The 270624-nt window shown below is 43.6% G+C and overlaps 4 protein-coding genes across 10 annotated transcripts; 2 read left to right on the forward strand and 2 right to left on the reverse strand.

Annotated features, from left to right (window-relative positions):
- The first annotated feature begins 31552 nt into the window (after window positions 1–31552).
- INSR (insulin receptor) lies at window positions 31553–166869 on the forward strand. 4 transcript variants are annotated; one of them, XM_081233334.1, is made up of 22 exons: window positions 31553–32063; window positions 48486–49037; window positions 114066–114387; window positions 120695–120843; window positions 121481–121625; window positions 122836–123050; window positions 124012–124138; window positions 125289–125539; window positions 127545–127712; window positions 133253–133454; window positions 135405–135440; window positions 140561–140835; window positions 142449–142588; window positions 147514–147673; window positions 150326–150428; window positions 152063–152130; window positions 154697–154941; window positions 155971–156081; window positions 156170–156329; window positions 158633–158762; window positions 159089–159223; window positions 161837–166869. In XM_081233334.1, the coding sequence occupies exons 1-22, from the start codon at window positions 31964–31966 to the stop codon at window positions 162189–162191; spliced, it is 4149 nt and encodes a 1382-aa protein (XP_081089460.1). In that variant the 5' UTR covers window positions 31553–31963; the 3' UTR covers window positions 162192–166869. The 4 variants fall into 4 exon arrangements, with proteins under 4 accessions (XP_081089460.1, XP_081089461.1, XP_081089462.1 ...); XM_081233335.1 differs by having other exon boundaries at window positions 150329–150428; XM_081233337.1 differs by lacking the exon at window positions 31553–32063 and adding an exon at window positions 32182–32524.
- Window positions 166870–174567: 7698 nt separating this feature from the next.
- ZNF557 (zinc finger protein 557) lies at window positions 174568–190620 on the reverse strand. 3 transcript variants are annotated; one of them, XR_014015720.1, is made up of 6 exons: window positions 189417–189503; window positions 187149–187271; window positions 186544–186632; window positions 182027–182122; window positions 181596–181667; window positions 174568–174736 (listed from the first exon to the last, which is right to left on the reverse strand). XR_014015720.1 is itself a non-coding variant. In XM_081232707.1 (6 exons), the coding sequence occupies exons 3-6, from the start codon at window positions 187177–187179 to the stop codon at window positions 174702–174704; spliced, it is 234 nt and encodes a 77-aa protein (XP_081088833.1). In that variant the 5' UTR covers window positions 187180–187271; window positions 189417–189508; window positions 190409–190620; the 3' UTR covers window positions 174568–174701. The 3 variants fall into 3 exon arrangements, 1 of the variants encoding a protein (XP_081088833.1); XM_081232707.1 differs by lacking the exon at window positions 186544–186632 and adding an exon at window positions 190409–190620 and having other exon boundaries at window positions 189417–189508; XR_014015721.1 differs by lacking the exon at window positions 174568–174736 and having other exon boundaries at window positions 181502–181667.
- A 12169-nt stretch (window positions 190621–202789) lies between these two features.
- LOC308616415 (methyl-CpG-binding domain protein 3-like 2B) lies at window positions 202790–205877 on the forward strand (the record flags this gene model as incomplete). Its single annotated transcript, XM_081232658.1, has 2 exons — window positions 202790–202834; window positions 205299–205877. 2 exons carry the CDS (start codon window positions 202790–202792, stop codon window positions 205875–205877), a joined length of 624 nt encoding a protein of 207 aa, XP_081088784.1.
- A 4904-nt stretch (window positions 205878–210781) lies between these two features.
- Window positions 210782–259568, reverse strand: ADGRE1 (adhesion G protein-coupled receptor E1). Of its 2 annotated transcripts, XM_081234031.1 has the most exons (22): window positions 259517–259568; window positions 255887–255946; window positions 248159–248305; window positions 244715–244870; window positions 244473–244592; window positions 242655–242801; window positions 240396–240545; window positions 239359–239499; window positions 239127–239273; window positions 238330–238418; window positions 236975–237058; window positions 233756–233933; window positions 233003–233122; window positions 230841–231040; window positions 230210–230380; window positions 226713–226907; window positions 224742–224977; window positions 221140–221206; window positions 218555–218646; window positions 214317–214485; window positions 214099–214203; window positions 210782–211216 (listed from the first exon to the last, which is right to left on the reverse strand). In XM_081234031.1, the coding sequence occupies exons 1-22, from the start codon at window positions 259545–259547 to the stop codon at window positions 211211–211213; spliced, it is 2811 nt and encodes a 936-aa protein (XP_081090157.1). In that variant the 5' UTR covers window positions 259548–259568; the 3' UTR covers window positions 210782–211210. The 2 variants fall into 2 exon arrangements, with proteins under 2 accessions (XP_081090157.1, XP_081090156.1); XM_081234030.1 differs by lacking the exons at window positions 255887–255946; window positions 259517–259568 and having other exon boundaries at window positions 242655–242823; window positions 248159–248287.
- Window positions 259569–270624: the final 11056 nt, after the last annotated feature.

Raw genomic sequence — 270624 nt, forward strand, 5'->3', positions numbered from 1 at the left:
TTTTGCTTTTTAAACTAAGACAGGAAACTTGGAAGGCATAAATGAAAGAAATATATGATTATATATAAACCTACAAAATTTTAGGGAATTGATATTATAAACAAAACCAATAAGTAAAAATTAATTAGTCGTGTGAGAAGGGTTAGACTTTCATATATAAATATAAAGAGTTTCTACACATTGATAAGAAAAAGACAAAGAACATAAACAGAAAATTTAGAAAGGATGTGAACAGGTACTTCTCATACCCAAGAGCCAAAGTACATGAGAAAATATAATCCCTGGGAGCCCAGAGAGTGCAAATTTCAGTAACCATGAGCTATCACTCCACATCCAAGTGAGGGGCAAAAACAACAACCAAAAAGAGGGAAAAACATGTATTTAATTATCATCTTATTGTAGTTAAATTGTGGTGGAAATCAGAAAATTCGTGAAATCCTACAGGTTTAACTTGTCCATGATATGGAAAATCCGATATTTTCTAAAATTGAACAAAAAAATTTCAAGCAATTGTCCTAAAATATTTTAAAAGTGATAAAAAACATTAAAAAGTGATAACACCAACTGCTGACAGAGATGCAGAGAAAAGGGTACTGGCACATCTATCATATGTTTAGTTACTCTTCCTCTAACATGCATAGATCATAAACAATCACAGCTGAGGCTGCCCGTTTGAAATTAATAAACAGAAGTCTCATTAAAAATGGAGTCAGATAGAGAACAGATGTGTGGTTGCCAAGGGGGGTGGGTGTGGGAGAGGGATGGATTGGGAGCTTGGTAGGCATCCTCTTTCCCTAGCCCGGAAAATCACTGATTTCTTCTCTGTCCCTACAGTTTTGTCTTTTCCAGACTATTACATAAATGGAATCATTCAGTTTTTTAGCCTTGAGTCTGACCTTTTCCACTCATGCATTCAAGATTCATCCAGGTTGTTGTATCAGTGATTCCTTTCTGTTTCTGAGAAGTACTCCATTGTATGATATATACCACTGTTTGTTTACCCATTCACCCATTGAAGGTCATTTAAATTGTATCTAGTTGTTGGCAATTATGAATAATGCCACAACAAACATTTATGTCAAGTTTCTGTGTGAAGACAAGTTTTCATTTCTCTTGGGACAATATCTAGACATGGCATTGCTGGGAGTCATATGGTAAATGTGTATTTACCTCCATAAGAAAGATGTAAACTGTTTTACAAAATAGTGTTAATAATACACCATTTTGCATTCCCACCAGCAACATTTAGAGAGTTCTGGTTGCTCCAAGCCCTTGTCAACACTTAGTGCTGTCGTTTACTAATTTTAGCCATTCCAGTTGGTGTGTAGTGGTCTCTCATTGTGTTAGGGCCCCTTTATAACATTGAAAAAATTTTAATAGCTACACTGTTACCAATGTTGATTTCCTTCCTTTTTTTATTGAGGTATAGTTGACTTACAATATTATATTAGTTTTAGGTGTACAACATAGGGATTCAACATTTTTATAGATTATACTCCACTTAAAGTCATTATAAAATATTGGCTATATTCCCTGTGCTGTACAATGTATCCTTGTAGATTATTTTATTTATTTATTTTAAAAAATATTTATTTAGTTATTTATCTTTAGCTGCATTGGGTCTCAGTTGCTGCGCGAGGGCCCTCTCCAGCTGCGGCGAGCGGGCGCCACTCTTTGCTGTGGTGTGCAGGCCCCTCACTACGGTGGCCCCTCCCATTGCAGAGCATGGGCTCCAGGCTCACGGGCTTCAGTAGTTGTGGCACGTGGGCTCAGTAGCTGTGGCTTACAGGCTCTAGAGCACAGGCTCAGTAGATGTTGTGCATGGGCCTAGTTGCTCCGTGGCATGTGGGATCTTCCTGGACCAGGGCTCGAACCCATTTTCCCTGCATTGGCAGGTGGATTCTTAACCACTGAGCCACCAGGGAAGCCCCAGGTTATTTATTTTATACATAGTAGTTTGTACCTCTTAATCCCTTGCCACTATCTTGCCCCTCCCCCTTCCCTTCCCCAACTAGTAACCACTAGTTTGTTGTCTATATTTGTACCATCAGAAAATTTGGATGATTGCTCTTGGGGCTTTTACTATCCCTGGATGGAAAGTGGAGGTGATAGGGTCTGCAGGGGCTAAGAGTGAGGGGTCCGGGGCTTCCCTGGTGGCACAGTGGTTGAGAGTCTGCCTGCCGATGCAGGGGACACGGGTTCATGCCCTGGTCTGGGAGGATCCCACATGCCGCGAAGCCGCTGGGCCCGTGAGCCATGGCCGCTGAGCCTACGCGTCTGGAGCCTGTGCTCCGCAACGGGAGAGGCCACAGCGGTGAGAGGCCCACGTACCGCAAAAAAAAAAAAAAAGAATGAGGGGTCTGGATTCAATTCCTGATTCTGCCAGTGACTTGCTGTGTCAACAAGCACCTATATCTGTCTGTGCTGCAATCCCACCTCTGTAACAGAGGTTTAGATGAGGTGATGCAGGTAAAGGACTCAGAACAGGATATGGTACACTGTAGGCACCAGGTAGGTTTTCTCTCCATTTCTGCCAATAGCTTTCCAGCCTCAGGGCCTTTGCACCTGCAGATCCCTCTGTTGGAATAGTCCTCTTCTGGTGCCCTTTTAACTACATAACCCTGTGTGTGTGTTTGTGTGTGTGTGTGTGTTTAGCAAGAAGCTATGATTATTTCATTAATGCCTTTAATCCATTTGCATTTTTAAAGCAAAGCAGTACCTGCCCCCTTTACAAAAAGAGACTTACCTATATGAAGGGCACATAGTTTATTCAGGCAGGAGAGGCTCCCTAGCATACCTATATACTCAGGCTTGCCAAATAAAGTAGAGGCCACTGGACATTATATATATATATATATATATATATATATATATAAAATATTTATTTATTTTTGGCCACACAGTGTGGCATGTGGGATCTTATACAATAGCTCCCCCAGCAGGGATCGAACCCCTGACTCCTGCATTGGAAGCGTGGAGTCTTAACCACTGGACGGCCAGGGAAATCCCCGGACATCTTATATTTTTATTTGTGAATTGTGGCAACGCTACTCAGGGACCATTTGGGGTGACCCCCGTCCCCCTGGGGGCTGGATTCCGAGTTCAGACAGCAACACAAGTTAGGGGGAGTCTGGGCCCCTTCTCATGCCCACTCCTTACTGAGGACCTACCCCTTACCCTGCTGTTGATCCCCCGGAGAAACCACAGAGGACATGAGAGGCTCCAACAGGAAAACCACATCTTAATATAACCCAAGAACCCAACGTTCTCACAACGAGATGCCCAGAGAAACACAGCATCATTTCCTTACATACTTCCAATTGTAAGATGAGTCCTGAAATGGATAGCCCTGCCTGTCTCTGCTAGTTACCTGGACACATGAGTCCTGTGGCTTCTTCCAGCCCAAGCTCCCTCTTGAGGTGTGTCTATGGTGGGGCAGGGGTCATCCTCCACTGCATCCTCCACTGCTAGGTGGGGTGCACAGAGGCTCAGGAGAGATGGTGCCAAAACCTGCCTTCTCATGATTAGGGTCATCAATGGTGAGAGGTAGTGAGCACCCCAACACCAGGGTTAATCAAGCCCCCCTGCTAGGGAAAGTTAAGCTTTGAACTTTTAGATGCTGATTCTGCCCTGGGCACCACTGAGAAAGTTTCTTTTTTTGGCCCATGAAGCTCGTCTTGGCTAAGAGAGCAGAGAAAGTGATCACCTATGTCCACCCCCCGTGTGAACCATGAAGAATTACTAGTAAGTGCCTGATAACCACTCATCCCTCTCAACCATGGAACCAGTGGTTAGGACAGCAGCAGGCTGTCCCCTGCCTGGCCCAGTCTCCTGAAACCCACCTCCCTGTACAGGACATCTTGTGTTATCTGTTAGGCATCTATTTTGAACCAGACATCGTGCCAGGTGTGGGAGGCCCCTGCAGAGCTCAAGTCTGCTGGGGAGACAGAGATATAGGTAAGAACAAAGCAATATGGTTTTGGCAGGAACCCAGATGAACTTGGACTTGGGAGTCCAGGAAGCCATCCTCAGGAAGCGATGCTCAGCAGACCCTTGAGGGATGGGGGAGGCTGGGGGACCCTGTGACAAAGCTGCAGGGGAACCCAAAGTGATTTCACCTGTCTGCTGCAAGCAGAACCACAAAAGGGAGAGGCTATAACAAAGGATGCTAGAGACAGAGGCCATGGTGTGCTGGATTGGAGGTCATGGGTTTGGAAAGAGTTTAGACTTGGCTCCAAGGGCAATGGGGAGCCATGGGAGGATCTATGCTGGGGGCAGGTGGCAAGGTCTGGGTTTGTTTTAGAAAGAAATCCCTTTGGCTGGGGCTGGGTGGGGGCAGAATGGAGAGAGGGTGCAACCAGCAGGATGGAAAGCAGGTCGGCGGCGGGGTGGGGAGAGGGTGGTTGCTTGGCCAGGGCACAGGAGGGAGAGAAATGGGTGGCTTTGAGGGGGATTCAGGAGGCAGAATGAGCTGGATTGGATGTAGATATGGAGGGAGAGTATGGAGTGAGGATGCCTCCTGGATATCAGCCTGGTTCCCTAGCAGACAGGCCCTGGGAGAGGCTCTGGGGCTCCGCACTTGGGACGCATGGCTTCACTTCCCACCAGTCTATGGGTGTAACGTCCCTGCTTGCTTCCCGCCATTTGCCCGTTTTTATTTCCCATGCTTGGAATTTTCCAGCAACCCCTCTGGCCACCCTGGAAGGGAGAGTGTTGGGAAGAAGTTCCCCCACCCCAGTGGCTGGCCCACCCGACAAGGGAGAGGCTGCCCCGGGCTGACGCTCTTCCTTTTCCTTCCTGGGGAGCCCACGGCAGGGCGTCTTGGAACCTGGAGGAAGGGCGGGGCATGCCAGCCATGGGGACCTCTCTTCTCACGCCCTCAAGGACTTAGGGGTCAAAGAAGCCCAGGTCTGCGGTGAGGGGCCGGGGGGCTGGTTATCTGGACACGTGTGTGTGCGTGTTGCCCTGGGGGTGTGTCTGGCGTGCTGGAGCAGGTGTTTCTGTTGTGTGCATTCCTTCCTTCCTTCCTTCATTCGCCCATCACAGCTGGAATTGAAATGACAGCGCCAGCCTGACTTAAAGTGGTCGCCTCCCCATCTTTCAGCTACTCTGCCTCTCCCCCTCGCACTCTCCAGACTCCCTCCCTGTTTTGTTTACTCTATCGTCTGCATTTTCTTGCCACTTTCTGAAATCATATTTTTTGCACTTTTTAGATTGGACTTAATTTTTTTTAATTAAATTTTTTTTATTGGAATCTAGTTGATTTACAGTGTTGTGTTAGTTTCAGGTGTACAGCAAAGTGAATCAGGTTATCACAGCTCTAAGGCTTCTGTATCTTCGCTGGGTGCTTTATTACATTTTATTACGGCATGACTTAGCTCCTTCATCCAAAAAATAAATTGAAAACATTAACAAAACAAAACAAAAACAAAACAAACCAAAAACCCTAAAGTGAATCAGTTATACATATACATATATCCACTCTTTTTTTTTAGATTCTTTTCCCATTACAGATTATTGAGTAGAGTTCCCTGTGCTATACAGCAGGTTCTTATGAGTAATCTATTATACATATATATATATATATATATATATATATATATATATATATATATATATATATAATTAAAAAAATTTTTTTGGAGTATAGTTGCTTTACAATGTTGTGTTAGTTTCTGCTGTATCTGAAATCATTTCTTGCTCTGCACACATTGACCTGCCTTCTGCCTTCTTGAATGCAAGTTTTTTGGGAGCAGGGATTTTCGTCTATTTCCTTTGCCCACTAGGCACATAGTAGGTGCTCAATAAACATTTGTTAAAAGAAAGGAGGAGAAAGCCCTCATCCCCGGGGGAGTGAAAGACAGATAGTGGATAGGTTAATAACAGCAACAATGATGTCTAATGTTTACTCAGCTTTAAGGGATATTTATGGAATACCTACTGTGCACCCGCACCATTTGGAACGGAGACACCAGCAGAGCACGAAGCCCACAGACATCCTTGTCTGGAGTGACCTTTCAAGCGGCTGGGGACTGAAAATAGACATGAAGACCGAAGGAGGTTAAGGGAGTGAGCCTGAATATCAGGGAGAAGAGCTGTCTGGGCAGAGGGCACAGCCCGTGCAAAGGCCCTGGGGCAGTGCTGTGCCTGCCTTGTTGGATGAACAACAAGGAGGCCTGTGTGGCTGGAGCAGAGTGAGTGAGGCGGAGAGAGGAAGGAGGTGAGGTCAGGGAGGGGACAGGAGCAGGCCGTGCAGGGCCTTGTGGGCCACGGGGAGGACTTGGGCTTTTACCCCAGGGAGGTGGGAGCCCTGGTGGGCTGTAGGCAGAGGAGGGACTTGACCTGAGTCGGGGGCTCACAGGCGCCCTCTGGTGGCGGCTGCGGGGAGGACAGACTGTGAGGGCGAGAGTGGGAGCCGGGGTCGAGGGCTGAGGGGACTGCACGGGTCCAGGTGAGCGATGCTGGGGTCAGACCAGGTGAGGGAGCATGGGAAATGGAAGTGGTTGGATTCTGGGTATATTTTGAAGACTGAGCGGGTGGTAAGATTTGAGGTCGGCTACAGTTCAAGATGGAGGGCAGACAGTTGGGAGGCGAAAGAACGTTTGGTGGAGGCAAGGATGAACCTGAGAGTTTTGGCTGCGAGGAATGTCGGATCCTGAGTGTGAGCGTGTTGGGTGCCAGACACTCCCGAGACCCCGACTTGGGGGCGCCGGGGAGGCGGGAGATCCCTCGAGATGGAGGCTGGAGAGAGGTCTGGAGTTGCTTCTCTGTGAGTCGTCCCCCACCCCCATCCCCGCCCCACGTGAGTCCTCCGGGCTGCTTCTCTTTACTTTGGGGATAAATATCGTGCGGGGTGGGCGTGGGGGAATGCAGGGGCGCGACGGAGGTGGGGATGCAAGCTTCTGTGTGCCCTCCAGTGTAAGCACGTGTCCCCGGTGTGGCATGTGTGAGTGTGTCAGCGAAACACACCATCTGTCAAAGTCTCGCTCCCACATCACCTTTCCTGACTCCCAAATCGAGTTTGGGTCTCCTGCCGTGCCCCGACCCTGACACCTCTGTGGAACTCTGGGAACCCACGTGTCCCCCAGACTTTTCTCCCCTTTCAAGTCTATTTTGGCAGGTGGCTGGATTTGAGCTTTGGGATCACCTCTGGTCTCTCTACTCCTGCAGGGCAAGACCCGCTTGTTTTTTTGTTTGTTTGTTTTTCTTTCTTCTTTACTGACATGTAGTTGATTTACAATATTATGTTAGTTTCAGGTGTACAGCAAAGCGATTTATATATATATTCAGATATATATATATATATATATATATATATATATATATATTCTGATTCTTTTTCATTATGGGTTATTCCAAGATATTGAGTATAGTTCCCTGTGCTATCTAGTAAATCCTTGTTGCCTAATTATTTTATATATAGCAGTATGTATCTGTTAATCCCATACTCCTAATTTATCCTTTCCCCTTTTCCCCTTTGGTGACCATAAGTTTGTTTTCTACGTCTATGAGTCTGTTTCTGTTTTTTTTTTTACTTTAAATAAATTTACTTATTTTATTTATTTATTTTTGGCTGTACTGGGTCTCCGTTGCTGCGCGCAGGCTTTCTCTAGTTGCAGCGAGCGGGGGCTACTCTTCGTTGCGGTACGCGGGCTTTTCATTGTGGTGGCTTCTCTTGCTGTGGAGCACGGGCTCTAGGCACGTGGGCTTCAGTAGTTGTGGCTCGCGGGCTCTAGAGCACAGGCTCAGTAGTTGTGCATGGCCTTAGTTGCTCCATGGCATGTGGGATCTTCCCGGACCAGGGCTTGAACCCGTTTCCCCTGCATTGGCAGGCAGATTCTTAACCATTGCGCCACCAGGGGAGCCCTGTTTCTGTTTTGTATATAAGTTTATCTGTATTATTTTTTAGATTCCACATATAAGTGATATCATATGGTATTTGCCTTTCTCTTTCTGACTTACTTCACTTAGTATGATAATCTCTAGGTCCATCCATGTTGCTGCAAATGGCATTATTTCATTCTTTTTTATGGCTGAGTAGTATTCCATTGTATATATGTCCCACATCTTCTTTAGCTATTCATCTGTCGATGGACTTTTGGGTTGCTTCCATGTCTTGACTTTTGTAAATAGTTAAGACCAGCTTGATTTTTGTAAGTCCCCACTGGATCCCAAGAGCAGAGCACAGACCGCGCCCCCACCCCATACACAAGGTGCTCAGTAGACATTTGTTGATTGAATCTGACAAGTGTATATGCAGCTGGGCACTGGGGGTAGTGGCATGAGCAAACAGGATGTGGGTGACACTGTGTTGGTCTGTGCATGGGTCTGAACACATCTCTGCATGTGTCCTGCATGTATTTGCATGTGCCACATATGTACCTGCGTGTGCTGAGCACGTCTGTATGTGTGCCCGAGGCTGTCTAAGGTGCATGCCCACACGAGTCCCTGTATGCCATCCCACACGGGTGTACCTTGCACATAGGAATCTGTGCACATCTGCCCAACAGGTACATGCACATACCTGATCACACCTGTGTGTGCGCCCATGTTGGTGTGTTGGAGCATATCTGTAAGTGTGTGATTACACGGGTGTCCACATGCTCCTGAGCACGTCGGTGTGTGTGTTTGGATGGGTGTTTTGGCGCATATTCTTGCCTATGTGCTTACTAATGCACAGATGTATGCTTCAGCATGTCTGCGCATGTGCCCACATGAACACATGTGTGTCCCCAACATGCCTGCGGGTGTACCCAGGTCTGAGTGTGTCCATGTATGGTGCCCATGTGCCTTCAGAGCTAGCCTGTCCTGAGCTAAGGGATCTCCCGACCCCCTCAGATTAAGAGAAGAGCTTGACTGGCCATGACTTCCTCTGTCCCCCAGCCTTGACTCTGAACCCTCTGGCCACCCCCCAAGCCAAACTTGCCTTCAAAGAACCAGGATGCAGTGGAGGAAATTCCTCCCTGCAGCTTCCGGGCCTCCTTTTGGTTCCCATGGAGGGATCCAGAGCTGTCTGGAGTGGGAACAAACTTCTTGGACGGGGGCCCTGGCTCCCAGGGGGCAAGAGCTGGGACCACAAATTCTGGGATGTTCAGGGTCTGATTCTGCTGGCAGAATCCAGCTCCATGAATTCACTGCTGAGTTCACATGTGGAACTAGATGATACTTAACAAAACAGAGGTAATCTATGGGGCAGCCAGTGGGTACCTGGATGGTGCACCTGGGAGGCTATGGTGCCAAACCCTCAGCACAGCCTGAGGGGCATTGTCAGTAGTGTCCAAATTTCAGAGCTAGGGAGACCCAGAGGGATTTAATTCAAGCATGGGTCACTCTGAGCCAGTGATCCTTAACTGCAGAGTGACTTTGCCCCTAGGGGACATTGTTCAATATCTAGGGGTGTTTTTGATTGTTACTCCTGTGGAGTGGAGGCCAGAGATGCTGCTAAACATCCTACAAGGCACAAGACAGCACACTGCCCTCCCCATGGCAAAGAATGAGCCAGCCCCAAATATCAGTAGTGCTGAGGCTGAGAAACTCCCCTGTAAGTCTTTCTGGGGACAGACAGGATCCTGAAGCATGGGCTGAATTTAGAGACATCAAAAGTATCTCAGGTGAAAAAGACTTGACAGATGCTTCAGAGCAAAACAACAGATGAATAGCCAAGAGCCCACAAAAATATGCCCAGCATCCTCAGTGATCAGATGCTTAAGAACAAAAGAACAGATGAATAGCTGGTGAGCCCATGAAAAGATGCTCAGTGTCCTCAGCCATCACAAATTAGAACCACCATGAGGTACCACAACGCACCCACCAGAATGGCCAAAGTGGAAATTTCCGATGATATCAAATGTTGGCAAAGTCATGGAGCAACTGGAACTCTCCGTACTTTTGCTAGTGGAACATTAGATGGTACAACCACATTCTATTGGTCACACCAAGTCATAAAGTCACACAACCAGCCCAGATTCCAGGTCTGGAGAAGTGGATTCCACTTCCTAACAGACTTGCAAAGAATTACAGTCATGTTTTCTGATCAATCAGAGTAGCCCTGTGCAGCCTCAAGACCAAGGGCTTAGGGTTCATGATGCTTCCCCCTGGAAGGAGGAACCCAGCTCAAAGGCCATGATTCAAGATTTTAAGTCCCTGGTAGACACAAGCATCCATGAAAACCCTGCACTGATCATCAGTCATCGCAGTGTGCTTTAAATATAGATAATACCTACAAGTATTTTGAGTAAAGATGAATTTTGAACAAAGCTTCCTCCCTCCCTCCCTCCCTCCCTGCCTCCCTTCCTTCCTTCCTTTCTTCCTCCCTCCCTCCCTTCCTTCCTTCCTTCCTTCCTCTCTCTCTCTCTTTCTTTCTTTTTTTCATTTTTTAATATTTTGGTCACACCGCATAGCATGTGGGGTCTTAGCTGCCCGACCCCATTGAACCCATGCCTCCTGCATTGGGAGCGTGGAGCCTCAACCACTGGATAGCCAGGGAAGTCCCTCTTTCTTTCCTTCCTTCCTTCCTTTCTTTTTCTTTCTTTCTTTCTTTCTTTCTTTCTTTCTTTCTTTCTTTCTCTCTCTCTCTCTTTCTTTCTTTTTTTCTTCTTCCTCTTCTTCTTCTCCCATCCTCCTCCTCCCCCTCTTTATTCCCCCACCCTCTCCCCTTCCCCCTCCTCCTTCTCCGTCTTCTTCTTTTTGGCTGTTCCCTTCCTCAGTTTCACTATTGTGTGAAAAAGAGTCACTGACCTCTGACGGAGGCGTCTTGGGAGAGTGGGAAGGTGGTGCTGACTCTCCAGCCCTGTTCCTGGCAGGTGGGTGTGGGTGACCTCAGGGCAGTGTTTGAGGACTTGAGGAAGAGTGCTGCACCGACTGGTCAGGGCTTCCCAGGCAGGGTGTTCCTGAGCTGGGCCTTGGAGAGGTTCCCATGGCTGACACTTGTGCCTCAGCCACACCTAAAGGCCAGGGAACTTCCCAAAGTTCAGCTTCTGAGGCAACAAAGGCAGCTCCTACCTCTTTGAATGCAGTCAGAACAATCGTTACATTTATTGAGTGTGGGCTGTGTGTCAGGCCCAGGGCTGAGATGCTATAAATGCTGTTTTTTGTTTTCCTCCCAATAACTTGGACCCCTCTTCTCTTGCTCACAGCCCTCCAGACACACCAGCTACATTTTTGTCCTTTACACAGACCTTTCTCCAGCCTCAGGGCCTTTGCACTTGCTGTTTTTGCTCCCTGGTACTCTCTTCCATCCTAGATCTTCATGGCTGGTCCCTTCTCATTCTCTGTGTCTTAGGTCAAATGCTACCTCCCTTCCAAAGTGAATCCCCCACCACCGCTCCATCACTCACCATCACATCACTTGACTTTATTTTCTTTATTATGTTTATGACACTCTTTGTGTTTCTCTCTTGTTACTGGGCTTATTCTTTCTCTCTCTGCAATTAGAGAATGGAAACTTGTGTGGTCAGGGTCCTATCTGGTCTATTTCCAGCTGAATCTCATACTCCACTACTTACCATCCATGTGGGCAAGCACTTTAACATCTCTGTGCCTCCTTTTTCTGGTCTATAAAATGGGTATGATAATATTTCTTAATTCAGAGTAAAGCTATGGGAAGTGCTTAGAATATGGTGTCTGGCACATGTGGGCTCAAAAGTTATCCGTTATTATTATCAAGTGCTCAAAAAAATCTTACTAGAAGGAAGGAAGGAAGGAGGGAAGGAAGGAAGATTCCCTGGGCATACAGCTCCATTAATACAAAGATTCATTCATTCAACAAATGTTAGTTGAGAGCCTGCTATGTGTCAGCTATAAAAGAGAGGCACAGACCAGTAAGCTCACACCGTAGAGGCTGAAGTTAAAAAATAATAGTAATCATGATACCAGTGAATATTTGCTGAGCACATACTATATGCCTGTCTCATTGAACTTTCATTCCCTCTTTGGGAGGTATTTTCATTTTCCAGGTCAGGTTGCCGAAGCTCAGAGAGGGTAGGTATTTCCCCCTATCATACAGTCCGTAGCTGGCTCAGACCCTCTCTATTTAACTCCCTTTCAACGTGCTGTTTTCCCTTGTCAAAACTGAGTTGTGTAAAACAAAAACAAAAACAAAAACTGAATCAAAACAATATGACAATCTGATAAAAAAAAATGGGTAGAGGAACTAACTAGATAGTTTTCCAAAGAAAACATATAGATGGCCAGCAGGTACATGAAAAGGTGCTCAGCAGAGTTAATCATCAGGGAGATGCAAAACAAAACCACAGTGAGATCATCTCACACCTGTCAGAATGGCTGTTATCAAAAAGATAAGAGATAGCAAGTGTTTACCAGGATGTGGAGAAAAGGGAACCTTCCTGCACTGTTGGTGGGAAATTAAATTGATGCAGCCACTATGGAAAACTGTATGGAGATTCCTCAAAAAGTAAAAGTAGAACTACCATATTGCTGATCCAGCAATTCCACTCCTGGGTATATACCCAAAGGAAATGAAAACAAAATATAAAAGAGGTATCTGCACTCCCATGTTTATTGCAGCACTATTCACAATAGTCAAGATATGGAAAACCTAATTACCCATCAATGGATGAATGGATAAAAAAGATGTGGAATAAAAATACATTATTCATCCATGAGAAAGAAGGACATCTTCTCATGTACCGCGACATGCATGGACCTTGAACACATTATGCTAAGTGAGATAAATCAGAGAAAGGCAAGTACTATATGATATCACTTATATGTGGAATCTTAAAAAGCCAAACTGGAACTTCCCTGGTGGTCCAATGGTTAAGACTCCATGCTGCCACTGCAGGGGGCATGGGTTTGATCCCTGGTCAGGGAACTAAGATACCACATGACGTGCAGCGCAGCCAAAAAAAATTTAATAAAATAATAAAAAATAAAACATAAATAAAAAAGCCAAATTTTTAAAAACAGAGAGTAGAATGGTGCTTACCAGGGGATGGGGAGTGAGAGGATAGGACAGATGTTGTTAAAGGGTAAAAACTTGCAGCAAGTAGTAAGTAAAAGTCCTAGGACCCTAATGCATGGTATAGTGAATATAGACAACTATATTATATTATAATCATTAAAAATATGTAGATTTACATATTCACAATAGCCAAAAAGTGGAAGCAAATCAAATGGCCATTGATGGGTGAGTGGATAAACAAAATGTGATATACATACAATGGAATATTATTCCGTATTAAAAAGGAGGGAAATTCTGACACTTACTATAACATGGATGAATCCTGAAGACATCATGCTCAGTGAAATAAGCCAGACACAAAAAAGAAAAATACTGTGTGATTCCACTTATATGAGGTCCCGAGAAGAACCAAATTCATAGAGACAGAAGGTTTCATGGTGGGTACCATGGGCTGGGAAGGGGGTGTTAGTGTTTCATGGGGACAGAGTTTCAGTTTGGGGAGATGAGAAAGTTCTGGAGATGATGGTGGGGATGGTTACTCAACAATGTGAATGTAACTTAATGCCACTGAACTGTGCACTTAAAAATGGCTGTAATGGGGGCTTCCCTGGTGGCGCAGTGGTTGAGAGTCCGCCTGCGACACGGGTTCGTGCCCCGGTCCGGGAAGATCCCACATACCGCGGAGCGGCTGGGCCTGTGAGCCATGGCCGCTGAGCCTGCGCGTCCGGAGCCTGTGCTCCGCAACGGGAGAGGCCACAACAGTGAGAGGCCCGCGTACCGCAAAAAAAAAAAAAAAAAAAAAAAAAAAAGGCTGTAATGGTAAATTTCACGTTATGTGTATTTATTTTCCCAGAATTAAAAAACAGAGCAAATCAGAATGGGGAGGTATTCTGGCCCAGGCTTCTGGGTCTGCCCATTCAGGAAGCTTCTTTGATATCTCATTCTGGAACATCTTGAGTCTGGGGTGTGGTCCAGAGCTGTACACCCATGGCTTTGCTGATGTGTAAGGTTAGAGCTAATTTCATATTGACCCCCATCACTGTGAGGGTGAGTGAGTCAGCTGGGCCGGGGCTGGAGGCCAAATCAAAACTCCCAGGTCTGGGAGCTGGGGGTGAGCTTAGGAAGATGGTTCTGACGGAGGGTCCCAACAGGGTCATTGTGTGGACAGAGTAGGGGCAGGGCAAGTGCAGAGAGGAAAAGGCTTTTAGCCCCTCTGAGGAGCGTCTGAGACCAGCTCAGAAAATGCTAATTGACATTTCTTCCCACCACAGTTGGGAGGGGCATTGGACATCAGGGAAGTCTTCTTGGAGGAGGAAGCTACAACTGGACCAGCTTGGTGTAGCATATTGTGATATAATAAGAAATATATATTTGGGGGACTTCCCTGGCGGTCCAGTGGTTAGGACTCCACGCTCTCACTGCCGAGGGCCCGGGGGCTCAATCCCTGGTTGGGGAACTAAGATCCCGCAAGCCGAGTGGGGCAGCCAAAAGAAAAAAAAACAAGAAATATATATTTGGTCTTCATCCCTTGTTCTGGCACAGAGCTCCTAGAATGCCTGGAATTTCTCAAGTGCTGTGAGTGATAAAGGTGTCTTTTGTTATGTTAATGAAGTGCTTTTTGGAAAGCCTCCCAGGTTACCTAAGGATGGGGCTGAGCACGAGGGGAACCAATTCCGTGATGAGAAGTTTGGAACTTTCACCCCGTGACCTCTGGGGAGGAAAGACAGGCTGGAGGTTGAGTCAGTCACCAGTGGGCAATAATGTAATCAATCATGCCTATGTAATGACGCCTCCATAGACACCAAAAAGGATGGGGTTCAGAGAGCTTCCGAGTTGGTGAACACGTGGAGGTGCTGGGAGGGTGGTGCTCCTGGAATTTCCGCCCCCTCCCCCATGGCTTGCCCTGTGCATCTCATCCATCCGGCTGTTCCTAAGTTACTTCTTTTTTTTTCTGTATTCAGTAATAGATATATTAAAAACATTTTTCTCAGTGCACAGTTTCAAATCTTAAAAATAAAAAATAACTTTGGCCATATTCTGAGACATATTGTGAGTTGACATAAAACTTGCCTTTGTTATGAATGTTGGTAGGCTAAAGTTCAATGAAGAAAGTTTTAGAATGGTTAGGAGAGAATTATCTAGAATTCATTATCCTTTTTTTTCCCAAAGAAAGAAAACTAAAATGTATGCAGGTAATTATATAAATTTCACATTTTGACTGGGTAGGCAAGACACAAGAGGAAAACTTACACCCCTGTGTTAATCCTGTTCTAACTTTTCTTTTTTTTGCTGTTTCTTTTTTAAATTAATTTTTATCGGAGTATAGTTGTTTACAATGTTGTGTTAGTTTCTGCCGTACAGCAAAGTGAATCAGCTATACGTATACATAGATTCCCTCTTTTTTGGATTTCCTTCCCATTTAGATCACCACAGAGCATTAAGTAGAGTTCCCTGTGCTATACAGTAGGTTCTCACTAGTTACCTATTTTATATATAGTAGTGTGTATATGTCAGTCCCAATCTCCCAATTCATCACCTGCCCCCCCCCCAAGTTATCTCCTTTTATAATAAACTAGTAATCTAGTAAGTACACTGTTTCTCTGAATTCTGTGAGGGGCTCCAGCAAATTAATCGAACCTAAGGAGGGGGTCGTGGGAACCTCCTATTTATACACTGATGGGTCAGATGCACAAGTGACAGCCTGGACTTGCAATTGGCATCTGAAGTTGGGGGCAGGAGCAGTTTTATGGGACTGAGCCCTTAACCTATGGAATCTGACGCCATCTCCAGGTAGACAGAATTGAGCTGAATTTAGGACATCCAGCTGCTGTGTGAGAATTGCTCGCAGAAAAATCTTTGGGATAAGTGTCAGAATCATACATATGTATATATCAGCTTTGGCTATACTTGTGAGCTGTGTGCTCTCAGGCAGCTCATAATGTTCTGAAGTTCCCAGCCTTAATCCCTGATGGAATCTCTTGGCTGCTGTGTTTGAGATTCTTAGCTAAAATGGGATTGAAGCAGTGATCTGATTTATAGAGGCAAGCGGATTTTAGATTGCCACCCCTCCACCCCACCAAAGTGACTGTCTTCTGGCATTCGCATCTTTGTGTAAGCTTCTCCTCTGAGTGGGAGCTGGGTCTGTGACTTGCTTCTCACCAATAGAACAGTGCAAAAGTGACGGGATGCTTGTGATTATGTGCTCAGGATTATGTGATGTTAGGATGATATGATACTGTCTTCTGCTAGCAGTCTCTCTCTCTTTCTCTCTCTCTCTCTCTCTCTCTCTCTCTCTCTCTCTCTCTCTCTCTCTCTCGACCTTGATGGCTTTGAATTAGCAAGCTGCCAAGTTGTGAGCTGCCCTAGGACCATATGGCACGAAACTGAAAATGTCCCCTGTCCAACAGCCAGCAAGAAACTGAGTCAATTATTCCAACAATCTGAACAAATTTTAGGGGTTTGGAGGCTATTGTCCATGGAGATGGTGAGGGTGGGGGAGAAGGAAAACTATTGAAAACTTGTGCCCACTTGTTTTTTAAGGAAATTACTCTTTATTCACAGCTCATCAATGCAATTCTTAGAGCATGGGCTCAGATGGACTTGTCTCATGAAATTGATGACTTGGGGCAGAAAACATACCATCTATCACCTTGGAATTTTTGTGACGACAACATCTGTTCAAAGGTTGACTCTGTATCTGACACATAGTAGGTGATTTATGAATAAAAAATTCACAAGGTGAGCTTACGAGACGAAGCTTCATGGAAAGTCATACTGGCTTCTAGTTTTGTTTGTTTGTTTCAATCTATGGCGAACCACAGGCAAGTCCCTGGCTTCTTGTTTTTTATTGTAACACTGTAAAAAAAATTATACATGTATATTTATTGTGAAAAAATCCAAGTGCAGATAGAAGGAATAACATAAAAGCCAGTTGTGATTTTATGTTAACATTTTGGCATACATGTCCAGAGTTCTTATCTATGTCTGTGTAATGAATGTTTAAACAGTCTTAAAAAACTCATTTTTAAAATCATTTTGGATTTACAGAAAAATGGTAAAATCAGTACAGAGAGTTTCCATATACCCTGTACCCAGCTTCCCCAAGTCACCATCTTATACAGCTATGGTACTTCTATCAAAACCAAGAAATTGGCATTGGTACATTACTATTAACTAAACTACAAACATTATTTGGATTTCATCAGTTTTTCCACTAATGTCCCTTTTCTGTTCCAGGAATCAATCCAGGACCCCATATGGTTATTCCACGGTCTACTGTGTCAGTCCTCGGTTATTATACAGTTAGATTTTTCTAAATGATTCATTTTTATGTATTATGTATTATGCTATGACAACCATCCGTATATACAATTCTTTGCATATACTCTTCCTTAAGATAATTCTTTTAAAAATTTTAGGTTTATTGAGGTATTGTTTACATACAGTAAGATTCTCCCAGTTCAGTCTATAATTTTATAGGTTTTGACAAATACCTGCAGAATGTTCTGTCATCTGCCCAAATTCCTGCAGGTTCTTTTGTATTCAACTTCTTCCCTCCACCCATGTCCCTGGAAACCACTGCTCTGATGTCTGTTACTACAGTTGTGCTTTTTCCAGAATATTGTATAAATGGAGGTATGCAATATTTAGCTTTTGAGCCTGGAGTCTTTCACTCAGAAGAATGAATCTGAGATTCATTCCCATAGTTGCATGTGTTTGTCATTTGTTCCTTTTTGTTGTTGAGAAGTAGTGTAGTGTATGGATTATGCCACAGTTTGTTTATCCTGTGGGGGGACATTTGTGTTGTTTCCAGTTTCTGGCAACTATAAATAAAGCTACTCTAGTATACAGTGTATACTCTGTATATACATAAGGGTTTTTTTTTTTGTCTTGCCAAACTGGCAAATACCGCATCTCATTTTAATTTGTAAAATTTTGATACCTAACGAAGTTGAGCATTTTTTATGTGTCTCTTGGCCATGAGTCTTTCATCTTTTGCTTATTGATTTCTAAGATTTCTTACATATGAAATAATCCACTGGCAAATATGTTTCAAATAGCCTTTTCTAGTTTTTCCTTTCTTTTTTAACTTTTGAAAATGGTTTTGGCCCCCAGAATTAAAAAAATTTTATCTAGTCAAATTTCTCAGTCTTTCCCTTTATTCTTGATACCTTTGGTAAATATTCCATCTTGTATTTTCTTCTAGTGGTGTGTTACTGCAACTTTTTTTTTTTTTTTTTTTTTTTTTACATTTTACTTCTCTATCCATCTGGAATGTATTTGGTTGTGAGGGTTGAAATGAAGGTCAAATGTAACTTTTTTTCCAAAAGTTTAGTCAGTTGTCCCAGATCCATTTTATTGAATAAGTAGTTGTTTGCCTTCTGATTTGAAGTTCCTCATTTATAAATACGAAATAATTATCTATATTTGGGTCTGTTTAAGGATCTTCTGCTTTTTTCTGTAAATTTTTTGTTTTCTGTACCATAGTAGCTCTTCATAATATTCTTCCCATTCAGGAATATTTATTTGATTCATTTTTTATATTCCTTAAGATTTTAATGATTTCACTCACATTTATTCACATTAAATTTTTAATGATTTCATTCACATTTCATACATATATTGGGTTGCTATTATAAAATGAGTCATTTCCCCATTATATTATTTGATAATTGCTGGTCTATAGGAAAGTGATTAGTATTTGTGTATTTTTTTCTACCCTGTTGCCTTCCCGACTTCCTGTTAACTTGAATAGTTTTTCAGCTAGATTTTCTAGGGTGAATAAGGCTATTACTTGTAAATAAAGATGATTTGATCTCCTTTTCTCTTGATATTTATTTTTCTTGTTTTATTGTGATGGTTAGAACATCCAAATGTTAACTAATAATGGCAACATAGTCTTTCCTTAATTGTGACAAGAAAGCTTGTGTTTCTCTGTTAAACATAATAGACTGGTTGAGATAAAATAATTTTTTATTAGGAAAGTGTTATTTTTTTCATATATAACAATTAATAGCTTATGGTTACCAAAGGGGAAAGGTTGGGGGGGAGGATAAATTAGAAGATTGGGATTGACATATACACACTACTATATATAAAACAGATAATCAACAAGGACCTACTGTATAGCACAGGGAACTCTACTCAATATTCTGTAATAACCTAAACGGGAAAAGAATCTGAAAAAGAATATGTATATGTATAACTAATAGTATAACTGACTCACTTTGCTGTACCCTTGAAACTAACACAACATTGTAAATCAACTATACTCCAATGGGGGGAAAAAAACAACTTTCATACACAAAAACACAGTAGCAATAACTACCATTTACTTGGTTCTTACTATTTGCTTATCACTTTTCTACGTGTTTTATAGGATTGTTTCATTTAATTCTTTCAGTCCTCAGAGGCAGGTACTATTCTTATTCCCATTTTCACAGGAGGAAACTTAGGTTCAGAGAACCCGAGAAAAAACAGCCAATGGAAGAATCAAGGTTTAAAAACAGGGAATAGAACTTCTGAGCCCGTGTATTTCACTGTATGCTAAAATGCCTTCCTGGACAATAAAAATGTCCTTGCATTACTAAACTTTTATATGAGGAATGGATCAAGATTTTACCAAATAACTTTCTGACTTCTCTGGAAATGAATATCTAATATCGTTTCTTTCACTTACCGATAGTGAATTTTATTTAAAAGACTTTTCAACGTTCAGTAGAGTGCTGGTAAATGGGGGGAATATTTCAAAGCACTTGCCAATTTCTGTGGTGTAAAGACTCTTCCCACGGATGATTTCAAACTACCAACGTGATATCGCTGAATGAAGAGATGGAGAAATGCACCCTGATGCTTCCTGTGACCCAACTACCAACATAGATTCATCCTTGCATTCCTGGCATAAACCTCTAAGGTCACGGCAAATTACTGTTTTTACACACACACACACACATATGCAACAGAGTGCATATACTAAATTGTCACTTAACACCCCTAGTGGGTTGTAGGAGACCTTGTAATCAAGCACATTAATATTTCAGCAGCAAAGATGCATGAATATTCACATTCTGTGCCATAAATACTATAAAGAGGCTCACATCTCTTTGGGTCAAGTTGGCTATCAACTTAGTTTTGATGCCAAACTTACCAAAAAAAATGCACTTTGCAGAACTTTTTGGTTTTTCAGAATTATGGATAAGAGTCTGTGAACCTGGGTCGCATTTAGTACTTTTCCTCTTTATTTTTATTTTAATTTTTTGATGAGCTTAGTCTTTAAACATTTTTTCCTAGGTTGTCAGGTTTTGTATCAGGGTTGGGCTGTTTACAGAATGATTAGGAAATTTTCCATCTAGCTTAGAAATCTTTGCCTATTTCGTGACCTTTTGAAGGTTGAATGGTGAAAGCATTTGAGATTTGACCTTTTGGGGAGGGTTTATTTTTGATAATATCTTTAGGTTTTATTCCTATCATTTTTAATTTATTCATTCAGGTGTTTTACTCCTTCTTGAGTTAATGCTGGCAATGAATATATTTGTAGAAAGCTCAGTTTCACTGAGATCTTCAAATTTCTCAGCTTAGAGTTGTATGTCATATTCTTTTGCTAAAAAACCCCCTCTATATCTGGTTTTAGATAATTGTATTTGTTTTCTTTTTCTGTTTCTTGAATAAATGGGCTAGAGATACGGCCCTTCAGTTCCTGAATTCCTTTCTTTATTCTAGTGTTTTTATGTGTTCTCACTGATGAAGATCTACTCTGTCACTCATTACAAATTCCTTCCTCAGCTTGTTTTGTTTCTCTCTTTCTGACTTATTGAATTAAATGCTTCCGCAGTTCACTTATTTCTACAGTAGCACAGTGGAGGGAGGTATTCATCTCATGATGTGGAGGAGAGAGGAGAGTCAGGGAAAGTATACTTTAAGTTGGGCTTTGATGGATGAATAGGAGTTTTCTAGAAGGAGAAGAGGTTCTTTCCAGTTGAGACACCAGCCACAGAGGAATGAAAGACCAGTTGTGTTCTAGAATTGATCATGGGCAAGGTGCAGAATGGGGCATTTGCAATAATTTATTTGTTAAGTTTATCATATAACATAATAAATTAATATATTTATGAAGTACTATAATATATTAATATATTTATTCGTGTGATTATTTGATTCAACTGGAATCTCCACGAAGGCAGAGACCACTGTTTTCTAGTACCAACTTGAGGAACTGGTCCAACGTGGGCATCCACAAATATTTATGGAGGAAACAATTCCTAGGATGCCTGCTGTGTGCTAAACCTCGTTCCAAATGTGGGGGACACAGCAGTGAACACAGCCTATCTGTAGCTGATGGATGGTGCTGAAAAACCTCCGATGGCTGGAACATAGGGAGCCAGAGTGAGTGTGATGGGAGGTCAGCAGTGGGGCCCACGAGTGGCCTTGCCGGCCCTATGGAGCCCTGGGAGGGACACCACATAAAGAAAAGTCCCATGACTGCAGTGCTGAGAAAGGCCTCTAGGGGGCAGAAGTGGAAGCTCGGAGTTCAGGAAGGGAGCGCTTCATAGTACCGGAAGGAGATAAAGGATATGGAAAGTAGTGACCCTCTTTGCCAGCTGTGTGTGCAGGAGAACTACTTTGGACTAAATGCATCTCATTGTTTTTACCTTTAGTTGCTTTGTTGACGTATAACTGGCAAACAATAAACTGCACATATTTAAAGTAAAAAATTTGATGAGTTATGACATACAGCCATCATCATAATGAAGATAATGAGCATACAGACTCAAATGAATAAATAATACCCATACATTTTGCCAAAATGGAATTGTACGATGCATAATTTTTACAACTTAAAAAAAAACATAGTAATAGATAGCGTTCGTCTTTCCATGTCATTACCTGGAAAACAAGATTTATCGTGCTACTTTTATTATTTATTTATTTATTTAGGCTGCGCCAGGTCTTAGTTGCGGCATGCATGCGAGATCTATTTCCCTGACCAGGGATCGAACCCGGGCCCCCTGAGTCTTACCCACTGGACCACCAGGGAAGTCCCACTACTTTTTTTTTTTAACATCTTTATTGGAGTATAACTGCTTTACATTGTTGTGTTAGTTTCTGCTGTATAACAAAGTGAATCAGCTATACATATACTTATATCCCTATAACCCCTCCCTCTTGTGTCTCCCTCCCACCCGCCCTATCCCACCCCTCTAGGTGGTCACAAAGCACCGAGCTGATCTCCCTGAGCTGTGTGGCTGCTTCCCACTAGCTATCTATTTTACATTTAGCAATGTATACATGTCAATGCCACGCTCTCACTTCGTCCCAGATTCTACTACTTTTAAAGAGGGTATATTCCACAGCAGGACTTTGCAAATTTTTCTTTAAGGGAAGGAGAGTAAATATTAAGGCCTTATGGACCAAATGGTCTCTGTTGCAATTAAAACTCTTCTGCTTTAGCACAAAAACAGTCACAGACAGTATAAAAGATGAATGAGCGTGACTGTGTGCCCATAAAGCCTTGTACAAAACCCAACCCTTCTTCTATGACTTAAATCTTGTTTAGTGTTTATTTACCTAGTCCCCTGCTGATGGACAGCTGGGTTGTTCCTTCCCTCCCCCTGCCTTTCAAGGGATGCTACTGCAAACATGTGCAGAGATCCTAGGGATGGCACAAGATGGAAGGGGGTTACATCCCTGAATCATCATCCATCAACCCAGAGTACCCATTTTACAGATGTGGAAACTGAGGTCTAGAAATAAACAGTCACATACATGAGCAAGGAAGAACAAAAACATTGGGGTTTATTTGTTATAGCAGCTGGCACTATCCTAATACAGTGGTCATTTTGCCTCCCAGGGAACATTTGGCCATGTCTGGTGACATTGTTGACACCTGGAAAGGAGAGTGCTACTGACCTCTGGTGCGTGGAAGCCAGGGATGCTGCTAAACATCCTACAATGCACAGGACAGCCCCTATGCAAGGAATTATCCTGCCCAAAATGTCAACAGAAAACCTCTCCTAACTGAACGAACACCCCACTTGGAATCATTTTATTTCTTTTTTTTTTCCTGTGCCCTTGAATATAGTCACATTTCTCAGCCAAGGAGAGAGAAGTGTCTTTCCATTGAGGGCAGGGCAGTCTGGGTGTGTGGGAACTTACTCAGAATGGAGTTGGGTTTTCAGCCTCTGCTTGTTTGGGGCTTGCCTGATGGATAGAAGGAGGATGTGACTTCAAAACTGAACTTTGGGTTCTCCTGGGATGGGAACATGCCTTGAGGACTCAGATGGACCCACTCCTTGGACTCAGAGGTCGGGCCACTTGGAGAACAGCTGAGGCTGTGTTCTAGGAGTTTTCTTGGCTGTTGGTAATCTGATATGCGCTGGTGGGAGACGGTTATTTTATTACTGGGACCGTTTATGATGGTCCATTTTCCAATGCAATTTACAGAAAGCGCCATTTTGTTTTTTGCTGATGGTCTCGAGAAAGAATCCTTGGCTGGTGTTGGCTGAACATTTGCTATATGGCCGACTCTGTGTGAAGTGCATGGCCTGTACCAACTCATTTAATCCCCATGATGACATAGGAGTTGGATCTGAAATCCTCATGATGAGCTATGAGACTCTGGGGTATATGAGTATCACTCCTTACCTGTCTGATATCTCTGCTCACTTGCTCACTCAGCTTCAGCCCCACCAGCCCCCCTCTGTTCCTCCAACATGCCAGTCATCATCCTGCCTCAGGGCCATTACACAGGCTGTGCCCTCTTCCTCGTATGCCTTTCCTCCACATACCCACACGAGATCTGCCGCCACTCCCTTCTGATCTTTGCTCAAATGTTGTCATACCAGAGAAGGCCTCCTATTGAAAATTCCCCCTCTTTCTCACCCACTGGTAACTTCTATCCCATTTTCATTTTTCTCCACAGCATACATCCCAGTCTGACCGAGTCTGTATATGTCAGTCACATATTTTGCTTATTGTGTGTCTCCCTGCACTGCTGTATGAGAAAAAGGGCGTTTTAATGGCTCTAGTTTCACCTCTAGATCCCCAGTCTTGGCCCACGGTAGGAGCTCAATATTTGCAGAATGAAGGTACAAGGTAGGTGCCGTTTTAAAGATGAGGCTATTGCACAATTGAGGTCCAGAGACATGAAGGGACTTGTCCAAGATTGCACTCAAATAAGTGGCACAGTGGACTTGAACGGTGCCCTCAAAACATCCCTCCCCCATGCTTTCCATCTTATTTTATTTATTTTTAAAAATTTATTTTATTTAAGTATAGTTGATCTACAATGTTGTGTTAATTTCTGCTGTACAGCTAAGTGATTCAGTTATACATAAACATATATTCATTCTTTTTCAGATTCTTTTCCATTGTGGTTTATCACAGGATACTGAATACAGTTCCCTGTGCTATACAGTGGGACATTGCTGTTTATCCATCCTATATATAATACTTTACATTTGCTAATTTTAAATTCCCAGTCCATCCCTCCCCCACCCCCCTCCACCTTGGCAACCACAAGTCTGTTCTCTATGTCTGGGAGTCTGTTTCTGTCTTGTAGGTATGTTCATTTGTGTCATATTTTAGATTCCACATATAAGTGATATCATATGGTATTTGTCTTTCTCTTTCTGGCTTACTTCACTTAGTATAATAATCTCTAGGTCCATCCATGTGGCTGCAAATGGCATTATTTCATTTTTTAAAGTAAATTTATTTTATTTTATTTATTTTTGGCTGTGTTGTATCTTTGCTGCTGCCCACGGGCTTTCTCTAGTTGCAGCGAGCGGGGCTACTCTTTGTTGCCGTGCGGGGGCCTCTCATTGCGGTGGATTCTCTTGCGGAGCACCGACTTTAGGCGCGCAGCTTCAGTAGTTGTGGCTCGCGGGCTCTAGAGCGGAGGCTCAGTAGTTGTGGCGCATGTGCTTAGTTGCTCTGTAGCATGTGGGATCTTCCCAGACCAGGGCTCGAACCCATGTCCCCTGCATTGGCAGGCAGATTCTTAACCACTGTGCCACCAGGGAAGTCCATCCCCCTATATTCTTTTAGATACAGATTTTGATTTAAATTGGATCTGTAAATTATTTTCTTGGAGGGGGAGGGGTGGCCCTTAGACAACACTCCGTTTTCTTATCCAGAAATAAGGCATATTTATTTATTTATTCAAGTCTTATTTTATGACCCCTTAAAAAGTACTATAGTTTTTTTTTTTAAAATACGGGTCAGAGCTATTGCTGTTAAATTTTTTCCTCTGTATTTTATTTTATTTCTCTTCGTAGATATGATGATGCTATTCTGAAAAAAGTCTCTGTCTTATGCTGATTTTTGAAAAGGGAATGCACATACATGGTTAAAACAATCCAAACAGATAAAAAAGGATTACCAGCTCCTGTGCCTTCTTTGAGAGATATTTCCTGCGAAATCATTCACATCTGTGAATGTGTATATGCTAATTTGTGTGGCTGTAGTCAACTCCCCTTTTAAAATGCAAATGATAGCACTCCATTTACCCTATTCTTCACTTAATTCTTTTTGTGTAATACTATGCATCTTGGAGATTTTGTCATCTCTGTACCTGTGGATTTAACTCATTGTTTTCTAAAAAGGTCACAGAACCCCACAGAATATTTTTCCATTATTATATTTATGTTAGAAAACAGTTATTTTATTTTACTTTATTTTTAATCGAAGTATAGTTGATTTACAATGTTGTGTTCCTTTCTGCTGTACAGCAAAGTGATTCAGTTAAACATATATATACATTCTTTTACATATTCTTTTCCATTATGGTTTATCACAGGATATTGAATATTGTTCCTTGTGCTATACAGTAGGACCTTGTTGTTTACCCATTCTATATATAATAGCTTGCATCTCCTAATTCCAAACTCCCACTCTATCCCTCCCCCTTGGCAACCACATGTCTCTTCTCTATGTCTGTGAGTCTGGGAAACAGTTTTCTTTCGATTATAATTTTTATGTGTATATTTTTCCATCTAGATTTGGGTAACTGTCACTCTAAGCCAGTAGAGAAGAGTCCTGGACATTGCAACAATGAAAGGAAATGTTTCTGAGAAATAAAAATATTTTACTTGAGTTTCATCCCGTCTTTCATCTTTCTTGAAAACTACATTGGGAGGAGGCCAGGAGGCAGAAGGAGAGGCAAACACCACAGTGTTAATCCTTTTAGATTTAGTTAGCAGTACTTCCTTAATATTTTTGTCTTATTCAGGTAAAAATAGTACGTCTCAGAAGCTTATCCATCTCCTAAGCATTTTATTTGTCAGGTCCAGTCACAATCTAAATTCTCTGAAACTGGTTAAGATGAAGCCTCAGTTTGGACAATGGCCCCAATAGCATCAGAAACCAGGAGAAGCCCAACACTCAAAAATTCCCATGGGTTGCAACTCAGCCATGCTGTACATTTCAGAAAGTGTGGTTTCAAGTGTAGGTGCAAAATGGGATCATGGAATAGGTCTGAGGATTCAAAATCCATATCCACATCTATTGATAATGGAATGTCATTCAACTATAAAAAAAGAATGAAGCACTAATCCATGCTACAATATGGATGAACCTTGAAAACTATTATGCTAAGTAGTGAAAGTCACAAGGTCACATAATATATGATCCCTCTTATAGGAAATGTCCAGGATAGGCAAATCCGTATAGACAGAAAGTAGATTAGCAGTTGCCAGGGGTTGAGGGGAGGGAGAATGAAAAGTGATGGCTTAATGGGTATGGAGTTTCTGTTCGGGGTGAAGAAAAAAAAATTTGGAACAAGGTAGTGGTAAAAGTTGCACAACATTGTACTGAATGTAACTGAATTGTACACTTTAAGATGGTTTCAATGGTAAATTCTATGTTATGTGTATTTTACCACAATAAGAAAAAGCAAATGAAAACAATAGCCCAGTGTATTTGAATAAGGGTCAGAAATGAAGACTTTACGAATAACAGAGCTATGTGGAAGTGTTGAAATAAACCCCCATGAGACCAGGATGGGCAGACATCAAGCTGTGTAAGCACAGGATGTCTGTTGTCTTATACCAATTTCACACCCTGCCTTTATATCCTCAAAGTTCCCCCAAAGGAAAAATAAAACCCAGGAAAAAATATGAGAATATTACGAGTTACTACAACTTGTCAATGCAAATTATATGTGAGTGGTATCAGAGGAGAAAGAAAAGAGAGAGAAAGAACAAGGAAAAATTGAAATATTTGAATTAATGAGGCATTTTGAGGAGACCGTAGAGGTCTCCCTGTTTCTTGGGGGGAAAATTCATTTAGGGTGATTCCAGGTTGTGCTGCAATGATTGTCTTTGAGAATACTTCTTTTTACACCCATGGGAGGATATTTGTGCAGCATATAATTTCCTAGAAGTGAGGCCAGTGGGAGAAAGCATCAATGCAATTTACATGTTGAAAGTCTTTGCCAAATCTCCCTGCTGCCACACCCCTTAGTTGAACTCATTTATACCAGTGTTGATGAGAATGTATTCTCACAAATCTTCACGTTGTGTTGCCCGTTTTCCTGACGGTTGGCAAACTCAGTGAAAATGACATGGGCATATCTCTAACTATGAAGAAGGCTGAACATCCTTTTATATGTTTGAATACCTTTGGTATTCCTTCTTTTTTTCTTTTCAGTGGTCTGTTTCTGTGAGCTGCCTATTCATGTCCTTTTCCATTTTTATTTTGGCAAATAAGAGTTTGGGCTTTTTTTTCTCACTGAAAAAATTAGTATTATGTATTATATATTATGTAAGATCTTATAATGCATGCCCTTTATCTGTCACTTAAGTTGCATATATTTTTCTCACTTTTAAAAATCTGACATTCAACTTTATGCATGGATTTTTTTTTACTATTCATGTAACTTATTTTTTTCATAGCCAGATTTGTTGTGTTTAGATTTTATTTTATTTTATTTATTTAAATTTTATTTTTGGCTGCGTTGGGTCTTTGCTGCTGTGCGTGGGCTTTCTCTAGTTGCGGCGAGCGGGGGCTACTCTTCATTGCAGTGTGCGGGCTTCTCATTGCAGTGGCTTCTCTTATTGTGGAGCACGGGCTCTAAGTATGCGGGCTTCAGTTGTTGCAGCACTCGAGCTCAGTAGTTGCGGTGCACAGGCTTAGTTGCTCTGTGGCATGTGGGATCTTCCCGGACCAGGGCTCGAACCCGTGTCCCCTGCATTGGCAGGTGGATTTTTAACCACTGCGCCACCAGGGAAGTCCCTATTTTTAGATTTTAGATTTGGGATTTGTATCTTGCTTAAAGAGATTTTCCTTACTTTGCAATTATAAAACAAAATTTCCAAATTGCAGAGTCTTATGGTTTCATTTTTGAATGGCTATGGAATTCATCAAATACATTTTTAGTAGCATGGCGATGTTCTTGTACCTTCTCTCCTTGGACCTACGAATACTGTGATCTTGATGACAAGACTTCCTAGCATTGAACCATCTTTGCCCTCCTGGCCCAAGGTCCACTTAATCCTGGTATAGGTGTTGTGTTCTTTCAATCTTCTGCCTGATTCTGTTGGTAAATTCTCATTGCTGTGTTTTTGCACTGCTATTCACAAGTGAAATCAGTTTGCAGTTTCCCCCCCCCACTCCTAAATGTAATGTATTAAAGCAGGTTTCCATGACAACACAGGAGTCAGGATTTACATTTGGTTTCCTGCTTTAATGTAACAGAAAACTGCTAGATTGAGGGAGATTGTCCCAGAGGGACCCGCTAAAGGAAGACCCCAGCAGGGTGGTGGTGGGCCTCCCTTAGCCCTCCTTGATGGACAACAAAAGTAGAGTATTTGGTGTTTATATTCATGAAAGATGAAAAGATCTCTCTCATTACATCATGCCTTCAAAGTATGGTGTGCTTAAATATCAGACCAAAGCCAATCTAAGAAAAACAAAGCCAAACAAAAAGTCCCAAATGGTTTTTCAAAACTTTTAATTTTGACATGATGTCAGACTTCCAGAAAAGCTGCACGAATAGTACAATCAATCCTTATATGCACACTTTTAACCAGATTTACCAATTTTATCACACTTTCTATCATATCTGCTTTGTTCCGTCTCTGTCTCATTTTTGTTTTCTGAACCATTTGAGAGTAAGTTGCAGATATTATACTCCTTAACCCCTACATACTTCATTCAGTGTGTATTTCCTAAAGCCAGGGACATTCTGTTACATCACTTCAGTACAATGATCAAAATTAATATTGATACAATACCACTGTCAAATTGACACACCCTTTTCAGTCTTCCCCAACTGCTCCAGTAATATCTTTTATTACAGAAGAAAATCCAAGAGCAACTTCGATTATTTAGTTAAGCCAGCTTTCTCCTCCATGAAGCTACTATTTTTCCTTTCTTTTATTATTGACAAGCGTTCTGCAGAGAGATACTTGCAGACCGCGGGAAATACCCTGTTACTTTTCAGACTTCCAACCATCACTTAGCATTCGTGGATGGCTCTTGCCAGAACCAATTATTTTGGAGATTAGCAAATGGTGATTTTCTACTTCCATTCTATTGATTTTAATAAAAGGCAGAGGTTGACTTTCAACTTTTAGATGATTGTATTTTTTGGGGGGGCACAGTGGTTTACAAAAGAAACAATGAGTTTTTTTCAGGAAGTGTGTGTGTCTTCATTTCCATCCAGCAAGTCACAACTACAATGATTCTCTTGACTTTATACCCAACATGGAAGTCTTGCGTCCTGAAAGATTTCCAGAGAGCATCATGTCCCCTGGAATTTCAGCAAATGCCACTGGCCTGGAATTGTTGGTGGCTTTTGGGGGCCCCTGTGGATCAGAAGGAAGCCCCTCAAAGAAGGGGAACAACATTGATCAGACCCACAATTCTTGGTACTCTGGGACGGCAGTTGCCTCTTGTCTGTTCTCCGTGGGTCCGTTCTTGCCCCATTGTCCACAGTGAGATATTATTGGAAAGAAAATCTCATTGTGTTAACCTTTCGGTGTAAACCCTCTAATGCATCCCCGTTGCTTTCAGGATAAAGGTGGTGGTGGGGACAGCCCTTCACATGGCATATCAAGATTCTACCCTGTCTAGCTCAGCTTCCCCTCTTTTCTTTCTGTGCTCCAGCTACAATGCCTGGTTCAGTTGTGAGAACACCGGCCTGTCCTCCTCTGGGCCTTTGCACATGCTGTTCCCTCTACCTGGAACACTTCCCTGCTGTTTCCTTGGGCTGGTTCCTCCTCATCCTCAGATTTCAGTCCAAAAATCACTTCTTCGGAGGATCCTTCAGTGTCTCCCCACCGCACCTTATAACACAGCTTATGTATAATTAATGGCCTTCTCCCCCACTGGATTGTGAGGTCTACAAGGAAATGGATGGTGTTTATTTTGCTCCCTGCAAATCCGCATTACTTACTGCGTGTTGATTCTTCCATTCAACAAATATTTATTAAGCAATGGATATGTCAGGCACCGGGTATAAAACAGTGAACAAGACGGACAAGATTTCTGCCTTCCTGGGGAGGGGCAAAGACACACAAGAACTCAGAATTTCAGGTAGGGATACTGGCGTGCTGTCAAGAACAGGGAGGGGAACAAAGGGAGGAAGGGATGGGGAGCGTTTGCAAAGAGTGGTCAGGGAAGGCTCATTGGGGCAGAGAGGTGAAGCCAGACACTGGAGAGGCAGGAAAGCAGAAATAGGTTTGAATTAAAAGGACATTGGGCCCAGCTCCTGGCAAATTAATATTTGTTGAATAGAGAGAAAGAACAAATGCCCTCAGACAAGAGTTGTGCTGGGTGCTCTGTCATACTTTATTTCTCCTGCAACTCCCCAAATCTGACCTGCAGGTATTGTTTACATGCATCATACAGGTGAGGCTGATCCAGAGCGAGGACTCTGGGTCTACAGTATTGAACTGCGTGTGTCCACTTGTGTCATATCCAAGATCTCCACCGCCTGGTTTGCACTTTTGCGAGGTTCTGCACATTCTCCAAGGGGTCATTTCTCCAACTTGAACCACAGACCGCGCGGAGGGGCCCAGGCCACCAGTACATTGAACGCACGGGGCGCGCGTGCACGTGGCTGTCCCCAGGGGCCTGGCGCTGGGCGGGGGAGCACTCGGGGTAGGACAGGGCTCCCACGAGGACCAGACTCGCTGGCGGGACTGGGACGAGGGGGAGGCGAGCGCAACATTTAAGGGAGTAACAAAAAACCGAGTAACCTTGATAAACAATATTTTAATGCAATATTTTTAAAAAATCAAAATGAATTTTCCAAAGTCCCATGATGAACAAAATAGCAAAACGTTAAACACAGGATCCGTCTCGCTGGGTCGGGCATCTGGGGCGCCCCCAGACTCGGAGACGGCAGTCACGGGGCTGGAAGGGGCGCTCCGGCTGGGCAGGGATCTGTGGCCCCCCCTCGGCTAGGGCGCGCCGGGGGCCTCCAGCGCGGGGCCCAGGATAGGGACGCTGGCGGGTGGGGCGGGGCGGCGCCTCCCCCCCTGCCGGTCCTCCCTCTACCCCTCTCGGGCCTCTCCCGGGCGCCGAGTCCCTTCCGAATCCGGATCCGCGCCGCCTTTTCCCGCGGCCCGCACGGGGCCCAGCTGACGGGCCGCGTTGTTTACGGGCCGAGCAGCCCTCGCTCCCGCCGCCCGCTCGCCACCCGCCTGCCCAGGTGCCCGCCCGCCTGTCCGCGCGTCCGTTTGTCCGCGCGTCCGAAGATCTGAGCCCCCGAGCGCTCGGGGCCGAGAGCCGGGAGGCAGGGGCGCAGCGCCGGGCTCGGGGCCCTGAGATCGCGGGACGGGGCTCGGGCCGCGGTGGCCCGGAGTCGGGGCCGCCTCCACCGGGCCGCGCTGCCGGGTTTGCAGCGGCGGAGGCCGCGCACCCCTCCTGGGGCTGTTTCAAGGACCCTCCCGGGCGGAGGCTGCGGCCCCTGGGCCGCCCGCGTGGAAGAGAAGGACGCGCGGCCCCCAGCGCCTCTCGGGCGGCTGCTTTGGAGCATGCACCCCTCGGGCCGGCGCCGCGCGCTCTGATCCATCCGGACCCCGCGCTCCCGTAGCCATGGGCGCCGGGGGCGGGCGGGGGGCGGCGGCCGCGCCGCTGCTGGTGGCCGTTGCCGCGCTGCTGGTGGGCGCCGCGGGCCACCTGTACCCTGGAGAGGGTGAGTCTGGGGGTCCGGGAGTGGGCGGGGACCAGCGCGGTGGGGAGGGGACCCTTTGCCAAAATGGAACCCCTGCTGCGGACTGAGAGCCCTCCTCCGTGGGAGGGCGGGTGGCCGGGACGGTAGCTCCAGCCTCGCGGGGGGCGGGAAGCCGCTGACCTTGGCCTTTGCCCGCCTGGGCTCGCGGCTCCACGCTCCGCGTGCGGGCCCCGGGCTGGAGGAACCTTGCCCCAGTGCTCGCCCCTCCGCGGGCGCCTCCCACGAGCGCTCCTCGGACCTGTGCCGTGCCTGGACCTCCCCGAGCCCAACTGGCTCCGGAGGCGGGACACGCGTCCTGAGTCGCCTCCGAGAAGTGGGGTTATTGGACACTCTCGGACAGCCAAATTCCCGAGCTACAGACGGTTTGGAGCCAGAGTCGAGGGTGACGGACTGGGGAGGGCGTCCCGTTGGGGTCCCTGCTGGTAGGTGACGCTGCCCGGGGCGGGGAACTGTAGAATCCCACCCCCCCCACCCCTTCCTCGTATCTAGACCCATGGCTACCCCGACTTCAGGTCCATGTTTACACTCTTGGGTTCTGTTTCCAGATATCGGGCGGCAAACTCTACCTTGGCAACAGCGCAGTTGTAGTAGCAGAGGTAGTGTCGGCTTTAATGATTATTGTAGTTAGTGTCACCAAATGCCACGAGCTGGTCGGTCTTATCTCTCTGGACCTTTTTTTTTTTTTTGAGATTTTTTTGATGTGTACCATTTTGAAGTCTGTATTGAATTTGTTACAATGTTGCTTCTGTTTCACGTTTTGGTTTTTTGGCCGCTAGGCATATGGGATATTAGCTCCCCGACCAGGGATCGGACCCGCACCCCCTGCATTGGAAGGGGAAGTCTTAACCACTGGAGCGCCAGGGAAGTCCCTCTTTCTGGACCTTTGCGGCGGCCTCACGAGGCTGATACCGTTGTTGGTCCATTTTGTAGGGAGTAAACTGAGGCTCGGGAAGGACACATAGCTCACTTGCCCCAAAGTCAGTGCCAGAGGGGAAAAAACGAACCTCTCCAGTGGTGCCAGGGCCCAAGGCTCTGGACTGCTGCCCACGGCCCATGTCCCCCTAATAACCTCCCTCCTCTGCCGTTTTACCTGTCAGCTCCGGGAGGTCTCTAACCTGTGGTCATTCCAGACCCCAAAGCCTCCCTCCTGAGTGTCCCTGTGCTGGCAGCCACCAGAGGCAAATCCCAGCATCCTTCTTGGGCTTGACAGCAGGTCTTCCTGGCTGCAGGTCAAGGACGAAAGAATCGTTTAAGAGAATATAGCTGGGGTTTCCCACCATGGTGGCGGAGGCCCTGCCTTCAAAATATCTGTTGGGTTACTTCTTCAGATTTCGCCATAAAAGGAGATCAGTCATGATGAGAAAGGGGTCAAGGAGGGAAGAAACCGAAGCTCCTGAGTTCCCTGACGGTGAGCCAGGGGTGTGAGAAAGCACACGCAGGCTCTGGAGTTGACAAACCGGGTTTGCTGAGCACCTTTGCCAGTTAGGCACTGTCTCCAAGCTCCCTGGTATACAGTGGGTGCTCCATGAAGGAAGGGTGGCAGTTGGTTTAGAGTCTTGTTAAAAAAGTCCGAGACCAGTTGTTAGGCTTTGCGTATGTGTGTGCGTGCTCACCCCTGTGTGTTTCCTTGCTTCTCTGTTCCTGGTAGCTTTGGTAATTAATGGTGGATTTGTGCCTGGGCTTTCAGGGGTCCGTAGATGGATTTTCCGCTTCTTACTTGTTTACACTTTCCACAAGGGCAGAGGTTTATGTTTCTTTCGTTCACCGCTACATTTCCAGAGCCTAGAGCAGTCCCTGGCACCTAGTAGGTATTTGATAAATATTTGTTCTAGATTCAACTCCTATCCTTCCTGTCCTCCCCAGGAGTCCAAGTCACAGCTGCTTTATTCTCCAAATAACTCCTAAATTACGAGAATATAAGCAAACACTCAGCGGGTGCTGTTCTATACACTTTGCATAGGTAATCTCAGTTAATCCTACCACAGTGCTCGGAGGTAAGGTTTATTGTCCTTTTGGAAGGTGAGGAACTTTGACAGAGATGGCAGAGCTGAGATTAGAACCCCAGTCTGTTAATAAAAGGTTTCTTAATAAAAGGTTCTTCTTTGGAGTCTGAGCCTCCCCACCCCTGTGGTAAAGGTTAACAAAATACTACTGAATAGATGACATGTGATGCCCTTTGAAGGTTTGGGGAGGGGCGTGAAACTTTACAGACGGCTTATCTCCAGCAGCAACCAATATGGCATTTTGGCTGGGGTGAGGGTGGGGTAGAGGGAAATCCATGGGATTTTTAAGGACTGAGGACTCAGATGTCACATGGTATGTGCCATCCCACTTCGTCCCCCCATGGAGTCTCTGTGGCTTGGCTGAACTGGGCAATGGCTTTCCCCTCCATTTCTCCTCGGGTTGATCCCGCTCTGGCCCGAGATGACCCGGGGCATTGCAAAGTCAGAGAATGAAGGCGAAGTGGGATTAATTACAGTGAAAACCCACAGAGTTTCGGCGTGGGTGGAGGGGTGGGCAGTGAGTTGTTTAGTTGAGGTGTGAGATGTTGCTTTCATATCTCACTGCATGTTTCTCCTGTGTATTCTCTTGTGTGCTCCGGGACCCTTAGAGCAGAACTTCCGCTCGCATGGTCACCTCCCCGGGGTTCTTCCCAGTTTTTGCTTCCCTCCTGGTGACCCACCCCTCGCCCCTGCCCCACTTACTCATAGAGGTCATTGGGGTGAGCCCCCTGGGGTCCCCACCTCACTCCACTCCATCGTTGACTTTCTTTCTTTCTTTCTTTCTTTTTTTTTTTCTTTGTGGTATGTGGGCCTCTCACTGCTGTGGCCTCTCCTGTTGCGGAGCACAGGCTCCGGACGCGCAGGCTCAGCGGCCATGGCTCACGGGCCCAGCCTCTCCGCGGCATGTGGGATCTTCCCGGACCGGGGCACGAACCCGTGTCCCCTGCATCGGCAGGCGGACTCTCAACCACTGCGCCACCAGGGAAACCCGACTTCCTTTCTTTTTTGATTAGAGCAGAACCTCTCGACTTCTGTGCTCTCGACACATGGGGTTGGATAGTTCTTGGTTGCAGGGGGCTGTCCTGTGTATTTTAAGATGTTGAGCACCATTCCTCATCTCTAGACGCCAGTAGCAATTCCCCTGTCCAAGTCATGACCACCAGAAGTGTCTCCAGACATTACCAACTTTCCTGAGTTGAGAATCACTGCATTTGGGGAGATACCTTTTTCCTTCTCTAGGACACTTACCCACCTGGGTCCCCTGCTCTCTCCCTTCTGTTTGTTCAGGGATCTCCATCCACCCAGGAGCCTTTCTGTTTTCAGCCTATAAACACTCAATACTCCCCTGGGCCCCGTTACTCACCACTTACCTCTTGCCTTCCCCTGCCGAGCCTCCCCTCCAACGGGTCCCCGCCGCCCTTGCTCTCTCACCTTTCCCCCACTGCTCTGCCCACGGCATCTGGCTTGTGTCTCCATCGCTTTGCCCATGGCTCTAGAGAAGGTCATCCCTCACCTCCCAATTGTAGCCTCACCCCAGTTGACTTCTCTGGGTTTTGCCTCCCACTGGAAGGCACGGTCTCCTGGTGAGTTTTCACCTGTGTCTGACTTCTCCCATCCTCTTTCTTCCTTTCCTCTGCTCTTTTCCTGGACTAAGGTATTAGGCCCTTCTTCACAGAGGGCCATTCCCTACTCTTGACTCTCTCTGTCTCACTCAGTTTTTAATTTATATGTGGTCAAAGCCTTTATCTAGAACAGGGGCCAAATCCTGCCCACCCGCACCAGTTTTTTTTGTAAATAAAGTTTTACTGGCACGCAGCCATGTCCATTCATTCATGCATCATCTGTAGCTGCTTTTGTGCTCTAAAGGCAGAGTTGAATAGTTGTGATCGCGTGGCTCCCAACAATATTTACACTTGGGCCCTTTCCAGAGTTTGCCAACTCCTGATTTAGAACAAACTCCTTGAGGATCATGATGACATACCTCATAGCTTGTGTGGTCCCTGATACAACTTTGAATGAATTAAGTTAAATGAAACGCCCAGGGATGCTGTGTTTTCCCCTTTACAGAGCAAGCTGTATTAAAGAAATTTATACCTTTTGCTGTGCTGAGTGTATGGGTTCCGATGGTGAGAAAATAACAGTGATGTTCCCTCCTTGTGTGTGTGTTTGTGTGTGTGTGTGCGATCTTTGGCTTTATTTGTTTAAACAGTCTTCTTGGCATTGAATGAGGATTCCGTGCTCTTGGCCCTGTCTCTAGTACCAAAAGAAAGTGGTATCTGCTATGAGATGTTCTCTTGAGAACCCCCCTTATGTTAATTTCTATTAGGAACACATCCGGGTGGCTTGGGTTATGTTTTGCAAATTAAAAACCATATTTATGGGACTTCCCTGGTGGTCCAGTGGTTAAGACTTCCCCTTCCAATGCAGGGCATGCGGGTTCGATCCCTGGTAGGGGAGCTAAGGTCCCACATGCCTCCCGGCCAAAAAACCAAAACATAAAACAGAAGCAATATTGTAAAAAATCCAGTAAAGGCTTTAAAAATGGTCCATGTAAAAAAAAAATCTTAAAAAAGCCGTATTTATGATTTTCAAATTAAAATAATAACAGGTAGTGCATTCTCACTGCAAAAAAAATTATGAAAGTATTGAGAGGAAAAAACCAGTGTCCCCCTTTGTCCCTAAAACCATTGCATTTCTGTCTTGGGAAATGACTACGCTATCAGTTTGGTGTGTATCTTTATTTATTTATTAAAAAAATTTTTTTTAACATAAGTGTACTGGCCAATGAATTATTTTTCCTTTTTTTTAAAGTTTATTTTTTCTTGTGTGACTTAAAAAAATAAATTTGTTTATTTTTATTTTATTTATTTTTGGCTGTGTTGGGTCTTTGTTGCTGTGCACGGGCTTTCTCTAGTTGCAGACAGCGGGGGCTACTCTTTGTCGCAGTGCGCGGGCCTCTCATTGCGGTGGCTTCTTTTGTTGTGGAGCACGGGCTCCAGGCATGCGAGCTTCAGTAGTTGTGGCACGTGGACTCGGTAGTTGTGGCACGTGGGCTCGGTAGTTGTGGCTCTCAGGCTCTAGAGTGCAGGCTCAGTAGTTGTGGCGCATGGATTTAGTTGCTCCGCGGCATGTGGGATCTTCCCGGACCAGGGCTCGAACCCGTGTCCCCTGTATTGGCAGGCGGATTCTTAACCACTGTGCCAACCAGGGAAGCCTGGTGCGTATCTTTAAACATTTTTATTTTTAAAATGGTCATACATTAAAACTGACTTCTTTTTTTGGTGCACAGTTTTTGCATTTTAGCCCCCGCATAGAGTTGTGTGGCTGTCCCCACAGTCGGGATACAGAAGTGTCCCATCCATCACCACCCAGACTCCTTCCGGCCATCCCTTTATCGTTATGCCATCCCTACCTCAAACCCCTGGCAATACTGATCCTTCTCCATCCCTATGGTTTTCTCTAGACTTTAAAAAGTATCTTATGTTTGTCTTTCTCTTTCTGACTTACTTTACTAAGTATGACAATCTGTAGATCCATCCATGTCGCTGCAAATGGCATTATTTTGTTCTTTTTTATGGCTGAATAATATTCCATTGTATATATGTACAACATCTTTATTCGTTCCTCTGTCGATGGACATTTAGGTTGCTTCCATGTCCTGGCTATTGTAAATAGTGTTGCAGTGAACATTGGGGTACATGTATCTTTTCAAATTATGGTTTTCTCCGGATATGTGCCCAGGAGTGGGATTGCTGGATCATATGGTAGCTCTATTTTTAGTTTTCCAAGAAACGTCCATACTGTTCTCCATAGTGGCTGCACCAATTTACATTCCCACCAACAGTGTAGGAGGGTTCCTTTTTCTCCATACCCTCTCCGGCATTTATTGTTTGTATATTTTTTGATGATGACCATTTAAGTGGTGTGAGGTGATACCTCTAAAAAAAATGGTACAAATGAACCTATTTACAAAACAGAAATAGAGTCCCAGATGCAGAAAACAAACTTACGGTTACCAAGGCGGAAGGAGGGGAGGGATAAATTGGGATTGACATGTACACACTACTATATATAAAATAAATAGCTAAGAATAACTTCCTGTATAGCACAGGGAACTTTACTCAATACTCTGTAATGACCTGTATGGGAACAGAATCTAAAAAAGAGTGGATGTATGTATATGTATAACCAATTCATTTTGCTGTACGGCAGAAATTAACACAATACTGTAAATCAACTATACGCCAGTAAAAATTAACTTAAAATATTTTAAAAGTATCTTATAATTGGATCAATATTCTTAAAATTGAAAACCTAAGTACTCATAAGATTCTCATTATTCCTGGATTCCATATTTGTGAATTCCCCTATTCACTAAAATTTACTTGTAACTCCAAAATAAATAGCGCTTTAATGGTTATTCCTGGACATACACCAAGTGGCAAAAAATTGGAATCATCTGACATGCATGTTCCAGCTCAGATCAAACAAGGTGACATCTTGCCTTCCTGTTGCATCTCTCCTTTTGTGAATTCATAAATCCCCAAGGATTAAAACAAATGTCCTTTAAAAATTTTTTTAATTGAAGTATAGTTGGTTTACAATTTTGTGTTAGTTTTTGGTGTACAGCAAAGTAATTCAGTTATACATATGTGTATATATTCTTTTTCAGATTCTTTTCCATTATAGATTATTGCAAGGTATTGAATATAGTTCCCTGAGCTATACAGTAGGTCCCTGTTGTTTGTGTATTTTATATACAGTAGTGTGTGTATCTGTTAATCCCAAACTCTTAATTTATCCCACCCCCTTCCCTTTGGTAATCATAACTTTGTTTTTGATTTCTGTGAGTCTGTTTCTGTTTTGTATATAAGTTCATTTGTATCATTTTTAAAGATTCCACATATAAGTGATATCACATGATATTTGTCTTTGTCTGACTTACTTCACTTAGTATGATAATCTCTAGGTGCATCCATGTTTCTGCAAATGGCATTATTTCATTCTTTTTTTTTTATGGCTGAGTAATATATTCCATTGTGTATAAGCACCACATGTTCTTTATCCATTCATCTGTCGATGGACATTTAGGTTGTTTCCATGTCTTGGCTACTGTAAATAGTGCTGCAGTGAACATTGGGGTGCATTTATCTTTTTGAATTTGAGTTTTCTCCAGGTATATGCCCAGGAGTGGGATTGCTGGGTCATATGGTAACTCTATTTTTAGTTTTTTAAGGAACCTCTACACTGTTTTCCATAATGGCTGCACCAATTTACATTCCCACCAACAGTGTAGGAAGGTTCCCCCAAAATGTCCTTTTTTGTGATGTATTTAGTGCCATGTTTTTCACACTTTCTTGTGCTTTTTGTTGGTGATTTTGTTGTTTTACCGTGGTCCGCATGCATAGTTCTGAAGTGCTGTCTAGGGTTCTAAGCACTAGAAGCCTGTGATGTACCTTCCGGAGAAAATACATTTGCTGGATAAGCTTTGCTCAGGCGTGAACTATCTAGTGTTTAGTGAATCAACAATGTATATTAAATAAGGTGTTTTTAAACAGAAACACACATACAACAAGGTTATGGTATTGATGGATTTGCAAATTAGTGTTCTTGAGAACATTGTAGAAAATAGCTTCCATAAACAAAGAGAATCTGCTGTAGGTGGTTTCCTATCACTGGGGTTTAAAATTTGTGAAACTGGGTTTGTCAGCATCCGTGTAGAATCCTTTTTTTTTTGCAGTATGCGGGCCTCTCACTGTTGTGGCCTCCCCTGTTGCGGAGCACAGGCTCCGGACGCGCAGGCTCAGCGGCCATGGCTCACGGGCCCAGCCGCTCCGCGGCACGTGGGATCTTCCCGGACCGGGGCACGAACCTGTGTCCCCTGCATCGGCAGGCGGACCCTCAACCACTGCGCCACCAGGGAAGCCCTAGAATCCTTTTTGAATACATACGCCCTTTTTGTCGTATTTTCATCTGGGCACAATTCCTTGGTTCCCTCTCGGAAAGTTCATGAGATGGCACAAAACCCCTGGCCTGTGTCTTGAGGAGGGGTCTCCCGTGTTCTGCTGACCCTGGTGCCAGGGAGCGCCCCAGTGGCTTTCAGGGGTTTTAGAAACATATTTTGTTTCTGGCAGAGCGAGATGTGCTGTTCCGTGTTGCCCAGTGCAGACTGGATATGAGTTCCAGTTGGAGTTCACGGCAGACTGATGAGGATTAAAATTTGATGTCAAATCTGAGTTTTTCTTTCAGTTCCTTACGGGTGTGGTGTCCCATCAGGTTTATAGGTTAGCTTCTGTTTTGTGTTCAGGAAGCGCAGCCTGTTACCAGGAGGTTCTTGCTTCTCTCCTATGCCTTTGTGGTAATGCGGAAAACATAGGTACTTTCCAAAAACCGTGTTTGTTAACAGTGCGGAAAAAGGTAGTGGTTGGACACAAAGGGATAGAGGGCAGGGCTCCACCTGTTTTCTGATGGCCTTTCTTGATTTCTTGTTGCTAATCTGTTTTCAGAGATGTATCCTGTTTCCTTACAGATGATCAGAAAAGGGATGAATTCTCACTGAGGTGTTCCTTCCTAATTATATTCAATTACATTGTATCAAAGACATCTGCTACTTTTTTGTTCTTGTGAGACTTCTCTTGGTTTTCTTTCTGGTGTCTTCTGTGGGCACTATCCATCCTTATTTGTATACACGAGGAGGTAGGACTCCTGAAATGTCCTGGAAGCCCCTTATGATCTTGTGGTTTGATGTGTGAGGTCCCTCAGCCTCAGCTGTGTGGTGTGCAATCTCACTTCGCCAAGCTCATGACTGCAGTTCCTTGGGGTTCCCTCTTCTTCATGTGCTTGCATTTGCTTCCTGTGCCCCAAGCACTCTTCTTCCCCCTTTTCACCCATGGATGCCTGCTTCATCCTTATGGAACTGGGTCAGAGGCCTCCTTCCTCGCCTCTCTGGCTTCATCACCCACCCCATTCTCCTTCCCTTTCAGTACAGACTGGGTATATCTGTCTGGGTCCCCATAGACATTGGTCTGCACATTGGAGGTGCATTCTAGTGAAACACTGACTGCATGGGAAATGAAACCATACTCTAAGTATGGGTTGGAGAAAGAATTGATACATGTTTGTCCAAAGCAGGAAGCAAAGTCTAGCCGAGAGGAGGCAGGTCCTGGAGAGGATAGGATGGCTTGAAGTTAGGAGCAAAAGGTTTGGCTGAAAAAGGACTGCTATGGTCTGACTGGCCACCTCCCTCCTCCCCATTCATGGGTTGAAGCCTTAACCCCCAATGTGACTGTATTTGGAGAGAGAGCTTTTAGAAGGTAATTAAGGTTAAACGAGGTCATAAGAGGACGGCCCTAAACCGATAGACTGGTGACCTTAAAAGAAGAAGGAGACAGAGAAAGATCTCTCCCTTTCTGCACGCGTGCACCAAGGAAAGACCATGTGAGGACACAGTGAGAAGTTGGCCGTCTGCAAGCCAGGAAGAGAGCTCTCACCAGAAATTGACCATGCTAGCTGCCTTGATCTTGGACTTCCAGCCTCAGAGCTGTGAGAAATAAATGTCTGTTGTTTAACCCCACCAGTCTATGGCATCTGGTTATTGGAGCCCAAGCTGACCAAGACAAGAACTGAGGTCAGAAGTGGCTCTGAAACACAGCATCTAGGAACTCAGGTAGAATAAATGGGTGTGGGTCTAGCCGTGCTTATGCGGTTCCCTCTAGCAACAATCAACAGCCCCAAAGAAGGTATCTGATGGCATTGATCTTGGGGCAAAGTGCTCAGAGGAATGGGTGGTGCAGAAGAATGGGAGCTGGAAAGAGCCCCTGCCGGAGAGGTGGCCCAGGTTGGGTAGACGGTATGTCTGTCTTACTTGAGGCCCTACCATATCCTTGGGGACCTTGTTTAAAATGCAGATTCTTGGGCCTGGCTCCCTGAGATATTGATTCATTTGGTCTAGAGCTGGGCCTAGGGATCTGCATTTTAACATACACCTGCCCCCCCACCCCCCACCGCCCCAGGTGATTCTGATGCTGTTGGTCCACAGAGCACACTTTGAGGAACCCTGTGTGATGGCTAAGGGCACAGGTGCTGGTGCCCTGGGGACCTATGTGATAGACTGAATTGTGTCCCCCCCCGCCCCCCCCAGCCAAATTAACGTGTTGAAGTCCTAACCCTAACACCTCAGAATGTGACCGTCTTTGGAGATAGGGTCTTTAAAGAGGTAATCAAGGTAAAAATTAGATAATTAGGGTGGCCTTTAATAAGACTGATGTCCTTATAAGAGGAGATTAGGACACAGACACACACTGAGGGAAGATCAGGTGAGGACACAAGGAGAAGACGGCCATCTACAAGCCAGGGAGAGAGGCCTTAGAAGGAATCAATCCTGCTGACACCTTGTTCTTAGACTTCTAGCCTCCAGAATTGGGAGAAAATAAGTTTATCTTGTTTAAGCCACCTGTTCTGTGGTCCTTTGTTAGGGTGGCCCCAGTAGACTAATATACTGGGTTTAAATCTCAGGTCTGTCTCCTCCTTGCTTTGTGACCTTGAGGAGGACATGTTCTTCTCTGAGCCTCAATTTCTTTCCTCTTCTAGAAAGTCTATCTGGGCGACAGTTTGCCTGTTGCCTGCACCCTCGGGATATTTACTGCCCTTCCGTTTCCAGCAGTTTCCAGCAGAATCCATCTCACACACTCTGGCTGAAGTCAATTTTTATTTTTTATTTTTGGCTGTAACCCATGGCATGTGGGACCTTACTTCCCCGACCAAAGATCGAACCCTTGCCCCCTGCATTGGGAGCACAGAGTCTTAACCACTGAACCACCAGGGGATTTCTTGGCTGAAGTCAATTTTAAGAGCCAGTCTTGCAGGCAGGTGGAGAATCATAAGGGTATCTGGTACCTTGGTGTGCCCAAGTTCTAATTTATGAAGGGAATGATTGTGGGAATTGGTTCCATGTATCTTAGAGTGAAGAACTAATATATACATGTGGCCAGACCCCAGTTCTCATCTGTTCTTCATACCTTTCATCATGTGATCATCATCATTTACAGGTGAGGAAACCGAGGCACACAGAAATTGAGTTTATGGCTCAGGATTATACAGCTGGCAGGTGCCCATGCTGGAGTGGGAAGCCAGATCTGTTGGGTTTCTAGCATGCCCTGAAACTGGTGTGGGTGGTGGTGGCCTGACCCCTGAACCTAAGGCTTGTTGGCCAGGATGCCTGAATTTTGGAAGAAGCCCTGTTAAGACTGGAAGGAATGCGGGGAGGAACATGTGGCCCCAGGTAGGTCACTAGGGAGCGTTTGAAGAATGTCAAGACTAAGGAATGAGTACATTCAGGCTTGAAAGCAGAAAGTATAACTCTTAGCATTGTAAAGGAGTTTCAGAATCTTCTAGATACCTCTCTCCCAGATCCTTAGTACCTCTTTGCTCTTTTCATGATAGAGAGAAAACCAGGGGAGAGGGGACACTTTCCAAGATGGCTCTCATGTCAGTCTTCTCTCCTTCTGGGAAATTTTTAGATTCTTCTGGCCAAGGGGGAACTTCTAGACCAGCACTGTCCAACAGAACGGTCTGCTTTAATGGAAACGGTCTATAGCTGTGCCATCCAATATGGCGGCCACTATCCACATGGTGCTCTTGAAATTGTGGCCAGGGCAACTAAATTTTTACTTTTATTTAACTTTAATTCATTTAAATGTAAAAAATGTGAATGTAAAGCCTTATTTAACATTAGTTGATTGAAATGTCAAAAAAATCAATGCTTGATTCTGTTATTGAACAACTCTTGCTTGGAACAACTTGAGGATACAAAGAACCTACCTTTTCAGTGATTCATTTTGTGAAATCTGCATATACAGATTGAGTATTTCTGATAAAAATTTAGCATCTGAATTGAGACCTGGTGCAAGTGTATAAAACACGTGGCATTTGAGAAGCATAGTGTGAAAAAAATCCCATAGATTTTTTTTTTTTTTTGTATTGCTTACATGCTGAAGTGAAGTTTTGGGATACATTGGGTTAAATTAAGAATATTTAATTTCACTGTTTCTTTTTTACCTTTATAGAGGAAATTTAAAATTCTATGTGGCTCACATCATGTTTCTATTGGATAAGGCTGCTCTAGGCCCTACACACTCTTGTGACCTACAGCGACAAGCTACAGCTCTTGACCTTCCAATGAAGTAGGCAGAACTTATTGCACTGTTTGTGTAGGTTTTAGTTCTGGTGTTACCTCCTCCGGGAAGCCCTCCTTGATTGTCCTGGACTTAGTCAAATAGCTCATTTTTATTATCTCTTCTAGCCCCTGAAGCTGCCCTTGAATAACTGAGATATCCTCCTCAGTTATACTTTCAGTTGATTTGGATAGTTAATAGCAACTATTAGTCTGTGAGATCCAGGGCAGACTCTGTCTTATTCCTTTTTTTTTTTTTAACATCTTTATTGGAATATAATTGCTTTACAATGTTGTGTTAGTTTCTGCTGTATAACAAAGTGAATCAGCTATATGTATACATGTATCTCCCTATCCTATTGTCCTATCCCTCTTGTCCTATTCCTTGAAGCACTTCCAGTCCTTGGAACAGCAGAAACAGGTCCTCAGCAGATAGTTGCTGAAGGAGTGAACAAAGGAAACTGTAACAAGCTTCCTCCAGGTTGTCACTGCATGAACATTATTTCATTGTTTCCTTATTTAAGTCAGATTCACCTGCTTCTTAATTTGGTATGTTTTTAAAGAACAAAGACGGAGAAACTGTAACATAGTTCAAGCATAAACTTTGCATTTAATTGCTGGGTTGAAATCCTAGCATTACCCCTTAAAACTCAGCCTGTGTGAGTTTGATTTGCTCATCACAAAAATGGGCATGGACCACATTTCGTTTATCCACCTCCTCTGGGATTATTCTGAGAATTCATCAAGAGAATGTGTCTGCCAGAACATGGCCAAGTGCTTTACATGGTAATTGTTATTAGCTGTCACCAGGACCCCCCCTCCTCCCCCGGTCCTCATGGTCCTTCCCTTCCTGTGTGTAGAGTGGTGATTAACCAGGTGTCACTTACTGAGGACCTGAAGCATCTTTCAGTTCCCACCCAGAGGTATTAAAAGCCAGTACAAGGTCTGACATCTATTGCTGGCACCATCTCTAACATCCTCTGGGTATTTTCTGTTCACGCAGTAAATTGCTCTATTGTCTTAGACTAATAGGGACACATACAGCTTTAATGAGTTGAGTTAGAGTCATTGGAGATTAAAAAAAAAAAAAGCAGTTCTTTGTTGTTCACTACAGTTATAGTTGTTTAATTTTTTAATAACAACTTTATTGAGATCTAATTCAATACCATACAATTCACCCATTTAAAGTTTAAATTTAGTGATTCTTAGTACATTAGTACATTCACAGAGTTGGGCAACCATCACTACAATCAATTTTAGAACATTTTCATCACCCCCCAAAGAAATCCCATACTCTTTAGCTGTCACTCCTCATTTCCCCCTCTCCAAGCCCCTTGAAACCACTAATCTACTTTCTAGGGATTTGCCTATTCTGGACATTTCATGTAAATGGAATCATGCCACACGTGGTCTTTTGTGACTGGCTTCTTTCACTGAGCCTGATGTTTTCAAGGTTCATCCCTGTTGTAGCAGGTGTCAGTGCTTCTCTCCTGTTATTGCTGAATTATCTTCCTTTGTATGGACATGCCACATTTTGTTTATTCATTTATCAGTTCATGGACATTTGGCTTGTTTCCACTTTTTGGCTATCATGAATAATGATACTATGGGCATTTGTACACACATTTCTGTGTGGACCTATGTTTTCATTTCTCTTGGGTATCTACCTGGGAGTGAAGTTGCTGGGTTATATGGTAACTCTTTGTTTAACCTTTTGAGGGACTGCTAATCTATTTTCCACAACAGCAGCTGTACCATTTTCCATTCCCACCAGTAATGTAGGAGGGTTCTGATTTCTCCACATCCTCATCAACACTTGTTATTGTCTGTCTTTTTAATTTTAGCCATCCTGGTAGGAGTGAAGTGGTATCATTGTGGTTTGGATTTACATTTCCTGGATGTCCAACAGCTGGTTAATCTTTGAATGCATATTCATATCTGATTTTGGTTCTGACACAACTTGGGGAGGATGGTGGGCTGGTGTTCTTTGTACCTGTATCAATTTCACAATTTCGTGTGTGTGTGTGTGTGTGTGTGTGTGTGTAAAACATAGAGTGTGAGGCTCAGGCTTGAGAAGACCAGACCTGTGGCTGAGTCTAAGCTGTATACTGCCAGATATAATCCAGGACACCAAGTTAAATTTGAATTTAACATAAACGATGAGTAATTTTTAAGGATAAGTATGTCTCAAACATTGCATGGGATATACTTATCCTAAAATGTACTGCTGCTCATCTGAAATTCAAAGTTAACTGGGCATCCTGCATTTTTATTTGCTAAATCTGGCAACCCTGAATGTTACTGGTGGGTCGTATGTCCTTGGCTGATTGGCTTTGCCTCCTAGAGATCCAGTTTTCCCTTCTGTGGGGTGCGGATAAAGCTTGTTGGGAGGTGTCAGTGGCGTGGTACCTGTCCAGATCTCTGTATGTAGATGCTGTTGATGTGACTGAAGCTGGGAGCCTCAGCCTTGGGTGGCATGAGTGTGTGGGGCTGGAACTGCCGTCCTGGTCCCCTTGAAGCTGCCTCCCAATTTCTGAGTGAGTGAGTGTATGTGTGTGTGTTTGTGTTTTGGCAAGGAGAGGCTGTCTAAAGAATTCCGTTCTACTGAATGTTAACTCCAATATAAGGAACACAGGAGGAGGGAAAGATCCAAATAAGTATATGGAGGAAAGGAAATCAGAGAAGGTGTCCTGGAGGAGGTGGCATTTGAACTGGATCTTGAAGGATGATGAGCTGGCTTTCAAAATAGGGAGCTAAGGTATAAAGGACTTTGACAGTCAAAGGGGCTAGGGCTACCCTGTTTAGTCCAGTAGCCACTAGCTACATGTGTCTATTTCTGTTTACACTATCTAAAGTAAAATCAGATATTCAGTTCCTCAGTCTCATATCAGTCGCATTTCAAGTGCTAGACAGCCACAAATGGCTGGTGGCTTCCATAGTGGCCAGTGCGTGGACAGAACATCTCTATCATTGCAGAAGTTCTGTTGGACTTTGTTGGACTAAGGCAAGGGTCACCAAACTACCACCCCAGGGGGAAACACCAACCCACAGCCTGCTTTTATAATCAAGTTTTATTGGAACACAGCCATATCCACTCACTGTCTCTGGCTGCTTTTGAGCTATAATGGTGGAGTGGAGTAGTCTAAACAGAGACTGACTGCAAAGCGGAACATATTCACTATCTGAGCCCTTATAGAAAATATTTTTCCACCCTGGTCTAGGGGAATGAAGGCACAGAGCCTAGTGGTGACACCGTGATATGTTTGGGAGAAATATACAACAACAAAATAGCTGACATTAATTGAGCACTTACTGTGTGCCAGCCACTGCTTGGGTGCCTGCATTATTTCACTTATTCCTCTTCATAGATCATGTTATAGGGAAGGCTTGGAAGGCCCCCTTGGAATTGGAGAGTAGTGGGCAGGCCTGTATCACATGGTGCAGGGGATGGTGGGGCAGAACCTTGAGGGCCGCGAGAGGAAAGTGCAGGGTCATGGGGAGACATAGAGGGTGTCAGAGCAAGGGAGGGACCACCTGCAGGAGAATGGGAGTGCAGGGTGTTTGTGCAGGGGAGATCAGACTCTCAGGGACGCCCTTGCCACACCCAGGTAAAAGGTAATTAGACCTTGGCTGCCTGCCAGGAGGGTGGGTTGGGAAAGAGTGTTAGGAAAGTGGGAGAATTGGCAAAACGAAGTCAGCTCTCCTTGCCCCATTTCTGACGTGGGCACCTTTATCCCCATAAATCCATTTCCTGAAGATCTTCCACACCGACTCACTGGGGACGGCTCCCCTTTCCCCTTCCACACCTGCTGCATTACTCAATCCCCTGTAATCCCAATGTCTTCATTGCATCATATTTGATGCGATGCTTTTAAGGCTTCTATTGGGTACTGCCAAAGGAATTATTATTATGATGATTTGCCTTTCAGGAGTAATTACTTAGGCACAGACACCTTACAGAGAAAGCCACTGAACTGGGCTGGCTGTAGAACTTACAGGGTCCAGTTCAGAATGAAACCTTGGGACCCCTCCCTCAAAAATAATTCAGGATTTCAAGACGGAAGAGCATTAAGCCAAGGGCAGGGCCCTTCTGAGCGGGTGTGGGACCCAAGTCATATGCCCATGTGGCTGGCCCTGACACTAATTCTTATAAACCATCCGTGGGGTGTTTGTTCACCTGTCTTGCTCTCTGCTTGTTTGCCCTTCTAGTGTGCCCTGGCATGGATATCCGGAATAACCTCACCCGGCTGCACGAGCTGGCCAACTGCTCGGTCATCGAAGGACATTTGCAGATCCTATTGATGTTCAAAACGAGACCTGAGGACTTCCGAGACCTCAGTTTCCCCAAGCTCACCATGATCACTGATTACTTGCTGCTCTTCCGGGTCTACGGGCTGGAGAGCCTGAAGGACCTGTTCCCCAACCTCACGGTCATCCGGGGCTCCCGCCTCTTCTTTAACTACGCGCTGGTCATCTTCGAGATGGTTCACCTGAAGGAGCTTGGCCTCTACAACTTGATGAACATTACCCGGGGCTCCGTCCGCATCGAGAAGAACAATGAACTCTGCTACCTGGCCACTATCGACTGGTCTCGCATCCTGGATTCCGTGGAGGATAATTACATCGTGCTGAACAAAGACGACAATGAGGAGTGTGGGGACATTTGTCCAGGTGCCGCGAAGGGCAAGACCAACTGCCCTGCCACCGTCATCAACGGGCAATTTGTGGAGCGGTGTTGGACGCACAGCCACTGCCAGAAAGGTACGTTGAGGTTCTCGGCGGTTCTAAGCCATTTCTCGTGGCTTGTTCATTAGAAAGAAGCTGGAGACATTCACTAGCTCAGGTGGTGGCAAACCTTTTTTTGCAAAGACTCAGATGTTAAATACTTTAAACTTTGCAGTCTGTATGGTCTCTGTTGCAACTACTCAGCCCTGCCATTGGAGCGGGAAAGCAGCCGCCCTGCAAGGAGGCGCAATAAGCAAGTGGGCGTGGCTGTGTTTTAATAAAACTTTATTTACAAAACCAAGTGTTGGGCCAGATTTTGCCAACTCCTGAGCTAGATGGTTGAATGTTCCTCTTGCTTGAGAGACCAGATGAGAATGGGCTTTATTGTCAAAAACAAAACAAAACAAAAACAAATGTATTTCTTATCTGATTCTAGAAGTATGACTGCTTGTGGTAGACATTTGGAAAAAGAACTGTGTAAAGGATAAAAGCAAAACATCCTTGTTTCACAGTTATTGGGGGATACTTCCTGCTAGTGGCTCTGTTGTGTCTGAATTTAGTTAACTTTCTCTGTCGTTGGGCATTTAGATTATTTCCAGTTTCCACAAAGAGGGATGAACATTTTGGTGTCGAAGCTTTATCGAACATTTTTTTTTCCTTCGGGTTTTGCTCTTCCAGAAGTGAAATTTCTGGGTCAAAGTTTCTTGATAGCGATTGCCAAATGGCTTTCCGGAAACGTACCAACGGGCACTTCTCCTAGCATTGGCTGAGAGGGAACACCTTGGCTAGCTTTGAGTGTTGTTTGAAAAATCTTTCATAATTTACTGGAAGGAGGAGCTGGTGTGTTGTCATTGTTTCTATTTGCATTTCTTTGATTGCTATCAGGGTTGAACCTTTTAAAACATGTTTATTTATCATTTGGGTTTTCTCTTCCTGTTCATATCCTTTGTCCATTTATCTTTTAGTACCTTAGTGGTTTTTGAAGTATTAATCTGCATGTTGTTTTCATAGCGAAGACTGTTAACTCTTTGCCAGTTATGTTTTCAGGTGTTTTTGTTCAGGTGTTTTTGATGAATATACTCTGGCTGTCAGTTGCCAGAGAAGCTTAAAATGTTTATGGAGTTCAGAGCTGGGTTTTTGCGTGCCTCTCATTATTTTTTGCTTAGAAAGCCCCTTTCTATCCATAAAATGAACGTTTTTTTCCTCCAAATTTTCTATCTTAACTTTAACTATTATCATTAAAAAAACTTTTGTCCTGGGCATTTGGGACCTGTTTGTGTGCATGATTCAAAAGGGTATCCATTTCCCCCCAAATAACTAGTTGGGGTCTCAACCCCAGGTATTGCAGAAATTTACCTGTTCGTCATTGATTTGGGGTCTGTTTCTGGGTATCCATAAATATGTCTGCCTTTCCTTGCACCGGGGCTGTTACTTTTCTAATATGTATAGTTTTATAATGTTTTGATATCCAGGAAGTCTAGTTCCACACACACACTCGTTACTTGTTTATTGTTTTATTGACTCTTTTCACACGTTGTGAAATTCCCTGGGAAGACTTAGCAAATGTGAGATGGAGGCGGGAGAAGTGAGCAGGGGGCTTAAGGGTTGTATCACAAAAGATAAGGGAAGGGAGAAAGGAGGGTCTTCTCACCTGAGCCCAAAGCTATGGGGAAGCCACACAGGGTGAGTCCTGAGTAGAATCTATAGACTCAGCAGGGAGGACTCCTTCGAGCCCCAGGGAGTCCTTCCATTCTGTGAATGCTGGAAGGGAGGAAACAGGAGGTGAGAGAGTGGAGACCTCTCTTTTGAGAGGGCGGTTGGTGAAGGAAAAGAGAATCTAGTGGTTTATAGATATAGGAGGGAACGATGATTATTATATTGTGGAAAAATCTTGGGAACGTCGGTAGGTCAGGGACACAGAGAAGCCGAGCTATGACCAAGAAGAAGGATCAAAGCTGGGGCAGAGTCTTGGCTGAAGTAGAGGACCACCCGTGGGTTTGGAATTTTGTAGAACAGGGAGACTTCGAGGTGGAGGTGGGGGTCGGGGTGTGGGTGAGTAAGTTGGGTGGGAGAGACCATCCAGATGAATTTGGAGGTGAGGGGGTGATGTTCTCTGATGGTGAGGGGAGGAGAGGCTGTGTAGGACCTACCATGTTACGAGGACACACAGCTGCAAGGGGAGCTCCGTTATCTTTGTTTTAGAGACCAGAGAGGTTACTTAACTTGCCTGAGGCCACACAGCTAAGGAAAGATGGCTGGGGTTTGCACCGCATCTGAGACACAAAAATAGTGTGTGTGTGTGTGTGTTGTGTTGTGTGTGTGGGTGCCCCCCTCTGTTTAAAGACGGGTGAGCTACTTCTAGCTGGGGTACCAGGGAAAACAGTGAATAGTCTTTTATCTCAATGCTCCGTTTTCCAAATTCAGGTTCTTGTTTGAAATGCTCCAGGCTTACATATCTTGAGATATAATTTAAGACATTCCTCTGTGGATTTATTTCTGTTCTCATTTTAGTCAAAATATCCAGGATGGTATTATCTGCAAAAATGTCCCTGATGTTTTGAGCAGGTTTTTTTATTTTTTAAATTTTTTATCTTGTGCTTTTGAGAGCAGGGCTTGTTTTGCCAGCACTGGGGGTTTCATCACTGGAGAAGGTGTGGCTCTGCACGTACGGCTGTGGTGGAGACCTGCTGGATACCTGTTCCTGGCATCTGGCATTGATGTTTGCTCCTGGTTTGTAATCAGTGGTGGTGTCCCCTAGAGGAAGCGTTGTCCTGTCCTGGTCACAGATGTCAAGAAATGATTGTTTTTTGAAACTACACTCTTTTTTTTTTTTTTCTTTTTTTTTGCAGTACGCGGGCCTCTCACTGTTGTGGCCTCTCCCGTTGTGGAGCACAGGCTCCGGACGTGCAGGCTTAGCGGCCATGGCTCATGGGCCCAGCCGCTCTGTGGCACGTGGGATCTTCCCAGACTGGGGGCACGAACCCGTGTCCCCTGCATCGGCAGGTGGACTCTCAACCACTGCGCCACCAGGGAAGCCCTGAACCTGCATTCTTGTCTATCAAGTACAGCTCAGCTCAGGCTTTCTTCCCTTTCAATTTCTTTAATTGTGGTAAAATACACATAACATAAAGTTTACCATCTTAACCATTTGAAATACACAGCTCAGTGGTATTAAGTACATTCATACTGTCGTGCAACCATCCCCACCATCATCTCCAGAACTTTCTCATCTTCCCAAACTGAAACTGTCCCCATGAAACACTGACTCCCTATCTCCTCCCCCAGACCCTGGCCCCCACCATCCTACTTTCTGTCTCTATGGATTTGACTTCTCTAGGGACCTCGTATAAGTGGAATCATGTAGTATTTGTCCTTTTGTGTCTGGCTTATTTCACTGAACATAATGTCCTCTAGGTTCATCCATGATGTAGCATGTGTCAGAATCTCCTTCCTTTTTAGGGCTGAATAATATGCCATTGTATGGATGGACCACATTTTGTTTATCCGTTCTTCTATCGATGGACACTTGGGTTGTTTCCACCTTTTGGTTATTGTGAATAATGCTGCTATGAACCTGGGGGTACATTTCTGGTTTTTAAAATGCTTATGTTTCTTTGTTGCTGTGGCTTTGGAAGGCTTACACACCATTTCATGAGTTTTTTGAATGCTAAACGGACCGAAATGAGCCTTTAGAAGATACCTCCCTGTCTTAGGCAACAGACACAGACCTGTGAGAACTATCCGGCAAGTCCTCAATTCCCCTAGAATCCTCTCCAACACCTCTTTGAGCCATTTTCTTGCATGATTGCCAGGTTCTGGAAACATCTAAGGTCTGGTCAGCATTCGGGATGAAGGTGTTGGGTTGTCCTCTGAGCCCAGTTTAACCATCCTCTGAAATGTCCCTTTTTCCACCTGATCCCAAAACAATGCTGCTTTTGGCAGAGCGAGAAAAAGAAGGTTCTCAGTGGTTAAAGTATTTAAAAGGAAAGTCACTGTGGTGTGTGTCTTGAGATGCTTCTTCTCCATCACTCTGTCTACATATTTGGAGTGGAGATGCCAACGGAGGCCAAAGGCAAGGAACCTTGGATGGGCAGAGTGGAGATGGAGTCTTTCTGAGCTGGGTCACAAAATGTGTTTATTATGAACCTACTATGTGCCAGGTATTGGGGTCCTCAGGACCACAGTAGGGACAAGCCCCTGCCTCCTTGGAGAGGACCTTCTGATGGCAAATATAGACATTGAATATGTGACTGAATGCACTTGTAGGAAGAGTTACAAGAGGGGGATCTGTGGGTGAAAGCATGGGATGGAGCCCTAAACTAGTCTTCAGAAAATATCTCCCCTCCTCCCACATAGGTGTGTCATAAAGACCTGAAGGTCAGCCTCACTGGACCCGTTTCCAAGTGGTTCCGAGAATTGTTCAGAGTCCTGTTTTGCCGGTCGTGGCTCATGAGCTGGACCAAACCAGTGTTTCCCCATCTGAAGAGTGAGGATAATTATGGCACCTGCTTGCCAGGGTTGCAGTTTTGGGGGCTAAATGAAATGATGCACGGGGTACACTTATCCCAGCCCCTGACACTTTCTGAATTTTCTGGAAGCTTCTCCTAGATGCCGTGAGTCCACCACCCTTTCTGGGCAGACCAGCCACTGGGTAAGTGTCTGCCAAAGCTTGGCTCCATTTCTGACTTTGGTCTTGGGGCAGGCAGAGGAAAGCCCACCATGTGACTTGCTGATGAGAGCTGGGTGCTTGGACCTATGGCCCCAGAGGGAAGGTCACTCTGCTTACTGGTGCCTCAGCTTCCGAGGCTCTGGGGACCCCAAGCTCTGGGCTTTTGGTGGGGGGCCGGGGACCAGAAACCACAGGGCTTGCTTGACCAGCTGCCCCAGGCAAACCCACTGGCATTTTTTTTTTTCCTGGGAGGCCACCCCAGCTGCTCGCTGCCAGTCAGAGGGGTTGGTGAGTCTGGGGCATGATGGGTGCCAGGAAACTGGTCGTTGATGCCACATACGGCAGGAGCAGGAGGTAAAGGGAGGCGAGTCTCTCCTTCCTGAGTTTGAGTTTCCATCCACGTTTCAGAGTCTCTGAAAGCTGAGGTGCTCTATTTATATTAAACACTACCTATTTAAGTGCACATACATTCTCTCTTGAAGAGTTTGCTTTTAGACAGAGGTTTGAGCTTCAGATTGCAACTGTTTTCCCCTTCTTCCAATTTTTTTTTTAAGTTTGCCTTTGGTACTGTAATAATCAGAATCTTCTCGACAGTGAATGCTTGTTTTGTGCCAGACACTGTTCTAAGTGCTTTGTTTACCATACTGCAGCAAGTTCTGCCAGCAATTCCTCCTTACAGATGAGGTCCTGGAGGCCCCAGAAGGTTAAGCCACTTGCCCAGGGTCACATCGCTAGTAAGTAGTAGAGCTGGGATTTGAACCCAAAACCCAGGTATTCTGCCTCAGAATCTGAGCTCTTAACCGTTGTGCTTTCCTGGCTCATTGTGTGAAGTTGGGGAACTGCAGAGAACAAAGAAAGCTGGGGTGGGGAGATGCCCTAGAATTTGCCCCTGCCAACATTCTGGCTGCTTTTTCCTATAGCCCTTCTCATCCCCTCTTTTTCTTTTTCTTTTTAATTAATTTTTATTGGAGTCTAGTACGATACGATATCCACGTATATCCACTCTTTTCTAGATTCTATTCCCATAGAGGCCATTACAGAGTACTGAGTGGAGTTCCCTGGGCTATACAGTAGTTCTTATTAGTTATCTATCTTATATATAGTAGTGTGTATATGTCAATCCTAATCTCCCAATTTATCCCTCCCACCCTTACCCCTTGGTAAACATAAGTTTTCTACATTTGTGACTCTATTTCTGCTTTGTAAATAGGTTCATTTGTAGCATTTTTTTTAGATTCCACATATAAGCAATATCATATAATATATATTTTTAAATTTTATTTATTTATTTTTGGCTGCATTGGGTCTTCGTTGCTGCGCATGGGCTTTCTCTAGTTGCGGTGAGCGGGGGCTACTCTTCATTGCGGTGCACGGGCTTCTTATCGTGGTGGCTTCTCTTGTTGCGGAGCACAGGCTCTAGGCACGCGGGCTTCAGTAGTTGCGGCATGTGGGCTCAGTAGTTGTGGCTCGCAAACTTAATTGCTCCGTGGCATGCTTGAACCCATGTCCCCTGCATTGGCAGGTGGATTCTTATCCACTGCACCACCAGGGAAGCCCAATATCGTATAATATTTGTTCTTCTCTGTCTGACTGCCTTCACTCAGTATGACGATCTCTAGGTCCATCCATGCCACTGCAAATGGCATTATTTCATTCTTTTTCATGGCTGAGTAATATTCATTGTATATATGTACCACATCTTCTTTATCCATTCATCTGTCAATGGACATTTAGGTTGCTTCCATGTCCTGGCTATTGTAAATAGTGCTGCAATGAACATTGGGGTACCTGTATCTTTTCTAATTATGTTTTTCTCCAGGTATAGGCCCAAGAGTGGGATTGCTGGATCATATGGTAGTTCAATTTTTAGTTTTTTTAAGGAACCGCCATACGGTTCTCCATTCCCACCCACAGTGTAGGAGGGTTCCCTTTTCTCCGCACCCTCTCCAGCATTTATTGTTTGTAGACTTTTTGATGATGGCCATTCTGATGGGTGTGAGGTGGTACCTCACTGTAGTTTTGATTTGCATTTCTCTAATGAATTGTGATGTTGAGCATCCTTTCCTGGGCCTCATGGCCATCTGGGTGTCTTCTTTCATCCTGGCTTAAGTTAGCTGCCTCCTCCATCAGACTAAGTTCTCTTGAACACAGGGAGCATGGTATTGATTGTTGTGTCCCCAGGACCTGTCATATAGATGAATAATGACATCTTTGACCACTTATTACTAGCTGATGCTTATTGAGCACTTACTATGTGCTAAGCCCTGTGCTAAGAATTTGACAAGCTCTGCCTCATAGAATCCTCACCATAGCCTATGAGAAGATGTTATTCCCATTTTGCAGAGGGGACACTCAGGCTTGGATAGTAATTAAGAAACTTACTCTAGGAGACCTTGCTGGGAAATGGCTTGATCTTAGGCTTGTCAGGTCTAAAGCCCTTGACCAGTCAGCAAACTATGACCCACGGGCCAAATTCAGCCCTTCAGCATTTTCGTATGGCCCATGAGCTAAGAATGTTTTTTATACTTTAAAAAGGTTGAGGGGACAGACATAGAAAACAGACTTGTGGTTGCCAAGGGGGAGGGGAGGGGAGGGGAGGGGAGGGAGGGAGGGATTGGGAGTTTGGGATTAGCATATGAAAACTATTATATATAGAACGGATAAACAGCAAGGTCCTACTGTATAGCACAGGTAACTATATTCAATATCCCGTAACAAACCATAATGGAAAAGGATATGAACAAGAATGTATATGTATAACTGAATCACTTGGCTGTATACCAGAAACTAATACAACATTGTAAATCAACTATACTTCAATAAAATCAATTTTAAAAAATAAAAAGGTTGGGGCTTCCTTGGTGGCGCAGTGGTTGGGAATCTACCTGCCAATGTAGGGGACACAGGTTCGAGCCCCGGTCTGGGAGGATCCCACATGCGGCGGAGCAACTGGGCCCGTGAGCTACAACTACTGAGCCTGCGTATCTGGAGCCCGTGCTCTGCAACAAGAGAGGCCACGATAGTGAGAGGCCCGCGCACCGCGTTGAAGCGTGGCCCCCGCTCACCACAACTAGAGAAAGCCCTCGTGCAGAAACGAAGACCCAACACAGCATAAATAAATTAATAAAACTCCTATCCCAACATCTTCTAAAAAAAAGAAAAAACGTTTAAAAAAAAATGTTGAAGGGAAAATCTAAAGAATAATATTTTGTGAGAGGTGAAAATTATATGCAATTAGCATATAAATCACATTTCGTTGGAATACAGTCATGCTTTATTCATTTACATCTTGCCCGTGGCTGCTGTAGGAACAAAGGTTGTATGGCTCTTTAAAGAAAAAAAATGTGCCAGCATCTGTTCTTGAATGTGCACCTTGTAAAGATGAGGGGGACTTTTGGGGGTAGAGACTGTTTTCAGTGGAAGTTGGAAATATCCCAGCATCAGGCCAACACAGTCCTCTGCTACTTGCTGACACTGAGTGGAGGGGACTGCAAAGAATGAGGTGTCATTCTTGCCCCCCAGGACCTCTCAGTGTGTCTGGGGAGATAAAAGGCAGGAATGAATTAACCATCTGAGTGAGCCCAGCGAGCAGGAGATGTCAAGGCAAGATAGACACACCCCCGCCCGCCCCCCCCCCCCCCCCCCCGCCGTTGGGGACTTCCCTGGTGGCGCAGTGGTTAAGAATCCGCCTGACAATGCAGGGGACACGGGTTTGAGTCCTGGTCCGGGAAGACCCCACATGCTGCGGAGCAACTAAGCCCGTGCGCCTAGAGCCCATGCTCCGCAACAAGAGAAGCCCCCCGCTCGCCGCAACTAGAGAAAGCCCACGGGAAGCAACGAAGACCCAACACAGCCAAAACTAAACTTAAAATAATAATAATAATAAATAAATAAAATTTAAAAAAAGAAGATAGACCCCCCCCCTCTTTCCACTGAGTCATCAGACTGGTGGTTCTAGACATATTTGGTGCCAGGGCACCTGGAAATCATCATGTTCTCTAGATAACACAGCAGACTATTGATAAATTAAATTCCTTTGTGGCTATGCCATTGTAGTCCATGCAGAAAACAGAAAAGTCCAACATGTGCTTGGGATCTTGAATAATAACAACAATTAGAGAAAAAGAGGGTAGATCATGTAGTACAGTGGGCTGTTTGAGTCTTTCATTCATATTTATTCCTTTTTGTTTTGTCAAAGATCTCTTTAAAAGTCTAGGAGAGAATTAAAAGAACTATCCTGAAAAAATTCTGTGGTCTTCGTAACTTCTTTATCACTGAGATGATTGGTATTTTAAATTTATTTTTAATTTCTATTGTTTAATTTCAATTTTTAATTTTTGGCCACACCACGCGGCCTGTGGGATCTTAGTTCCCCGACTGGAGATCGAACCCGTGCCCTGCAGGGGAAGTGTGGAGTCCTAATCACTAGACCGCCAGGGAGTTCCCTGGAATTTTAAATTTTTATTTATTTAATTTATTTATTTTTGGCTGCTTTGGGTCTTCGTTGCTGTGCGCAGGCTTTCTCTAGTTGAGGCGAGCGGGGGCTACTCTTCGTTGTGGTGAGTGGGCTTCTCACTTCAGTGGCTTCTCTTGTTGCGGAGCACGGGCTCTAGGCACGTGGGCTCAGTAGTTGTGGCTCACGGGCTCTAGAGTGCAGGCTCAGTAGTTGTGGCACACGGGCTTAGTTGCTCCGCGGCATGTGAGATCTTCCCAGACCAGGGCTCGAACCCGTGTCCCCTGAATTGGCAGCCAGATTCTTAACCACTGCACCACCGGGGAAGTCCCTGGAATTTTTTAAATGAACTTTATTTTTGGAGATGATTAGATTTTGTATAGCAGGAAAGAACAAGAGCTCTAGAGACTATGTTTCTGAGCCTCCCCTACCATCCCCAAGATTGATGATAAGTTGTCATGGGCATCTGTAGAAGGAGAGAGATTGTCTCAGATTGGAGTGGTTGAAGAGATGTGGTTTGGTTTGGGTGGCAAATGATGCTTAGAAAGAGGGTAAGGGGGAAGGGTGTTCCAGATGGGTGGAAAGGCAGTGACAAAAGCACAGAGGTCTTGTGGGCAAGAGTAAGGAGGTTGCCTCATGCTGTGAAGAGAGGCTTGTGCCATCGTGTGCTCTGAGTGCCAGAAGTTTACCTGCAGGTGTGATGGAGTGATCACAGAGGTTACATTTGGGGCTATATTCAGGATGCATTGTTTCCACTGATATTGAGTGAACAGTTGTGCTGAGCCAGGTATGTTACTGGGACCCCAAAGTCCTTGCTGAGTCTGGGACAAAGTCAAAGAAATAACTATAAGGAAATAAGCTAGGTAGGCAGAAAGTGTTTCAGTAGGCTCATGAATGCACTGAAGAATGGTAGACCAGTTAGCCTCATAGTCACCTGGCATCTTGGGGACAGTACTATCCAAAAATTTATTAGTGAAGATACAGACTTACAATTCTAACAAGGGCTTGGCTTCCTGGAGGAGACATAGCGATACCCATTGAGCTACCTTTTCACTTAGAGAAATAAATCGACCCAATCCTTTGGAAGAAGGTAGGGTGGGGTTAAATAATTATGGAAATGTGGCTGTCGGGTAACTTGGTAACTGGTCTGACGAGTTTTTCTGTTTCTCCCTCCTACTTGATGAAATTCATTGACCAGTTATTTCCCACTGTGACACCAGACTCTTTGTCAGAATTAAAATCTGTTCTTTGTGGCTGAACACCTGAAATGCCCTAGGGAGGTCCTGTGGACCTCAGCTCCTGTCAGGCTGGGAGCCTAGGTGCTTTTTGTGGTCAATACTTCTCTCTCCACACACCTGTGCCTGATAGAACATTCCCTTTCCCAGTAAAAGAGAACGGACGTGGGTGGTGGGGTTTGAAAATTGTATCCTTTATCTCCTCTCCCCTCTCTCCATCTCCCCTCTCCACTCAATCTCCCCACCTCCCCTTCTCCCTCTCCCCTCTCTTTGTCTTAGACTTAGAGTCTTTGCTAGCTCAGGCTAAATGTCTGCTTACACTTAGAGATAAATAATGTCAAGAGTGGGAAACAAACAGACAAAAATAATTGCTTTCCTCTGGGACCCTGTTGTCTGTCATGGGTGGGGCCATGTGAGTAGCAGTAGATTGGGCCACTTCCTCCAATTCCAGGTTTAGGAAGTGGACTGACATCTCCCAACCCAGACTCAAGTCACAGGACACAGAGGCACAGGATGAAGTATGGTCATCAAATTGGCTCTGGAGGGGCAACTGGTGTCCACAGCTGTCAAATGCCTGGAGGGTTTTGGGTAAAGGATCATTTAACCTTTTTATTATACAAGTTTTTTTGCTTCTTTTTTGTCCCATCAAGGAGGATCTTGGGTCTTGAATGATGGCTGCAGTCTAGGAAGGGAGTTTGATAGACAGGCTATACCTATGGAGTGTTTCCAAGTGCTCACCTATGGAAGAAACTGTTTTCTTTGGAAGATCTTATAAGGACAGGGTTTCAAGCCCTGGCATCTAGTCACATTGGCACCCAGTGTGTGCAGCACCAGCATTGTTTATCGACTACTTGCAATGCTTGTCCGCAAGCAAACAGGACTCTTGACACAGGTATCTCATTAGCAGTGACAAGGTTAAGGTTTTCACGTATGCAGAGAAATCGGATATCATAGCAGGAGATATGCAAAGCAGGCTTGACCTGAAGCATTCAAGATTTATTTTCTTTAAAAAACAATCTTTTTCACTGTAGTAAAATACACATAAGATTTACTATTAGTGACATTTAGCACATAAGCCGTGCTGTGCAATCATCACCACTATCTAGTTCCAGAACTTTCCATCACCCCCACAAAGAAACTCTGTGCTTTTAGCAGTCACCCCCATTCCCCCTTCCACTAGCCCCTGCCAACCGTTAATCTACTTTCTGTCTCTGTGGATTTACCTGTTCTGCATGTTTCATATAAATGGAACCATACAACATGTGGCCTTTTACATCTTGCGTCTTTCACTACCTGTGGTTTGGAGCTTTAGCCACATTGTAGCATATACCAGGACTTTATGCCTTTTTCTTGCTGAGTAATACTCTATTGTATGGATATACCATGTCTTGTTTATCCATTTACCGACTGACAGACATTTGAGTTATTTCCACCTTTTGGCTATTGTGAATAGGGCTGCTACGAACATTTGTGTACAAGCTTTTGTTTGAATACTTCTTTTAAATTCTCTTGGGGGGATATATCTAGGAGCAGAATTGCTGGGTCATTTGGTAGTACTATGTTTAAGTATGTTCTATGTTCTTATAGAGAGTCAAGGTTTCTTTCTTTTCCTTTCTGCCTTTTTTTTTTGCTTTTGGTTTTATTTTTTTAAAAAAACATTTTAGGGACTTCCCTGGTGGTCCAGTGGCTAAGACTCCATGCTCCCAATGCAGGGGGCCCAGGTTCAATCCCTGGTCAGGGAACTAGATTCTGCATGCCACAACTAAGAGTTTGCATGCTGCAACTAAAGATCCTGCACTCGGCAACCAAGATCCCACGTGCTGCAACTAAGATCCGGTGCAACCAACCAACCAACCAACCAACCAAATAAATAAATAAATAAATAAATAAACATTTTATTATCAAAGAACACACAGATTCAGAAAACCACACAAACCAAATGTACAGCCTAATGAATTTCTTTAAAGCAAGCAACCTTATAGCTCACCTCCCCCAGTTGAGCAATAGTACTTTGCCAGCAATCCTGTCTCCAGAAGCCCTACCATGGTTCCCATCCCAGACACAACCCCCTCTCTCTCCCTAAAATGGTCACTGTCCTGTCTTTTCTACTGATCATTTCTTTCTTTCTGTATAGTTTTATCACTTGAATGTGACTCTCTAGACAATATAGTTTAGTCTTGACCATTAAAAAAAAACGGATATATCTCTTTGGGCCTACAGCAGTGATTCTCTTGGTGATTTTGCCCCCCCACCCCCACCCCAGGGGACATTTGCAATGTCTAGAGATATTTTTGGATGTTGCAAGTTTTGGGGGGTGGGTACTACTGGCATCGAGTGGGTGGAGGCCAGGTATGCCACTCAAACCCTACAATGCAGAGAAAGCCCTAACCACCTAGAATGATCCAGGGCCAAATGTCTTAGTGCTGAGGATGAAAACCCTTGTCTACAGGTTCCCCCTCCATCCCTGCTTTTTTTTTTTTTTTGTGGTACGCGGGCCTCTCACTGTTGTGGCCTCTCCCCTCGCGGAGCACAGGCTCTGGATGCACAGGCTCAGCGGCCATGGCTCACGGGCCCAACCGCTCCGTGGCATGTGGGATCTTCCCGGACCAGGGCACGAACCCGTGTCCCCTGCATCGGCAGGCGGACTCTCAACCACTGCGCCACCAGGGAAGCCCCATCCCTTCTTTTCTTTCCCTTCTTGCTGTTGGAGAACTGGGCATTCCATCTGGGGCATGTCCCACAGTGTGAATGTTGCTGACTGCTCTCTCATGGCACAGTTTGGCATGGTCCTCTGTCCTCTGGACCCAGAACCAGGGTCAGACTCAGGTTCTGTTCCTTCAGTGGACTTTATTTAACATCTGCCCCACCCCCACCCCAGCACTATTTGCAACAGACCATTTTGAGAGGTGATCATTTTGGCCACTTCTTCTCTGGAGCATGGCTATGGGTGGTGGTGTGCTCTTCAATCATTATTTTTTTCTTTTTCAAAAATCTGAAAATCTTGTTATGCAGTCGAAGAGTACTCACTGGCCTCCCTTTTTCAGTTTGTGATAAACAAGGCACAGACTGAACTTTGTAACAAAACTCTGTGTTCTTTACCAAGGCAAGTTTTGCTAAGAAAATTATTTTTATAAGCGAGGAAGGTATGAAGGTTATTTGCAGAGGAATTTTACAAGGGCGAGAAAAAAAAAAAAACAAACCAAGAAGTTGACCTCAGGATTCATGGTTGTACAGAAGACAGCATAGTCAGAAGACCTTGAGAGACATGTCAGAAGTAAAACAGTAGGTGAATCTGAGAAAGGAAAGATGTCCCATGTAGGGATGAGTTTGATGGAGAAAAAGTGGAGAATTATCTTAAAGAGGCCCATGTGGTTCAGATGAGGGCATAATTCTTCACGGATTTTCACAGTTTTGAAAGGATGTCTTTGTGACCCACAAGCCTGGTGCACTGCCTGACTTGATTTGAGGACTCCTGGCCATTGGGAGGGTTATATTTATGCTATGGTGTCTCCTATTGGGGAATGCAAATAACAGCAGTGGGCATTTGGTAGAATGAAAAATAGGAGATGCGGGACCTAAAGTGAAGGATATGTTGGCATGTTGGCCCCAAGGTCTTGGAAGGAAGGATGAAGGAAGCTAACATAGACCCAGTTCATGAGTTACAAATTCAGAATCAAAGAAGTCAGAAAATGACATCAATTCTTTCCCCCTTGATGAAAAGTGCAAATGTTGCCTATACAGAGGTAAACAAATGTCTAAGTTTTTCCTGACTCCATGAAGTAGCTCTAGAAAGGGGTCTAGCCAGATGGGAGTGGACAATGGCAATCAGTTCTTCAGAACCTCTTCTTGCTAGCTGAATAAGTGTAGCATGGCATTGTTTTGTAAGCAGATTGGGTAGGGGGTCCCTGGACAGAGAGAACCAGGGATGGCTTTTTTGACATAAGAGAACCCATTTTGGCCTAAGCCCTTTTGTGATTTAAGCCCAGCTGTAATGCTTGCCTTGAATAGGTCTCAGTAATTAATAATTTTTTTTTTTGACCACGCAGCTTGTGGTATCTCAGTTCCCCCAACCAGGGATTGAACCTGGGCCACAGCAGTGAAAGCCTGGAATCCTAGTCACTAGACCACAAGGGAACGCCCAGTAATTAATGATCTTAAAGGAGGGAATGCAGAAACAAGGGAGGAGCAGTCAAGAAACAATAGTGCAGCCTTAGGGTAGGGTCCTGGTTCCTCATAGGATACAGACATATTATGTATATGTGTTATATACATAATAATATACCTTTGAGTTCTGCAGGAACTAAAGCCCCCACCCAGGTGGAGGATGGAAAGATGATGTCCTGACTTCAGTCAACTAAAGCTTGGACTTTGTCAACCTTTGGCCCAATTCTATCCTGAATTCTCCTCTGCTCAAGTCCTCTCATAAATATGCATGTACCCTTAGCTTAAAACTTCCCCAGTTTTGCTGTTTGGGGAGACATTGCTTTGGGAAAGATCCACGGTGTTCTCCTTACTTGGAGCAAGTAATAATAAATCCTTCCTTCTCCCGATCGTTGGCTTGGTTGTGTCCATTGGTTCAACACCTACCCAGAGGGCAACCCAGTTTTCGGGTAACAAATTGTCTATTTGTTTTATTTTAGAGGATGTTAGAGTATTTATAGAGGGCTTTGCTAGGCTTGGTCATAACGCTCATGCTCTTTTCCCCTTAAGGTCTTATCATCTTTCAGTTGCCACTTCTCCTGGGTGGGTGAATGGGATTTAGGGAGGGTAAGGATGTTTGATGGAGGTGTGGAACCAACTTGGTGGCATTCTAGAGCTGTGCTGTCCAATAAAGTAGCCCCAGTAGCCACACGTGGCTAAGTTAAAATGAATTGAAATGAAATAAAAATGAAGCATTTCTCCCTTGGTCATACTCACCACCTTTGGACAACACAGACGTAGGACATTTCCATCACCACAGAGAGTTCTATTGGGTAGCACTGCTCTGAAGCATTTCATTTCATGGTTAAAGATAGCTCTAGAGTCGGACAAACCTGGTTTTGAATCTTGAGTCTATTGTGTGACCTTGGACTTGCTCTTCTCAGCCTCTGTTTCCTCATCTGTAATGAGGAAATGGTAAGGGAACCAGCCTCAAAGTTTTTTCCTTACTTTTAACTGATACCTCTTCTTTTGATAAAAATTTAAAAATCCCATTCCTCTTCTCTACTTTGAGTTTGATTTTTTTCCCCCTTGAAGATAAAGTATAACAATGATTTTTTTTTCAACCTTTGTAAGCCCTTGAGAGTCTCTGGAATAGAGGAAGGAGTGTCTTCGGAAAGTTGAACGTAACAAAGAGGCCATTATGGGGAATCTGAGCAAGAAGAGGAACAAGGAAGGGGTAGGTGTGTTGACTGGGGGTGAGAGTGTCATCATGTCTATGGGTGACCAAGAGTGAGGAATGTGTCAGCTCCTTCTCAGCTTCTCCTCTTTCTCTGGGGAAGAGGGAACAGAGTGCTTTCAGTGTAAGCAGAATAGAATGGGTGTGGGTAGAGAGGAAGTAGACTCAGGATGGGTAAGGGAATGAGGGAGGGAACCTCAGCCTGAGTTTGTCTTCCTGGCTCAGCACTGAGCACCAAATTCAGTGCTGGCTGTCAGCTGGGATGCTTTGTTTTTTCTCCCTGCAGAAAAGACATCAATTTTTTCTCCCTCCCTAGCTTGGGTTTGGATCCTATGATGGTCTCCAGCTTCCAAGAGCAGCAAGAGCTCAATTTCCAGCACTCAAGTGCTTTTCAAATCTCTTTTTGCATCACGTATGCTAATGTTCCGTTGGTCAAAGCAAGGAACATGGCTAAGACCAGCTTGAAGGAAGAGGGTGGATATAGATGCCACCTGTGGATTGGAGGGGAAGCATTTGTGGCCTTTTTTTTTTTTTTTGCCATCTACCACAAAATCCCAGGGTGGGAAACAACAATGGGACTCATGAAACATTTTAGCCAGGACTTAGGGCTTGATCAAACACCCAGGACTGTGTATGGCATAACTGAGAATCTAAAATGATTTTCCCGAGTAGTTATTTAATTTCCTGGATTCCAGTTGTTGAATAATCAATTCCTTTCCTAAAGACTTTTGATGTTTTCTTTATCTTTTATTAAATGCAATAAAAAACCAGGATCTGCTTCAGAGATATCAATTCTATTTCATGCATCTGTGTCTCTTCAGTACCATGCTGGTTTTATTACTATAGATTTAGAACATGTTTTATTGATGGTAGATTCAGGTTTTTTTCCTATTACACTTTTTCAAAGTGTTTATTCTTCTTGTTGAATTTAAGAATCTCCAAATCTACCTCCTCCAGTATACATGAAATCCACTGAAATTTTCATTAAAAAATTGCATTAATCTGTAAATCTATAAATTAACTTGAGAAATTGATACCTTGATATTTTTCCTTTCCATGAAGGTACGTGATCAGTGTCTCTGTTTTTTCAGATCTTTTCATATTGTACTTTTAAAAATATTTATCCCATATATTTATTGCTGTGATGATTTCTGATTCCTGTAACACAGAGTTTTGGTTGTTAGTTGTTGCTACTGTGAATAAGCATATTTATCCTGAATACAGATCCTTTAGTGAAATTGATTCGTAGGTTTTAAATATTTTTATTCATTGTGTGCAATTTTATTCTCTACAGTTAAAAAAAAATCTCATCTAAATGTTGTACCTCTCATTTCATTTTAAATCTTATTCTACTGACCAGGGCTTCAAGACTAATATTAAATATTTAACAATGGTATTATCTGACAATTGTGTTTAATAGATTTCCTAGTATAAAATAACCCCTGCTTTCCTGTGTGGTAAACCCTACTTGGTTGTGATGAATTATGCTTTTAATATAATGTTGAATTTAATTTGCTAGGTTTGCTTTGTTTTGTTTTTATGGATCTTTGCCGCCTGTGATCACGAGAGAAACTGTGTTATGTTTTTGGTCTGTTTTATTTTGCAATCTCTTCATCAGGTTTTGTTATCTGATATCCTAGCCACATAAAATGAATGAGACAAGTTTCCATTTTAAATGTTTTAGAATTATGGCACCAGAACTAACAGAAAAACCGATTATTTGTTAGAGAAATCACATGGTGCAATAAACTTTTGAGGAAGCAATTCTTTAGTAACTTAAAAAATTTGTATACCTGCTTGTTATAGAATTCAGCCTAAAATTTTTTTTAACCTCTGGTGAGACCTTTTTGAGTCAACTTTTGTGATTTGTATTTTATTAGGGATCATTTCATTGAAATGTTCAGATTTAATAGCATGTTATTAAATATCTTGTTGGCATATTCTCCTTTACATCTATTTAGATTTGCCAGTTTTGCTCTTTTTTTTTTCTTCAGCAAAGCAGATCTTGGATTTATTTATCAATTCTCTTTTCTCACATTCATTAGTTACTGTTATAATCTGAATTCTTTTCATTTTTAGATTATTCTGAGTCATGATTTTGCTTCTTATTTCCCCTCTGGTGTGAAATGTTTAGATGACTCAGCAGGCACCTAAATCCTTTTTGGAATAAATTGGGGAATAAATGAGTGAAGAATTTAATACCATACTTTTTTTTAATTTAAATAAGGAGAATTCTTTCGTAGGGAAACAGCTAGTACTTTTTTTTTTTTTTTTTTTTTTTTTTTGCGGTACACAGGCCTCTCAGTGCTGTGGCCTCTCCCATTGCGGAGCACAGGCACCAGACGCGCAGGCTCAGCGGCCATGGCTCACGGGCCCAGCCGCTCCATGGCATGTGGGATCTTTCCGGACCGGGGCACGAACCCGTGTCCCCTGCATCGGCAGGCGGACTCTCAACCACTGCACCACCAAGGGAGCTTTAATACAATTAAAGCTTTTAAGGCCATGAATTCACCCCTGAACATGGCTTTGGCTGCCTTCACAGATTTTGGCTATATAACATTTTGGTTTTCTAAAGAGTTTGTGAAGTTAATTTTGATTTGTTATTTTTGATAATCATTATCATGAAAGCTGCTTACTATCTTTTAATCACTTTATATAAATTATCTCATTCTGTCTTCATAGGCACCCTAAGAATAGTCCTTGTTTTACAGCCTGGCTTAGCTCCAGAAGTGATAAAGTGACTTGCCCAGGGTCGTACAGATAATGGGATGGGGGCATGGTAGGACTGGAATCTAGTTCATGGTCTTATTTCTAAACCACGGGCCTTTTTGACTATGCTACACTGCCTCTCCAGTTGAGTGAGTTAGGGTTTTAAAAACAATTAACTGTTCATTTTAATGGGTTGTCTCAATTTCCAGTTGATAGGGTTTAAAAAAAAATTTAACTTGTTGTGACCTGTAGAGTTTCTGCATTTTATAATTGCTTGTGGCTTCTTGGTAGCTGAGTGTCTGTTTACTCTGGCTTCTGTAATTGTTGTACAGAAGCTGGAAGAGTCAGTGAACTTAGAATCAAAGCTCAGAATCTACAATGCCACAAGGAAACATTCCCCTGGGACCCACATGCATGTGGAGTGTGAAAATAAAGGCTTAACTTCACTGGCAAAATGTCTCTGCCCTATGAGAGTTAGGAATTGTTTCTGCAGAGTTCTTATTCCATGCTCCCTCTGTTGTCCCAGCTGCCTTGCCTCTCAAGACATCTGGAACTAGTTTTTCCAAACACACTTTCTCTCTCCTTGCCTCATCATGTGCTTATGGTTTTGTGATGCTGGCTTAAAAGAGTGAGGGCTGGGCCAGGGCTGAACCTGACCTGTGGGCTGACCTGCCGTTTGGCCCTCATTTCTATTTCTGGGTCTTGCTCTCAGCGTGAGGATGCTGAGAGTCAGTGTGACTTGCTGTGACGTAATGCAGTCAAACCTTTCCTTTAAAATGACTTGTGATTCATCTTTATTTTTATGGGACTGTGTGTCACGTTCGAAATATTGCAGTAGGAGTTTTCATTTGAAATCTAATAGAGGTTTTAATCTGCCATCTGGAATCTGTGTTTCTTACACGTTTTTATTGTTCATGACTAAGAGTGGTGTTGGGGAGGGTGGGTTTGGCCATAGACTTAACATCCACCCAGAGGATTAGGTCTGTTATCCAAAACCTCATTTTCTCTGTCTTGGCTGCAGCCAGAGACTGAGGGTGGGTTGCTGATCCTAAAGGAGTCCTCCCTTGTATTTCTTTTCTTTTTTTTTTTAAACCAAAACCTTTTATTTTTAATTATTATTTTTTAATTTTATTGAAGTTTAGTTGATTTACAATGTTGTGTTAATTTCTGCTGTATAGCAAAGTGATTCAGTTATATATACACACACACACACACACACACACATATATATATACACACACACATTCTTTTTCATCTTTTCTGTTATGGTTTATCATGGTATATTGAATATAGTTCCCCGTGCTATACAGTAGGACCTTGTTGTTTATCCATTCTATATATAATAGTTTGTATCTGCTAATCCCAAACTCCCCATCCATCCCTTCTCCACCCCACTCCCCCTTGGGAACCACAAGTCTGTTCTCTATGTCTGTGAGTCTGTGAGTGCAAAACCTTTATTATTAATAGCTCCTAAGATATACAACATGCAACGTATTCAGTGTCGATTTTACATCATAAATTTTGTATTACTTAACATAGAATTATAGACAGGTTTAAAACTTAAAAACTATTAAATATTAAACACAGATGTAGTGAATAAAAGTCACCATTTCCCCCCCACATCTTTCCCCCAAATTAACAAGGTCGGACTTTTAAGTTTGGGTCACAGTGGAGGGTGTGGGAAGGGTATATCATGGCTTTAACATGCATTTTCTTGATCACTAGCAAATTTGGCCCTCTCTTTTTTTTTTTTTTTTTGTGTGTGTGGTACGCGGGCCTCTCACTGTTGTGGCCTCTCCCGTTGCGGAGCACAGGCTCCGGACGCGCAGGCTCAGCAGCCGTGGCTCATGGGCCCAGCCGCTCTGTGGCATGTGGGATCTTCCCGGACCGGGGCTCAAACCTGTGTCCCCTGCATTGGCAGGCGGGTTCTTAACCACAGCGCCACCAGGGAAGTCCCTATGTCACACTTTTAATTCCTGCATTGGTGGACATTTTGAGGTTGTTTACAGTTTATCATTGGCATGGGAGAATGCTGTGGCAAAAATTTGCGTACTTATTTTCGTTTACTTTTCTGAAAGTTTTCAACTTCTGTTTTTCCGCAGCTTGATTGAGACGTAATTTACAATAGGATGCACACATTTGAAGAGTATTGTTCAAAGAGTTTTGACAAAATTATATAACCGTGTAACTACCACCCTGTTCAAGAGAGATTCTCCCCATCACCCCTGGAAGTTCTCTTGTGCTCCCACCCTGGCAATTCCTCACTTCAGACAAACTTGGCTTGTCCTCAGCCATACCCCTTGTCTGCAGTCTTGCTGTGCACAGACACCCCTCATCACTCACGTGGGCCCCCACTCTCCCTCTGACGCATCACCTACATTTCCAAACTCTCTTCCTCAATGTACGACACATCATGTTGGGCCCTCCACACAGGTCTTCAGAGGCTTTCATTTTCTTCCGGTTGGAATCAGATCTGGATACAAAAGCTGCCTCATTCTGCAGCCCACATTTCCTGGGGGCTTACTCTGTGCCTGACGCTATTCTTAGAGCATTACAGGCAAACCTCGGAGATGCTGTTGGTCGAGTTCCAGGCCCTTGCAATAAAGTGAATATCCCAATAAAGCCAGTCACATGGATTTTTTGGTTTCCCAGTGCATACAAAAGTTATGTTTGCTCTATACTGTAGTCTCTTAAGCGTGCAATAGCATTATGTCTAAAAAAAAAGAAATGCACATAACTTTTTTTTTTTGGCTGTTCCCCTCGGCTTGCGGGATTTTAGTTCCCCGATCGAGGATTGAACCCGGGCTACTGCAGTGAAAGTGCCAAGTCCTAACCACTGGAACGCCAGGGAATTTCCACAACATACATAACTTAATTAAAGAATCCTTTATTGCTACAAAATGCTAGCCATCATCTGAGCCTTCAGTGAGTCATAATCTTTTTGCAATAGCAACATCAAAGGTCACTGATCACAGGTCATCCTAATAAATATAATGAAAATGACAAAGTTTGAAATATTGCAGGCATTACCAGAATGTGACACAGAGACACGAAGTGAGCCAATGCTGTTGGAAAAATGGCACCAATAGACTTGCTTGAGGCAGGGTTGCCACAAACCTTCGATTCGTAAAAAACGCAATAAAGCAAAGTGGAAGAAAGCAAGAGCAATAAGACAAGGTATGCCTGTATACATATTGATACATTTCACCTTCTCAATGACCCCAAATCGATGCTGCTCTTATCCACATTCTACAGGTGGGAAAACCATGCACAGAGAGATTAAGTAGCTTGCTCAGCATCACACAGCCAGTACCTGGAGTCTTCCTTCCTACCTTTATGCTCTCCTGGTTCTAACACTTCTGTAAAATGGGATAGTGATACCTCCATAAACCTGTTGTTAAGGTTCTCTGTCCACACATGGCCTCTCCTCAGGTGCACGTTCCTGGAGATAGGTATCTCTTCTTCTTCTTCTCCCTCTCCTCCCCTCATCCTTCTTCTTTCTTCTTCTTCTTCCACTAATCCTATCATGAGCCCCCCACCCTCATGGCCTCATCTAACCCTTATTACTTTCTAAAGGCCCCATCTCCAAATACCATCACGTTGCGGGGTATGGCTTCCACGTGTGAATTTGGGGGGCACACAAGCATTCAGCTCATAACATTGCAGGTGACAGTCTCATATGCCAAGGTATCAGGATGAACAATTGAGAGACACGTCTTTATTCCAGCCCTGCCCTGTGTCCAGTCTAAGGCTGAGAGGTAGGGGATACACACGTGGAAGGTGGGTTGACTTTGTCCTCTGGGACCTGTGATTTTGGGGTGCAGATAAAGCTCACTTTTATTTAGATCTTGGTTTTAAAATTTTTGGATATTTGTTTTTTAAAGTTAATTTGGAAAAATATTACACATATTTTATGTTTATGGGATGAATTGTGTCCTCCCAGAATTCATATGTTGAAGTCCCAAGCCCCACCCAGTATCTCAAAATATGACCATATTTGGAGATGGGACCTTTGAAGAAGTAATTAAGTTAAAATGAGGTCATTTGGATTCCAGTATGACTGGTGTCCTTCTAAGAAAAGGAAAGTTGGGGCTTCCTTGGTGGCGCAGTGGTTGAGAGTCCGCCTGCCGATGCAGGGCACACGGGTTCGTGCCCCGGTCTGGGAAGATCCCACATGCTGCGGAGCAGCTGGGCCCGTGAGCCATGGCCGCTGAGCCTGCGCGTCCAGAGCCTGTGCTCCGCAACGGGAGAGGCCACAACAGTGAGAGGCCCACGTACCGAAAAAAAAGAAAAGGAAGTTTGGACACAGACCTGCGTGTGCACAGAGAGATAGCCATGTGAAGACAGAGGGAGAGGACGGCCATCTGTAAGCCATGCAAAGAGGCTAACCCTGCCAACACCTTGATCTTGGACTTCTAGGCTCCAGAATCATAAGAAAACACATTTCTGTTTTTCAAGCCACCCAATCTGTGGTAGTTTGTTATGGCAGCCCTAGCTAACTAATGCACGCACACATGCACACACACACGCACACACACACGCACACACACACACACTAGTCGGTTTTCATGGATGAGTTTTGACAAAAGTGCACACCATGTAACCACCACCACAATCAAGATACAGAATGTTTCCATCACCCTCAAAAGTTCCCTCATGCTCTTAACAAATTTTTTTTTTATTGAAGTATAGTTCATTTACAATATTGTGTTAGTTTCAGGTGTACAGTAAAGAGATTCAGTTATACATATACATATATTCATTCTTTTTCAGATTCTTTTCCACTAGAGGTTATTACAAGATATTGAGTATAGTTCCCTGTGCTATATAGCAGGTCCTTGTTGTTTATCTATTTTATATATAGTAGTGTGTATCTGTTCATCTCAAACTCCTAATTTATCCCTCCCTTTCCCCTTTGGTAACCATAAGTTCATTTTCTATGTCTGTGAGTCTGTTTCTGTTTTGTAAATAAGTTCATTTGTATAATTTTTTTTAGATTCCACAAATAAGTGATATTATATGGTATTTGTCTTTCTCTGTCTGACTTACTTCACTTAGTATGATAAGCTCTACACCCATCCATGTTTCTGCAAATGGCATTATTTCATTGGTAGTATTCCATTGTGTATATACACCACATCTTCTTTATCCATTCATCTGTCAATGGACAGTTAGGTTGCTTCCATGTCTTGGCTATTGTAAATAATACTGCTATGAACATTGGGGTGCATGGATCTTTTTGACTTAGTGTTTTCATTTTCTTTGGATAAATGCCCAGGAGTGGAACTGCTGGATCATATTGTAACTCTATTTTTAATTTTTAGAGAAACCTCCATACTGTTTTCCATAGTGGCTGCATCAATTGACATTCCTGCCAACAGTTCATGAAGGTTCCCTTGTCTTCACATCCTTGCCAGCATTTGTTATTTGTGCTCTTTTTTTTCATATGTTTAATGATGCATGATTTTTTAATATCTCATTCAAAATCCGAATTTTTTTAAGAAGCTGGCATTTTGTTTTTTCCTGTTTATTATTATTATTATTTTTTAACATCTTTATTAGAGTATAATTGCTTTACCATGGTGTGTTAGTTTCTGCTTTATAACAAAGTGAATCAGCTATACATATACATATATCACCATATCTCTTCCCTCTTGCATCTCCCTCCCTCCCAGCCTCCCTATCCCGCCCCTCTAGGTGGTCACAAAGCACCGAGCTGATCTCCCTGTGCTATGCTTGATAATAGCCATTCTGACAGGTGTGAGGTGATATCCGATTGTGGTTTTAACTTACATTTATCTGATGATTAGTGATATTGGGCATCTTTTCATGTATCCAAGGCTGCATTTTTTTTAAATTAATTTTTATTGGAGTATAGTTGATTTACAGTGTTGTGTTAGTTTCAGGTGTACAGCAAAGTGATTCAATTATACATATACATATATCCACTTTTTTTTAGATTCTTTTCCCATATAGGTCATTACAGAGTATTGAGTAGAGTTACGTGTGCTATACAGTAGGTTCTTATTAGTTATCTATTTTATATCATAGTATATTATAGTTATCTATTTATATTATAGCAGTATGTATATGTCAATCCCAATCTCCCAGCTTACCTCCCACCCCAGGCTGTATTTTTAAATCTGTTCAGAAGTTTCCATCAACAGGGTTGTGTCCACAAACATCAAATTGTCAAATTTAATTTGTTTTAGATAAAACAACTCAGAAGTCAAGTTCAAGGAAACACTTTGTCGTTGTGATGAAGGGCTCAGATTAGTTTAAATCTCAGCCCATTGTTAACTGACAACAGCTCTGTTTATCCTTTTGGGGCCTTTGCTTTCCCACCTGTAAAAGATAAAACTCCTCATGGAGTTGCATGGTAACACACATAAAATATTTAGCACATAGTAAGCAGTCAGTTATGATACCACAGTTCAGATTAAGGCGTGTGAAGGAGAAAGCAGTCGTATATCAACCATGCTTTAAAAAATAGTTGTCTAATTTGTTTTGTTAAAAACAAAACGCCACATACACACATACAGAAATGTATACTCTGTATCCATTCAACTGTCAATGAACATTTAGGTTGCTTCCATGTCTTGGCTATTGTAAATAGTGCTGCTGTGAACATTGGGGTGCATGTATCTTTTTTTTTTTTCATGTATCTTTTTGAATTAGAGTTTTGTCTGGATATATGCCCAGGAGTAGGATAGCTGGATCATATGGTAACTCTACTTTGAGTTTTTTGAGGAACCTCCGTACTGTTCTCCATAGTGGCTGCATCAATTTACATTCCTTCCAACAGTGTACTTTGCTAAGAGTCAGAGTAAATAGATCTTTTAATAGTTGGGAGAAAATAAATAAAAGATAGCTTTCCTGGGCTGCTCAAATTTGCAGGGACTGGACATCCTTGGTATGAAGGTATTGAATGTCAAGGATGATAGGGAAGTTCAGTGGGCTGTGTGTGTGTGTGTGTGTGTGTGTGTGAGAGATGGAGTTTCTATCTTTGTTGGTGATGTTCTGTCATTGGCAGTGGCCCAGAGCACTTGGCTTCAGGGCTTTAGTGGGGACATTTCTTGAAACCTGTAGTCATGTTTTATTTTTTTAATACCCCTACCTAGCACACGCCAGGGCACACAGGGAGCTACTATGATTTGTAACCTGGGACTGCCACTTACTAGCTGTGGGATCCCAGGCAAGTTACTGGAATTCTCTGGGGGTCCTCAGTTTTCTCATCTGTAGAATGGGAATACACTAGTCCCCCCACCCAACCCCAATCCGTGGTTTCACAGTCCATGGTTTTGGTTATCTGTGGTCAACTGAGGTCTGAAAATAGTAAATGGAAAATTCCAGAAATAAACAATTCATAAGTTCTATTTATTTATTTATTTTAAAACATCTTTATTGGAGTATAATTGCTTTACAATGGTGTGTTAGTTTCTGCTTTATAACAGAGTGAATCAGTTATACATATACATATATCCCCATATCTCTTCCCTCTTGCGTCTTCCTCCCTCCCACTCTCTCTATCCTACCCCTCTCGGTGGTCACAAAGCACTGAGCTGATCTCCCTGTGCTTTGCAGCTGCTTCCCACTAGCTATCTATTTTACATTTCGTAGTGTATATGTGTCCATGCCACTCTCTCACTTTGTCACAGCTTACCCTTCCACCTCCCCGTGTCCTCAAGTCCATTCTCTAGTAAGTCCGAGTCTTTATTCCCATCCTGCCCCTAGGTTCTTCATGACCTTTTTTTTTTTTTTTTTAGATTCCATATATATGTGTTAGCATACGGTATTTTTTTCCTCTTTTTGACTTACTTCACTCTGTATGACAGACTCTAGGTCCATCCATCTCACTACAAATAACTCAATTTCATTTCTTTTTATGGCTGAGTAATATTCCACTGTATAGATGTGCCACATCTTCTTTATCCATTCATCTGTCGATGGACACTTAGGTTGCTTCCATGTCCTGGCTATTGTAAATAGAGCTGCAATGAACATTGTGGTACATGACTCTTTTTGAATTATGGTTTTCTCAGGGTATATGCCCAGTAGTGGGATTGCTGGGTCGTATGGTAGTTCTATTTTTAGCTTTTTCAGGAACCTCCATACTGTTCTCCATAGTGGCTATATCAATTTACATTCCCACCAACAGTGCAGGAGGGTTCCCTTTTCTCCACACCCTCTCCAGCGTTTATTGTTTGTAGAGTTTTTGATGATGGCCATTCTGACCAGTGTGAGACGATATCTCATTGTAGTTTTGATTTGCATTTCTCTAGTGATTAATGATGTTGAGCATTCTTTCATGTGTTTGCTCGCAATCTGTATATCTTCTTTGGAGAAATGTCTATTGAAGTCTTCTGCCCGTTTTTGGATTGCGTTGTTTGTTTTTTTGATATTGAGCTGCATGAGCTCCTTGTGAATTTTGGAGATTAATTCTTCGTCAGTTGCTTCATTTGCAAATATTTTCTCCCATTCTGAGGGTTGTCTTTTCGTCTTGTTTATGGTTTCCTTTGCTGTGCAAAAGCTTTTAAGTTTCATTAGGTCCCATTTGTTTATTTTTGTTTTTATTTCCATTTCTCTAGGAGTTGGGTCAAAAAGGATCTTGCTGTGACATCCTTTTTTTTTTTTTTTTTTTCCGTACGCGGACCTCTCACTGTTGTGGCCTCTCCCGTTGCGGAGCACAGGCTCCGGACGCGCAGACTCAGCGGCCATGGCTCACGGGCCCAGACGCTCCGCGGCATGTGGAATCTTCCCGGACCGGGGCACGAACCCGTGCCCCCTGCATCGGCAGACGGACTCTCAACCACTGCGCCCCCAGGGAAGCCCTGACATAAGTTTTAAAGTGCATGCAGTTCTGAGTTGGCGTGATGAAATCTTGCCACTCTGTCCCACCCAGAACAGAAATCATCCCTTTGTCCAGCATATCCACATATACTACCTGCCCATGAGTCACCTAGTAGCCATCTCAGTTATCAGATTGACTGTCATGGTATCCTAGTGCTTGTGTCAGGTTACTCTTATTTTACTTAATAATGGGTCCAAAGCACAGGAGTAGTGATGCTGGCCATTGGGATATTCTCTTCTGTGCCTAATCAATAAGTTGAACATTGGGCTTCCCTGGTGGCGCAGTGGTTGAGAGTCCGCCTGCCGATGCAGGGGACACGGGTTCGTGCCCCAGTCCGGGAAGATCCCACATGCCGCAGAGCGGCTGGGCCCGTGAGCCATGGCCGCTGAGCCTGCGCGTCCGGAGCCTGTGCTCTGCAACGGGAGAGGCCACAACAGTGAGAGGCCCACGTACCGCAAAAAAAAAAAAAAAAAAGTTGAACATTATCGTAGGTATGTATGTGTAGGAAAAATATAGTATGTATAGGGTTTGGAACTCTCCTTGGTTTCAGGCATCCATTGGGGGTCTTGGAAGGTGTCCCCCATGGGGAAGGGGGGGACTGTTGCAGAAATATATCATGTGGTTGTAAGGACCAAATGAGATAATGCAGGAATGATAGACAGTATAGTTACATTGTTATTATTGTAATGTGTTGTAATTATAAATTGCAGTTACCTTGTTCCTATCATTTTACTTATATTGTGCTCATAAAGTGTAGTCATATTGCTGCTGTGTTGTAATTCTTTTTAGTTAATTTTAACAACCGAGACATGTAACATATAATAAAATGCACAGATCTTAAGCGCTCAGTGAATTGTTATTAACAAGTGTAACCACCACCATAAACAAGATGACATCACCCCAGGAGTTCACTCACACTCTTTCCAGTTAATTCCTTGTTATTCAGACTTCTCATACCTTTCATGCAAGAAGTGCATGGCCAAGCCTGAGACACAGCCTAAGAAAAGTTTTATTGGAAAAGTTTGAGAGATGTTGGCAGGTCGTGGTCAATGAGATTCACTGCCATGAGCCACTAGGATTCGAAGACCAAGAATTTGGTGGCAGGGGGAAGGACAGGTGGCAGGTTGCTGGGTGGTAGATATACACCCAGACTTTGAACTTTATCAGGACAATGGGAAGAGTTTGAACCAGAACAGTGCTGGCAGAAGCAATTTCAGGATCAGGAACTTTTTCCCCTCTTTGCTGAACAGCCAGAATGTTCCACGGAGATTCTTCAGTTTCCTCGGACGCAGGCTGTGCAGATTAAGTGGGCAATTCTGAGTTTCTGCAATTCAGCAGGCTGGTGCGCCTCGCGGCTCCTGGCTCTTGTTCCGGAGGCCGCCCAAGGTCTTGGACCAGCCAAGGGAGTGAGTGCCCCTTGCCAGGCAGGGAAGCTGGAGGCTTTTAAAGGCCATAGCTCCGGCTATAGACACGTGTTCCTTTGGCGTTCACTTTGTTGAAAACACATTCCCTAGATAGTTTCTCTTCTGCACAGACCTCTGGGGTTCTTGGGCGTGCTGGAGAGGCTCGCTGTGTGAGGAAGGGCCTAATTTAATCTCTCCTAGGGGAGGCCATGAGCTAACGTGGATGGAAGGCAGTGTGCTGTGCTGTAAGCCGAACCCTTTGCGTGAATTATCTCACCAACTCTTTGGTGAGGCAGTGAGGTGGATACCATCATCATTCCCCTTTTATAGAGGAAGAAATTGAGGCTCAGAGAAAAATCAGGACCATGCTTAAGGAGACCCAGCTGCTACCAAGATGGGTAGCTCCGCCCCCAAGATACAGCTCCACCCCAGTCCCCCCGCCCCTCCCCTTCACAGCCCGACCTGGGCCTGGAGCTGGAAACCCTTCTCTCCTCATCCTTTTACCTGATCAGTCAGGGAAGCCTGTCTCTTTAACTCCTTAAATATCCTTCAAATCCGTCTTCCCTGTCCAAGCTGCTCTTTAGTTGACTTTTGCTTTCAATCTACCTACTAAGTGCCAGTTACTGTTTTAGGCCCTGAGGGTGTAGCTGGAGACAGTAGAGATCAGAGTTCCTGCCCTCACGAGGCTGACATTCCCTTGGGGAAGCGATAGATGCCCTTGATTAGCTGCAGGCCAATGAGCTATCACTTCACAGCCACTAGGATGGCTGCTATCAAAAACACAGAACATAACAAGTGTTGGTGAGGATGTGGAGAAACTGGAACCCTTGCGCACTGCTGGCGTGAACGTAAAACAGTGCAGCCTCAGTGGAAAACAATATGGTGGTCCCTCAAAAAATTAAGCATAGGTTTACCATCTGATCCAGCAACTTCACTTCTGAGGATATACCCCAAATCTTTGAAACCTGAGACTTGGAGAGACATTTGTACACTCATGTTCATAGCAGCATTATTCGCAATTGCTGCGCTACCAGGAAAGCCCTCAACCCAAATGTCTATCGTTGGATGAATGGATAAGGAAAATGTGGTATAGCCTTACAATAGCATATGATCTAGCCTTGAAAAGTAAGGAAATTGTGACATATGCTACAAATGAGGACTTCATGCTAGTAAGCCCGTCACAAAAAAGACACAAATACTGTATGATTCCATTCATAAGAGGTTCCTTGAGTAGTCACATTGATAAAGACAGAAAGTAGGATGGTGGGTTCCAAGGGTTTGGGGAGGGGATGGGGAGTGAGTGTTTAATGGGGACAGCGTTTCAGTTTGGGAAGATGAAAAAACTCTGGAAATGGATGTGGTGATGGTTGTACAACCTCATAAATGGACTTAATGCTACGGAACTCTACACTTAAAAATGGTTGAGGGCTTCCCTGGTGGCGCAGTGGTTGAGAGTCTGCCTGCCGATGCAGGGGACACGGGTTCGTGCCCCGGTCCGGGAGGATCCCACGTGCCGCGGAGCGGCTGGGCGCGTGAGCCATGCCCGCTGAGCCTGCGCGTCCGGAGCCTGTGCTCCGCAACGGGAGAGGCCACAACAGTGAGAGGCCCGCGTACTGCAAAAAAAACACAAAAAAACAAAAAAGGTGGAAATGGTCAGTGTTACGTTCTGTATATTTCATCACAGTTTAAAAAATAAATTAGAAAGAGAGGAAGGAAGGAAGGAAGAAAAGAAAGAGAAAGAAAGAAAGGAAAGAAAGAAAAGAAAAGAAAAGAAAGAAAAACACCATAGGCCTCAGGGAAAAGCTGGGATTTCATTCCAGTGGGTCATGAAGCCCAGGAAGCCTGTGGCAGGCTTGCAAGTATCTTGTCTCACTTGGAGAGCTCTGTGCCCTTTTCGTCTTCTGCGTCTCCAGCATTTCCTTGGTGGCTGCAACATGGCAATCAGCAGTGACACTCAGTGGATGAAGGAATGAGGAATTTGGGTCTGTTTGGGGAAAGAAGTAGGCACTGTTAAGTGTGTTCAGGGCAAAGGGGGACTGGAAAGTGGAGGAAAGAGAGGTGGGTTCTGTGTTCCATCCCTGGTGGGCTTGCTGTGGTCTGGAGGGGGCGTGCACCACATCCTGGGATCCCACCCACCACTGTGGCCCAGAAGGGCTCTGTTCTGGGTTGGATTGTGTGCCCCCCAAAAAGATATGTTGGATTCCTAACTCCCAGGAGCTCAAAATGTGACCTTATTTGGAAATAGATTCTTTAGAGAGGTAACCAAGTCAAAATGCGGTCATTAGGGTGGGCCCCAATCCAATACGACTGGTGTCCTTATAAGAAAAGAAAATTTGGACACAGAGACAAATGCGTACAGGAAGATGATGTGACAAGGGATAGAGGGACGACAGTCATCTCTAAGTGAAGGACAGAGGCTTAGAACAGATCCTTTCCTCAGTCTCACAATAGAAACTAACTCTGCTGACACCTTGACTTCGGACTTCTGGTCTCCAGAGCTATGAGATGGTAAATTTATGATGTTTGACCCACCTCATCTGTGGTACTTTGTTACAGTAGCCTTAGCAAATGGATACAGGCTCTATCTCTGAAAAGCAGTGGGTTGGAAACCTTAATAGAGTTCACGCGATCAGGGTCTGGGGTTTACACTCCTGTCTCTTTTGTGTGTGTGTTTAATTTTTTTTTTTTTGCGGTACGCGGTCCTCTCACTGTTGTGGCCTCTCCCGTTATGGAGCACAGGCTCCGGACGCGCAGGCTCAGCGGCCATGGCTCACGGGCCCAGCCGCTCCACGGCATGTGGGATCCTCCCGGACCGGGGCACGAACCCGTGTCCCCTGCATCGGCAGGCAGACCCTCAACCACTGCGCCACTAGGGAAGCCCTGTGTTTTTAATTTTTATTGGCATATAGTTGGTTTACAATGTTGTATTAGTTTCTGCTGTACAGCAAAGTGAATCAGTTGTACATATATCCACTCTTTTATTTTTTTAATTTTTATTTATTTATTTTTGATGTGGACCATTTGTAAAGTCTTTATTGAATTTGTTACAATACTGCTTCTGTTTTATGTTTCGGTTTTTTGGCCGCGAGGCATGTGGGATCTTAGCTCCCCGACCAGGGATCAAACCTGCACCCTCTGCATTGGAAGGTGAAGTCCCTCTTTTTTTACTTTTTATTATTATTATTTTTTTGGCCATGCCACATGGCATGCAGGATCTTCGTTCCCTGACCAGGGATCGAACCTGTGCCCCTGCATTGGGAGGGCAGAGTCTTTACTGCTGGACCACCAGGGAAGTCCCCAGTTATCTATTTTATATATAGCAGTGTGTATATGTCAATCCCAGTCTCCCAATTTATCCCTCCCCCCTCCAACCCATAAGTTTCTTTTCTACATCTGTGACTCTATTTCTGTTTTGTAACTAAGTTCATTTGTACCATTTTAAAAAAATTCCACATATAAGCAATATATTTGTCTTTCTCTGTCTGACTTACTTCACTCAGCCTGATAATCTCTAGGTACATCCATGTTGCTGCAAATGGCATTATTTTTTCTTTTTATGGCCAAGTAATATTCCACTACACTCCTATCTCTTAAGTCTCCTAAATTTGGACTTGGGCTCCTGTCAACCCCCCAATCTGTGATGCCACCATTGCTTCTATTCTGAAAAGTTTTTCTTGCACCGTGTATATGAAACATCTGGGGTCTATTACACCTTTGCTCAGAGGTGAGAATGTGACATAAATTTGTACAGCTATGGTCCACCTCATGGGCAGGTGACTCACATTTCCTTTATTTATTTATCTTGGGGGTGGGTGGCGTATGTACATAGCAGAAATCTGTTTTTAGAGCCATGTGTGCTAAACCATCCATCTTCGCATTCCTTTTGGCCTTCATGTCCTAATGAAAATGATTGTAAAATGATCCTAAAAGGATCTTCCAGGTAATTCTTCCTTCCCATTTTTGGAAAGCACCCTAGCTTTGTTTATTCTTCTTAAAATGTAAAAAAAATGTAACCAAGAGTTAAGAAAGAAAAAGGAGAGAAAGTAAAAGAAAAAAAGAAAACCTAGAGGCTCTTGGAGAGTTTTCTTCTGGGATGTTAAACCTATAAATTGATTTGGAGGGAAGTGACATCTTGATAATATTTTCTTGTATCTCTGTTTCCCAAGGGTTCTTTTGGTGGATGAGTAGGTGGGTCGATGGACAGATGGATGGATAGGTAGAAAGCCAGCCAACCTACAAATGACGCACATAAGAATTAGATTGTCTGAAGACAAATCATAAAATAATTCTATTCTTAGAATAGAATAGAATTGTAGGTTGGCTGGCTTTCTGCCTACCCATCCATCTGTCTATCGACCCACCTACTCATCCAGCCGTTACCCACCCATTCTTTCATCTAGACATCCATCTACCTACTTTATCTATTATCTATCTATCTATCTATCTATCTATCATCTATTTATCTAACTATCCATCTATTATCTCTCTCTATCTATCTATCTAATGTGACAGAGATTTTTTAAAAAGCACTCAATGAAATAATGCCATTTGCAGCAACATGGATGGACCTAGAAATTAGCATACTAAATGAAGTCAGACAGAGAAAGACAAATATCATATATCACTAATATGTGGAATCTAAAAAAAAGTGATACAAAAGAACTTATTTACAAAACAGACTCACAGACATAGATAATGAATTTGTGGTTACAAAAGGGGATGGGGAGGCGGAGGGATAAATTAGGAGCTTGGGATTAACAGGTACACACTACTCTATATAAAGTAGATAAACAACAAGGACCTACTGTATAGCACAGGGAACTCTACTCAATATCTTGGAATAGCCTATAATGGAAAAGAATCTGAAAAAGAATATATATAACTGATTCACTTTGCTGTGCACTGAAACTAACACAGCAGTGTAAATCAACTGTACTTAAAAAAATCAGTTTTCATCCCCCTATCCCCCCCAAGAAGCATTGAAAGTGGTAATTTTTCAGAATATGGGACAGGGATTGTGTTTTCTCATTGCACTGCTACTTTATTAAGTGCTTACTAATTCTAAAAGCCGTGCAGTCGGTTCCCTTCAATTTTCCAACGCTATAATCATAGCACCTGCAGATAGCGATGATTTGCTGCCCTTTACCAATAATTATGTCGGCTATGGATTAACCTCATTAGGGCAGGAACTTTCAGAACAGTGTTAAATGACATTTGAATGTGGTTAGCCCCGCTCGCTTCTAATTGGAGTGGAATGCTTCAGTTGTTTTACTGCAGAGGATAATTATATAATGGTTAAGACTCTTGACCTTCCTGTTTTGAGCCTCGCTTAGTAAATGGGTTGCAATCAGGAACTCTTGACTGTCTCATATATCCGAGAGATACAGATGGCATTTGTCCGTTTGTGAGGACAGCAGATTCAATTTGTTAAGCTGTTAAAATAGCCTTTAAGACCCAACCCCGGTTTTCAAGCAGAGTCCAAATGGCCAAATCATTTCTGGGGCAGCTTTCCATGGAGTGGGGGGTCCTGGTGGGCTCCAGACCTGGGAACTCTTGAGACCCTATGGGTAAGTTTCTGAGCTGCCCTACACAGTGGTGGCCAGAGAAAAACTGCCTTTGTGAGCAGGACTTATTGGGTCCTTTTGTAGCTGTTTCTTATGCCCTGAGAGAGGCCCCAGCTTTGGGACAGTCTGGTCCAGGTTTGCCAGTGGTTTTTCTAGGTGATGCCACCCTAATTCCTGTGTTGAAATAGGATCTTCGTGTGAAGGTACAGGTGTCAGACTACCTTGTTCCAGGTATATTAAGAAACAGAAAAACACCTTTCAGGATGTTATGTTAATAGTTGGCCATAGATGATGGTTTTTAGGAAAAAAAAAAAACCCAACAAAACCGAAACGATCATGCTGCTGGCATGGTTATCACGGAGGTGGACTGCTTTTCTAATCCATAATCCTGTGTGGCTCAGTGGAGAAACTGTTGTGTAACTTGCAAGAGAACGTGTAAGAACAGCAGTCCTCTTGGTGAAAGGGGAGACTGATGTCAGGAATCGTTCTGAGCCAGCTAGAATCGATAGTAAACTCGAAGTGCTTTGGAAAACACAAGCGATTCTTAGGCAGGAATGCAAGTTTTCCCTCGATTTTGAAGTGGTTATTTAACACGCAGCTCACTTTGTCCCAGAGGGGCTCTCCAGCAGCCAACAGTGAATGTATTAGTTTTCTAATCTTCTCCGTCACTTATTTCCTGGTCGTCTAATCTTTCACACCAAAGCCTCTTGAAAATAAATGAAAAAAAAAATACATATGCTGGGAAACTCATGCCATTCTTGAAACATCCATATTTACCACCTCAAGAGCAAAAGTCACAGAAAGTCTGATGCTTAGCGTTGAGAGGAGAGGATTCTGCATGGCCCTGGGGCTGGCTTTCCTTGTTTCATGGGTTTCCAAGGTAAGATTTGAACTGTTTGCTAAAGGAAATTAGCGTAATAAGTCTCCTCTGGCATATATTTCCAGTGTCCTAGTGGAATTGCTGAGATGTTGCTTCAGAGTAGCAGAAGGCGGGGTGGGGGGGGGCATCCTGTCAGCTTAAGGGATTTTTTTTTTTTTATCAGTGTTTTTGCAATTTGGAAACCTGTTAGGAGCAGGGGTAAAATTGGGCTGATTTCTGGGATTTACCTCCGCTTTCGGGCATTTTTTAAAAAAGTGTTGCAGCCAGCCATTTGAAAGACATGCTTTTCCCCTTAGCTTGTTTCAGAATTGGAAACATCGAGATCTTGGCTTTGATGCCATTGAGAGGGCATCTTCTCACTCTGGGACAGAATTTCTTTGCCTTGGCACTTAACGACATTCAAGGGGGGATAATTCTCCATGTTGGAGACTGTCCTGTGCCCTGCGTGCAGGGTGTTTCCACCCTCTCGATGCCAGAAGCACCCATCGCCCCAGTTGTGAAAACCACAAACGTCTCCAGACATCACCAATGTCCCTTGGGGTTGGGGGCAGACTCGCCCCCGTTTGAGGACCACTGAATGAGGATGATGGAATGTGGAGGAGGGAGGGCACTCTGCAGTTGTTTTCTATTCCTTTTCACGGCAAAATGGAAACCAGGGCCCAGTTGTCAGCCACGTGTGTGTAGAATCAGTGGTTTGGCATCACAGTGCTGCCTGCTGACAAAAACCACATCTCCACCCTTGGGGGACCAAGGAATCTGAGGAAATGTGATTACAATCCAGTGCGGGTGGGTTTATGGATTTCCCAGGTGCTGTACGAGGAGATAAGGAGGACACCGAAGCGGGGAGCAAACAGGCAGATGCCACCCTCCCCCCCCCCCGCCCCGCCTTGGAAGCCATCTGTTAAAACACCTGATCAGTGACATCGGAGACTAGAAAAGTCCAGGATGCCAGTCAAGTTTATTTGGTTCAGGGCGGGTGCTGGGAACTTGAGCACCCCTAAACTGATCTGGAGGAAGAGTCAGGGAAGGGGATTTTCAGCATTTTCCCCTGAGTACATCACACACAGTAGGGCGGAATAAAAAAAGAATCATCTCATACCCACGATGGCAACTGGCTCATGGCAACGCTGGATTGTCCGGCTGAGGCCCGGCCACTCACTAGCTTTGTGACCGTGGGCAGTGACTTAACCTCTCTGTGCCTCCCTTCTCATCTGTTAGATGGAGATAGAGGAATAAATGGTTAGCCATCAGAACAGTGCTTGGCATGTAGGAAGCTCTCTCTGAGCGTTAGCGCATGGGGACAGACTCTCCTTTCTCATGCTGCCCTGATGGGACAGTCACCTGTCTCTCCATGGTCTTCTTTTCTCTCCTCGGTCAGCTGTGACCTCCCCACCACCCCCCTTTGCCCCTTAACCTTGCTGTTTCTCCTTCTCTCCCCACTCCTCTGGTGCAGTTTGGCCAAAGACCTTTTTCAGCCAAGCCAACTTAGAGATAAGTGTAACCTGGATATTTCATGGCGTTTAGAATCTTCTGCACAGTCCCCAGGCCCCTGTGTAAAAGGCCCTGGTTTATTTGTGCAAAAGCCCACCGGTGATTGGTTAGCCCGGACCATCTCCACTTTCGTACATGAGCTTCATCAAAACACTCCCCGCTATGTTGAACCACAGTGCGTTTCCTCGGGACTGCATGTCTTTCTGCTTTCTTTGCCCCTCCCTGGGTACGCCTAAGACCTGTATCCTCTGGCCGCGACAGTGTCTTTCTTTGTGCATTCTTGTTCCTCTGGTGCAGATGTGGCTTGGTTGCCCGGAGTGGGACCGTTGGCAAGTCTCCTCAGCTTCATGGAGCCTCTTTGTCCCCACAGCTGAAGACTCGGCGGCGGCGGCACTGTTGGGCTGCCCGACACCTTTGAGCTGCCCATGAATGGGTTTTCAGAGCTTCTCTTGTTTACTTCACTGCACGCCTCTCTGTGGGCTCTTGTGAAATCACTGGGAGAGGAAAAACCAAGTGAAAAACAGCCCTGCTTGGTGTCAGGGCTTGAGGGTGAGGGGGAAAGACTGCAGTGGAGATTTGCATTAACTGGTTTGCACGTTACAAGATTTTATCTTGTGTGTGTGTTTGTGTGTGTGTGTGTGTGTGTGTGTGTGTGTGTGTCTGTGCTAGTTTGTTCCGGTGGTTCAGGGAAGGGCAGATGGGGAACTCTGGGTCTAATGGAGGACAAGGACAGGTAACAGATACAGCAGATTAAGGGCTCTGAAGCACCTGGGAACATCCACAAGCCAGTATTTATTAAGCACCACCTACCAGGTACATGGACCTCATAACGATCTTTTCACGGACCTAGGATTTGGACCTAGGGTCTGGCTTCAGAACCTCAGCTTTTCCTGCTATACTCTGCCTTATAGAGGAAGGGTCCTTCTGCACTGGGTTTTGAAGGGTGAATAGGAGTTTGATGAAGAAGAAGCACATCCTGTACTGACTTCAGCCTCCTGTTCCTCTTAAAGCTGGCCAGAGGCCAATACCTAGAAGCCAGAATTAGGTCACTAGAGTGACCAACTTGTCCTGGTTTGCCTAGGACTTTCTTAGTTTTAGTACTAAGAGCCCTGCTTCTTGGGAAACCCATCAATCCCAGGCAAACCGGAATAGGTGGTCACCCTAGGTTTCACCCAGCAGCAGACTCTTACACCAGAGCCCGGAGACCTGTCGAATTCTCTTTGACTCATCCCCAACGATGGTCATCACCCCAAAGGCCCTCTCGTATCTTCATGCTGGGTTTCTTTCTCTAGACGGTTCCATTTCTTGGTTTGGGTGAGAATTAAATGAGGTATTAATGCTTATGATGACCTAAGCAAAGCATCTGGCACACAGTAACCCCTGGGGTTTTCGTCAGTGTTGTACATTGACCTTCCTCTTTGCCCTGTGTGGGAGCTGGCACCACGTCCCTGGCGTGGTCAGGTTTCCTTGTAGCACAATTCCTCCAGCCTGGCTCTCCCCAAGGATGGAGATGCCTCCCTGCAAGAGCGAGGGGAGGGCATAATCATCATCCACTAGCGAAGTTGCCTGTGTCAAGTGTCAGGACTTAGCAGAGTAAATAGGAAACAGGTTCAGGGCTATGATTCAGGGCCAAGACCGCTCAAGGTCATCGGAGGCCAGGGATCTCCGTGGAGGCTGCAGCCCAAAGGGTCAAGCTGGGTCAGATGTTGGTTAAGAGTCCCTTCTCCTTCCTAGCTCCTCTGCCATCTTTCCTTTCCCAGTGCTGTTCAGTAGACCACCGGGCACCCTGCTGGCTTATTGAGGACGTGGTCTCTGTGTGTCCTCCCTCCTTCAACCGACCCAGACTCCGATGCAGCCTCTCGAAAATGGTGTCATGCAGAAGATCCATGACTCTTTCTTGGGTGTTTACCATGTGCCGGCACAGGGCTACGTTTTCTTCTTCACCACCTTCTCCTAAAATGAGGCTCAAAAACCTCTTTCAGTTTTCATCCTGATTCCCAACGGAGCTGTGTCTCATGGTGTGAACATGGCATTGGAGGAAGAGGGGGGAAGCAGAAAGGGGAAATGTCCTCAGCAAAGGAGGCTCAGTATTTTCTGGCTTGCTGACCATTTGTGTGAAGTGTCGCACTTTGAATCTTTCTCTGTCTTTGGAGGCGTGATGACGTGGAGCGGGTTCCTTTGCATCCTGGTTAGAAGCTTTCGACACTCTGGAAGAGAGGGTGCCCGAGCTGACTGGTGATGACATTGACATACGTGGACAGGAGCCCTAGTCCTGGGTTCAAATCCAGGTTTGACCACTTCTTTGCTGTGTGACCTTGGGACTTACTTAACACCTCTGTTCCCGCATCTATAAAATTGGGATAGGGCTTCCCTGGTGGCGCAGTGGTTGAGAGTCCGCCTGCCGATGCAGGGGACACGGGTTCGTGCCCCGGTCCGGGAAGATCCCACATGCCGCGGAGCGGCTGGGCCTGTGAGCCATGGCCGCTGAGCCTGCGCGTCCGGAGCCTGTGCTCTGCAACGGGAGAGGCCACAACAGTGAGAGGCCCGTGTACTGAAAAAAAAAAAAAAAAAAAAAATTGGGATAAATAATATCATCTGATGTGTATGGTTGTTGGGTGGATTTCATGAGACAGTGTTTGAAAATTCCCTAACAAGTGCCGGGCATGAAGCTGGCCTCTCTGTTCTGTCTCCCTGGGCTTTAGCTTTGGTAGGTTTAAAACCTCCAAACGTTTGCCCACCTGCAAAGAAAGTCATGGTCTAACCTGGGTAAGCCCAGCAGAGAGGAACAAAGACCTCAGGCCAGGTTAGAGTCCCAGCTCCGTGACCTTGGGGAGTCTTTTAACTTTTCACTTGAGTGCATACAACTGGTTCCCTCCAGTCAGGCAGCTGATGACCGACCCATCGTCTTGAGGTTTCTGTCACCTCCAACCCATTTGTTTATTTGTTCAGTAAACGTGTATGGAAGGCGGGCACAGGGGGAAATTTGACCCAGGCCTTGCTTTCTCAGGCGCTGCGGTGGACGTAAATGACAAGGCCTTGGAAGGAATGAGTTTAGGGGCTGTGGTAGGAAAGGAGGTCACCTCCTCCCTTCAGGGAAAATGTTTCCTCTCCTACCTGGTTTGCTTCTTAGACTGAATTTCCCCCTTCGGATGAGCACGTAGTTTAATTACAGTGAGAAAACCCTTTCACCAAGTTGCCATCCTTAAAAGGAGCTGATTCACAGAATGTTTGGCGAGGATGTTAATAGCCGACTGGCCTGGGTCTTAGGAAGTGCAAGTGCCTCTGTCCTATGTATTAGCCACTGTTTCCTTAAAAAACCCGTATTCCCATGTATCTCCTCCAGGACGCCTTCTCAGACATAGAGAATTCCGTCTCTTTACTCTGGGTCCTGTTTGAGCTTGTAGGTTTCTTCTGTTGACCATAACTAGGATTGTTAGAGATTTTAAATTTTGTAATATGATATACAACAGTAGCATCTTCTGTTGATCAAGGGTTTCTGGTTTTTCTAGGACCTGGACTAGTTGCTTTCCATGGTTACATGTGTTTAATTTTCTAATCAGTTGCTATGGAGGGAGGGTTATTCATTACCTCTGTTTTACAGATGGGGAAACTGAGGCCCAAGAATTTGCAGGACCTCACATATGGGCAGGTAGAGTCGGTTATTGAACACGTATCTGCCTGACCTCAGAGTCTGAGCTCTACTTGGTATCAGTTCTGTCCTGCTCCCCACTGGACTGGGAGCCCTTTGTCCCCCTGTGTGTCACCAGGGCCCAGCTCAAGGCCAGTCAAACTAGAGAAAGAGCAAATGTGGTCAGGCTGGGGGGTTCTGTGATCATCACAATTCTCACGTGTTGTTGAGATGGTCATGGGCAAAAAGGCAGCTATTGGAGATTCATGCGAGGAAGTGCAAGGAATTTACTGGAAGGCAGGGGGTATTGGTGGATGTGAAGAGTCAGGAAGCCTGAGTTTGAAGACTGTACAATGTGGACATTAAAAAGTTACAGCTCTGGGGCTTCCCTGGTGGTGCAGTGGTTGAGAGTCCGCCTGCCGATGCAGGGGACACGGGTTTGTGCCCCGGTCCGGGAGGATCCCACATGCCGTGGAGTGGCTGGGCCCGTGAGCCATGGCCGCTGAGCCCGCGTGTCTGGAGCCTGTGCTCCGCAATGGGAGAGGCCACAGCAGTGAGACGCCCGCGTACCACAAAAAAAAAAAAAAAAAAAAAAAAAAATGTTACAGCTCTGGAGCTAGACTGCCTGGGTTCAAATCCTGGCTCCATCCACCACGACCTTGATATGTGACCTTGAGCAAATGACTGAACCTTCTGTTCCCTCATTTACAAAATGAGGATAATTTTGGACCTGATGTGGTGAATGGGAGAATGCAGAGTCCCCTACTACGATGCCTGGCATAAGGCTGGCTACCATTATTGCTCCTTGAGTTGGTTTTTTTTTTTTCCGCTTTTTCGTGGTAATATATACATAATGTGAAATTTATCATTTTAACCATTTTTAAGTGTACAGTTCGCTGTCACTAAGTCCATTTACACAGTTTTGCAAACATCCCCACCATCCATCTCCAGAACTTTCTCATCTCCCCAAAATGAAACTCTGTCCCCGTGAAACACTGACTCCCCAGCCCCTCCCCCAGTCCCTGGCGCCCGCCATCTTACCTTATGTCTTTATGGATCTGACTCCTCTAGGGACCTTGTATAAGTAGAATCAGACAGTACTTGTCCTTTTGTGATTGGCTTCTTTCACTGAGTTTCATGTCCTCAAGGTTCATCCATGTTGGAGCAGGTGTCAGAATCTCCTTCCTTTTTAAGGCTGAATAATAATCCATGGCATGGATGGACCACACTGGGCTTATCCAGTCATGTGTCAGTGGTGCTCCTTGGGTTTTAAAACCCAACTCTGCACTGACATCTCGCACATGTGTGCCCAGGCTGTGGGCAGCTAGTGGATTTTCCACCACATGCAAGTAAGTACAGGATAAAGCCCTGCTTTTCCACCCCCTGGCTGTGTGTGCCCTCAGTCAGGTCTCTAGGAGAAATGAGAAAACCCAACCCATTTTACAAGATGACCTTGGGGAATGGAATGAAACAAGACACTTGAAATTGCTCGGAAATGTCCAAAAACGCGGACCCCAAAGTGTCTACTTCCTTCTTCTCACATCGAGCAGTTCTATTTAACTTTATCTGTTAGAAGCCTTTCCCCGCTGGAGTTGGGTTGCTGATGGTGTCCTTTTCTTAGTGAGTTCTTTTAGCAGCCCGTGCACCAGGCTAAAGATCATCTGACTCTAAAGGTGGGCAAATGATTTGCAACCTTTGCTTCTGAAATCATCCTGAGACACTCTTTGTCTCCATGTATTAAAAACCCAGAAAGTGGGCTTCCCTGGTGGCGCAGTGGTTGAGAGTCTGCCTGCCGATGCAGGGGACACGGGTTCGTGCCCCGGTCCGGGAAGATCCCACATGCCGCGGAGCGGCTAGGCCTGTGAGCTGTGGCCACTGAGCCTGCGTGTCCAGAGCCTGTGCTCCGCAACGGGAGAGGCCACAACAGTGAGAGGCCCGCGTACTGCAAAAAAACCCCCAAAGAAACCCCAGAAAGGAGAATTTATCCTGAGTATTCCCCGGTGAGAGAAACAAAAGGAAAATGGATCTTTAATAATAATTCTTTGCATACTTCATCGAGGGTGGGTTCTTGCAGTGCCCTATAGTGGTTTGAGGAATCCTCAGCATTAGTTCCAAGGCTCATATTTTAAATGGAGCTGAGAAAGGACCCTCACTGCTGGCCTGGGGTCCCCCTCTGCTGCAGGAAATCACTGAGGGACTGGGGCTGCTGGAGGCTGGCAGGGGGTGGAACTTCTCTCTAACTCTGCCTGGCTGCCTGCTAGGCTGGAAACATCACGAGGGCCGTGGCCACAGGACACCCATGGCCTGGCGCGTGGTGGCTCTCAGCAAAATTCCAACAGGTGGATGGTGCTTCCACGCATGTGTGCAAGTTGGGAGCTGAGCTGGAGTTGCAAGAAGTGGAGTGTGGGGATGACCAGAAACTGGGGTGTGACCTGCAGGGAGGCCTGGGGGAGGGGCGCTGGAGCCTCTGAAGCTGTAAGTCAGGGCGAGATGGACATTTCAGCCCCATCTGCTTTTATGATTTCCCTCTGTCTTTGCCATGGGTGATGCTCTAAGGCAGTGGTTCTCACCCGAGGGTGATTCTGGCGATGTCTGGGGACATCTGTGGTTGTGACAACTGGGGGCGACGGGGGGTTTCCTGGCATCTAGTGGGTGGGGACCGGGGATGCTGCTCCACACCCTGTAGTGCCCAGGACAGTCTCCCATCACAGAGAATGATCTGGCCCCAGCTGTCAACAGTTGAGAAACCATACTCTAAGACCACAGAGATGGCATTCTCAGTCTGAGATCTTTCTTGGTCCAAGTTGGTGACTTGCGAAAGTACCCCGGAGTTACCAGATGTGAAACTGGCAAGGATAAAGGAAGGGGTGGTAGTGGCGTCCTGCCCTGTCTCCATTACCCAAATTCCTGTTGGGCAGAAGGTGTGTTTGCTGCCTCTTGCCCAGGCCACCTCCCTCAGTAAGCTCTGTGGATTGGTCCAGTTTGTGTCTATGGGGACAGCGTCCTACCCCATGACTGCCCACCCCATAGCTCTCCATCCGTGGGAGAGGACACAGCTGCTCCGCTCATAACTCTGGCCCCTGTGTAAATGTGCTTGTGCATGTTTTGGTTCAGAGGGTCACTGGGTTGTGTGCTTTGCTTTTGTCGTTAGTTAATTTAATTTGTTGCTAATAATAAAACCCGGAACTTACCTGGCCCTGATGCCCCAGGTCACTCATTGAGGAAGCTTGGCATGCATATCCTTCTCAAAGGCTGGCTTTGGAAAAATCAGAGGGTGGAATAAAATCCTTCCCTGGAATGGAAGGGCTGGCAGCATCAGCTCCTGAAAATGGAATTTAGCTTATTGCTAAATAAAGCAACAACTTGACCCCAAAGGGGTCAGTTTTTCTAGAGTTACCTGGTTGTTTCAAGGGCAGTTTGACTGAAGTCTCTGGATGGGGACCATGGAGCACAAAACATAAAGCAGCACCAAAACAAACAAACAAAAACACCAAACCCCTCAGTATTTTTTTTTTAATTAAAAATTATTTTTTATTTTTGGCTGCGTTGGGTCTCCATTGCTGTGTGAGGGCTTTCCCTAGTTGCGGCGAGCAGGGGCTACTCTTTGTTGTGGTGTACAGGCTTCTCATGGTGGTGGCTTCTCTTGTTGCAGAGCACGGGCTGTAGGCGCGTGGGGTCAGTAGTTGTGGCTCGTGGGCTCTAGAGCGCAGGCTCAGTAGTTGTGATGCACGGGCTTAGTTGCTCCGCAGCATGTGGGATCTTCCCAAACCAGGGCTCGAACATGTGTCCCCTGCATTGGCAGGTGGATTCTTAACCACTGCGCCACCAGGGAAACTCCCCCCTCAGTATATTAATGCACTATTTTTTTTCTTTTTTAAAATTTTATTGAAGTATAGTTGATGTACAATATTCCATAAGTCACTGGTGTATAATATAGTGATTCACAATTTTTAAAGGTCATACTCCATTTATAGTTATTATAAAATATTGGCTATATTTCCTGTGTGGTACAATATATCCTTGTAGCTTATTTTATACACAGTACTTTGTACCTCTTAATCCCCTACCCCTATATTGCCCCTTCCCTTCCCTCCATTCAACCTATTTTTAAAAATGCAATGGTCAAACCCATTTTAAAGAGATTTACAAGAAAAAGTAAGTAAGGCCTTTCCTCGTCCACTCTCTCCCCAGACACAACCATCACTCTGAGTTTCTTCTTCACCCCATGGAATTTTATGTGTACACATGTGTGGCTGTCACACACATCTGCCTGCCCCCCTTTTACACAAATACTCTTTTTTCCCTGTTGCTCTGTGGCTCGGCTTTCACCATTAACAGCAGTTCCTGGAAAGTTGTCAGAATCTTTTTCTTCTGTGGCCACGGTCATTAGTGATGTATTTATCCAACCCACAATCCATGGACATTTCCAGCCCTTTGTTATTATCAATGGTGAAGCTGCTGAGTGTCCTCCTCCTTGAAAGGTACAGCAATTTTTGTTTGGGGGATGCTGACGGCATCCCAGACCTTGCTCTGGCACTGGAAGGTGCAGGTGAATTCGTATTCAAAGATGGGGGGTGATGCAGAACATTCTGGATTTTAACCTGCGAGTTATTCACTTGTGCTTTTTATCCTCAAACCCACACGGCTCTTTTATGGAGTCAAATAGATGACTTCTGCAGGGTCGATCTCAACGTGTGCACACATTTAAGAGTGTAAGCTGGAGATTCCAAATAAATGTCTAGCCTCTGCAGGCTGCCCAGGGGAGGGAGGTGTGTTGTACATTCACTGCTCTCTGCAAGGCGTGCTTGGAGGAATTAAGCCTTAATTATGATGGTGATGCCAGGCTTGTGCTGAGACCCACACTGGCCTCAGGTGGGTCATGCATCCAGGCTCCAGTGGGGGTGACATTACACTGGACGCTCCCACCTGGTCTGTGTTGTTTCCAAGGTTGTACGGTCAGCCCTGCTCTAAGGCTCGATTTGAAGACTTGAATTTATTCCAACACTATACAGGACCAATTTGAGCATGATGCAAATTTTGAGTTTGCCATCATTAATCATTAGAGAAATGCAAAGCAAAACTACAATGAGATATCATCTCACACTGGTCAGAATGGCCATCATCAAAAAATCTACAAACAATAAATGCTGGAGAGGGTGTGGAGAAAAGGAAACCCTCCTGCACTGTTGGTGGGAATGTAAATTGATATAGCCACTATGGAGAACAGTATGGAGGTTCCTGAAAAAACTAAAAATAGAACTACCATACGACCCAGCAATCCCACTACTGGGCATATACCCTGAGAAAACCATAATTCAAAAAGAGTCATGTACCACAATGTTCATTGCAGCTCTATTTACAATAGCCAGGACATGGAAGCAACCTAAGTGTCCATCGACAGATGAATGGATAAAGAAGATGTGGCACATATATACAATGGAATATTACTCAGCCATAAAAAGAAACAAAATTGAGTTATTTGTAGTGAGGTGGATGGACCTAGGGTCTGTCATACAGAGTGAAGTAAGTCAGAAAGAGAAAAACAAATACCGTATGCTAACACATATATACGTAACCTTAAAAAAAAAAATAAAGGTCATGAAGAACCTAGGGGCAAGACAGGAATAAAGACTCAGACCTACTTCAGAATGGACCTGAGGATACGGGGAGGGGGAAGGATAAGAAAAAAAATTTTTTTTTGAGTTTGCTTCTGTGCGATCTCATCTCCGAGAAACACCAGGGGAGCTGAACTCTGAAAACTGCACCCAGGTGACACAAAACGCGGGCATGCACCTCAAACACCCACCAGCCCCCTCAGCGCCCCTCATGGGTTACGAGCCGCCACCATCTGCATCTGAGGTTCTGACTTTGCATCTGATTTCAGACAACCCTCCCTCTCCATCTTTTCACCATCACTCACAGGCTACAGCCTTCCGACACCCACTTCCGTACAAGCAAACTTCAGGCCCTTTCAAGATCAAGTGTCTTATATATTGCCATGATTGTGTATTTCTTAACCATTTAACATGTGTAAAACTGTTACTCTTTTTTTAAAATTAGATTCTTGTTTTATTATGTGCCACTGATGATGTGCTTGACTGCCGTGGACCTAACCCCATTTTCCCTATAAATACGGTGAGCAGAAAAGGCTGTAATTCACTTCTCAGATAGAAACAGGGGGCTGAGATGTGGCATTGCCCTGTGGCCCAACCCACTGCTAGGGAGGCCTCAGTTTTGTCACCCTTCAGGTCTGTGACTGGCCCCCATGTTTACTGTGGGCTGGCAGAATTCTTAGCCCACATGAGGACATTATTAAAAGCAGCAGCTACTGTTTGTGTGGCTCTCCATCTGTGATGGGCTCTGGGGTCTGGCAGTGAATTAAAAAATGCAAGGGGCCTGCTCTCCTGTAGCCCATGTTCCAGTGGGCCAGGCAGCAGTAAACATGTCCACAGAGAGATGGACAAGGTAATTTCAGGTGGCAATAAATCCTGGAAGCAATTACGTCAGGGTGACAAGATGGGGTGAGGTGAGAGGGGTCTCCTTTAGATAAAGAGGTTGAGGGAGCCCCTCTGAGGCTAAGGTTTGAGCTTAGACCAGAAGGATGAAGGGGAAGTTGCCATGGGCAGCACAGGGTGGGGTGGGGGGCAGAGTGAATTCTAGGTGGTCAGAACAGCATGTGCAAAGGCCCTGAGGTTGCCTGGGGATTTTGAAGGAATAGGTTTTCTTCCTTCCTTCCTTCCTTCCTTCCTTCCTTCCTTCCTTCCTTCCTTCCTTCCTTCCTTCCTTCCTTCCTTCCTTTCTCCATGCTGCATGGCTTGTGAGATCTTAGTTCCCTGACCAGGACTGAACCTGGGCCTTCGGCAGTGAGAGCTCAGAGTCCTAACCACTGGACTGCCAGGGAATTCCCTGGAACACATCTTTATTTCTGTGCCACAGCCGAGGCACAGAGTGGACCTCATAGCAGCTCTACAAAGTGGGTGGCCTAATGATCTTCCATTTTACAAAAGGGGAAAACAAGGTTTGGAGAAGCTAAGACACTTACCCAAGAGCCCAGAATCAGGGAATGGCAGAGCCCACCTTGGATCTTATTCTCTGGCCTTAGTTTCTAACCACTGGCACACCCTACCCTAAATAAAATACCAAGTGGGGTGTAAGGACCACCTGTCTCACATCCTTCCATTAGACCACCCTCCCTCAGCTTAGCATCTGCCTCCTGGCTTTCTCTTGGAGGGGTAGCTGACTCCGGCACCAATGGGCCAGTCCTTATCTTGGCCATCCCCCACCCCGGACCCATATTTTAGCTGACTGTAGCTTTGTTTCTCTGCATGAGAATTTCTTTCCAATCTCTTTGTGCCCCATCCAGCTCTCTTTCAGTGTCTGTGTGTGTGCATGAAGGGACTTAGCTACACCTCTTGCTTTGGGTCAGACTCATTTTAGTCTGAGCCCAAAGTTGCTCACGGTCCAAATTCCCAACCTTTCCTGGCGTTCCATAATCACAGGCCTCGGGGAGGAATGCACCCCATAGCCCTCCAATTATGGTTTCCTTAGGAGGCTATTAAATCTTGATTTCTGAGAGGAAAATTGGGCATCTTGTGTTCTCCCTTTCAGTCCCAGTGTTCTGCTACTGTGGGAGAGCCCTTCTAGAAACTTCCAAGTGGTTTCAGAGGCCATTGAAATATCACTGGGAAGCGCAGTTGTTTTATGACATAGCTGGGCTTTAGAAAGAGCATGCAGTGTGTTTTATTTAGAGCCCTGGGCACTTCTTTTTTTAAAATATTTATTTATTTATTTATTTATGGCTGTGTTGGGTCTTCGCGGGCTTCTTCTAGTTGTGGTGGGTGGGGGCTGCTCTTCGTTGAGGCGCGCGGGCTTCTCATTGCGGTGGCTTCTCGTGTTGCCGAGCACAGGCTCTAGGCGCGAGGGCCTCAATAGTTGTGGCACGCGGGCTTCAGTAGTTGTGGCTCGCTAGGTCTAGAGTGCAGGCTCAGTATTTGTGGCGCACGGGCTTAGTTGCTGTGGGGCATGTGGGATCTTCCCGGACCAGGGCTTGAACCCCTGTCCCCTGCACTGGCAGGTGGATTCTCAACCACTGCACCACCAGAGAAGTCCCCCTGGGCACTTCTTTTAGGCTATTTCCTTTTTTTTTTAAATTTTTTAAATTTTTATTTATTTATTTTTATTTTTTTATTTTTTATTAGTTTCTGCTTTATAACAAAGTGAATCAGTCATACATATACATCTGTTCCCACATCCCTTCCCTCATGCATCTCCCTCCCTCCCACCCTCCCCATCCCACCCCTCCAGGCGGTCACAAAGCACCGAGCTGACCTCCCTGTGCTATCCGGCTGCTTCCCACTATCTATCTACCTTACGTTTGGTAGTGTATATATGTCCATGCCTCTCTTTCGCTTTGTCACATAGGCTATTTCCTTTTGAGGAAGAGGGCAGTGTGGGGTTGATGGGAATGTGCAGAGACTGTGGGTTCAGATCCCGAGGGACATACAGAAGTGTCCAGCTGGGACCTTTCTGTGCTCACTTGTGGGAGTCCTGGAGGGCAGGGACAGCCCATTCGTTGCTGCCTCCCATGCCTGGCCTGCGGCTGCCTGGCACAGAACAGGTATGTATTTGCATTTGTTGAATTGGATGGAGCACAGCAACGAGCTGGATTTGCAGGATCAGCCGTTAGTCCAGGGTCACCAACGAAACCATGTCTCAGTCTGTCCCTCCTCCCATACCTGGCAGATTTGTGGAGCAACATGCAAAAGTGAGGATGAACACAGTTTCCCCAAGAACGCTTCAAGGGGAAGGAAACAAATATTTCTGGGGGCACGCTTTAAATTTGGTCATTTAGGGCTTCCCTGGTGGCGCAGTGGTTGAGAGTCCGCCTGCCGATGCAGGGGACACGGGTTTGTGCCCCGGTCCGGGAAGATCCCACGTGCCGTGGAGCGGCTGGGCCCGTGAGCCATGGCCGCTGAGCCTGCGCGTCCAGAGCCTGTGCTCTGCAACGGGAGAGGCCACAACAGTGAGAGGCCCGCGTACCGCAAAAAAAAAAAAAAAATTGGTCATTTAATCCATCCAATGCCCACCCCCCTTCCCCACAGGATACTGGACACTGTTATAGCTATTTTATGGAGGTGACTGAGAGAGGAGATGTCTGAAATTGTTGCTGGTGCTGATGACACCTTTGCAAACCCTGCAAGGGGCCAGATGGTGTGCCAGGCACATTTCAGGCATTATCCCATCTGATGCTCAGGACAGCCCAAGGTACTATTACTGTCCCCGTGTACACATAGGGAAACCAAAGCACAAAAAGTGGAATCATGTGATGAGGAAATGGCTGCATCCACTCCAAACCCAGGTCTGCCTGGCTTCATAATTCTTTGTGCTCCACACATGAGTGATCTGAAGCTGTGGATCCCAGGTGTGACGGGTGAGCCTTGAGAGAACACATTTGGACAATCTGAGCCCATCACACCTTCCCCATCCCAGGCCTGGAAGCCGAGGGACTAGGGAGCATGGTTGACTGTCCGTCTGTCCATCAACTTGATCACATGGCAAAGATGGAGGGGGAAACTGGAGTGACTAAGGTAAGGCAGAGGGTTCAGCCAGAAAATGGCATTTGGCTCTCTGGCTGTTCAAGGCAAGAAAGAAACTCTTTAGCTTTAACAGAAAAACCATCTGAGGAAATTAACAGGTTAGGCCTGTTACAGCCCCACTGTGAACTTGCTTGGAGTATCAGCATGATTTGTAACAAAATGTTCTTGATTTGTAACTAAATGTTCTTGTGCTGGTGCACTGATTTCTGTCTCCCCAGGAGGCGGGTCGAACTGTGTCTGTTCTATTCACCAGCTTGTGTTCAGCGCCCAGGATGGTGCCTGCCACTCAGTAGGAGCTCAGAGCTGTTGATTGAGGGACCTAGAAGGAAGATGGTGATGGGATTGGCAACAGGGTGTGTTTTGCTGCCTAGTCAACGTTTTAATTAAGAAACTAAAAGTTAGTAGTCAGAGAACCTGTCTGTAGGGGTCAAAAGGGTTTCTAGGGCATCTCCATGGTGCAGAAAACAATCCACCTGTGAATAAATACTGGCTGGAGAGTGAGGGTGTGGATATTGTTGATCCTGGTGGGGAAAGAAAATTCCTCCAGGGTCGTAGTATGCATGTAAAAGAGGCTTTTTTTTTTTTTTTTTTTTACCAGTAAGCTTTCTCCCCATCAGGTGACTTAGTTTGGGAGTTGAAATGCTATCCATCTTTCTTAGAACTTTCTTAGATGATACCTTGCATTCAGTCGGATGGGAAAGCATTTGCACAGCTTTAATTTCCTTCATGCATTTCTCCCAAGTGTGTGCTGGCGCTTGGCATCGTAAATAGAAGCAGAGCCAGGAAGTTCCAGGTGTTCGGGGTGTTTGCTCAGGTAGATAGAGGGCTGCAAAGTGGATCCAAAGACCCAGTAAAAGTCTGAGGATCCAGTGGCAAAGGGACAAACACATTCTTTTCTTAAGTCGAAATAAACATGGGCAGCAAATGGGTACCCCCACCCTCATCAGAGAACTCCATCTTCTTCTAGTAGAATAGCAGTGTCTGAAGTGTACACACTGGAGTGTCCCAAGAACAGCCACGGGGCTCCTGGAATGGACACGCCACACCAAGCTTCTCATTTCTTCTAGATGGAAAAATAAAGCAGCCAGACTGGCTTTAGGAACCAACTCAATAAGGAAATAAGCCGAACGTTGTCTCTTTTTGGTCATGATGGAATTTAAAATAGGTGTTTTTTTCATTCTGATGATTCCGTTTCATGGTGTCTCCACAGAGAGGCAGTACATTCTACTGTTTATTTTTGTCCTTTAGGAGTTGAGGAAATTTTCTCCATTCCCTGTCATTGTCCCCAAACTCTGCCAGCCCGTGGGTGTAGCAGCTCCAGGAAACTGGCTTCTGTCGACCTGTACACTATTCAAGACCACCGTGTACTTGTTACTGAGAAGCCATCAGTCATGTGAGTGGACCCTTTTATGGTGGAGATTGTCCCCAGGGAAACCCTTCTTGCAATTCAGACCTTCCACAGAGACAGATTTCAGACTCTGACATTTCCCATTCCCACTTCCTTGTTCCCGTGGAGGCTGTGGTTCTTTCTCTCTCTCTCTCAACTCTCCCCACTAGAATATGGTTATACCTATTAACACAACATTGTAAATCAACTATACTTCAATTAAAAAAAAAAGAAAATGGTTATACCTAATTCCAAAAATGACAGAGAAAACTTAAACCTGTGGGCAAATATGAATGAGAAAAATATGCAGAGAATTCAAGGCAGCAGGCATTATCAGGGAGGAAAGGGGAGAAAGGTTTTGCACTGGTGAAGGGACAGTCTTTAATGAGGGTAGAGTATTCATAGAACCAACTTTAGAGAACAAATTGTAGAAACTACAAGGAGAATTAAGAAAACTCAAGGGAGGGGCTTCCCTGGTGGTGCAGTGGTTAAGAATCCGCCTGCCAATGCAGGGGACACAGGTTTGAGCCCTGGTCTGGGAAGATCCCACATGCAGCGGAGCAACTAAGCCCGTGCGCCACAACTACTGAGCCCACGTGCCACAACTACTGACCCCGTGTGCCTAGAGCCTGTGCTCCGCAACAGAGAAGCCACCACAATGAGAAGCCCACGCACTGCAATGAAGAGAAGCCACCACAATGAGAAGCCCACGCACCGCAATGAAGAGAAGCCACCACAATGAGAAGCCCACGCACCGCAATGAAGAGTAGCCCTTGCCCGCCACGACTAGAGAAAGCCCACACGCAGCAACGAAGACCCACCACAACAAAAAATAAATTTAAAAAAAAGAAAAGAAAAAAGAAACCTCAGGGGAGTCACAAACATAGCCTTGATCATGTAGATAAACCTCAATTAGGCAACAAGGAGTTTGAATAATACAGTTAATAAGATCGTGGTAAAAGATATGGGCTGAACTCTGTATTCTGCAAACAATACACATTTTAAAGTGCTCTTGGAATATTTAGAAAAACTAATCATCTGTTAAATCTCAAATAAAAACAAAAACAAAAAAAAGAAACCCAACGCATTCCAAAAAGCAGACGTTGAACTGCCTAATCTCTGGCTGCAAGTACACGTAACTGGAAATTAATTTTTAAAAGCTTAACCAAACAAGCATGCAAGACAAACTCCCGCCATGTGATAATTAAAAACAAAACACAACTCTTAACTTTGGTCAAAGGTGGATCTCAGCACTGCAAGGATAGATGCTTTAGAAGACTGGGGAGGTGTGAATGCAGACTTAAATAATTATATAGAGAAATCACAGAAATGAGACAACGAATAATGAAACAAATCTACACAGGAAGAAGGAAATAATAAATTAGCAGGGACTAACTGATTAGAAAAAACAGAACTGACAAGTTCAAGAGCTGGATCTTTTAGAGCTGCAGTGCGCAATAGGGCAGCCATTAGCCACAGGAAAATTAATTCAGTTTCTCAGTCACACTAGCCAATTTCCAACACCCAGTGTCTACATGTGGCTAGTGACTACCAAATTGCACAGCACAGATACAGAACTTTTCTGTCAATGCAGACTGTTTATTGGACAGTGCTGTTTTAGCAGGAAGACTCTATATAGAGAGAGTTACACTATATATATAGTGTAACTAAGAAAAAAAAAAGGATGTGGGAAGAACAAGTACATAAAATAAAGAAGGAAAATGGAAATGTAACTTAAAATCCATGAAAAAATTATAAAGCCAGCTCTGGTAATAAATAATTGGGGGAATATTATTAAAATAACTTCATTTACTGGTTTAAGTGCTTATTTTATTTAGGTTAATCATTTCCTTTTGCAAGAAATTAAGGCTCTGAATTTGCCCCTGAGAACAGCTATGCCCACATCTCATAAGTTGTGCTCTCTTGCCATTAATTTCTAAATCCTGTAAAAGTTACATTGGCTCAAGAAGTAGAAAACACAAGTAGGCTAAAACTCAACAACTTTTTTTTTTTTAATATTAGCAATTTAAAAAATAATTAATTAATTTTTGGCTGCATTGGGTCTTCGTTGCTGCACGTGGGCTTTCTCTAGTTGCGGTGAGCGGGGGCTACTCTTTGTTGCGGTGTGCAGGCTTCTCATTGTGGTGGCTTCTCTTTGTTGCAGAGCATGGGCTCTAGGCACGTGGGTTTCAGTAGCTGTGGCATGTGGGCTCAGTAGTTGTGGCGCACGGGCATTGTTGCTCCATGGCATGTGGGATCTTCCCGGACCAGGGCTCGAACCCGTGTCCCCTGTATTGGCAGGCAGATTCCCAACCACTGTGCCACCAGGGAAGCCCTTAAAACTCAACAACTTTTAAAAAGTCATTGTTACAGTTAATTGCCTAAAATGTGTACGTATTACATACATAAACGAGGGGAAAGTTCTAAAATGTCCACGACAAACAAGGGCCCAGGCACTTTAGCAAGAGTGGTTTTCAGGAGCAGGCTGGGGTTGTTTGAGGTGTGACTTAGCAACTGCAAGCAGTCAGTCATGTGCAGAAGCCCTGACATCCTGGACTCCACACCTCAAACCAGATGGTCCAAGTTTGAGCACCTAGTTTTTCTTCTCAGTTCATCTTTTGAGTCTTCTGCACCTGCCCAAGGTGGAAACTTGGGAGTCATCCATGTGATAAGTCCTGATGACTCCACCTCCCTGATGGCTTCAGAAGCCAGCCTATTCCTCCCTGTTCCCTCTTGCCTTCTTCAGCCACCCACCAGAGAGCCAGAAAATTGGCCCCAAATGTGGATCTGGTGGTGTCTTTTCTGGTTGAAGCCCTCTTCAGCTCCTCCTGTGTTGCAAAGTCCAAGCCCCTCGGCTCCCTAACCGTCCTGCCTCCCTGATGTCCCATACCTTTTCCTCTGTACTTTGCCCTTCATCAACTCTGAACTGTTTATAGTTAAAGGCAGCCCTGATGATTCACACATTTGCATGTACTGTCCCTCTCCTGCTGGGAGCTTCTCCTCTATGAGCTTCACTGTGCTCCTGCTGTGTGTGCCTGGCACTGGGATGCAATAAGAAGGCAGATGCAGTAATAAGCCTCCCCTTCATGGGCCTTACCTGTGTGTCTCTTTTGTGCATCCTGGGAGAGTAGAGACAAGGTCACCATCCCTTTCTGCATCCCAATGCCAGGAAGGTGCCAAATCCAGGTGGGTCAAAGTGGGAAACACTGTGAATTAATTAAACCCACAGTGTAAGTCCCTGATGCCACACGCTGTCCCAGTCTCCCTGGGAGAGCTGGGTTCCAGTTTGGCCCTGCTGCTTGCTGGCTGAGCTGGCATTAGCAAAACAGCCTTCTGTGCTTAAGTTTCTCCATCTGTAATGGAGATGGTTGTTTGAATAATAGGGTTAATAAGAGCTTATTAACCGATATGGGTTGAATGTTGTATTCTGCAAACGGAATATACATTTTAAAGTGTATTCACGTGGAGTGGGCGGGGTGCGTTAGTGAATGCCCATTTGCTGCTTCGGTCTACTGGAATTGCAAGTATAGGTGGACATCTTCAAATGCTAGGGGAACAGTGGCCGGAGGGCACCCCGAAAAGAAACGTTGTAAGTTTTATTAAGAATGTAATTTATGAGTATGGTCCTTGGTATTCTGGGCGAGTGAGGGGTCTAAACCTTGTGGGTAGGGTCCGACAGAGTGGGACTCTCCCCTTGCCACGCCCCCCTCACCCCCAATTTGGGAGACTGTGCTGTGCGACCCTTGGCGAGCCGCTGCCCCTCTCTGAGCCCCTCTCGAGTGAGGCCTGGGGCCAGGGCCCCCCTCGGCCATCCCAGGCGCTGCCTGCCACGCGGTGACCCGATCTTCTCCCGGGCAGGAGCCCAGATCCGCGCGCGGACCAAGCCACCCGGTGGCTGCTTGAGGCGGCCCGCACACTCGGTTTCTCCTTTTCTTTAACTTTTTCCAAAGTTCCATCCTCTGCAGACCCGCCCTTCAAGGTCTGCACCCTCGAGAAGCCCTCCCGGAGCCCCCAGCGCGGACCGCCCAGCGGCGGTCACTGCCGGAGCGCCAGTCGGACGAGCGGAGCCCCGAGCGCCCGGGGGCGGGGCCAGCGCCCCGGCAGCACGTCCGCCCATTGGTTGAGCGCGAGGGCGGTGCTGCGGCCGCCGTCACTGCCTGGCCTGGATTCCACGGAGCGGAGTGCGCCTCGGGCTTTGTGCTTCGCGGTCGCCACTAGCTCGCGGGGGCGGGGCTTCTCCTGCCCAGCGTCCGCCCCGCCTGAACACACACATAGATGCCTGGAACCAACCAATCCTGAGGCTGCCTTAGCGGGGAGGCTCCCCCTCCCTTCGGGGCTCCGCCTCCTTTCTGTCTTGCATGCGCCGTATTTCTCCGAAGAGCTCCGCCACTCGATTCCAAACCCATCTGGGAAGCGAATCTACTCGCGCCGGCGGGGGTGGCATTGTCAGGGGAGGAAAGGGGGAGCTTCCTAGCTTCAAGGACGCGACCTCCTGCGGTCGCCGCTCCTCAGGGAGCGCATACCCGAAAGGGCGTTTGTTGACCACCCAGCCGTCAAAAGTTCACCTAGCGCTCCCCCACCCCCAGTCCCACCATTAAATCAACTAGATTGCAAGGGGAGGAATTTCCCGACTAAGTGCTGCCCGCGCCCCGGGGCTCCGGGGATTCGAACCTCGTCTGCCAGGGTCTGGGGCGGGCGCGGGAGAGAAAGGCTTAGGATGGAAACAAAGTAAATTACTTTATGGAGTTTATAATATTCACACTTTCAGGGAGAGCCACGAGGCCCTGTGGTTAATGTGTCTGCAGGCCCATGACTCAACTGTTCCGTTTGGAAATTTCTGGAAAGCAGTAATTTTTGGAATAATAAATCTTTTTTTTTTTTTTTTAACCACGGGCTTTGGAAAGGAATGTAGCAAGATGTTATTAACATATGTCGTGCTATGGAAACATTTAATAGGGGTTTTTTTAAAAAAAGTTTTTGTTTTGTTTTTACCATATATCTACTTAACTGAGAAAAACCAAATTGATTTGAACTTAAAAAGGCAAAGAAACCAAGAGTGGCTGTATTTTTATAAGCATGTTATTTACCGCAGGGCCTTTGTTTTCTCCCAGTATTGCAGCTTTTAACCTTGCTTGGTTATAAATTGGTAACGTTTAATTTTGATGTAGTTTGCAAGTTGACAGAAAACTTGCAAGAATTGTATCTAAATTCACTAGTTTTACCCCAGTTGTTTTATTATCTCTCTGTTATACTTATGTACACATTATATGCATATTAATTTTTTCCCCCCTGAATCATCGGAGAGTCAGATGCACGCATATTGTTCCTTTGCCTTTAATTCTTCGGGGGTATTTTCTAAGAACAAGAAAATGCTCTTACACGGTGTTTAGTTGCTTTGACTGTTGATTTTGTACTAAGGCAAAAAAAGATCTTAAGAGAAACTTTGTAAAGCTCTCGTTGATGCCTGTCGGCTATTCTGACACAGTCACTTCAGGAATATTTGGGGGGTAGAATGGTATAATGGATCAAAAACATTTCTTAATCATCTAGCAGAGTTTCTAAAAATGTATTTTTATTTTTCAAATTTTTATTGAAGTATAGTTATTTACAGTGTTGTGTTAGTTTCAAGTGTACAGCAGAGTGATTCAGTTATATTAAAAATGTATTTTTAAATAGAGTTCAGTTTTAGAAGGGCGTACACATACATAGGAAAAAATAAAAATCAACTTGTGCTGATATGCAAGGATGTTGCTACCCACCCTCCACTTCATCCACATTCCCCTCCCCACAGGCAGTCACGGGGCACATTTCTTGTGGCCCTTCCAGACGGACGTATGTCCTATTTGTCCTTTTCTTTCCCCCTCATTTTAAGATGTAATTTCCGTACAGCAGAGTTCACCCGTTTTGGTGTAATGTTCTGTGAGTTTTGACTGATTCTATAGTCATGTAACCACTTCCACAGTCAAGATATGGAATGGTTCCATCATCTTCCAAATTTCTGTGTGTCATTTGCAGTTCCAGCCCCTGGTTACCACTAATGTGTTCAGTGTCTCTATAGTTTTGCTTTTCCCAGGATGTCATATAAAATGGGATCCTAGAATGTGTAGCTTTGGAGACCCGCTTCTTACACTCAATACCATGCACTTGAAATTCATCCCTGTGTTGTGGAAATCGGCACTTCATTCTGTTTTGACGGCTCCCTAGAGTTCGTTGCATGGAGATACAATGTTTATCCATTCCCCAGTTGAGGGATATTTAGTTTGTTTCCAGTTTGGGGTGATTACAAATGTAGCCACTATAAACATTCAAATACAGGTCTTTGTGTGTACATAAGTATTTTGTTTTGTTCTTCACTTCACCTGGGTAAACCCCTAGGTTCTGTGGTAAGGATCAGAAGTATATGTTTAACGTTATAAGAAACGACCAAACTGTCTCCCACTCTAGCTGTCCATTTTGTATTCCCACAATGTACATCTCTTTCCTTTTTCCATGAACAAGCTATGTTCTTTAGATACTTTTTTCCCCTTAATGCTATCTTGGAGGTGACTCCAACGTCAAAATACATAGAGCCACTTCCATTTTCACAGCTGCGTACTATTCTACTTCCTTGATCCACATTAATTTATTTACACAGTCTCCTGCTTTGGACTTTTATGTTGTTTACAGGCTTTTGCAGTTAAAAACCCCAATGGTTAATGTCCTGTAGGGTAAAGAATATCCTTGTCTAGGTGTCTAAGTGCACATATGGTCCCTTGTCTGCAGGATAATTCCTAGCAGTAGAAATACTGAGGTCAAATGGCACCTGTCTCCTTGGCTTTATACCGCATCTCTTAAACCAGTTGGCATTTCTGTAGATCTCTCTCTGGGGAGAGCATCGTTTGGTGAGGAGTCTTCCACTTACTTCAGAGGGTCCACCCGGAGGATGCTGACTCTGCCCCCTCCTTCCCGCTCTGCCGGTTTACTTAGAGTTCAGTTTTCAATCTTCTCAGCGGGGTGTAGTGAAAAAGCCACTTGAGGTGAGAGTTTCAGGAGGGTAGTGGCTGCTTCTGCTAGTGGAACTGGAGACCAGGGGCTTTTGGAAACTTTAGGGGAGAATTGGGAGGAAATTGAGGCCAGCAGCCCAAGGCAGCTTGGGTGGGGGGGGTGGGGGATGGGAGATGGATGAACAAGGAACTTGTGTGTTTGGAGGAGGGAGGTCTGGGCGTGTGCATGTTGCATACACACACATCATGTACCTGTCCTGGGAAGGTCCATAGCTCCCGGACTGCTGGGCATTTTCTTGAGAAGGCTGCCATCCTCTCTGGCAGAAACAGCCTGGGTGTGGTGGCCCTCTGAGCCAGGGCTGCTGGGACTGTGGCAGTGGCTCATTTGGTGTCTATAAAAGGGCAGGGCAAGGTGCACAGGGAGAGGAGAGTCAGACCCCTCCTCCATTTTCATCTTGCCAGATGTGTGGTTTTCATAATTCAACCTGGGTGGGGGACACCCGCAGTGGCACTTCTATTAAATAAGATAAAGTACTTGGAAACGGAATGGGAGACACCCAGAGCAGACATATCATTATCAAAGTATAGTCTTCAAAAGTTAAAATACACAACTCTTATGCAAAGAAAAAAAAAAAAAGCACAAAAAAAGCACCTGTCAACACTTTTAACCCTTTAGTGAGGGCACCGGCTGGATGGTAAAGCCAAAGCATGTATAATCACTGAACTAGGATTGCAAAGTTAGATATGGGGACACTTCATGTCCCAGGGGCAATAAACCTGTCATTTTTGGAGGTTATTTCTTCTATGGGATAAAAAATGATTTACAACGTATCCATCTATAAGTTGACATCTGGCTTCCTGGAGTTGAGGCGCTAATAGAAATAGTGAATCAGGGACTTCCCTGGTAGCACAGTGGTTAAGACTCCGTGCTCCCAAGGCAGGGAACCCAGGTTCAATCCCTGGTCAGGGAACTAGATCCCACATGCATGCCGCAACAAGAGTTTGCATGTTGCAACTAAGGAGCCCTGGAGCTTCAACTAAGGAGCCTGCCTGCTGCAACTAAGACCCAGCACAACCAAATAAATAAATAAATATTTTAAAAAATAAGTAAATCAATCACAGATAAGTTTCACTGTATTGAAACTTACCTCTGATCATTTGCCTGGGTTGGCAAATGATCCAGCCCATTGCTTGCTTTTGTATAAATATAAAGTTTTATTGGACACAATGAGTTTGTCCCCATAAGCCTTCTCTGGGCTGTTTTCACGCCACAGCGACAGAGTGGACTAGTTGTGACACCGAACATAAGCCCCGAACATATGCTTTGTGACCCTCTATGGGAAAATGTTGCCAGCTCCTTTGCTGGAGAATGAAGTTGTTCTCAAGTGGGCCTCTTAGGCAGGGCTCCAGAGGAAGATTGAATAGCCCTGTGGCTAACCTCTGGCCTTATTTGTGAGTGTTGGATCGTTTTTCTTAGCATTGTCTAGGCCGGAAAGCTTATGTGTTTGGGAAGTTTTTGTGAGGTCTTTGCTGACACCTCTTTTGAACTTAAGGGCTGACCCTCAGATGCAGCCCCAGCCCAGGAAACAGGCCCCTTCCTGCTCGCACATGTGCTTTCCCAGGGGGTGGAGTCTTTGTGGGTCCTAAATAATTGTCTGCTTTCTGTATTGCTTCCTGCCATGGAGTTCCTTGGGTCCTCTAGACAGATTATTAATGACAATGGAAATAATAATAATGCCCAGAGTAGCTAACTGATATCCAACCTACACTTTGTCTATCAAAGAATCCAGTTCCTTACCCGCATCCCCTCTTTTTTTTTTTTTTTTGCGGTGCGCCGGCCTCTCACTGTTGTGGCCTCTCCCGCTGCGGAGCACGGGCTCCGGACGCGCGGGCCCAGCTGCTCCGCGGCATGTGGGATCTTCCCGGACTGGGGCACGAACCCGTGTCCCCTGCATCGGCAGGCGGACTCTCAACCACTGCACCACTAGGGAAGCCCCCCCTCTTTTAAGTGTGAGGAGGAGTTAAGGGCTTATCATCCCCATTTGACAGACAAGAAAACTGAGGCTGTCGTGGATTCTTTAGAGAAAGCTTTGTGGCATGCCTGTGGGTGGAGAGCTGTCTGCATGTCACTCCTCCCCCTGACTGGGTGGACGCTGTGGATGGCCGTGTACTTCTTGAGACCCAGGAATGTCGAATTCAGAGCCAAAAGATCGAAGTTCGGGTTTTGGCCCTGCTGCATCTCAGCTGAGCAAGTCTTCTCTCCTCTGTGAGATGGAGACAATATTACTTACCCCGCTCCCTCCCCGGGTCTTTGTTAGAACTAAGTAAGAATCCAATGGGGGGCGGGTATGTAAACGCTGAAAATCCTACACAGACATTGGTGGGGTTAACTCCACCCTGCTCCTATTACAGCTTCTTAATTCTTTCTTGATCTATGTAGAAAATCAGACTAGGCACCTAGGCATGGATGCTCCAAATTTTCCATGTAATTTTTCATGGTGTTTGGGAAGTTCCTACAACTCAGAGTTCTTGGATGAATTCCTGAGCCACTGGCTAAAAACTGGGGGCTTAGAACTGCTTCAAAGGCCTTTCTTTTGCCTCCTTTCTGTCTTTTCAGACATGGGTCTACTGAGCTCCTGTTGGGTGCAAGGCCCTGTCCTAGGAGTAGGTGTCATGGGATCCAGTGCAGTGAATGGAGCAGGAGTGGCCCTGCCCCCTAAGCTCCCCTCCAGAGAGACAGTCAACAAGCACCCAAGATAATTTTCGAGAGTGATAAGTGCTGTAAGAAAAATGTCATAGGATCATGTGTTAGAACGTGGTTCAGGAAGGAGAAAGTGACTTCCAGAGGGGAGGTCAGGGAAGGTCTTTCTAAGGGGTTGAGACCTGAAGGTTGAGAAGGAGCTAGTTATGGGAGGATAAGGGGAGGATGCTGCAGCCAGAGCAGCAGATGCAAAGGTCCTGTGGTAGGGCTGAGCCTGGGTGTGAGGGGCAGGAAGGATGCTGGAGTGGTGACTGCCTGGGTTTGGGAGAAGGACTCAGAGAGACTGCAGGCACTAGACCACATGAGACCCGTAGGCTTTGGCAAGGAGTTTCTTTCGCTAAGCCTCTGCTGTCCAATACAAGAGCCAGTAGACCCCCCCAATTTTAAAATTAAAATTGAAATGCAATGAAAAGTTTGGTTCCTCAGTAGAAGCTGGAACCTTCTACTGTGTACTCTTGGTGGGAATGTAAAATGGTGCAGCCACTGTGCAAAGTAGTATGGTGGTTCCTCAAAAAATTAAAAGTATTTTGGAAATTAATCCCTTGTCAGTCACATTGTTTGCAAATATTTTCTCCCATTCTGTAGGTTGTGTGTTCATTTTGTTTATGGTTTCCTTTGCTGTGCAAAAGCTTTTAAGTGTAATTAGGTCCCATTTGTTTATTTTTGTTTCATTACTCCAGGAGATGGATCCAAAAAGATATTGCTGTGGTTTACGTCAATATTTTGTAATAACCTAAAAGGAAAAGTATCTGAAAAAGAATAGAAGTATATATATATATAAAAAACTGAATCACTGTGCTGTACACCTGGAACTAACACAACATTCTAAATCAACGATACTTCAATAAAAACATTAAAAATAGAAGTACCGTATGATTCAATAGTTCACTTCGGGGTATATACATAAAAGAACTGAAAGTAGAGTCTTTTTTTTTTTTTTTTTCCTGCGGTACGTGGGCCTCTCACTGTTGCGGCCTCTCCCGTTGCGGAGCACAGGCTCCGGACGCGCAGGCTCAGCGGCCACGGCTCACGGGCCCAGCCGCTCCGCGGCATGTGGGATCTTCCCGGACCAGGGCACGAACCCACGTCCCCTGCATCGGCAGGCGGAGTCTCAACCACTGCGCCACCAGGGAAGCCTGAAAGTAGAGTCTTGAAGAGATATTTGTACACCCGTTATCACAGCAGCATGATTCACAGTGAGCAAAAGGTCGAAGTAACCCTAGAGTCAATTGACAGATGAATGGATAAACAAAATGTGGTATATACACACAATGAAATAGTATTACCCTTAAAAAGGAAGGAACCTTTTATTTTTTTTATAGCAAAACCAGCTCTATTTATTCATCATGATTTGCACATTCCACATCTCTTATTCAATGACTATTTTTTCCCTGGCACCTTTGGATCATGACAAGCTTGGAGAGAATTAAAATTCCAGAAAATTTTGCTGAAGAACCTATACAAAGCTTGGATTCTCCCCTTTTTGACATATATGATTGATTTTCATTGTATAAATGTAAGCAGCTACAGTTATTCAAGCTAGCTCATCTTACTGTGTATAGACGTTTTCCTCCTTATCAAGATATAGTCAAGCACCCACTGGTGATATCGTCAACTAGAATTCTGCCTTTGTTAAAAAGGAAGGAGGTTCTGACACCTGCTACAACATGGATGAAGCTTGAGGACATGATGCTCAGTGAAATAAGCCAGACACAAGAGGACAAACACGATCTGATTCCACTCACGTGAGGTCCCTAGAAGAGTCAAATCCATAGAGACAGGAAGTAGATGGTGGGGGCCAGGGGCTGGGGGAGGGGCTGGGGAGTCAGTGTTTCATGGGGACAGAGTTTCAGTTTGGGAAGATGAGAAAGTTCTGGAGATGATGGTGGGGATGGTTGCCCGACAATGGGAATGTAACTTAATGCCACTGAGCTGTGCACTTAAAAATGGTTAAGATGGGGCTTCCCTGGTGGCGCAGTGGTTGAGAGTCTGTCTGCCGATGCAGGGGATGCAGGTTCGTGCCCCGGTCCGGGAAGATCCCACGTGCCGCAGAGCGGCTGGGCCCGTGAGCCATGGCCGCTGAGCCTGCACGTCCGGAGCCTGTGCTCCACAACGGGAGAGGCCACAACAGTGAGAGGCCCGCGAAAAATGGTTAAGATGGTCAGTTTTACACATATTTTGCTGCAATTTAAAAAAAATTGGTTCCTTGTTGCACTAACCACACTCCACAGCCACGGGGAAGTGGCTACCGTGTTGGACAGTGCCGATGGAGACCATTTCCATCATCACAGAAAGTTCCATCCAACAGCGATGCTCATGTGGGAGTGTGGCTTCAGAAGCCTCTTCAGTTCCCTGGGTCTGGTGGGTGGGGTCCACGTGGGCCGGAATGTTCATTGCAGCAATCAAAGGGCCTGAGGATTTGGAGTGAAGAACACTCCCCAGCTTCCAAACCACGTTCCAAGGTGTGCACGGAGTGAGCAAAGAAGGCACCCAGGGAACAGGCTCTGCTGTGGCCGAGGTCTTTCCAGCCTCAGGGAAGCCATCGGTCCAGGGACAAATTTGCTGGCAGCCTGCAAAGAGAGGGCTGGTCATGGAAGCCCAGGTCAGATGCTGAGGGACCAAAATTAAGGGGAATCAGGAAGTCATGAGTCGTGAGACATCGGGAGAAAGAGGATGTGTTCCAAGCTGCTGCAGGAAGCCAGGGCAGAGTCCAGCCTTCAGTGGACAAGTCTGGTTGCATCAAATAAGAAACTCCAGCCACAAAATCCATGCACAGCCTCTGCCCACCATCCGCAGAGCCCTCTCCTTTCCCATTCATAATCTCCTGCAGGTCACAGCAGAAATGCCACCTCCCCTTACTTCCAGCACGGTGCTTGCTGTGTATGCAGTTAGACTTTTAAATAATGAATATGTCTCCTCCATTGGACCATGTGGTCCCAAAGGCAGGGTCTGTGGCCACCATGTTCCTGCAGCAGCTGTAATATCTAGATCAGTGCAAGCAAGTGTGTGTTGAAGCAATGAATGACCTTTGGGCAATTTGCTTAACTGCCTTGCACCTCAGTTTCCCCATTTGTAAAATGGAGATCATTATCTATCTATTTATTTATTTATTTTAAAGAGTTCTTATCTTAAAAAATTTTTTTAAATTAATTTATTTATTTTTGGCTGCATTGGGTCTTCGTTGCTGTGTGTGGGCTTTCTCTAGTTGCAGCAAGCTGGGGCTACTCTTCATTGCGGTGCGCAGTCTTCTCATTGTCACAGCTTCTCTTATTGTGGAGCACGGGCTCTAGGCACGTGGGCTCAGTAGTTGTGGCTCACGGGCTCTAGAGCGCAGGCTCAGTAGTTGTGGCGCGCGGGTTTAGTTGCTCCGCGGCATGTGGGATCTTCCCGGACCAGGGCTCAAACCCATGTCCCCTGCATTGGCAGGAGGATTCTTAACCACTGCACCACCAGGGAGGTCCCAGATATATCTGTTTACACCAGTACTGCAGCTGCGTGCTGGAGCTGGCTTGATAAAGCCAGTTGGGTAATTTTCAGGAAATTTGGTTCTTAAACAAGCTGTTGTTAAAATTTAAATGACATCAATTTACAATTAAACAAATTATGTTTAAAACAAAGGTAATAAATACTCCAAACTCACCACTTCCTAATCATCTCACTACATTTTTCTATGATTTATGCTTTTGAGGTTATTTGCTACTATTGTATCTATGCAATGGATGTACTATTTAATGCTGTGATACTATGTATCTCTTACTGGCTCCACATTCGGTAACTATAGGTGGGGCAGCTTGAAAGGAACCGTGGTGGGAGTATTTACGCCATGGAAATTGGCAAATGCTATAACGCAGAGCATCTCTGCCCTGCTCCCCGAAGAAGCTGTTAAACATCTACAATCACATCACTGGCTTGGGGCTGAAATGAGTTAACAGTTGTGCCTGGCACGTAGCAAGTGCCGTAGAAGTGAGCTGTTACTGTTATTATTTTGTTTGTCTTGCACTTCCTCATCCAAATTTGCTGTTGTGCAGACAGGAATTGGGCAAAGCCACTGACCAGCTGTTTTCTTCCTCTCTCCAGTGTGTCCGACCATCTGTAAGTCTCACGGCTGCACCGCTGAGGGTCTCTGTTGCCACAGTGAGTGCTTGGGCAACTGCTCTGAGCCTGACGACCCCACCAAGTGTGTGGCCTGTCGCAACTTCTACCTGGATGGCAGGTGCGTGGAGACCTGCCCGCCCCCCTACTACCACTTCCAAGACTGGCGCTGTGTGAACTTCAGCTTCTGCCAGGACCTGCACAACAAATGCAAGAACTCTCGGAGGCAGGGCTGCCACCAGTATGTCATTCACAATAACAAGTGCATCCCTGAGTGCCCCTCCGGGTACACGATGAATTCCAGCAAGTGAGTCCTGGGTATGGGTTCCGGGGTTGGGGGCAGGTGGTAAAGAGAGGAAGGGGCATGGGGTTGGTGTTGGTGATGCTGCCTATTAAAACTGTGTGGAAAACTAGAGTTAATTGACTGTGAGTGAGGAAGGTGCTGGTGATTAGTGACATGCCTGGGTCTCTCGGATGCCATCCCTGCTTCCTGGTTTTGGTGCTGGCCTTTGGAGCAGGAGTCAACAAACTTTCTCTTGCAAAGGGCCAGAGGGTAAATATTTTCTGCATCTTGCATACCCAAAATTTAAAGCTTTCTATGCTTAGCATTGGAAATAGAAGTCTTGGGCTTCCCTGGTGGCACAGTGGTTGAGAATCCACCTGCCAGTGCAGGGGACACGGGTTCAAGCCCTGGTCCGGGAAGATCCCACATGCTGCGGAGCAGCTAAGCCCGCGAGCCACAACTACTGAAGCCCGCGTGCCACGGTTACTGAAGCCCGTGTGCCTAGAGCCTGTGCTCCGCAGCAAGAGAAGCCACCGCAATGAGAAGCCCGTGCACCACAACGAAGAGTAGCCCCCGCTCACCGCAACCAGAGAAAAGCCCATGTGCAGCAACAAAGACCCAACGCAGCCAGAAACAACAAATAAATACAATAAAAAAAAAGAAAATAGAAGTCTTTGGTTTTGTATATAGCCCTTTAGATGGTCCGATTGTTCCCATGATGTAGCTGCCTGACTCTCACAACCAAGATCAGAACTCAGATGCTTTAAATGTTTTCTCCAAGCTGGATCTGGATGGTGTCCTGAGATTAACCTGGAGTGCCAGGAAGAAGGACTCAATTCTAGCTTGTTCTCAAGGCTTTGTTGTCTTTTGAAGGACAATGCCATCAGACCATTTCCTGCTATTTAGGTGAGAAAAAGCAAGGTTTTCTCTCCCCGACGGTGAGTCAGACTTCCTACCCACATCTCAGACTTTTTGTTCATGCTGTTAGCTTCTCAGATGAGCTATTTTGGTGTCTCAGGGCTGTAACTGAGTTTAAAAAATCTGTTTCCTGATTTTTATGTTGAGGGTCTGAAAAAAACACACCAACCCACAAAACAACACAAAAACAAATCAGAAACAGACGTACGTCTAGGGGCCTTGAGCTGACCTGCATACGTAAAAAATCTTCCCCTTCAGATCTGAAAATTAGCCAAGTGAGCGGGTTCTGGTGGGAAATTTTATTTCCCTGAGTGGGGAGGGTGGGAAGGAAAACAATCTTTATTCCGGTTCCTAGGAGCCTCTCTTTGAGTGTTTGTGAAACCTGCAAGTACAGTATGTTTTGTTTTACTCATTTCTGATACAACCTATCAGGTGGCTTTGTTGACCAAAAATAGGCTTCTATAAATCACCTTTGCATGCCAGACAGAGCTATTTTTTCTTCTTTGGGGCCAGTTTATCAGTAAGATTGGGAAAATTATCATATTCTTCTTGATTTATTTGTTTTTTTTTCCACATTTGAGATAAAGCATGGATATTAACATCTTCCACTAAAAGACGTTGGCCTTAAAGTTTTTTTTTTTGATCATAACAAAGATCTGAAAAATAGAACAACTTCCTTTGATGTTTTGCTGATGCCAGTGACCCCAGGATTGAAGCCCCAGGAACTTGACAGCTTGTCCTGTGATGCTTGGGACGTTTACTGAGTGAAAGAGGGGAAAGTGAGGGATGTTAATTATGACCCATCATGGCAGTATTTTACTTTGTAGGTTAAAAAAAAATTTGTTTTCCTTCTGAAGCTTTTATTTTATTTTGTGAAGGACTTCAGTGCTGTCGTGTTTTCTAACGTGGTTCGCTCTTAAAAAGGGCCAGATATGTTTTCTTCCATTCTTTTGGCTTATCTGGGAACTAGTTCTTTTTTTTTTTTCTTTTAATAGGTATTTATTTATTTACTTATTTGGCTGCACTGGGTCTTAGTTGTGGCATGCGGGATCCTTCAGTTGCGGCACACGGGATCTTCGCTGTGACGTGCGGCTCTTTTAGTTGCATCATGCGGGATCTAGTTCCTTGACCAGGGATCAAACCCAGATCCCCTGCACTGGGAGCGTGGAGTCCCAACCACTGGACCGCCAGGGAAGTCCCTGGGAAGTAGTTCTTGATGTTATTAGAGCAGAGGTCTGGGAACCCATGTGGGTTCATTAAGAGGCCTCGCCATCTATGGTCATTCCCAGATACCTGGTGGGGTGCTCTTTAGTGAGATGAGGAGGATCAGATATTTGGGGTGCATGTTAAGGGTGTGGAGAATCCTCTGCCTCTTGATCTTCGCATGGCTGGTTTCTCCTTGTCATCCAGGTCACAGGCTTAAAAGTCACTTCTTTTGAGACTCCTTCCCTGTATGACCATTCTTTCTGAATTAGCCATCTGGTTACTCTTGGGCACAACACTCCATTTTAACTCTTTTCATGCTATTTACCACTAGCTGATATTTTAATTGTCAATTTATTAATTTTCCCCAACGAGACCATACGCTTCACAAGTGTATCAGCTAGCTTGTGCTGTGTAACAAAGCACCCCAGCACTTAGTGACTTAAAACAACACTCATTTATGATTTCTAATGAGTCTGTGCATTGACTGGAGGTTTGTCTGGCTTGGGCTGGGTCAGCTCTGATGAGACGGTACAAGCTAACCTCTCATATCCTGCATGGGCAGCTGGGACCTCTCTCCATGTGTAGCCAGGAAGGGCATGCTTTACTGGGTAAGTACTTCTTAAGCCACTGCTGTATCACATTTGCTAACGTCCCGTTGGCCAAAGCAATTCATATGGCCAAGCCCAGATTCCATGGATGAGAAGGCAGACTCCACTTCTTGGTGGGAAGGGCTGGAAAGAACGTGTGGATTTCCCACAGGGAAAGTAGGTTGTTTGTTCACTCATGTGTGCCTGTGGTTTATAACTGCCATTGGCAAAGGGCCAGATAGTAAATAGTTTCAGCTCTGAGGTCTGTATGGTTGCAGCTACTCTACTCTGGCCTTATAGAGTGACAGCAGCCATTGATGATACTCAAACCAGTGGTTGTGGGTGTGTTCCAATGTAGCTCTGTTTACAACAACCAGTGGCCAGCTGGAGTTGGCCTGTGGGCTGTAGTTTGCTTACCTTTGGCTTAGAGCATCATCTATCGCATGATAAATGCTCAGTGAATATTTGTAGAACCAACAAAAGAACCCAAACATTTGGTCATTATTCTGTTTCGACCCCAGCTGCTCTGACACCAACTGGGTGTACTGCAATAGAGCTCAACCTCAACCACCTGGCTTAGCATCAGACCCACAGGTTAAAGCCTTGGTTCTCCATCAGACCAACTTTACTTCACATGCCAGCCACAATTTGGGGGTCCCCAGGTCACCCACACTTCTGATTGGCTGGCTATAAATTTTGAGGCTCCCACAAACCCCCTGGGTTCAATAATTTGCTAGGACAACTCACAGAGCTGAAAAAAAAAAAGTCTATACTATTCTGTTGGTCCAAGCCTATTGATGGTAGCACCTTGGGTTAGGGATGCTTGCAGTGCTTACCTGGGCATGCGTCACTCATAGCGAGCTCTACAGACACTCTCCCATGGGGGCCCCTATTTATGGCTGGGCCAGCTCTGTGGTTCCTATTATGATCCCAGGATGCACTTCAGTGAGAAACCATCAGGGAACCTCGAAGAACAAGGTTTGTTACAGGTCCTAGAGGGCCACACAGTGAAGTCGTGGGGAGCAGGGGTGGGGAGAGGGAGAGAGGGGAGGAAAAGAGTGGGAGGAGGGAAGGGAGAAAGAGAGAGGAATATTTGGGGGGGTCTGCTTTTATTAGGGTATGAGGGTGGGGTGTCTAGGGTTTTATGGATTCACTCTATGGTGAATTTAAAGCTTAAGAGCAGGAATTAGGGCACAGGAAGGGGGAGGCAGGGTCAGTCAAGTGGTCAGTTATCTAGGTTCCCCAGGGCTTTCTGAAAGAGCCCCCTTCATGGATGGGGGCAGCCTAATTCCTTATCTGGTTGTTTTGCTAGTGGCTGGGTCATAGACCTGGTGTTACATTTACTCAAGACAGATGTTTTTTGAAATAGATGCCTCAGCAGTCAGAAAGCTTCATGTCAGGCTTACAATTACAACTACAATTACTTACAATTACAGCTTGATTATTATGGATGCACAGAGGCTGGGAGAGTTCCAGACGCAGGGCTCCTATCCCCTCATGGAATCAGAGATATCACCCTTCCAGAATAGCTGTGTGTTCACCAGCCAGAGAAATGGACTGAGTTGGTGTCCAGAGTTTTCCTTTGGGTTTTACTACATAGGTGTGATTGGTTGAATCAATGGCCATGGGTTTGAACTCCATCTCCAGCCCCCCTTTCTCTCTCTGGAGGTCAAGTGGTTGATGCAACCCTTTAAATCACATATTTGGTCTTTCTGGTGACCAGCCCCTACAAGTCACCTCATTAGCATAACAAAGATGCTCCTATAACTCAGGAAATTCCAAGGGCTTTTGAAGCTCTGCGCCAGGACCTGGGACAAAGACCAGATGTGTTCTTTTTTTTTTTTTTTCTGTTCTTTCAATTTTCTTTTTTTTTTTTTTAACATCTTTATTGGAGTATAATTGCTTTACAATGGTGAGTTAGCTTCTGCTGTATAACAAAGTGAATCAGCTATACATATACATATATCCCCATATCTCCTCCCTCTTGCATCTCCCTCCCACCCTCCCTATCCCACCCCTCTAGGTGGTCACCCGTGACCAAGATCTTTCTGAAGAATTGAATATGCAGGGGTGTGGTGACAACAATTACTGTTGTTATTTACAACAGTAGCAACAATGATACCACTAATAGAAAGTGATCATCATAGCAATGGGCCAACGATTTTTATTTTCTGTGCACCGAGTGCTGTAGGTGGTATATATCATTCACCTCATCACTACCTGCCCCGTGAAGACTGCCTCCGTTTCACAGATGAGGACACAGACCTTGAGAACGTAACAGTTGGGAATCTTGAGGTTTCATACGACAGAACCCCAGTTCAAACTGGCTCAAGCAAGATTAAAGGAGTTTACTGATGACTGTAACCAAAAAGTTCAGGGAATCGCTTTAGGTACAGCTGCATCCAGGAGCTCAAGGGATGTATATGATCAGTTTCTTTCCATCCTCGGCTTTATTTCTGTCTCTGTTAGTTTTGGTCTCAGGCAGCCTCTCCCTTGCCCCTTGCTCCATGCTAGCAATATAGCCATACCCTCTCAGATACTGCAGAAGGAAGACAATTTTTCCTTCCAGGAAGTTCTAGCAAAACCCTCACTGGGTTGGCTTGGGGGTGTGCCCACCTCTGAATTCCCAGTGGGATGAAAGATTGTGCTCAGCCTGCCCTGGATCCTGTGTCCTGCTTGGACCTAGGAGGGCTGTGCCAGCCAAGAACTGACCTCAGAGACACTGTGTAGGGGAGGGCTGATTCCCAAAGGACTCCTGGGGGGCTATAAATTTGAGGACATCAGGCTGCAGGAAGGCAAAGCCAAAGTCTGGTACCAGTTACCCACTATCAAATGTGAGGTTGTGTTGTAGCTCATAGGTTGTGTAGTCACGTCCTATATAGTTGTTTGGTCACGTCAGACCCCACACAGAAGAGCAATCATCCCATCACCTTGCAGTAGCAGCCTAAGTTCCACCAATTGGGGTAGCAGTATCAGCTCAGCCACTTTCGAATAGCGGCAAAATGAGTCCTACGTAAGGCCCATCAGCTCTGCATCATTCCCATCACCAGGGCAATGCCAGGAGTCCCATCAGTTCTGTGTAATGGCATGAGTCCTGTCTCCACAGGGTAGAAGGTGATTCTCCATGGGGTACAGTGTGAATCCTCTCGCTTTGGGGTAAGGCAGGAGCCCCATCATTTTGGAGTAAAAGCATGAGTCTCCTGACCTCGGGGTAATGCTGTAGGACCTGCCACCCTGGAGAAACACCCTAAGTCTATCACTTTAGGCAGTTGTTCTTACCTGGGGGTGATTTGCCCTTCCATCCCCCAGGGGACAATATTTAGAGATATTTTTGGCTGTCATGTCTTGGGTGGAGGGGTGCTGTGCTGGTGTGGAACAGGTGGAGCCCAGGCATGCTGCTTGACACCCTTAATACACAGGACAGCCTCCCACAACAGAGAATTCTTCGGTCCCAAATGTCACCAGTTCTGTGGATAAAGCATCCTGCCTTATGGTCACTTGGGACCCTGTGCAGCACACTGCCTGCTCTGTGTCTGTGTATGTGTGTGTGTGTGTGTGTGTGTGTGTGTGTGTGTGTGGTCCTGTGTGCCCTGACCTCTCTCTCTCCACTCTTTCTGCAGCTTGATGTGCACTCCATGCCTGGGCCCCTGTCCCAAGGTGTGCCACCTCCTGGAAGGCGAGAAGACCATTGACTCAGTGACATCTGCCCAGGAGCTCCGAGGCTGCACCATCATCAACGGAAGCTTAATCATCAACATTCGAGGGGGCAGTGAGTGCTCTGGGGGGAGGGGTTGCTGTCTGCTGGGATCCACTCTCCCTGTGAGCACAGAAGGAAAACAGTCCAGAGACTCATGCAAGGAATCTGTTTCCAAGCCTGGAGTTCACAGCTCAGTCCTGGCCTCACTCCCCCCGAGATTCTGATTTTCGAAGCTGGGAGTTGGGACATCAGGAATTTGCATTTTTAACAAGCAGGCAACATGCCCTCTTTTGCAGGTCTGGGGACCATGTTTCCAGAAATTCTGTCACAGGCAAAAAGGCATTTCTCTATTTATTCAGCAAACATTTATTGAATACTCACAGTGAACAAGGCAAAGTCCGTGCATGGTGGATATTGCAAATAAACAAATTAACGTATAATGTAAACCCAGGCAGTGTTGCATGCTATGAAGGCAAGCAAAGCAGGGTGATGGAGGGAGCAAGGGTTGGCATCTTAATATAATAAATATATTCAGCTTTGCAGGCAGGACAATCTCTGTCATAACTACTCTGCCTTGTAGATGTATTTTGAGTAGGGCTTGTGAAAATCACTTTCAGCCTGTAGGTTAACTCTTCACCATGGGGAATTCTGGAAAGGTTAAAATATTTTGGTAGAAACCCACTGGATATTCATTCTCTCCTTTCCTTAGACAACCTGGCAGCTGAGCTAGAGGCCAACCTTGGACTCATTGAAGAAATTTCAGGGTATCTGAAAATCCGCCGATCATATGCCCTCGTGTCACTTTCCTTCTTCCGGAAGTTACGTCTGATTCGAGGGGAGACCTTGGAAATCGGGTATGTGGGCCTGCTGCTCTATCTGTGGCCGCATTAGGAAGTTTGTGAGTTATTGTAGAGAAACTTAGGGTTTTTTGACAAGACATGGAAACAACCTATGTGTCCACTGATGGATGCATGGAGAAAGAAAATGTGGTGTATATGTGTGTGTGTGTGTGTGTGTGTGTGTATGTATATATATATATATACACATGCATATATATATATATATATATATATATATATATATATATATATATATATATATATATACAGTGGAATATTATTTCACCATAAAACTATCTTTTTGCTGAAGCTCACACCCTTCATTTGGATTGTTCCAATGACTTTCTTGCTGGTTCTAGAACTACCAGGGCCATCCAACAGAAATATAATACAGGTCACATATGAGACTTTAAGTGTTCTAGTAGCCACATTTAAAACACTTTAAAAGACATAGGTGAAATGAATTTTAATAATGTATTTTATTGAACCCATTACGTTGAAGCTGTTATTTTGACATGGACTCAATACAAAAATTATAAAGAAGATCTTTTACATCCTTTTTTTAATGCAAAGTCATTGAAATCTGCGTTTTTTTACTTCTGGTACGGTTCAGAATGGCCAAATTTCAGGTGCTCAATAGCCAGATGTGGCTGGTGGTTTCAGTGCTGGATAACACAGATCTAGATGCCGCCCTTTTCCCATTCATCATGTACTGGTGGCCCACTCATAGTTCTAAGGCACAGGTCTAATTGAGTTACTGAGTTGTTATAAAACCTTCAGTGGTCCCCCTCTGCCTACCAAGGAAGGTCACATGTTGTTGGTCTTGGTCTGGCATGCAGTATACTAGAGGGTTTGGCCCATGGCATCTCTTTGGTCTTGCCTGTCACCTGTTGGCCAGAACAGGCTACTTTGCTCTTCCCTGGGCCCAGTTCACGTGCCTCTGTGTCTTCAGTCTTTCCCCTTTTCAAAACCCATATCCTAATCCATCACTGTCTTACCTTCCTCCCCCACAAGACTGATCTCACGTACCTTTCTGGCCCTGAAGACTTCCTCAACTTCCCCTGTCCCTCTGACCCTCCTTTCAACATGTAATGAGTATGTGTCAAGCAGGTGGTTAGGACTGGGGATGGAGCACTGAACAAGATCAACTCCAGCCATGGCCCCGCCATCTTGGAGTCAGAGAGGACAAGCTGATGAATGATTAGGCACGTGTTTTTTTCCATAGGAACTACTCTTTCTATGCCTTGGACAACCAGAACCTAAGGCAGCTGTGGGACTGGAGCAAACACAACCTCACCATCACTCAGGGGAAACTCTTCTTCCACTATAATCCCAAACTCTGCTTGTCAGAAATTCACAAGATGGAGGAAGTTTCAGGAACCAAGGGGCGCCAGGAGAGAAACGACATTGCCCTGAAGACCAATGGGGACCAGGCGTCCTGTAAGTGGTGATGCCCTTGTCCTTCCACGGACCAGATAACGTGGCTGCCCTCCCCCTCCCCCACCACACTGGCCCCCGGGGGAGTGTCACTTCCCCCCAATGAGCTAAAACAACTATGTGTGTGATAGGCTCTCTGAAATACTGAGGAAAAATGTTGTACATGTTATCTCTTTGCCAAATATTAAACACAGTGCCTGATACTGGAAGATGCCACATAAACATTGAATGAATAAATGAACGTCACTCTCTTACATATAGCATTGGCTCAAATGCTACAGCAGGGTCTACAGTTGCTACAGCTGGAGACTGCCAGCTGACTGCCCTCCTCTGACAGGTTTTCTCTTGAAACATTGAGGTGCCAAGGCTTCCATAATGCCCTCATGCGAAGTTGGTTCCTTATGGCAGAAGCTGTGAGAATTCAGGGGAGGGAGAGAGCAAGGTTGGAACTTAAGGGGTGGAGCTTAAGGGAGGGCTTGCAATCTAGGCAGAGGGAATTACTCTCTCCAAGGCATTGTCCTTCCAAGGAATTGTCACTCCAAGGTATAATGATCTGCACGCTCCCTAAACCCACTTGGCATGTGTCCATTTGCACTGGAGTTATGTGTTCTGACATGTCGGGCATGAAAATCCACATGCAAGATGGAATTGTGTCAGGATAAATGCTATCCTTGAAAGTCCCTTTTTCCAGTAGCGATTAGCCACTTGTCCTTCTGTTGGTGCTGACCGTCGTTCTCTGGTTGAGCACATCTGGCCAAATAACTGACTTGCGGTCAGGGCCAACTTGCATGACCTGTTCTTGACTCTGAACACAGGAGAGGCATGTGGAAATAAGACCTCTCAGAGGAACAGCAGGTTGCCATCTTCCTTCTCATGGATACTCTTGGAAATATGGGATCATCTGCTTTGGGTTGAAATAAATTACTTAATTCTGATACTGGTGGGTTTTTTTTAACCTTTCTAGGTGAAAATGAATTACTTAAATTTTCTTACATTCGGACATCTTATGACAAGATCTTGCTGAAATGGGAGCCGTATTGGCCCCCTGACTTCCGAGACCTCTTGGGATTCATGCTCTTCTACAAAGAGGCGTAAGTAGAAGGATAAAGAGGTGTGTTTGTTGCATATGTCCTCAGAGGCTCCCCTCTGAGGTTCCTTTCTATCTCCTTACTTGTGGAATAAATATCATAGGTTCCTTGGTCAGATCTCACCAGTTGATGGTGTATGACGTCAATAACATTCCCTATTGTCAAAAGCCAGAAACTGAAGCAGGCAGGTTTCTTTTGGAGGTCCAGATTGGGCAATATTCCATTTTGCTTCTTATATGTACATCTCACCAGACATCCTCAACAAAAAGTCACTTAGTCTACTTAGTAGGTGTCTTAAAGTTTATTTTTTATCTATTTTGTATTTTTCCAACATTTGAAGAATTGTGGTAAAACGTACATGAAATTGACCATCTTAATGACGTTTAAGTGTACAGCTCAGTGGCATTAAGTACATTCATGACATTGTGTGACCATCATCACCATCCCTCTCCACAGTTTATTCATCATCTCACACTGAAACTCTGTCGCCTTTCAATAACACCTAGTCGTTTTGAGTATATGACTGTGCTGAAATTTTAAAGGAAGACAATGGAAGTGGTGATTGTGTTAATAGGAATAATTGTTCCATCCCTCAAGATTTTAAAGAATATTTATTTACTTATTTATTTATTTGGCTGCATAGGGTCTTAGTTGTGGCACATGGGATTCTCTCTAGTTGCAGTGCCCAGGCTCCCTAGTTGTGGCCCACAGGCTCTAGAGTACGTGGGCTTAGTTGCCCCGCGGCATGTGGGATCTTAGTTCCCCAACCAGGGATCGAACCCGTGTCCCCTGCATTGGAAGGCGGATTCTTAACCACTGGACCACCAGGGAAGTCCCCATCCCTCAAAATTTACTATGTGTCAGGCTGTGTGTGGAGAAGTCAACACACATCCTCTTGTGTAATCTTATCAATAACTCTGGTAGTTAGTATCATCATCCTGATCACTGTTATTATTATTGTTGGGAAATTGAGGCATAAGGGAAGCAGTCCCTTTCTCTTTGGCTCTTCCTGTGTCTTCCTTCCTTGTGGTAGAAGATTGTTGGTGAACAGGGTGCAAGCCTATAGGAGGTAACTTCACCCGGCTACATCTCTTTGGTCTTTAGAGCTATAGTTGAGAAATGGTAACCAACTTTTCCTATTTCGTCTTGAAAGCCCTTATCAGAACGTGACGGAATTTGATGGGCAGGATGCATGTGGCTCCAACAGCTGGACCGTGGTGGATATTGACCCGCCTATGAGGTCCAACGACCCCAAGTCACAGAACCACCCCGGGTGGCTAATGCGTGGTCTCAAGCCCTGGACCCAGTACGCCATCTTTGTCAAGACCTTGGTCACCTTTTCTGATGAACGCCGCACATACGGGGCCAAGAGCGACATCATCTATGTCCAGACAGATGCCACTAGTAAGCATTTCTTGTGGATATGAATTTGTGCGTGAATCAGACGTCTTGCATTTAACAGGCTGACCTGGTGATGTCATATGAAATGGATTTTTTTTTTTTTTTTTGCATGGTTATTGGCTTCTAACAGAGCCGGGCACTGAGGTTTATAATTTCAGAAGATGAGGCAGTAGAAACAAGACATCAGAGGAAAATACATTTCTTCTTCCCATTATGGAAATTTTTCAAATATTTACAAAAGTAGGGAAAAAAAAAAAAAGATTCCCCCCACCTCCACCTTGTAACCATCTCTCAGCTTCAACAATGATCAATATTTTGCCATTTTTGTTTCATCACTATGCCTTTTCCCCCATCTCCATTTTTTGAGGAGTGTTTCAGAGCAATTTAGTTATATTTTCATAAAGCATAAGCCCTATCCAACCACTGGGATAGGAGACATTTGGTGCTACCTGGAGATATTTTTGGTTGGCATGACTGGGGAGGTGGGGTTGGGGACCAGGGATGCTGCTCAACATATCACAATGCACAGGACAGCCCCCCCACCCAGCAAAGAATTATCTAGCCCCCGCAAGTCAGTAGTTGAGAAATCCTGTCCCGTAGGATCGAGTCCAAACTTTATGAACCAGCCCCAGCTTTATTGACTACTGCCCTCTCATCCTGTATCCTCCAGCAATACCTCCAGCAGGACTTATAGTTTCTAGAAACTTCCAGCTTCCAGGCTTTTGTACACACTGTGTCCTCTGCCTTGAGACCCCCACTCCCACCCCTCACCGACTCCCTCAGCCACCTCTGTTCTCGAGGGGAAGCTTTTGTGGACCCCAAAGGTGGTGCCTTTGGGGGGAATGTTAGATGGGCTGCCAGCTCAGTGATAAGATTGAATGGCATCCCACTGCCAAAATTTGCCCCAGGACTGGGTTCAGTTGGGGCTAATGTTAACCAGAAGATGTGGCTTTGTCTATTCCCACGATCCTCCTTTTCCCCAGCGCCTTTTCAGTGCCCAGAACAGAGAAAGCTTGGCACGTCGTTGGAGCTCTGTAAATCAGGGGTCCCCGACTTCTGGGCCACAGACTGGTACCAGTCTGCCGTCTGTTAGGAACCAGGCCGCACAGCAGGAGGTGAGTGGCGAACGAGCAAAGCTTCATCTGTATTTACAGCCGCTCCCCATCCCTCGCATTACTGCCTGAGCTCCGCCTGTCAGATCAGCAGTGGCATTAGATTCTCATAGGAGCATGAACCCTACTGTGAACTGTACATGTGAGGGATCCAGCTTGCATGCTCCTTATGAGAATCTAATGCCTCATGATCTGAGGTGGAGTTGAGGCGGTGATGCTAGAGCTGGGGAGCGGCTGCAAATACAGATTATCATTAGCAGAGAGGTCTGACTACACAGAGACCATAATAAAAACTGCTTGCAGACTCCTATCAAAATCCTATCAGTGAGTGGCAAGTGACACTTAAGCTGCATTTTACAGAGTAGACTGGACACAAGCAACACACTTCGGGTGTCACTGTCTCCCATCACCCCCAGATGGGACCATCTAGTTGCAGGAAAACAAGCTCAGGGCTCCCACTGATTCTACATTCTGGTGAGTTGTATAATTATTTCATTATATATTACAATGTAATGATAATAGAAATAAAGTGTGCAATAAATGTAATGTGCTTGAATCATCCTGAAACCATCCCCGCCTCCAGTCCGTGGAAAAATTGTCTCCAACGAAACTGATCCCTGGTGCCAAAAAGGTTGGGGGCTGCTGCCGTAAATGTTTGTTGCAAAAATGGTGGAACATGAAATCTACATAGTCTGTGGTACCCATGGATTGTAAGTTTGTAACCCATGCTTTCACTGGGCAAGCATTCCACGTGTTACCACTTTTCTCTGATGTTAAATAACACTGCAGAGAACATCCTCGTGATTCCTCAAACTTGGGTTTTCCCCCTCATGCCCACCCGATGGCTTGCACCCTCCTCCTCCTCACAGTGGACCTGTCTCCTTTCTCCTTGGCAGATCCTTCTGTCCCCTTGGATCCCATCTCTGTGTCTAATTCTTCGTCCCAGATTATTCTGAAGTGGAAGCCTCCCTCTGACCCCAACGGCAACATCACACACTACTTGGTATTCTGGGAGAGACAGGAGGAAGACGGTGAACTGTATGAATTAGATTATTGCCTCAAAGGTGAGTGCAGACAGAGGCGGGGGAGGGGCCGTTTTCTTTCAAGTTTTTTTTTACATTTTTTTAAATTGAAGTATAGTTGATTTAACCTGTTGTGTTAGTTTCAGGTGTATAACACAGTGATTCCGTTATACATATATATTCTTTTTCAGATTCTTTTCCCTTATAGGTTATTACAAAATGTTGAGTAGAGTTCCCTGTGCTATACAGTAGGTTCTTGTTATCTATTTTATACGTAGTAGTGTGTATAACATCTGATCCACTTTGTTCTTCTTTTGGGGAAGCATCTCTCCCCTTCCACTTCCCAGCATGTGCATATGGGTACACACACTCCATTTTATCTCTGACGAAAAGACACATACAGGCAAACCTCAGAGATACTGCGGGTTTGGTTCCAGACTCCCGCAAGGAGGCGAATATTGCAATAAATTGAGTCACGTGAATTTTTTGGTTTCCAGTGCCTATAAAAGTTATGTCCACACTATACTATAAGTGTGCGATAGTATTATGTTTAAGAAAAAATATACTTAAAATATACATATTACTGTGTTTCTCTTTCTGGCCTATATGTGGAATCTAGAAAAATGGTACAGATGAACCTATTTGCAGGGCCGGAATAGAGATGTGGACGTAGAGAACAGACATGTGGACACAGAGGGGAAGCGGAGGGTGGGACGAATTGGGAGATTAAGATTGACATATATACACTACCATGTGTAAAATAGATAGCTAGCGGGAACATGCTGTGAAGCATAGGAAGCTCAGCTCCATGCTCTGTGATGACCTAGGTGGGTGGGATGGCGGGGAGGGTGGGAGGGAGGTCCAAGAGGGAGGGGATATAGATATACATATAGCTGATTCACTTCATTGTACAGCAGAAGCTAACACAACATTGTAAAGCAATTATACACCAATTAAAAAATGATTAAAAATATACATACTACTGTATATAAAATAGGTAATGTAACCAACAAGGATCTAGTGTATAGCACAGGGAACTATACTCAGTATCTTGTAATAACCTATAATGGAAAAGAATCTGAAAAGAAAATACTGAATCAGTTTGCTATACACCTGAAACTAACACAACATTGTAAATCAGCTCTATTTCAATAAAAATTTAACAAAGAAGAAATCTAGACTAAAAAAAAGAAAACCCAAACAATGCACATACCTTAATTAAAGAATACTTTATTGCTAAAAAAAATGCCCAATTATAGTAGTAACATCCAAGATCACTGATCACAGATCACCATAAAAAATATAATAAAAACAAAGAAATTTGAAATATTGTGAGAATTACCAAAGCGTGACACAGACATACGACGTGAGCAAACGCTGTTGGGAAAATGGCACTAATAGACTTGTTCAACGCAGGGTTGCCACAAACTTCGATTTGTAAGAAAAACACAATAAGAGGAGGAGGTCTGCCTGCCTGTTCGCATTTCTAAACATCACAGCGTGAGGACACGCTCTGAAGACTCCTGTCAAAAACAGACACTCCCCATGTCTTGGCATCATTTCCCTCTGGAATTTTCTCCTCCTCCCCTTCCTCATCCACCTCCCCTGGTAGGGGTGTAGCTGTGTTAACCCACGCAACACTTCCCTCCGAAGCTAGAAACACAGCCGATGTGTGGAGTGGTGATTGGCAAAGTCAGGGAAGAATTTTCGCCCCTAATTTTAGACCCTTAAGTTGTAAGGACCAGAGAAAGCAAAGAGTGATCATCTCTTCCCTCCTGGGCTTTCCATTCAAAATTTATACTAATGACACATTTTTTTCCAGTCTTTAATCTCATTTACTTAATGGGCTTCCATCCATCTACAGGAAAAAGGAAAAATATTTGAAGCCTCAAACTAGTGTGTATAAATTAGTTTAAGATTATTTTAAAGGTGGGTTTTAAAAAAGCCCATCAAACTGGAGAAACAGAAGTCTTTTTTTTTCTTTAGTTGTTTTGTTTTGTTTGAGTCTATATAAAGTATTTTCCCCCCAATCCCTAGACTCTTTTGTATTTTTTTTTAAATTTTATTATAGTTGATTTACAATGTTGTATTAGTTTCAGGTGTACAGCAAAGGGATTAAGTTATACATATACCTAGATTCATTCTTTTTCAGATTTTTTTCTCATCTAGGTTATCACAGGATACTGAGTACAGTTCCCTGTGCTATACAGTAGATCCTTGTTGGTTATCTATCTTATATACAATAGCGTGTGTATGTTCATCCCAAGCTCCTGATTTATCCCTTAGTTGTCTTGTTGTTGTTGATTGGTTGGTCTGTATTTATTTTTCTTTAGATGTTTTGAGTTACTGGTATCCTCAGACCTTGGGGCCGCTGATGAGATGTGGCTGAGGTCGGGAGCCTGAGGTCTTCTCTGACCTGCTGTAGGGCTTTGGGCAAGTCACTGAGCTTGTCACTGGCTGCTTCCTTTTGGGGAGAAGGGGCGGGAGGCCAGATAATCTCTGGGAGCTGTCCCAGCTCTAAGATCATGTGCTATATGTATGCCTGTGACCTCATCCCCCGCCTGAGCAGAGGGTTGCAAACGTGATTTATCTCCTTGCATGCTTTATATAACTTGAGAGCCAGCGAAGTCATTGGCTCAGCTGTCAGCTGTTGGCCCTGCATTTGAGTAACCGAAACTGCCAGCTAGAACTGCCAGCAGCATCAGGATAGGCAATGTTTTCTTTTTCTCTTTCTTTCTTTCTTTCTTTTTTAGAGCAACAACTTTTATTCTGGAAATCTGAATCTATCATTACAATATGACAATTTGACATGATTTTATTTGTAATGATGCCAAAGTTTATGTAATTAAAAAATAAACTTACTAAGGATGGATATCGTATGATTCAACTCTTAGGAGGTCCTTAGAGGAGTCAAATCCACAGAGACAGGAAGCCGGATGGTGAGTGCCAGGGGCTGGGGGAGGGGATGGGGAGTGAGTATTTAATGGGGACAGAGTTTCAGTTTGGGAAGATGAGAAAGTTCTGGAAATGGATAGTGGGGATGGTTGCACAATAATGTGAATGTACTTAATGCCACTGAGCTGTGCACTTAAAAATGATTAGGATGGTAATTTTTTTGTCATGTATATTTTGCCACAATTAAAAAACCCTAATACACACACAAATTAATAAGCTTTCTAACACACACAAGATCAATAATTTACTAACCGTGCCCAGTAGTAGCTTCCTTTAGTATCACAAGTATTTTTTTTCCAGCTTTATTGAGGTGTACTTGATAAGTAAATGGTAAGATATTTAAAGTGTAAATTGTGATGATTTTATATACATACACATTTTGAAAGGATTCTTCCCATCTAGTTAATTAATACATCTATCACCTGACATATTTATCTCTTTTTTTGGTGAGAACTTTTAGCTTCTCCTCTGATATCGAATTGTTTATTTCATTTATACAGTACAGTCTTATCAACTATATGGCTTTTTTTTTTTTTTTTTTTTTTTTTGCGGTACGCGGGCCTCTCACTGTTGTGGCCTCTCCCGTTGCAGAGCACAGGCTCCGGACGCGCAGGCTCAGTGGCCATGGCTCACGGGCCCAGCTGCTCCGCGGCATGTGGGATCTTCCCGGACCGGGGCATGAACCCGTGTCCCCTGCATCAGCAGGCGGACTCTCAACCACTGCGCCACCAGGGAAGCCCTATATGGCTTTTTATTGTGGAATATATATAACATAAAATTTACCATTTGAACTACTTTTAAGTATACATTTCAGCGGCATTATACATTCACACTGTTGTGCAACCATCCCCAGCATCCATCTCCAGAACTTTCTCATTTTCCCAAACTGCAAACTTTGTCCCCATTAAACACTGACTCCCCACCCCCTCCCCCATCCCCTGGTGCCTGCCTTTCTACTTTGTCTCTATGCATTTGACTGTCCTAGATACCTCACTATACTTTATAGTCACAGAAAATCCATGGGGCACCAAGTGTCATGCAGAAGGGGTGACAGGTGTCAGGAACTATGTCCATGCCTGATCAAAAGTCCCTTCCTCCCCAGAAAAAAATCAGGATCCCCCCCCCCAACCTTTTACTAAGGAAATCTGAATTTTTTTTTTTTTTAATCCATAATGCCATCAATAGCCTCTCTAACAGCTAACCCACACAGGTTATCCCATGTCTATTAATAAACATTAAGAAGAAGTATTTTTTAAGGATTTTGCAAAGCTTCCGAGTGGGTACTCACCATTCACAGGAAGATACTTTGAACTCATTGTCTAGCAGAGCCATTGAAAGGGAGAGGAAGAGATGGAATTTCCCTTGCTCAATAGACACGAGTAGGCACCCAGCATCAGGGGCATGCTTTTTGCCCTTAAGGAGTAGCCTGCATCCTCCAGGTTGTACCAGAAGTGACAGGCAGCAGGCATCCCCAGGACTGGACCTCAGGGGTCAAGACACACCAGCTGTGGTACTTAAAAAAACAGTGTGGTATTTTTAAGAGCATGACCTTGAGAAGTTGTTCTTTTTTTCCTTTTTAAAAAATTCTCTTTTCTGTGCTTCTTGGAAAAAGTTCTTCCCCCAATTTCCTTTCATGTCTTTCATCCATCACTGTTGACATTTGGGGCCAGATAATTCTTTGAGGTGGGGGCTGTCTTGTGTCAGGTAAGATGTTGAGCGGCATCCCTGGTGAACACCAAAATGTCACCAGACCATGCCCGTTGTCCTGCAGAGGGGGGTGGGGGGCAGTGCTCAATCACCCCTGCCCCGGTGAGAACCACTGCTCTGCTCTGACTTCCGTTTTCCTGAATGAATTGTAGATTCTTTCATTTGTGCTGCAAAGTTTGGTTGCTCAGTATAAACACTGGGTCTATAAGTCTGACCCCTTAGAATTCCATTGGAATTCTGCTCTGCCCTCTTATCCCTTTATAGTTACCTGGTTGATTGATGATTCATTCATTCAACTGTGACTTGGTCCCCAATCCTTTTCTAATGCCACCTCCCATCATTCTCTCCCTTATCCCCTTCCAGCTACACTGGGTCCTTGGCTGTCTTCTGACATGCCGAGGAAATTCCTACCTCAGGGCCTTTGCACTCGTTCTTTGCTGTCTGAATTGCTTTACACCAAGATATGTGCATGGCTCATTCTTTTACTTCCTTGGGGACTGCTTAGTGGTCACTTTCTCTGAGACATTCCCCCCCCCCGACACCCTCTGTCCTTTCACCCCACCATCGGACCCATGGCATATGTATTTATTAGTTTATTGTGTATTCCTCCCACCCCCACGTACCTCGTCCACTGGAATGTAGGTTCTGTGAGGGCAGGGACATGCCTGGTCACCTTCAGCATCCAGCCCTATGGGGTCGTGGTGTCTGACATTTTCATGCTGCACATCCACAGGCGCCTTCTCAGTTGTCAGGAGGACCCTCCAGTGAGAGATCTTATTTCTCCCAGTAGAACTTGAACCAAGACCCTGGCCCCGAGCTCTGTCCCCTGTGCCCAGCTGCTCTGAGAAGGCCCCCTTTGCTCTGCATGTATGTATGTGTGTAGGGGGCTGGAACTTGAGCCCTGCTCTGGCTTTCTCCAGGGTTGAAGCTGCCCTCCCGGACCTGGTCTCCACCGTTCGAGTCTGAGGGGTCCCAGAAGCACAATCAGAGTGAGTACGAAGAGTCTGCTGGTGAATGCTGTTCCTGCCCGAAGACCGACTCTCAGATCCTCAAGGAGCTGGAGGAGTCCTCATTCAGGAAAACATTCGAAGATTACCTACACAATGTCGTTTTCATCCCCAGGTCAGCATTTGCCATTGGCTTGGGGTCTGGGGTCCTTATTTAGGGAACAAGATGAAGTGCAGATGCAGAGGGTGGGCAGAGTCCACGCTGAGCCACTTCCCTGGAGGGAGGGAGAGATCTTGCGATTTCAACAACTACCGTACCTGGAAGAGTGAATAATCGCCAAAAAAGGCGGAGGGCGGGGGTGTTTTAAAAAACTCAACCTTTGCTTTTCTTTCTTTCATTTATTTTTGGCCACGTTGGGTCTTAGTTGCGGCACATGGGATCTTTGTTGAGGCATGCGGGCTTCTCTGTAGTTGTAGCCTTCAGGCTCCAGGGTGTGTGGGCTCTGCAGTTATGGTGCACGGGTTCCAGAGCACGTGGGCTCTCTAGTTTGTGGCAAGCGGGCTCTCTAGTTGAGGCGCGTGAGCTCAGTAGTTGTGGTGCACGGGCTTAGTTGCGCCACGGCATGTGGGATCTTAGTTCCCTGACTAGGGATCAAACCCGTGTCCCCTGCATTGTAAAGCAGGTTCTTTACCACTGGACCACCAGGGAAGTCCCTGAAGACATTGCTTTCTGATGTCTCATGAACTCTTTACCCCAGCCTCTGGCCTCATTCTGAGTTCTGAAACGATCTCCATTAGATTACCAACAATTGATTATTATCTGATAGATGATTATAGATAATAATGAATAATCGATAGATTCAATTATTAGATTAGATGACCGAGAAGTGCCTGCCTGGCCCCATGCTTGATTTGTGGCTGAGTCTCAAGTTCAGTGCATTCTCTTTTTAAAATCTGTGTAACCTTCTTACCCTTCCAGAACTTTCCATGACCTCTTAAAAACTCCGGAGCTTCTTCTATTTAAATATTTTTCCTTTAGTGAGTGAAGGGGCTTGCTTGCTGATGTACATCTGATCTACAGAGAGGGCTTGCCTTAAAAATGATTCTGTTTTTTCATACTTCTTTACCTTTCCTGCAAGCAGAGACACTTAGGTAGAATGCCAATTTCTGCGGGTCACGGGTTATTTTACCTCTCTCGGTTCCTCAGTTTATTCATCTGAAGAGTGGAGAGAAAAGTAGTTCCTGTTTTTTAGGATTGTGAGATTATACGAGTTATATGGGGATTCTCAACCTTGGCGCTATTGACATTTGGAGCCAGATCATTCTCTGGGGTGGGACCATCCTGTGCGTTGTAGGATGTTGAGCAGCATCCCTGGCCTCCACCCACTAGATGGCAGTAGCACTGCATCTTATGAGTTCATGAATTTTTACGGTAACCCACTGAAGCACTTGCCATCTCCTTTTTAGGTGTCCAAAGCCTGTGGTTTTGCTTGTTTGTTTGTTTTTTGCTTATGAATGACTCTGCCCAGGTTTTTAATCAAATGTGTGCTGCGGGCTTTCAGCTGCCCCTTCCTCTCCACTCTTGACCTCCCCCTCCCGCCACGGACTTCACCAGAAGGCTACTCAGAAATGTCCAATACAATTGGCCATTTCCAAAGTATATCGACACCCCCCCACCCCAAATTTACATCAGAATAAAACAAGATTCTAAAATGCGTCTCTTCAAAGGCCCAGCAATGCTCCTGGTAGAGGTTTCCCCAGAATCATCAATATATAACGTTTCTTCTTTTCTCTTTCTTGCATTCTTGTCTGACCCTGAGTCCAAAAGAGCACTAAATGGCACAGCCCAGGCCTGGAGGCAGTTACTGTTTTACCTGTTAAAACGCTACCAGACTTTAGGATAATGGCTGAGTCAGTTGTGAGGTTTAAAAGTGGTGTTATGTTTGACATCCCATGGGATCCCCAGATGACCGGGTCTCTGGGGGGTGTTTTCTCTGCTTCCCCCCTGCCCCCCAGCCCCTGGCTGTGTTCTCCGCATCTGCTGGGGAAGGTGTGGTTCAAGTGATGGGAACAAGTGGTCCATGGTCCAGGACTGTCCTCAAAGCGGCTGGTTTTGTTTTCACAGAAAATCCTCTTCAGGCCCTGTTGCCGAGGACACTAGGTACGACTCACCTGTGGGACGTAGGCGTGGCCCGTGGTGGCTGCACAGCGCGGGGCCAATGGGCCAACGGGTCAGGAAGCATGTTGTGCCCCTTTGAGACCCCAGGGGGCTTCTGTGGTTTGATGCATGCATCGCGCTGCTCTGCCGCGACCAGGCACTTCACAAATTCACACGTTAAGTGCCTTCACCCTGAAATGGGATCTGGGTGTGAATGTGGTGGGGGGAAATCCTAACTAACACACTCGTACTAAAACATAGAATCAAGGGTGTACTTTCTGGGCACCTCCTAGGTGCCGCCCATTTTTTCCTCCATGCATTTATTAACTACACATTTCTTTATCTAGCCTACCGCGTGTGCAGATCTGTGCCCGGCACCCAGAGTCAAAACCACTTAGGGAAGGCTGATCTGGGAGCGGAACATTTTTATTGGGGGTGACAAGTGCGGGATGACAGGTGTGAGTGAGCACAGGTGTGCTGAGTCCCTCAGTTCCACTGAGGATAGTCAAGGATGCTTGCCTTTGACATGTGTCTTAAAGAATCAACTATGCTTCAATGTTAAAAAAAAAAAAAAAAGAAAAGAAAGAAAAGAAAAGAAAAAAAGAATTAAGCGGGGGGCGTGTCCTGGAGGAGAGTACAGGCAGAGAGAACTTGGGGAAAGGCAAGTCGGTGGAAAGAATCCTGGACTCTTGGGAAGAACAGGAGAGACTGGAAAGGCAGGGTAGGGGCCATGCAGAGGGACTTTATTCTTCCAGCAGAGGGTTTATTTATTTATTTTTAGGCCGTGTGCGGCCCCGATCTGCCCTCTAGTGGTCATTAGGAATATAATCTGTAGTAAAGAAAGGTCTAGAAATTTGAGGCCTTGATCTAGACGAGAGTTTATCAGTGTCAGACCTTTTGACATTTGGGGCCAAATCATTCTCAGTTGTGAGGACTGCCCTGTGTATTGTAGAATCATGAGCAGTATCCTTGGTCTCTACTGCTTTGAAGCCAGTGTCACACCGTACCCCAAATAGTGACAACCAAAACTGTCTCCAGACAGGCCAAATGTCCCCTTGGTGGTAGGACCATGAGCAGAGTCACTCCTGGTTGAGAACCACTGGTCTAATGTGAGATTGTGGGATAATAAAGTGCTGTGTATGTAGGGAGAGAGAGAAGTCAGTTGATGCTTTGTCATGGGGGTGTCTTTCATGACCACGTGGTGTTTTTGGGTATAATCCTTCTGGTGTATGCATATTTAGCCTGTTTGAGACCATTTATGTTTCCCTTTGTTCAGATATCAACTTCTCAGTGGTTATTCACGAGGCCCCAGTGTCTCTGTCATATTTGGAAGGCCCATCTGTGCTTGTATAGAAATGTTCTGAACCTTGCTAATATGCGTGCATCTTTGGTTTAATAGCTTTGGTTTCCATTCAAGAATGTCATTGGTGTTTTCACACAAAAAGACCACAAAGAAAATCTTAGTGAGTACTCCCGAAGTAGGGTTTGATTTCTGACTACAGCACGATAAAAACTAAAGGTAAACTTCAAAAGATTGAACAGAAAACTCTACTTCCTGGTGATTAAAAGTGGATCACTTAGACTTCTGTTGGGTGAAAGTCGAAATGGAAACTTTCATTAAAAACCATTTGGAAAATAACGGAGACGTGAACATCACATACCTTCACTTGTAGAGTATTGCCAAAGCTGGACTTTGTTGCAAATTAGTAGACTTAAATGGTAAATTAAGAAAAAGCTTTAAAATGTAAGATATAATGTATTAGGAAGGGAGGGGAAAATCAACATAGCTTAACTTGTGGTAAATGTAATCAAAGGGAGATACCCACAAATAACTAGAAGAAGGTGATGTAAAACTGAAGTCTGACAAAGATTTTACTATGTTGAAGTCTATGGATAATCATGAGCTATTAGATTTGAAACTTTCAGAGAGTTGAGAAATTTTGACTTGTCCAAGCTAATTCAAGAAGCAGCAGAAAGATATCCTAATAACCTTGGGAAAAGACTAAAAAAAAAAAAGTGTCAATTAATTTCTTCAAAAAAAAAAAAAAACAAGGCCCCAGGCTTGGAGAGTTTTATAGTTGAGTTCTTTCACACTCGCAAAGAGCAACTATTTTCTGTAATACAGAAACTTTTCCAGAGCATAGAAATCTATGGAAAATCTTCCCAGTTCATTTGATAAAACTAACATAGAACCCCTTAGCAGAACCTGACAAAGATGCTATGTTGAAAGAAAACCCAGAACCAGCTAATATGGGATTTTTAGATCCACATGTCCTAAATAAAACACTGTGCTGGCAATATCATTTATCTCACAATGCAAGGATGGTTCAAGATTAGGCATTCTGGGCCTCCCTGGTGGCGCAGTGGTTGGGAGTCCGCCTGCCGATTCAGGGGACATGGGTTCGTGCCCTGGTCCGGGAAGATCCCACATGCTGCGGAGCGGCTGGGCCCGTGAGCCATGGCCGCTGAGCCTGCGCATCCGGAGCCTGTGCTCCACAGCGGGAGAGGCCACAACAGTGAGAGGCCCGCGTAACGCAAAAAAAAAAAAAAAAAAAAAAAAAAAGATTAGGCATTCTGCTAATAGAATCTAATTCATTAAGAGGTACAGTGAGGAAAATCACAATAATCTCATTCAGTAACATTTATTTAAAATTATTTATTTAGAGAAAGGGAGGGGGAGAGGCCTTTTATAAAACTAGGAATAAAAAAACAAAACTAGGAATAGAAAACTTCTGCAACAATATAAATATCACCTAGATGAAACCAAGAGCCGAGCTAACATCTTTCTTAAAACTATTCCTGTTAGCTTTGGAAGAAGCCAATCTCTTCATTACTAAGGGACATTTCTCTGGGTATCTAGCCAATGCAGTAATACAGAAATTAGAATTGTAAGGAATGGATTGTGGGAAATAAAATCATTGATATTTTCAGGTATTCTAGTGCAAGGGTAGGCAGACTACCTGTTTTTGTCAATGAGTTTTATCGGAATGTAGCCACGCCCATTTGTCTACATTGTGTCAATGGCTGTTTTCAAGCTGCCATGGCTTGAAAGCCATTGGAAGTTGAATAGTTGTGACAAAAATCACATGTCCCGCAAAACCCTAAATATTTACTATCTAGCATGTATGGGAGAAGTTTGCTGACCCTTTTTCAAGTATGTTCCTTGAAAACCTAAGAAAATCAACCCTGAAACTCTTAGGATGAGAGTTTGGGAAAGTAGGTACAATAGAAAGAAACAAAAATGCAGTAGATATACTAGCAACAATTAAAACATAAATCAGGGGAAAGGTCCCTTTCATGATTGCGCTAAAACCTTAGTAATCCCATCTAAAATTACCTGTAAAGGAAAAAAATTATTTAAATTGCTGAGATATAAACTTACATAGATCAATGTGAAAGATTCTTTCAAATCATTTCAAGAAAACTCACTGGCACACAGCAAACCAGGGTGAATCGATAAAGGATTAATGTCCTTTGTGAATGAACAGCTCAGGAATAGGAATGAGGAAGGCCCTAGAACTTCATAGAAAGGATGGGCAAAGGGTAGACAAATCCTTAGTGAAACACAAAAGAATCAATGAAGGACAGAAGACTTTACACTCAGCAGTACACAGAGGTGCAAATAAAGCAGTAGAGTAATGCTTAAAAAATTTCTTTCCTCAGGTTGAATATCTGAAAAAGAAAAATCAAAACAAAACAAAAACTCCTTTTAACGCTCAGCATTGCTGAGATTATCCCGATGTGTAGTTTCATGCATTACTGGTGAGACCACAGTCAATACAAAGGGTCTGGAGGATAGAAGTTTAGCCATACGTGTAAAGAGGCATAACCTAGTGATTGCTCTTCTCAGAATCTACTTCTAGGAACTAATAAGACAACCAGATGATGATCAAATTAATATTTATAATAACAAAAAGTTAAGAATATGCTTACATTAAAAAATAAGAGGATGACTAAGTAAATTATGGCTCACGTATTAAATGGAATATTCTACAGTTTTCCAAGTTTTCTGCAATGAGCACGTGGTACTTTCATAACAAGGAGGGAAAACCTTTACATTGAAAAAGAAAAAATGTAAATTCTGTCCTACTTCAAACATTAGGTTTTCAGGAAAATATTTGAGAATGCTTCTAATACAAGTGAGCAAAGTGGATTATAAAACTAGCTTGATCCCCATCATACCCATACATAATAAAAATAATTGCCCAAAGGATACAGTGGCCAGCAGAATAATGAGTAAATTCAAACTTTCTTTATACCTTTTTTTTTGGATTTATATATATATATATATATATATATATATATATATATATAATTTTTTTTTTTGCGGTACGCGGGCCTCTCACTGTTGTGGCCTCTCCCGTTGCAGAGCACAGGCTCCGGACGCGCAGGCTCAGCGGCCATGGCTCACGGGCCCAGCCTCTCTGCGGCATGCAGGATCCTCCTGGACCGGGGCACGAACCCGCGTCCCCTGCATCGGCAGGCAGACTCCCAACCACTGTGCCACCAGGGAAGCCCCTGGATTTATATATTTTTTAGGCTATTAACATTTTTCTTCATATATCTTTTTAAGGGGGAAAATGTGCCAATTGCATAGACATTTTTTGAGTTACCGTTAGCAACCCGAGTGATAAGATTCTTTTACCAAGAACTGAAGTATAATCACTTAGATTATGCAGGTGTCCTAAAGGGTCCTAGGCTCAGAAGAAGCATTTCTCCTGATTAAGCTGGTGATGTTGTCAAGTAGCTTGGACCATTTGGCAGGGCTTCCTGAAAAGCTAGACTCTTACACGCTTTTGGCATCTTATTTTTAACACTGACCCTGGCTGGGCTATTAACCTGCAAAATGATAATCTGAAATCAAGCATGTTGACGGGAATATTGGTGTGTCTCCTGTGGATGGTCCTGGAGCCCCCCCCCCACTCCCCTCTTGGGGTGCACCTGCCTATGAGGGCATCTTGAAAACTGCTCTGGGTTGTAATTCCTGGAAATTAACATTGTAATCCACACTCCCCCTGGAATCTCACTGCACCGCAGTCTTTGGTTTTAAGCCTTTTATTCTCTGGCAGCGTTTTTTAAAAGATGGTGATTGCCTGACCGGGTGTGTCCTACTGTCGTGACAGGCCGTCGAGGAAACGCAGGGCCCTTGGTGATGTGGGGAATGTGACAGCGGCCGTGCCCACCATTCCGGGATTCCCCAATACGTCCTCAACCAGCCCACCTACGAGCTCAGAGGAGCACAGACCATTCGAGAAAGTGGTGAACAAGGAGTCCCTGGTCATCTCTGGCCTGCGTCACTTTACTGGCTATCGCATTGAGCTGCAGGCTTGCAACCAAGATTCCCCCGAGGAGAGGTGCAGTGTGGCTGCATATGTCAGTGCCAGGACCATGCCCGAAGGTGGGTCAGCTCACATCATGGGGCCAAGAGACCCAGGCTGACCAAGGAAAAGCCTTCCACCCTCTTGGCAGCATATATGTGACTTTAACTTATTTGCATTAGTCATTTTTCATTTTCCCCCCATTTTTCATTTTTCATTTATTGAGATGTAATTGATGTATAACATTGTGTAAATTTAAGGTGTACAATGTGTCAGTTTGCTACACTTACGTATTGCAAAAGCATTACCGCAGTAGCGTTAGCTAACATCTCCATCAGGGCACATAATTACCATTTCTTTTTTGTGGTGAGCACATTTAAGATCTACTCTCTTAGCAGCTTTCAAGTATACAACAGAATATTGTTAACTATAACCACCATGCTGTACATTAGATCCTCAGAACTTATTCAGCTTATCACTGGAAGTTTGTACCCTTTGACCAACATCCCCCCATTTCCCTCACCCCCCGCCCCTGGGAACCACCATTCTACTCTCTGTTTCTATGAGTTCAGCTTTTTTTATCATCCACATATAAGTTAGATCATACACTATGAGTCTTTCTCTGTCTGGCTTTTTTCACTTAACATAATGCCCTCAAGCTCCATCCGTGTTAACCTATATTATTTTGTAATTATATGAGTCATCATAGCCATTATATAAACTTTAGAAAGTACACACGAGGCAGAAGAAAAATTAAGTAAAATGAAGGAATACATATATAGTGTATTAGGGTTCTCCAGAGAATCAGAACCAACAGTGTAACTGAAAGTGTGGTCCCGGCTGCTTGCTGCTCAAAAGCCAATAAAGAGGCAAAGTTGGTGGAAAGGAAAATTTGCTTTATTTTGGATGCTGGCAACTGGGGGGTGAGGGGAGGGAGGACACTTGTCCAAAGGCCAACTCCCTCCCAAAGACAGTCAGGGGGCAAGAGCTTTTATAGATGGAGGGAGGGGGCTACATGCAGAAACAGCACAGTCAGTTCTGACAGTCATCTTGAAATTGGTCATCAGTGGTCTGACCAGCGTCATCTTGATTGTTTTAAGTATGGTTAGTCTTTAGTTCCAGGGTTGGTTTGTTTCCATTACTTTGAGGCCAATTCTTGGAATCGTGGCAGCTTATGTCATGGGTACAGTCTGGTCATCATGTAGTTAACGTCTCCACCTGGCGAGGGTTTCAGTATCTATAAGACAGCTCACAGGATAGGGCTCAGAATATTATCTATAGCCCCTGAGAAGGAACTCAAGGTCCTTGACTTTGCTTAATGACTAAATTATTATTATTTGGTCTCCTTTGACTGTTTTCCTTTGTTTCTGCATTTTCTCCCTTCTCTGATTCAACTTATTCTTTGGCTAAAGTTTTTCCACAGACAAAAGGCAGGCGGAGGACATGGGGGATACAGACCATAGGGCCCTGCTCCATTTCAACAGGATGTGACATAGAGCAATCGACTGATAGACAGACAGACATGAATATGTAGAGAATCCCATGAGATGAGCTTTATATGTCCATTCTCCAATAAGGGAAATGGAACACAAGAAAGTTACGTACCCAGTTTAAGGTCACTCAGCCGCTAAGTGGTGGAGGTGGGATTTGATCCGGGGATCGGGTCCCTGCCTCTAACCACTGCCCCTTACAGCCAAGGCAGATGATATTGTTGGCCCCGTGACCCACGAAATCTTTGAGAACAACATCGTTCACTTGATGTGGCAGGAGCCCAAGGAACCCAACGGTCTGATCGTGCTGTACGAAGTGAGTTATCGACGATACGGCGAAGAGGTAAGATCCTTGACGCCTGGGGAATGTGCCTTCAAGGCTGTCATTGGTACCTCCTTCTTCTTCTTAAATTCTGGCTCCTGTGCTTCTCATTAGGTGCTTTGTCATGAGGACTCAAAGCCTTGATATATGACTTTCCAGGGAGAGGGGTCAGAAATGCCAGCTTACAAATTTTATTGTAGCTAAACTATCCCCAGGACTTACCATGTGCCCTATGCATGCTAAATGCTTAACACATGGTATCTCATTTATCCTATTTTACCATATCTAAGATGTGATAAGAGGCCCTGTTATTCTTATAGACTGCTAAGATGTGATAAGAGGCCCTGTTATTCTTATAGACCACTAAGATGTGATAAGAGGCCCTGTTATTCTTATAGACCGCTAACAGCTTATAAAAGCTGTTGCCACTTCTAATTGTAAGATGCGTTCCAATTTCAGAAATGTCAAAATGTGAAAATAATATGTCTCTCGGGACCAATGAAGTGCAACAAATCCTCAGAATAACCCAAATGAGCTTGGTACTGACTGAAGCATCCAGAATTGAAACATGAGGCATCCAAGGTTTATAAGAATAGAGTCAGGATTCAAACCCAAGACTATCTGATGTTCTAATCCAGGGGTTGGCAATTTTTTTCTGTAAAGGACCAGATAGGAAACATGTTTGGCTTTGTGGTGAGATGGTGTCTGATGCAAATACTCAACTCTGCCTTTGAATTGTGTAAGCTGCCGTGTAGACAATACATAAATGAAGGGGTATGGTTGTGTGCCAATAAAACTTTATTTGCAAAAACAGGCAGCAAGCAGGCTGGGATTTGCTGGTCCCAACGCTAAGCCTGTAACCACTGTGGGGCAGGTCTCTATCCCCAGAAAGGGCTTGGGGTCTACACCTGTCAAGAGAGGCACTGCTGGGGCTTGGACCTGATTAAGGATATTTCTCCCCTTTACTGGGTGACTTGAGGCAGATGTCAAGTTACCTTCCTGAGTTTGACCCAGAGGGTGTACCCTGCCATCACTTGAGCCCTTTGCAATGATACATTTATACCTCACAATGACCCTCTAAGGGAAAATCTGTTAGTGTCTCCATTTATGGCTGAGAGAATGGAAATTTGGGGAGCTGAATAGACTTTCTCAAGGTCATACATCCAACACTCAAACCCAGATCCTTGGGCTCTGGTGCCTGACATCGGCAATTAAGGGTGATTACATGGATCAGAGGTCATTTTCTATAAGGGGCCAGGGAGTTAATATTTTCAGCTTTGGGAACCACACAGTCTTGGATCAACTGCTCAACTCTGCTGTTATAGCTCCAAAGCAGACACAGACAATACGACAATGAATGGGAGTAGTTGTGTGCTAATAAAACTTTATTTACAAAATCAAGCAGTGGACTGGATTCAGCCTGCGGGCCCTAGTTTGCCAACCCCTAACAGAAGTTGTAGCAAAACTGTCTGACTTCTTGGAACTTTGAGGGAGAGTCATCCTGTAACCAGGTGGGCAGAGCTTGGCTTCCCCAAGCCAGAGAGGACAGATGGACCTCTGTCTGTTGATCCTTCCTGGGACCACATCTCTTGATGTCCAAATATTCAACTTTGATGATGATTTAGAACTGAAATCTGCAAACTATCATCTGTGGGCCAAATCTGACCCTCGGCCTGTTTTTATATGTCCTGCAGAGTGTTGTCAAAAGAAACAAGGAAAAATGTGCACCAGTGTCAGTCCAGTGGCCAAGCCCAGCATCAGTATAGGAGGGGAGCCCTCAGGGGTGTATAAAGAGAGGCATGATTCATAGGGTGCTGTTATTGCAGAGTTTATTTAATATCTTATCCCTTATATATCAATCCCATATGTTCTAAGGAAATAATTCAAATTTGGGGTGGTGGTAAAGCTTTATGCATAAGATTTTCACCACTAGCAAAAAGTACGAGCCACTAGATGTCTGTCCATTGGAGAATGGATACATAGAGGATGATATATCCATAAAACTCGTGGATGTACAGCCCTTTAGAATGATGTTGGGGGTGACCATTGTCCAGTATAATGTAGGGGTTGAGATTACAGGCTCTGGATTTTAGATCTTCCAAGCTGTTATTCTTCATCTTCCACCAGCAGCCAAGAAACACCCCCCCCACCCCATCCAAAGTAGCTTATGACAAAAGGGAAGTTTATTAGCTCCCATAACTGAACAGTCGAAGGAGATCAGGCACAGCTGGATCCAGAATTCCTTTGGATCTGTTGCATCTCAAGGGGTCCTTGCAGTGATCCCAGCAGCTCCTGATTGTCCTGTGATTTTAGTGGTTCCAATCTCCATATCCTCTCAGGGCCAAGCCTAGAGGAAGAGAGAGTCTGTGTCCCCGCATTTCCAGCCATGCTGAGGTCACGTGACACCCAATCATAAGACCATGACAGTGCTGTGTGCTGATTGGCTCAGGCATGAGGGTTTTAAAATAACAGCTTAATTGAGGTACATTCACATGCCATAAAATATAACCATTTAACACATACAATTCAATGATTTTTAATATAGTCACAGTTGTTGCAACCATCACCACAATTTCAGAATATTTTCGTCACCCAGCAAAGAAAGCCCACCTCCTTAGCCATCAACCCCCAGTCTTCCCTGCTTCCTCCTCCTCCAGCCCCTGGCAATCACTAATCTGCTTTCTGTCTCCATGGAGACAGGTCTCTGCTACTGAGGCCAACTCCTCCCCATTTGCCTGGAATTTCCCAGGTTCGAGCATTGAAGTCCTGCATCCCAAGATAATCTGGGTAAACTGGGACAGTTGTTACCCTACTGGCATTGGACCCAACCCTAACTTCTTGCAGCCGCCTTCACTGGCCTGCCTCTCTCGTTCCTGGAGCCCAGGTGTTGCCAGCAGGAATCCTCACCACCAATCTCCACCATAACCTCTGCCCTGCATAGCCCTGGGACCTGCATGGACCCTGATCCTAGACAGACGAGCCCTATTTGCTCTTTAGGGGAACAGAGGGATAGAGGGAAAATTAGGAGTGAGAGGTTATAATATGTTAAAAGAAAAAAAAACTTATAAGCAAAACTGGGCGATTATCTCCATTTTCCATAATTGTCTAGCATCGCTTTGATAAAGTAAAAGGTAATATAAAAAAACTACTTTTATACCGTTTGTGCTGTTGGGATATGATTTTGCTAGTTTTACAAAATTCTCCAGCATTTGGTGGGAGGTCATTTTTCCCCCTTATTGGCTAGTTTAACAGCCAAAATCACCTCTAGCTGCATTGTTTTTGATTCTGCCTCTCCTTGAACCTTGCATTAGAGTCATTTTTCCCCTCACCACTTCCCTTCCCACCTTGGGGGACACTGGTACCAGGGACCACCCCCATCCTGGAAAGAGCATCGATTTTCAGTTTTTGTGCACTTAAATCCTTTGCTTCAATACGTTTTTGCAGTTTTGAGCTGTTTTTTTTTTCTCTTGTTTGCACAAACTTCTATAATTGGCTTCGTCACTCTTCATCAGATTTGCTTCTAGTTTTGCTTTTTGTTTTGCTTTTTTGGTGTCTATGGAGAGAGCTGCCTTTAGTTTCTTCCATCATGCTCCCTTCTCCGTCCCCACCCTTCGAGGTACATGACCAGCACTGTAGGATGTATTTCCCCTTTATCCCGGATAGCAGCTACCTTTGGTTTCTATATTTGCTTATTTGTCCCTTTCCATTTGGTGACTCATTCTACTTGGAAGAACCTTTGGACTAGACTTCCCCACCCCTGCCGTCAGCCCGATCTGTTTTCTTGCTGTTACTGTCACATGATAAGCATGGGAGTTTTTATGTTTCTCTCTCTCTCCACTCCTTCCTGAAATTTTCCAGTCCAGTTCTCTGCATGCACTATTAGCCTGGAGCTGTTTTGGAAAGTTTTCAAAATTTGGCCGATGTTTGCAGGTTTCGTGGTCATATTTCCCAGTGAGCCTCATGCCTTTCCTAATAAGCTCTGGGTTTCTTTCTTTTTACATGTTTATTGCGGGGACGTGTATACTTTACTTATCTCCTCTCTTCTTGCCAGACATTTAAGTAGATCCCAACTCTTTTAATGATGGTAAAATAAATCAAAAGGCAAGGAAGGTGTTTTAAAATTTGTCCTTAAGATGTTAAGCCCATGTAACCGGTTGGTTCTTAGGTGATTTAGGTGATCAGGGTCCCTTTTTTCCTGACCTTCTGGAGTCCTGGTGAAAATACCCCATGGTGGTTTCAAGGAGAGGTTTGGAGCCAGACAGTTCTGGGTTCAAGGGCTTCCCTGCCACTTACCAGCTATGAGATCTGGGACAAATCATTTCAACTCCCCAATCAGGGGAGGGCAAACTATTTATGTAAAACCTGTTTTTGTGCAGCTCGTGAGCTAAGAATCACTTCCACATCTTCAAATGGTTGAAAAGAATCCAAAGAAGATACCATCTCTTGACATGTGTAAATTTCTATGACGTTCAGCTTTCAGCATCCACCGTGTTTTGTGGGCACACAGCCACGTTCATTTGTTTACGGATGTGATAAATTCAGGATTCAGGATCCATCTCTGGCTGCTTTTGAGCTATGATGGCTGGGTTGAGTTGGTGACAGTGACCGTCTGGCCCCCCTGAAGCCAAAAATATTTACCCTCTGGCCCTTTACAGCAAACGTTTGCCAGACCTCCACCCGAAGCCTCAGTTTTCTTGTTTCTAACATGAGGCTAAGCATGAGGTGGTTATAAGAATTAAATGACATGATCTGAGCCACATGCTTGGCTGTGGTTTAGGAAGATTGGCTGTTATCATGTATCATGTATCAATGATAACCTCTCTGTCTGTGCCTTATCCACAGAGCTCAGGTTCTGTAATTCCTTGAGTCTCAAAGTCGCCTGCCTGTTGCCGTGTTTGTACCTAACTCCATCCGTGTCATTTCTGAGTGGGATCCTTGTCTTCTAGGAGCTGCACCTCTGTGTCTCCCGCAGGCATTTTGCTCTGGAGCGGGGCTGCAGGCTGCGTAGTCTGCCACCCGGGAATTACAGTGTGCGAGTTCGGGCCACCTCCCTGGCGGGCAATGGTTCCTGGACGGAAGCCACCTATTTCTACGTCACAGACTATTGTAAGTCTGCATGGCCCCTTCGACTGGTAGGGTCTGTGCTTGGTGCTAAGCACAGCAGAACATTTCAAAGGATGGCTGGGGAAGCATGGAGGCTGTGGGTATTGGCTCTGTCTTGACTCCTGGGTCCAACGGCTGCTGCTGTGTGACCAGGGCAAGAGGCGTGCCCTCTCTGAGCCTGCACTTCCTCATCTGATCATGGATATAATACTAGGACCACCCCTGGAGGTGAAGGGACGTTTCAATGACATCATCAATGTCAAGTGGCTGGCACAGGGCATATCTGATAAACACATTAGCTCCTGTTACTGGTGTCTTCATCTTTGTTTTTAGATAGGCCATGCCCTCCAAGGGAGGATGTGGGCGCTTATCTGCTCGGCCTTGGGTGTGCTCTTGGCTTGCAGGCAGGAACTGCTGCCATTGGGCGAGCTGAATACACTGTGGACAGTAGGGTGAGGAGAGGTGGGGAGAGCTGAGCTGGTTAGGGAGTGCTTCATGGAAGCGGTGATATCTTGGCGGAAACTGGAAGAATGTATGAGTTGGGGCGGAAGATGTTCAGCCCGACATGTGGTAGAAACCCAGACACTTGGAAGGAAGGGAGATTCTAGACCAGGAGGAGTGGGAACTTGGGTGGTGTACATGTTCTGACACCAACCAGACACATAGCGCTACAACTCTGACGCTTTCCACTGGAGTTAGCACAGACTCTACAAATTAAAAAGAGCATAGTTCCCACCAAGACTGCCCTCACCTCAAATGCCAGATGCAAGTTTTGGGGGTTCTCCAGGCCATCTGCACTTCTGACTTGACTGGCTAAAAATTTGGGTGTTATCACAGCCCCATCAGATTTGATCGTTTGCTAGAATGGCTCACAGAACTCAGGAAAATGCTGTATGACAAGGACAGTTTTATTACAAAGGTTGTAAGTCAGGACCACCCAAATGAAGAGCCACGTAGGGTGGAGGCTAGGAGGGTCCTGGACACGGCTCCTGTGTCTTCTCCCCATGGAATCAGGACACATCACATCACCTCCTGGTATTCTGATGTGTTCACCAGCCAGGAAGCTCCTCTGAGCTTTGGTGAACTGAGTTTTTATTGGGGTTTCACTACACAGATGTGATTGGTTGAAGCACTGACCACATGATTGAACTCCACCTCCAGCCCCTCCCCCTGTCTGGAGGCCACCCCACCCGTCTAATCACACACTTGGTTTTCTGGTGACCAGCCCCCATCCCGAACCATCTCATGTCTTAGCATAAACTCAGGTATGTTCCAAGGGGATCATCAATAACAAAGACACTTCTAAGACTCAGGGTTTTTCAAGGATTTGGAGGGACACCGTGAACAAAATTCAAAGGAAAATATCAAAGTGGGAAAAACACGTGTAACATCATTGACAAAGAGTTAATATCTTTCATACAAAATGAGTATGTATGTATGTCTCCTATGAGTTAAAGATATATGTCCTCACACAAAATAAGCAAAAGATATAAATAACCTATTTAAAAAGAAATAGAAAAAATAGAAAATGTAAGGATAAAAAGGTCCAGCCTCACTCAAAACCACACCAAAAGGAAAAAAAGCAAATCAAAATGAGATAGAATTTTTAACTTATCAAATTGGCAAGGTTTTTGTTTGTTTCTGTTTTTTAATTATGTACTTAGTGTTGTCCAGGAGTGCAGACACATGGACATTCTGTTTCATGGTAGACGAGTCCTAAAATGTAGTCCTTTAATAGTATGTATCAAAAAAGCTTACCAAGGCTTTTACTATTTCAGCCAGCAGTGCTGACCCTAGACATTCATCCTAAGGAAATGACCAGAGCTGTCCAAAAAAGATAAATGTTCAAGGACATCCAGCACTGCTTACTAACAATAGCAAAAAATCTGGAGAATTAAATGTTTGACACATTAGATTACTTAAAAAAATTCTTTCTTAAATAACAAGGAGGCAAGCAAGACACCTAGGGTGCAAAATTTAAAGAGGGACTCACCCTCAGGGGCTGACTCTGCCCTGGCATGGCCAAGCGCAAGAGTTCCTCTCCAATATTGCACTCTGGGTGCTTTCCTTCCCACACCCTAGTTCTTGTGGCCACTGGAATCTAAGGACTGTGGGATCTGGGACACAGAGACGGGGTGGGGCAGGCAGCATGGATCTCAGATTCTACCCTGAGATGTGTTGGGTTCTGAGCAATCAGTAGCCTCCAGCTTCCCCTGCCAAAGGATGGGGAGGAGGGAAATTGCCGACCACAGCGCTTCTGGTGAATTTTTCATCTGCCAGAGGTGCTGTTGGGATTAAAATAAGCTATTTAATTTGCAGGGTCCAGTGCAGAGTGAAAATGCAGGGCTCCTTCTTTAAAAATTATTAAGACTTTCCAGACAGGGACAATAGAGCATTAAACAGAGAGCAGAACCTTCTGAGTGTGCGGACCTGCCTGATGGCTTGGGTTGTGTGCCTGTGAAGATGGCCTTCAATGGTGAAGGGAGAAAAGCTGGTGATGGGCAGTGGTCTGGGGTCACTGCAGGAGAGGTTCGGGGACTAGAGAAGGGGGACAAGTGTGTGTGGCCCATTGGACATGTAGATGTGTTTTCCGGTGTGACCTTTTGATGTGAACACATTTTGATGTGAGACCTATATTTTCTTGTTCTATTTCAGTAGACGTGCCATCAAATATTGCAAAAATTATCATCGGCCCCCTCATCTTTGTCTTTCTCTTCAGTGTTGTGATCGGAAGTATTTATCTATTCCTGAGAAAGAGGTGAGCACGGAGGTGTTCTGGTAAATGGTTAACAACCAGCTCTCTCGGGGAAAAGTATGCCTACATATAGATAGAGTTATATCTAAATTTCCTGTAGGGACTTCCCTGGTGGCACAGTGGATAAGACTCCACGCTCCCAATGCACGGGGCCCCGGTTCGATCCCTGGTCAGGAAACTAGATCCCACATGCCTGCTGCAACTAAGAGTTCACATGCCACAACTAAGGAGGCTGCCTGCCTCAACTAAGACCCGGCACAACGAAATAAATAAATAAATACATATTTTAAAAATAAATTTACTGTAAATCTTACTGATCTAAAGGATGCATAGCATGCAATTTACAGATAATTATCATAATACAATATACAATACTCACTATCATAAATTCCCTACAGCCAGTTGATCCTCACCAAATGTTTTTGTCAATTTTTTCTCCCCTGAACCTTTGTATCTATAACCAACCTATGAGTGCAACTGATGAATGGCTGTAGTTCCAAGATGAATGTTGATTGATATTTTGTTTACATTAAAGAACAAGATAAAAATGAAATAAGGCATATATGTTCATCGACAATAGGAATGACTTTTGCAGAATCAGATAATAATTTTTAAATACTGAAAGCATATTTTCTCAATTTTTGCGCCATTGGCAATGTCATGGCTACAGAGATGACACACATTTAAGCTTAATCTGCATTACTGACATTTTTGCCATCACTTTCTCAAGCCTGGATGTACAACAGAACATAAATCGGTCTTGGTATGTAGCACTTGTCTGTTTACACCAGCTGTGAATATTCCCACCGTGGCCAATTTCAAGCTACAGACATGATATCACTGAACACAGAGTTGGGAAGAGATATGCAGTCAATCACAGATATGTAGTATTTCTGCCATATGGATGCAATCATATTAATAAATAAGGTAATACAGAAGGGCTGAAGAGTGTCCAGTCCTTCAAAGTAAGAGGTAGTATGATAATTGGTTTTGAATATTCGTTACCTTTGCTTTGAATATAATGTATTTAACTGTAAGCCTGTGTAATTTAATTTTAAATGGTGGTTGTATTTAACAACTGGCTTGCAAATTTCCTGAAAATTCAACAGTTGTTTCTTATAAGCTGGAATGAGATGGTTCCAGAACAGCAGTGGATGAGCAGTTTTTAGACGTTATATTGACAACCATAAATTGTAGTTTAAGAGTGAGCAGTTCCATGGTGATGCACTTAAGTAGCCATCTGATGGGCTTCTGCTAAAAAAATAAGGTCCCGGGGCTTCCCTGGTGGCACAGTGGTTGAGAGTCCGCCTGCTGATGCAGGGGGCACGGGTTCATGCCCCAGTCCAGGAAGATCCCACATGCCACGGAGCGGCTGGGCCCGTGAGCCATGGCTGCTGAGCCTGCACGTCCGGAGCCTGTGCTCCGCAACGGGAGAGGCCACAACAGTGAGAGGCCCGTGTACCGCAAAAAAAAAAAAAAAAAAGGGTCCCCCATCCTCACCCCAAACTGTATCCAGGATTACGTGCATGCTGCTAATAGGGTGGCTGTTTGCACTGGGGAGGCTGTAACCTCCCGCTAATGACCCACAGAGTTCTGTGAGCATATCAAGATGGAATGTCTCCATTTTTCTCATCCAGGCAGCCGGATGGGCCACTGGGACCACTGTATGCTTCTTCAAACCCCGAGTACCTCAGTGCCAGTGATGGTGAGTATGATCCCCTCCCTTGTGGGTGACCAGAATCCAGCTGTTCAGTTTCCTTTGCCATCACTGTCAAGTGACAGTCAAGGGTTGATACCCTGGGGGGCTGAGAAGAGTCCTTTTGTTCAGTTGAGTCTGCAGACCTGCCCCTTGCTGCAGAAACCCTGTTACCAGGAGCAGTCAGACCCCTGCTGTCTGGCAGTTGTTTGAATGGGCTGATCTAGCTGTTCTGGGACCCATGCGTGGCTTGGCTGAGAGGCCATGAGCTTGGTGCCCCAGCTGTGGGGGTATAAGAGCTTGGATCCTGTGCCAAAGAGAGTGCCGAGGGTCAGAGCCAGAAAGTGATGACCAAACTGGCCATCCAGGCTCAGAGGTGGGAATCAGAAGCCAAGGTGAGAGACTGGGGATCAGGGATGGGGCAGACAAGAAGCAGGGACAAGATGGGGAAGGTGGGAGGCTGGGTGTGTACCAGGGGCACATCTGCTATTGCTGTCAGCTGACCATGGGTGTGATGCTGATGCTGATATGGCAGGATCAATGGCCATATTCCCCTGGATTGTACCAAAAGGCAGTGAGTGACCCCTGAAGAAAAGGCTTGGCTGTTTCTTCAGATGTGAAGGCAGCTGTTGCACTACAAGTTTCTAAAATGCTTCATGCGGCAAATTCAAAAAGCGACTTTCAAGGCATGAACACCATTGCCTGGCAGGATGCTGCCTTGGGGTACAGGGATGGTGTTTTTAAGGGTACCTGGGATTTGTTTTAAATAAGTCTGGTAAGACATGCAGACCTGCAAGTGACTATCATGAGGAAGAAGTTTAGACTCACAGAGTCCGGAGAAACAGGAGGCAGGGCCACATGGGGAAGCACCAGGGTCGGCCAGGAGGCAGAGGGAGTGAGGGAAAAACGTGGGCAAGAGGCTTTATTGTCTTTTCCACGAGAAAGGAGAGGTCAGGCAGGGTAGGACATAGGATGAGCTAGTTTGAACTGTTTCAGCAGGGTCTGGGGCATAGGGGCTGTCCTTGGTTGTCTGCAAACTGGCCCTGGGGTGATCAGGGCAGGGGGATAGTGGCCCAGAGTGTGAGAGCCTGATCACCGATGGGGTTGGGGTGTGGGCTGTGGATTGGTTGGCTTGCATATGAAAAGTGGACTTACAGGCACGTCATTTACTGTCTGTAGGAATTGGCCACCCCTGGGATGGGCAGTCCTGGCAGGCTCAGCAAGACCTCAAAGCATCAGAATAGAGAAGCTAGACAAGGAGTTTATTCCAAGTGGGAATATACACAGAGCCAGGAGCAGGAGTGGATGAATGTTAATCCAGAACCTCCTCTGCCTGTTTGAGAATGGCATTGTTAATCATATCAGAGATGGGGAAGCTGAACCTCAGGACCACTTCTCCACCCTACTGTCCTGCTTCCTTCCGGGGATGCAGCAATGGCTGAGAGCACAGGGGTACTAAGTGAAAGCTAGAAATTGGGGCTCATGGGTCTTTAAGGCCAGGAAGTTCTGGGCCAAGGGATACACACAGGGAAAGGTCCAAGCTCAGAACCCTGAGGGGCCCCCCAGTGAGCATCTGTGAGTTCGTCTGGGTGCAGAACGCTTGTCTGATCCAATGTCCTTGAAAGAGCCATTGGTGACCATATCGTGTTGCTCAGACTGCTGTGATCAGACTGGGTGGCTTAGTAAACAATTTGATTTCTTCACAGTCCTGGAGGCTGGAAGTCTGAGATCAAGGGGTCAGCAGGGTTGGTTTCTCCTGAGGCCTCTCTCCTTGACTTGTAGACGGCCATCTTCTCCCTGTGTCCTCACATGGTCTTCCCTCTGTGTGTGTCTGTGTCCTGATCTCCTCTTCAAGGACACCAGTCAGACTGGATTAGGGCCACCCTAATGACTTCATTTTACCTTGATCACCTCTGTAAAGACTCCATCTCCAAATACAGTCACATTCTGAGATACCAGGGTTAGGACGTCAACATATAAATTTGCTAAGGACACAATTCAGCCCATAACAGGTGCAGAGGAGGGCAGAAAACCTCTTGGCTTTTCTTATGAGGACTTTGTGTATTTGTCTGCAGATTATTTGCTGTGTAACAAACCCCCCCAAACTTAGTGGCTTAAAACAAATCACCATTTGGTGGGTTCGCCACCTGGGCAGTGCTTGGCTGGGCGGTGCTTCTGTTCTTACTTATGTGGCTGCATCCCATCTGCAGATCCACTGGCACTGGGTGGTCTTGGGTGAGCTCACTCACCTGTCAGATAGGGTCATCCCCTATCCCCTTGGTACTTTGCAGAAATAACAGGCTCAGATGGGAATTAGCATCCTTTGGTAACAGGGCTCTGAAATCAGACAGAAAGGATGGGGATGCAGGCTCAGCTCAGCATTTACTGGCCAGAACCCTGGACTCCTTCCCCAGTCTCTGCCTGTCCTGTTCCTGGCTCTGTGCCCACTGCCCGGCACAGGGTCTGGATCATAGGAGTGACTTAGTGAACGTTTGGGAGGGGGAGCTCAGGTGGGAGATGGCCAGGGACCCCTGAGGGATCCTCCAAGCGTGCTGTGTAGATAAGTGAGGTGTAGTGTTTCCCTGCTCTGTGTACGTGCCGGATGAGTGGGAGGTGCCTCGAGAGAAGATCACGCTCCTGCGAGAACTGGGGCAGGGCTCCTTCGGCATGGTGTACGAGGGCAACGCCAGGGACATTGTCAAGGGCGAGGCGGAGACCCGAGTGGCGGTGAAGACGGTCAACGAGTCTGCCAGCCTGCGAGAGCGGATCGAATTTCTCAACGAGGCCTCGGTCATGAAGGGCTTCACCTGCCACCACGTGGTGAGTCCCGAGTTGGCTCCAGGAGCAGAAAAAGTCTTCCTGTAATACCTATCCTTCCTCCTGTTGCATAGAGCGGTGAGGATGCTGGGTGTGGACCTCCTGCCCAGCCCCGACTCTGCTGAATATCCAAAATAAAGCTGACCCTTCCCTTCTCATTTCTCAAATCCCATCCTCTCCCACCTCACTCAGAGCAATACCCTTTTCACTGTACCATTGCTTTTCAGAATCTTCTATCTCTTCCCTCTTCCTGGCTCCTTTGTAACCTTTAAACACAGTGGTCCACCCCTTCCCTGCTCCCGCAAGTCAGCACAGGCTCTCCCTGCCTTTCTGCTCCCACCATGGTCCCTTAATTTCTCCTTGAGCCTGTGTCCTTTCATCCTTGCCCCACGCATATTCAAGGAGCACCTGCTCTGTACTGAGCTCCATTCTCCTCTCTGGGATGCAGCAGATGTCTGCCCTCCTGGAACTCTCAATCCCAAGGGTGGAGACAGAATCTAAACCCAGTAGATTAATAATGTTGTCCACAAGGAGATGATGCTATGGCAACAGGGGAGAGGAAGGCAGAGTTGGGGAACTGGGAATGCAGCAGTGGCGAAGGTATATTTGAGCAAAGACTTCAGAGTGTAGGGACTGAGCCGTGTGGACAGCTCAGCTGAGGGGACAGTCAGCTCAGGTGAGGGAACAGAGGGTCAGGCAGTGGGAACAGCTATGCAAAGGCCTGGAAGTGGGCCTTTGTGTTCAGAGATATGAGGGTTTGCCTTGACATTTGCCTTGCTGTGTGGGGGCAGGTCTATCTGCTTCCCCCCTCCCACCAGACTGTGAGTTCTGAATTCTCCCACTCCCCAAACCAACAAGACATTGACCTTGGTGTTTCAGCCAGGCAGACCAGGGCTTTCCACAGTCCACTCAGGAGCAGGGTGCTGTGTGTGATGTAGGTACCAGACAGGGAGACCCGGGTGAGTGGACATCTTCCCACAGACACTCATCCAAGAACTGCCCCCCCCACCCCCTCCCATGCTTTTTCCACAGGTGCGCCTCCTGGGGGTGGTATCCAAAGGCCAGCCGACGCTGGTGGTGATGGAGTTGATGGCTCATGGGGACTTGAAGAGCTACCTCCGTTCCCTGCGGCCTGAGGCCGAGGTGAGCTGCCTCCAGGTACCCAGTGGGGTGCCCACTCCCGGCCTCAGGCACTTGTGTCGCTGAACACGACCCCATGTTTCGACTTTAGAATAACCCCGGCCGCCCTCCCCCTACCCTGCAAGAGATGATTCAGATGGCTGCAGAGATCGCCGACGGGATGGCATACCTGAACGCCAAGAAGTTTGTACACCGGGACCTCGCAGCTCGAAACTGCATGGTCGCCCACGATTTTACCGTCAAAATTGGAGGTGCGTCTGGCTTTCTGCTTTGAAATGTATGGGCCAGGCCTTCTGATTTCAGGAGGAGTTGTCTGATAGCAAGTGCTTCAGTCTTTTCTAATATTGGAAAGGGGCAGGGTTTGGACGGGGACCTAGTCCTCATGCTGTAATTTAATTGCATTTGTTCATTAATTCACTCATTCACTTCTTTAAGCAGTGTTTGTGCCAGCCGCTGCAGGAGGTGTTACAGGGGCAAGGTTGAAGGAGTCGCCGTGATTTTTCTGCTCTTGTGCAGCTTGCAGTTATTATTTGCAGCTTGCAATTTTTATCTGCACCATCCAGCACAGCAGCCATGACCACTGTGTTTAATGTAAATTCAGTAAAATAAAATAAAATTTAGTAAAATAAAATAAAATAAATTAAATTCAGTAAACTGATTTAAACTAATTTAAATTCAGTAAAATAAAATATATTCAGTAAAATTAAATAAATTCAGTAAAATAAAATAATTAAAATGTAGTAAACTAATTTAAATTAGTTTAAATTCAGTAAAATAAAATGAAATTAATTCAGTAAACTAAAATGAAATTAAGTAAAAATAAATAAAATAATTTAAATTCAGTAAACTAATTTAGATTAATTTAAATTCAGTAAAATAATTTAAATTAATTTTTTACACATCTTTATTGGAGCGTAATTGCTTTATAATGGTGTGTTAGTTTCTACTGTATAACAATGTGAATCAGCTATACGTATACATATATCCCCATATCTCCTCCCTCTTGCGTCTGCCTCCCACCCTCCCTATCCCACCCCTCCAGGCGGTCACAAAGCACCGAGCTGATCTCCCTGTGCTATGCAGCTGCTTCTCACTAGCTATCTATTTTACATTTGGTAGTGTATATATGTCCATGCCATTCTCTCACTTTGTCCCAGCTTACCCTTCCCCCGCTCCCCCCCCCCACCGTGTCCTCAAGTCCATTCTTTACGTCTGCATCTTTATTCCTTTCCTGCCCCTAGGTTCTGCAGAGCAATTTTTTTTTTAGATTGCATACATAGTAAAATAAAATGAAATTAATTAAGTAAAATAAATAAATAACTAAATAAATTCAGTAAAGTAAAATAAAATAACTAAAATTCAGTGAACTAATTTACATTAATTTAAATTCAGTAAAATAAAATAAAATAAATTCAGTAAAATAAAATCAAATATTAAGTCCATCAGTCGAACTGGGAACCTTGAACAATATTGGACAGTGTGGTATAGACCACGTTCATCATCACAGAAAGTTCTACTGGGCAGAGCTGTTCTAGATGAATAGTAAAATAGTTGACATGTAAATAAGATGATGGAGACTGGGAAGAGAGCGCTGAAGGAAGTAAAGAGTTCAGTTCCATGATGGAGAAGAAAGGCCTCTCTCTCCATAAGGAGGCGACATTTTAACCAAGACTTGCAGGGTTAGAAGTTGACCTGAGAGATGGCGTCTCAGGGGGAGCTACAGCACGTGCAGAGGCTGTGAGGTTGGAAGGATGGCTGATGTGGTGTGAATAAGGTGAACGGAGAGGGGAGCAGGGCAATGTGAGATGTGAGGTTGAGGAGAGAAGCCGGAGCCAGGCTGGGAAGGTCCTTGTCGGTCATGGTGAGTCATCTCGATGTTATCCTACGTAGCCAGTGTGAAGCAGGAAGTGACATGATCCTATTTATGTAGCTTCTCTTGGGCAGTGGGCTGTCAGGGTCAGGATGGAGGGAGGGTCCTGCAGGTGAGAGATGGTGGCGGGCCTGGGGGCGTCCAGGGCTGTGGAGAGGAACAGACTAGAGAGGGATGTGGAGGTCGAGGGGGCAGGACTCACCACTGTCTTTTCTGTGGGGTGTGAGGAAAGGGGGTGGCTAAGGGAAGACCCAGCACCAGGTTTCTGGCTGGGCAGCTGGGTGGGTGGTGGGACCAGATCCAGTGGCGAACAGTAGGTTTGTTGCAGAGCATGAAAAGTTCAGTTTGGGATGCCTGTGAGGTATGGGTTGGAAGGAAGCATTGCTGAGGGTGAGATTCCCAAGCTCCAGGTCAGAACATCACTTCTTTGCTACTTGGTGGTTCTTTTTCTTTCCCTTTAAATGGTGGCCCATCCTCTCCCTCCACATCCCCATGAGTACCCTCAGAATCCATTCTCACTGGATTTGGCTGTGACCCAGGTGAGCACACACCTGAGGCAGGTGAGCTCACACCTGGGGCAGGTGCCTTCATCTGAGGGCTCTACCAGGGGTGGGACAGAGAAGATGGCAGACAGCTGGCCACAGGCTGAAGGCTAAGAGCATGTGAACTACTGTTTGTTGTCAGACTTTGGAATGACCAGAGACATCTACGAAACGGATTACTACCGGAAAGGGGGAAAGGGTCTGCTCCCCGTGCGGTGGATGGCACCCGAATCGCTGAAGGACGGGGTCTTTACCACTTCTTCGGACATGTGGTGAGTCATGTGTGGGTTGGTGGACAGAACACTGCACTTGGATTCCAGGTTGCTCTGCTACTATGACCAGTGTGAGAGGGTTCACTTGAAAACTGCCTTCCTCAGGGCTTCTCCATCTAGCAAAAGAAGGGGTGGCATGTCTGGGGACCCTTGCACAGCTACTGTGACATTCGAATGGACACTAATTTTATAGGCATTTCTGAGCTGCAGCATGAATTGTTTAGTGAACTGGCCAACCAGGTTCTAGTAAACCAAGAAGGGGTGTGTGTGTGTGTTGTGTGTATTTTAACGGCTTCTTTGTTACTATTCCCGACTGTCATTGGCAGGTCCTTTGGTGTGGTCCTTTGGGAAATTACCAGCTTGGCAGAACAGCCTTACCAAGGCCTATCAAACGAGCAGGTGTTAAAATTTGTCATGGATGGAGGGTATCTGGATCAACCCGACAATTGTCCAGAGAGAGTGTAAGTGTAGAAATGGGGTACAGTGTGTGAGGTGCTCATTCAAAAGTCTTTGCCCTTTTGCCTGGATACTCATGTTTGGGTATCGTATGTCTACATGTCTTTGTGTTTGCAGATTTTTTCTTTGCATGCACATTTGTGTTTGTATTCCATTTATGATGTCTCTATGTGTGCTTGTGCTTGCCTGCTGCATCTTTGCGTGCACATTCGTGTTTGCATATTGTGTCTACATACATGCTTATGTTTGTGTATTATATCTTTAGATGTATGCTCTATTGCATTTCATATTTTTGGAAGGTTGTATAGGAAATTGCACAGCAGTAACTTTGGGAAGGAAACTGGGGAGCTGGAGTGGAGGCTTAGGTTTAACTATCTATTCTTTTTACACTTAACATTTTTGTCAGGAAAATAATACAATGGTATATGTCAATTATATCTCATTAAAAGTGGAAAAAAGAAATCACTGAGCATAAACACTAAAAAAAAAATTGTCAGGGGTATGTATGACATATTCCCCTCCCAATATTTGTCTTAAATTTTTGTTGTAGGAACAACTGTACAACACAAACACCAAATGCACATCATTAAACACTTACCAAATTATCCAGTGTCATAATAGTCCAATAAATGTAAAGTAAAATAAAGAAAGTACTATATTCCTAAACTAGCAATAGAAGGAAGGAAGAAAGGAAGGAACGGAAGGAGGGAGGGAGGGAGGGAGGAAAGAAGGGAGAGTTTTAATATTCAATTCTATCAATGGTATGGTTAGATAATCTTTCTTATCACCCTGTTGTCATAGCTACTTACAGCAATGTTATTTAAATCTCAAAAAAAATGATCAAAACATCCAACAATATGAGAATTGCCAAGTAAATTGATAAAATAATATGAAACAGAAATTGACATTTCAGATGATACTTATATTTTATAACTCAGTGGATTAGCTTATGTTAAAATAAGTGTAATAAATGTGTGTAAATTACATTTCCAAATGTATCCAGATAGAAAAGACAAGAGGTTATATCTGAAGGAGAGTTGTGTGCAAGCTGTATTTTCTCCATATTTTGGGGTGTTTTCTAACTTTCTACAATAGGCATTTACTACATATAAATTCCCTTATCAGTGTTTCTTAAGAAAAAACTTTGCCCTCCTGAAAAAAAATCCATGGAGGGAGGCCATTTTGATGCTTCATCCTCAAAAGAATAAGATAGCTGTTTAGAAAACGTAGTTTGAAGAAACCTCATATGCAAAATATATATATATATATATATATATATATATATATATATATATATATATATATGAAGCAGAGTTACTTAGAAACTCCGAGTAAAATATTTTTAAACATCTCCTCATGAAGGGCCTTTCCTTGCCAAGCCAATTAGCAGCTAGGTGTAGTTCCAGGACCAGGGAAATTACATGGAGACCCTAGAGTGGGGACCTGCAAACTTTTTCTCTAAAGGGCCATAGTGTAAATATTTTCAGCTTTGTGGGCTGGGTGGCTCTCTGCCTTGTAGCTGGAAGCAGCTGTGGATGATGCATAATTGGATGGGTGTGGCTGCGTACCAATAAAACTTTATTTACAAAAACACTCAGGGGGCCATATTTGGTCCAGGGCTGAAGTTTGCCAACCCCTGCCCTAGAAGAAGTTACAGTGGGGAGAGGAGGAGGTAAAAGGGAAATCCCAAGCCCTCGGGGCCTGTCCTAGGTAAAGTCATAGTCTCCACCCGCCCACCCCACCCCCACCCTCCAGAGAGCGGGGGCTGGGCCTGCAGGACAGCCACTCAGAACTAGCCCTCTAGGGTCAGTCCACCCAGCTGCCCTCATCAGGTGCAGAGATGTACATATAGAGTGAGGAACCGACAGAAAATAGACCCACAGACATAGAAAACAAACTTACAGTTACCAAAGGGGAAAGGGGGAGGAGGGATAAATTAGGAGGTTGGGATTAACACACATACACTACCATATATAAAATAGATAAACAACAAGGACCTACTGTATAGCACAGGGAACTATACTCAATATTTTGTAATAATCTATAAGGGAAAATAATCTTGAATATATATATTCTTTTATATATAAAAGAATATATATCTATGTGTGTATATATATATATAACTGAATCACTTTGCTGTACACCTGAAACTAACACATCATTGTAAATCAACCATACTTCAATATTTTAAAAAATGATGGGGACTTCCCTGGCGGTCCAGTGGTTAGGACTCCACGCTTCCCCTGCAGGGGGCACGGGTTTGATTCCTGGTCGGGGAACAAAGATCCCGCAAGCTGGGTGGCGCAGCCAAAAACATAAAAATAAATACATAACACAAATTAAAAACTTACAAGAAAAAAAACGATGAACCATGGTCTTCAGCATGTAGCAACGTCAGGAGAGGCCCTTCTGGATCTGGTTTGCGGAGGAGACAGCCCCCTTGACTCTCTTTATAAAACCATCTTTCAGCGCCCCTAGAATCGCTGTTTCTGCTTGACTGTCGCCTTTCTGGTGTCGGCCCTTGTCCCCGTGGGTGTGGGCCACAGGCGAGGGGTGGGGAGGGGGCCAGCTGGCGGGGGGCCCCGCGCCTCACCCCCCATGTGCCCTCTGTCCTGCAGCACCGACCTGATGCGCATGTGCTGGCAGTTCAACCCCAAGATGCGGCCGACCTTCCTGGAAATTGTCGACCTGCTCAAGGACGAGCTGCACCCCAGTTTTCCCGAAGTTTCCTTCTTCCACAGCGAGGAGAACAAGGTGCCCGAAAGCGAGGAGCTGGAGATGGAATTTGAGGACATGGAGAGTGTCCCCCTGGACCGGTCCTCACACGCGCAGAGGGAGGAGGCCGGCGGCCGGGATGGAGGGTCCGCACTGGGGCTAAAGAGAAACTATCAGGAACACATCCCCTACACCCACATGAACGGGGGCAAGAAAAATGGACGCATTCTGACTCTGCCCCGGTCTAATCCTTCCTAATGGCCCCTGCTCGGGGGAATGGTTCCTGTCTTCACTTTCCTCTGGTTTGAAGGCCTTCAGAAAACTCAGGATTTTCACACGACTCAGCCACAGTGTCAAATGGAGCTCAGAGATCATGACTATCCATTTCTGTTCCTCTTCTGACTTAAAACACATTGGTTTGATTGCCAATTTGACTAGTCATCTGAGAACTTAACTGTGAACCTAGATGGGAAAGGGGTTTCCACGGCTGCTGTCCTTTTGGACCACCGAGGTTTCAAGCCTGGATGTTACTTTTTTTTTTTTTTTCCTAGCAGATTGAAAGAAAGCACCTGTTTTTACAAAGTGGTTTTTTTTGTTGTTTTTTTGTGTTTTTTTGTGTTTTTTTTTGCTGGTGTCTGAGCTACAGTGTAAAACATAAATCTTGTTTGTGGAACAAAAGTTAGAAAGAAAGAAAAAAAAAAAAAAAAAAACCCTGTCCTAGTAGAATTCCAAACTTTGCAGAGTGGGCTTCAGGAAAGTTTTTTTCATCCAGAAGGATTTTTTTTTTTCTTCACAAAATCAGTTCCTCAAATTGACCAATAGCTGCTGCTTTTGTACTTTGGATATAGTTTTGCAGTCCTGGGGTGTGGCTCACGTGTGTACTCGTGTGTGCGCACGTGTGTGTGTGTGTGCAAATCATGCGTGCTGAGTGGCTGCTTTGGGGATCAGCCCATGAAGGTTCTGCTCTTCTGGAGTGTGTGAGCCCCTGATCTGCTCCCTCACTCCCTTCCTTCTTATCTATCGGGACACTGCGCCCTCAAGATTCTCCTTCAGTCCCAAGTTTAGCCTCAGGAGTCTTCTGTCCCTTAACTTTGGTGAAAAATATTTTCCAGGAGCCATGGGAGTCGTTTGGAGTGATAATGGATCTTTTCAAGACCAAACAAAAGCCAGGACATAAAAAAAAAAGAAAAAAAAAAAGAAAAAAAAAAGAACTGAGATGATGAAGAGTTTTGAGAATATATTTGTAACATATTTAATTTAAAAAAAAAATCTCCAGCATCAGCCTCATAAGTTATTGACCATTTCCGGGGGGGCGGGTAGGGCATGGGGGTTTGTCTGCCTGTGTGGGGAGGGGGACCCAGGCACCAATGGCCTCTTTCCTTGGTCTTCAAGGCATCCATTTTTCTGGGACTAAAGCCACGTTAGCTGCTAACCCTTCTGGACGTCGTGATCAGGCCACGCTGAGCATGTGGGTGATGGTGTTTGATGGATAGTTTGGTTTCTGGTAAGCTGAGCCCTGCCTTCGAACACACTTGTGGCCCTTGGATCTTCTGGTTCCCTGTATGTACCTCTCGAGCTTCCTCAGCTGTGTGTGCACGTCCTACAGGGATTGTGCAAACACAGTACAATCAGATTCCAAAGTGGGACAGCACAGGTGGACTTTGAGAACACTAGCCATATGAAGACGTGCCTGTTGGTCCCCTCCGCCCTCAGGGCATCCGTCTGTCCTCAGAGCTGACTTCCCAGAAGCTGCTTTGTGCCCAGTGACCTCAACTGGGCCAGGTGTGGGGCCTGAGCTGAATTCTCAGGTACTTAACGATCTTGCAGTCCCTAAGAGAGTACAGTCTGGAGGAGAAACCGCTAAGGACCTTCACACTACCAAGAACTTGCGAAGGAGCGTGATGCCACAGTTGCTTCCCTTTGGGGAAAGAACTACAGCTGCTCAAATAAAGAACACGGTGAACTCATCACTTCGGTTCATCCAAATCATCACCCGTGGGTTATCCCTTGAGTGCATTTTCTCACAAGTTTTTGATTGCTTCCTTCTTCTCTTCTTCTCTTAAGAGTTGTGGGCTTAAGAACAGGATAGAGGTGCCATGGTGACCTCCGAACCTTCTCAATTCTTGATGAAGAACACAGGTAGACACACATCCTAGTTGTCTCTGGCTATCTTATTTATATGATTTGAGAAATGACAGCATGTCAAAATATTTCTGGGGAGCCTCAGCGATTGGATACAAGGAGCACAGAAATTATTTTCGCCAAATTTATTTTGTACATAAAAGAGGGTCTGTACGTAAATTAAAGAGACAAAACACATAGATCTAGGTATTTTGTTCTTTTCGTAGTAAATTTGTAGTGGCCGTATACTACACTAGCAGCAATTTTCACATTTTTCTAATTCAGAAAGGTTTTCTTATATTAGGGGAAAATTATTTATTTTAATATATAAAAATCACTGTAAAAAATCACTTTCATAAGAAATGGAGTGCATGTAAATTTTTTTTCAAAGAAAAATAAACAGGTGAATGTGGGGTAATGATTTTTTTTTTTTTCCCAGCACAATCTACCTCAGTGTATTGTTAGGATGTGATTCAATAATGGACATCTTTGAGACTTCAGAATTCTTCCTGGATCCGATCTGAATCAGGGAAAATTTGTATCAGCTGATTCTGAATGCCAGGGACCAGTAAGAATTTTGAGGGAGGGAGCTGGGCTGAAGTATGGCTTTCATGTGAGCATAGATCCTTTTTCTGGCTGATAATATTCTCCTCTGAATTTAATCTTCCTTTTCTTTTTTTTTTTTTTTTTTTGATCCTCCATCCATTGATACCGTGGCCCTTGAAATGAACCAAGTTTCAGGCCATCACGATGTATCTGATGTATGGGGGGCATCCAGTCCGGAGTTACCCTTCTTTGGTGAGGGAAGTTCCCCTGTTGGAGCAAAGACAGGCTTTGGTACAGAGCCAGCATCCCCATTGTCCCATGGCATCCCCCTGGTATGAGCACCTAGGTGCCCTGGGCGCTCCATGGTTTATTTCCACTCCTTTCAGATTGAGATGCTTTTTTGGGGGGGCGGGGGTGGAAAAAATCACTGTCATGGGCACCTCACACACAAACACCCAATGCAGAGTCTCTCTTTATTCTCTGAGTGGGAAGGGAGCATGTTGAGAAATCTCAACCCCAAACCCACCAAGATGCTGAACACCATCTTTTAGCAACAAAACCTTGGACCCCCTGTATTTTGGTTCGGTTGACCTCAAGCTGATACTGTTTGACCTTGGGGCACTTTGATAACCCGTGTGTAAGTCTGGGCAGGGCCAGCAGGAGTGGTGTCATACTCACCAAACCTCGATGCCCTTCCCATACCTACAGGCACCACCCCTGCAGAGTCTCCTTTCTTCCACTTGCCCTGGAGAGGTACTGTAGAGTGCTGGGCCCACCCTTTGTAAACTGGAGTTCCCTAACTTCATGTAGCTGTCTCTGTTGCTGCAGTGAAAGAGGAAGCAGGCTTGGGTCACAGCCTCATTTTGCATCAGATAATGTTGACTCTGTCACAACAGAACTTTAGTCCTAGAAATGGACGTCCTGGAGGACATCCTGTAGTGATGGGTTACAAAAAAAGCAACAAAGCCAGCTTTGGATGACACTTTTTGTTGTTTGTTTTGAAAGGTGTCTCAGTATTTTAAAACCCCTTTTTATTTATGTGGTAAAATCCACATAGTTGTTTCTCTCTGGACCAGTGATGTCAAACACACGTCTGGAAATGTTTGTATTCTGGGAGCTCTTCTGGGTGATTTTCTGTCCTTTTAAGCTAGTAAGAAGCAAGAAATGCTGCTGGTTCTCTGGATAGACATTGAGCACAACTGAAAGAAAATGTGGGAATTGGTGCAAAGATCTGCACCAACAACGCCGAGACCACTGGAGACTGCCTCTAACTGATGGACAGATCTTCCACTCTCTCCAACCAGAGTGGATGGTCTGCCATGAAATGTGCTTGTTGGGTTGGGAGGTGTTTATTTGTAGCCGTCATTGGTCAGTGGGCAGGAACACCATCAGGGCTTGGCCCATGCTTGCCATCTGGGATGTGCTGTAGTCCCCCAAACAACAATCTTTTTCTACTTTATGGTGGGTGGAAGTTTGGGGTTCGGATGCCACTTGGCACCATAGGCAATTCAGAAATGATGGTTTTGTTCGGAGCGGGGAACATGGACATGCTGATTGTATATAAATGATACCTGTAGAATGGTGTCCCTTCAGAAAATCTTCTGGAATGTTCTTCAGAATATTGATTTATACCAGAGTTGAGGTTGGATAGAAAGAACAGATGGGCATTTGTTCTTTCAAAGACATGAGAGAATGCAATGGACATTCAGAGGCTGTGCCTGAAAGTGAATGTTTCTTTAGGGGTCTCCCAGAAACAGAGGGAAACAATGACTTTTTGAGCTCACTCTCATCTTCTCATACCAGTCAAGGTCCAGAACCAGCCTCCAGCCACGTTTTAATCTGGGTGTGGGCCCTAAAAATCCTTGTTCAAACTCAGACCAGGGATCTGGGGCTCTTGGTCCCATTTGAGAAGAAAGAAACAGCCTCCCCCAACCCAAAGCGTGTGTCCACACACACATTCAGGAATGGCTTATTTACTCTCTACCTTGTGGGCCTGGGGATCCCAGGCCCTGCGTGTGAGCGGCAGACACCTCCCATCCAACGTCAGCCACGCAGGATCAAATGTGCCTCGGCTTATGCAGAAATCAACTCGGAGACACAAAACCCACCAAGAGATCAATTCTTATTTTTTCAATGTTTTCCTACAAGAGCCAAGTAGCACCATGTACAGAATTTGCCTTTTTTTTTTTTTTTGGAATATCAAAATTGCTCTGCATGTAAAATATGGGATAATTACCTGTTTATATGAAAATTCAGAATAAATTATCTGAGAATACTCTTTGTTTCTGTGTGGTGTCCAAGTGAGGACCTATGAACTGGGTGGGGTTGTGACTATGGGGTGGGTGAATGGAAATCTCCCGGGATGTTGTGAGTATCTGTTTTGAGAGGGAACAAACCTCCAGGTTCTTCATAATAGTGAAGCAGGAGGTTAAATATTGTTAGCAGCAGGGCTGATGATCCACTGACAGATACCTGTAGAGCTGAACCAATGCTTTAAATATTGAACTATTTCTATACTATTTGGTAAGTTACTGCTACTTCAAGGACCCCAGACCTCCCCAGGATCCAAATACTAAGCAGTTCACTACAAGAATACAAGGGGACCCCCAAGACCTTGCTCCATTGCACCATGCTGGAGACTTAGATGCTAAGGTATTGTAAATGTCATCCTGGGAACATGGACCTGCTCCCAGGGTGAGTGGTCAGTGCAGTGTTTGCTACTGTCCCGTTGCCCAAAGGAAGTCACGTAGATGACCCCAGAGTCAGCATGGGGGGAGGGGCGGACTGCCCGAGAGTTTACATTCGGGGAGGTGGGGGAAGCGTGAATGAACTGAGTCAATCCTGCAACAATTGCTCACGTCTCACTTTACCCTTCTATGATTGAGGATGAGAGACCTTCCGTCATATGACCATAGTGAGGATCAAATGAGGTAACGTTTATCCTCCATGCTCCCTCCAGGGTGTCCTTCCCACACCCCCATATCCCTCCAGGTTCCCCGTCCTCCAAAAAATTGATGCCACTGCTAGGTGGTAGCCTGAATTGTGCCTCCCTGGGCTTGTGAAGTTCAGTAGAAGCCTTGTGGAAAAGGGAAAATGCTTTCCTCCTCAGGAAAGAATCTCAAGGATGCTTCAGCCTCAGGTACGCAGGTGGGTGGGTGGTCTCTTTGCCCAGGTGGGCCATGCAGACTCCTCAAACTTGTGGCCAAGTGATGACAATGCAGCTTAGGGTCCCTGGGGCCCTGGCCCTGGCTCCGACTCAAGTCTGAGCAGCATGACAGATGAGACAGCTGTCACCATCTTAGTATACAAGCAAAAGGAAGCACATGGAAGCTTTGGTATCTCTGAAGTACTCAACAGGAGAGGGAAGTGATACTCGTATCAGGGGTAACAGGGTTGGCGGGTGGTCTAGACTCTGAGATGTGATGAGATCCAAGTTTTCTAGCTGTTGATCTCTAACCTCCTTGACTGCTGGTGACCCAAACCCCTGGGGCATGGTTTCACCCCTCCCCCCGCCCCATGAAGCTGACTGTTCTGCCTGGGATTGGGTCTGCAAGGTGACTCACCCAGAATCTTCCACCCCAGGCACCTCTAGAAGTCCTCGTTATAATCAGAGACTCACAGGAGTTGATGCCATGCTGTACCACCCATGCCATCTCTTTGGAGCCCAGGGGCTCACTCTTCCAGCTACGAGGGAGGTTGTCTGCTGGGGGCTCACAACTGAGTCCTTTTTGCCAGAACTTTCCTCAGCTTAAGGGAGCTGCTTGGTCCAAGGTTATGTCCCCTCCCTAGGGGCAGCCACACCTGACAACGGGCCAGGGGTACAAATGCCTGACCCCTGTGCCTAAATGCATGTTATGGGTTCAATTGCTCCCCCCTCCCCACAAAAAGATACGTTTAAGTCCTAATCTCCAGTACCTCAGAATGATGATCTTATCTGCAAAGCAGAAATAGAGACACAGACGTAGAGAACAAATGTATGGATACGAACGGGGAAAGAGGTGGGAGGAACTGGGAGATTGGGATTGACACATATACACTACTGATACTATGTATAAAATAGGCAACTGATGGGAACCTACTGTATAGCACAGGGAACTCTACTTAATGTACTGTGTGACCTAAATGGGAAGGAAATCTAAAGAAGAGGGGATATATGTATATGTATAGCTGATTCACTTTGCTGTACAGTAGAAACTAACACAACATTGTAAAGCAACTATACTCCAATAAAAATTAATTTAAAAAAAGAATGTGACCTTATTGGGAATTTACATTGCAGATGTAATTAATTTGGTTAAGGTGAGGTGGACCTGGAGTGGGCTGGGCCCCTAATCTGATATGACTGGGGTCCTTACGAAAGGGGGAAATTTGGACACAGACATGCACACGGGGAGAACACCATGTGACGATGAAGGCAGAGATTGGGGTAATGGGTCTGCAAGCCAAGGAATGCTAAAGATTGCCAGCAAAAAGTCACAAGCTAGGAGAGAAGCAAGGAACAGATTCCCTCTCACAGCCCTCAGAAGGGACCAACCCTGCAGACACCTTGATCTCGGACTTCCAGCCTCCAGAACTGTGAGAGAATAAATGTCTGTTAAGTCCCCCGGTCTGTGGAGTTTTGTTACAGCAGCTCTGGTAAACTAGTACAATGTGGGGCGACTCTGATGAATCACCACCATTTTAATGCTCCGCAGGGGATCAGGTAAGGTGCTGGTTGCAGCTGCTTTGAAGTTTAATCTTTCCCTTGTTCAGACTTACTTCTCTTACTTATGTTGATCCCAAGTTATCCCAGAGAAACCTCCTCCATGTAAACCTCCATCTCTGTTTATTGCTGTGTAACAAACACTCCAATACTTAGTGACTTAAAACAAGCAACAGTGATTATTTCTCACTACTCCATGAGCCAGCCAAGCAGTTCTTTTAGTCCAGGCTGCTGTGTGTGATCTCTTGGGTCAGCTGATGGCTTGGCTGGATGAATGATTTGAGATGGTTCACCCATCTGTCAGATGATGGCAGGCTAAAAGATCTCAGAGTCTTTTTCTCAGAGAACCCAGTCTACCACAACCAGAGATGTTGGGACCTCAAGGAGCTTCTCATTGGCAGATTCAGAAATTGAAACAGAGAGGGACAGTGAACTCCCAAAGGTCACACAGCAAGTTACTCTGTCTCACACTAGGCTGTTTGATACAGCTATGGGTAAACGTGGCATTCCAGCATTGGAAGAGACAAAGAGATACCCTTGTGAGATTTCTGAGCATAGCCCCTCCATGGAGGTCCTGGAAAATACAGAATGCTGAACAGTAACCCATAGAGGAAGGGAAAGGAAGGGTTCCCATGGTTAAGGGTATCACAGAGGTATGAACTGCTTCACCACAAGTCTTTAAACTCAGAGATCTGTGAATTGACTGTTTTTTTTCACCAGGTGATCTTAGACAACTCATTATACCTCTCTAAGCCCCAGTTTCCTCATGTTTTAAAAGGAGGTCACCATAGAACCTCCACTGTAGGGTTGTTGTGAGATTAAATTGGTTAAGACTGAAAAGGCATGAAGAACATTTTTATCATTGATAAACACACACTTTCAAGCCTCAGGGAACGAGTACCATGGTGTGTGGGGTCATTGCATGAACCGCCCATGGTGGAATGCTCAGGACAACCCTGTGTTCCACAGATGGGGGACCCCAGCCTCAGAGAGTTGAAGGAGCATCACCAGGACACCCCTTTTCTGTGTCCTGTCACGTTGGGGATTATAGCTGTGATGGACACACTTTAAGGTGACCTCTGATCAATAATTCCCACTTTCTGGTATCCGCAGTTTGTATAATCTCCTCCCACTGAGGATGGGCAGGATATATGACTAATTAACTGTGGGAAAAATGATGAGATGTCTCTCTCATGTTTATGGAACATTGTATGAGTCCAATCTTAGCAAGTTGGAGAGAGAGATTTTACTGGTGGCCTTGAAAAGGCTATGAAAAGGGCTACTTGTAAGGAACTCTGTCAGCCCCAGGACCTTAGAGTGGCCTCCAAAGAATAGCTGGTACAAAGCTGGTGTCATCTGTCCCCAAACCAGGAGGTAATGAACTCTACCAACAGCCTGAATGCACTTGGGAGCCTATTCTTCCCCAGTCGAGCCTCCGTATGAGGATGCAGCCTGGTCAACACCTTGATTGCAGTTTTGAGAGACAATGAGACCTAGTGAAGGGGTGCCCAGACTCCTGCCTGGTCCACAGAAATTGTGTAAAAATAAATGTGTGTGTTGTTTCAAGTTGTTAAATTTGTTACACAGCAATAGAAAACTAATACAAATTAGGAGTTTGGGATTAACTCCTAGTGTGTATACATAGATACACACTACTATGTATAAAATAGATTAACCAACAAGGACGTACTGTATAGCACAGGGAAATATACTCAATATCTTCTAATAACATTTAATGAAAGAGAGTCTAAAAAGAATCTATCTATTATCTATCTATCTATTATCTATCTATCTGAATTACTTTGCTGTACACCTGAAACTGACACAACATTGTAAATCAACTCTATTTCAATAAAAATTTTTAAAAATTTTCATGAGGAAAAAAGTAGAAAACTAATACAATAGCAGAGTTACCCGATTCGAGGTATTGTGTAGATTAAGAGTTATTTTGTGTATGGGGCATAGAGGGTCCTTGCTAAGTGTTAGCTAATATTCATCACCAGCATTGATATTGTCAAGATGCTCCTGGCAGAAGGCATCCTCATGTGCCAGTCTTTTTTTTTTTAAATGTGAATCCTCGTTTTCTTTTAAATTGATGTATAACTGACATACAACATTATGTTAGTTTCAGATGCACAACATAATGGTTCAATATTTATATATACTATGAAATTATCACCACAATAAATTTAGTTAACATCTGTCACCATACATATTTTTTTTCTTGTGATGAGGACTTTTAAGATCTCCTGTCTTAGCAACGTTCAAATATACAAGAGTATCATTAACCGTATCACCATGCTGTACATTATATCCCCAGGAATTATTTTATAGCTATACGTCTGTACCTTTTGACCCCCTTCACTCATTTCAACCACCCCCACCGCTTTATAGGTTATTTTAAAATATTGAATATAGTTCACTGTGCTATACAGTAGGTCCTTGTTGTCTACCTATTTTATATGTAGTGGTGTGTATATGTTAATCCCAAACTCCTAATTTATCCCTCCCTGTATCTTTGTTTTAAATGTTTTGCTTTGTCGTCTTTATTATTGCCCTCATTCTACTTGTTTATTGTGTTGTTCCGTTTATAATTTCTTAAGCTGGATATTGGTCTCACTTGTTTTCAGCTTTTTTTTTCCTTTTCAGTTGTAGGCATCTCAGGTTATACATTTCTGACTATGAAAACAGAAATAAGAAAGTTATATACAGTATGTTAGAAGTGATCTGTTCTAGGAGAAAAATACAGGGAAAGTGGGTATGGAGTGTATTAGTTTGCTAGGGCTGCCATAACAAAATACCACAGACTGGGTGGTTTAAACCACAGAAATCTTTTTTCTCACAGTGTTGGAGGCTGAAGGTCCCAGATCCAGATGCTGGCTGATTCAGATCCTGGGGAGAGCTCTCTTTCTGGCTTGCAGACGGCTGCTTTCTTGTTGCATCCTCACATGGCCTTTCAGTGGCAAAGAGAGTGAGCTATCTGGTGTCTCCTCTTATAAGGAAACAAATCCTACTGGATTTGGCCCCTACTGACTTCATTTAACTTTAATTACTTCCTTAGAAGCACCATCTCCAAATACAGCCACACTGGGGGTTAGGGCTTCAACATATGAATTCTGGGGGGACACAGACATTCAGTCCATTACAGGGGGGTTGAGGGGTTGCCGTTTTAAATAAGATGACCACAGAAACAGTGACTGTTGGGCAAGTGATCATGATTTTCACAAATGTCATGGCTATCATGTTTGTGATGTTTAAGAAATTTCCCTTGTTCTGAGTGAATCATTTTGTAGTTGGATTCTAGAAGATCGATTTATGGTTCTTAATGGGAGGATGAAAGAAATCAAGCACTAATTGACTTAAATGTCTAATTCGTGATGGTGGGTTTCAGAGGATGGACATATGTTCGTCATCAGGGGAGGCATTTTAACAAGAGCTTGAAGCCACAAAGAGATGAAAAGATGATTCTGCTGGCCAGCGCCAACAGACAGTTCACTGCAATCATTAACTGTTTTTGCTCTGTTATCTGGGTTGTGAACAAAGAAATGAGCCTGAAATGTAGATGCTTCTCATACATTGTTACCAGGCTGTTTGACACCATACTAGGATCCCAGTTTCTTTTTAGCCACCCCATGTCCATGGGGACCACCTGTTACCAAAAGAAATGTGAATTAACGTCTCTCATACTGATGGCTATAGAGAGAATTCCCATTTCTTGCTTTTACTTTGTTGCTATTTTGTAAAAGTCACAACCAGTATTCTGGTGCACAGAGAGATGAGGGGGATGGATATTTCATTTGGCATTTTGTAGCTCTGGGTTTGGGTCCTCTGGTTAGTTGATACATATGCTGAAAGAGAAAGAAACTCCTCCTGGGTTAGTTAACCAACGTGTACTCTACAATCAGTATCTGCAGGTTACAAAACAAAGTACTGCCTCACTGGTTACTACCCTTGGTTCTAGAAACATTTTGGTTTGTGGGTTTAGAGTGGTGAAACACTGCCATCTTCAGGACGTATTTTGGAATTAAAAAGAAGGATGTTCTACAGGTGTTTTTGTTTTTAGCCTTTGGAAAAATGGATCAAAGTAGCAGAAAATCCTAATTCAAATGGGCTAGGGAGATTACAAAATCATGATGATAAGGATCCTTTCAGATGTTTTGCTTCTCTTCTGTTTCTCTCTTTCTCTTTCTCTGTCTCTCTGTGTCTGTCTCTCTCTCTCGTAGCAGAATGCTTAAGAGTACTGATTCTGGAGTGAGATTGTCAGATTTTTAATCTCTTAGGAGCTGCGTGACCTTGGGCAAGTCACTTAATCCCTCTGTGCCTCCCTGTCTCGGTTTCCTCATCTGAAAAATCGCATCATAACTCAGGTTCTCTGAAAAGCGGACACCAAAACAGACTCAGCTGTGTGGATAAATGGGAAAAGGAGCTCTCAGCGCAGTGCTGAGAAAGTCTCTGTAAGGTCAATGGGGTGCCCCAGGGCAAAGAGTGCCTGTCAGAGGGGTCCTGCATTGGGCAGAAATGACCTGGCTCTGGTCCTCCCATCCATCAGGCAGGGACAACGTGGCTTTGGTGTGAACCCTGAAGCAGGTCTGAAATGCAGCAGCTGGAGGTGGTCAATTTATTGTATCCCCATGACAGGTTCTCAGAAAGGGAGATCTGAGCAGCGCATGACGGCTGAAAACAGGGATAATGATATCTCCCTTATAGGGACGCTGAGAGGGTTAAATGAATTAATACCTGAAAGCCCTTAGCACAATGCCTGGTGATTGAAGTGTGAATTTATATGCTTTTCTATCGCATTGGGGAAGGAGTGCAAATTCCTATTTTATTCACTGTTTGTTTATCAGAAAGGGAGTTTGGATTTGGATCAAATGATAAGCTGATGGCTTCTGTTTGTCCCTCCCCAGGACCACTCTCCATGCTATTTCACCATGTTCTCTGCCCAAAATGCCGACCTATGTGGACTGCAACAGGCACCCTTGCCCTCTGGCTTCAGTGGGTTCTGACAGTAACATTGCTCTTCATTGTCAAGGTGGAGACCTGGAAGGGTGGAGAGTGGGGAGAGGGCGGGCGAGGTACTTATTCCCCTGGCTCATTTCTTGTGTTACCGAGTCCAAGCTCGTACTGCTCGCTGCACGGCAGGCCAAAATATCGAGAGATGAGTTGTTGGATCAAGGAAGAGCGACTTTATTCAGAAAGCCAGCAGACCGAGAAGGTGGTGGACTAGGTCCCAAAGAACCATCTTGCCCAGGTTTGGATGCTAGTTTGTTTTATAGAACAAAGAGTGGGAGGTGAGGAGGTAAAGTGAAAAAGGCAGTAAGTTGTTGCAAATATCAATATTTCCTGGTTCTGGCCAGATTCTTGAGGGGATGTGTTAATTTCTTCCTTCCTGCAGCCATTCACAGGTGGGACTGGTCAGGAGGTTTCCTGTGAGCTAAAAAAAGGTATAATATTTTATCTTAGTGCTCTTCACCTGGGAAGCAGGGTTCCCAGAGATGGGCCATTATGTATAATGTAAGCTTATAGGCAACATCCTAATAGAATACAAAGGTTCTTCCCTATCACAACACTGAAGCTAACTCTTTGGTCTCTTAAGTTGCTGCCTTTCTAGAAGCCATCCACTATGCCATGAAGATACTCAAGCAGGCCCAGGGAAAGGTCCATGTGGAGGGGAACTGGATTAATTCACTTCCCCCTTATTATGGTATGTGTGTCATTTTCCCCACATCTTGGCCATTACATGATCTTATTAAACTTAAAAAAAATTCTCATTGATAAATGATGAAAGGAATTTTGGTGTTTCACTTTATGTTTTTCTTTTTACGAGAGCCATTTGAATTTTTTGGTGAACTGTGTGTTCTTAAAATTTGCCCTTTTCTCTTATGGATTCTTGGTCTTTTTCTTATTGCTTCGTAGGAGTTCTTTTTTTTTTTTTTAATAGTGTTTATTTTTACTTGTTGACAGTTCGCTTTATTTATTTATTTATTTATTTTTGGCTGTGTTGGGTCTTCGTTTCTGTGCGAGGGCTTTCTCTAGTTGTGGCGAGCGGGGGCCACTCTTCATCACAGTGCGCGGGCCTCTCACTATCGCGGCCTCTTTTGTTGCGGAGCACAGGCTCCAGACGTGCAGGCTCAGTAATTTTGGCTCACGGGCCCAGTTGCTCCGCGGCATGTGGGATCTTCTCAGACCGGGGCACGAACCCGTGTCCCCTGCATCGGCAGGCAGACTCTCAACCACTGCGCCACCAGGGAAGCCCCAGGAGTTCTTTAATATTAATAAATTGGCCTTTGTGATGAGTTGCATTTCCCTCTGTCTTTTGTCTTTGCCATGTGGGGTTTTTTTGGCTTGTTTGTTTTAATGAACACAAATTTATTACTTTTTAACTTGTGTCTTCTTGTTTGGTTGAGGGTGTTGGTTGCTGATGCTTCTGCCAATTCTTATTTTGGGACAAAGACAGGAAGTATTCTGGGACTCTGTCACTTAGGTTGGAGAACGTGGTGGGTTGCCTCTTGAGCACTTGTTGAGATTCTGGTCATTGCTGGGGATACTCACATCTTGTCTTGGGAAGACAAGGGAAGCAGGCTGGGGTGTGAGTTGGGTGAGGATGGTGTGGTGTTTTCTGGGTGTCCTTTCTTCTTTGGTGTGTAGGGGATTGGTTGTTCCTTTTGGGGGTTTCCATCATCATTTACGTTGGATGGATATGGATCATTTGATGAAGTTCTTCTGTCTCTAATGTTGGGGTCAGTGGGGGTGGGGTGTCACAGGCTGAGACTCCTGCCGTTTCTGGTCTGGAGATCTGGTGGGGGGAGTTATTGCTTGGTGCTCTTTTCTAGTGTTGGGTGGACTTGACACAGTTACTGGCTGGAGATTCTCTTGTCTCTACTTTGGGGACAGGTTTGGGGGCATTAGATGGGGCTCCACTTATCTCTGGTTGGGGGGCTGAGTCACTCTCTGGGACTCCCCTTGTCTGTATTGTTGGTATAGGTTGGGTGGGTCACTGGAGTGAGTTCCCCATTCTCCAGTGATGCAGGGAAGCTGAAGAAGCCCTTTCTGGGGCTGCTGTCATTTCTAGAATTTGAAGTGACTAGGGGGTACTTGTTGGAATTCCCAACATCTCTCATTTTGAAGGAATAGAGGTGTTGCTTGTTAGGACCCCGTCTTTTGAGCTTGGGGTGACTGGGGGATTGCTACCTGAGATCCTGTTGCCTCTAGTGTTGGGAGGGGACGGGTGGTCACTTCATAAGGCTTCTGTCAGCTCCAGAGTTGGATGCAGACTTTGAGCATCACCTTGTGGGCTTCCTATAAGCTCTAGTCTTAGAGGGTGAGCTGGGGGGTCACTTGCTGTGTCTCCTCCAACACCCCTAGTTTTGGGGGGTCGGTACAATGAGTTTTTAGAACATTCTTTAAAAAATTTTTAGATTTCCAAAGAAGTTATAAAACCACACAGGGTTGTTTTATATGGTCAATATTTATTTATATTTACTCATGTTTTATGTTTCCTGCTGACCTCCATGCAGTCCTGGAGTTATGTGTCTCCACATGGAATCATTTTCCTTCAACCTGAGGAACTCTTTTTAGTGTGTCTTGAAGTGCAGTTCTGCTGGTGATTTGTTTTTTCAGCTCTCTCTCTCTCTTTTAAACACCACTTTGGAAAACATATTTATTTCGTCTTCACTTTTGAAGAATACTATGTCAGATTATATGATTTTAGATTGACAGATTTTTTTCCATTCAACACTTTTGATGTCATTCATTGTCTTTTTGCTTCTTTAGTTTCTTCTAAAAAATGTCATAATTACTCATATTGTTGCTCCTTTGAAAGAAAGTAATGTGTCTCTTTTCCTTGGTTGCTTAGAAGTTTGCAGTTTGTTTTTAATTTTCCACAATTTGTCCATGTTCCCTCCATTTGAAAAATATGTATTTCATAGTTATTTTGAAATCCTTGTCTGCTAACTCCAATATCTGGATTGTTTCTGGGTCAGCTCCTGTTGATTCATATACTCATAATTGGTAACAGTTCCATCAATCGTAAATTCCCTTTGTAATTATCCCCTCTCTCATCTCTAACTCCTGGCAACCACTGATTTGTTGTCCTTCCCTATAGTTTTGTCTTTTCCAGAATATCATACAGTATATGGCTTTTTGTTTTTTCATTTAGCAAAATGAGTTTGCTTCAAATTGAGATGTAATTTACATGCAGAGCAATGTATGGATGTTAAGTGTACAGTTCAATGAATTTTGACATGTGCACAGACCTATGTAACCTATACCTCTTTCAAGATATAGAACATTTTTCTCATCCCACAAAGTTCTTTCTTGTCCCTTCCCAGTCAGTCCCAGCTACTGCCCCACCTCTCTTGCCTCACACTTAGAAGCAACCACTGTCCTGATTTTTTCCCCCTTATCACAGACTATTTTCTGCCTGTTCTAGAAATCTATATAATTAGAATCATACAGCATTTAGTCTTCTGTCCCTAGCTTCTTTTGCTTGGTATCATCCTATAATGAATTTTAATTAATTTACAACAAAAGATAAAATGCATACAGAATGTTCCCAATACACCAGACAGTGTCTCAAGTGCTTTATGTGTATTAGCTAATCGAATCCTCAACATAAGTTTATGAAGCAGGTACTCTCATTGTTCCCATTTTACAGATGAAGAAACTTGGGAACAAAGAGTTTGTTACTTGCCTAAGATAAGCAGGCTATTAAGAGGTAGGGTCTAGGGTCTCTCCAAGGTCTGTACTTATAATTCCTATGCTATAGAGCACTGCCTCTGTACCAGACATGGTTTATGGCACAGGATCTACAGGGATGAATCAAACACACAGTCCTTGCTTCATGGTGTTTACAACCTAGAGGGGGTTGGGATGGGGAATGCCAAATAGCGTAGGTAGAGAGTCAGATAGTGATAAGTGCTATTGAGATAACTCCCAATACAGATGGTAAGAAATGTGAGAATCAGAGACTTGCTCATTTATTTGGAGTGAGAATACAAACCTCTCCGTTCAGGGGACATTTGAGCAGAGACCTAAGTGAGTTGAGAGTAAGCCTTGTGAGGGGATATCAGTGAGGGCAGTACAGAGACCCTGACATTGAACTGTGCTGGGGTGCTAGAGCTACAATGTGACTATAGTGTGGGAGATAAACAGGGGCGTGGTGGAAGGTGAGGTCAGCTATGTAGTGGATCCTGATTGTCTGGAGCCTTACAGGAAATGATAAAGACTCTTCATTATACTCTCAGGGCATGGGTGTATCACTAGACCAGAACCATCCATGTTAAGGAAACTACAGAATTGCAGGTAGAGTGCAAGAAAACCTAAAAGGGATAGTGCATATCCAGTGATGGGAAAAAGAGCAATGAAGAAGAGGTGAGGGGAGCAGGTAGTTATTCAAATCTGGGGATGTAGTGAGCACAGGGGAGAGGGCACTATAGGGGCTGAGAAGCCAGGGGTAGCACCCAGACCTCAGTTCTCCTGGAGGGATATGCCATGGCATGGATTCACTCTCTTCCATCCCTCTGATTTCCTACCTGAGCTTTCTACTGACCAACCCAAAGAGAAGCCCTAAGGCAAATGAACCTGTTGATATAGTCCATCAACCTCCCTAGGCACAGAGCCAATTGTTTGCCATTCCACATTCCTTATACAGTGTTCTTCTATGGTGTGATTTCTCAGGTATGTTTTAAGAGATGAGTGTCCTCTGAAGGGTTTTCCATTTTGATGATATTTATATGGTTTTCTCTTGGTGTGAACTGTTCTCTGATTCGCTGGAGATATCACAGAACTGCAATCCTCTTGTTTCTCTCCAATAGGTAATTTTTGTGTGTGTGTGCACAAAAAAATTCTGAGTTGTTGAAGGTTTCACCACATAGACTGCATTTAAAAGGTTTCTCTCCAGAGTAAATTAATGTGTGGGTTATTGAATGCAATGCCATATTGATTAGAGGGGTGAAGGTCTTCTGAAAGGTTTTCAGCCTCCAAGATGGTTCCCAGTGATCTCTGTCTGCTAGTATTCATACCTTGTGTAGTTCCCTCCCACGATGAGTCAGGATCCATCTGGGTGACCAACATGATACAGAAGAAGAGAGAATATGTCCTTCTGAGATTAGGTCATAAAAGATATTATGGCTTCTGCAATGGCTCTTTGGGCTCACTTTATTTGGGGGGGAACCTGCTGCCATATTGTAAAGGCACTCAGCATGGTGGAGAGCCCTACATGGTGAGGAACTGCAGGTCCCATGCCAACAACTGGCTCTAGTTTGTCACGCATATTGAGTAAACTATCTTAAAGTGGACCCTTCAGTCCTAAAGACTTCTGATGACTGCAGGTCTGGCTGCATCTTTTTATTTGTTTGTTTGTTTATTTATGGCTGTGTTCAGTCTTCATTGCTACATGTGGGCTTTCTCTAGTTCTGGCTGTATCTTTTTATTTGTTTATTTATTTATGGCTGTGTTGGGTCTTCATTGCTACATGTGGGCTTTCTCTAGTTCTGGCTGTATCTTTGTATTTGTTTGTTTATTTATTTATGGCTGTGTTGGGTCTTCATTGATACGTGAGGGCTTTCTCTAGTTGCGGCAAGCAGAGGCTACTCTTTGTTGTGATGTGTGGGCTTCTCATTGTGGTGGCTTCTCTTGTTGCGGAGCACAGGCTCTAGGCACGTGGGCTTCAGTAGTTGTGGCATGCAGGCTTAGTTGCTCTGTGGCATGTGGGATCGTCCCAGACCAGGGCTCAAGCCCATGTCCCCTGCATTGGCAGGAGGATTCTTAACCACTGTGCCACCAGGGAAGTCCTACGGATGCATCTTGACCGTAATTTTTCATGAGGGAGCCTGAGCTAGAACTACATAGCTAATCTGTTTCTGAACTTCTGGCCTACATAAATTGTAAGATTATGTCTGTTGTTTTAAACCACTAAGTTTTGGGGCTCATTTGTTACACAATAGATAATTTATACATCCAGTGAGAGTTCCCAAGATGTCTGAGGGATGAGAGGTCAGCAAACGCTTTCCCAGAGCCACTGCATTCATATCTACCTATTATGGATTCTCTTGTGCACAGAAAGGTAGGAGTTACTACTGAAAGATTTCCCACAATGATTACATCCACAGGGTTTTTCTCCAGTGTGAGTTCTCATGTGTTTCTTAACAGATGAGAGATTATTAAAGGATTTCCCACAGTCACTACATTTATAGGGTTTCTCTCTATTATGTGTTCTCTCGTGCACTGTAAGAGAAAAACTACTGCTGAAGGATTTTCCACAATCATTACATTCACAGGGTTTTTCTCCAGTATGAGTTCTCACATGCTGCGTCAGATGTGAGCTCTTCCTAAAGGTTTTCCCACAATTACTGCATTCACAAATTTCTCCCCCGTATGGATTCTATTGTACCCAGTAAGGGAGGACCTCGTGCTGAAGGCCTTGCCACACTGATTACATTCATAATGATTCTCCCTTGTATGATTTCCCTTGTGCCTTTTGAGGATACATCTGGTGCGGAAGACATGAAAACACTGGTTACATGAATAGGGTTTTTCTCCAGTGTGAGTTCTCACATGCAGTCTGAGGGATTACTGAAGGCTTTCCCAACAGTCATTGCATCCATAGGGTTTTTCTCCATTATATATTCTCTTATGAACAGTGAGGTAGGATCTGCTGCTGAAGGATTTGCCACATTGATTATAATGATAGGGTTTTTCTCCAGTATGAATTCTCTTCTGCTGAGTAAGGTTTGATTTTATGCTGAAGACTTTAAAACACTGATTACATTCCTTGAGTTTCACTCCAAGAAGACGCTTCTCCTGTTGATTATGAGATGAATGACAGCTACAATTTATAATACTTTTAATATTCAATGCTATTATAGGAATTCTCCCTCCCAGGGACTCTGTTATATATAAAATTATTATAATTTGTGTGTTTGCTACACTGAGTGCTTGTATATGGTTTCTGCTAGTCTGAGCTCTTAGAAGCTAAAAAAGATAGATGTTTTGCCACATTTAAGCCCTTATCCTTTTCACAGAGCATTTTCTGATAAGTTTAAGACCAATTTATGTTTGAAACACTCAACATTTGAGTCACATTTATGCAAACAATTACTTGTAGGAATGCTCGAAGAAAAAATAATTTTGGAGATAACTTATACTTTACTCCAAATTCACAACAGTTGCATGGTATCTCTCCAGAGGCAACATTTTCTCTTGGGAAAATGACTCTCTTGGTAACTTTGTGGCTTTTCTAATTTATGGCATTTTTCCACTGTGGAAAATCAGAACTCTTACTATTGTGATACCTTTAGATTGCTCTTTTCTAAAAACATGCTGCTCAGAAGTTAACCCTTTGGCTTTAAGTAGAACCTCCAAATCTGAAACAAATTGAAAATAAATTTAAGTTGATGAGAAAAGAAAAGGTATAAAGCATATATTAGTGAAGGCAGACCCTTCACTAAGGGATTAGGGTTTTTTAGGAGGTTTGCAATAAGAGGGACATGGGTATGAAATTTTAGGTATTCATCTGAAGCCAAAATAAGGTATGAGATGATGAACAGAAAGTTAAAGAGAAAGGAAAAGAAAGTATACAAGGAAGCTCATACCAAACAGTCTTGGCCTTGTCAGAAAAAAAGGGCATTTTACAGTGTTTCCCAGGACATATCCTAACATAATACTAAACTCCCAAGCCATGGGAGATGTTCCTCACAAGGAGTCATATCTACCTAGTGCTCACCTGGACAGGTGTCTGGGGTAATTCCTCTCTCCTCTGTCATCACTTTATCTTCTTGCTCCAATTTGGAGATCAGAAGGGGTTTATCAATTTGATTACCTATATATGGAGAAAGCACACATGATATAGGGAGACTATGCAGGGGAAAACAGTGAAACTGAAGCCAACACTTCTGAAGATGAGCAGGCAGGAGCAATGGAATATTTATCTCTAAATTTGAATAATATAGTAACCACTTACCTTTCATGAAAAAAAAAGCAAGTGTCCTCAGTCAATATATCTAGGGTGATTTGGGGATAACTGGTTCCAGAAGCTCACGCACAAATTCAAATGAAGACTTAAAAGCCCCCAAACTTTTATCCATAGTCAGGGCATGGAATAGATCTTCAGTTCATAGGGGAGAGATTAGATTACTCATGAGGGTAGGGACCATATCTGTCTCATTCACCACTGTATTCCTAATTCCTAGCACAGACCTATGTACATAGAGGTGCTTAAGAAAAGACTTGTGAAATGAACCTATCTATGAAACAGAAACAGAATCATGGACATAGAGAACAGACTGGTGGTTGCCAAGGGGGATGGGGATGGGGGAGGGATGGAGTGGGAGGTTGGGGTTAGCAGATGTAAGCTTTTATATATAGAATGGATAAACAACAAGGTTCTACTGTACAGCAGAGAGAACTATATTCAATATCCTATGATAAATCATAATGGAAAAGAATATATATATATAAAGAATGTATATATGTGTATAACTGAATCACTTTGCTCAACAGCAGTAATTAACATAACATTGTAAATCAGCTATACTTCAATAAAAAAAGAATTAAAAAAAAGACTTGTGAGAAGTGATGTCAGTAAAAATGGTGGAGCAGGGAACCCCCAGAGTCCAATACACCACAGGAAAACAGCAAATAAACTGGCAAAAACTGTCAGCATCAACTTTATTGAAAGTCTTGAAAGTTACCTTAAGTTTACAGCAACCAGGAAAATACTTAATCAAGACCAAAAGGTGAATCTGGTAAGAGAGCTTTGTGACATTTTCACTAACCCTGGCCTCATCACCTGCTCCTCACTTTGGCAGCCACACTGAAATCAACAGTCTGTGTTCCTCGTATTGGTGGGAGCAGAATGGATCTTGTGCTCAAAGAATTGTGGTTGTTTGTTTTGACCTATCTGGTGGCTCCTGAAGGATTGGCTCAAAGGGTTTGCTTTTATTTTGTCTAACTTCAAACTCTCCCAGGGCTGAGGTGGCAACAGGGAATGGAGGACCAGAGTATGGGCTGAACACATTTAAATGTATCAGCCACTGCTGCCTGGGGCAAGGGAAAATCATTGAAGCAAATGTAAGACTAATGAAAAGGTCTGGGAGCAAAAGTGGGGAATTAGATGCTTTGGGGAAAAAGGGCTTTGAAAAGCTCTCACATATTCCTAGGAATATAGAAGGCCATGCACATAGCCACAGCTGGGTACAGTTGGGTACATGTTCAGGAAAGACCTGAGAAGGCACTAAGCCCTCACCTCTGACTGACCTTCAGCCTCTGCACAAGCAAGAAGTAAAGGCTAAGGCAGAGTTGTAAACTGCCTAAGTTTCAAAGGCATGGTCCTACATACACACAGAGACCACCTAAAAAGACTGAGAGTTTGGGGATTCCAGGTGTTTAAGGGAATCTATGACAAATCACTAGCTGACCATTAAGCTAACAGAATAGAGATTTCAGTGGCCACACACAACAAACACAGACATTACAAAATTAGTTCAGAAATGTCACCAAACAACACCAACAGCAACAAGTAACAACAAGCCTTGGGGATGGGGGAATCTTTGATTTATTGAATTGCCATATTATAATATTCCAAATGTACAGTTTTCAACAAAATAATTATGAGGCATGCAAAGAAACAAAAAAAAGCATGGCCCATTACAGGAAAAGAAAATTAATAGAAACTGTCCCCTAGGAAGGAACTTAGTAGACAAAGACATCAGATCAGCTATTTCTAGTATGCTCAGAGTTAAAGGAAACCACATTCAAAGAACTAAAGGAAACTGAATTCTCACCAAATATAGACCATCATAAAGAGAGAGAAATTATAAAAAGGAACCAAATAGAAATTTGGGAGTTGACAAGTACAACAACTGAAATGAAAATTCAGTAGAGCAGTTCATTAGCAGACTTGATCTGGCAGGAGAAAGAATCAATGAACCTGAACATAGATCAATTGATACTGCCAAATCTGAAGATGACAAAAAAAAAAAAGAAAAAACAACAGAGCATAAGAAACCTTTGGGATACCATCAGACATCCAATGTATGCATAATGGGATTCCTTTTATGCAGGAGAGAGAGACAGAGGAGACAGAGAAGGGGAAGAAACAGTATTTGAAAAAAATAATGGCCCCCCAAATCCCCCAATTGATAAAAGTCATGAATCTACATATCTAAGAAACTTAAGAAACTCCAAACAGGATAAACTCAAAGAGAACCACACTGAGACACATAATAATCAAACTATTGAAAGCCAAAGACAAAAAAAGTATCCTGAAACCAGCAAGAGAGAAGAAACCCTTCATGTATAAGGGATAATCAATAAGATTAACAGCTGATTTCTCATCAGAAATCATGAAGGCCATAAGGTAGTGGAGCAACATATTCGAAGTACTGAAAGCAAAACAAAAAAACCTGTCACACAAGAACTCTATCTCTGGCAAAACTATCCTTCAAGAAAAGGAAAAGACAATCCATAGAACTGAAAAAATATTTGTGGACTATATATTTGACAAGGGTCCAGCATTCAGAATATATAAAGAACTCTTACAACTCAGCAACAAAAAGACAAATTAGTCCATCCCTCCCAAAATGGGCAAAGGACTTGAATAAATATTTCTCCAAAGAAGATATACAAATGACAAACAAGTATATGAAAATATGATTGATCTCATTGTTCTTTAGAGAAATAAAAATAAAACCAACAATGAGATAGATACTACTTTGCACGTACAAGGATGATGACTATAGTGAAAAAAAAAGAAAGAAAGAAAGAAGAGAAAAGAAAAATAAACAAGTGTTGGTGAGGATGTGGAGAACTGAAACTTTCATACATTGTTGTGGGAATGTAAATGGTGCAGCTACTATGGAGAACAGTTTGGAGGGTCCTCAAAAAGTTAACAGAATGACCATATGATTCAGCAATTCCATTCCTAGGTATATGCTCAAGAGAACTGAAAACAAGTGTTCAAGCAAAAATTTATACGTGAATGTTTGCAGCAGCCCTATTCACAATAGCCAAAAGGTAGAGACAACTCAGATGTCCATCAGGTGGTAAGTGGATACTCAAAAAGTGGTATATACATACAACAGAATAACATTCAACCATAAAACAAGGAATGAATCCATGCTACAGGATGGCTGAACCTTGAAAACATTATGCTAAGCAAAAGCAGCCACACACAAAGGCCATGTATTATATGATTCCATTTAGATGCAATGACTAGAAAAGGAAAATCCACAGGGACAGAGAGTAGATAAATGGTGGCCAGTGGCTGGGGCTAGGCACGATGATTATGGGGTTTCTTTTTGGTGTGATAAAAATGTTCTGGAATTAGATAGTAGTGATGGTTGCCCAACACTGTGACATTACTAAAAGTCATTGAATTGTACATTTAAAAATAGTAAAATGGTGAATTTTTCTGATCTGTTAATGTTATATGAATTTTTTTTGTCTTGTTACCTGAGTCATTAAATAAATTCAGGAATGATGTTAGGCTTACCGAGTGATGCCAGGTTCCTGCAGTTCTCCAGCACCACATCTCTATACAGTGTTCTGTGAGAAGGGTCCAACAGTGCCCACTCTTCCTGGGTAAACTGTACGGCCACATCCTTGAAGGTCACAAAGTCCTAAACCATCACTAACATCGTGGCTAGCCAAGGACCACTTTCACCAAAGTTGAGAGGAAAAGGGCCAAGGATGACAGAACTAGGGATGAGAAAAAGCAGAAGTTGTGTAGACTGGGTTCTAAGCTCTGCTCTCATTTGCTTCTCAGCTCAGCCCTCAATGCTCATCTCCTGTCTACTTATGCCCACTCCCGAGGTTCAATGCATCTCTAACATGCAGGTGATTTTCATTTCGTTTGAGAAAAAAAAATGTGCGAGCTCCTGCAATCTTATTTCCCTCAATCTTCAAGTTTGAGCATAGGCCTGGGATACTGTCAAAATCAGAGAAACACTTGGTAAATGAATGAATGATTTCTCAATGGTCATCATCAATTTCTTGAGTTTAGGACACAGTCACGTCTTTGCTTCAAAACTCTCAGCAGAACATGGTGTAGACAGTGACCCTGGAGGAGGCTCTACATTGCAGTCAATGCTGACATATGCTGACACTGTTTGGGTTGCCCCAAACCCTCCATCAGATGCCTGAAGACCTGATTTGGCTCTGATACTGCAGGTCATTGAAGGATAACAAGTCCAACGTCTGGTCAAAGGAATAATGATTTGGAAACAGGAATATCTGACTCACCTGTAACCAGTTTGTCAGGAAGCCATTAGCCAACCCTTCCTCCTCTGTGCATCCTTTCTGGTGAGAGGCTGGGTATGGGGAAGACTGAGCTGGAGAAGAAGAAATGTCCCAAGAATCCAGGCTTGTCCCCTTTTCTCACACTCACAAATCTGGAGGCACGCCCATCTACTTGTCATTGACTGTATCCCCAACACACACACACACACACACACACAGCTTTCGTAAGAAACCAGAGCACAGCCCTGCCTCACCCACAGCCAGAAGAGAGGGCCAAGCATCTTAATGCACTCAAGGAAGAGATTATCATTCCCATTTCACAGATGAAGAAACTGAAGTTCGAGGGATATCACTGTTATTTTATCAAGTTTATAGAAAGAATCAGAGGTACAATTCAAAAGCTTCTGCATATTCACCACCAAGGTGACATCTCCACAGACACTCAAATCACCACAAAGTCCCAAAGCCCTGAACCACATAATCAAGTACCAGAGACCTCAGGGCTCCTGAGTCTCCACTCCTACCTCACCTGCTCAGCCCCCTCCCCTGCATGTGCTCTGTGGTGCAGGGGCCTTAAACACCTGGGCTGTGAGGATCCCACAACTCACCACAAGTGGGGGATACAACCATGGTCGCCATCCTGTGATTCAGACAGTAAGTTTTCCTGAACAACAGGGAGCAGAACAAGAACGATCCGCCTCTTATCCCCACAGTTCACTCAGGACAGGGCTCTGGAATAAAGAGGAAAATATGAAGTCTTCACAGCCTCTCTTCCTCTCCAGTTTACTGAGGATGAATCTTTCTTAGCTTGTCTGTCATGTCCTCCTTCCAACTGTACTATATGTTAATATTGGGCCTTTATTTTGCTTAGCAGGTGATGAACTCAGGATCATGTGATGGCAAAATGCGTCTGCCTCTACCCACAATGGTGGATACTATTCCATCCACCTTAAAACCTCACCTGTGCTGAGTCTCAGGGCACACTCTTCCCATCTACGTGGTTGTCACAAACACATTCCCAGCTACAATCCCTCATTTGTTTGTTTTGAGTGACTAAGGTTTGGGATAATTTTTCATGCAGCAATAGATAATGAATACATCCTCACTTTTAGTAGATGATCCTGCATCTCAAACCAGGGCTTGAACCTGTGTCCCCTGCATTGGCAGGTGGATTCTTAATGACTGTGCCACCACGGAAGTCCCTCAATGCAGTATTTTTAGTAGTGAAATAAATCTATCCTAAGAGCAGTTTTCTTTCCAGTTACCACCCAGTCTCTCTCCCTCATCAGCCAGTTTTTTTCACTCTGTCTCATTTTCTCCCCTATTGCTCACTCCACACAGTACGTTCTGGTTTTCTGGTTTCTACCAATAACAATCCAAGGACAATGTCCTTGGTAGACTCCCTGGTGATATTATTCTAGTAACACAGAGGCAGACTGCAACTACATTGATACTATTTCTTATCTATCAGATCAAGAAAAATCCTTTATTGAAAAGTCTGTCTGGAAAGGCACCTCATACCCAGCTGGGGTACAACTCCTACAGAAGGAAATTTGTCACCATCAAGAAAAACTGCAAAATCTTTTACTTTTTTCTCCATCAATACCACTTCTAGGACTTTATCTCAAAGACACAGAGATAGTAAGACACGTGTAAGACTATTTAATGTGGCATTATTTATAACAGCAAATGACTAGACATGGCACAAATGACCATCAATAGGGAACTGGTGGAATAAACTATGGGATATCCACATAATAAAGAATCATGTGACCATTAAAAAGTAAGCATATCTCTAGGTATTCATAGAGATAATTTTCCCCAGTAAATATAAGGGGGAAAATCAAGGTACAAAACAATGTATGGAATGTTTCCTTTTTATAAGAAGGGAAAGGCCAGGAGATATCTCACACACACACACACACACACACACACACACACCTACCTGCTTATACAGGTATATGCAAAAGACATGCTAAGAGGATAAAACAAACGTATGTAAATGGTAACCAATAGGGAAGAAGAATAACTGAGGAGACAGGAATTGAATCTAGACTTCCCTGAACATGCTTTTTTATATGTTTTTGACTTTGGAACTATATTTTAAAAATACAACTGCAATCCTCAAAACTGAAAACAAATAACAAAATGAGCCTAATTGCACATCAACTTGGAAACAGGATTACAACACAGTTTGAAAAAGAATGCTTTCACCTGACTTTCAAACAAAGCACATTGCTAATTCAGCCAGTTTCCTACTGATGGACATGTGAGTTGTTTCTCATCTTTTGCTGCTGCAAGTAATACTCCCATGAATAAACTCGTGTGTATATGTTGTTTTGTACTTTGGGAGGTCTATGTTCAGAGTATCTTTCCAGAAGTGAGACTGCCAAGTAAGAACAGCAAAATTTCTGAGTGTAATTTGTTATATATACTGAGGGAAAATATCATTAACTAAATAAATCAATGTAATTAGGAACTGATATTTTTAATATAACATATAAGGGATTAATATAAAATCAAAGAAGAAAAACACCACTCTGAAGTTAAATTTGAACTAGAAATATCATCTTAAACTCATGATTAAAAAAATATATATATATCTATTTCCTAGCTGTATCCAGTGGAGAGGTCCTAGAAGCAATGATACTCCACCTGCCCCCACCCTCACCCCATTTAAGGGACCAGCTTGCACGCCCTCCATCCTGCTCTGGGAGCGAGCAAGGGAACTGATTACTTGTTTTCGCTCCCTTGAGTCCCAATAAAGCCTTGCCTCAATTCCTCATCTGACCTCTTATCGATTTCTATTGATTAAAGAGTCCAAGGGCCCTGGTCGGCAACAGAACCTGTCATTATAAGTTGCACACAATACTCACCTGGTCACATAGAAAACCACAGAGCAGCGAGGACAGGTAGAACTTGAGGCTATTTTCAAAACAAGCTTGAGCTCCAGAGATGAGTTTCTTGTCTGGGGAAAAAAAAAGTACAAATATTGCTTTTGAGGCTTTTAATAGCGAGTAATACAGTTATTGGATAGAAAGACCCCCTCCCCCCATTCACCTTTTGTGTGTGTATTTACTGATTTAACTGTTGACCATGGCTGGGTTTTCCTGAATCCTAGCCAGCCATTTGCTCCCCAAGTGGAGAAGACAGCTTCACATTGTGTGCATTTGATTTGCTCAACACATTTGGCTGCACAGAGATTTTATGGCGACTCCGGACACTTTAAACATTGCTTGTCACTCTGGGACCCTATACGTGATTCAGCTGAATTGCAAACAATTTCCACAGTTCATTCAGGACTTTGGAGCATTCAAGGCTCTTGAGCTGGGTTTCCCAACCTGGGCGCTGCTGACAATTGGGGCTGGAAAATTCCTTGTCGTGGGGGCCGTCCTGTGCACTGTGGGAGGTTGAACATCATCCCTGGCCACCACGCCCTCTCTCCTTCCCAGTTTGCGACAACCCAAAGCATCTCCAGACATGGCCAAAAGTACCCTGGGGTAGGGATGGGGAGCAGAATGGCTCATAGGTGAGGGTGATGCGGGGGACTCTCTGAGGAGGTGGCAGCGCGTCCTGAGCTGGTTGAAAACTACAGCTTCTCCAACCTGAGGCCCCAGGGGAGGTATGGGGGCTCCGGAGCCAGTGACCGGGGGCTGCGCGCGGCCCATGCCCCCCCTCCCCGGACTCCTATCAGAGCCCTCTGCCCGCCCGCCCGCCGCTCACGGAATCCTGCCCGCCATTCGGGCTTTGGCTAGGACATCCCGACAACAGGAGACCAGCTGCCCTTGTCAAGTCTCCAAGCTCCCACCCCCGCGCCGGCCCCGCCCCTGCCCCGGCCCCTGCCCCGGCCCCTACCCCTGGCCCCTACCCCGACGCCGCCGCACTTCCGCTTCCGGTCTCGGTTCTCGCTGAGTGTGCTGGCGGGGGCGGCTCCCGCGCATCCCAGCCTCTGGACGAGGTCATTTAGTCTGCTTAGTTTGTACAAGGTTGGGCCGTGGGCTGGGTCAGCTGTGGGGTGGGATCCACCTGGGACTGACTGGGCTGAAGAGGGGCTCCGTGGATGGGGACCAGGCTGTGGGTGGCCCCCGGCCCGATGGGCGTGGCTCTCCAGGGCCGGAGCTGGGAGCGGGTGGCAGGTTTCCGAGACGAATGTGTGGCACGGATAAGGCTAGGGTGGAGTGTGGGATGGGATGGAGCTCATTTCTACATGGAAAGTAGAAGGAGGGAAACTTACACCGCGCAAACACTGATTTAAAAAAAAGCCAAGTGTCTATACTAATGTCAAATAAAGTGGCTTACCGATCAAAGAAAATTACTAGTGACTAAGAGGGATGATGCACCATGAAAAAAGGGTCAATCCATCAAGAAGACAGTAATTGCAACAGAACGTCAGTATACATGTATTAAAAACTAATATTACTGAAAGGGGAAATAGACAAATCCAAAATTACAGTTGGGAACTTCCATACCCCCTCTCAACATCTCCCTCCACAACTGATAGTATTATTAGAGAAAGCAAGAATAGACAAGTACCAAACAATGCCATCACACAACAGTATCAATTGACCTTTTTTTTTTAATGTGGACCATTTTGAAAGTCTTTACTGAATTTCTTACAATGTTGCTTCTGTTTTATGTTTTGGTTTTTTGGCTGCGAGGCATGTGGGATCTTAGCTCCCCCACCAGGGATTAAACCCTCACCCTGTGCACTGGAAGGCAAAGTCTTAATCACTGGACTGCCAGGGAAGTCCCTCAGTTGACTTTTGTAAGCCACTCAGTTGACGTTTGTAGGACACATCACCCAACATCACACATTCTAATCAAGCACCCATGGAGTATTCACTAAGATAGATCATATTCTGGGTCATGAAATAAACTTCAATAAATTTAGAAGAATTGAAATCATACAGAGTATGTTCTCTGACCGTATCTCATATTAATTTTGTTTGGAAAATCACCAAACAATTGGAAATCTACACATTTGTAAATAATCCATGGTTCAGATAGGAACTCTCAAAGGAAATAAAAATAAATAGAACCAAATGAAAATGAAAACACATGTCAAAATTGGTGAGATGCAGCTAAAACAGTGACAAGAGAAAAATTTACAATACTAAATATGTATATTAGAAAACAAAAAATGTCTCAAATCACTAATCAAAACTCCCACCTCAAGAAATTAGAAAAAGAAATAAAAACAAATAAATTAATTTTTAAAAATCACTATGGGATTATTATTATTTTCAAGAGAGATGACCTCTAGTGAATTCACACACGTCTTTGCTGCCTTTAAAGAGTTCCTCACCTCATATAGCAAAATCAAACAAACTACAAAGCAATAGCAACCTACTTTTTTTGAACCTGTTTCCCATGCTTGCGGTGTAGGACAGAAGGGCACCATGACCCTGGAGTCACTGACATCAATCAGGTAGTAGCCATAATGGTCATCAGGAGAGACCTCAAGGAGAAGGTGACCTCCAGTTGGTGGTTTCCTGCCCCCAATGGCCCTTTCTGTGCTTCATCGGGAAGTCGCAGGCTCCATGTCTAGTTAGAGGTGTCATGCATTCTATTCCTAATTTTCTGGTTGTTAAACCCTCTTCCTTGTGCACTCAGAGAATATCTTGGGAAATGGGTTCAGAAAGCAAAGCACGATCTTTTTTTGTACATAACATCCCTTTACAGAAGTTAAAGCTTGGAAAGAGGGCTAAAGAACTAGGGGGAGACTTTTGTAGTCGAGGAAAGTCTGTTTCCTAAATGGAAAATGTTCTGCCTCTTCTTACTGGTTATATTTATGTGGATACCGTGGACCTGTTGATGTTTGGGGAAGTTGGAGGAAGCAGGAGCAGGGCAGCTGCTTGGTTTGAAGACTTTGGGCACAGTGGTTGAATTATTGTGAGATTTAGAGAAACTGAGAGGAATGAGTATTTACTGATGAACTGTGAGCCTCTGCTAAATAATGTAAATATCCATTTCATTTAATATAATCTTTAAAACAAAATATGAGGTTTACAGATATGGAAACTAAGAACTTACAAGAAATCACCTGAATACATCATTGTTCCACAATTGCTAAGTGACAAAGCTGGAGTTTGAATTCAGTCCTTTTGTTGCCAGAGGACTTTCCACCCCACAGCAACAACGCCTTGGGCAGTGGGTAACACACACAGGCATACCACTGAGATATTGTGTGTTCAGTTCCAGATAACTGCAATAAAGCAAGTCGTGAATTTTTTGGTTATAGGAAAGACAGATTTTATAATTTTTTAACATCTTTATTGGAGTATAATTGCTTTACAATGGTGTGTTAGTTTCTGCTTTATAACAAAGTGAATCAGCTATACATATACATATATCCCCATATCTCCTCCCTCTTGCGTCTCCCTCCCACCTTCCCTATCCCACCCCTCTAGGTGGACACAAAGCACCGAGCTGATCTCCCTGTGCTATGTGGCTGCTTCTCACTAGCTATCTATTTAACATTTGGCAGTGTATATATGTCCATGCCACTCTCTCACTTCGGCCCAGCTTACCCTTCCCCCTCCCCGTGTCCACAACTTCATTCTCTACATCTGTGTCTTTATTCCTGTCTTGCCCCTAGGTTCAAGAACCTTTTTTTTTTTTAAGATTCCATATATATGTGTTAGCATACGGTATTTGTTTTTCTCTTTATGACTTACTTCACTCTGTATGACAGACTCTAGGTCCATCCACCTCACTACAAATAACTCAATTTTGTTTCTTTTTATGGCTGAGTAATATTCCATTGTATATATGTGCCACATCTTCTTTATCCATTCATCTGTCGATGGACACTCAGGTTGCTTCTATGTCCTGGCTATTGTAAATAGTGCTGCAAAGAACATTGCGGTACATGACTGTATTTGAATTATGGTTTTCTCAGGTATATGCCCAGTAGTGGGATTGCTGGGTTGTATGGTAGTTCTATTTTTAGTTTTTTAAGAAACCACCATACTGTTCTCCGTAGTGTCTGTATCAATTTACATTCCCACCCACAGTGCAAGAGGGTTCCCTTTTCTCCATGCTGTCTCCAGCATTTATTGTTTATAGCTTTTTTGATGGTGGCCTTCTGACCAGTGTGATGTGATACCTCATTGTAGTTTTGATTTGCATTTCTCTAATGATTAGTGATGTTGAGCATTCTTTCATGTGTTTGTTGGCAATCTGTATATCTTCTTTGGAGAAATGTCTATTTAGATCTTCAGTCCATTTTTGGATGGGGTTATTTGTTTTTTGGATATTGAGCTGCATGAGCTGCTTTTAATTTGGGAGATTAATCCTTTGTCAGTTGCATCATTTGCAAATATTTTCTCCCATTCTGAGGGTTGTCTTTTCATCTTGTTTATGGTTTCCTTTGCTGTGCAAAAGCTTTGAAGTTTCATTAGGTCCCATTTGTTTATTTTTGTTTTTATTTCCATTTCTCTAGGAGGTATGTCAAAAAGGATCCTGCTGTGATTTATGTCATAGAGTATTCTGCCTATGTTTTCCTCTAAGAGTTTGATAGTGTCTGGCCTTACATTTAGGTCTTTAATCCATTTTGAGTTTATTTTTGTGTATGGTGTTAGGGAGTGTTCTAATTTCACTCTTTTACATGTAACTGTCCAGTTTTCCCAGCACCACTTATTGCAGAGGCTGTCTTTTCTCCATTGTATATTCTTGCCTCCTTTATCAAAGATAAGGTGACCATATGTGCGTGGGTTTATCTCTGGGCTTTCTATCCTGTTCCACTGATCTATAGTTCTGTTTTTGTGCCAGTACCATACTGTCCTCATTACTGTAGCTTTGAAGTATAGTCTGAAGTCAGGGAGCCTGATTCCTGCAGCTCCATTTTTCTTTCTCAAGATTGCTTTGGCTATTCGGGGTATTTGTGTTTCCATACAAATTGTGAAATTTTTTGCTCTAGTTTTGTTTGAAATGCCATTGGTAGTTTGATAGGGATTGCATTGAATCTGTAGATTGCTTTGGGTAGTATAGTCAACTTGACAATGTTGATTCTTCCAGTCCAAGAACATGGTATATCTCTGCATCTGTTTGTATCATCTTTAATTTCTTTCATCAGCATCTTACAGTCTTCTGTACACAGGTCTTTTGTCTCTTTAGGTAGGTTTATTCCCAGGTATTTTATTGTTTCTGTTGCAATGGTAAATGGGAGTGTTTCCTTAATTTCACTTTCAGATTTTTCATCGTTAGTGTATAGGAATGAAAGAGATTTCTGTGCTATAATTTTGTATCCTGCTACTTACCAAATTCACTGATTAGCTCTAATAGTTTTCTGGTAGCATCTTTAGGATTCTCTACATATGGTATCCTGTCATCTGCAAATAGTGACAGCTTTACTTCTTCTTTTCCAATTTGGGTTCCTTTTATTTCTTTTTCTTCTCTGATTGCTGTGGCTAAAACTTCCAAAACTATGTTGAATAATAGTGGTGAGAGTGGGCAACCTTGTCTTGTTCCTGATGTTAGTGGAAATGGTTTCAGTTTTTCACCATTGAGAATGATGTTGGCTGTCGGTTTGTCATATATGGCCTTTTTTATGTTGAGATAAGTTCCCTCGACCTACTTTCTGGAGGGTTTTTATCATGAATGGGTGTTGAATTTTGTCGGAAGCTTTTTCTGCATCTATGGAGATGATCATATGGTTTTTATTATTCAATTTGTTAATATGGTGTATCACATTGATTGATTTGTGTACATTGAAGAATCCTTGCATTCCTGGGATAAACCCCACTTGATCATGGTGTAGGATCCTTTTAATGTGCTGTTGGATTCTGTTTGCTAGTATTTTGTTGAGGATTTTTGCATCTATGTTCATCAGTGATATTGGCCTGCAGTTTTCTTTCTGTGTGACGTCTTTGTCTGGTTTTGGTATCAGGGTGATGGTGGCCTCGTAGAATGAGTTTGGGAGTGTTCCTCCCTCTGCTATATTTTGGAAGAGTTTGAGAAGGATAGGTGTTAGCTCTTCTCTAAATGTTTAATAGAATTTGCCTGTGAAGCCATCTGGTCCTGGGCTTTTGTTTGTTGGAAGATTTTAAATCACAGTTTCGATTTCAGTGCTTGTGTTGGTCTGTTTATATTTTCTGTTTCTTCCTGGTTCAGTCTCAGAAGGTTTCACTTTTCTAAGAATTTGTCCATATCTTCCAGCCTATCCATTTTATGGGCATATAGTTGTTTGTAGCAATCTCTCATGGTCCGTTGTATTTCTACAGTGTCAGTTGTTACTTCTCCTTTTTCATTTCTAATTCTATTTATTTGAATCTTCTCCCTTTTTTTCTTGATGAGTCTGGCTAATGGTTTATCAATTTTGTTTATCTTCTCAAAGAACCAGCTTTCAGTTTTATTGATCTTTGCTATTGTTTCCTTCATTTATTTTTCATTTATTTCTGATCTGATCTTTATGATTTCTTTCCTTCTGCTAACTTTGGTGTTTTTTTGTTCTTCTTTCTCTAATTGCTTTAGGTGTAAGGTTAGGTTGTTTATTTGAGTGGTTTCTTGTTTCTTGAGGTAGGATTGTATTGCTATAAACTTCCCTCTTAGAACTGCTTTTGCTGCTTCCCATAGGTTTTGGGTCGTCGTGTTTTCATTGTCATTTGCTTCTAGGTATTTTTTGATTTCCTCTTTGATTTCTTCAGTGATCTTTTGGTTATTAAGTAGTGTATTGTTTAGCCTCCATGTATCTGTATTTATTACAGATTTTTTTCCCTGTAATTGATGTTTAGTCTCATAGCGTTGTGGTTGGAAAAGATACTTGATACTATTTCAATTTTCTTAAATTTACCAAGGCTTGATTTGTGACCCAAGATGTGATCTATCCTGGAGAATGTGCCATGAGCACGTGAGAAGAAAGTGTATTCTGTTGTTTTTGGATGGAATGTCCTATAAATATCAATTAAGTCCATTTTGTTTAATGTATCATTTAAAGCTTGTGTTTCCTTATTTACTTTCATTTTGGATATCTGTCCATTGGTGAAAGTGGGGTGTTAAAGTCACCTACTATGATTGTGTTACTGTTGATTTCCCCTTTTATGGCTGTTAGCATTGTCTTTATGTATTGAGGTGCTCCTATGTTGGGTGCATAAATATTTACAATTGTTATATCTTTTTCTTGGATTGACCCCTTGATCATTATGTAGTGTCCTTCTTTGTCTCTTGTAATAGTCTTTATTTTAAAGTTTATTTTTTCTGATATGAGAATTGCTACTCCAGCTTTCTTTTGATTTCCATTTGCATGGAATATCTTTTTCCATCCCCTTACTTTCAGTCTGTATGTGTCCCTAGGTCTGAAGTGGGCTCTTGTAGGCAGCATATATATGGGTCTTGTTTTTGTATGCATTCAACCAGTCTATATGTTTTGGTTGGAGCATTTAATCCATTTACATTTAAGGTAATTATCAATATGTATGTTCCTATTACCATTTTCTTAATTGTTTTGGGTTTGTTTTTGTAGGTCTTTTCCTTCTCTTATGTTTCCTGCTTAGAGAAGTTCTTTTAGCGTTTGTTGTAAAGCTGGTTTGGTGGTGCTGAATTCCCTTAGCTTTTGCTTGTCTGTAAAGGTTTTAATTTCTCCGTCGAATCTGAATGAGATCCTTGCTAGATAGAGTAATCTTGGTTGTAGGTTTTTCCCTTTCATCACTTTAAATATGTCCTGCCACTCCCTTCTGGCTTGTAGAGTTTCTGCTGAAAGGTCAGCTGTTAACCATATGGGGATTCCCTTATATGTTATTTGTTGTTCTTCCCTTGTTGCTTTTAATATTTTTTCTTTGTATTTAATTTTTGATAGTTTGATTAATATGTGTCTTGACGTGTTTTTCCTTGCATTTATCCTGCATGGGACTCTCTGTGCTTCCTGGACTTATTAACTATTTCCTTTCCCATATTAGGGAAGTTTTTAACTATAATCTTTTCAAATATTTTCTCAGTCCCTTATTTTTTCTCTTCGTCTTCTGGGACCCCTATAATTCAAATGTTGGTGTGTTTAATGTTGTCCCAGAGGTCTCTGAGACTGTCCTCAATTCTTTTCATTCTTTTTTCTTTATTCTGCTCTGCAGTAGTTATTTCCACTATTTTATCTTCCAGGTCACTTATCCATTCCTCTGCCTCAGTTATTCTGCTATTGATTCCTTCTAGAGAATTTTTAATTTCATTTACTGTGTGTTCCTCATTGTTTGTTTACTGTTTAGTTCTTCTAGGTCCTTGTTAAAACCTTCCTTGTATTTTCTCCATTCTATTTCCAAGATTTTGGATCATCTTTACTGTCATTACTCTGAATTCTTTTTCAGGTAGGCTACCTATTTCCTCTTCATTTGTTTGGTCTGGTGCGTTTTTACCTTGCTCCTTCATCTCCTGTGTGTTTCTCTGTCTTCTCATTTTGCTTAACTTACTGTGTTTGGGGTCTCCTTTTCACAGCCTGCAGGTTCGTAGTTCCCATTGTTTTTGGTGTCTGCCCCCAGTGGCTAAGCTTGGTTCAGTGGCTTGTGTAACCTCCCTGGTGGAGGGGACTAGTGCCTGTGTTCTGGTGGATGACGCTGGATCTTGTCTTTCTGATGGGCAGGACTGCATCTGGTGGTGTGTTTTGGGGTGTCTGTGACCTTATTATGATTTTAGGCAGCCTCTCTGCTAATGTGTGGGGTTGTGTTCCTGTCTTGTTAGTTGTTTGGCATGGGGTGTCCAGCAGTGGAGCTTGCTGGTCATTGAGTGGAGCTGGGTCTTAGCGTTGAGATGGAGAGCTTGGGAAAGCTTTCACCATTTGATATTTCGTGGGGCCACGAGATCTCTGATGGGCCAATGTCCTGAACTCGGCTCTCCCACCTCAGACACACAGGCCTGACACCTGGCCGGAGCACCAAGATCCTGTCAGCCACACGGCCAGAAGAAAATGGAGAAAGAAAGAAAGAAAGAAAAGAAAGAAAGAAAGAAAGAAAGAAAAAGAAAGAAAGAAAGAAAGAAAGAAAGAAAAGAAAGAAAGAAAGAAAGAAAGAAAGAAAGAGAAAGAAAGAAAATAAAAAATAATTATTAAAAAAATTAAAAAGTAAAAAAAAAAAGAAAAAAAGAAGAGAGCAACCAAAACAAAAAACAAATCCACCAATGATAAGAAGTGCTAAAAACTATACTAAAAAAAACAAAGGACAGACAGAACCCTAGGACAAATGGTAAAGCTATACAGACAAAATTACACACAGAAGCATACACATACACACTCACAAAAAGAGAAAAAGGAAAAAATATATATATATCCTTGCTCCCAAAGTCCACTGCCTCAATTTTGGGATGATTCATTGTCTATTCAGGTATTCCACAGATGCAGGGTACATCAAGTTGACTGTGGAGATTTAATCTGCTGCTCCTGAGGCTGCTGGCAGAGATTTCCCTTTCTCTTCTTTGTTCGCACAGCTCCTGGGGTTCAGCTTTGGATTTGGCCCCGCCACTGCGTGTAGGTCGCCTGAGGGCATCTGTTCTTTGCTCAGACAGGACGGGGTTAAAGGAGCAGCTGATTCGGGGGATCTGTCTCACTCAGGCGGGGGGGAGGGAGGGGCACGGAGTGCAGGGCGAGCCTGCGGCGGCAGAGGCCGGCGTGACGTTGCACCAGCATGAGGTGCGCCGTGCACTCTCCCGGGGAAGTTGTCCCTGGATCCCGGGACCCTGGCAGTAGCGGGCTGCACAGGCTCCCGGGAGGGGCGGTGTGGAGAGTGACCTGTGCTTGCACACAGGTCTCTTTACGGCTTCAGCAGCAGCCTTAGCGTCTCATGCCCGTCTCTGGGGTCCGCGCTGTTGGCCGCGGCTTGCGCCCGTCTCTGGAGCTCGTTTAGGCGGTGCTCTGAATCCCCTCTCCTTGCGCACCAGGAAACAATGGTCTCTTGCCTCTTCGGCAGGCCCAGACCTTTTCCCGGACTCCCTCCGGCCAGCCGTGGCGCACTAACCCCCTGCAGGCTGTGTTCACGCCGCCAACCCCAATCCCCTCCCTGCTCTCCGACTGAAGCCCGAGCCTGAGCTCCCAGCCCCGCCTGCCCCGGCGGGTGAGCAGACAAGCCTCTCGGGCTGGTGAGTGCCGGTCGGCCCCGATCCTCTGTGCGGGAATCTCTCCGCGGGAATCTCTCCGCTTTGCCCTCTGCACCCCTGTGGCTGCGCTCTCCTCCGTGGTTCCGAAGCTCCCCCGCTCCGCCACCCGCAGTCTCCGCCCGCGAAGGGGCTTCTAGTGTTTGGAAACCTTTCCTCCTTCACAGCTCCGTCCCACTGGTGCAGGTCCCGTCCCTATTCTTTTGTCTCTGTTTTTTCTTTTGCCCTACCCAGGTACGTGGGGAGTTTCTTGACTTTTGGGAGGTCTGAGGTCTTCTGCCAGTGTTCAGTGGGTGTTCTATAGGAGTTGTTCCACATGTAAATGTATTTCTGATGTATCGTATCTGTGGGGAGGAAGGTGATCTCCGCGTCTTACTCCTCCGCCATCTTGAAGGTCTCAAAGGTATCATCTTTTAAGTGATACATTGCAATAAATGAGCAATTATAGCTTAAGATTCCAAACTTTCCCTCCGTAATCCAATCATGAGATTCTAGACACCATCATCAGTTTAAAATGCAAACCTGATCAGTTACCTTACTTTTAAAAAAGTCTTAAATATCTTTATAAAAAACTTTTAATTTTACATCGGAGTATAGTTGATTAACAATGATGTGTTAGTTTCAGGTGTACAGCAAAGTGATTCAGTTATACATATACATGTTTCTATTCTTTTTCAAATTCTTTTCCCATTTAGGTTGTTACATAATGTTTGAGCAGAGTTCCCTGTGATATACAGTAAGTCCTTTTTGGTTATCCATTTTAAATATAACAGTGTACTTTTAACCTTTCATTTCTGTCTTCAGCAGATATTTACTCTATTGTCCTATCATAACTATTAATACTGCCCTTTTCATTCCCCAGTATATTCCAGTTGAGAGGGACAATTATTTGGTCTCCCCTTTTATAGAGCACACACATTATGTGCAAACTCTGGGGTAAAATCTGTGATCCAGAAATAAACAACTAAAGAGACTCACTGCCCCTGTTGAAGTTAATCTTACTGAGAGGAAAGGGTTATAAAGAGCACACAGAATTTATAACATGCTATATAGAAATAACTTCTGTGATGAACCGCAAGGTTTTATCCAGCCAACAGCCATAGAATTAGAACAACGTGGCCTACGTAATTTTAAATTTGGTAGAACACACATTGAGGAAAGTAAACACGAATAGAGGAAACTGTTTTTTAACCCTTTTACTTAATCGAAGAAATTTAATATTATCATTCCAAAATGTAGTCCCCATCAGAATGAAGCACAAGATATGTTATATCCTTTTCTTGTTTCTGAGCCTTGAAATAGTATTTTAACATTACAGCCCATCTAGTTCAAAAGTTAAATTTGATCTGTATCTAGATTTTATGAGATTTCCAGTAGTAAGAAAGATTCACACAAAGTATTTTTTAATCCTCTTTTATGGATGTCTATTCTAGAGTTTGACTCATTTTTCTAGAGCAGTTTTAGCATTGTTTCATGACAGAATTACTGTTTGCATTTAATTGTATCAAAAGGAATAATTTCCCCCCTCATTGTGAAACTGCTCTCTCTTTTCTTTAAAAATAAAGCTATATATTTTGTTTTTGTTAGAGTGAAATTAAGCATTTAAGTGATTATGAAGATGTTGATTCCAGCAAAAGACTGGATTAAAACAGTAAGACAGTTCAAGAGCAAATATCCCAACAAAAGCACAGTGTGAACGATATTGAAAAACTCAGGACAGAGTTAAAGGAGAATTGGGATGTGATTAAAAGAGGGAGAAGAGGGAATTTGATGAGGAATTGATATCACAATGAAAATATACACAAGCATGTTCCAAAAGGATGAAAGATGTCAACCCACACATGCAATTAACTCAACATTCTTTAAGCAAAGAAAATACATGGGAAACAATAATGAGCTACACTATGGTCTAAAAATCAGAGTGAATATCAAAGATTTTAGAAAATGCAAAGGCCAAATAAGCAAGAAAATGCTAATTGGGGATGTCTAAACATAAATAAGATAGAGATCAACAGAGCACCATTTTTAAAGTGGTCAAAAGTCATATCAAATCAGAATTCTATACCCAGCATCAATATTGCCCCAAATTAAGATTCGTTAAAAATGTAAAGTAAAGCATTTCATTGTTAGTAGTCTTGAATTAGACAAAATACTAGAATGAGTTATGAAGTCCAAAGGAAAATATCTCAGATCAAAAGCCAGGAATGCAGGAGGAAATGAAGAGAAAAGGAAAGAATAATTTAGAAATAAATATAAGCGAAATTTGTTTCATAAAGCAATTCTGGAGCTCTCTCATGGAGATTAAAATACATGTAGAATTAAGATGCATGACAACAGTAACAGAAAAGTCAGGAAAGCTGAAATGGAATTGAAAGTGTTCTAAGGTATTAGCATTTTGGAGAGGTCGTAAGAGCAATTAACTGTATTAGTCTATATTAATTAAAGGAGTCAGAATGTGATCACTAAAGTAACCTCACAAGTTCTGTATATGACTGCAACTAGCAAGTTTATAGAGAGAAAATGTAAAAATAAAATAATTAAATTACAATGAAATAAAGACAGTAAAGAGACTGTTTATGTCAGAGGGTAGGGAAGGAGTAAGATGGTTGAAATAATCTCAAATTTACCAGTAATTAGGTGAAATTTAAATGTACAAAATATTGAGTTCTTTTCAATGATTCTGTGATATAGACTTTATAGACCTGTTAGTAAATATTTTGGACATTCTTTTATTGATAAACATTTATACAAAATCTGTAGTTTTTTCTATGAAAACATAAGTTGTGTGGAAATTTTAGCATATAGAAACGTCCATAACTATTTTTGTAGAAGGTATCCATACTGAGTGAAAAAGGAAACATTAAATTTTTGATAGAAAGTACAAATAGCACCCCCATTCACAAATGTATTAAATTTTTTCATATAGTATTTCATATTATTCAATAGTGTCTAATATTGTCCATAGCCCCAAATTCTTGTGTTTGTGTGGAAAGATTTGGGAATTTCTCCAATGCCTCTGATCTGAGATAGAGTGTGTCCTCTGGATTGGGTTGTCTCCTGATTGGGTTGTCCACTCTCTTCCCCTATAAAAGGGGGAATCAGAGGCAGAAGTCACTGCACTTTCCAGCAAGACACAGGCTGTCTGCATCTCAAGGGTGGGTCCAAGGACAGCTCTCGGAAGATGGGGGAACCTGAATGGACCAGTTTTCCAAGCCAGCCTCTTCTGGTGAGTGTGGAATCCATACTGATAGCAAGAGTGTACATTAGGATGCTTTTTTCTTCTGTAAAATCTAATTTAGCTCTAAAAACAAGAAGGTATCTCATTGAAAGTTATTTCCCAGGTGTTAATGTTTCTTAAGAAATAGTCAAGATTGTGTATATTTTTGTATATGAAGATCTTTTTGGATAATAGATGAAATGTGTGTGTGTGTGTGTGTGTTTGTGTGTTTTAACCAAAATCACTAGGTAGTGGAAGTAGTATTTGGCTCTAGAATGTTTAAATCATTCTCCTCTATGGACAATTATTTGCCCACAATGTGTTTGGTCTTTTTTTCTTTAAAAAAAATTCTGTTTTCTGCTTCAAATAGGGCTCTCCAGTTTCTTTGTCATCCATCATTGTAGTTAATTTCTTTTTTCTACTCTCCCTTCTTACTTCTATTCCTCCCTATCCCTCTCTTTCCCTCTCTGTCTTTGTGTTGGCCTTGCTGTTTATAATAGCACCTAATTATACCTAAAGCTATTACTAGACATTCCTTAGTCTATAACCCTTTTCTCTCATCAAGATTAAAATAATCTAGGGCAATGACTTTGTTAAGTTAAATTCCGAGTAGTGTGTTTTAGTGCACAACTTGGCATATAACAGCTGCTCTATAAATAGGCAGATCAAGTCATTTTTCTATCAAACATTTCATTACATTTTGAGTAATGAAAGGGGTAGTATTCATTATAATGTCAGGACAACAGGAATAAAGTGAGTTTTATGTTTTCCCTTTAAAAAAATATCTTCAAACACAGAAATGTGAGATTTAAAAGGAAAGGTGCACTGATTAGGTTCACAGTTGAAACAGATTATTGTGAGGAGACTTATAATGGATCACAGAGAGAAAGGATTGAAATCTTAGTGACAATTGATTGCAGTCCACCACAAAACAAACTAACTCATTTTATAATTATAGTTGTGTGCATTTATTAGAAAAATTTGGAAAGTAGTTTTTGGAGTTTGCATAACTTCTCTTAAAAAAGATATCTGAGCACCTTGGAAAGCCAAAGCACTAAATGACTATATCAGTGGAAGTATTAAAATTCTTATTATCCTCTCTTCATTGAGTACCCAACTTAGTGAGAAAAGCAATCTCAAATAAGTAGATAATATTCCACATAAAATTAAAATTAAAAAAATTTATGCAGAGAAAATGTAAGATTAATTTTGATATGGGAAAAGGAAAGGTCATTCTGTGGCATTTTGTAGGTCAAATTGAAAGGTGCTCAAGAATTATTCAAAAGTTGGGAACCTTCAGGTGGATTCAGGAGGGCAAATGGTTGGCTAATTGGTATAAGAATGTGGGGTGGTAGGGCGTCCAGAATGCCATTCAGGGGCAAATGCTGTATTAGTTCCAACAAGTGAGTTTGTGGAGACATTGAGATAAGGATGAACTATTTGGGGAATTGGCTGGTTCAACTTGGGACCTGGTCACAGTGAGTTGAGTCATGGATATTATTATCACTGATGTGGTGGGTAGGCAGATGGATATTTGGGTCTTAGAGTTGAAGCCAGATCGGTGAATCTGTGAGCATTTCTAGTTCATTAATGGTATTTGAAGGCAGGGGAGTGGATGGCATTGCCTAGAAGAAGGTTTGGATGTAGAACAGATGTGAGAGCAGGACCAACTTCTAAGAAGCATCAATTGTTGTGTTGAGATAGCAGAGAGAGGAGTAGGAGGAGGGGAGGATGGGAGTCAGGGAGTAAAAATTGTTATTTACAGGGCTTCCCTGGTGGCGCAGTGGTTGAGAGTCCGCCTGCCGATGCAGGGGACACGGGTTCGTGCCCCGGTCCGGGAAGGTCCCACACGCCGCGGAGCGGCTGGGCCCGTGAGCCATGGCCGCTGAGCCTGCGCGTCCGGAGCCTTTGCTCCGCAACGGGAGAGGCCACGACAGTGAGAGGCCCGCGTATCGCAAAAAAAAAAAAAAAAAAAAAAAAAGTTTAATGTCTTGGTATTCAAAGAACCCTGTGATCTTTTTGTCCAGATAATGTTGGATTAGGGGGTACCAGCGTGTGCGGAGTTGACAGTACAGAGATGGTAAGAGGAAAACCTCCTCAAGGGAGGATGGTGGAGGGGAAAGTCTGGAATTGGTACTGGGTAATGACCTGGAGCTTTCTGTCTTTGACTCCTATCTGTTTGATGTCCCAGGCTTCAGTTCTCAGTGTGTGGTGCCGGTACTAGCAGCACCAGCATCAGTTGGAATCACCTAGAAACGCAATTTCTTGTCCTCACCCCAGACTTACTTGCATTGAGATCCAGAAATCTGGGTTCTAACAACCCTCTGAAAGACTGTGATGCAGAGTAAATTGAGATTCATTTCTCTAGGGAGAGAGGAGTGGTTATCCAAACGAGCTGAGAACATTCTCCATGACCGGCAGTGGTTTCATCTCCCACTTTATTCAAATGTTACATTTCATTTTGTTTTCACAGGGGAAGCTCAAAAGAAATATGATGGCTGAGACGCTGGAGAAGAAAAGACAAGACCATTTAGCCAAGGCCAAGCACAGACGTCGTGACAGAACTGCACTTCCTATGAGGCTGACCAGCTGCATTTTCAAGAGGCAAGTCACAAAGATAACTTCTCATCCTGACAAGGCGGTCAGGCGCCGTCGATGCGAGGGGAACTTGGAGAAGCCCCAGCAAGTCTGTGCATTCAGGAGACTGCAGGGGCTCCAGGTCTACAGCCCTGAAGGAGAATCTTTCAGCACGTTGGACAGCGCAATTATTTTCAGAGTAATTGCCCCGCGTGATGAATCCCTGGGCCGTGCTGGTGACGGGTCTCTGCACACCAGCCCTGAAGCCATCACTACCCAGTCTTCAGACGGGGCAGAGATGATCCCAGGATTGGGTCTCTTCCTCCCACAGACCCTCTGCAGGCAACGAGTAACATATGCAGATATTCGCCGACAGTCTCGGAAAGTGAAAAGAGCAAGGGAGAGACTGGGTATGGCCTTGAGGGCAGACAGGCTTGCCAGGGAGACAGAGAGAGCCAGGAGCCCTGAGAACTAGGTGAAAAATGGACAAGACTGTCCTGAAGAAGCCGAGTGCTGCGGCCCCTGGGAAGTGGTTCACTGCAGGACAGCCCTCCGTTCTACTTGCCTCTTTAAGTGTCAACCATGTTTCTGGACTGAGATGCTTTGTTAGATTAACATTGTACTCTGTTAAACTCTTGGTAGACAAAAATGACAAGAGTAAATGTTTTTCTGAGTAAGAGATTGGGTTTCATGTGACAAGAAAAATGATTTTTCCTTATCTTTGTACACTTCAATCTCTGTCAGGATTTCTCTATTGAATTCTACAGAGGTAATGTAGTCTGGGGGGATTATTTAATGTTTTTTGTTATAATATTTTCTTACATTGCTTACACTTAGGCAAGAAATGATACCTACTCTAGAGATTATTTTTTAATATTAATGTTATAAAATTTTATTAAGCTTGCTTTTTACTTCTCATTTTAACACCTTTTTTTTGTAATTGTGTCAAATCCTAAATCAGACATAAGACTTTTTAAAAACATCTTTATTGGAGTATAATTGCTTTACAATGGTGTGTTAGTTTCTGCTGTACAACAAAGTGAATCAGCCATACGCATACATATATCCCCATATCCCCTCCCTGTTGCATCTCCCTCCCACCCTCCCTATCCCACCCCTCTAGGTGGACACAAAGCACCGAGCTTATCTCCCTGCACTATGCGGCTGCTTCCCACTAGCTATCTATTTTACGTTTGGTAGTGTATATATGTCCATGCCACTCTCTCACTTTGTCCCAGCTTACCCTTCCCATGCCCTGTGTCCTCAAGTCCATTCTCTAGTAGGTATGCGTCTTTATTCCCATCCTGCCCCTAGGTTCTTCATGACCATTTTTTTTTTTTAGAATCCATATATATGTGTTAACATACGGTATTTGTTTTTTTCTTTATGACTTACTTCACTCTGTATGACAGACTCTAGGTCCATCCACCTCACTACAAGTAACTCAATTTCGTTTCTTTTTATGGCAGAGTAATATTCCATTGTATATATGTGCCACATCTTCTTTATCCATTCATCTGTCGATGGACGCTTAGGTTGCTTCCATGTCCTGGCTATTGTAAGTAGAGCTGCAATGAACATTGTGGCACATGACTCTTTTTGAATTATGGTTTTCTCAGGGTATATGCCCAGTAGTGGGATTGCTGGGTCGTATGGTAGTTCTATTTTTAGTTTTTTCAGGAACCTCCATACTGTTCTCCATAGTGGCTGTATCAATTTACATTCCCACCAACAGTGCAAAGGGTTCCCTTTTCTCCACACCCTCTCCAGCATTTATTGTTTGTAGATTTTTTGATGATGTCCATTCTGACCAGTGTGAAGTGATATCTCATTGCAGTTTTGATCTGCATTTCTCTAATGATTAATGATGTTGAGCATTCTTTCATGTGTTTGTTGGCAATCTGTATATATTCTTTGGAGAAATGTCTATTTAGGTCTTCTGCCCATTTTTGGATTGGGTTGTTTAGTTTTTTGATATTATGCTGCATGAGCTGCCTGTAAGTTTTGGAGATTAATCCTTTGTCAGTTGCTTCATTTGCAAACATTTTTACATACTCTTTTTAAATGTACTTTTTAAAGGTTCATTTTTTTCCCTAGAACTTGATTTTGAAAATATTATTGATGAGTTTGCTTCTAGTAAAACAAAGAAAGTAAAATTTTCAAAATTCTGGTTGAGTTATAAATAAAATATTTAAATTTAAAATAATATTTTACATTCTAATATCCTTACATTTCAACTTTTCAATTTTTTTCAACTAGTTTAATGATCTGGGGTGGGAAGTCACATTGTCAGTGGTCAATAAATATTTCTTGACTGGATGGATTTGTATTTTGTGGGTGGGGGACACCATAAATTATTTGGATTGTAAGAGGACAATGTTATTGCACTTTATGGGATTTAAGAACTATGCAGGTTTTATCCTAAGTCTCTTTTCTCCCTTTAGTGGAGGCATATGAGACATGGGGGTGAAGAAATACACCAAGCTTGATGTTTATAGTAAGAAAAAATCCTATTGTGGAGATCATAACTTTACCCACTTACTTTAGAAATATAGGATTCCTGAAGGTGACTGTATTTTAGACCAACATGTAATACTGTTGCAGAAACAGATAAAGCCTTGCACAGATCTTCTTCAGAAAGAGCTTTAATTCAACGATTATAGATTTATAGGTCCTAATAACTAAGAGGAAATGGAGATCCAATCTTTCTCTTTGTCTATTTCAAGTTGTTGCAATCAAATGCAAAAGATTGACAACCCATTGGCTACTATATCAGTTGGGGCAATTGCCAAAAGTAATGTTTCATAACAAACCACTCATGAAACTAAGTGTCTGAAAAAAATGAGGCTTGATTGTTGCTGCTGAGTCTGTGGGTTGGTTGGGGCAGGGTGCTGATCTTGGCTGGGCTCACTCATATGATCACAGTCAGCTACAAGTTGGCTAGGTGGCTGATTATGGAAAACCTCAGCTGGTATAATAGGATGACTAAACTCTCTTCCATATGTTTCTCACATATGTCCAGCAGGTTATCCTGGGCATATTCTCATGGCAGAGGCAGGGATGCAAAATCAAGCAAGATTAATCACATAAAGGGCAAAAAGGATGGCACACTCACTTTTGAAACCTCTGAGTCACACTTGCTAATATTCCTTTGGCCAAAGCAAGTCTCAAAGCCAAGTCTGAGTCAGAGTGGGAAGGAGTTACAAAGTCGCAGGGAAGGGGTGTGGAGACATGGAGACCCATCTTGAGGCCACTGATGCAATCAATCTACCTATATTGGCTAAAGGTAAGAGCTGTGCAGTCTCATTTCAATATCCCTTAGAACTGTCACCTCTGTACAGAACACTCTGGATAAGCCAAGCAGTGAAGACCTACCTATCATAAATGAACCCTTGTTTGTAAACATGTGTCAGCCCCCTCCCAAGTTGTGGCTGCCACAAATGACAAAAACCAAGCCTCTGACAACCAAGTTTAATGTTGCTATCAAATTGTCCAACACATGGTTATTACTGAGCCAATTGAATCCTAAGTGGTAAGTTGATTCAAAGTAAATATTTAGTCTCTTCTCTGTGTCCCCAAGAATTCCTGAGGTCAAAGGAAGAGAAGGCGAGGGGCCAGGGGTCTGGAAGAGGAGCTCTATTATCAAGAGCTGAAAGCCAAGCTCAGCCACCTACACCTGTGTAACGCTGAGAAAGGTACTTAAGCTCTCTGGGTCTCAGGTTCCTCAGCTTCAAAATGGAGAGAATTCATTCATTCCCTCATTCATTCAACATATTTATGGAGAACCTACTAAATACAATTCTCTGTACGGATGGAGTTCAGAGTTTGTTGGAGACACCCCCAAAAAAGGGAAATTATAGTACAGGGCTAGAAAGCATGAAGTTGTAAAAAAAAAATTAATAAACAGAAAGCTAAAGTAAATAGAGTTGGGAGGCAAGAAAAGGGAGTTCTCAAGTCCTGTGTTGATAGCAGAGCCCAAGAAGAAGAAAGACTTCTTTTCTTTCCTGGCAAGGACTCAGCCAATAAAAGCCTTGGACTCTTTGTTTACTATAGCCCTCTTAACTTCCTTTTCCTCTCTTTAAAAGAGTTCTCTTTCCCTTGCCGTACAAGAACTTGCTTGTGGCTCACCACATGTTGCATGTTGCAGACCCTGAATTGTAATTCTCCACTGATACCAAATAAACCCATTTTTGCTGGAGAAATATCTGACAGTCTATTTGTTTCAGCTCAGCAAAGCCTTAGGAGACACACAGAGATAATATCTAATCCTACTTCAAGAGATTCAAAGAATAATATAATATAGTAAATCAACTATACTTCACTTTTTTAAAAAAGAGAGATTCAAAGAATGTTTCCTAGTGGAAGTGATGACTAAGCTGAGACTCAAAGAGAGGATAACAATGAATCAGATTTTGAGGAAAAATGTCATAGGAAGAGGGAATGGCAGGTGTAAATTCCCAAAATAAATGTTTCCTTTCTGGGTTTAAAGACGAGCTGAGCTATCAGTATGGCAAACAGAAGAATATTCTAGAACATTCATGAGTCCAACACAAACCCCCTGGGGATCTCATTAAAATGCAGGCTCTCTGTGCTCTAGAGCCCATGAGCCACAACTACTGAGCCCACATGCCACAACTACTGAAGCCCACGTGCCCTAGAGCCCACGTGCTGCAACTACTGAGTCCATGTGCTGCAACTACTGAAGCCCGCGTGCCTAGAGCCCATGCTCCACAACAAGAGAAGCCACTGCAATGAGAAGACTGTGCACCACAATGAAAAGTAGCCCCCACTCACCGCAACAAGAGAAAGGCTGTGCACAGCAATGAAGACCCAATACAGCCAAAAAATGAATAAATAAAACAAAATAAAAAGTAAAAAAATGCAGGCTCTGGTTCAGCAGATTTGGGGTGGCACCTGATATCCTACTTTTCTAACAAGGTGAGGCTGATTTTTCTGGTCCATGGACCACACTTTGATTAGGGAGGTATTAGAGTGGCCACAGAGGGGAGATCTACATGTTGAATTTTCACTTCCTTCTTTTTTTCTTAGTTGAAATATAGTTGACTTACAGTATTGTGTTACTTTCAGGTGTACAGCATCGTAATTTGATATTTTTATAGATTATACTCTAAAGTTATCATAAAATATTGACTATATTCACTCTGCTGAACCTTACATTTTTGTCACTTATTTATTTTACACCTAGAAGTTTGTACCTCTTAATTCCCTTTGACTGCTCCTACTTACCAACATAACTCTTTTAAGTGTTTCTGCCTATAAGTGTGTGTGCTTTATTTATCCCCTGAGGCTCTCCTTACAATTTTACTGTTCATTTCTATAAAAGCAGGAGGGTTCTTTGTTGAAAGGTAAGCTAGTCAGTCAGAGGACACATCATTTATTGAGGGCTACTCTCTGTGTCAAGCATGTGATAGATGCTGGAGAGGCACTCATGAAGCCACACATCAATGGACTTAGGACAAAACAAAATGGTAGCCAGAAGTTCTTGGTCCCGCCATTGCACTGCGATCTGTTTTCTCCGCAAAACTCTGGAAAGTCAAAGAGTTGCAGAGCGCAGAAGATAAAATGGTAAGCTGGAACAGGAACTCTTGTTTCTCAGCAGGACATGAAGCCATGGGAAGACCATCCCACATATCCGTCCATGATCCGAATTTCCCAGAGAGTTCTGGTGCTGGCAGGATCCTGCATTTCCAAATTAAGCCGAGAAGAGAAGATTTCTGAGGAGGCTCCTGCAGGCACCTGCTTTCCTGAAATGTTGTTTCATAGTGTATTTGAAAGCAAGAAAGGACTTTAACCCTGTGAGAGAAATTAGAATCAGAAACAGTGGCAGTATTAGTACAAGTGTGAGTCCAGGGATCAGATCTATGTGGGCATGGGTCTTATAAATACAGACAGAGATACATATGGCAATAAAAACTAGAAGGATAAACATTTAAATGTTAACAGTGATTACACCTAGGGTGGCAGGCACTGTTGGCAGACTCAAAAGCTATTCTCAACCTTTTCACTATTGATATTCCCATTCTAGAAGCTAGAAAGCAGAATACTTGTTTTTTCAAATTCCTTTGTAACTATGAGTGGTCATGTGATGCAGTTCTGGCCAATTAGATGAAAGGGAAATCTGCTAAGGGGCTTCTGGAAAAGCTTTTGTTTCCTGTTAAAGGGAGAAGGCTGAAAGGAGAGTTTACCACTCTGCCCCATCCCTCTCCTTCCTGCCTTGAACGTGGTCACAATGTCTGGAGTTATGGCAACCACCTTGCAACCATGAAAATAATTGATGAAAAGCCAACATGTTGTCAGTGGAATGGAAATCTAGGGAGAGCTTAGATCCTTAACAACACCACTAAGCAACAGAACCAATACCAGCAACACCTAACTCTGGACTTCTATTCTTGCAAGAAAAAGAATTTCATATTTATTTAAGCCACTGGATCTTAGTTACTTGTGCTTGGAATACATCAGTGAAAAAAAATAAGACCTTCTAGAGGGGGATGGAAGACGATAAAAATTAAATGAGACGAATAAGGAAATTATAGTGTTAGAAAGTGGAAAGCATGGAAAAGAAAATCAAGACAAGGTGCGTGGAGGAAGCATGAACACCAGGGTAGGGGAATAGGAGGCTGTGCAAAATACAGTTGTCAGAGGAAATTTCATTGATAAGAAATGACTGGAACAAAGATTTGAAGGACATGAGGGAAGTGAGGGAGTTGTCCATGCAGGTATTAGGACAAAAACATTCAAGACATTCAAGAGCATTCAGTTCAAGGTTCCTAAGGAGGAAATGAGCCTGGCATGTTTGAAGAATCTTGAACAGGCCAGTGAGGGTGGAGCAGTGTGAAGTGAGAGGTCAATTAATAGAAGACAAGGTCAAAAAGGAAAAGAGAGTCAGATCAGACAAGGCCTTGTGGGCCACCAGGAGGACTTTGACTTTTACTCTAAGGTGGGAGCCATGGAGTGCTGTAGGCAGAGAAATAATGTGACCTGACTCAGGGATTCATGAATGCCCTCTGAGTTTGGCTTTACTCTGAGTAAGGTGGGAGCCATGGAGTGTTGTAGGCAGAGAAGTAATGTGACCTGACTCAGGGGTTCACGAGTGCCCTCTGGCTGCTGTAGGGAGAATAGACCAAAGGTAGGGCAGGGAAAAGGCAAGAGAGGCAGCAGGAAGGACACTTTTGAGGCTATTTCCATCATCCTGGCTAGAGACTTGGACTTGGACCACAGTGGAAGGAATGAAGGGAAAGAGAAGCGATCAGACTCTGGATCCATTTTGAGAAAGAGTCATCAGGATTTGCTGATGAATCAGAGATGGAAGAGAGTGAGAAGAAAAGCAGAGTCAAGGTTAACTTCACACCTTCACTCCCGAGCAATAGAAAAATAGAAGACCCTATGTGGAAATGAGAGGTAGAGGAATCAGAAGCTCATTTGGAACATGTTACATCTGCAACATCTATTAGACATCTAAGTGGGGGCATTTGGTAGGTGGCAGGTTATATGAGTCTAGAATTCAGGAGAGGGGGCTAAACTTCACATTATTTATAATATGGGGGTCATTGCTAATAGATGGTGTTTGTAGCCATGAGACTGGATGAGATCCATTGTGTAGGAGAAAATGTGTGCTTCGAACAAAAATGATGCATTGTTAGAGGATACCCCTTTGGGTATTATCTGATCTATGGTGGAGTTATTTTACAATTCTGTAAATTTTAAATAACTGACAGTGATGGAAAATAATTTCATAGAAAAATCTGTTTTTCCTTTACTTGCACTCTCATTTCAATATTATTGAGATTATATATGTATTTAATTCACATATATTAACACATAAGTAATACACATATATGAATTTTAAATATATTATATACGTCTGTATATTTATATGTATGATTATATTATATAATATTAATAATTATATAATGGCTGTATATTTATAATTATGTATAAAATACAATTATGTATAAAATACATTTATGTATAATTATGTATAATTTATAAATATTATATATGAAATTTATATATAATATATATTTATATATTATATAATATAAATTTTATATATTATAATGTGAATAATTATATGTCTGTATATTTACAATTATATGTATAATTATATAATATATAATTATATGTTCATATATTACATATAATTATAAATGAGGAAAACAGGCAGATGTTATAATTGGTTCAAAAGAGAACACAAAGAACATACATATATATAAAGTAATAATATTATGTATTATGTATACATTGTGAATATTGTATACATTATATGTGTGCTATGTATATGTGTACATTATATACATTGTACACATTATATGTATGATGTAATACACATACACGTCTGTTCTTTGCGTTCTCTTGTGAACCAGTTATAACATCTGCTGCTTCCCTCACTGATTAATGAGCAGAATAAAATCCTTGACATATGCTTATTTTATATCTGTGAGTCATAATTTTATCTTTTTTAGTTTGCATAGCTACTGAGGGGCAGAGCTGGCATTTAAATCCAGGCAGTCAGGCTCCCAAACCCCCACCCTTAAACCCCAAACTTTATCAAATGAGTTAATACCCGTGTCCGTGTTTAGCTCACAGTAGGTACTCAACATACAGTGCTGTCTAGTATTGCTAAGAAGCAGACATTCTGTCTGACCAGAACCTGCATACAACATGCAGACTCTTACCGTTTTGGAAGTGGAGGGAACGGATGACAGTACGATCCCTGAGGTCTCAGACTGGGAGCTGGGTTTGGTCTTCCTGGTCATGCATCTTCTGTATTCTTCCCGTACCTGAAGGTGGAGACACATCATGGGGAGATGAATCACTCTTAGATGCAGGGGCATGTGTGGGCAAAGGCATGAGCCCTGGAAGGAGGGGAACTGGGAGGGCAGCAGCTACATACCTGGCGGTTGAGCAGACAATGAATGAGAAAGATGAAGGCTCCTTGCAGGCTGTTGATGATGGTGAACAAGTAAGCCATGATATTGGCCATGGGTCCAATCTGGAAAATGCCCAACACCCAGGAACACCCCAAGATGAAGATCTGGGCAAAAGCTTTGAATGTCAGTAACCTGGAGGGGAAGATTTGCAGAGGATAATGTTCTAGGAGGTGGCTGTTGTCCTCATGGGCCACCACTCTCCCAGGTTTAGCCTGAGGCTGCCACCATGTGACCCGTTACCTGGGTGAGAATAAACGTGGAACAGAGGCTCCAAGCCTAGAGGTAGGAAAATCAATTCCTACAGACATTGAAAAGGCAATTGGCCTACAGATACACATGGACACAAAGATGTGTGGACACATGTATTTAATGCAATATTGTCTGTAGTAATAAAAGGCTAGAAGGCACTATTTACAATAGACAAGACATGGAAACAACCTAAATGTCCATCAACAGATAAAGAAGATGTGGTTTGTGTATATATATATATATATATATATATATATATATATATATACACACAATATATATATCACATATATATTGTATATATATGTATATATGTGTGTATATATGTGCACATTTCTATGTATATATATTTATACACACACACAATGGAATATTTACTCAACCATTAAAAAGAATGAAATAATGCCATTTTTATCATACTAAGTATGAAAAAGTATGTAAGTCAGAAAGAGAAAGACAAATACCATATGATATCACTTACGTGTGGAATCTAAAATATGACACAAATGAACTTATCTACAAAACAGAAACAGACTCACAGACATAGAGAACAGACATGTGGTTGCCAAAGCGGGGGATGGGGGAAGGATGGATTTGGAGTTTGGGATTAGCAGATGCAAGCTATTATATATAGAATGGATAAACAACAAGGTCCTACTGTATAGCACAGGGAACTATATTCAGTATCCTGTGACAAACCACAATGTAAAAGAATATGAAAAAAAATATATATATATACAACTAAGTCACTTTGCTGTACAGCAGAAATTAACACAACATTGTAAATCAACCATACATCAATAAAAAAAGTTTTAAAGGCTAGAAGGACCTACCTGTCCAAGAATTTGGGATACATTAAGTGAACCGTGAAGCCATCATATGAAATACTATGAAGCCTTCCTTTTTATTGGAGGCAAAACTCACATACCATAAGATTAACCATTTTGGCCACTGAAAGTGTGCAACTCCGTGGCATTGAGCACATTCACAACGTACAAACATCATCACCATCCAGTTCCAAGACATTTTTATCACCCCAAAAAGAAACTATGTACCTATCAAGCAGCCATTCCCTATTTACTTATCCCCCAACTAAAACAACCCAAATGTCCATCAACAGATGAATGGATGCACACAATGTGGTCCATCCATATAGTGGAATATTATTCAGTCATAAAAAGTAATGAAGCAGGGGGCTTCCCTGGTGGTGCAGTGGTTGAGAGTCTGCCTGCCGATGCAGGGGACGTGGGTTTGTGCCCCGGTCCAGGAAGATCCCACATGCCACGGAGTGGCTGGGCCCGTGAGCCATGGCCGCTGAGCCTGTGCATCCTCAGCCTGTGCTCCGCAACGGGAGAGGCCACAACAGTGAGAGGCCCACATACCACAAAAATACACAAAAAAACAAAAAAAAAGTAATGAAGCACTGACACTCGCTACAACGTGGATGAACGTTGAAAACATGTTGCTCAGTGAGAGAAGCCAGACACAAAAGGCCACATAGTGTATGATTCAATTGATAAGAAATGTCCAGAATAGACAAATCTATAGATATAAAGAGTAGATTATAAAAACATTTTTTAAATGAGATGAGAGTCACAATGTACCAGAGTGGATAAGGATACAGGCTCTGGGTCAGACTGCCCACAAATAAATTCTGACTGATCCATTCACTAACTTTATGGTCTTTGTAAGTTACTTAACTTCATTGTGCCTTAGTTTCCTCAAACTGATATAGAGATAATAATACAATACCTATACAGAGATATTGCTTGCTCTACAGATTAAATAATGAGATGGGAAGACACTAAGGGTGCTTAGAACAGTGTCTGGCACAAAATAAATATTTTCATTAGTTGTTTTTTGTTTGTTTGTTTGTTTTTATTTTTTGGCCATGCCATGTGGCTTGCAGGATCTTAGTTCCCCAATCAGGAATGGAACCCGTGCCCCCTGCAATGGAAGCATAGAGTCCTAACCACTGGACCACCAGGGAATTCCCTTTTGTTATTGTTTTTAACCTTAAGTATTGATATGATGTAAGGTACATAATATGTGGAAAACACAAAGTACAGAATAATACATACAGTATCCTATCATTTATGTAATGGATATATAAGTATAGAATATTCTGGAAGGAAGGTCAACTTAAGTGATAATGGTTGCTTAGGGTAGGAGGGATCTGGGGACCCAGGGGGTCAGGGGAGAGATAGAGAATGACTTTATATGTGTTCCCTTTTTCACTACTTAATTTTTCTTACCATTGTATGTATTAACTTTGTTTCAACTTTTTGCACTAACTTTTAAAAAATAACTTTAAAAAATATTCAAGAGGAGTGAGGGATTGGACACTGACAGGAAAATAAGTAAAGGATGTCATCAGTTTATTGTTGATAAAAGCTAGACAATGTCTGGTTTTAGTAGGTTCTTAAAATGAACTTTAGTTGAATGATGAAGTTAAGAAAACAAATGGCCTATAAGAATATGAAAAAGTCCCACATCTGTAAGATAAAATATATATATATGAAACTAAAATAATGACATTGTAAATTTCATATATTAATTCAGGAAAACAATAAAAATGATAAACACTAGTGTTGGCAAAGCTGCAGGTAAACAAGCACTATTGTAAATGGAAACATGTTCTGGAAAACGATTTGCAATATATACTAACAGTGTTACAATCCAACCTACTCTGACTCAGGCAATTTCATGCCTATTATTGTATTTTTTTGAATTTTATTTAATTTATTTTTTTATACAGCAGGTTCTTATTTGTTATCTATTTTATACATATCAGTGTATACATGTCAATCCCAATCTCCCAATTCATCCCACCACCATCCCGCCCCCACACTTTCTACCCTTGGTGTCCATATGTTTGTGCTCTACATCTATGTCTCTATTTCTGCCTTGCAAACTGGTTCATCTGTACCATTTTTCTAGATTCCATTATATATGCGTTAATATACGATATTTGTTTTTCTCTTTCTGACTTACTTCACTCTGTATGACAGTCTCTAGGTCCATCCACGTCTCTACAAATTACCCAGTTTCATTCCTTTTTATGGCTGAGTAATATTTCATTGTATATATGTACCACATCTTCTTTATCCATTCATCTATCGATGGAGATTTAGGTTGCTTCCGTGACCTGGCTATTGTAAATAGTGCTGCAATGAACATTGGGGTGCATGACTCTTTTTGAATTATGGTTTTCTCTGGGTATATGACCAGTAGTGGGATTGCTGGGTCATATGGTAATTCTATTTTTAGTTTTGTAAGGGACCTCCATACTGTTCTCCATACTATTATTGTATTTCATAACAACAGATGTGTAAGAAGATTTGCCTACAAGGATATTTCAAGATAGGATTGTTTATAATTGTAAAAAAAAAAAAAAGAAAGGAAAAAAAAAGAAACAACTTAAATGTCCATAAATAAGGGATGATTTGAATAAATTGTGCTAGGTCTTTACACTGAAACACTATATATAAAAAAAGATATTGTCAACAATTTCTAATTAAATAAAAAATATTCATTACATGTTGTTAAGAGAAAAATGGTTAGACAAATAAAATAGTATGATTCTGGTTTTGTAAATATGTACATATAAGTATGCACAGTAGAAGAATTAGAGAATATTTTAATAGTTCTAATACAGGAAACACTCACTCCTCCTAGGAACTGTACTAAATGCTTCATAAGCCACATGAAATGGGCAGTGTTAGCATCCCCATTCTACAGATGAGGAAACTGAGTTTCAGAGAGGTTATGTAACTTGCCTAAGGTCACACAGCTTTTAAGTGGCAGTGCTGAGGTTTGAGACAGTCTGATCTAGACACTGTGCTATTCCATTTGGGGCACAGGACCAGGCTTACAAAAGGTACTCAATGAACATTTGGGGAAAGAAGGAAAGGAGACTAGAAGAGGAGGGGAAAGGAAGGATGGACTGTACCTGGTATCTTTGAGCTTGGAGACTTCAGAGCTGACACTAGAAATCTTCTGCCTCAGGATCCACAGTGTCCCAGTCAGGAGGATGGAATTGATCTACAGAGTCAAGCAGAAGGGATGGAGAGATTGGATATACAAAAGGATGATGACCAGACCATCTATAAAAATAGAACTCTGACCCACAGTCTACAGTAACCACTGTAGGACGCCACACAATAACTGACCCCAAATGACCAGGACTTGACTAATAATTGACAGCCTCCCTCATTTCTGCCCCTGCTTCCTATTTAGGGCCAAAAGGAGAAAGCCAGTATGTAACCCTAACCAATCCCATAGAATGCCTTGCTTTTAGTTAGCCTACCCATAGGGTCCCCATGCCTACAGCCTCCAAGCAGGGCACACATGAAACATTCCCTTTTTTCCTCTATAAAGCTTTCCCACTCATCTGCCTGCTTTTTAGTCTCTGACCAATGCAAGCGATTTGACATGCAAGTGGTTGACTCCCTTACCATAGCAATCTCCTAATAAACAGCCTTTGCTTGCTCTTGGTTTATTTCCACTGGATGCATCTGGGAAGTTAGTATCAAGACCAGTGCCCCATCATGGGTTGAATTGTGTCCTCCCGCACACAAAAAATAAGACATGTTGAAGCCCTAACCCCCAAGACCTCAGAATGCTACCGTATTTGGATACAGGGTCTTTACAGAGATGATCAAATTAAAATGAAGTCATTAGGGTGGGCCCTAATCCAATATGACTGGTGTCCTTATAAAAAGGGGAAATTTGGACATAGAGACAGACATGCGCAGAGGGAAGACAATGTGAAGAGATACAGGGAGAAGACAGACATCTGCGAGCCAAGGAATGCCTGAGACTACCAGAATTTGGAGAGTAGACTGGAACAGATTCTTCCCTAGAGCCTTCAGATGGAGCATGGCCTGCTGACCCCTTGATTTCAGACTTCTAGCCTCCAGAACTGCGAGTCAATAAAATTCAGTTGTTCTAAGCTACCCAGCTTGTGATACTTTGTTATGGCAGCCCTAGGAAACTAATACATGGACCCCCAAAACCTGATAGAAGTAAGCAAAACCCCTCTGGAGGAATAAAACCTCAAGAATTCCCAAGATTTAGATCAGTCAAATATGAGCTCACAATTAACAATTACAAATGACTCAAGGAAACAAGCCACCATGAGTGAGAGTCAGAAGACTCTCATCTTGCAGGACTGTAGAATCTAGATTGGAGGCAAGGAAGCAAGGAGAGGGTACTCAACCTCCCCAGTCTTCCCAGAGAGTAGAATGGTGGCTCCCAGGGGATGGGGAGATGTTGGTCTAAGGGTACAAAATTTCAGTTATGCAAGGTAAGTTCTAGAGATGTAATGTACAACATGGTGACTTCTGTTACAATACTGTATTATATACTTGAAATTTGCTAGAAGGGTAGCTCTTACTGGTTCTCACAACAAAGAAAGAAAAGGGAAAAAATGGTAAGTATGTGAGGTGATGGATTTGTTAATTAGGTTGATTGTGGTGATCATTTCACAGTGTATACATACGTCAAAACATCAAGTTGCACACCTTAAATATATATAGTTTTTGTCAATTAAACCCCCATAAAACTTTTTTTAAATCTCCATGGGGCTTCCCTGGTGGCGCAGTGGTTAAGAATCCGCCTGCCAATGCAGGGGACACAGGAGCCCTTGTCCAGGAAAATCCCACATGCCGCGGAGCAACTAAGCCCATGCTCCACAACTACAGAGCCTGTGCTCTAGAGCCCGCGAGCCACAACTACTGAGCCCACGTGCCACAACTACTGAAGCCCATGCGCCTAGAGCCCGTGCTCTGAAACATGAGAAGCCACCGCAATGAGAAGCCCATGCACCACAACAAAGAGTAGCCCTCACTCGCCACAACTAAAGAAAGCCTGCATGCAGCAGCAAAGACCCAACACAGCAATAGATAAATAAATAAATAAATAAATAAATAATCTTCAGGCTTCCCTTTGCCTCTTTCCCACCATTTCCCTATCCAACCCTCCCCCCACCCCCCGCCACCAACCAATTGCTCTTAATTTCTTCTACCTTTTCTCTTATTCAACATCTGTACTCAGAAAAGATCAATAGACCCATTCTTACTGAAACACAAAGGATTGATAAAGACTGTGGTCCCTTCCAGGGGATTTGCATGCTGGCATTAAAAAAAATATATTACAGGGCTTCCCTGTTGGCGCAGTGGTTGAGAGTCTGCCTGCTAATGCAGGGGACACGGGTTCGTGCCCTGGTCCGGGAAGATCCCACATGCCGCGGAGCGGCTGGGCCCGTGAGCCATGGCCGCTGAGCCTGCGCGTCCGGAGCCTGTGCTCCGCAACGGGAGAGGCCACAACAGCGAGAGGCCCGCGTACCGAAAAAAAAAAAATTACAAATCAAAGAAATTACATTCTAACTTGGAAATCTCAGGAATCAAGGATCAGAATGGAGCACGTGTTTGAGGAATAAGTGACCAGAGCTTTGCAACATCCACTGGCACTTCTTGATCCGTTGGGTCTCCTTGATCCTCCTCCAAAACACACTGCAACAAGCAATCAGCTTACCACTATAATTGTGCACACTGGCCCCAGGAAACTCCAGATAAACCCTGTTTCTGTATTCAGCCAGCAGCTATGGAGAAAAACAAGAGTCAGTGATTGTCTCAGAGTTCTGACCCTAAAATTACTCACACCCTGCCAGATATGCTAATGAGAGAGAATATTGGGAGATGAGACTGACATGAAAATTTTCATGATGGACCAGGTCACATTTCAGTTTTCCTCTTTCAGACCTTCTTCCTGGGTGAATGTTCCTGAAATATTCACTTAATGCCTTATGTAGAGCTCATTTCTCAATTCGTAACCTCTGTAACCCCTTTATCCAGAACTCTCCACTAGTATACCTTGTCATTCAAATCTCAGCTCGAATGTCACCTCCTCTGAAAAGCCACTACCCTGGTCCTTTCCTAACAGAGCTTGCTGCTTTTTTTTATAGCACCTATCATAAATTATCTTGTTCAGTTGTTTATTTATTGTAAATTGTCCATCTTCCCCTACTAGACTATGAGCTGCATGAGAATTTGGACTTTGAACGTTTTATTCATCTCTGAATACCCAGCACTCAGTGCAAATCCTGGCATGGATGAGGCATTCCAAAATTATTTGTTAATAGGAATGAAGCAATAAAGGGAGGGAGGGAAGGAAGGAAGGGAGAAAAAGAAGGAAGAAGGGAGGGAGGAAGGGAGGAAGGGAAAGGAAGGAGGGAGGGAGAATTAATTTCCTTTTTCCATCATGCCTCTAGTAGATATTTGCTGTTTTCACCACCTGACAACTATTTTGCCATGTTTTGTAACAGGACCCCAATATTCCTTTAGCAGAAGTGCGCCTTCCCCAGCAAGAGAAGGAAAATAATCAAGTTTGGCCAACCAGATATTCTCTCCCTGGAATGTAAGTCACCAGTGGTAGAGTGATCAAAAGGCAAGAAAATGTTTGCATCACGAGAAAATGCTGCCCATATCCTTTCAAGGATAAATACTTCAGTAAATACGGGCCAATTTCCTCATTAGCATCTGCATTTCTGCCTGAGGGCATCAGACTAAAAGCTTTAGAAAATTTGTTCCCCCAGGGAGCAGCCCTCAACCAGTGGCTGATGGGAGGTAGCTGGATAAATATGCCAGCTCCCTCACCTCGTGGGTGGGATAACTGTGGTATGTGCCCTACACAGTCCCCCAGAGGTGCCTACTGGGATTGAGCCCCAGTTACCTACAGCAGAACCTGCTCAGGAATGCACCCTGTATTTCCTCCTTCTCTTCCCTGTCTCACTTCCCCACTCCCTAGTGTCTCCTGAGATCATTTCAAATCCTTGCCAATGCTACTCCTCTCTTCCAAAACTTTCTGTAGTTCCTACTACCTAGAAGGTATTCACCAAATTCCATGCCCCCCCCCCAAATTCCTCTTCTTCCAATCCAATCCATCTATTTTCCAAATACAGCTTGAGCTCTCCCTTAGGCAAGATTTGTCCTCACTTACGTGTACATTTCAGTAGAGCTTTCAAGGCTCATTCAAAATCTACCTCCTCCAGGAAGGCTTCCATGAACTTTCCAGCTCCCATATGCCCTCATCCTTCTCTGGTCTGTGTCAGGGCTTATACTACCCACACCAACATCAGGCACTTCATCATGGTGGCCTTGCATTGTCACCACTATCTCCTGACAAGATAGTCAGACCTCACAGACATAAAAAACAAACTTATGGTTTCCAAAGGTGAAAAGAGGAGAGGGATAAATTTGGAATTTGGGATTAATAGATACACACTACTATATATAAAATAGATAAACGACAAGGACCTATTGCATAGCATAGGGAGCTATATTCAATATCTTGTAATAACCTATAATGAAAAGAATCTGAAAAAGAATATATGTATATATTGTTACGTATAACTGAATCAGTTTTCTGTACACCTGAATCATTGTAAATCAATTATATTTCAAAAAACATAAATAAATGAATATTTTTTTAAAAGGCAGTCAGACCTGAACTCAACTTGGACACTTACTAGATATGTGACCCTGGGCAAATCCTGCAACTGTGCTGAGCCTCAGTTTCTTCTGTAGCTACCATTTATTAAGCTGTTACTTTAGTCACTGTTGGTCTTGGGACCGCCATGTACCGCAGCACAGGTTGTGCACTGCACAAATCTAGAGGGCAGTATTAACACTGTAGTGTCATTGAATGGTGTTGCTGTATGCAGTGGAAACATAGGAATTTTGTTGAGAAATACTAGAGATAATATATATTTGTAAAGCATACAGGATTTAGATTATGAAGGGCACTCCTTTTAACATGAATTCCATTCCCTCACCCCTTATCTCATGACCTCACCTGAAGTATAAGCCATCAGCACGCAGGGAGGAAACCTAGACACTTAATCCCTCAAACACAGCTCAGCAAAGTGCCTATAGCACCAGGGTGATAAACACGGGCCCTGGGATTGGAAAGACCCAGATTCAAGTCCTCACCTTGCTACTTTTTCACTGTGTGATAGTGAGAAAGTCTTTTCACCCTTCTGAGGCTCACTTTCCTCATCTGTAAATTACAATAACAAGATCCATCCTAGGATGAAATGAAGTAACTCACTGAATTACAGTCTCTACCCTATCCACATACTACTTGTCCTGTCACTTACCCAATTTTTTCCCTCAAAATTGACTCAACTTTTTACTTATACAGTGGAATCATGTCTATACAAAGGAATCATGTCTGTGAAATCATGAGTTTGATAGGCCAGCAATTTTTTTCTAATGCCCTACAAAATAAATGTAAAAATATTGTTTAATTAGGGCTTACTAGCATACTACCTAAAATCTTCTCACATAGAATCATGTGATAAACCTACCTCACTTTATTTATTTATTTATTTATTTTTTTTGCAGTATGCGGGCCTCTCACTGTTGTGGCCTCTCCCGTTGCGGAGCACAGGCTCCGGATGTGCAGGCTCAGCGGCCATGGCTCACGGGCCTAGCCGCTCCGCGGCACATGGGATCTTCCCGGACCAGGGCACGAACCCATGTCCCCTGCATCGGCAGGTGGACTCTCAACCACTGCGCCACCAGGGAAGCCCCTTACCTCACTTTAAAACAGTCCATGGCAATAATGATGGTGGTAAAAATAACATATTTAATGCTTTACACTGTGCCCAACACTGTCTAAATGTTTTGCAAATAATAACTCACTTAACACTCACAACAACACTATGATACAGGCATTGTCATTAGCTTGCATTTAATAGATAAAGAAATGAAAGCATACAGAGTTTAAGTAACTTGCTCAAGGTAACACGGTGGTGGAGCAAGGATTCAGACCCAAGCAGGTTGGCTCCAGAGTCCACGAATTGAAACTTGTGCCATCAAGTTCATTGTTCACATTGCCATCATCCACTGATACTATAGTGCAAACAATGGCTCCTGGATTTGTGCAATGCACAACCTGTGCTACTGTATATGGCAGCCCTGAGACCAACAGTACATAAAGTAAGAGCTCAATAAATGGGAGTCACAACTACTGCTCCTGTTATTGCTCTTCTTGAGTTCATATAATTATCATCATGGGATAATTAATAATAATAATAATAATAATTTTCAGGGAGAGAGAAGGATGTCACTTACCGATTATACATCCCATAACCTTGTGGTTGTATGATGGCGGACACAGCCACCACCAGCGCCGGGAGCCCATAGCCAAAGGCACAGAGATACCGCATCTTGATGTTTCGAGAGCTGAAGTAATTCACCACTTTCAGGTTCCTGGCCATAAGGAAGAGCATCACAGCCTCCACCAGCATCCAGAAGAAGCAAGCGAGGAAAAGGTAGTGCAGAAAGCCCGCGATGATGGCGCAGCCCACCTGCAGGGAAGAATCAGGCATGTTCAGGATCCCCTACTCCAGAGAGCAGGTTCAGCGGAAGAGGGCAAAGGAGAAGCTACTTTGATTGGAGATCCCCAAACACGGCCCCTTCATTCATTCCACAAGTACTTATTCTTCACCAAGGTGGCTCCATCATTTTGGTAGGGTAACCAATCATCCAGCTTTGCCTGGTTTTCTCAGGACATATAACTTTCAGTGCTAAAACTGGGAGAGTTTGGGGGAAAACAGATATATGATCACCCTTCTTTAGGGGATGGTTGAAGATATGGGGGAGGGGAAGGGGTCCACAAACTACAGCCATGGGTTGGCTGCCTGTTTTGTAAATAACATTTCATTGACATACAGCCACCCCCATTTATGTATTCTCTATGGCTGTTTTCACACTAAAACAGAAGAGCTGAATAGTCACAGCAGAGACCATAGTATCTGCAAAGCCAAAAATATTTATATCTGCCACTTTACAGGAAAAGTTTGCCCACCCCTGGTCACGCGATGAGAGTGAGGTGTGCTACTAGCCTTTAGTTCTCAAGGGGTCTGGAAAGCGAAACATCCCGCAATGAGAGGGGTAGTTCTGCATCAAGAATGATCACCCCACCTGAAATGTCAGTAGCGCTCCCTTTGGAAAAACCCTGAGAGCCTACTGTTTCTGGCACAGTTACTGGGGGTAAATTGGCTAAAAGTTCTTGTTCTCATGGGGCACATGGTCTCGTGGGGGAGGTAGATACACAATAAGTAAAATAACCCCAAAAATCAATATGGTTTCAAATAGGTGCTGAGAAAGGAAGCAAAATAGAGGGATAAGAAGTAGAATTTCTCAGCTGTGGATGCAACTAGAGATTATCATACTAAGTGAAGTAAGTCAGAAAGAGAAAGGCAAATACCACATGTTATCACTTATATGTGGAATCTAAAATATGGCACAAATTAACCTATCTACGAAACAGAAACAGACTCATAGACATAGAGAACAGACTTGTGGTTGCCAAGGGGGAAGGGGGGAGGAAGAGGGATGGACTAGGAGTTTGGGGTTGGTAGATACAAACTATTACAGATAGAATGGATAAACAACAAGGTCCTACTGTATAGCACAGGGAACTCTGTTGAATATACTGTGATAAACCATAATGGAAAAGAATATAAAAAAGAATGTATATATGTGTATAACTGAGTCACTTTGCAGTACAGCAGAGATTGGCACAACATTGTAAATCAACTATATTTCAATTAAAAAAAAAAGAATTTCTCCACTGTAGCATTACTGATATTTGTAACACTACTGCCAGATTATTTTCTGCTGGGGGCAGGGGGGCGGCTGTCCTGTGCATTGTAAGGTGTTTAGCAGCATCCCTGGCCTCCACCCATTAGCTGCCAGCAGCATCCCCTCCCAGGGGTGACAACTAACAACGTCTCCAGATATTGCCAGGTGTTCCCTGAATGAGGATGGAATCATCCCACGTGAGCATTAATGGCTTAAAGAGTAGTAGGAGGGACCACTACAATATATAACATGATCAGGGAAATGATTTTAAACTGAGACCTATCACAAGAAGGAGTCAACTAGGTGAGAACCTGGGGGACGAGTATTGAAAGAGGGCACAGCACATGCAAAGGTTCTGAGGTGGGAACTAGCATAGAGGGAGTTAGGTAAGGATGAGCAGAGGCAGATTTGGAGACGATGGGGCTGGATGGGGACACAGCCTGAAGGATATGAGACCTGATTGTCGGTCTTGTCTACACCGGTGAGGAAGAGAATCTTGGCCAAGAAGAGGCACACGCAGAGGTGCAAGTGGAGGTAGGTGTTGTGGTTTTGGATGGTACGACACATCAGGAAGGTGATGATGGCCACGGTGAGACACACCAAAGAGATGATCATGCCCACGTGGCTAATGATGTACAAAGTGAACTCCATCTGTCAGGAAAGAGATAACTGTTGGTCTCAGAGAAGGACAAACATACCCCGCCCCCAGGCAGGAAAACGAATTATCCAGACTCCTGGCTTGGGTATATAGAGCTTGGAGGCCTTTTCTCCCTCTGACACTCAGCGTGAACTAGATATTGTTCATCATCATCCTTTGGCATCCATCAGCACCCATTCTCACCCCTGTCCTATGCCCTGTTCCGCGAGGGCAGGATGTTTACAAATGACATTTCCCATAATCTCTTGGGGTTAAGGCCCTGAATGTCATTTAGGTTCTCCAGTGAGATGTATGCATGAAGGTTTTGAAAGGCAGGATGGAGGCAGATACCAGCTTTCTGCAGACAGGAGTGAGCTGTGGCTGGACTCCCCCTTCCGACTATCCAATCTTTAATCTTTAATTTCGTGGATGTGGGGTGAAATGACAGCTTCTATTTTTGACCTCTGGATTATGGCTGCAGAGGGGTGATCTTGAAGCCAAATGGCAGCCCCCTGACTTCAAGTCCTCCATCCCTTCCTGTGATTCTGTGAGCATCCAAGTCCCTGTATTAAATACTTTTCTGCTTGAAATACCTTGAATGGTTCCTGTTTCCTGCTCTGAACCAGGACTGATAATAGGTGTTCAGAGATGCCCCCAACTTCTGGGAGTAGCAATGACAAGTTGAGTCCTTCTCTATGCCATAATTTGTAATTAATTTTAAGTTTATTTGGGTGCTTCCTGTGTGTTAAAGATATGCCAGGCACCATCTCATGAACTCTTCTCTATGATATTGTGATGTAGCGGTTGAGATAACTGACTACAGTTTTAGCTGTTTGAGCTTGGGCAAGATGCTTAACTGCTCTGTGTCTCAGTTTCCTCATCTGTTAAAAAGAGGATACTAACAGTAACTACCTTATGGAATTGTTCTAGGAGGATTCAATGAAAATACTTAAAGTACTCACAACAGTGCAGGAAACATGTATGATATAAGTGTTAATTTTCATCATACTTTTTTCTTTTTTTTTAATGAAATGTTGGTGCTTTTTATTTTTTGTTTTTATTTTTGGTTTTTGGCTGCACCTCGTGAGATCTTAGTTCCCTGACCAGAGATTGAACCCGGGCCATGGTAGTGAAAATGCCAAGTCCTAACCAGTGGACCGCCTGGGAGCTCTCACATCATCATTTTTTACTTGTTCTCATTTGTTTATTTATTTATTTAGGCTGCATTAGGTCTTTGTTTTTGCACGTGGGCTTCTTCTAGTTGCGGTGAGTGGGGGTTACTCTTCGTTGCAGTGCGCAGGCTTCTCATTGCGGTGGCTTCTTGCTGCAGAGCGTGGCCTCCAGGCATGCGGGTTTCAGTAGTTATGGCACACGGGCTCTAGAGCACAAGCTCAGTAGTTGTGGCACACAGGCTTAGTTGCTCCGCGGCATGTAGGATCTTCCTGGACCAGGGCTCAAACCCATGTCCCCTACATTGGCAGGCGGATTCTTAACCACTCTGGCACCAGGGAAGTCCTTCTTGTTCTCATTTTTAAGGTGAAAGAACTGGGCTCAGCTCAGAGAGGTTGAGTGACTTGCCCATGGAAACACAGCTAGGAAGTGATAGAGATGGGGTTTGAAACTAGACTAGTCTTGCTCTGGATCCAATACTCTTAAGTTCTAAGCCTTACATTCCTCTAAATAACATTTAGGACCTCCCTGACAAGGAATAGAACCTCCTACCTGGTAATATAGACAAGGATACTCACCACAGCACTATTCTCTCTACCGAATCTAACCCCTCACCAAGGCTTATTTCAGGTTCCATCTCCTCCCTGACCTATCCCCAGTTCCCACTGACACAACTCTCAGTTCCTACAGCACAAATTCTTACACCATTTACAGGCAGACCTCAGAGATATTGGAGGTTCAATTCCAGACCACCACAATAAAGCAAATATTGGCAATAAAGTGAGTCACATGAATTATTATCCCCAGTGCTTATAAAAGTTATGTTTACACTACACCATATTCTACTAAGTGTACAATAGCATGTGTCAAAAAATGTACATACCTTAATTGAAAAATATTTTACTGCTAAAAAATGCTACCATCATATGAACCTTCAGTAGGTCATATTCTTTTTCCTGGTGGAAGGTTTGAAATATTGTGAGAATTACCAAAATATGATGCAGAACATGAAGTGAGCAAATGCTGCTTGAAAAATGGCGCCAGTAGACTTGCTCAATGCACACAGGGTTGCCAAAAACCTTCAATTTGTTAAAAAAAGAAAAAGTATCTGCAAAGTGCAATAAAACGAGGTATGCCTGTAGATGATTCTGTAGAAAGAGACTTCTGGACTCAGACCATCCTGGGTTCAAATCCCAACTCCACTGATTACTGGCTTCATGACTAGACTGGCTGCTGAGCTCCAGTCTCCCATCCTGCAAAATGGGTCTAAAAACACTTAAAACAAAGGGTTCAGGGCTTCCCTGGTGGTACAGTGATTAAGAATCCGCCTGCCGGGCTTCCCTGGTGGAGCAGTGGTTGACAGTCCGCCTGCTGATGCAGGGGACGCAGGTTCGTGCCCCGGTCCGGGAGGATCCCACATGCCGCGGAGCGGCTGGGCCCGTGAGCCATGGCCACTGAGCCTGCGCGTCGGGAGCCTGTGCTCCGCAACGGGAGAGGCCACAAGAGTGAGAGGCCTGCGTACCGCAAAAAAAAAAAAAAAAAAAAAAAAAGAATCCGCCTGCCAATGCAGGGGACACGGGTTCGAGCCCTGGTCCGGGAAGGTCCCACAGGCTGCAGAGTAGCTAAGTCCATGTGCCACAACTACTGAGCCTGTGCTCTAGAGCCCCCGAGCCACCACTACTGAGCCCGCGCGCCTAGAGCCCGTGCTCCGGCACAAGAGAAGCCACCGCAATGAGAAGCCCACGCACCGCAACGAAGAGTAGCCCCCGCCCGCCGCAACTAGAGGAAGCCCGTGCGCAGCAATGAAGACCCAATGCAGCCAAAAATAAATAAATAAAAATTTAAAAATAATAAGAAAATAAAAAATAAATAAAGGGTCCAGCCCATAGGAGGTGCTCAGTAAGTGGGGTCCGTGATTGTCATCGTGCCTGCACCTGTTTAGGGTCATTTATCATTTTATATATGAGCGTCATGGCTTCCCAAACAGACCATGAATTCTCTAAGGGCAGAAGTATGGCACACACCCCTTCTATCCCCCATAACCCCTTCCCACAACACCCAGTGCCATGAGAGGCATACCATGGATGTTTAGTCAATATTTTCCCATTGGATCTGGGGAGCTAGAGTACAGAGCATCAGTACTGACCGTGAGCTCCCCAGCAGCCATGATGATGGCCAAGTTCACCATTCGATTACAGCTGCAGCCAGTGTGCGTCTCAGAAACTTCAAGGATCGCACAGCCAGATGGTGTCCATCTACCTCCTTCAACATCTGTGTTCCAGGAAACGCAGATGGGACTCTCAAAATTCTGCTTTGGCTGAAAATTCAAAGGCTTTGGTTACCTGAGAATCCCTCTATTCAAGAATCCATTCAGGATTCAACTTGATCAACCTCAAGAAGATGTGGGTATGTTCTGTAGGGAAGGGAGAAAAATGCTGATATTTCAATGTGCAGTCATGAAAAGAAATGCCTTGGGTGCCAGACCTGTCTCTACCACTAACTTGGTCATAGCTAATGTAAATATCCGTGTAAATGTTCCTGCATCAACATGACTTAATCTAGCCTAAACCTTGCCCATTGATGAATGGGAAAATGACACATAGAAATAAGAGAGCTCATTTTTCTAGTGGTGGATTTGGGGAAGTGGCTTGAGTTATCAGAAATTGTGGACACTTGCTGCTTTAATGGGTCCCCATCAAATATGAGAGTTAAGCTCACTTGAGAATGGGGAATTCTCAGAATGCAGATGGGGGTCCAATGGAAACCTCTGCACAAACCTCAATGTTCTCCAGGGTGTAGGTGACTGGTTTAGAGAACCCATCTTTCTTCTCTCCTGTTATGATGCCCCCAACAATGCGAGAATTCAACTTCAACTTCCTCTGGGAGTTGGCCAAGGGCATCTGAGGGTCTTGGAAGAAGCGCTCATCCAAAACGGACTCCATACCCGCAAAGGAGACAAAAGCCACCCCGTTGATCCCTGCAATTTCCCCCAAAAGCAAAAAAAAAGGGGGGGGGAATCATTTGCTCAGTAGTTATTATAGATGACCCAGCCCATCCACACGCATACACACTTTCTTATCCCATGCATCTCTGCACCACTGGCTTGCTCTGAGAATTGAAACACCAGTGGACTTCCAGGTAGGTGAGCCTCACCAGAACCTTTAAAAAAAAAAAAAATCTCGAAGTGCTATCACCTGGAAAAAAATCTTGGCTACATTTAAAAATAAATTTGAATTTGTGTTTTTAAGGGACAATTCAACTCAGCAGTGGGAAATAAGTTCCCCTCCCACATTTATGGTTATTCTTGTTCAGTCTCTCTGGTGGGCATCCGCTTTCAGTGTTGGTGGTCTCCAGGGATCTGTCCTAGCCTGTTCCTTGTGCCCTCCAGACAGCATATAGATCAGGGAGTGATGAACAATGACCTACAAGCTAATCTGGCCATTGCCTGTTTTTTGTAAATAAAAGTTTCATTGCAACACAGCCTCACCCATTCATTTACATATTGCTTATGAATGCTTTTGCACTATGACGGGAGAGCTGAATCATTGCGACAGATTGTATTGTTCTCAAAGCCTAAAATATTTACTAACCATGCTTTACGGGAAAGGTTTGCCAATCCCTGATACAGATTAGCTCTGTCTGCTAGAAATATCGTATAAGCCACATATGCAATTTTACATTTTCCAGTAGCCACGTTTCAGAACAGTAAAAAAAAAAAAGGTCATTTTAATTGTGTATTAACTCAATACCTACAAAATATTACCATTTCAACATGTAGTCCATATAAAGAATTATTAATAAGATATTTTACATCCTTCATCTTTGGCACCAAGACTTTGAAATCCAGTATGTATGTCACCCTCACAGCCTAACCACACTTGAAATGCCAGTAACAAAACATGACCAATGGCTGCTGGATTGGACAGGAAATGTCTTGACACTCCTGTACTGTGAGATTATTTTCTTTAATTAATATTTTATTGGAGTATAGTGGATTTACCATATTGTGTTAGTTTCTGCTGTACAGCAAAGTGAACCAAACATACATATACACATATCCACTCTCTTCTAGACTCCATTCCCAGAGATTATTTATTTAATGTCTGACTTCCCTAGCAGATGGAAAACTCCCTGAGGGCATGGGCTATTTCTGCCTCTACCATCATTTTTTTTTTTTTTTGGCCACGCCTTGCGGCATGTGGGATCTTAGTTCCCCGACCAGGGACTGAACCCGTGGCCCCTGCATTGGGAGTGTGGAGCCTTAACCACTGGACCGTCAGGGAAGTCCCCCTCTACCATCATTGATTCCCTCACTTCTTGGCACAGGTCTTGGCACCTAGGAGGTGATCAATAAATATTTGCTAAAGAAATTAAAATTAAAAACAAAATAAATACATGCACCCCAATGTTCATTACAGCACTGTTGTCTACAATAGCCAAGGCACGGAAGCAACTTAAATGTCCATCGACAGATGAACGGGTAAAGAAGATGTGGTGCATATATACAATGGAATACTACTCAGCCATAAAAAAAGAATGAAATAATGCCATTTGCAGAAACATGGATGGACCTGGAGATTATCATACTAAGTGAAGTAAGTCAGACAGTGAAAGACAAATATCATATGATATTGCTTATAGGCAGAATCTAAAAAACAGTGATACAAATGAACTTATTTACAAAACAGAGACAGACTCACAGACTTAGAGAACGAACTTATGGTTACCGGGGTGGGGGGAAGGGTGGGGAGGGATAGATTGGGAGTTTGGGATTGACATGAACACGCTGCTATATTTAGAATAGATAACCAACAAGGGACTGTTAGAAAAAACTTTTTTAAGTTAAAAAAGGTTTAAAAGGTAATAAATAAATAAATAAATATTTGCTGCTTGAATGCACAATAACCACCCTCTCTGATTCTCAGGAGTGGGTCTGTACCTGTGGATTCAGATTCTTCGATTGTGGAGCACCAAATCTTCATCTTGTCCCCTTTCGCTTTCAGATTAAAGGCCTCATTTTCTTCAGTGCATCCTTTGTTGATAACTTTGGTCTCAATGTCTAAAAGGGAGAATTTACAGGAGGTCACCCAGAAAGTGGGTCTGGAATTTGGTTTCTGGCCAAGAAAGGGACGCATCCCTGGTTGCAAGAGGAAAGGGCAGACAGAACGATTGGTCATGGGAAAGATCCTGAGGCCCTTGATGAATGACAGGAGGATGGTAGCACCAAATAAATGAGAAACCCAATTGTAATTCTAGGAGTGAGCGCTCACATCCTTAGGGGATGCATCAGGGAAAGATGGGCTTGAAGTCAACAATGATGGAAAGCAGCAGAGTCATGGCCCTCTGACTACTCCAAATTTAGACAGGTTTTTCAAAGCCAAAGGAAATTGAAAGAGTCTGGAGCATGCCCAGCATAGTGGACAAGAAGGGTTCAGGTTCCACAGTCACTAACTAGGAGGCCTAGCTCCGCCACTCACCAGCTGTGTAAACTTGACCAATGACTTAACACAATGCCAGGCACTCGATAAATGGGAGATGTTGTTACAATAATTGGACTTGCTTTGCTGTACGTTCAGAGGTTGGAAACAGCTGGGGAAATGGTATATGGGAAAGCCATGCAGAATCACATTGCCAAAGTCACCCGTCTAAATCAGCCCCTAGGTGTGACCTTGACACGAAGGATATGTCCTACCTAAGTAGTCCGTCTGAATAGTCTGACTGACATTCGCTGAGGGTTTCAGAAAAGCTGCCAAAGTGGTGCTTTCCACGCTCTCCAGTAAGACTGTGGCCAGGGTAGATGTCTTCTCTTTGGTGAAGTTGGACCATGTGGATGTTTGTTCAATCACAGAGGCAAAGCTCTCAGCCGTTCTCTGCAAGGAAAGGTGTGTTTGCGCTCTCTCTCTCTCTCTCTCTCTCTCTCTTATCAATGAAACAGCAGCTGTTCCCTCTCTCATCAAGAGAATGGGTTGACAGTCTAGGATAATGAAGACTGTGAAAGGACATTCACTCAGCCTCCATTTCCTGATTCAAGAAGCCCCACTGGGAATGCAAATTGGTGTCGCCTTCATGGCATGCAGTAAGTCAGCACTTGTCATGGCATAAATTGCACATACCCTTTTGACTCAGCAATTTCCCTTCCAGGAATCCCTCCTGCAAGAAATACTTTAAAATTGTGCAAGGATCTTGTCTAATGATGTTCATTTCAGTGTGGTTTGTGATAGCAAGAATTCAGAAAACCTGAATGTCCAACTGATTGGTTAAATAAAAGATGATAAAATCAAATCATGGGATAGTATACAGCTGTTAATAAAAGAATGACTTAGTATATCTATGTATATTAACAAGCAGAAAGGTCCATGAGCTACGATTAAGTAAAGCAAATTACAGAATCACATGTTATATTATCTCCTTTTGTTTAAAAAGAACAAGTACTTTAATTTAAAATTTTGTATTTATGGTATTTATGTTTCTGGCACTAATTGAGATTTTAAAATAAATATAATTAATACTTATTATGAGCCAAGTATTAAGTGCCTTATATATACTAATTTATTTAATTTTATGAAGATACTTATGAAATAGAAGCTATTATTATTTCCATTTTGGATGAGAAAACAAAGATACATATCTAGTAGGTGACAGAACCAAGATTTGAACTTTGGCAGTCTGGTATCAGAGGTGGAATCCTTAATCACTGCTCTAAACCACTCATAGTAGGTACTCAACGTGTGCTTCAATGTGTGTGTGTGTGTGTGTGTGTGTGTGTGTGTGTGTGTGTGTTATACAAGCATTCACAAAGTAAAAAAGGTATGGAAAAATATGCATCTAAATGTTAACATTGGTTATGCCTAAGGAATAGAGTTAAGGAAAGACTAGCAATAATAATATTAATATTAATATTAATGCTGATACTGTTCCCTTGATTATTGATTGTTGTCAATAAACTGACTATAAAAATGTAAAAAATATGAAGAGAATTCACAAGCTCACAACCTAATAAATGAAGGGAAGAAATTAGTTGAAGCCAATCCAATGGTGAAGGAAATTAACTGAAATCTTAGCAGGGAAACCAATTTCTATGTATCCAAATTTGATGATAAGAAGATGAGAAGAATTTCAATAAAAACTGGATCAGAGTGAAACTTGAGAGATGTTTGGGAAAAACAGGATGCGCTGAGTTTTATAACCATATCCCAAATGAAAGGCATGAGTTTGGGGTCCCTCCCCACCGACAGAGCAGAAAAATCTCAGCTAGAATCATCCTGAAAAACTGTGGTTCTCAATTCTGTGGCTGATGAAATCTCATCAAAATCCCCTTTGACATTAAATCTATTCTTCTTAGCTAGGAAGTTTATTTTATATCCTCAGGAAAGAAAAAAAAATAGCAAGCAAGCTAAAACTCCATAGTGGTAATACTTTTGTGTTAATTTTAGAAGGTTTTGTAATCTTTGGCATAATTTGGAAATCTGTTGTTTAAAGGGCTGGAACAATTTGACACATTAGAGAAGGAGACTGGTTAACCACATGATTTCATGGCAAAAAGCAATTAGACGTGATTTTAATATGAACAATTTAAGAGAACATGGCTGTTGATACACCATATTACACATTTTTTAAAAACTCTGAATTATTATATTTATGCACGTGACTGAGTGGATTTATGAATCCCTTAAGGGCATAGTGACCTTGCCTTTTAGGTTTGTAAATCTTCCTCATTAAGTACTTAAAATCTGGGGAGAAATGAGAATATTTGTAAACATGGTAGAAAATGTTTGAGGGAATTTAAATAAATTTGTTGAAAGGGTTCATTGTTTATACAAATTTAATCTGAAAACTCTATGAATAAGTGTACATTTCATGAATAAGCATGTTATACTAATAAATTACTTTAAAATTCACCAGAATACAAATGAAAGTGTTATTCTTATTTTCATACAGATTTATAAATGAAATAACAACATCCATAAGTTACAACTTAAAGTCTTAAGAGAAACTATTTTTTTAAATCTGCAATTGTAATGACATAGTCATCCCCCTCCTAGGTATTTACCCTAGAGAAATGAAAATTCAAGTACACACACACACACACACACACACACACAGATAAATGTTTATAGTAGGTCTACTGATAATTGCCAAAAGCTGGGGTGGGGATGGAGAAATGAAGAGATCTTGGTCAAGTGGAAACAACTCCAATATCCTTCAAAGATGAGTGGATAAACAAACTGTGGTCCATCCAGAAAATGGGACACTACTCAACCATAAAAAGGAGTGAAGCACTGACACAGGCTACAATGTGGATGAAGCTTGAAAATATGGTGCTCAGTGAAAGAAGCTAGACTCAAAGGGCCACTTATTGTGTGACTCCATTTACAAAACACTCTTGAAAAGACAAAACTATAACGACAGAGAACAGATCAGGGATTCACAGGAGCTAATGGTGGAGGGAGTGAATATCTGACTATAAAGAGGAAGCCCAGGGCTTCCCTGGCAGTCCAGTGGTTAAGACTCTGTACTTCCACTGCAGGGGGCATGGGTTCGATCCCTGGTCAAGGAACTAAGATCCCGCATGCCCCGCTACACAGCCAAAACGTTCAAAAAAAAAAAAAAAAGAGGAAGCCCAGTGGAGTTGGTGGGGGTAGGGGGAGGAGAGGAGGGTCAGGGGAGAGGGATGGAACTGTTCTGTTGTCTGACTGTGGTGGTAGTTACACAAACCTACTCAGGTAATAAAACTCACAAAACTGTACAGAAAAGGGCAATATTCCTGCATGTTAATTTTTCAGACCTTACAACTGGAGTAGATTAAACGTTAACTCACAACCCATTCATGATAAAGAGGATTTTGTGCACCCGAAGTGTGCCCTCAATATGTTTGAAACTCGAAACATGATTATGAAGACTTCTTTGTTACCTTCAGAGAGACGACGGTGGTTTTGTTTTTACAGACATCATCCAGAATGCTGAGGGTGGCATTCATCAGTGCACAAAAGGAAACCTGTATCCCAGAGGGAAGAGCATTTGTGAGCATCGATCAAGTGTGCAATGTACAAACTGGGCCATCCAGCCCACCACATGGGATGGTCCTGAATTCCTGAGGTGTCACAAGTCTCTAGAATTCTCAGGGAGATAAAAACTCACCTTTTGATCAGAATGGGAATCATAGCATCTTTCTCTTCCATAAATAAGAAAAGAAAACATCAACCAACAGCAAAACTATTGAGTGGGGTGAAAAGACCAGTGGTCTAAGTGGAATATAATTCAGCCATGAAAAGGACTGAAGCACTGACACAGCCACAACACTGATGGACCTTGAAAGCACGATGCTTAGTGAGAGAAGCCAGACACAAAATGATACATAGTGTGTGATTCCATTTATATGAAATATCCAGAATAGGTAAATCAATGGAGATAGAAATTAGATTACTGTTTATTGGGGGCTGATGCCAGGGAGGGAATACAGAGTAACTGTCAATGGTACATAGGGTTCTTTCTGGGGGTGATGAAAATGTTTTGGAGATAGAGGTGATGGTTGCACACCATTGTGAGTGTACTAAATGTCTCTGAATTGTACACTTTAAAATGGTGAATTTTATGTGTATTTCACAATTAAAAAAAACAACAGTGAACCAAAGTGCATGGGAATTCCAAAGCTAATTTACAAACTCATATTTAATATAGTGACATCAATACCTGAAGATGCTTCTGGAGTCTTTACTTACTAGAATGACTTCATTAGAGAATCAAGACATCCAAATTCCTCTGCCTGGCCTGGAGGCTGTGTATCACCCATCCCATATCACACAGATGCAGCACATACACCTTCACTAATAGTGAGACTCCAATACCATTTCTTCTTTTAGTAAACAAATCCCCAAGTTTTAGATAGACAAATGTCCTTCCTTTCCAGCTGTCCTTGAAGCTATGTGTAAGCAAAAGTGATACTGGGTCATACTCTTAAAGGGAAGGACTGTGTCTTTCACTTCCCATTCTCTTCTGCCCACAGCTGGAATGCAGACTTGATGTCAGGAGCTGGAGCAGCCATTCTGGACTAAAATGAGGGAGACTTGTGTTGGTGATGGCAGAGTATTATGAAGCCATCAGGTCAGCTCTCAGCAGCTTATACTCAGACTGTTACAAAGAGATAAATAAATTTATATCTGGTCTAGGCCACCGTATTTTTTGACTTTGTTAAAGCTGCAAAACAACATTCTACCTAAGTGCCTTCTGGGAAAACTTCAAGAACTAAGAACCTTCAAAAATACTTACATATTCAGGCTCCACTGCTGCTCCCACTTGGCACAGCTGGACCCACTCATTGTTGGGTAACACATCTTCTTTACACTTGAAGGGAACCCCTAAGAAGAAAAAACAAAAACAACCAAATCAAACTTAACCACAGCAAGGTATGATTAAAAGGCAAGTCTGATTCCTTCACCCTCTGCTTAAATCCATCCATTGTCATATTATACAACAGTGGAAATGAACAAACTACAGCTACATGCTACGTCAGCCACTCTGAGAAGCATGATAGTAGGTGAAAAAAGCTAATCAGAAAAGACTATACATAATATGATACCAGTGTTATAAAACTCCAAAGCAAACCAAACTAAGCAAGGAATGTTTAGAGGGGGAATATTTTAAGTAGGGGAATTACAAAGTTCCATGTGGTTCCCTCTGGGGAGGGGTCAGGGATACGGAGTAAGGAAGAAGCATGTAGGAAACGCAATGGCATTGATGATGTTCTAGTTCTTATGCTACCAAGGGCCTCAGATATACTCATCTTATTATTATACTTCATTGCCTCCATATAAGTTATCTATACTTTTAATATATCATATAATCCATAATTTAAAAAATATAAACCTTTCAAACTTCCCCATGGATTGATGCTTCAAAAATAATTTATTAAATGAGTGATTAATGAATGATTAAATGAACAGAAAAAGAGAGAATATGTGGACGAGGTTAAAAAAGAAGAGGGTACAGAGGTTGGGAAAAGTGAGGATTCTACAACCAAAGCAAGACACAGATTCCATTGCCAAGACATGCAAGGAGATTATTACTTTTGCAACTGAAGTTGCCATATTTCCAGGAGACTTCTGGATTGGGATGAAAGCCCACCATGCAGCCACAGCTGTAGGAGCCCAGGGTATTGGTGCAGACAGAATTTGGGCCACAGGGTGATGGATCCTGGAGGCATTCGTCAATATCTGCGGAGAACTCAAGAATATCCAACAACTCAGAGGAGTAAGGAGATACTTCTTTCCAGGGATGTCCAGCAAACCCTCCGCTCACCTATGCAGTCCACTTTTGGGTCCATGGAGTTGAACTCTCCATTGCTTGGTGCAAAGCCAAGGTGGCAGGTACAAAAGTAGCTCCCGGGGGTGTTGGTGCATGTCGCATTGAAAAGGCACTTATCAAGGCACTCATCAATATCTGTGGAGTAGAGAATGGCCATGAGGCAGAGTGGGCCACCAAGCCAACAAAAATCATGCTTTGCCTTCCAAAGCAGAAACTGGTCGCTGAAACATGGCATCCCAACCAGGAACTACATTTCCCAGAACCCTCTGCATCTAGGTGGGATCATGTGATTAGCTTTCACTTATGGGAACATGACATATGTCACTTCTGGGCCAAGATGGTTAAGAAGTGGGTGTGCCTTTTCTCTCTTTCCCCACCGCTGGCTGGAACCAGGAATTCTAATGCCCTAAGGGATAGAAGAACCAAGAGATACAAGGAGACTGGACACCTATATCACCTTGTGGAGGAAAGCTGCCCTTTGGCCAAGTATATCCATATTGGATTCATATGAGAGTAAGAAATTTCTATTATGTTGAGCTAGTGGTTCTCAACTGAGGGAGATTTGCCCCTCTGGGGACCTTGGGCAATGTCTGGAGACATTTTTGTTGGTCGCTGGGATCCAATGGATCGAGGCAAAAGATCCTGTAATGCACAGGACAGTCCCCCAGAACAAAGAGCTATCCAGCCCCAAAAGTCAATAGTACCAAAGTTGAGGAACCCTGACCTAACTAATCTCCCTCAGAGGGTTTCTGAGCCAGCTGCCATGATCTGAGGAAGCCCAAGCAGCCATGAGGAAAAGTTCATAAGGAAAACTGAAGGGCCAACTAAGCTTCCAGCCAGAGACCAGTACCAACTACCAGTCATGTAAGCAAGGTCATTTTGGACCTGCCAATCATCCTAGTGCCCCAGAAACACCATATGGTCAACCCACAGAATCATGGGCAAGAACAATTGATTGTTGATATAAGCCACTACATTTCAGGGTAGTTTGACATCCACTGAGAAGTCCCCCAAATGGCTGGAAGAGTTACCTGTACACTTGAAGGCCTCAGGTTTCTCGGGGCTCCACAAATTAGGTGAAAAGAACCCTGGCAGGCAGGAGCAACTGTATTTTCCCAGGATGTTGGTGCAGATGGAACTGGGACCACAAAGTGTCGAGTTCCTGGAACATTCATCCACATCTAAGCAGAAAATCAAAAGGATGAAGGAGGCTGAGGCTACAGCAGCAGTTCATAGCCCTACCACTGACCTAAAGCCAATGGGTTTCCCCAGCTCCTCTGGGCTCACCTTCTTAAACACATTTGCATCACTATGAAAAGGAAACATTTAGAGGCATGTGTATGACCCATGCAAATCTTCTGATGAGGCTCCCCACAGCTCAGGATAGAATCCATACTCCTCATTAGAACATATAAGACCCTAAGAGTCTGTTCCCAGCTGAGCTCATCCTTTCCTTCTAATCCCTTCATAATTCATGATCTGGATTCATCGATTACCTGTAGTTTCACAAAGGCTCATCCTCTCTCGCCTGTGTCCCCTCAGCCTCAAACTCATTGATGAATCTCAATTCCTCTCCAAGAAATCACTATATCAGAGTGGAGGGGTAGAGAGCATGGACATCTTGAGTTCAAAGCCTGGCTCTGCCCCCTTATAATCTGCATGTTACTGGGTGCTGTGGAGTGAATTACGTCACCTCCCCCCAAATTCATATGTTGAAGCCCTACCCCCCAGTGGGATGGTATTTGGATGTGGAAAATAATTAGGTTTAGATGAGGTCATGAAGGTGGGATCCTCATGAGAGAGAAGGAGAAGAAACACAAGAGCTCTCTCTGCCCTGGGAGAGCACAGCAAGAAGGCAGCTGTGTACAAGCCAGGAAGAGATCTGTTTCCAGAACCCTAACATGCTAACACCTTGATCTTGGACTTCCAACCTCCAAAACTGTGAGATAATAAATTTCTGTTGTTTAAGCCCCCCAATCTCTGGTACTTTGTTATGGCAGCCTGAGCTGACTAATACACTGGACAAGAGAATTCATCTCCGTGTGTCTCCGTTTCCTCATCTGTGAAATGGAAGTAATCATAGAACCCACCCCACAGTGTTGTTCAGAAGATTACATAAGGTGATACATTATCTTTAAACACTCAGAACAGAACCTGGGACAGAGCAAGTACTATGTTAAGTATTCATTAACTAAAATAAAAACTTAATGGCAAACGTGTTGAGCTTTCTTTGTGGCAGGCAATGAGGAAGATCCTTTACATTCATCCACTCAACAAATGCTCACAGCAGCCCTGTGAGGTGTGAACTAATATTTCCATTTTTCAGAGGAGGAAACTGAGGCTTCAAAATTGTGCAAAGTCACATAGCTTGTGAAAGGCAGACCTGGGATTTAAATTCAGGTTCTGTCTGGCTCTGGAATTTTTACATGACAGCTTTCCAGGCTGTCTTGAGTCTCAGAGACTGGAAACTTGGTGATTAACTTGATATCTGTCCTGCACAAGCCCACCCTGAGTTACCAGCAGGGGTAGCCTCATTCAGAGGCAGCAGATCATGGTGGCTGAGGTATGAAGTCACACTAGGCATAGTTCTACCATGACTCTCTTATTTCCTTTCTATTTGACCTTGGGAGAGGTGATTCCACCACAATGGAGGCTCAGTTTCCTCATCTATAATATGGGTATAAAGTATCACTGATAGCATCAGGTTGTTGGGCACATATGAATGAGCACACATATGGAAGAGCTTAGTGCCTTGGCTGGGATCCTGCCTTCAGGACTGTGTACCTGCTGTTCCCCCCTCCTGGAACACCCTTCCCCAGATAACCTGTATCTCACTCCCTTCAGGTCTTTTCCCAAATGTTAACTTCTCAGCATGGCCTTTCCCTACCACGCTATTAAAACTACAACTTCATCCTCTAGTATTCCCTACCCACCTGTCCTGCCTTCTTTGTCTTCATCTCCTTTAACTATCCCTGACACACAATATGTCCATGAACGTATTTTGTTTGTTCCCTATCTCTCCCCACACTGGATGATAAGTTCCATGAGAACAAGTGTTTTTGCCTGTATTACACACTGCTGTATCCTCCATCCCTAGAATAGTGCTTGGCATGTAGTAGGTGTTCAGGAAGTGTTTGTTGAATGAAAGCATGAATGAATGAATGATTATTGGCTTCAGCTTTGCAGATGAGGGCTTTGAATTCAGCTGAGACCCACCTCAAATCCTCCCCCACCACTGCTGTCTTTGCAAACAGATTGGACTTGATTCCCCAAGAGACCCATGAACCTACCTTCACAAGTCTCTCCCAGGCCCTGGAAACTCATCTTTCCCCTGCTGGATTCAAATCCTGGGTTGCAGGCACAAGAGTAGCTTCCAAGACTGTTGTGGCAAGTTGAATGCTCTGGGCAAGTTCTAGGATCAGCACATTCGTCCACATCTGGTGAGTGGAAATGGAAACCCTGGTCAAGGTGGAGGAAGCAGTGAGGACAGGAGACTGCAATCAGGAGAGTCACTCCACCTGTCCTCCACCCGATGCTCCCCAATACCCAGACTTTCCCCTTCTCTCTAACGTCCTTGCAGTTAAGCATGGTCTTGAGAATAATGCTGGCCAACCGTATGCAAGCAAAAGGGTGGCAAATAGTTTCAAGCCACAACGATCATAGATTGCAGAAATGGCTGTCATCCTTTACTCCTCTCTGTGTCTACAACTTGGGATGAGGTTTGTGCCGTACCATGTGACATTGCCACTCCTCTCTTTAAGATGTGGAGTTTGTTTCCCCAGCCCTTGACTGTAGCTGGCTCTATGACTTGCATTGGTCAATAAATATGGCAGAAGCAATGTGATGCCAGTTCCAAACTTAGACCTTGAGAAACTTACTTGCTTCTGCTCACACTTTGGACCCCTTGCCTCTGCCATATGAACAAACCCCAGGTTAATTTTAAAAAAAAGACAAAGTGCAAGAGAGTTAGATCATCCCAGATGAGCCCCAGATATGTGAGACCGCCCAGCCAAGATCAGCAAAGCTGAACCGCAGCTGTCCACAAACACATGAACAAGCCCAGGGGAGACCCAAAGAACTGACCAGAAGAGCCCAACCTAGACTGCCAACATGTGGAATCCAGAACTAAACAAATGATGGTTGTTTTAACCACCAACTTCTGGGGTGATTTGTTACTCAGCAATAGCTAACTGCTACAAATAGATCAGAAAAGTCAGAGATGACTTCAAATATCTCTAACTCCAAGCCAAGGGGGTATGTTGAGGGCTTGATCACTCCATGCCTTGCTTGATAGAGTCACCCTCCCCTTAAATAAATAATAATGCTGCAGCAGACTCAGGAAGATGGAGCCCTTGTCTCTTGGTGAGAATATTCTGGCTGCAGTGCAAAGGATAGATTCAAGGGATCAACACTAGAAGAAGGGAGAGACTAGTGAGGAGGCTGTTGCAATAATGATGAAACCTAAACCAAGGATGGAAAAGAGTGAAGAGATTCAAGACATATTTAGCAGGCATTTTGCCCAATGACATGATGACTGATTTAATATGGAAGGGGAGGGAGGATCAAGAATAACTCTCAGGTCTTCATTCAAATACCTTTCAGGGAAAAGTTTTGAAGTTTGGGTCTGAGCTCTCCCCAGGACAGAGTTTATCTCAGTGCTACTGACACTTCAGACCAGATCATTCTTGGCTGTGGGGAGGCTGTTGTGTGCATTGGAGGATGTTTAGCAGGGTCTCTGGTCTCTACCCACCAGTTGACAGTAACACAAACCACCCGCCTCCACCACCAGTTGTGACAACCAAAAATGTCTCCAGACATTGTCAATATCTCCCCCCCACACAGGGTGGTGAGTGAATCACTCTAAGGATAGAGCTCCCGTTACTCTCAAGTACTGCCTGACCCACTGCTTAACTCATAGTAGACCCTCAACGGGAGTTCAAATTCACGTTCTTCTACTTAATAGCTGTGTATTCTTGGACAAATGACTTTACCTCTCTGAGCCTCGACTGGATTATTTCTAAAATGAGGATCATAATCCCTACCACATAGGATCACTATATGAAGTTCTTAATTAATCGAGTAGGTAAAGAAGATCAGGTTCTCTATACCTTCACAGGTGGAGTTTCTAGAGGTGAATCCAACTTGGCAGCTGCATCTGTAGCTTCCCAAAGAGTTGGTACACTCAGAGTGCTCTGGGCAGACCCCACTGTAGAGGCATTCATTAATGTCTGAGGAGCAGTGGAGGACATTGGGGAGACCAAAGATTAGGTGTCTATGGTTAGAAACACAGTACCCAACTCAACAGGAGCTGTCCACCAAAGACCCATGCTTGGGAGCCTGAGCACATTACCTGTACAGGTGAAATGACCTGGCTTTCCTGGGTTCCAGTTATTTCCAGTGGGAGAAGAGAAACCAGGCAAACAGTTGCACTTATACCTCCCCGGCAGGTTTCTGCAGATTGAGTTAGGACCACATGGTGGGTGGCTTTGAGAACATTCATCTATATCTGGAGAGAAAAAGAGTCAGAGTGTTACAAATTTTCTTCATCTTGTGAAACAGTTTGTATTTTCCAAAGTTGGTTGAAACAATGTCTTCCATCCCATATGCCCTTAATTCAATGCCCTTTCATTGGTATTCCTTCCATCAAGCCCTGGGGTCTATATTTCCTCCCCTTGAATCAGACCATGCTAGTGACTATGGTGGTGGTGACACTAGGTCCTAAATATACCATGCAAGTCATAAAAATGTCACACACTTCCACCTTGTTCTCTTGAGAAGCTCATGCTTGACTCAGCCGCCACACTGTGAGGAAGCTCAACCAGCCATGAAAAAGCAGCCCACGTGGAGAAGAACTAAGACCTCCAGCCCACAGCCCTGGCAGAGCAGCCAGCCAACAGCCAACACCAGCTTGCCAGCCTTCTGAGTGAGCCCCATGCAAATTGGATCCTCTAGCCCCCAGTTTAGCCGACTCAACTAACAATGTGTAGAACAAAGTCAAGTCATCCTCAGCAAACTCAGTCCAAATGGAAGATTCATTCATGAGCAAAATAAATGATTGCTGGTGTTTTAATACACAAAGTTTGCTGCTCTCCAGCAGTAGATAACCAGAACAGTTTCCAAACCCTCCTCTAGGAGTTTACTCATTGAAGCACCCATAGAATTGTGCAGTCACGGTACCATGGGGTGGTCCTCCCCTAATCGCCTTCAGCCCTACTCTGTCAAGTCACCCTAAATAAACACTTACGATGCACTTGTCATGCAAATAGAACATAAAGGCAAGTACCCTATAGCTCCCTCCCAGCAAACTGTGTCTCTCCTAGAGAGAAATCTGTACCTGCCAATATATATCAAGATAAGATCACAGGAATGTTCGTTCCAGCTTTAAGTAATGAAACATTAGAAAGACCTAGTGTCCATCCATTTCAGGGTGATTAGGTCTGGAGTTGACATAAAGAATAAGGTATCATCGTCCTTCATTTGATAAATATCTATCAAATATTCACAATGTGTTAGGTACCACAGGTCAAAGACATAGAGCGGACAAGATCCTTGCTGTAGTAGCCACCATTTTGTAGATGGGGAATGTTGCTCTCACCCCTTATTTAAAAACAAGGGACCAACAAGACTACTGTGCTTACTGAATAACCCATGAACTGTAGCCTAAAGGTTTTAAAAAGTATGTTTGTACAGATGACCAATGAAATGATGCTCAACATCACTAATTATTTGAGAAATGCAAACCAAAACTACAATGAGGTATCACTTCACACCAGTCAGAATGGCCATCATTAATAAGTCTACAAATAACAAAGGCTGGAGAGGGTGTGGAGAAAAGGGAACCCTCTTACATTGTTGGTGGGAATGTAAATCGCTGCTGCCACTATGGAGAACAGTATGGCAGTTCCTCTTAAAAACTAAAAATAAAGTTGCCATATGATCCAACAATTCCACTCCTGGGCATATATCCAGACAAAACCATAATTTGAAAAGATACATGCACCCCAATATTCATAGCAGCACTATTTACAATAGCCAAGTCATGGAGGGAACCAAAATGTCCATAAACAGATGAATGGATAAAGAAGATGTGGTCCATATGTACAATGGAATATTACTCAGCCATGACAATGAATGAAATAATGCCATTTTCAGCAACGTGGATGTACCTAGAGATTAATATACTATGTGAAGTCAGACAGAGAAAGACAAATACCGTATGATACCACTTGTATGTGGAATCTAAAATATGACACAAATGAATTTATTTCCAAGCCAAAAATAGACTCCCAGGCATAGAGAACAGACTTGTCATTGCCAAGGGAGTGGAGGGGAGGATGGAATGTGAGTTTGGGGTTAGCAGATGCAAAGTATTGCACATAGGATGGATAAACAACAAGGTCCTACTGTACAGCACAGGGAGCTATATTCAATATCCTGTAATAAACCATAATGGAAAAGAATCTGAAAATATATATATATACACACACACACATATACACAGACACACATATACATATATATATATATAACTGAATCATTTTGCTGTACAGCAGAAACTAACACAACATTGTAAATCAACTATACTTCAATAAAAAATAATTTTTAAAAAAAGTATGTTTGGGCCTCCCTGGGAACTATAATAATACAAATCAGTTATCTTATTCAGAGCTCAGCAAATGATTTACAGCCCATAAGTCAAATCCAGCCTGCTACCTGTTTGTGTAAATAAAGTTTTATTAGAACACAGCCCCACTCATTTATTTATGTATCATCTAGGGCTGCTTTTGCACTACACCTGGAGTACTAAGTAGTCAAGAGAGATCATTCAGCCAGCAACCTCTAAAATATTTACTATCTGGCCCCTTACAGAAAAAGTTTGCAGACCCCTGCAAACTATGTCAGAGGCATAGTCGGGCCTTTACAGTCAAGAGGAGAGTTTGGGTCTAAATACAAGGAATACAAACCAAAAACTTAGCTTATTCTGGGAATTATTTTAGTTTCTATTATTTATGTTGATAGTAGCTCTTGAGACTGTACATGTGCCTAGCACACTGCATACACTACTGCATATAATCTCAAATATCCTTTAATGTAGTTACTCTTATACTCCCATTTTACAGATGGAAATAGTGAGCCTTAGAGAGATTAAATACAATTTCCCAATGCTTCACAACTGGACTGTGGCAAATAGGTAAGTGGTTGAGAGATCGCTGTTACACTCAAAAAGACCTGGGTTTGAATTCCAGTTTGACTGATCCTAAAGAAGTCATTTCAGTTCTCCAAGCCTCGGTCTTCTCATCTGTACGGTGGAGATCATCACAACGACTACACTTGACATAATGTGCAAATACACATAAAGCCCTTCACACAGGGCCTGGCACTCAGTACATGCAGAAATTCTTGTGATTTGCATGGAGAGGCGACCAGAAGGAAATCAGTGGTTATTTCTGTATATTGACAAATAGCATAATTTTGTTTCTTTTTATTCTAGCACTTGTCTCTAATCATTGGAGGTTTTTGTGACCAGGAACAGAAAGAAAGGTGGCAGGGGAGGGAAGGAGGGAGGAAGGAAGGAAGGAAGGGATTAAGAAAAAAAGGAAAGAGAAAGAAAGAAAGGAAGGAAGGAAGGAAGAAAGAAAGAAAGAAAGAAAGAAAGAAAGGTAGAGACAGGGAGGGAAGGAGGGAGGAAATAACGCTTGGGAATAAAGAAAAAGTACCTACATCTGCTGCCCAACCAGCTTCCACCTGATTTTCCAACCAAATGTTAGAGGATTTTGAGGGGGCATGAACTCACCTTTGCATTCCACTTGTGGGTCCCTGAACTTTGTCAGTCCATTGCTGGACAGGAAGCCTTTTTTGCAAGTACAGTAGTAACTTGTTGAAGTGTTGGTGCAGGTTGCGTACGCCGGACACGTGGTGGTATCTGCACACCCCTTCATACCTAGGCAATGGAGAAGAAAGGATTTGGGTTAAAGCACCGAGTGGGGCTGCAAGGGAAGCCAGAGCAAGAGAAGGAAGCTTACTGTTATGGGTTGAATTGTGTCCCCTCTCCCCAGAATGTTGAAGTTATTGAAGTCCTAAACGCTGGTCCCTGAGAATGTGAACTTATTTGGAAATAGACTCTTTGTAAATGTAATTAAGACCTAAATTAAGATGAGATTATGCTGGAGCAGAGTGGTCCTTTAATCTGATATGATGGGTGTCCTTCTAAGAACAAGAGGCGAGGCACAGAGACAGGGAGAACAGCACGTGATGATGGAGGCAGAGATCAGAAGGATGCATCTACAAGCCAAGGACCACCAAGCATGACCAGCAACACCAGAAGCTAGGAGAGCTTGGAATAGATTGTCCCCTACAGCCTTGAGAGAAAGCACCTTGATTTCAGACTTCTGGCCTCCAGAACTGTGAGAGGATACATTTCTGTTGTTTTAAGCCACCTGGTTTGTGGTAATTTCAGCAGCCCTGGGAAACTGATACAGCTACCAAGGGAGCTCAGTGAAGGACCTTATAGACCCCAGACCCTTGCTTCTCCAAGTGTGGTCCATGGACCAGCAACAGCAGCATCGACTGGGAGTTTGATGGACATGCAAAATATCAGGCCCCGCCACCAACCTACTAAATCACAATCTGCATCTGAGCAAGATTCTCAGGTGATTTGTGTGCATATGAAAGTATGAGAAGCGCTGTCCTGGATATTTGCTACTCCAAGTGGAGTCCACAGACCAGTAGCATCTGCCTCATCTGGGATCCCCAAGAGATCTTGGGAAATCAGATGCTGATTCGGGTCTCGGGATGGACCTAAGATTCTGCATTTTTTTGTTGTTGTTGTTTGTTTGTTTTTTTTGCGGTACGCGGGCCTCTCACTGCCGTGGCCTCTCCCGTTGCAGAGCACAGGCTCCGGACACGCAGGTTCAGCGGCCATGGCTCACGGGCCCAGCCGCTCCGTGGCATGTGGGATCTTCCTGGACCGGGGCACGAACCCGTGTCCCCTGCATCAGCAGGCGGACTCTCAACCACTGTGTCACCAGGGAAGCCCAAGTTTCTTCATTTTTAACAAGTCCCTGAATGAGCCTCAGAGCTCTAGACAGAAGAGTTATGAGCGAACATTACAGCCCTGCAACTGATTTTATTGCAGCCCCTGCTGACATCTTGATTTTAACCCGGTAGGACCCATTTCAGACTTCTGACCTCCAGAGCCATAAGATAATGTTTTTGTTATTTTAATCCACCAAGTCTATGGGAATTTGTTACAGCAGCCACAGAAAACGAATCCAGTTCCCATTATACAACTGTGGAAAACTGAGGGTCAGAGATGTTCAGCGACTTGCCCAAGGACACACAGCTCGTGAGAGGCAGCAGCAGGCCTGTCAAAATCCGAAGTGCGTGGTTTTCACTGCTGCTAGGGGAGAAGAGGTGGGTCTGGCTGGAAATGGAATAAATCTTCAGACAATTGCTAAGACAATTCTATGCAAAAACGTTTGCAATTGGTTGTTTCAAGTCTGTTGTCCTGATGGACTGTGAGCTTCCAGAAGGCAGGGGTTTGCGTCTGTCTCATTTACTGCTGTGTCCCGAGTGCATAGCGGGTGCTCGGTAATGAAGACCTCACTGGGAAGGTAACATTTGAGCAAAGACCTAAGGGAGCTGAGTGAGTGAGCTATGAAACTATTTAAGGCAGAGGAAACAGCAAGTGCAAAGGTCCTGTGGCAGGACCATGCCTAGTGATGTCATGGAATTACAAGACGGGTGTGGTTGGAGCAGAGTGGATGACAGGTGCATGGGAGGAGGTGATATGACAAAATCACGTAGGATCTGCTGGACCATTGTAAGATTTCAACTTTTTATCAGAGACAGATGGGAGCCATGGGAGAGTTTGAGCAGAGGAGGAATCCAGCATCACTTAGGTTTTAACATGATCCTCCTGGCCACTGGTTGGAGGATGAACTGTATCGGAGCAGAGGTAGGATGACCAGGTAGGAGGCAACTGCACTTGTCCAGGTGAGCGATGATGGTGGATACAGGCCAGGTAGGAACAGTGGCGCACATAAGATTCTGGGTTTATTCAGAAGGTAATGCTAATGGGATTTGCCAATGGATTGGATGTGGGATGTAATAGAAAGAGAGAAGTCAACAAAAGTGCCCCCATCAATTAGTCGGATGGGAAATCACAGGAAAGCTCTTTATAAATTGCTGCAAAAACAAAAGGGACAGATTTTCATTACTAAGGTCTTGAGAGCCAGACTCTTTGCTGCCTGCACCCTGCCTTGTTTATTTCCTTCCCCTGCACTATGCCTCAGGTTGTATCTCTCTTCTCATTTCCAGCTTCCCCTTTCATCTGCAAAGGCAACATTTCTTTTTGCGGATTTACTGTGTATTACCAGTTGTGAACTCTCAACTCTGAGTTTCCCATTACTGTCTTTCTTCCTCTAGCTCAATTTCTCAGGACTCAAATCCACCCCAAACCAGAATAGCAACACAGTCCTGTGTGACCGGCCACCTGCCAGCTTCTCTGGCTCATCTTCTACCTGGTCCCACCACCCACACTCACCTTTGCTCAGTTCTCCAAATTCTTTCTGGCCTGCAGATCTTGAGACTTGCCAGAATTGTGTGAGCCAATTCCTTACAATAAATATTCATGTATACTTATATGTAGCTATCCATTCTATTGATTCTGTTTCGCTGGATAACCCTGACAAATACAAACACCTACTATATGCCAGGCAATATTCTAAGCCCTGTGGATTCAGCAGAGGAACAAGACATACAAAATTCCCCACCTTCACGGAGATGATAATCTGATGAGGCATACAATGTCAAAAATAGGGTAGTCACTGAGAAGATAACTCATGAGCTGAAGCATACAGAAGGTGAGGGAGGGAGCCATGTATACATAGGGAGCAAAAGATTCCAGGCAGAAGGAACAGCACATGCAAAGGCCCTGGGGCAGGACAGTGCCTGACGTGTTGCAGGAACAGCAAAGAAACCTGGGTGGCTGGAGCAGAGTGAGCAAGGGAGAGAGAGGGAGGAGGGGAGGGCAGGGAGGAGACAGGGCAGGTCATGCAGGACTTTGTGGGCAGCAGGGAGGATTCAGACTTTTGCCCTGAGGGAGGAGGGAGCCCTGGAGGACCGTGGGCAGATGCGGGGCGGGACCTGACTCAGGGGCTCACAGGCGCCCTCTGGACATTCTTAGATGGGCAAGGAAACAGGAGACCGGGGCAGAAGCCACTTCAACAATCCAACTGAGACATGCACATGATCCACAACCATGAGCAAAACAACTTAATAGATGGTCACTTAATTGACCAACATAGAAAATGAGACTCAAGGAGGCAAAGAGACTTTTAAAAATATAACTAGAACTACCATTTCCTAGGTGTCTTCCATGTGCCCAGTCCCTTCCTTAGATGTTCTGCAGTCCTCACGATAATGCTTTGAGGAGAGATGACCAAGCCATCCTGGTTTTCCCAGGACTTTTCTGGTGTTAGCACTCAAAGTCCAGCATCCTGGGAAACACCCCTTCCCTCCAGTCTGGGTCAAGCCAGGATAGTGGGTCACCCTACTTCAAGGTAAACGTTAGGACTCCTTTCTACAGATGTGGAAAGGGAGGCCCAAGAGAGTTTGTAAAACCGTTCCCAGGTCACACCACGAGTCAGAATGCAAGAGAAGAGCCAAGTAGGGTGGATGGGTGTTAAGAGGGAGACCTGCTCATCATCCTGGCTGTGCTCCACCACTGGTTACCAGCTTTGGCGCAACTGCAGCTGAGCCAAGTAAGAACCAGTTAATTTGAGATGCTCAGAGGAGGAGAGAGAGGAGGAAGGGGGGAAGGGAGGAAGAAGAGGGAGGGGAGAAAGAAGAGGAGGGAGAGGGAGCGGAAAGGGGGAGGGGTTGTCATTAATCAGGTGACAAAACCGAGTGACAGAGGCATTTGCCCAAGGTGGGGGAGTCTCTTAACAAAATGTGTTGCCAACCGCCGCATCTGCTCACCTGCAAGGAAAGAGAAGTCGATGGATCCCTTTGAGATCTGGCCATGACCCATCCTTTCAAACCAGGCTACCTTTTCCCCTGGGTACCAATGATCACAGTGGTGAGTTATGAAAGAGGGAGCGAGGATGTGAAGAGGAAAACCCAGCCTCTTCCTGGGGATTTACCACCATCAGCTCACGAGTACTTCACACCTTGCCAAGTAAGAAAGGATGGGATTCCAATGTTCATGGAAGCACTTTTTATAAGAGCCAAGACATGGAAGCAACCTAATGTCCATGGACAGATGAATGGATAAAGAAGATGTGATATATATATATATATATATATATATATACACACACACATACACATACAGTGGAATATTTCTCAGTTATAAAAAAGAATGAAATAATGTCATTTGCAGCAACATGGATGGACCTAGAGATTATCATATTAAGTGAAGTAAATCAAAGACAAATATCATATGATATCACTTATATGTGGTATTTTTAAAAAATGATACAAATGAACTTACTTACAAAACAGAAGTAGACTCACAGACATAGAAAACAGACTTATGGTTACCAAAGGGGATAGCGGGTGGTGGGTAGAGATACATTAGGAGTTTGGGTTTAACAGATACAAACGACTATATATAAAACAGGTAAACAAGGACCTACTGTACAGCACAGGGAACTATATTCAATTTCTTGTAATAATCTATAATGGAAAAGAATCTGAAAAAGAATAGATATACACGTGTGTGTGTGTGTATGTGTATAAAACTGAATCACTTTGCTGGACACCTGAAACTAACACAACATTGAATATTAACTATACTTCAATTTTTAAAAACGGTTTAAAAAAAGGGGGTGGGGGGAATTCCCTGGAGGTCCAGTGGTTAGGACTCTGTGCTTCCACTGCAGGGGGCATGGGTTTAATCCCTGGTCGGGGAACTAAGATCCCGCATGCTGCGCGGTGAGGTCAAAAAAAAAAAAAAAGTTTGAAAAATATGGGTGGGGGTGATAGCAGCCGCTCTCGGCCCTACCCCCATCCAATTTACCTGATTCGCATCGCCACACTGTCTCGCTGGCCTAGAAGTATTGCCTGACAGATGCAGGAGTGTAACGGTCTCTGAGCAGGCAGGTGAACCTCTGTGGTGTAATTCACACTCCAGAGCTCTTCCTGGGATCAGGTTGTGGCTGAAACTCTCCTGAAACACCTTCTGAGTGGCTAGTTCTTCCCCTATCCAATCCTGCTTCCCTCCCTCCCCTACAAGTGTCTCCTGAGAGCCCTTCCTTAATAAATTACTCACACAAGAATCCTCACCTCAGACTCTGCTTCTATAAAAATTAACCAAAAGCAGGTGGTGATCCTTATTTTTGTTTCTTTGGGGTTTTTAAAAAAATATTTTTTGAGGTATAGTTGATTTACAATGCTGTATTAGTTTCAGGTGTACAGCAAAGAGATTCTGTTCATATACATATATATATATATTCTTTTATATATATACACATATATATTCTTTCAATTCATATACATATATATATATTCTTTTTCAGATTCTTTTCCATTATAGATTATTCCAAGACATTGAATACAGTTGCCCATGCTATACAGTAGGACCTTTTTGCTTATCTATTTTATATATAGTGCTGTATATCTGTTGTTTCATTTGTCTTTATCTTTTTTTAAGAAGGTAATAATTACTTATATTAAAAAAATTCAAACAATGCAGAAGTATATAAAATTAAAAGTGAAGATTTCCCTGTGCCCCATCGTTATACCCAGAGCTCACCACTGTCAAAAGCTTAGAGTGAATCCTTCAAGGCTAGGTCCTATTCACAAGCTCAGTCATGTAAATATAACATTAAATATAAATGAATTTATAAATTCACACAATCTTCTGAACACAAATGGTATCACTCAACATACAGTCCACTGTGCTGTCCAACACAGTAGCTACTAATCATATATGGCTGTTTACACTGAAATCTATTAAAATTAAATAAAATGAAGCATTGATTCTTCAGTTGCACTAGCCACATTTAAGTTCTCAGTAGCTCCATTGACTGGTGACTACTGTAGATGTAGAACATGTTCATTGTCATAGAAAGTTCTTTTGGACAGCTCTGTTCTACTATTACGTTCTTCTTCATGTAACCAAGAGCAGCAAAATTTGCCAAGTGTTGAAGTTGAGCAATGGGTACATGGGAGTTTGTTATACTATTTTTCCTACCTTTGAACGTTTAAATATTTCTATAATTTAAAAAATTAAGAAAATAATGTTTGGGGCAACTTTCCAAGTCAGTTCACATGACCAAAATTGAACTTTTTATCAGCTGTATAGCATTCCATTATATCCATGGGCTCTAACTGTGCCAGAGATAGCTAGGTAGCCCAAGATCAAACAAAAACTTCACACTCTCCTTTCCATGGTGTAGAATTGACAGTAGGAGGCAACTACCCTGCCATGGACTACATTTCCCAGCTCACCTTGCATCCAGGTATGGTCATGTGACCATGAATGGCCATTGACCTGTGTCACTGCAGAGCCTGAGTTTTAATAATGTGGCTTCGCCACTGTCTGCAGAGTCTCTGAGATACTAGTATGGCTGAGCCACAAAACAGAAAGCATCTGTGTCCCCGAATCACCACATGTAGGAAAACCACCCACCAGCCAGAAATATCCTCATTGGACTCTTAAACAAACAAGAATGAAATTTCTTTTTCTTAAGCCACTGACAGTTTGGGGTTTATTTGTTACAGTAGCTTGAGCTGGTCTCACAAATGCAACAATTTATCCAGCCAGTCCCCTGGTGTAAGCATACATTTAGTTTATTCCAAGTTGTTACCATTTTTTATTCCCCAGTGGACAGAACACCCCATTCAGAGTCCACACTTCACTGTTGCAAGATGCCATAGGCTGCCCCTACGCCAACACCCACACACCATCTCGGGAGGATCGAGAGTAGGGTGAGGAGATTTGAAAGATTAACTCTTCGTACCATAAAGACTGAGTTTCCCAAATAAGGCTGAGCCAGGAAACTGAGACACTGAGAACACAGAACTGGCCATGTTTCTCCTCCTGGATCCAGCAGGAGCTTGTATGGAAGATCAGAATACTGAACGAAACATCTAAAAATGCACTTTTTTCCCCCATGTTGAGTTGTAGTTTAAATAAATCCCATCCCCAGCCCCACTGCCCCATCATTCATGAAGCTCTTCTCACACATGCCAGGTAGTATACAATGTTACCTCTTTGGTTTTAAGCTTCACAACATCCCTGTGACATAGGAACCCTCATTACCTGTATCTTGCAGCTGAGGAAACTGAAGATCAAAGAGGCCGTGTGACTTGCCAGAGGTCGTGTGACCTGCCTGAGGTCACACAGCAAGTTTAAGGCACAAGAGAAAAAGCTTGGGTGGGAACCGGGAGACCTGGATGTTATCTCTTGCTCAGCCACGGACTAGTTTGTGGCAAGTGTCCAGCTGTGTCTCAGCCTCCTGGGTCAGAAGAGTCTCCTCCCCGCCACACTGGGCATAGAGATTCCCCAACTTACGTCTTGTCTTTGATTCCAGTGAGGATGTGAACATTCCCCAGGTGTATATACCACAACACCCTGTGAAGAAAGAAAAGAAAAACACCATGACCCATCAAGAAGCTCTTTGGACTCAACCTGAAAAACTACTCTTGGTGTAGCCTCATAGAAACAGATTTGATGTGCTTAGATGAAAGCCCCAAGTGAATGACAAGCATACATTATTTTATATAACCTTCACAGCCACCATTCCTGCTTTTCCACACTTCATTTTCGTTTTTCATTTTGTTTGTATTATCTTCATTTTTTTTCATTTACAAAGAGTTCCAGATGATTTTCAAAAACATACATTGAGGAAATTCCCTGGAGGCCCGGTGGTTAGGACTCCGCACTTCCACTGCAGGTGACATGGGTTCAATCCCTCATCAGGGAACTAAGATCCCGGAAGCCGCGCAGCACGGCCAAAAAGAAAAAAAAAAACTAATGAGAACCTACTGTATAGCCCAGGGAACTCTACTCAATATTTTGTAATGGCCTATATTGGAAAAGAATCTAAAAAAGAGTGGATATATGTATATGTATAACAGATTCACTTTGCTGTACACCTGAAATTAACACAACATTGTAAATCAACTATACCCCAATAAAAATTAGAAGAAAAAAACCCCCATACATTGAAACATGCATTCTCAAAAGAAATGATATCTCCCCCCAAGAGCAAAACTTGGTTCTTGGGAAGAGATGAAAAAACCTTATTCTTCATGTATAAGACACACACAGATATACATAAAATATATAAATAAGTGTATAGTATATCTGTAGTATTAAATTTTAATGGGAGGGTAAGACAATTTTTTAACATCTAAAAGGCAGTGCAGTCCCCCAACATTTAGCTCCTCTCCATCATATCATCATCACCATCATCACATCATATTATCATCATCTTCAGCATCACCAACATCATCACCACCATCATCAATGTCAGCATCACCACTCTTTGCTTATCAAGGGCAGAATAGAGTGCTAATGGCCAACACCAGTGCTGACACTCCAAAGAAACAAGTCTGCATTTTAGCATTTCAGGTCCACAAATTACCTGCTCCTTCTAGTGAAACCTGCCAGTCAACAAGTCCCACAGACCCAAACTCCCAACTTTCTTATTATCACTAACTGAAATTCTCTTGCTCTTTAATTAGTTTAAAGACAACAGAACATTGCGTTTAAGCATATCAGTGCTAGGGTCAAAATGCTTGGGCTTAAAACTCTGGCTTCACCAATTACAGACTACGTGGCCTTGGGAAAGTTACTTAATCTCTTTGTGACCAAATTTTCTCCTCAGTGAAATAAGGGAAACGGATCCAATGTACAACACAGAGAAAACCCACACTTGTTGCTTAGATAAGGTCTCCCATTCTTAGATTTGAACCAAAGACCAAAACTCACGAGACCTGTGAAGGAAACCATGACATGAAAGATAAGCAAGACCAAGAAAAACTGACACCTGAAGAAAAAAAAATTAAGAGAGCAGACAGGATGGCTCCATCTCATTGTTCAGGCCTCAGCACAAACATCACTTCTGCAGAAATACCTTCCCTGACTTCCCTCTTCTATGTCACCCCCGGTCACACTCTATGACAATTTCTTTTGTAGCGCTTGTCACTCCCTGAAATGCTTTTGTTTATTTGTTATTTGGAGCAGCATAGTTTAGAGATGTACAGACTCTGGATCCAGGATGCCTGTTTTTAAATCCTAGTTTTACCCATTACTAGCTAAATGGTCTTGGGCAAGTTATTTAATCTCTTTTGCTTCATTTTTCTCCTTTGTAAAATGGGACAATTTTATTTTCATTGGGGTATAGTTGCTTTACAATGTTGTGTTAGTTTCTGCTGTACAGAGAAGTGAATCAGCTATGTGTATACGTATATCCCCTCTCTTTTGGATTTCCTTCCCATTTAGGGCACCACAGAGCACTGAGTAGAGTTCCCTGCGCTATGCAGAGTGTTCTCATTAGTTATCTATTTTATACATAATAGTGTATATCTGTCAATCCCAATCTCCCCATTCATCCCACCCCCGCCCTTTCCACCCCTTGGCGTCCATATGTTTGTTTTCTACGTCTGTGTCTCTATTTCTGCGTTGCAGATAGGTTCATCTGTAACATTTTTCTAGATTCCACATACATGCGCTAATACACGATATTTGCTTTTCTCTTTCTGACATAGTTCGCTCTGTATGACAGTCTCTAGGTCCATCCACGTCTCTACAAATGACCCAATTTTGAAAATAAAAACAAAAATAAACAAATGGGACCTAATGAAACTTAAAAGCTTTTGCACAGCAAAGGACACCATAAACAAGACAAAAAGACAACCCTCAGAATCAGAGAAAATATTTTCAAATGAAGCAGCTGACAAGGGATTAATCTCCAAAATATACAAACAGCTCATACAGCTCAATATCAAAAAAGCAAACAACCCAATCAAAACATGGGTGGAAGACCTAAATAGACATTTCTCCAAAGAAGACATACATATGGCCAAGAAGCACATGAAAAGATGCTCAACATCACTAATCATTAGAGAAATGTAAATCAAAACTACAATGATGTATCACCTCACACCAGTCAGAATGGCCATCATCAAAAAATCTACAAACAGGGGCTTCCCTGGTGGCGCAGTGGTTGGGAGTCTGCCTGCCAATGCAGGGGACGCGGGTTCGGGCCCTGGTCTGGGAGGATCCCGCGTGCCGCGGAGCGGCTGGGCCCGTGAGCCACAATTACTGAGCCTGCGCATCTGGAGCCTGTGCTCCTCAACAGGAGAGGCTGCGATAGTGAGAGGCCCGCGCACCGCGATGAAGAGTGCCCCCCGCTTGCCACAACTAGAGAAAGCCCACACACAGAAACGAAGACCCAACACAGCCATAAATAAATAAATAAATAAATAAATAATGTATATTTAAAAAAATAAATAAATAAAAATAATAAAGGCAATAGTACTACCCATGGGAATGGCACACTGCACTTTAAAAAAAAAATCTACAAACAATAAATACTGGACAGGGTGTGGAGAAAAGGGAACCCTCTTGCACTGTTGGTGGGAATGTAAGTGGGTACTGCCACTATGGAGAACATTATGGAGGTTCCTTAATAAACTAAAAATGGAACTACCATATGACCCAGCAATCCCACTACCCTGAGAAAATGGGACTATTAATGACCCAATATCAGAGGCATTTAGTGAAGACTGAATACATTCTCTATTTGAGGAACTTAGATAGGTGCTGCTTGGGAGGTTGCTATTACCGTTAGTGGCTTCCTTTCTTCCTATCTCCTCCTACCGGTATGTCAGCCTCACAAGGGCAGAAACCTTGTCTGTTTGTTCACTGCTCTATTCTCAGTGCCTAAAACAGCACCCAGCATACAGTGGGTGCTCAGGAAATACATGTCAACTGAATGACTATAACGAAACTCTTCCTTGACAGATGAATTCCCTGAACCGACTGATTTTGGTCAAAGGTTCCCCAGTGAAGATGTTTGCAGTGTCCAGCCTAGAATTATGATCTCTTGGCTGGACAGTCGAGGCCCTCCCTTTTCCTTACAGTCTATTTCCAGTGCAGACTCTCCCCAGACCCCCTATTCAGGCTCATACTCACCCCAAAAGAGGAGAAAACTGAAGCTCCACATCGTGCAGGTTCTGTCATTCAATGAAGAGTACTTTCTCGCTGTTTCCAGGGTTTTCAGTAAAAGAGGGCGTGGGGAGAGGGGAAGGGCAGGGCCCGAATTGCTCAATGCAGCCAAGGCATCATGGCCCTTTTTGCTGAATTGCCTCCACTCATAAAGGAGAGTCTGACAAACCTCTAATCGTCTCCTTTCTCTACAGTGAAGAGAAGTTTGTCTGGCTGATGGGTCTCTGTGTGGGTCTATCTCCCTCTCTCTCTCTCTCCTTCCTTCCTACTCACTTTTTTCTTCCCCCAGCAACATCTATCTCCCGTCTCTCATCACCTTATTTTATTGCACCCAATAATAAATAAGCTTCCACTACCCAATGAAGCAAGGCCCAAACTCAACCGTCTCCTCCCAGCCTGCCCCATACAAACATCATCAGAGCCCTCAGGTACCAGGCGCTGTGCTAAACACGTTTCCAATAAAATTTAATTTCACCATGATGTCAACATCATATACTAGGGATTCCCACCCCCACCTATTTCATCAAAAAGTACAATTAAAATGGAAACCACGGCTGAGAGAGGAGATGCGACTTGTCAAATATTACCCAGACCCGAGCTTTGAATCCGGGACCCTCCGACTCCAAGGTCTAGAGCTTTCACCATTTCATTTGCCTTTAGCTCCCCACAATATCTGATCACTGGACAGTGACACACCCCATTCCCAGCACTGCCCCCAAACCAACCCAACACACACACACACACACACACACACACACACACACACAAGCCATCTCATAAACACGTTGGTCTAGGAATGTCTTAGTTAGGGCCCCCAGTTGCAGATGCTCAGACAAGGATTCTCGTGAAAGTAGTTCATCAGGGAGGTGACCCCAAAAAACTCCAGCTGAGGATGGGGGAAGTGAGAGAGGGAAGGGGAAGAGCCTGCAGTGAATGTTATCAGGCAAGTTACCCAGTAAGAAACTGAAACTTAATGTGGCTGGGGACCTCTGGAAGGTAACCTAGAGTACACTCTTCAGAGTTATCCCAACTGTCGGGGGAGGGAGTTGGGGTATTTATCCACCAGCTACCGTCAGTCACTGATTGAGGCTTGTGTCAACCCAAGACCTGGCCTCCAAGCAGATAGAATGGGCTTCAGTTCATAACCCTGTTGATAACAAAATGCAGTGGCTGGCACATGTCAGACTAGTGTGCCCTAAGGGTTGAAGGTCACAGGTGTGGACGGGCACCAACAACACCTGCTCCAAGCCAAAACTTAGGTGCAAAAACCAGCCCCAAGTTCTTGGGAAGAAGAGCCCCACTTGTTTTTATATTCTCCTTTTTTGCTCTGTGCAAGGCAAAATATACACCTTGGAGTTATGATTGCTGAAGCAGATTCATCAGTGGTTCCATCTGTTCATCAGGAGACCCTACCCAGTGAGGCTGCAATTAAGAGCCAGAACAGAAATACAGTAAAGTTCACCAAGAAGGAAGATAAATGGAGCTATGTTAAGAGAAGCTCTGGAGGATAAAAACAGACTCTAGCACCAGATCGCCAGGGGTCCAAATCTTGTCTCCACTGCTTGCTAGTTATGTGTGGTCCTGGGCAAGTTCTTTTTAAAAAAATTTTTAACATCTTTATTGGAGTATAATTGCTTTACAATCGTGTGTTAGTTTCTGATTTACAACAAAGTGAATCAGTTATTCATATACATATGTTCCCATATCTCTTCCCTCTTGCGTCTCCCTCCCTCCCACCCTCCCTATCCCACCCCTCTAGGTGGTCACAAAACACTGAGCTGATCTCCCTGTGCTATGCGGCCGCTTCCCACTAGCTATCTATTTTACATTTGGTAGTGTATATATGTCCATGCCACTCTCTCACTTTGTCACAGCTTACCCTTCCCCCTCCCCATATCCTCAAGTCCATTCTCTAGTAAGATAAAGAAGATGTGGCACATATATACAATGGAATATTACTCAGCCATAAAAAGTAACAAAATTGAGTTATTTGTAGTGAGGTGGATGGACCTAGAGGCTGTCATACAGAGTGAAGTAAGTCAGAAAGAGAAAAAGAAATTTCGTATGCTAACACATATATATGGAATCTAAGAAAAAAAAAGTCACGAAGAACCTAGGGGCAAGACGGGAATAAAGACACAGACCTACTCTTTTTTTAACTTTTATTGAAATATAGTTGATTTACAATATTGTGCTAGTTTCAGGTGTACAGCAAAGTGATTCAGATATATATATATATATGTATATATATATATATTCATTTTTTACATTCTGCTCCATTATAGGTTATTGCAAGATATTGAGTATAGTTCCCTGTACTATACAGTAGGTCCTTGTTGTTTATCTATTTTATATATAGTAATGTGTATCTGTTAACCCCAAACTCCTAATTTATCCCTCCCCTCCCTTTCCCCTTTGGTAACTATAAGTTTGTTTTCTATGTCTGTGAGTCAATTTCTGTTTTGTCAATAAGTTCATTTGTATCACTTATTTAGATTCCACATATAAGTAATATCATATGGTATTTGACTTTCTCTGTCTGGCTTACTTCACTTAGTATGATAATCTCTAAGTCCATCCATGTTGCTGCAAATGGCATTATTTCCTTCTTTTTTATGGCTGAGTAATATTCCATTGTATAAATATATCACATCTTCTTTAGCCATTCACCTGTCAATGAACATTTAGGTTGCTTCCATGTCTTGGTTATTGTAAACAGTGCTGTTGTGAACATTGGGGGTGCATGTATCTTTCCAAATTATGTTTTTCTCTGGATATACACCCAGGAGTAGGATTGCTAGATCATATGGTAACTCTACTTTTAGTTTTTTAAGGAACCTCCATACAGTTCTCCATAGTGACTGCACCAATTTACATTCCCACCAACAGTGTAGGAGGGTTACATTTTCTCCACACCTTCTCCAGCAATTAATTTCTCTATGCCTCAACATGGCCATCTGTAAAATGGGCTTGATAAGCAGGATATATTTCATGGCGTTGAGGCGAGCATCAGAGGAATGGCTGTATGTGACATGCTTAGAACAGAGCCTGACACACAGGAAAACCTCCAAGGCTTGGCTATTACTCAAATTCTTTGATAGTCCTCCCTTCAAGAGGGGGAAACCTAATTCTTCTCTCCTTGAGTATGAGCTGGACTTAGTGACTTGTTTCTAAGGAGCAGAGAAAGGAAGATGTGACCTTGTGTGGGATCTGAGACATCTGAGGTTGTAAACATCATGGCGGTTTTCCCCTCCCTCTTTCTTTCCAGGATCATTCACTGAAGGGACGTCAGTTACCATGTTGTAAGGACACTCAAGCAGTGCCATGGAGAAGCCCACATGAGGGGGAACTCAGATTCCAGCCAACAGCTTGACTGTGACCTCCTGAGAAGACCCTGATCCAGCTCCACCCAGCTAAGCCACCCCCAGATTCCCAACCCTCAGAAACTGTAAGAAAATTAAAAATGTGTTGTTTTAAGCTGTTATATGAGGAGAGTGATTTGTTATCAGCAGGAGACAACTGATACACTTAGAAGCAATTGTCCCTGTCAGTTAAAAAAAAAAAAAAGATCATCATAACATCACAAGGTTTGAGGTTTAATGTGATAAAACCATAAAATCCTGCCTGGAAAAAATAATACTCAATATTATCAGTTATTATTGACATTGTTTCAATAATAAGTGGTCACAGCTACTGATCGGAGGCATGGTGCCAGCAGTGACTCAGTTAGAAGAGTCAGCAAGTCCATTTCAGGCAGGACCTTCCATTGTACATGAAAGAGTTTAGATCGTCTCCGCAGGGCAATAAAAGAGATTTCATCGAGGAAGTTACGGTCACATTGGTATTTTACAACACTTGCGTTGTGTAGTATGGATGTCAGACAGGATGTGGTCATTGGTGGGGAGATGGAGAGAAAAAAAGTGTGATGACCTGGAGGAGGGCAAGGGCTGTGGAGACGAAGAGGAATTTAGGATGCAGGAACAGCAGAATGGGGGGATGTCTGGATGTAGGTGGGGAGTCTGGGACTGAAGCAGGAATTGACCTTTTGAGGTAAGGTTTTTCAACCAAGCCCAGATTCCTCAGGGGGCCTGGGGGCAGGACAAGGTTGTGGATGAGTTTCCTGATGCTCCCAAAACAAATCGCCACAAACATAGTGGCTTGAAACAACACAAATTTATTACATTACAGGTCTGGAGGTCAGCGTCCCAAATGAGTCTTAGCAGGGCTGAAATCAAGATGTCAGAAGGGTTGCGATCCTTCTGGAGGCTCTAAGGGAGACTCCATTCCTTGTCTTTTCCAGCTTCTGGAGACAGCTGACATCCCTGGGCTCAAAGCCCCTTCCTCCATCTTCAAAGCCATCAATGCAGTATCTCCAAAATCCCTCTCTCTTTCTCTCTCTCTCTCTCTCTCTCACACACACACATTCACTCTATGGATGGATGGATAGATAGACAGATGGATAGATAGATAGATAGATAGATAGATAGATAGATAGATAGATAGATAAATGATAGATTTGTCTCATTCCCTCTGTCTGCAGTCTCTCTCTCTCTCTCTCTCTCCATCTCCTTCTCTCTCTGACCCTCCTTCCACTCCCCTTAAAAGGATTTTGTGATTACATTAGACCTACTCAGATCATCCAGAATAATCTCCCGTCTCAAGACCCTTAACTTTATCACACCTGCAAAGTCCCTTTTGTGGTAGAAGGTCATATATTCACAGCTTCCAGGGACTAGGATGTGGCCAACCTGGCGGGGGTTGGGGGGAGCCTCATTATTCTACTGACAGCAGATGGGGTCTGGGATCCTGGTGAGTGATTGGGGATGCAAGCTACCAGTCACCCTTCAAACGCTAAAGAAGTGACCGAGGCTATGAAATCTGGACGGCAGAGATCTTCCAGGGATGAGGGCAGGTGTAGGGGGAGAAGAAAGGGAAGGAAATGCACAATTCTAGTAAAGTGGCTTGTGTAAGACTAACTGTTGTGACTTTCCCGGCAAAGGGGAAATTGAGGGACACTCAAGACTACAGAAGTCAGTCTGGAGGAGCCCCAGAGACGTCACTCATCTGTACTCTTTTTTTTCTTTATTGGAGTGTAGTTGCTTTACAATGTTGTGCTAGTTTCTGCTGTACAGCAAAGTGACTCAGTCATACGTATACATATATCCCCTCTTTTTCAGATTTCCTTCCCATTTAGGTGACCACAGAGCACTGAGTAGAGTTCCCTGCGCTCTACAGTAGGTTCTCATTAGTTATCTATTTTATACATAGTAGTGTATATATGTCAATCCCAATCTTCCAGTTCATCCCACCCCCCTTCCCCCCTTGGTAACCATACGTTTGTTCTCTACATCTGTGACTCTATTTCTGCTTTGCAAAGAAGTTCATCTGTACCATTTTTCAAGATTCCATATATAAGCGATATTATACAGTATTTGTTTTTCTCTTTCTGACTTACTTCATTCTGTATGACAGTCTCTAGGTCCATCCACATCTCCGAAAATGGCAGCACTTTTTCGTTCCTTTTTATGGCTGAGTAGTATTTCATTATATATATGTACCACATCTTCTTTATCCATTACTCATCTTCACTCTTAATGAGGGTGTCGGAGGGAGGGTGGCTCCAGGGCAGCCCTACCCAACTTGACATGTTCCTCCTGTACTCTAAAACCCCCCATGGCTCCCTAGTACCCTCAGGATGAAGTGCAGGCTCATTAATACAGCACTCAAGACCCTGCCTAATATACCATAATTCAAAAAGAAACATGCACCCCAATGTTCATAGCAGCACTATTTACAATAGCCAGGACATGGAAACAACTTAAATGTCCATCGACAGAGGGATGGAATACTACTCAGCCATAGAAAAGAATGAAATAATGCCATTTTCAGCAACATGGATGGACCTATCGCTCAGATTGTCATCCTGAGTGAAATAAGTCAGACAGAGAAAGAAAAATATCATATGATATTGCTTATACATGGAATCTAAAAAAAAAAAAAGGTACCTATGAACTTCCAAAACAGAAATAGAGACACAGATGTGGAAAACAAACTTATCATTACTGGGGGTGGGGGAGTAAAGTGAGGGAGGGATAAATTGGGAGATTGGGATTGACATATACACACCACTATATATAAAATAGATAATAATAAGGACTTACTGTGTAGCACAGGGAACTCTACTCAATACTCTGTAATGACCCATATGGGAGAAGAATTTTAAAAAGAGGAAATATATGTATACTTATAGCTTATTCACTTCGCTGTACAGCAGAAACTAACACAACGTTGTAAATCCACTATACTCCAATAAAAAATTTTTAAAAATTAAAAAATAAAAACCACAATGCAAAAAAAAAAAAAACCTCTGCCTAGTCTTATATTGGTCCCCCTCTCACTTCATTGTTTCCTTCTCCCTCCAAAGCCCCAGTCATCCTAAACTAACCAAAGTCTCCTATAGTGGACACTGTCGATGGCACGTCCAGCCACCCTTGAAGCTGGACACCCATCTTCCAGCTGCTGCGGGTGTTGCCTGCTAACAGCTCACAGCTTCCTGTTCTCCAGAGAACTGCTGTCCAGTTCAATGCCTGCACAAACCCTCAGACCCAGCCCACGGCCAATAATCGATGGTCATGGAGGTCAAAACCTCACTCAAAGTGAGGTCAAGGGCTTCCCTGGTGGCGCAGTGTTTGAGAGTCCGCCTGCCGATGCAGGGGACACGGGCTCGTGCCCCGGTCCGGGAAGATCCCACATGCCGCGGAGCGGCTGGGCCCGTGAGCCATGGCCGCTGAGCCTGCGCGTCTGGAGCCTGTGCTCCGCAACGGGAGAGGCCACAACAGTGAGAGGCCCGCGTACCGCAAAAAAACAAAAAACAAAGTGAGGTCAGCTGGGTGGTGTTATTCAGGCTCCAGGGATGCCCGTGGGGTCAGGCAGAGTCTGGGCTCCAGCTAGGACTACCTCCGTGCTCAACTCTTTCTTCTATCCTACCCTGTTCCCCTCACTTGTCCTCTGCTAAATGCCCTCCCTCAATCAACCGTGAAACAAGAATCCTCATGGCAGAGTCAGCTTCCAGGAGGGCCTAAGAATCCCTCCCAGCCATTAAACACTAAGCTGTCTCCTGACCCCAGGTCTGACATGGGTACTTACCCCATATCCTATGCATCTTTCCCATGTAAATATCATCTCCTCCCGTGCGGAGTGGGGGAGGGAGCGTTCCAATATAAATATCACCTCCTCCAGGAAGGCTTCCAGTGTAAATATCACCTCCTCCAGGGAGCCTTCCCATGTAAATTTCACCTCCTCCAGAAAGCCCTCCCTGCCCTCCACTTCAGGATTAGCACAGACCTCCTCCGTGCTCCCCAATCCCAACAGTCAGTATGATCTATGCTTGTTTGAATGTCTGTTTCTCTCCAAAGACTGGGAGCATCCCCTGGGGTAGGGAAGGAATTCTGTTGGCTGTTGTATCCCAGAAAATTAAGAAACAAATGAGAAGGAAGAAAGAAAGAGGAGCTGATGAATCTCCTGACCCTCCCCTGGCCCCAGAAAGAGGACCAGAGATTTGAGGGCGTGGGAGCTGGACAAAAGGAACAGGAGTCCTAGGACGGATGCAGTTGATGAAGGACAGAGCCACAGAGCCTTCCTTAGAAGGATTCACAGTTATCCGGGCTCCTCAGACCCCTGCCAAGCAGAGGTGGTTTGCTGACAGTCCCCAAGAACCACACCCGGTTCAATGACTCCCTAGGATGACTTACAGAACTCAGCCTATAGCCATCGTCACAGTGAGATACAAAGAAAATCAACAAGAGGAAACAGTTGAGGTCCAGAGGAAATTAGGTGCCAGCTTCCAGGGTGGCCTAGGGCCAGGAGTGGAGGGAGGGAGGGATTACAAAAGGGCTCAAGAAAACTTAGGGATATGATGGAAACATTCTGTATCTTGATTGTGGCAGAAGTTATCAAAATGCATCCAATTTTACACTGGTGAAAGGAAGCCGTTTGTGGTTCATAAATCACCCCCTCAATAAATTTGGTAAGATCGGCTCCAAAGTAAAGAGTACCCAGACCCAGCATTCTGCCAAGTTATGTTATTGTGCATGCCACATGAAGGGACCCAATTGTTATACTGAGCCTACTGTGTATAAAGGGACCAAATTATTTTATGTTATGTAAAGGGGTCAGAAGACATGTGTTTAGAGTTTCTCCAGTGAAGTGTGGTCTCTTTTCCATTTAAACGGTTGTTTAAATAGAAAGCTGATGTTATTTCACAATGATAAATACACATGACCTTAGCGAGTTTAGGAATGATCTAAATCTATACTTCCTTTAAAACTAAACTGAAACAACAGAAACCAGTACAGTTCAGGTTTCCTAACTGCACCCCTGACAGATAAGAACCGTTTCCTGGAAATACTTTCACATCAATAGTTAGAGCCTGGTTACACCCTTGAACCTACACAGTGAATGTGTAATAATTTGCGTTTCCATTTCCCTGTGGGTGCATCACTGGTGTTTGCAAGCATTGCTGTACACCTACTCTCCCTCTGCAAAAGATCTGCAGAAACTCAGTTCCCTGAACGGTTTTCTAGTTATCATTCCATCTCACAGCTAGAGGAACTGTAACTAGACCTCGTTTGGACAGAACCAGAAGCAGAACCAGAAGAGGATGTGGATAGACAGAGCTACCAGAGAAAAATAATACATCATCATATTTGCTCCCTAAACATAGGCCCCCCCCACCCGAAAGCACAAGCAAATAGGAGCCAGAATTTGAGGAAGCAGCTCTCCAACGACGTAAGAAGAAAGTGGCCCTCGAGGTCTGAGCCTCTGAAAGGAAGGAAGATTCTGGAAGGAGAGGAACATCAGGAGACAGCCCAAACAAGAAATATTCTAAGCTCATATTCCAGGAGCTTAGAATATGTTGGCAGATAGAACTAGTTTCAGTGTATTTGTTTGCTAGGGCTACCCTAACAAAATACCACAGTCTAGGTGTTGTTGGCTTATACAACAAATATATATTCTCTCATGGTATAGAGGCTGGAAGTCCACAATCAAGGTGTCGGCGGGGCTGGTTCCCTCTGAGGCCTCTCTCGTTGGCTTGTAGACGACTGTCTTCTCCCTGTGTCCTCACGTGGTCATCCCTCTGTGTGTGTCTGCATCCTAATTTCCTCTTCTCTTAAGGACACAGTCCTATTGGATCAGGGGCCATCCTAATGAACTCATTTAATGATGTAATCACCTCTGTAAAGACCCTCGTCTCCAGGTACAGTCACATTCTGAAGTCCTGGGCATGAGAACTTCAACATATACACTTGGTGGGGGGTGGGGGGACACAGTTCAACCCATCACACTCACATTCCAGCTCCAACCACTTAGCATGTGACCTTAAAACGTGATAGCTTCTTTGACCCTCCCTTTTCTTGTCTACTAAAAAAATATGTCTACTTCTGGAAGCAACCTAAATGTCCATCAACAGAGGAGTGGATAAAGAAGATGTGGTACATATATACAATGGAATATTACTCAGCCATAAAAGAGAATGAAATCATGCCATTTGCAGCAACATGGATGGACCTAGAGATTATACTAAGTGAAGTAAGTCAGAAAGAGAAAGACAAATACCATATGATATCACTTATATAGGGACTCTAAAAAAATTGATACAAATGAACTTACTGACAAAACAGAAATAGACTCACAGACATAGAAAACAAACTTATGGTTACCATAGAGGGAAAGGGAAGGAGGGATAAATTAGGAGTTTGGGATTAACAGATACACACTACTATACATAAAATAGATAAACAACAAGGTCTTCCTGTAGAGCTCAGGAAACTATATTCAGTATCTTGTAATAATCTATAATGGAGAAGAATCTGAAAAAGAATACAGATGTAGAGATAGATAACTGAATCACTTTGCTGCATACCTGAAACATTATAAATCAACTATACTTCAATTAAAAATTAATTAATTTAAAAAATATATATGCCTACTTCAAAAGTTATCATAGGGACTAAATGAAGTAACACATCAAAAGCATTTAGAGTAACAAGTACACAATCAACAAACATCAACTGTATTATCACTATTACAACACACTACATACATACACATCCACGTACGTGTATATTATTATTACAGGATATGACGGTGGGGCTCTCTCTCGGTCAGGCTGCAGTTCCCAAAAGTGGGAGAACATAACAATAAAATGCAATAAAAGAGTTTTATTATATCATCCAAGCAGAGCTGGCAAAGTAGATGGCTAAAAGCCAGGCTTGTGATCCCTTAGCTCAAGGGTCAGCAACTTTTTCTGTAAAGGTCCAAGTAGCAAATATTTTCTACTTTGGCAGCCTTTAGATCTCTGTTGCCACTTTTGTCATCTTATTGTGAAAGCAGCTGTAGATGGCATGTAAATGAGTGTGGCTGTGTGCCAATAAAACTTTCTCTGTGGACTCTGAAATTCAAATTCCATATACTTTTCACTTGTCATGAAATATTGTTCTTCTTTTGATTTTCTTCAACCATTTTTTTTTTCTTTTTTCTTTTTGGCCGTACCACACAGCTTGCAGGATCTTAGTTCACCTACCAGGGATCGAAACCGCGCCCCCTGCAGTAAAAGCCTAACCACTGGACTGCCGGGAAATTCCCTCTTCAACCATTTACGAGTGGTAAAAACCACTCTTAGAAGCACTATTCCCAATAGCCAAAAGGTGGAAACAGCCCAAATGTCTGTCAACAGATGAGTGGACATACAAAATATGGTATATCTATCTGTTACCCAACCAAACTTGGGTCCAAACTATGGTGTGAATATATTATGCATATTTACCACAATAAAAAAATTATAAATTTTTATAAACCTTCAATAGCTTCCTATGGTAACCACTGAAGTTCTGCAAGAAGTCTTTGTGAGAATTAGAGAACAATGCCCCCCTTGACACCTGCAGCTTAACTCAGGATGAGTTTCAGTATCCCCTTATTCCCCTAACCAAGCACTTTTCTACAGAATGCAAGTATATACAGAAACACTGGCTTCCCATTAAGGTTAGAAAAAATCCCAAGTTTTCACCATGGTTTGT

This window comes from Mesoplodon bidens, assembly GCF_964165515.1.
Source record: "Mesoplodon bidens genome assembly, chromosome: 4".
NCBI classification, from domain to species: domain Eukaryota; kingdom Metazoa; phylum Chordata; class Mammalia; order Artiodactyla; family Ziphiidae; genus Mesoplodon; species Mesoplodon bidens.

Excerpts from the sequence above, each read along its gene's own strand:
- ADGRE1 (XM_081234031.1), bottom strand. The coding sequence starts at position 259,547 with ATGTGGAGCTTCAGTTTTCTCCTCTTTTGGG. Across the intron at positions 238,419-239,126 it reads TGGCAACTTCAGTTGCAAAA|GGGTTCCCTTCAAGTGTAAA; the intron begins GTAATAATCTCC and ends TTTTCTTCTTAG. Across the intron at positions 224,978-226,712 it reads TAGACAAGACCGACAATCAG|GTGGGCTGCGCCATCATCGC; the intron begins GTCTCATATCCT and ends TCTTCCCTGCAG.
- INSR (XM_081233334.1), top strand. The coding sequence starts at position 31,964 with ATGGGCGCCGGGGGCGGGCGGGGGGCGGCGGCCGCGCCGCTGCTGGTG. Across the intron at positions 49,038-114,065 it reads GCACAGCCACTGCCAGAAAG|TGTGTCCGACCATCTGTAAG; the intron begins GTACGTTGAGGT and ends TCCTCTCTCCAG. Across the intron at positions 123,051-124,011 it reads CAATGGGGACCAGGCGTCCT|GTGAAAATGAATTACTTAAA; the intron begins GTAAGTGGTGAT and ends TAACCTTTCTAG.
- ZNF557 (XM_081232707.1), bottom strand. The coding sequence starts at position 187,179 with ATGGCGACCATGGTTGTATCCCCCACTTGTG. Across the intron at positions 182,123-187,148 it reads GGTTGTATCCCCCACTTGTG|GTAATCAAATTGATAAACCC; the intron begins GTGAGTTGTGGG and ends CTCCATATATAG. Across the intron at positions 181,668-182,026 it reads TACCCCAGACACCTGTCCAG|ATTTGGAGGTTCTACTTAAA; the intron begins GTGAGCACTAGG and ends AATTTGTTTCAG.